General features: G+C 36.9%; 4 protein-coding genes across 8 annotated transcripts; 1 reads left to right on the top strand and 3 right to left on the bottom strand.

Moving 5' to 3' along the window:
• Positions 1-23,013: 23,013 nt before the first annotated feature.
• Positions 23,014-28,829, bottom strand: nxnl2 (nucleoredoxin like 2). 3 transcript variants are annotated; one of them, XM_069187127.1, is made up of 4 exons: positions 27,257-28,829; positions 26,854-26,913; positions 25,925-26,426; positions 23,014-23,547 (listed from the first exon to the last, which is right to left on the bottom strand). In XM_069187127.1, exons 3-4 carry the CDS (start codon positions 26,224-26,226, stop codon positions 23,379-23,381), a joined length of 471 nt encoding a protein of 156 aa, XP_069043228.1. In that variant the 5' UTR covers positions 26,227-26,426; positions 26,854-26,913; positions 27,257-28,829; the 3' UTR covers positions 23,014-23,378. The 3 variants fall into 3 exon arrangements, with proteins under 3 accessions (XP_069043228.1, XP_069043229.1, XP_006627126.1); XM_069187128.1 differs by lacking the exon at positions 26,854-26,913; XM_006627063.3 differs by lacking the exon at positions 27,257-28,829 and having other exon boundaries at positions 26,854-27,223.
• Positions 28,830-33,100: 4,271 nt separating this feature from the next.
• On the bottom strand, positions 33,101-90,113 carry LOC102694462 (spindlin-Z). Of its 3 annotated transcripts, none has more exons than XM_069187125.1 (6): positions 89,930-90,113; positions 64,133-64,379; positions 50,977-51,025; positions 42,870-43,123; positions 42,271-42,504; positions 33,101-36,307 (listed from the first exon to the last, which is right to left on the bottom strand). In XM_069187125.1, exons 2-6 carry the CDS (start codon positions 64,182-64,184, stop codon positions 36,108-36,110), a joined length of 789 nt encoding a protein of 262 aa, XP_069043226.1. In that variant the 5' UTR covers positions 64,185-64,379; positions 89,930-90,113; the 3' UTR covers positions 33,101-36,107. The 3 variants fall into 3 exon arrangements, with proteins under 3 accessions (XP_069043226.1, XP_006627069.2, XP_069043227.1); XM_006627006.3 differs by having other exon boundaries at positions 89,999-90,106; XM_069187126.1 differs by having other exon boundaries at positions 90,023-90,085.
• Positions 90,114-103,972: 13,859 nt separating this feature from the next.
• LOC107075774 (rab9 effector protein with kelch motifs) lies at positions 103,973-154,019 on the bottom strand. Its single transcript, XM_069187124.1, has 18 exons — positions 153,788-154,019; positions 152,634-152,706; positions 152,002-152,044; positions 150,465-150,543; positions 150,049-150,137; positions 149,364-149,510; positions 142,851-142,902; positions 136,910-137,010; positions 135,204-135,289; positions 134,084-134,165; positions 122,691-122,776; positions 122,098-122,185; positions 117,659-117,707; positions 116,071-116,158; positions 115,214-115,314; positions 110,298-110,382; positions 109,632-109,736; positions 103,973-107,177 (listed from the first exon to the last, which is right to left on the bottom strand). Exons 1-18 carry the CDS (start codon positions 153,874-153,876, stop codon positions 107,073-107,075), a joined length of 1,548 nt encoding a protein of 515 aa, XP_069043225.1. The 5' UTR covers positions 153,877-154,019; the 3' UTR covers positions 103,973-107,072.
• A 2,493-nt stretch (positions 154,020-156,512) lies between these two features.
• Positions 156,513-188,111, top strand: LOC102694662 (hippocampus abundant transcript 1 protein-like). Its single transcript, XM_006627007.3, has 12 exons — positions 156,513-156,820; positions 161,742-161,837; positions 165,147-165,209; positions 168,279-168,406; positions 168,915-169,029; positions 170,960-171,178; positions 171,931-172,044; positions 174,062-174,133; positions 174,428-174,540; positions 177,672-177,769; positions 182,674-182,831; positions 184,818-188,111. Exons 1-12 carry the CDS (start codon positions 156,743-156,745, stop codon positions 185,031-185,033), a joined length of 1,470 nt encoding a protein of 489 aa, XP_006627070.1. The 5' UTR covers positions 156,513-156,742; the 3' UTR covers positions 185,034-188,111.
• The last annotated feature ends 59,829 nt before the right edge of the window (positions 188,112-247,940 follow it).

Here is a 247,940-nt window from a genome sequence, read left to right as displayed (position 1 = left end):
TCTAGTAATTTAGTCATTTGTATACTTCTTGCCCTTGCTATACAGTATATTCCATTTGGTAAACAGTTTAGATCTCCCTGATACAAAGAGATAAAAAAATACTAAGAAGAGCTATTTTAAAAATGTCAAGTGTAGTAACATTATGTTTATTATAACATTATTTCTAAATAACATTGCATTTGTTATCTTGAATAGTTTGAGTATGATATGGAACATTTCCAGATATGAAAAGAAGCTTTGTTTTCAGCATATTTTGCTATATAGAATACAATAACTCATTGCTCTTTCAGTTACATCTTATATTCTTATGAATATTAACAATATTTTAGGAATGTGAAAATTTTACGTTTTTTAAGTTTTGTAATTGTAATAATTGTAGTATGGGACAAAATTGCTTCCAGTCTTTATGTGACTTTTAGTGGTGTAACTTTATGCTGCCAAATTCTGTTTTTTATTTTATTTTCAACTTTTGCCCTAAATAGACAGTCCACACGAAAAAAACTAAAACAATTTATGCATACAAATTTGGTTATTTTTAATATTAGAGTTGTGAGAAGGTTTTGGGATAAGATATACTGTACTGTAGAATATCATGGTATACTCAGATTTACTGGGATATGTATTTGTGAAAATCACAATGAACTCTTTGAGCCCTCATTAGCGTACAGTGATGATTGTCGCTCTTGGTTCTCAGGGTCTTCTGCTTTTCATTCTACTTGACTTCCTGATGGAATAAGCAAACCAGTTATGGTCTTAATTGTTCTTAATTGTAATGGCTTTCAAGTCAATAGGAGTTTACATTTCCTGTAAACCCTACAGAGATATGGCTGTCTATGCCCAGAGTTAGGATCACTAACTATATTTTGTTAAAAATATACTTAGTGGAAACAGTAGTGGTTGCAATTATGTTAATACATGAATACATAATACATACATTACATTATTACATTGTGTTGCTATGCCATTGATTCAAATATCACTTATTCCAACCATATGGAGACTGACATTTAAGATTCAAGGACAACACTCCCTTAGACATCTCAAATGCATAAAATGGCAATTCAATTTAGTTTTAGATTCTTTCACTTGCAACTTTCAATTGACTTAGTCACTCCTACTGTGTTTTGTATGGCTGTTGTATGAGACCCTTGCCAATGTCTTCGTTGGCTGTCAAAGCAAAATTATTGGACTAGCAGATTTGGAAATGTTTTCCAGGATTATGCATTCTTACTTTTTTTGTCACTTTCTTTCTAACAATAACAAAATGAAATTTACATACCTTTAATAGATGGTATAATTTCTTACCAAATATATGGTAGCCCCGTTGCCTACACAAATTCTAGATCTCACTCCAATTATGAAGACATTCTTTTGAGAAATGTTTTAACTTTGTTTTTTTCATATTACTGTGGAACGTGACATTTCCATCAATAAGACTGTTGCAAAAAACATTTGAAATAACATAATTCAATTATGACCTTAATTTGCAAACCATTCAAATATTGGAAAACATTGGCAAAAGTTTTTTTTTTAATTGTGCTCATAGGAGCAATATTTGAGCCATGTGTTTTTATGTACTATAGTGGTCATTTTCAGAATCGCATTCCTCTGCTCTGCAAGAGTCCCCCTGCTGTACAGTGAGTGTCAGGCTCAAAGAATCAGAATGAGAAGGGCATCTTAGAGCTCAACCCCATCATCTTTAAATTCAACAAAGATTAATACCCTTGTTTATTCCCCAGGAAATATGTTTCAAAAAGGGCATATTGAGTGTATTTGAGAATGAAAAGGAAAAAACTAATTAATTTGAACTTCAGAATCTTTCTGTTAAGCTGGTGCTGTGTACTGTAGCTCTGAAAATATTTTTAAGTCTGCCTGTTGTTGCTATCTAATAATAACTCAGGATTACGTTAGCAAAGCATTTTTTTTTCATTCATCCTTGCCCATTTTCAAGTAAATTCATATATCTCACAGCATAATAATGTAGGCATTCTCAGGTTTTGTATACAGTACCTACCTCTGTGCAATATCAGTGTAGGATCCCACGATGAATATCTGACAGCAGTGATAACCTGTATTTTTAAGAAAAAGAAAATGTTACATTGTGCATTTTTTTCCTTTGTGAACATCTCAATACCAAAGTAAAAAAAAAACATTAGCTTATTATCTTAATATGTTATTGATATTTTTAGAAAATAAAATTACCTTAGCATATCATTAGGGTAATGGGTTTCAAATTACAATTTTTACAACTGTCACTATATGATTGTATTCTTCACAAATTGATAAACTTGTGACCGACTTCTCAGAATTATGTATTTATAATAACTCATTATAAATTTTATAATAACTCATTATGCATTGGTTTAGTGATTATGCTTTGGTTCCACTTTTCACCAGTGAAACATATGCAGACCTCTAAGCAGTGGTAAAACAATTGTGTTGTTTATGTCCAATTTTTGACTTGTTATTTAATGTTCAGTGTGAACTGTGATGTGAATTAAAATAAAAATTAAAAGGAACATTAATAAGTACAACAAACAGAAAACAGACACAAAACTATATTGCCAAAATAAAAACAACATTCTACAGATCTTCATAAATATATTATAAATATAAAACAGAAAGTAATTGCATCCTACTAGAGTCACTGCTCTGTAATTTTACCGTGTTGTAATACTTAATGGGATCCAGGATACATTATAACTAAAGTTGCATTATTACAATCTCCATTTTCATTGTTTCTTGTGCTTCACATGGAATTTCATGGAATTCTAATGAAGTTGTGAGGTACTTTTTACACTGATTTTTGAATCAATTAAAAAAGTAAATTTTTACATTATTGAATCAATGAAAATGAACATTTTGTACTTTAGTGTGTTTACATTTTTCACGTTAAACAGTTAATTACAGTTAATTAATTAGAAGAGATTTTTACTTCAATTAGTTGGGTGAGGGGAGGTGATGGAGGGAGACTATTTGTATTGATAAACTGGGCTAATTCAACATTTGTTTTTCAAGCCAAACTTTGATATTGTCTTCCTTCAAAACTTGGAGAAAGTCCCTGTGCTCTGGAAGACATCATGCCTGGTCCTGGTACCAAAGAAAGGGCACCCCTCTATCCTCAATGACTACAGACCAGTTGTACTGACTTCTCACGTCATGAAGACACTGGAGAGGCTGGTCTTATCGCACCTGAGATCCCTGGTTAGCTCATCACTGGACACCCTACAGTTCGCCTACCAGCCCAGTGTTGGTGTGGAGGATGCAATCATCTACATGCTGCAAAGGGCCTACTCACACCTGGACAAGGCTGGCAACACCATAAGGATTATGTTTTTCGACTTCCAGTTTCCAGTGCCTTCAATACCATCCAGCCCTTACTTCTAAGGAGGAAGTTGGAGGAGATGCAAGTCGATGCCTCCATGATCTCATGGATCACTGACTACCTGACAGGCAGACCACAGTCTGTGAGACTTCAGAACTGTGTGTCTGAACAGGTAGTTAGTAACACAGGGGCTCCTCAGGGGATGGTTCTTTCTCCGTTCCTCTTCACCCTCTATAACTCGGACTTTAAATACAACTCAAAGTCATGCCACCTGCAGAAGTTCTCAGATGACTCTGTAATTGTGGGATGTATCAAGGGTGGGCTGGAGGAAGAGTACAGAGGCCTGGTCAGCAGCTTTGTGGAGTGGTGTGGGGAGAACTACCTGCAATTGAATGTAGCAAAGACTAAGGAGTTGGTGATAGACTTCAGGAGGAAGAGGGTCCAACCTACTACATCCATGGGAGTGGCGTGGAGATGGTGGACTCGTACAAGTACCTGGGAGTGCACATCGACGATAGACTGGAATGGTCTAAGAACATCTAGGCCATTTACAAGAAGGGTCAGAGCCGACTTTACTTCTTGAGGAGGCTCAGGTCCTTCAACGTGTGTAGTAAAATGCTACATATGTTCTATCAGTCTATCAGTCGGTTCTATCAGTCAGTGGCGAGCGCCATTTTCTACACGGTGGTATGCTGGGGCTCTGGGATTAGAGCAATGGATTCTAACAGGCTGAACAAGCTTATCAAGAGAGCAAGCTCTGTCATTGGGTCTGGCCTGGACCCCCTGGAGGTAGTGGCTAAGAGGAGAATGGTGTCCAAACTAGAGGCCATCATGGACAACGTCTCCCATCCCCTCTAAGACATGCTTGTAGAAATGAAGAGCACATTCAGCAATAGACTGATTCATCCACGGTGCGACAGGGAGCTCTACAGGAGGTCATTCTTGCTTTCTGCCATAAGACTGTACAACGCATCCACCTTGCGTCTGGGCAGAGGCAACATTGATAGTGACCTGTTTCTGGACTGAACAGTAAACTGATACATCTGTTCTTTTTCTTTTCCCATTTAAAACCATTTTTCTGCAATACTGTATATGCCAGGGACCTGTGCCATACATTTATATTTATAGTTCTATTGTGCAATATGACTTTTTTGTGTACTGTTCTGTTCTGATTTGTTCTTTGTGTGTTCTGGACTGTCTTAGTGCACTTCTCACTGTACTGATTGTATTGTATGTATTGTATTATTATTGTATCATTCGTTACACTGTGTCTGTGCTGTTGCACTTTCCCTCACAGGATCAATAAAGTATCTATCTATCTAAGGTCAGTTTTTCCAGAAGCCAATTAACCAACCTGTATGTCTTTAGACTGTGGGAAGAAACTCAAGCAAACACATTTCATCCCAGGGCTTGAACCGGGTGAGGCAGCAATGCCAACCACTGCACCAATGTGCTGAACACACATCTAAACCATTTGAAAAAAGAAAGCTGTTCTTAAGTTAGTTTGGCTTAAACTACACATTTCATTCAAAAAGTATCAAGCATGCCTGACAGGTTTTATCACCAAAAACACAGATTTGTCTTTGGTCAATGGCCAAAATGTGTAGTTGAAACACTGACAGGAAATGTAGAAACTGGCTCCCCATTGGCTGAATTGTGCTTGTTAATATATATTTTGCATCGTCTTTTTCTCTAAGAAGCCCACTTTCCAGGGAGGCAGTGTGTACAGTTTCAAACAGAATTATGTTTTAAGCTTTGAGTGTATTGATGTGTCTCTCATTTCATTGGCTTGGAAAGGTGCTCTGGGGTCAAATATGGCTTCCTCATAAAATGAATGAATTACACGATGAATCCCAACAGAAAGGCACTTACTATCATAATGTCACAAAACAAAGAAGAGGGCCGCATGAAAACAAAAAGAATATGAATGCTTGTTCTTTTCAATTGTGATTATTTCTTAATAGCCTTAAGCACAACTTTTATCATAAGAACATAAAATGTGGTTAAAAATTTAAGAAGGCTAACATAAGAATTTAAAATGTTGAGTATGCATATAGTAGTTCAGGTGGGTAGCTGCAACAGCATGGGTAGGCTGCAAAGGAACAAGTTATAGGTTTATTCCATGCTGAAAAATAGAAGAAAACACAACATTTCAGCAGTAAGATGACAAGGCAGTAAGCAAAGATGGTTGGGCATTTACTGCAAGAGATACAGTAAATAAGGTTGCTGGAGGTACAAGATGCCCTCTGGGTGATGTGGAATTGTCCTGAGGGGCCTTGAATGAGTGTGGTGTTAGATATGTACTTGCAGGTGATACAGCAAGCTCTGTTGCAAGGGAAAATGCCTGGTGTGGATGGTTGCTGAGGGCGGGCAAGGGAGCTGTGAACAAGACGGTTGCACAGATTAGGTGGTTGGCGATATGAGATGATGGGGCGGTCAGAAAAGAGGGCCCCAATGGAGGGATCATCCTGCAGGATAGAAAAGTTGTCATTAATAGTCCTGGGGGTAGGAAGTGTGTTAGGGTGGTAGGGAAGCACCAAAGGAATGGGGTTGTTACAGTGGGAGTTCCTGATTGAGTTGATGGTCCGAGGAGTGTTTTTGGCTCGGGCAAGGGCCCTGTCAATAACACTGCTGGGGTATCCTCTGTTGATGAAAAAGGAGTACATTTTGAGGGCTTGGTTCCGGTATGAATATGGTCTTGTAGGCTTGAAGATAAAATCAGAATACACAATATTCTGAACATTTTTGGTGTGAATCATAGAACTTGTAGGATTATGGAATTATTCTTCGTTTGTTGCAAAAGCTAGTTCCGTTAGGGACAGTATCAAAATCAAATTTGGATTATTCTCAATGACCAAGAGAAATTTGTGTTTCCCAGGAAATGTCTAAAATGTAGTTACTGTATACTGAACATTGGTTGTATCTCCACCCCCAGTCAAAATTTGCATGTGTTTTATGCTACTAAAACATGTGCATTTTGCAGTGAGCTTGTCTGTATTGTTAACATATACTGTATAGTTACAGAGAATCCATAGTGTTTGTCAGTGGACTGACCTGCATACTCAGATGCCTACCTTTATTGAAGACAGTAATCAGGCACAGAGAAGATAAAATAGTGAAGGGGAAAACTATACAAGAAGTTTCTTTACTTAAATATATTATAATGATTTAGAGCATTCTCACTCTTGCGCCTATTAGGCAGTTTAAAATTCAGATGATTAAAGAACATTTAAAGTAGGCACAAATCAATAACATAGCAGTACCTTAGTTTGATTCTGACAACAGATACTGTAACTGTTGAAACAAATGTGAAAGATATTATTCCCTAAAGAGGACATTTCTGATGCATTTACAGTACAGTACATTAATTTCTAAACTTTCTTTTGATCTTATGTTCACTAGATTTTAGTTTTATGTAAAGTACTATATCTGAAATATTGCAACCTACTCAACTTTCCTAGATATGGTACTCAGTTACCTTACTCTGAACTATTAAATATAAAAAATTAAAACAGAAATGTTTTTCCTTTTTAACCATAGGCATCTTCTATATTTAAAAAATAGTCTCAAATATTTAATTGTACTTGTCGTCTCCCATAAAACAGCTTACAAGAGATGTACATCAATGTAATCTATAGCAAGAGTTGTAATGGTGGTAAAAAGTGATATTTTATGCTTTATGCCAATGGGAAATTAAGGCTGTCAGACGTGCAATTTAACCAACAATGTATTTTAACACTGAAATCCATTAAGGGCAGATTGCATTACAGTGCCATTGGCTAAAAGCAAAATTTCGTCAGTGAAATTCTGAAGAGAACATGATTCAATTAGTTTTTGGAATGTCTGATTCATCTGGATTTATAAAAAAGTTAGCTTATGTCTATTCTGCAAAACCAAGGGAGGATAAAGCTTCATAGTTCATGGCCAGTCAAAAATTCATATTTATCAAAAAGACAAATAATAAAGGTAGCTATTAATATTATGAAGAAAAATTTCAGAATCTGCATTTTTTCATCTTCACTATAATCAGGCTGAAACAATTATTTGTTTTCCACTATATTGCTTTCTTTACCCTACATACAATTGAATATATTGTAAATCCCTTTTACAGGTGGTTTAGTTGTGGATTACTTGCCTTCTAAGTGCTATGCAAATGATTCAAAAGAATCATCAGTAAAAGAGTTAAGAAACCTAAACTTAAATAATTTCATCTCACTTTTTAATGTAGAGGAGAAACTACTATTCCATTTGTATCTTATACTTTATTTATCTATGCTATGATTCATTTGTGAATTATTTCAGATTGTCTTAGATGCAATTCTGGTTCCAGATACTGTTGAACAGAAAACTATAGATTGTATTATTAAAGATTAAGGCTACCTGGGAGACCGGAGTAGTATGCATTAGGGTATTTTTGCAGAAAGTTTTTAGTTCATCAATGGATCTCATTCAGCTGTTATTTGAAAGATCAGTATCAGCTTTAACAACATGGTTGGGTAAGTTGTTTCATATTCCCACAACCCTTTGTGTAAAGAAGCACCTGCTGTTCTCCACTTAGTTTCCAATTGTGAGCTCTGGTTCGAGCATTGAGCATTGACTTGTTACATGGGAGAAGATCATTCCCACTGCATTGCAAGATATTCAGTTACTGATAAACAAAGGAGCTCATCTCTACTGTCTGTGTGACTTTATGTTTGTGTAATGCCTCTGCACTTTGTGCCAGTTAGTTTACTGACAGGTCTTGACTTTTCCTGCTGTCTTCATCTAGTGATTCTTATAGGTCAGAGTTCAATGCAAAGAATATCACTTTTTTGACATTCGGGGTACTGAGCTACAATGGCCACCTCTGTGCTAGGTTTTCTCTATTAATCTGAAGAATGAACCCAAATGTAGAATTCTAAGAGTTGTAATCAAGGAGTAGAATTACCACAGGCTGTAAACCAAGACAGTGGTATTTTTAGCAGTGTATATAGATGCCATTATCATTAATTCTGTATCACCTTATTTTTTTGGTAACAGGAAAACAATGTAACAACACTCTCAGTTTCTGATTGGTGAATATATGTTTCAGCACCAAGTAATTTGCAGTAAAACCTACATGCCCTTTCACAACATTACATTCCATCAACCCATTACAATTTTCAAATGTTTAATGGATGTGTGAATGAAGCTGTCCTCACGGGACCCAATACTGTATCTACACATTTTCTTTAATTCTATTTTGAGATAGAAGCCACAATATTAGCAGGTAATTATTATGTAATCGGAAATAACAGACAAATATAATATTGGTGGGCACAAAGTGATCCAAACAGACATGAAAATTGGAAACTGTCATCTATCTTCTAGGCAATGTGAGAATGTGCTCTAAAAGACAAACATAACATTAGGGTAATCTATTTAAAGATGTAGAATTTAAATCAAGGGATGTTAGGTTAAAATAATACACTGCACTAGAAAGACCTAATTTAAAATATTGTTCTTGAATCAGTCAAGAGAAAAACAACAAGATGGATTCCAGGATTTAAGGGAATGTCCTACACTGACAAGTCTGAGAAAAATTAAACAATTGTAGTCTTAAATAGGGAAGATTATGAGAAGACATGTTACACATATTCAAAATCTTCAAAGTTAATCTGGGGGAACTCTTCAGTAATTTCCCTTGAAAAACAAACCAGAAGACACAAGGAGGATGGGAAGTGCACATGAAGCTTATTTTAAACCTGAGAACAGAAGGCACATCTTTACACAAAGTTTTTGTGGGAGTATGGTGCAAGCTTTAAAGCTATGTTGTTAAAGTCAATACCCTTGACTTTCAAAGCAGCAATCCTTGGTTCTATCATCTGCTAGCGCCTAGCCAAAATGTAGTAACCTTTCTTATTTTCTCATTTTCCTATGCATCTTATGTAAACTTAAATGATATTTTCAATAGATTACATTTAGATCTTATCTTTAGTTAGCTTGGAGTGCTCTTTGCAAATATTTGTCTGTTTGCAAAAATAATGACTTGTCAAGTTGTTTTTGGCATCCTAAACCATGGTTAGTCATTAAGGCCTGTTTTGTCTCTTCTAAACATCTTCTCCACTGGACAGCTAAAATTGGATCATGTTATAAGAGTTTTTTCATCCTATCGTGAATGTTTATATCCTTCTGTTTTTCACTGCTGTGTGCTAAAACAAACTTTCAATGCATAATGCCATTGACTTGGAAGCTGTGTAATGAGTTTGAACCTACACCTGCATTTCTTATCTGCTGATGATACCAAAACTTGACAGGAGGTATTTGATATTTACTGAAGCTTTTACATTAAAAACCTACTGTATGAGTTTTCCAAACTCCCCTTGGTCAAAAACAGTCTGTCACGATCCTACTCCCTCCTCTTAAGGCCGCTCCGACTTTTTCGTTTAGTGCTCATTTCGTGCACCTGTCCCATGTTTGTCCGTCTTTATTTAAGCCTGGCGCTCCTCCAGTGCCTCGCTCAGCATTGGGAGATGGATGCCCGGAAGCCCGCCTACCAGAGGCCCCAGAAGAGACCCATCGACATAGGCTTCATCACGGCGTCCTGAGTCCGGAGCTCGGAGCGCCTGGTCTCGTTACCTTGGTTTTATTCCCTGTCCCTGTTCTGGATCCTGTTCCGGATTTTAGCCGTGTTTGTCTCGTCTTGGATGGATCACCCGGTTTTGGACTTTGAACTGCGCCCCAGATTTGTCACGAAGGCGTTCTTTCCGGACCCTATGTAGATGACACAATCAGGGGATGAGTGAGGAAAACATGGGGAAAAAAGAATGCGGGAGTCTGGAATGTAAACAGGGGGCGTGTTCATAGTGTGCAGGTGTTCAGGGGGGTGAGTCCGGGGAAAACAATCCAAAACAGAGTGCAAAGGGAAATCCAAGAGGGATGCAAAAGGTCCAAAGCCAGGCAGCCCATCCGAGACGAGGACAAACAGGATTAAAAACCGGAGTGGGATCCGGTGGAGAGTCGGGGGGAAAAAGGGGGAATGGGACCAGATGCTCAGATCCCAGACTCGCTTGGTGCGGGATCCAATGCAGAGCCCAGAACAGAGTGGGCATCTGGCTTTTAAGGTGGGCTGGAAGGAGGCTGGAACAGGGGACAGGTGCACAAAAGTCTGAAGTGAAAGAGCCAGAGGGCCCTTAAGGGGGAGGGACTACAATTGTGACAGGATTTTCCCCCTGGACTCTCTGAACTTGTTTGCCAGCGCCACGCCCCCTGAGCACCGGATTACCGTCGTCACGCCCCCCTGTCTGTCAACCCTTCCTATCCTACTATACCTTCCCCGGATATCCTTCTCCACTTTCTTCCAGATTATACTGTCTGCATGGGGTCCTGAACTACACTTCGCTGGAGCCTGAACTGGCTTCCGTTACACAGTCAAATTAAAGTGGGAAAAATAATACTTCTTGTCAGCATATGTCTCCTAAACGTACAATAATTTATAGTTTAATGTTGTAAAAAAGAGACTAAAGAGTTGTATATACCTGTGTTTATAATTTGTTGAACCAAGTGAGCATTATAAACTCTTAGAAAATAAGTATCATAACTAGTATATGTGTTTTTATTTAGTGTTGTGTGTTGTGTAATTGAATATTTTTATTGATAATAAATATTTGGATGCCTATCAATCTTTGATTCTGAAATGTTTACTCTTTTACTGTATGCCTACTGTTCGGATATATTTTTTAAAGTTTGGGTTAATTTAATTTACTTGATTTCCTGCTCCCACTATTTTGTAACAATATGAACATTTAGGCAAGCTATAATACATGAATGTTCTGAGTAAAAATGTTCTGCGATTTTACAATATAAATCATATCAAACTACTTAAGTTAAGGGCAAAGTGTTTGCAGGCTCTGTACGGTCCAGGATAACAGAGCCTGGTGGATGAAACCTAATTTCTATTTACTGTCTTTGTAGACAGAATCAATATGTGTTACTCTTCAAGTGTACTGATTATCACAGAGTTTTTCTTCAATGGACACCTTTGTACATAAAGAAAAGAGGTTCATGGTACCTCTTTGTAAGAAAAGTTACTAGATTCTTGTAAATCCTGTCTCACTTTAACAATGTGACATTGGCTCAGGCTTTCTGGCTGTCTGCAGTTCAGCCATTCATCTTTCCAGCAGTAAAGTATTGGATGGAGCTGGCTGTTGACCTGGAGCAGTGTCCTTTGTGGGACCCTGCTGCTGATAACCCTTGAGTGAAGCACTTTATTCAGACTGCTCCACTAAATGTCCTACAGTATAAGTGAAATCCAGATTCTTTATTGACATATATGCTAAAATAACAAAACTGAAAATGAACCATGTCTCATTCCAGTCTTTGATGTTTTTGATTAAAATAGTTTAAAGTATTAAAAGTTTAGTATACAGTAACACTTAAACACCACAGAATTGTTATGAAAAATCCTCCAGATGGCTTCCAATTATCCTCTGTTGCAATAAAGCCCAATCCATCATTCAGGATCTCAACCATCCCAGCCACAAACTGTTCTCCCCCTGCGCTCTGGCAAGCAGTACAGCACTATTAAAGCAAAGGCCACTAGGCTTAAGAACTGCTTCTACACTACAGATGGGTGCATCCTTAACAGATGACTCAATGTGCCTTTGCACTATGAAGTTTTTGCATGGACTACTATGTTTTTTTCGCTACCACATATTTATTGTTCTCTGCCACGTTATTGTTATTGTTCTGCTTGTTATTATTTATTATGTTTGTAATGTACTATCTACACTGTGTGGTGTTGTCTGCTGTACTGTGCATGTCCTGAGAGATCAGCATAAATAAGAATTGTATATATGTACATTGTACAAATTGTACATACAGTATGGCAGTACACTGCTCTACTCTTCTCTAATGATATTATTACACTTACTTTTAAGTAACTGAAGAGTATTGCCACTCCAGTGGAGCTTCTATCACCAGATACTCCTTTGCTGCTGCTTTAGGCTCATAGATTCCATCTTATATGAACTCTGAACCCATCTGTTGTTCTGGACAAAACTGCAGTCTGTCACGAATCTCCCTCACGCAGGCAAGCGCTCCCGCATTCCCACGAGCACTCCCCGTACCAAACGTGCAAGCGTCAATCAGTCCTCTACTTAAACCCTCACCTGTGCCCTGGTCATTGCTCACGATTGAGATCCTCTCCTGGAGCCACCCTGCAAACTACGCCTTTGCTCCTCGACGACTCCTCGACGACTCCTCGACCTCGCTTTTCTGACTACCGCTTTCGCCACTCGATTTAGTACCTATGCCTGTTTTTCGCACTCTCGGATCCTGACCCCAGCCCGTCTCTTCATTTACTCCTCCGCCTGCCGGACCCCGGACCCCGACCCCGGCCTGTTTCCTCGACTACGCCTTCGCCTGCTGATTCAGTGCCTACACCTCTACAACGCCTTCCCGGACTCGGACCCCTGCCTGTTTATTTCGACTACGCCTAGCGCCAACCCTACCAAGGGCACCGCATTGGATCTCCATCCTCCGCAGACAGTCCTTGCGTGATACAGTCTCTCTATTAAGCAACAAGTATTTAAGTACTTTAGCTCAGACTTGTTGTGGGCAGATTCATATCACCTTTTTTGATCTGTTTATTCTGTGATTTGAAAGAAAAGTGCATTTAACCGAGTGACCACACAGTGTGGGTAGAGGAAAAAAATAGCTGTCAATAAATAGTTGTAGAATAGTTAATGAATCATAACATACTTTGTTTCATTATGCATTTGGCATGCAAAGGCATTATGAATAGATGAGGCAGAGCTTTACAGTGAAAAAGTATTTCATCTTGGTCTCTTCTCAGAAAACAGTTATTAAAGTCAGTTTAAATGTTAAATTAGCTGTGTTACCTTTTATAAATGAATTCTGAAGTAGGAACAGGTGCTGAAATACTTGAATATGTATCATACTACAGTAAATGCAATAAGTGATCATTTATCACTTGGAGCTCTTTGCTATTTGTTTTGAGCTTAATATAATAACATTTAGCCAAAACATCAGCTGTTTGAATATGTGTGTTGTATGGAATAGTTTACATGATTTTGTATTGATTTTCATCATTACAAAATAAGACATAAATGATGGTTATGTTTTGTCAAATATGCTCTTAAGAATATTTGACATTCATGTAGCTATTTAATTACTGTATGTAATTTCTATCTTGCCCTCAAATTGTTTTCTGTAATTTAGTCTTTTGTGTCAGATATATTATGTGTGTTTTGGTTTCAGACAGCACTATAGATAAGTACTTCAATCAAAATAATAGATAGCTGACTCATTGTGGAAAATTTGAAGGATATACAGTATGATGATTTGCAAATATATTCATCCCTTTATGGTGATGCTCCATTTTGTTGAAGTACAAATGATGCATACACCATTTTCAGTTCAAATCATTTACCATGAATTTTGTTTAGTGTATGAATATATACAATAAGTGTGTGTGTGTGTATATATATATTAACAATTCTGTCCAGGACAGACTTAATTATTGAAGACTGCCAATACTTTGGAGTATTACATTTGGTACTTCACTGTCTTTTCTGTTCCAGTGAACAGATTCCTCACCTAAATGGCTAACTAATGCCCTCTTGTGGCAAGTGTTTTGCTACCCTGACTTGATGCAAAATTATACCACTATTCAAAATTAATCCCAGATCTTCAAGTGTTGTTCTATTTTTAGGTGGTTAAGGTTAATGTATTTGTATTTCCAAATGTCTTAAAATTTGTATGCCTCACTGTAAATAAAAAATGAAATTGTGATTTTGTAATTTCTTCAGCAGTTTAAATAAGTGAATGCTACTTAATGTTATTGATTGAAGTAAATTTTTACTTTGTCACTAGAATATCTATATCTTTGGTGTCAGTAAGGAAAACCTTGCTGTAAAATAATGAGGAGGGAGATGTTAAATGTGTTCTTGTCTAATTAAAGCATCTGGCCTCTCCAGAAGACTATTATGTAATTTCTCTTTAATAAATATAATTGAGATATTATCTTTTCTAAAGTTGCCAAAATTAAAAAATACAACAAAATACATGGGTAAATGATTAAAAAATAAATTAGATCAAAAACAAACTAAATAAAAAATACATAAAACCAATTTAAAAAGCTATAGTTTATTTAAAGCCCTTTTGTGCCTTTTCTCTGCCTGTCTGAGAACAAACAACTGAAATATTGAGTCATTTGATCACATCTCTGCTATTTTGAAACTATTGCAATGTCTAAAAGTCTGCATCACCTTCAAATGATTAAGCTCGACTTTTAAAGTCTTGAGGAAGTAGATCATTCTTGTCCTGTTATGGTCTACTTGGTGAACCTGTGCTTGTTGGTCTAGGAAGGATGTGCTGCAGAAGGCTTTATGAAGCTGCTTGATAAAACTACCACAGTTCACTTTTGAATCCAAACTAAGGTTTTTCTTGCTTCGCTATCTCCCTGCACTTTGAGGAGTGTAGTGAAGTCCCTTGAGGTGCTTTGATGATGCATTATATGTACGCTAATGTTATTATATTTTACATATAATAATGCCGAAAATACGCCTCCCCAAGGCGGCATTACAGTTTGGGAACCACTGCTCTAAGGAAAATGAGGACTGCTGTTTTAAGTATTGCTGGTGGGCCAGTAGGTGGTGGTCTTCCATCTCTAGCAGAATTTCCAAAGCAATGTCCCAGTTTAGTGACATGCTGAAGGAGGTGTCATCCTTCAGATGAGACATTTATCCAATAGTTTAAGGTGCCAGGACTCAGTTGATTAGGTTATTTTAGTTTTGTTCTCTAGTGTGAGGAGACACTGGAATATATTACCTTTTAAGTGAAAGTAGCATGCTACTGTATTTATAGAAGTGTTCTCAGTGCAAACAATCTGCATTCCAAGTCTGGCACATAATTAAAAAAAGTAACTGATCTCCCTTTGGAGGCCTGACTACACTTTACAGGCTCAGGCTTATCTGAATTCAGTTTGGATAAATCACTTAGCAGCCATTTAACCAAGGATTCCCATTCTCTAGTCCTGGGAGCCCAGAAACATTAACTTTAAGAACGAACAAAACTTAGGTACTGTAAGTCTCTGCAAAGGCTTGTGGTGAGCATCACTGCTTTTCTTGAATGGACATCCCCTATGAGCCGTCTCTGGACCTGTGTCACATGATGGAGGACTATTGTGGTCTCATTATTGCAGACTATGACGGTATAAAAGGACTCTCCTACAGGCAGTTCATTTGGTAGTGCAACTTTGTTCCATTCTGTCTCTGAAGTGTGCCGGTGACAAGGTGCATAGTAACAAGTTATGGTGGTCTTGCATTGTGATCATCCTGCCACGATGTACAGTACCCAAAAATGTAGGCAGACAGAGCCAGTCCTGTCACATGACCCCCTAGAGAATCTCTTCTCATTCCTCCTGTAGTTGGTACAGGGTAGGCTATGGTTGAGGCGCAGTGCAGATAGATGTCTGTAAAATTGGTGATTTCAAGGAATTCTTGTGTTTTGGAACTCATATGGTAGGCTGCTGTTAAGTTGGTGCCCCAAGGCCTCAAGATCAGGCTCAGGACAGATGAGACTGGGTCCAAATACTAGCAGTAGAGACCAAGCCATTGAGACTATAGTGAGGTTTTCAAAGACAATAGGAATCTATGAGGTAGACAATGTGTTCAAGTTCAAGTTCAAGGTTACGTTTAGTGTCCACAACCTTTGTTTCGACACTTTCTAAATGTGAAGTGAATGTCATTGAGACTTGTGGGTTTCTCACTGTCCAGGATCCAGGACAGGTTATCCATCTTAGGAGGATTGCTAAAGGATTAAAAACGCAGCTCTATGGAGAATATCAGCAACAATTCTAGTAAAAGAAAGTTACAGTTGTCCCTTTACAGAAAGATATAGAGTAGTCCCTTTAAGCTGGCAAATGGGTGAGGGTACCCCTTTTCAGGAGACCAGGAAAAGAATCAGAGTCCAGGCTACAAAGGTGAAGTTTCGGCAGAAATTAAGGCACGAAGCATGAGAAGAAGAAAAGATTTCTCTCATTTTCTTTCTCTGTCAATTTTGCCTGACGGAGCTCTCTTTATAGCCAGAGAGCAGAAAACAATTCTCATTACCATGCAGCACCCCTCATCCAGCAACCGGGTGACTTCCCATTCTTGCCTTTCTCTTATACAAATAAAATGTATGAATCTTTTTTTAGTAATTTTGTAGATGCCTGCAGTCTGCATTTTATGTCAGAATTACAAGGACATGTTGTTAACAAAAGAAGCATTTTAAAAGCAAACAACTTTTGATAGATACAGAAGCATTTCAAGTCACTTCAGGAAGTACAGGTATAAAGCTACAAGTGTTGATTATGAAGATGTTGAGATTATCATAGTGATATATAAAAAATATATGAAAACAATCCTTCACTAGGCAGCATGTTCGGAAGGTGGGAGAAAACTTGAGCATCTGGAAAAGACACACATTAAAACAGAGAAAGCACACAGAGTAGGTCCACTATAGAACTGATCTCAGGACCCAGGAGCTGTGAGGCAGTGATGCTAACTGCCTTCCAACATGCAACTTGCAAGTTTTTTTGTTATTATTGTCTTTTTTCATATTAATTAAAATACTTTTCTTGAATGCCCTTCCAAAATGTGGAAAATTATGGGAATTCTAAAACTCTATCTGTTTCCTTAGCTTGTTGAGATAGCCTTATGGTAATATTAGAAGTAACAGTAGGGTTCTACTGTGAGACTTGCTGTATAATTGCACAGGGAATCTTAATTGAATCAGTTGGCTTACCCACTATTTCTATAGTTTGCAGGCATCTTTTTTCTAAAAATAAAATCAATATTTTCTATATTCTAGCCCCATTTTACTTAGATTGAATTGTCTCATTCCTTCAGTTGACTGCTAAAAGTTTATACCAGTTTTGAATTGTATTTATTTCCATTAAGATATTATTTTACGTACTTTGAAGTTAATATCCTAACTATGTAGACCACAAGTATTTATTTGATTTTCTTTTGCTTGTGCGAAATTGCCGTTTAAGTGTGTTACACCCAGGCTGGGAGCAGCTTGCGTCCCAGTGTTGCCCCAGTAAAGCAACCTCTCTCTCAGCCTCCTTCCCACCCTGTGTGAACTCCCTCAGGACGCATCTCTCAATCAGGCAATTGAGACTAGTATTCCCTTCTGTGCAGGGAGCCTTCATGTCATATCAGACAGCTTCATTTGAGCCAGCCTTTCTGCTGCATCAAGGCAACCTTTATTCGGCTCAGTATTAGTTTTGACTTCTTCTTTCAAGCCAGCTTCTCCACCACGTCAGGCAGCATTTTCCTGCTCAGTTATTATTCAGTCAACTCCATTTCAATCGGGCTCCTTAAAGGCCCATTCCCTCGCACTTTATCATGCTTGGAGCTCGGCTTGTCATTCACTACGGCCCAGAAATCTCAGCACAACAAAGAAATGAACGGGATACCCTTCCTCTTGCTCATTTTGAAAGTTCCTCTTAGACTAGCCCAACTGCAGGAAAGGTTTTCACAGCAAATAAGAAATTCCAATTAAACACATTTGTGGTAATAAAAGACCCATATCAAGGAAACAGCATGGAAACTTGGACAGTATGCACAGAATAACATTTTTGTTTAAAAGGCTTTGCTGAAATACAATATGGACACCAGTTACAAAATAAACACGTTAAGGAAAAAACATTCTCCTATCTGGAATGTGAATTTCTCACCACTTTTTAGTATATTCTCCATTCTGAAAGCAACATGAGGATCATTCTTTACTTGATTAAATCAAAATTGCATGCACTTTCAAATGTCTTTCTGTGCAGACATGAATGATTCACCCACCACTTTGCAAGATCTTCTCTCAAAAGCTGAACAACAAGAAATGTCAGCTGTGTATAAAAAAAAAGTGCGTCACTCGATGGAAAATAATACTTGACTGGACAATACTGGACTTGCAAAATAATAATCAAAATCATTGGGAATTTTTTTTACTTTTAAATTAGCAGCTTTTTAACTAGTGAGAAGAATGATTTAGTTATCATAATGATTTAGCTGAGCTATAAAATACTGAAAGACAAACATGAAAGAGTAGCAGTGGAAGTAGTAAACTAGTAAAACAATTGTAACAATCACAAGCCCTTGTAGGCAGGAAACAGGACTGCAACCTGTACACCAGGGTACTTCTAAGGACTTCATTACAATGTAGGCATGATGGGAGCCCAGTGTATCAGTATATTGTATATTCACTGTAGGGAAATCCATTTAGTTGTCAGTTGACATGCTTTTTTTAATGAAAAAAAAATATTTACATGAACATGTCTTATATTCTTGAGGAAGGTATTGTAATTCTCACTGCTCTGTGATTCTGCAATGCAATCTTGTCTCAGGAGGAACAATTAAACATGCAATTTTCATAAGCAAGGGCCCTGCTCCATGGAGGGATTTCAGTTTGTTTTCAAAACAGAAAGTAATTCCTTTTACAAGTCTTTATAAATAGAATTATGAAATATGTTTTATTTTTATGTGGAATTGGTTAATCTACTGTAGTTACCAATCATAAAACATTCAAGTATTTTCATGTTACAATGCAAACTCACAGGTCAGAAAATTATATCTGATTGCAAATATGATTGTTTGTGAGAGGTAGTGGAACCGTTGCCGTGAGTTTAGAGCTTTATGTGCCAAAAGGTCTCCTTTTTGCCAGAAGCCATATCACCCTGTAACTCACAACTGGCAGCCCACTGAAGCTAAGCAGGTATGAACCTGCCTGGATGGGAGACCTCCTGAGAAAGCTAATGTTGCTGCTGGAAGAGGGTATTGGGGCCAGTAGGGGGCGCTCACCCTACAGTCTGTGTGTTTCCTAATGCCCCAGTATAGTGATGGGGACACTATACTATAAAAAAGGCACAGTCCTTTGGATAAGATGTCTTGTCATACAAATGACAAAGTTCAGGTGTCTGTGAAGCAGAAGTCTCTTTATTTCATATGGATATGGAAGTCCAGCTTGCAACCAACGGACTTAAAATAAAGTAGCTGAAGATGGTTCTTTATACCTTAAAACAACCCAGTTACTATGACACATTCTAAACAAATGATAAGACAGCAACACATGCCAATTAATTTTATATAAGTTGCAGACTAGACAACAGTTAGTTCTTTTCACGTTCTGGGCATACAGCCATCTTACCAAATACATGCCCTTTATCTTACTCACCAAGGACAGGCAACATCTTTATATATTTGAGCGCAATGCCAACTTCAAGCCACTAGACTGCATAGTTTGCAAAAACAGGAAAAAACAGGAAATGATATTATTATCTCACTTCCCAGGTGTCTCTCTTATCTCTTTAGATGTAAAACCAAGGTCCTGACGCTCTGTGGTAATTAAAAATCCCAGGGTGCTTCTCAAAAAGAGTAGGGGTGTAACCCTGGCATCCTGGCCAAATTTCCCAATGGCCTTTACCAATCATGGCCTCTTAATAATCCCCATCTATGAATTGGTTCCATTACTCTGTTCTCATTCCCACTGATAGCTGATGTGTGGTGAGCATTTTGGGGCACTATGGCTGGCATCACATCACCCAGGTGGATGCTGCACATTGGTGGTGGTGGAGGGGAGTCCCCATTACCCTTAAAGTGTTTTGAGTGGAGTCTCCAGAAAATGCTATATATGTGTAAGCAATTATTATCATTTGCCTGATCCTGAATTTTTTAGCTCTGTCAGCTCTCACGTCAGTTATTGGCACATATTTACTCCGCTATTTCAGGTCATACTAAAGATGTCACAGTGGTGTAGTGGTTAGCAATTCAGTGCTAGGGCTCTGGGTTCAACTCTTGTCAATTCTATCTGCATGGAGCTTGTACTCCCCATGTTTTTGCAGGTTTCCTCCCACAGTCCAAATGCATACTGGTAGGTTAATTGGCTTCAGTAAAAAATTGGCCCTGGTGTGAGTGTGTGCCTGTGGTTGACTGGTGTCCCATCCAGGGTGTAGCCTGCCTTGCACCCTTACCTGCTGGGCTAGGCTCCAGCTTCCCTGTGACCCTGTATTTTATAAAGTGGTTAGAAATTGTATGGATGGATTTCAGGTCACCTGCACTTCATTCCATTTCGAATAATGATTGAGATTTTTTTTTCATCAAGGGAACATTTTATGTTTTTAATTTATACCAGTTATTTAAAAGGTCAAGCTTGTTTCCAATGTAATACATAATTTACAGAAAGTGGAAATTCTTTCAGGGTCTCACTTAAATGAAAGGAAACTAGTGCTTTCCAGGTGCTCCAGTGGTTACTTCCAGAAAGCTGACTTTGGTACTTTTACATCATGTGTCGTCCAGGGAAAATTACTTCATCTTTTGGCACAACCATCCTTTGCATTGCCTGTCTTTAAAATAGTGCTAATATTTCCTTGTAAAAGTAGTGCCTTCCAGCCTCATATGTAAGTACATTGAGACCTCGATTTCTTGTAGCCCTTTTTCTTGAGAGTCATCCATGGTGATCAAACTATTATTCTAAAACAAGTTTTAATTGGCTCATTTGACTTATATGAAGAATGAAATATGTACATGCAGGCTCTAAAACTAATCTGCACATACACAAGGTAAAAAATATTCCAACACAATAATTCATTGCATTTTTTATATAGTAACTGAGGTGTGACAAGACAATATGAGTTATGGGTGCTGTGTTTTTACGATGGTAAGCAAATTAAGTTGATGGTAGTTTAATATGTATTATGGAATAGTGTTTCTAGCAGGAAAAAACAACCTGTGCAGTTTTCAAAACAATTAACTAAATTTCTATAATTCTACTGCAAAACTGTACTGTCAGGAAGATCTGTTTGTTTACATGATGGTTAAGTAGACTCTGTAATCCCTTGTGGTATTATTACGCGAGCTCTGGAGAACTGAAAGAGCACTCTTGTTCAAAAACAAAAACACAGGACTCTACAGACTACAGATCACTATTTACTCACTTATAAACTTTATTTTATAAAACATTTCTCATCAATATATTGAAAAGTATTACAATATACTGCAGTACTGAAAAGAGCAAGAACATGGATAAAACTTAAGTTTAAGTTTTAAGATGAGAGTTATAAACATACATACTGTTCTATCCTTAACTTCTGTTTATTAGTGATTACATTGTCAAAGATCTAATCCCTTCAAATCTAAAACAAAACTTACAGGAAATGACAGCTTTCAAGTTGTTTCTAATACCTAAAAAATGGGAAAAAGCCAAACTTTATTTTCTATTAACCTTAAACTAGATGAGATTTGGAAGATTAAAAATTATAAATATAAACCAGTCTCAATAACATATACAAAAACATACACTTTGTGATTCAACAAAGTCAATTAAATATCACACTTTATTTAAAAGCGAAAGGGATTAACTTAGAAAAAAGATTTAAATTGTTCTTAATATGTGTGCAGCAGAATGAAAGCAACAGAGCAGTGAACAAGCAGGACAATGAAGACTAAATCATCAAAGCATTGAGTGGACAATTCACTCAACTTATCCTCGAGGACTCTTGGCCTTCCCTGAAAAACTATCGGTGACAGAATCTTGGGTATAGACAGAGCAGACCACAGTTGATTAACAGCACAGTATTTTTTACAACTTCAGCTAGAATTGACCTCATGTCAACAAGGTTGATGGTTTGAAATGATGATTTACTTGTTTACAGTACTAATATAAAAACTGACTGTATGTGTAATTGCTTCATAAATATGGTGTCTAGAAATATGACAATAAAGAGCTAAAATGGAACTAACTGAAAAAATATTGATCTATGTTCTGAAAACCATCAATGGTTCACTTATTTTAAATGAATGTTTTTCCCATAAACTACATCCAGTAGTCCTACAGCACATTAAATGTATTTGCCTATAGCAATACCTGCCATAAAATATACACAATCCATGTAATGCAGGTTTTACCCAAAAATGAAACATTAACCTCTTATAAAGTTGAATAAAAACTTAAAATAGAATTGTTTTAAGCCTTTTTATATCAGAAGTGTGTAAAATGTTGATAATTTTGCCAAGTAAGCATTCCCATCAAAGAAAAGATCTACTTTGCTCCAAATAACTCATACCATAATGCAATATAATTGAAAACAACATCTGAAAATACAATCAGTATTTTTTGCAAAAATTAAAATATGAAAAATTGTATCAGTATTAGATATCTCAAAAGCATGTGTAATGTAATCACAGTAATTGCAACATCAGAAATATGAGGTCTGCAGCAGAATTCTCTCATAACAATAGAATGAGAAGACATGAATTTGCTAAACAGCAAATAACCAACTTCCATGTTACATGCAACCATATGATGCAGCTGAATGAATCCTATATTGAGCTTTTGGACAGTCACAGCAGCAATTCACTATTATTGAAAAAGAATGTCATAACTTCTATGAAGTATAGAAGGGGGTTTGTTTAGCATCCTATGGTCCTGGTGCACTTGTTAAACTCTACAGATGGGTGCATAACAAACTAATACTGAGTATCTTATAATTTTTCATGTTTTCATTAATTAATGCAACAGATATAAATGTACACTTACATTTTTTCTTCTTGCCAAAACTAACTTTCAGTCACTTTGTATCAATGGTATTAATACATTTGGATCCAGCTGTAAATTATGTGTGATAACCAAATGTGAAAACAACCATCCATTAACACAGAGACAAACTCTTAAAACACAAAGCAAATTTATTGTCATCCTTCCACTAACCTATTGTACACATCTGAGGGCAGAAAACCTGAAGAACAATCTGCTTACACTCTTAGGCTGGTTTATATGTCATAGCAATCTATTTTTTAAAACTAAATCTGTTTATTTTCAAACAAAAATAGAAAGTCTCTGTCTAAAAATAATTTATTTGTTCTGTACATCTTAAATAATAAAAATGCAGTTTTAAAAAAATTGTATAGTAAAATGTATTTGCATAGGTGTCTACATTTTGTATTAAAACCTCTTATTACATGTTTTTATCTAGGACTAATGTGCAAAGAAAGTATTCTTCCAGCATTCAGTTACAACTGAGTTCGTATCCTCTCTAACCAGGAAAATTCTGGAAGATTTCTGCCACTTCCAGCCAGTTCCTAAAACAAGCTAACCCCTTGTCCCGGATTTGTTTTCGTCCTTTGTCTGTGATGACTTCTCCATTTTCCTTGACAATCACCAGCTTTGGTATCGCAGTAATGTTGTATTTCTTCTTTAAATCACTGCAAGAGAGGAGCAGACATTACGTTAAGAAGAGATGCAGCAAATGTGGCAGTTGTTATAAATAAAATAAAAATAAATGACGTCAAATGTGTTATTGAAGGTGAAATATAGAGATCAGGATCTTCATTTCAAAATTGTATTTTTTTATTTAAATGGACTAGCAAACGGTCTTCCTCTTACACTGAATAAGGGGTACTGGCCCACTCGATTTCTGAATTAACCTAATTCTACTAATAAATCTAATTTATGTCATCTGTGTCTAAAGGCAAGACACTGCAAAGAACAATTTAAATCAGCAATGCATTACGCCTTTTGGAATATGAGAGCTGCAAAATAGGTTGCTTCACCAAGTTTTAAAAAGTATTAGCAGAAGCAACAAACATTGAAGCAGTATCCATAACAGAATCACACTGAACAAATATGACATCATATGCAATAAATAAAAATTATATATAATTAAATACATGTTAATAGTTAGAACCCATAAATGTTTTTAACATAAATCTAGTTATGCAGGTATCAAGCATTACACTGGAAATTATTTATAGTTTTTTATATATAAATTATTTATATATTTTTTAACTCAAAAATATTTTACCATTCCTTTAAAAATACACTTGAAAATGTGAATAAAAGAACCTTTGACATTAAAACTATACAACCAGTGTGCAGTATAGTCCAGTTTCTAAAAATGCCAAAAGTTTTTATGTTATGAAAAATTGTATGTTATGAAAGAGAAAAATAAAGTTGCATTTATATACCTGGGGATTGCTGTACAAACTTTTTCAAATAAAAAGGATAAGATACTTTTTAAAGATGTCACATGATCGTATATTCATTAGTGATATATCAATTTATTATGCATTCAAATACAATGGGGAACAGCATGAACAGATTCTCCATTCTTACAATTCTGTCAGCATAAATTCAACATGAATCTAATGTATGGTGAGTGTTTTTCCCAGTTTTATTTGGTGCATATATTTAGGCAGTACGAACTAGCAATAACAAAGGGGAATAATGAGATAAGATAGATCTGTATAACTGGTTTAAAATAACAATAGCTTACAAGACATTATCCATGACAGTAAACTTGACAGCTGTAAAGAACTCAGATGACATATGATTATTTTATAATTATTTTAAATCATACATAGCAATGGATTTTGCAGCAATATATTTTAAGTAGCCAAAAAAAACCAAATGCATTTGTTCTGATTTCATATTGCAAAATGCATAGACAATTAAGTGAAGAGCTACGTTTATGTTCATTCTTGAATTAACTTTAAGTAGCAAAATAAATATTGATGTACAAGGAAATACTAACAATAATATGTCAATGTGAAAAACATTAAAACAAGTAATTAAAATTTTGGCTATTTTTATACTTAATCTCATTAAGTTTGACTCTTAAACCTCTTACAGACAAGGTCAAAGAGTACATACCTGAGAGTAATTCCTCTGGCACAACCAAAAAATTGAAGAACATTAAATTGTATTACAATTTCACACATACTGTACATTAATAAAATGTACAGCTTAAGTGCCGTAAGTTACCTGTAAACATTGATCACCATGACTGACTAAACTACACCATTTTAACTATTTTAACATACACTAAAAGACAACGATTAGAAGGTCATGCGGAGAAAATGAAGGTTTTGCACACTTAGAGCACACACTATTCTCACGAAAACCCTTTGCAAATAAATTATATTAGCTCTAACATTATTTCATAAAACAGTACTTTCTCATGCTCTTCGTTCAGGACACAAGTAAATGCCAGTCTGCTAGTGAAAGGCACAAAAGCCAGTGTATTCATCCAGCCGTTCTTATTAGAATGGTTAGCCTAAAATACAACAGGTTTAGTTTAAAATAAACTCTGACAAAGAAGAAACAGAAATAACTCGATCGTTAGAATGTATAACTCACCTTGGAACGGAGAGAAATATTCATTTGATTTGATTACTTTAGATTTCCTGAACTATCTCCCACAAAACATTGGGATTGATCAATTCAGACCATATTTTAAAGCGGGTCCTTTAAAAAGAAGCTGTTAACCTTTCAGCGAGGGTTTAAAGACAAAGGCTCCACTGCCTTCTTAACCACACGCCACATAGATACACAGAATGATCAAACCAACAGTGTGATTCGTTTGAAGCGCCCTATATAATCTAAATATGCTGTCTTTGTACAAAATGTATCAATTTGATATTTGTACGAGCTTTCAACCTGGATCTATTACCTTACAAGTTTCTTTACTGATGTTACATAAGGGGCTTATCTTATGTTATGTTATGTGTACTAACACAGTCGTGGTTTCAAGAATGCTTCCATCACATAATGCGGTGACCTGGAAGACCACAATGAACTTACTGCTTGAACTGATCACTCCAGGGCAACGCCAGCCAGTCTCCGTGCATATCGTGCATGTACTCCACCATCTCTTCTAAGGACTTGTCCGAAGAGATGAAGACGATCTCAAACTGGGCTGGTGGGTCGTTTTCCTCTGTCAGCTCCGTGTAGAAATCACACAGGATAGGGGTGAAATCACGGCAAGGGGGGCACCAACCAGCAGAAAAATACAAGCCCACCACCTTATTTCTGAGAGCCTCTTCAGGGTCAATGGCTTCCCCATCTTTATTCATAAGTATCCGACCAGAAAAGACATCCACCATTTTAATCCAGGCTATTATTAGAATACTACCTTCTTTAAATTCCTGAGAAGGATAAATTAACCTTTTAATGATATAACAACTTTTAGTTCAGAATCGATACGGTGGCGTGTTTTCCTTTGTGTAGATTTTCTCTGCCGTAGTAATCGTCCAATGGTTCCTTAAAGTTGAATGTACTCCTTCAGAATAAGCCGCCGAACCTCCTAAAACGATAAACGGGTTGTAAGACGTTTAAGAAAACGAATCAAACATAAATGTTTAACATTCGTTTTCTATATGAAACGATAAGGCATTACAACTCTTCTTCCAGGCACATTTTGTTTTCGGTGTACACTTACAGCTACTGAGCTTAACAAGCTGAGTGAAGCCATAAATAAATCCATCCACTTAAAAAAACGTGTATTCATGCATTTTAAATACCTATTTCTACACATGAACTAAAATAACACTGTAAAGTCGTTACCAAGCTTTAATCATTACTTTCTGGTTATGCTTCGCTATCTCATTCCGGTTTACTTGCAGTTTAATAGCAGTGTCTCAACATCTATTTAAACGTAGACCAAAATATTAAATACAGTTTAAAAACAGCCAGTGAGCGAATCTTTTTAGTGTGACTCGCCATTTACTTACTGTATCAGAGGTGCTTTCTCCAACCCTTTCCGGCTGATGTGTAGCTGAAGAAACCTTAACCTGACAACAAAATCACCCGAATTCATTCTGATTGACTGTTCAGTAAACCAATGAGAAACACATTTTAAAGCGAAGGCGGACCGTTTAGTCAGTTTTCACCAATGAAATGTCCTAAAGGCGAACGAGGCGGAACTGCCAAGGTTACTGTCTCCGAGCCCTGTGTAAGAACTGTACCTGCAACCCCCGGGATTTTTACGCGCCTTGCTGGGAGGGCATTCATTTTTTCCTTTTTATTTCTATATTACAGTTTTAGAATAACACATAATAATGTTCCACAACATAATTCCAAAGCTAGTTCATTGTATAATGCATGTCTGGTGGTCTCTCACTTAAAATTAATTACCTTTCTAAACACCCAGTGAAGCTAAGCGAGGCATGGTCTGGACAGTACACTGTTGTAGCAGGAATGGAAACCTCCAAGGCAATCCAGATTGCTGTTATTTGGGATGAAAAGTCAATATATAAAAAAGGAATTATTAAATAGAAATGGGGAATACTAAAATTCAAAGGGGAAATGTCCTGTACTGTATATTTGGTAAGCAAAGGTTTAAGAGCTCTGGTGAAAAAAGTTACATATAAGTTTTTGGAGTCTAATTTTAAGACATATTAAGTTAGTCTGCACAGAATGAATACCTTAAACATGGTAAAATAGTCTCTTCATCTTGACATGACTTACCACTTTCTGAGTGACCCTCACTTCACCCTCTGCCCCCCTATGACCTAGGATCAACAGAATATTTCGTGCCTATGTGGAAGCTTCAGTATTTAAAACTACTGTTTCAACTTCTGTTTTTGCCAAAGGATATTTTTAAGGATAAGTTTTCATGTTTCTGGGATAAAATGAGAAACATTTCAGTTTATATATGTAAAAACCTGTCTTCTGCAACATACTGTATATATTATTAACATATAGTACAGATATTGTGTTAGGTATATCTTATCTAACACTATTACAGTATACTACACTTTTCTGTCCAAATGGATATTTTTTTCCTGTCTTGCAACAGTGAATGCAAGTATTCTTAAATGAGAGATGAAGTCACTTCTTCTGGATTCAGACCAGGTGTATAAAAATTACTAGTACAAATGAGCATTTTAAAGAATACCTCTTGGGTAAACATGTCGAGTCTAGGAGTTACAATTCACTTTTACATTACATTTCTGAATGGTCATTGACCAACAGCGTCTAATACAAATGCTGGGGAAATTGGGTTCTTTCCACAATTCAAGGAATTGCTGCTTTATTTTGATAGAAATGGACTGCAATTGATTAGTTGTGTATCAACTCTAACACACCAATTTTTAACTTAGAAGTTGATCACAATCATACTTAAGGGCTAATTACTAATAAATGTACCGCCCTATAGTTATAGACTTAATGCAGGTCTTTAGGGTTGGATGAAGCATATTCAGTGCCAGGTTATTTTAATACTACGAATATTAAAATCCAGTATCTAATTATGATATCACACAGGGCTTTAAACTTAAAATCACAGTATTTTACTTGACTTCCTGCACACATTCAAAATACCATTTGGGCACAATTTTTATTTTATTTTCTCCAGTACTTGTGTCAATAAACAGTTCCATGAGATACGTAGATCAATTAACCTCTAATAGTCAAGTGAGTCTGATGGATTCTCCTCAGTTGCAAACACGGTGGGTTTAACCTAAGTAAGGTAAATATCCCCCATTTTAAGACAATGAGATTTTTGTTTTGTAAGATGTGGGATGCACCTCCAGAGAGCCAATGAGGATATAATCATTATGAAAATGCTACCATATTATTAAATGCCTCTAATGCAAAATTATTAAAGACATGGGGGGAGAGACATACAAATGCATGCAAACAACTACCAAATACATTGTATCTAAAATAGGCGATTGGAAAATAGTTATAATACATTGAAAAAGTGACTACACTGTAATATCAAAGAACAAAAACAGCCTTTAAATTTTGTAACCTTAATGAAATATTTAGTTAGTAATAGTTGATTTAACAAATAACATGCAGGTTTACATTTTTGTATTATTTTAATTAATATGTGTTATATTTGTAAAAAATACCTATTTCTAAATACACCATGTTCATATTAATACCATGTAAAAATGCTGAATATAAGTGCTACAAATTTAACCTACTACATGACAAAAAAGCATGAGCAGTTTCACTAACCCTGTAAATATTTATCTCAATAACGTTAGCAAGAACTATAAAAATGCATAAGACACTGAACTTCCAATTGTGCCACCTGTCACCAAATACTAAGGAGATAACTTTCTGCACCAGGAAGAGGTCAATCCTTCCATCTGTTTTCTAACTGCTTTATCCAAGGGTCACAGGGGAGTTAAAGCACTGCCTTGCAGCCCTGGGGTCCAAGATTCAGTTCCTAGGGTGCTATCTGTGTGGAGTTTGTATGTTCTCCCCTGGTTTGTGTGGGTTTCCTTCCACACTCCAAAGACATGCTTGCAGGTTAATTGGCTCCTGAGAAAACTGGCCCTGGTGTAACTGTCTGTATGTTTGTGTCTATGTGTCTAACCTGGAAATGGATGGTTGGATGTTCTTGCTAATAAACTTACACGAGGCAGAAGGTTTGAATAATTTGTCACACTACCTCTAAGAAAAAGAATCAGTTTCATACAAGATAAAACACTAAGTTAAAGAAACAGAAACAGTTTCTTCTCATATTTATCCTTATGTCTTACTGTTATAATGTTTAATGTCAACATATACTTCAAAGTGATTAATTTAACTTTAACCAATTAGGTGTACAGTATGTTCAAACTTTACATATTCAAACCTAGTCTGACTGATGAAAAATGAAGAGTGGATCTTCAAATTCATGATGCTGCCATCTATAGGGAGATGTTGGAATATAATGTGAAATTATTTTTCAATTTAACAAACCCTCAATAAGGAATCCCACTGCACTAAGAAACAAGAACAGCAGCAGCCAAAAAGCCATAATTCAAAACAAAGCATCAGTATCATAGTCTACTATGGCACTTGTCAAAGAAATGGGGTAATTAAAATGAAATGCAGGTGTGCTGGTTTACAATGGGTTAGCTGTTAGTATAGTATTAGGGAATTCTGGTGATGTAACTTTTAATAGTCTTAAAAAATTATGAGTAGTGGTTTTCAGTGGCTGTCTGTGGGTGTCTGTGAACAATTAGGTGCATTCGTTATAAATCGGGGGAGGGTTATGGATGTAAAAGTTAAAAATCATGACACCAACATAAACATCAGATAAAATATACCATATAGTCATAAATAAAAACAACTACCATATGGTTTCCTTATTGTTTCCCTGGCACAGTGTGATACAGTGCATTGAGAGAGACATTTACAATAGCTACAAACTAAGAGCATATACTTAATTACAAATTACAACTATACAATTACTCTGAGTCGAGGCCTTCTGTACTTCAAAGTTACTTTCACTCATCCTCTCTGAGTTGGAGCAAATGTAGTGTTCACTGACTGGGGGGATGCAGTGAGACAATGCCAGTTTCTAAGCAACAAAAAGACCATCCACAGGACAATCTGCTCTTAAAAACTGATGCTAAACAATTACAATGGTTTCTCTATGTCAACTGATGCAGCACAGAGATAAACGCTCTGCCTGCCAGGTACTAGAAGGATTTAAATGATCAAACAAATGAAATTACCCTAAATTTTAAATAAAAAATGACCCCATCTGGTCTCTTCCAAGCTGTTAGGTTTCAGTGCTCAGATAAAGTCCGATATGCTGGAGTGGATGATGAGAGTTTATGGCCTTCCCTACTTCTGATAAACTCACTGGTCATACACATTCTTTAATGTATTATATAGTGCCATGTTCTTCCATGACTGTCACCTTAATGTCACCTTCTTTAAAGTTTTCTGGCTGCATGCCAAAGAATTAGAATACTGTTTTTGCTCTGTTAAGAATAACTAAATGACAGGTTCACATTTTTAATGACTCAAGAAGTATATTAATAATGTGTATAACACAGGGTATCAGTACTACTGTCGCTGATTTAAAGGAAACAGCTTTATAAGAAAACCTGGAATTACTTAGATGCTTTCTTTGGCAAGGTCAGCAGAGTGGATTGGTGTCCAGAAATTTAAGTTTCTAGCTAACCCAGTCCTCTCATTTCATCCACTGAAATGTCTGTGAAGACACTATTTCAAAAACCACATCCGAGACTGTCCGCGATTACCCTCCTATCTTGAGTAACTAGTATGCCTGGTGCTTATAATAAATAGGTACCGACAGACCATGGGTTCTTCTCACTCTCTCCCCTGCTGTGCCACCTCTGTCTTACCCCTTACCTCCCTGTGGTTTGAGAAGCTTGATTTTCAACAGTTACTCCACCCACCCCTTTTCCTTGGTAGGAATTCAATAGTGGTGACTCTATTTTTAAGTTTAATGTTAAATGTGTATCATCGACTCCAAATCACAAAATCCAGTGTCCATTGTTTTAATCAGGACCTACTATATTTGAACAAACTTAATGTTTTCCCCCCAAAAGCAGAAAATCAAAATCAAATTCCTCTTAAGTGTTTGGACTGTCTATATCTAATGTAGCTACAGACCTCTTAAAAGTGGAGCAGCAAGTCTTCTCAGAGAATTTAGAATTAAAATGACATGAACCTTCAAAAAGATTTTTATATGAATGAACCTCTTTACTCTTTACAAATGGTTGTTGCTGTCAGTTCTGGTAAGAGCGAGGTTCTCTTAGAAGGAATACCTTGAAACATTCTACATATACTGTATGTAATTTCCATTTACAATACATAATCTTTACCCGTCTGAAACCTTCTGCTAAGATGAACCTTAAGCATACCCTAAACATTCAAGATCTAGAATTCAATAAATTGAATGTGCTTGTCTTAAACTACAACATGCATGAGCAGAACTTTAAGCAAATATTGTGTCCGTTTAAAAGATGGTTTCTAGCATCAGAGGATTAATCTCAACTTCAGGTCTAAAGAAACCCGTGTTTCCTGTATCTCAAAGTATACTCCATAGAAGGAAAATACAAAATTGTGGTTTTGAATAACTGTTGTTCAAGCGCAAATCACATTAAATAATAATCTAAAACATTTAACACTAACGCATTTAATATTTTAAAATGGAATTACTCTTACAGGCATATTTTGTGACAGTTTTCATGTATCCACTATTACATATATTCAACTTGCTATGATTTCAGGTGTACTTCTATTACTGTTTAGTCCTAACCTACATTTTCAAAATCTATATAATGATGTACAGTTTTTGGGTGTTATTCTCTATTCAGTGAAATCTACCTTTAATTTACCTTCAAATATTTTACAGATTTTTCTGTTTGCATACTTTAATACAAACCTTAATTAAAATATATTTCTTAATTCAATTAAGATGTACAAGCTGAAATTTTCTCTTTAACATGTCCATGAGAAGATGAAAACTGTTTGAATACAATGACATTCATAGTGGTCTGAGACACTTTACAGCTTTCAGTTATATTCCACAAATAAAACAAACATTGATCAATTGATACTCTAAGTGGACTACTTATCCAGTCCTACAATGGGAGATATTTTGCAGCTTCTCTAGGTACAAATATCTGTCTACCTGTCATTTATTGCTTTATTTTTTAAACATTTCAAGCTCCAAATATGATTTCCAGACATAACTGGTTTTAGTAAAGATCCATGTACACCAACGTAACCGCCTACATTCATTTTTTTTTAAGTTTCCATATACAATCACCCTTTTCTGATTATTAAAAGCAAAGATTTAATAATCAGAAAAGAAAGCTTAAAAGCAAGGTAAAATGGCAGTTAAATAAAATACATAAGATTCAAGATCCTCTTCTGACACCTGGCTGACATCCTTCACAAGAAAGCTTCATTTTCCATATCATAATCAAAGTACCAAGGACGTCTTTAACAGCAATACTGCTTTAATCAGTCGTATCCAACAACTGGTCACCATCACTAGTTTTTCACATCAGTCAAATTCTGTGTATACATTTCTACACTTTGCTAGACCTACAGTAAATAAAACAAATTACTTAAAAAATAAGTGCATGTTAATGTTGTCATCTCAAATCATCTGCCAGAAGTGCAACTTATTATTACAAGTTGAATGTCAAGATTTCAAAAGATTCAAGACAAAGAAACATTGCTGCCAATTACAAATGTTCCAACACTGAATTTCACATAAAGTTTTATTTTTAAATGTTATAAGGATAGACTTACATCATAATTATAAAAATTACTTACAGAATTAAGTAACAGGTTTTAAAGTGTTTATACTTCTAATGCAAATAACAGTATCTATCTACATTGTTCGTAAAACTGATTAAACAAGCGGTCCAATAGAAGCCATTTACCTAGACGCAAAAGAAAACATGGAGACCTTTGAACTATACATGTATCTGTAACCATCAAATTGCACTGTATTATACAAAATAAAGAGCAACAGCATCTAAAAGGGACCATATAGTGATTTTTAAAGATATTTATTAGGCATCTTAAAAAAAAACTAGTCTTTAAGTGAATCTTATTTTGATATGTAAATTAGTGTATCATTTATATTTTTGAATTAATAAGGCTTTATTCCCCTCCTGTGTATGGATTTCAATTATGGCACTCAAAAAGACAAAATAAGTTTTTTGCAGTGAACAGTTACATCTGTTAAAAGTATGATCCCTCAAATGCTGAGTAACACTGGTAACTGCCTTTAACTTGGCACTCCACTTTCATCACCAGTGCATTTGACCCTATCGAGCATTATAAAAAAATGAAAACAAAATAAAAAAGGAACATCACGATTAGCATACACAAAGAACTTAAATAACTGGTTCTAGAAAAAACAGAAACAAAACAAAAGACGTCTTAACATGCAACTCGCACTAGTTACATTAATTGCTCTACCCTCTCTAAGCATGCAAAAAGAATGGTCTGCTTTTAAAACTTTCAACGTGAAACCGACATCAAACACAGTACAATATTACAGTAGGTAAATGAGAAAGGCCAGTAATCTTACATATATATATATATTTTGGGCTTACGTGGTCACAAGCCCCTTGAAGTTTGATAAGATTGAACCCCTATAACAAGGGATTTTGCATTTAGTTACCAGGATAACACGAGCCGAGCATGTAGATCTGAAACCTGAGCCCAGAGCAGATGGGCAGAGAAATGGATTGAGAATTCAGTGCACTGAATTATCCTGCTAGTGCTACAGCATGATAAAGAGCACGTTTCTCTTATCCATGAGTAAGTAGAGCAATATTTTAGCAGGATCCACTGCTTTTTATGTAAACAAAGCAAGAAGCAGCACCACAAGGGGGTCAGCTTACAGAATACAGAGACCCTAGCCTTGCAAAATAAGCTGATAAAATCTTAATACTCACTAATATAAACAATACTAATAACTTTCAAAATACACAGGTATAAATATTTTTATGTGCCGTTTGAATATCCAGGCATCCATGCTAAGGTTAAAACAAGCAGAATACAAGGAAATCAAACTCATAATTCAAATGTTGCTGCCACTCGTGATTTCATGTTTTTTCCCCCATCTGTAGAGGCTCAGGTTAGAGATTTCCACACAATTTTAGCATCACTGAGTAAAAATAAAATTATTATAAGATCTGCAGAGGCTGAATTTCAAACACTGTTCTTTAACACAATGAATAACATTTACAACTGGCAATTTAGTGCTTAATGTTACAACAGTAGCCACTGTTAACATTATCAAGGAACCTTTGGTCACCCATTTTGAACTCAAAATCTGTAAGGATGGGTACACCTAGAAAACCTATTGTGCTGATCTGATGTTTTTATACCATTCAGCTGTAATGAGGCACGTGCCTTAAGGCTTAAATTGAAAAGGGGAACTGAAACATAAAACTACAAGTTATTGTAAACTCTTAAAGTAGCTAAATGAACATTAACTCACTATATATTTTTTAATGTTTGATGCTAGCATTTTATAAAACCAAGACAACTTATTTTACTGCTTTCATTTGGAAAAAATAAAACATTTGAGAGGAATGGTGTAATTAAGGTATAATTTAACACTTTATCAAGATTAGCTTTAAGGTATTTTAGTGATGACCTTTAATTCTCAGTTATGCAGCTACCTAACCAAAAGCTTATACTGGTCTTGTTTGAAATGGTCAAATGCTGAATTCGAAATTAAATCAATATGTGTAGTTAAGTGATCTTTTGCAAGAATTTTCAACACATATAGTTTGGAAGGACAAAATATTCTAAAAGATAGTTATACATTTCCTATGAAAATATGGACAAAATTTGTTTTTGTGCCCAAAGACTGTTTTTGTTTTTGAATAAGGATTTTATTTTCTTTTAATTCTAAAGTATTAAAACACAAATTAAATAAGGTTTATGTAGTTTGCAAGGATCATCTAACAAATGCAACAGGGTTCCTTCAGGATCTTTAAAGTCTTTCATTATCATTGCTCTGGATAGTACTGGAAATGTATATAACGTACAGGATATTTATATACAGTACGCCTCTAAATCAAATTTAGGTTTACAAGTGCTTATCGTATCTAGTTTTTGACACGTAAATTTAAAGTTAGTGCTTAGTGCCCAAATGTAGTTAACAATAAGCATCTACATTAAATTCTTTAAATCCTTTAAGGATATATGTCTACATGCTTCATAAACAATCTGAGTTTTAAATAAACCTCCCATTTTTATAAGAGACAACAAAAACAAGTTAACAATATTCTCCCCACCCTAGTTAAAATGATAAAAAAACGTCAAGAAATAAAAAGTTTCTTCAAGATTATTTAATCAAAACACGATTAATTGAAGATTGTTTTTTCCTTTCTGCAGAAAATGTTTGGTCATCTCTGTTAATCCATTTCTTTTGCAAAATTTAGTATTGATGTCAAAAATTCAATTTTTAACTAAGGGGGCAAAAAGTTGTGAAAACTGTAACCTTCTGGGAAATGTTCTCGTGGTGCGTTTTTAATATTGTTAAATTGGGCAGTGCTCTCCCTTCTCTTGGAAATGAAGAAAATAAAACCTTTGCTGGCAGCCTCAGGGGGCTCACAGGAAACCACAGACTTCAGAGAGCCTGCAAAGGAATATCCATTTGTCTCAAGGTGTCAAGTGAAAAGTTCAAATGATTTGGCAGTTACTTTTTGTGTTGTTGATGCTTTTTTTGTCCCTCTCAACACACTTAAGATGTTTTTACCAAATCATAAACATAAATGTGGTAATCATCATCAAACTTTATGAAATAAACTGATGGTTTGGCCTCAACCTGATGGATGACCATGCCAGTCCTTTTTGAGCCATCTTCTTTGGCATACTCCACTTGTTTTCCAACCAGGCTATCGACTACCTCGCCAGGTTCCCGCTCCGCTGGAGGTGAATCATCTGTGAGAATTTAACAACATGAGTCAGTCAACAACAGGGATTAGCATACCCTGCCAGGACAACTGATTTCTGCACTCATTTTTTAGGAAAGCAAGAAAGCTGCATTCTGAAATTAAATGATTAAAAATATTAAATGAGGGAAGGATGGTGGACAGTCATATAACTTGTTGTGGTCCCCCTATCCTTTGAAGTAATGCAAAAGAGAATAGTATTCATTACTAATTGCTTCTGTGCTGGCAAACTGTGGACTCTGAGGTAAATTTTTAGGGGTCATTAATGGCTATCATAGCCCACGGAGTTTATTAAGATCTTCTCCTAGCCACCTACACAAGAACTGAACATAGCAAGATCAACTGTTCAATCATTCAGTATCAATGTTTCAGCTCCCTTGAGTCAAACTAAGGCATAAGGTCCTCAACTCTTAGAGGATCAAACAATATCCACCTACAAACCATTATAATGAAGCATCATGTGGACATGAAGTTCTTTATTTCAAACTCATGACAGGAGGCTAAATCAAAATAATGTTGGTCAATTTGATCAACCCTGTTGCATACATAAAAGAAAACCTTAAGGCTTTAAAAAGGGATAGAGAATTGTTCTACTAGACAGTTTAAAATGTTGTGAATTGCACTTAGAAAGATCATTCAATATGAGACATCTTCTTAAATTGTAGACAAAAGCACAGTTTATTAACTTAAAACAAGCCCTAAAATGATGTGTATAAAAGAGCATCAGTTACTAAAACAAAACTGATGAACTTGCACTGCTAAAACTTTTATGTTTTTCTTTTATTGTGTTTTGTATCCAAATCAAAGTCAAAAAAGGTTTTGGGTACTAAAAGCAACTTCCTGTTGCTCTTGATTGCAAAGTATAAAAAAGGGTAATAAGCAAGTTTTGGCTGTCTGTTGATCAGTGTTTTGTCACACAGTGTTCAGTGTATAATTAGGGCCAAACTGTTATATGACCACAGCTTATGCTGTTACTATTGAAGCCTGCGTGTGAACCCGGCATACTATATAGTTTGGTTACATATTTAAGTCTTAGTCTTGGTCAGATGGACCACTTCTGTTTCTGGTCACACACGACTGAAGGACATTTCCACCAGGACCTGCTCTCTGTTGTGGTGATCACAAGAGCAAAACACCCAGTCAAGAAGGTAGCGACATGCAGTTAGCAAAGTTATAGGAATGAAATAATGTAAGCAGCAATAAAACCGAACTCTCATCTGTTTTTAGTAAAGATGTATTTTCCATAGTTAATACATTTATTCTTTTAAAGGTTACCTATTTCTGGCTGAAGATCTATATAATCACCTTTAAACCTCTAATTCAGTGGTTCTCAAACTGTGGTACGCATACCAGCAGTGGTACGTGGAGCACCGCCAGCTGGTACGCCATATGACCCTGGAACTTCGTTGTATGCGCTGAAAAATCGGGACGGTTTTCATATTTTCTATTTTAAGACGCGTCGAATATGCAGCCTACGTACTACGATACAACGCACGCTAATACTTGAGTGGACACAGATCTACAATGTAATTCTATACCACTCTTTAGGAATGCATGCTACGAAGTAAGTGACCAATTGGATTTAAAAAAACTTATCTCCAGCAAACAGAGAGGTAGGAGAATGTGCGTGATTTTGGAACAATGCCAATGTTGTAAACACAGGAATGCATAGAAATGCGTGCTAGGAACGCTGGAAATCTTGTGAGCACGGGAAAGCGTGATAGATAACAGAAAAATATTTAAGAACTGTTCTAGGTTAATTTGAGAAAAATACACCGAGCATTTCTGTGTTTCGCTCCCATGCGCATGAAATTAAAACTTCTTTTAACTTCTGAGACAGACTCCTGAAACGGAAATGGGGAAAAATGCAAGCTTGCGTATTGCTAAAGCAGGTAAGCCCCACACTATTTTTGAACAACCTTATTTACCGTTGACAAAAGGTCACACATATTATGTGTAGAGAAAAAGCTGCTAAACAGCTAGACCTGCTGCCCCCTCTGAAAGACATAGTCACTCTTAGAATTACTGAAATGGCGGATAATATCAAAAGTACGCTGGTAGAGCACATTAAGATGAGCAGATGCTTTTCATTGAAATTAGATGAGTCTGTTGTCGATTTGGCCAATTCCCTCGTTTACGTTAGATACGAGTTTGAGGGTACGTCCCATGAGGACTTTCTGTTCTGTAAGGCGCTACCAACAGGAACTACAGGAAAGCACATATTTCAGCTTCTGAATGAATTTATCGAAGAGAATGGCATCTACTGGGAAAAATGCATCGGAGTTTGTACAGACAGTGCTAGAGCAATGACAAGCCGGCACAGCAGTGTAGTTGCACGAATTAGAGAGGTTGCTCTAAAAATGAAGTGGCGCATTGCAACATCCACCAAGAGACCTTTGCCGTCAAGAAAATGCCTGAAGATCTAAAATCTGTTAGACTCTGTTGTGAATTGTATCAAGGCTCGAAAAACGAATTCACATCTGCTTTGCTCGACTAAACAGGCTCACCCCTCTCACTGAAATGGTGCTTTTTTGTTTATTTTTATTTGTTTTTGTTCTGTAAAGCACTTTGAGAAATGTCATCTTTAAAGGAGCTATATGAAATAAAGTTTATTATTATAATATTTATTATATGTGTGTATGAGTGTGTGTGCACACACGCTCATGTTGGTCATTGAGAATTTCTTGGTTTCCTATGAGAAGATAACTTGTAGGTTGTACTTGGATGCTTTGGTTTGATCAGGAGTGGTACTTGGTCCAAAACGTTTGAGAACCACTGCTCTAATTGATGCCTTTTTCAATTTGTCAAAGAGCTTGAACTGGCTTTCCATTAGTAGCAAGCTAAATTTCAGACTGCCTTTAATACATTTTGGTTTTTCTCACAATACGGGAATGTAATACGGGAATGTATAACTAGCTTTTCAATTAGAGTAAATAAACCAAAATGTTAGAATACTCATTCAATGCCAAAAGAGTATAACAATATGTATATAGCAATAATATATAGCTATTACAATATTGTAGAACAAAACAGTATGTACAATGTTACTTATAGTTAGCAAGAGAGAAATTACTGAATTTTTATTTTCATTAAATACTATTGAAACCTACTTTGAAATGTTAGCATTTCTTATGACTATGCTGAAAAGTAATTATTAAAAGTAAAACTTACATCATGATTCACAATTTGATAATTCTTATGAACAGATGAACAGATATGAGCTGGATATGCTCTACTGCAGTGAGGGACACTTCATTGTTATCTTTAGAAGGAAAATTGTGAAGTAGACATGGTTTCACAATTTGATTCAAAGCAACAATCCCTGTATTTGAACAGTGAAAATTAGGAAGTTCAGAAGCTAATCCGATCCACCCAACCACTAAACCTTTAATCTTTTCAGGTGTTATATGCTCTGTAGTGATTACAGGAGGTTCAAGGTCATTACCAGACCATGAAGGATCAGCTTCCAGGTAATGATAGAAGCTTTAATCACTTTAACAGTTCTATGCCCAGGTCACACTCATGCCTGACAGCTGTAAACGTCCCCATTGGCCAATAACAGTGGTTTTAGCTATTGAAATTGGAGGGCAGTAACTATGGTAAGTCACTCCCATTAAAAGACTGCTTTTTTGCAAAGTATGCTCCTGCAAAAAAAGGGTAATGAAGTAAGGAGGTAAAATGACCAAAAAAAATGCAGAAAAGGCAACAATCGCAAGTATAACTGCTAATACAGAATATATGGGTTTACTCCATCAGATGCCTCATAAGCTCAAAAAAGTCCTGTTATATTGACAGCACTTCTGCACAGGAATCTTGAGTTCAAATGCTCTGCTCTCAAACGGAAATCTATAGATTTTTTGAATGGGAAAAAAAGTCAGAATGGAAGAACATGAACAACTGTTTTATTTATGCATAACTGTAGCTGAATTGGAGGTGTACTGTAGCTTGTAGTGGTTTACCGAACTCCAAAAGCAAAAAGCTTTTTACAGTTGGGAATAACTGATTCTTCATGTAGAAAAAGATATTGGATGTGAGATGAAAAATGGCAGCTTGCAAGGCAAACAAAGATAATTTGGTTTCCCTGAATTTTTTTTTTTCAAATGGATGAATCGATTTACATCAAAAACAATTCACAAAAGGGTGAATGTGTTCAGGGGTGATGCCAGGATTCTATTCTCCTGTTCTGACTGGCTAGAGAACTGAACTTTTTTTGTCTTGAAAAGAGAAGACAAGTTCTAAAAAAGGGCAAGTGTACACTAAAAGATGAAATGTAAAAATCATTAAAGTAAAAAAAAGCTAAACTTTGTGTTTTTTTACTTGCATCCCTTTTCCTCTGGCTTGTCCATCCTCCTTTCACATGCAGTCTATGCATCATAAGATCAGCCCACAATTAATGATCCATATATCAGAGAATACATGAAAGAAGTGACAATGACTTATTTTAAATGATATTCCTCTAGTGAAGAGCTCTGATATATCCATGCAATTATGTATTAAGGAGACTTCTAGACAACAATGCCATGCCCTGCTCTTCAGAACATTTTTTGTCAGTTATTTATCAAACACTATAGGATCCATACAATGCATTCATTGTATGTTTCAAATAACTGTTTTCCCTGGGAAATAAGTATAAGTGTACCTGCTAAACACTTTAAGAGTCAGACTCATTCTATAGTTTATAATTTTAAATTATGCAATCAAACAATGAAAATGCTTTAATTTATTTTCACTTTTTGAATGTGGAATTGTGTCAAAAGGTTTGTCACAAATGTAAAACTATTTATTGAATAAACACAAATCCTTTTAAAAGTTTCAAGAAAGCAATTCGCATTCCTCCAAACTAAATGTGAGAAGACAGTAGATGTGAAAGGACGCAATCTGTAAATTAAAAGTATATACAAATTTGAGGTCACCTTGAACCACTGACAACCTAAAAGTGTGTACATTTCTGCTGTAATGCTCCCTAGGTGTTTAAACACTTAACATCCACACCAGGTAGTTTCTGTTGGAACAAAAACCACTATTAACGGTAAATACATCTTACATCACACATACGTGATGGCTACGGTTGCTCCAGGTTATCCAGAAGGGGAACATGCTTCTTCATCAATATAACTTTTGGCATTTCTTGCAGAAATCATCTTACCATTTACACCGGGGAAACAAGAGAACCAACTACTTCAGGGAATATTGTACAGAAATAAAACAGTGAAGAACAAGGATCTCTGCAAGCCAACATTCCAACATTTTATCTCACCAGCTCATGAACCCACTGACCTCTGTCTTTTCACAGAGAATCTAAAACACCTATGACAAAAAGACATCAGCGGCCAAATTCATCTTTAAGTCTCAATATCTTTCCGCTGACACTCAATGATCTTTCTAATCCTTTTAATTGACAGCTTTCTGCCTTTCACCCCTCCCCTCAAATGCCTCAGATTTTCATACCATTTTTTCCCTTTGTCTAAAACTTACAGCCATACTCTACTTTACCCTTCTCCCCTCCTTCTTTTGTTTTGATACCTGAAGTCTGCCAAAACAGTATGGAATTAACTATAGTGTTACATATAAAATACAAAAATAGTGTTGTAACTAGCATTTCAAAGTCAAAACGGGAATTTCTTGAATGTCCATTTACATGTAATCAATTCTTCTTTTCATATGAAAGTAGTGCAAATTCTAAAATGGCTGGAAAAAGGAAGAAAAGTACTTAATGGGTAAGAGATTTTTGCGTCCAAGAACAATGTTCCGAATCTTTCAATACAGCATGAGCTGACCTTCAGCTATTGTGCTCCCTATCAAATGAATTAACAAAAGCAATCTTAAACTTCAGACTCATTTAAGTCTAGACTGAAAACATTTTTTTTTAAAAAGAGGGCCTCCTTTATTTGGTTTGTTAACTTCTCCAATAAAATAAATCAATCTAAACTAACATCATTAATAGATACTCACTTGAATCGGGCATGATCCGCAAGTCACCCTCTTTATAATCGTCTAGGAGTTGATACATGTACAAAACAGGATCCTTTTCATAAGTGATATAAAACCATGTGTTCATAATTGGAGCACGTGCAAGCACCATGCCTCTCCACTCGTCCTTTGACCCATCTTCTGTTTCAAACATATGTTCTACAGCTTTTCCAATCATTGTGTCTGCCAGGTGTGCATCACTGATTCGAGAAGAAGCTACAAAAAAAAGACATCAAAGTTACTGAGAAGCTGAATGATAAAAATAAAAAAGCATATAAAGGAGACAGACAAAAAACACTGCAAAAGAAATAACTAATCTTTATTCAATAAACCATTAAAAAATCCTAGTCATGGTATTTGATTTTGTACAGTAAATTGAAGATCTGCAGATTTCATCCAATCCTAACAGTGGTATGAAAATTCAAAGCTTTATGTCAGATCACACTCTCATGAAGATTTGACACCCTTTTCGAATTACATTTTTACAGTAATAAGTATCATGAGTTTTAATTTTTAATGTATCAATAATTTCACATTTCCTTTTCCACTAACATGGATGGATGAAAACAGAGAAAACATACCGATTCTGTCCGGTAGGACTTCAAGACCTTGAACCCTCTCATCTTTGTGAAGCTCAAGTCCATAGACACAGTCAAAGCCATCATATTTTATCAGGTAAAGAGATGGGTTGACTGGAACTTGATCAAGAACAGTCCCCTTCCACTGTGTGAGAGGCCCGGTGCCTTCCATCCAGCCATGCTGTATCCTACAACCCACAATGTTCCGTCGGGGCTGAGAAACAGGCTTGCTTGGTCCCACATTGCTCCTGTGCTTTCTGTATCAATTTAGAAATCAAGTTAGAAACAGGCTAGAAATAAAAAGAAATCAAGTCTCTGATGTTATGATTGACCCTTTCATGTAAAGCATTTCTAGAAATTTCTGTCTTTCTTTCAAGATCAAAATCATTTTACTTATCAAGAACGAACTCCACAGGGATAAGTAAGATCAAACATTAATTTTTCAGTGATCTCGTTCTTCTTACATACACTGAACACCTTCAATGCGTTTCAAATTCTTGACAGTGCTTAAGCTTTTTCATTTGTCTTAACAGCAGAGGACATACTTCATTGTTAATATTGTAGTGCAGAAAATGTGCAGTTAGCATTTTTCATAAATCATGGAGTCACATTTAGAATGTGGTAGCTGGCTGTAGAACAATAGCAATCTATCTGGAACACTTTTTATTGTTATAATGTATAAGCACTGAATGTTTTTAATGTTTTGATTTATACATGGAATATTGTATCAAGGCACTTCAGAAAATGTTAAAAATGGCTAGTCTAGTCACTATAAATAAGAATATTTAAATCTGTGACTTCTGAACCCAGCTTTTTCAGGGACAAACAATCAAATGTAGTCTGTACCTGAACTGGGAATTTGGGAAAACTGAGTCAGCACATCTTAGCATATGTGATGGTCTATTCTCATGTAATATGTTTTAAGATAACTTGAACCTAGACTAATCAGTAACTTATACTTGAGCAGGACAGCTTCAACAAGCTACAGAGGTTTGGAGATTCCAGAGCCAGCTTTCTACCCCAGTAAAATATTACTGTAGTCTAATGCTGATTAAATAAAGGCACGTATCGGACGCAGAATAATTGAAGATTTTGACATTCCTAACATGCTCTTTATATGACACGGGACCAATAGTAATACCAAGGTTTCCTGCTTCCATCAAGGATTTGATTTTGTTAACACTGAAGATGCCAGCTTTGTAGCTCTGATGGTGGAAACTGGCTAGCATAACCTTAGTTCTGTCACAGTTTTAAGAAAGTTCACTTTACTCCAGATCATAATATCAGATAAGACACCTGCAAAGTGCAGAAACCACAGGAGCAGAAGCTATTTGGTATGCATGCAAACAAGTGCATGCGAGTAAAATAAAAATATAAACCTAAGTGGCAACATGTAAATAGTAAAGTTACCAGCATAGATCTATAGAACAGCCTTATTTGGGCAAGATCAGTTTAAAACAGCCAAGTTTTATAAATTAGCTTCTGTTATTTAAACAGGATTGAAGACAATGAAGAGATCCATGAAGGATCCATGACTGATAAGCTTCATTAAATGTCCAAAAGGACATGCATGAATATGTTGCACAGTTTGCTAGCCACTCTCAAAGCCCAGTGATTCTAATTTACGACTTGTGGTATGTTTAAACAAAAGACAAATTAATTATTTTACTAGGAATTTAAACAATGAAGAATTTGCTTTTGTCATTCTAGCAAAAGAAAGAAACAAATAATGGCTAAGTTGTAAATTTGTGTAATTATAGCAATAGCACAATAACAGCAAATATCAAAGAGAGGCTAGATGGATAAATGTAGTTCAGGTGGGTAGCTGCGTCAGCATGCGTAGGCTGCAAAGGAACAAGTAATAGGTTTATTCCATGCTGAAAAAAAGAAGAAAGAGAACACAACATTTCGGCCGTGGAGCCTTCTTCAGGTGTGAGAGAGACAGGGCAGTAGGCAAAGGTAAAGTAGCGGGAGAACAAAGGTTGGGAGGGAGGAGGAGTGAGAGGCGGGAGTTGGGAGGGAGGAGGAGTGAGAGGCGGGCTCCCGCCTCTCACTCCTCCTCCCTCCCAACCTTTGTTCTCCCGCTACTTTACCTTTGCCTACTGCCCTGTCTCTCTCACACCTGAAGAAGGCTCCACGGCCGAAACGTTGTGTTCTCTTTCTTCTTTTTTTCAGCATGGAATAAACCTATTACTTGTAGATGGATAAATTGCTAAAATCATAACATTTACCCAAAATAGTCATGGAAATCACTTCCTAACTCACAGCACCACAAAACTCATATCTTCCAGTATAATATATGCATACTAAAGTGTAGCTATGTTTCCACTCATTTCCCACACTGCTTTGCGGAAAGCTAAAAAAAAAAAGAGGTCAAAAGGCAATGGTAACCTTGGAAACCATCAGGCGCATAGCAACTGCCACTTCATCCTGGCAGGAGACAATCTGAAGCCCTGTTTTTTAACAAAGTGCACTAAGTATGCGGTTGAGGCCTTCCTCAACATGTAAAAAATGTAGTTTTCCTATAAGCTATTGATATATATGAATAATCCATTCAAAAAATCAAAACAATGCAAAAAGTGTTTCAGCAGAATATTTAAAAGGAAACTTAGTTTTAAACAACTAACTGCACACGTTCTGATTATGTGATCTGTAAAAGAAAATTGACAGGGTGACTTTTGTAATTAAATGAAAATAGTACAAGTTCTATTTGAACATATTCATTTTGAAATGTTTACAAATGTATGAGCTGTAGAGATGTAGTTACGACATAAGGCAAAAATGTTGTGCTTTTAGCAATAGAGCACATCTCAAATTAAAAAACTGAAACTGAAAGACTTCTGTTTATGGGGTTTTCTTATCATTTCTGCATATATGTCAACCTTAGTTTGACTATTGAACGTGTTATTAACGTCAAATTAGTCCCAAGTACTTGGGTCAGGAATCTCGGTGTCATTTTGACCCAAGATTTGCATTTGGAGTTCTTGTACACTATGCTTTGAGGGTAATTTTTCTTCTGAATATTTTACATATCTGTTAAACTCTCCTAAAAAAACCCAATATATACTTTTGGCTTCTTCAGGCTTGATTAGTGCAATGCAGAGATTGCTGCAACTTTGCTCTTAATTATATCTAAATGCATACCTATCACATTATAGTTTCCTTGCACTGCAAGTCCATGGATTTCAGAATAAAATTACTGCATGCAACTCATCTTTAAGGGCTTGGACAGTTTGGCTCCTGACTGCATCTGTGAACTTTTAACTACCTTTACACTTACACATTGTTTAAGCTCTTGGAATTTGGTCTTTTATTTAAACAATGAAGATCATGAATTATCATGAATTACCACATTTTCAAGTGGTCTTCACATTTATGAGGATTTGGTGCAGAGAAATCATTGCGAATCACCAAACTCATGTAACCAAGTCCACTCATATACCATTGCATTATTTACTACAGTATATAGTACAGTATATAATGTATATAGACATAAGTAACCTTCCCTTATAAGATAATTAAAATACCAATGCATTGGCTTTAATTTGAATAACACTGATCAGCTAAAAGAAACAACAGCAATCACAAACTTATAGTAAACAGTTACAATAACCAACAGAATTCCTCCTCTGTGTCCAACCAGGACTTTCTCTGCCTCCCTGATTAGTATTTCCCACTAAAATTGGTAATAAAACTGTCGGTGAGCCTATAAAGTCTTCTGAAGTCTTCATTTTTCATAACAACTTTCAGCTTGGTTTAATCTCTTTTTGTTCTTCTTGCATACATACCCTGTTGGCCACACTGAATGACAAATAAGACAATGTTAAATTTGCAAACGTTAACATCCTACTGTATTTACTATTCTGAAATAAATTTATTTCTGGAGTGTCAAAATGTGAATACTGAATGTTCTATACCTATTAGGATTAACACACTTGGCCAGCTAACATTTCTTGATAAGGTCTGAAAGTGCTGTGGGGCGAGAAGTAGCTGGACAAGTCTTGAACCTTGTCCTGTTGTTGCCCACTGGATGCTGTGACAACAAGAGGCTATGTTTTTTTGCATGGAAAGGGAGGAGCTTAATTTTAGAAGTTCTCTTCTTCTAATGGATGGACTGTTCATGAAAACTATATATTGCTGCCACACTCACTATGCATTGATATTTAATGACACTGACAAATGTCCCACTGTACATTTGTCGTTTGTACATTTGCGGTGTAGCGGCAAGGCTTATTAAAAATACAGGAATTAAGTTTGCTACCCCCTTGCCAGTCTCTCTCTCCCTAATCTTAGTGGTGCTGAACACAGAGTTTCCTGATAAGGAACAACTCCCAAGGCTGAGATTCTCCAGCCACCCTAATAAATGGTAATCTCTGATGCCTTACTGTCTGGGAGATTCTTTGGGAGAGTGCATCCCAGGTTGTTTATAACCGTAATGCCAGAGAGCATGGTTACTCATCCTCCACCTCAATCAGCCAATCAGAAACTGGTAGAGCAGGGTAACCCCACGTGGGTCTCGAATGCCCGCGGAACATTCAACCAATGAACGACCATAGTTCCTCCAGATAAAACAGGCAGCACAGGGCCCAGAAGAGCCCCTCCAGGACATTCTCAGACTCAGCTTGGACAATCACATGACGGCCAGTGTGTCCGAGTGCCAGGACTATGTTCTAAGAGTCAAGACCGGAGGTCGCCCGCGCGTAACCAAAGGATCTGCCCGAGGTTAGCCCAGCAGCAAACCTCGTGAACCGCCGGTACCCCACCGAGAACACTCGCCTGATCAACGAGTGAACTACAGTGTGAACTACTGATACAAGTGAATCTCAGTATTCAGGACTATCGATCAATCGGGAACTAACCGGTCTTCTTCCCGTCTAAAGAGTGTGACTTGCTTGGACCCGCAGTCACTTTTCATGTGCACAAACTCTTACTAGTTCAGCCAACACTGACTAGCCCGTCTTCAGAGAGCTCACTGCCAGCGCGTCGCAGAAGGAATCTCTCCCTCCTTCTCCCCCACCTCACGCCAAACCAGAACTGCCTGGCACCAGGCCAGAGTACGCCTATTGGCCGCTGTTCCTTTGTGTCCGCGGGAGATCTGAATCCACACAGTTTGGATGAGCATTCAACATTCTGCATTACAGCTCGAGAATTCAATTGTTACCTCAACCTGAGTTGATATCAATTTAATTCTTATGAGTGACGTACTTGCCTTTGAGTATCTAATGTAGAAGTTGTAATCAAAGTTAATTTACAAAACTGTATAAATGAATGGTATACTGAATGTATGTCCCTCTTGGTTTGTAAGTCTTTGTGATTGAATATATGCCTTTTGTATTCTGCTAACCCTCACTCTTAAGATCTGTTATGTTTATATGCACATTTTATGTATTAATAAATGTACTGTCGTGTATTAGTATCCATGTGTGTGCGTTGCTGAGTTATCCCACAAGGTCGGTTTTCTAATAGCCATCAAAGAATCATTTTGTGGCCTACTATTAATAATTGTCCCAGTAAATGCACAAAACCCCTACAGCGGTGATTAGGCAAAGCTATACGATAATAATATAAAATAAATGTTGGTCAGAATTCTATTTTTCCCCACTCTTGGCCCAGAAGTTCCTTTTGGCTAAGTTCTTTTGACTTAGTGATTTAGCGAAGATGGTGGTGGTCACAGTCACTAGTCACTTGTTGAAAAGGTGCCAGTATCTTGGACAGCAAACAAATAATGTGGTGCACAAACTTTTAAATCCTGTCATCATGGATAGTGATTGCTCTAGACGTTGTTACATGTAGAGGCAAACCCATTCAGCACATTCCACATTGATGGGTCATTCTGGACCTGACAGTGGATTCATAATGGGTTTGAGAAATATTCTTAATATTCGAGCTGTTTCTGAGGAGTTGACCACTTCCCAGATTAATTTTCAATACAAGAGAAAGATTACCACCATAATTTTTCTTAAAGAATTGTTTCTAGGCCTGGCAATACCCTTGGCTGTTACATTCACATGACAAGAGTATTTACATGAGCTCAAAACCCATTAATTTAAGAGAAGCAAGAAAATGTGATGCTTATAAAGAGATAATGATTGATGTGCCTTTTTTATGTGGGAGGTTTTATTCTCCCAACAGCACACTGGAGGAACCTAGGGGAAAATTAGAGATAGGGGACAAATCTCCTATTAGCACAATAAATCTGACTATTTTACAGTCTAATTTTACTCACTGGATAATAAAAAGTTCAAAAGCATGCTTACATGTTGCATAACACCAAATAAAGCATCCTCAGCTTGTGATTCACCTTGCCAAATACCTTAACAAAAAAGAGCTCTAAAAAATCCATACAGTAATATACGGGGAAAACAAGAAGCTTAATATTGAATAAACATTTTTCTATATACAGGTTTCCCCGAGGCACAAAAGCTGACTGAGCACTCACAGAAGCTGCAGCTAGTATGTACTTTCTCAGCACTTCTTCCACTTGCAAAGATATTTATTAACCCCATACTCACAACCCAGTGAAGCAGCCGATGCCCCAGCTAGTAGGCTATCTAGAATCTTTATTTCCTCAGCAAAGGTTATCAGTTTCTTACTTTGTTTGCTTTCATTATCATCACTAATTGATAATGTGTGTTTCGCGGACATAACACAGGAACAACACACTACAAATTGTCACAAAGACTCCAAGGTACATATGCAGTGAAACACTGAAGCATGAGAGAAGTAAGTGTGTGGACTGGGAAGCTGGATGCAGGCAGCAGCACAAAACTGCCCAGAAACCCTGCGGGAGAGCACAGACAGAAGACAGGTAGATCTGGAGAGTGTGCAGCCCGGCGGAAGCCATTTCATGCATTGACTCGCATTATATCGAAGCAACTGTGCATAGGGAATTATTGGAGACATTTTTGCACGTTTCAGTGAAACGAAGATAGGGGAAACTGCGTTAGGGGAGGAGGGCTTAAGTCTAATCTCAGAATTGACATTTTTACCTTGGGGAAGAAATAACCTCTTTACTAATCCTCCAAAAGCAAGGTCACACTCCAGAATTATGCTAAAAAAGGCAACCATCTCCCTCCTCATAAGAATGCATTCAAATGAAAACATGAATTGTTTGACTGGTCAGCTTAAAAGGGAAATAAAATATTTACACAAATATGAAACACGCACCTCATTTTCTTTAATTGAATCCTTTTAAAAAAGTCATTTCAAAGCCAAATGCCTGAGAGGTTTCAGTTCAATGTTGAGAAATTTAACTGGAAGAAACCTTCTATACTGCCAAACTTTCTAACTCCTACCCTACTCCCCTTTTTGTCTCTCCTTTAAATACGGTGTTAATCACTTGTGTTGGGCAGCAGTTCCAGGCTAAAAAAATAGCAAAACACTTACTTAACTCTGTTAAACTGGGGGATGTTCATCTCACTGTATAACTTTGTGGTATGAATGTACATTACAAGATCTCATCCCCTTCTGTTTTAAACAATTTGAATTACACAGGTGCCGCAGACACACCCATTTTATACATGATATACTATAAATAATTTGCTTTTTCAACAGATACCAACACATAAAAGTAAAATAAAAAGACAGAATCTTTCAACATGTGTAGAGTTTATATTTTAAATTATAATAATGTGAAGCAAAACATTTAATTTGAATACTTAGAACTGAAATACACTTTTGCAAAAATCATACCTGATATTAAAAGTGATCACAACAAGATTGATTCAGGACTATATTAACTAATATATATATATATTATATTATACTCCACTGCTAGTGGTCATTAATATATGTGATAGTAAACTTCATTCACTATAACAATAATATATAAATGTAGTTCAGGTGGGTAGCTGTATCAGCATGCGTAGGCTGCAAAGGAACAAGTTATAGGTTTATTCCACGACTCAGGTTTTCTGAATGAAAATGTTAACAACAATTAAAATGTTTCTTTGCTTTTAGTAATAATGAGCACAAACCATTAGGTTCAGTTTAACATTGAACATTTGACTAAGCTTTTTTCAGTGAGTGGGAACAAAAACAGTGAAACTTTCCATCTATAATTGTGCAACAAACTTTTAGTTAGATTCCACTGCATGAAGAAACTACTTACTTGTGGGAACTCTTTTTCTTCATCATACTTGCAGAAACACCTGCATGCCCTAAAAAAGCAAGAATAAAAGTTTGTTGAATAAACTGCAAACCACAGATCATATGTATCTGCACTCCTGCTGCTGGCAGTATAGACTACTTCTTAAAACTACAGGCTCTGTCCTTATAACTCCAGTCATCACTTAACTCTGTAGTCTGACTAAACCTATAATATCATGCCATCCATAAGCTTTTTCATCTTTGCTATAAAAATCACGGGTCCAATTATGATGCAAGAAACATACATCTTCAAGTTAGCTCTTGGAAAAATAAGATTCCAGATATCATCAGGCAAATACTTCTACAATAATATAATATATATATAATATATAATAAATCTACAACTGAAGAACTTTAGACTCCAAAAAAATCTGTACAGTTCACTTGCATTGTTGTAGTTGATGAATTAACAACTACAGTGTATATGTAAATTTCAGTCAAAACAGCAAGTATTACAAATGGATGACAATACTGTAATGGGCAGGTAGCCAGAACTGTTATGGAACACAAGACATTTTAAAGATGGGAGTAAAGGTGATGAGTGATAAAATGAATGCTGGGAAAGCCATATGTATATATGAACATAAGAATCGTAATAGATAAGACTAGGCCCTCCGGCCCATTTAGGCTGTTTGGCTGCTTAGTTGCTGCTACTTGAACTAAAATAAGGTATTGGCTTCAGCATCAGGGCTGCGTTGCTTGTTCCTAGTCCCCACAAGCCATTATGTAAATAAGTACCTCCTGTTCTCATTTTTTAAATGATGTTCTCGTAGTTTCCATGTTTCACTACATCTGATGATGCCAACTAGGTTGACTTTTCCAATCCCCCTGAAGATTTTGAATACTTGAATCAGGTCTTGTTGTAGTTGTCTCTGTTCAAGAAAATTATTCAGTTCTTTTAGCCTGTCAGTATAGGACATGCCTTTAAGCCTGGGAATGTAACCAGTTGTTCTTCTCTGGAGCAGCAATAACTTCCTGGTAATGTAGTGACCAACATTGCAAATAATATTCTAAACGGATGTCTTATTAGTGCATTGCACAGTTTTAACCACATTACCTCTGTGCACTTAAGTACAGATGCAGCCATTCAAAATGAGTGGTAAAACCCCCTATTGCATGAAATTATCTGCATATTAGCGTGTTATACCAAAGTACATGATTGGCTGGCCAAAATGATCAACAGGCAGCACTCATGGTGCATTGGTTGTTAGTGAAACGATTGCTTCATTTAATCTCTTTACTGTGCATGTTTAAATCTGCTTAATATTGAATATTAAGATGGAATTGTACAAATAAAGGGAAATGTTGGTAGCCGAGCATAAAAATAACAGGAGCATAATGTCTCTGAACAGTATAAATTATATTCAGTTAGGAATATGAACATATTATGTAAGCTGTATATGGCTGGTATTGGTAGTTTAAATAAAAAATACACACCAGTATTCCACTTTCTTCATAAACATCAGTCTTTCATTCGGTTACTTACTGTGGTTATTTTGGAAAAGTTTTTATGTGCTCCTACTCACTATATTAATATTTAAAGTTAATATACTTTATAAAAAGTTGTTTTAACCTTTTCTATGAATACTTGCACTCCTTATCACAGTAAAAAAAACATTTTTTAGAATTTGATTAATAGGGAATATAATATGGAATCGTGTCTCTAAAGAAATTAATAATGATATTTAAGGATTTATTTTCATATAGCTCAAATTATTACCGCAGTCCACTCTGCAGCAATTTGACTAATTCACCCACGATTACTTGGAAACATTTTGCCTGCCCTTTTCAGTTATAGCTTAAGTCCGTGGTTCTTAAACCATGAAACAAATGAAAAATTGGGACGGGTTTTCATATTTTCTATTTTAATAAAATTAGTTTGTGTGTCAAATATGCAGCCTACAAACGATATAGTGCACGCTAACAATTGAGTGGACAAGAGCTACTATGTAATTTTACAATTGTATAGGTATGTGTGCTACAAACGTAAGCGGTCAACTGTATTTAAGAAAAGTTATCTTCAGCAAATAGGGAGGTAGGAGAATGTGCGGGATTTTGGAACAATGGCAATCTTGTAAGCACAGGAAAGCATAGAAATGCGTACTACGAACACAAGTGACCAATTGTATTTTTTTTTAAAGTTATCTACAGCAAATAGGGAGGTTGGAGAATATGTATGGTTTAACTTCTGAGACAAACTCCTGAAACGGAAACGGGGAAAAATGCCAGCTTGCAGACTGCTAAAGCAGGTAAGCCCCACACTATTTGTGAAGAACTTTGTTTACTGTTGGCAAAAGAGCTGACGCATATTATGTGCAGAGAAAAAGCTGCTAAACAGCTCGACCTGCTGCCTCCTTCGAAAGACACAGTCACCCATAGAATGACTGATATGGCAGATGATGTCAATAGCAAGGTGACAGAGCGTGTTAAGATGAGCAGGTGCTTTTCACTGCAATTAGATGAGTCTGTAGATGCCGTTGATTTGGCCAATTTGCTTGTTTGCATTAGATACGAGTTTGAGGGTATGCCCCATGAGGACTTTCTGTTCTGTAAGCCGCTACCAACAAGAACTACAGGAGAACACATATTTCAGCTTCTGAATGAATTTATTGAAGAGAATGGCGTCAGAGTTTGTACAGACGGTGCTAGAGCGATGACAAGCCAACACAGCGGTGTAGTTGCACGGATTAGAGAGGTTGCTCTAGATATAAAGTGGACGCACTGCAGCATCCACCACAAGGCCTTGGCCATCAAGAAAATGCCTGAGAATTTAAATCTGTTAGATTCTGTTGTGAATTGTATCAAGGCTCGTCCAATGAATTCACATCTGCTTTGCTCGACTAAACAGGCTCACCCCTCTCATTGAAATGGTGCTTTTTTATTGTTATTTTTAATTGTTGTTATTCTATAAAGCACATTGAGAAGCCACCTTTAAAGGTGCTTTATGAAGTTTATCATCATATGTATGTGTGAGTATGTGTGCGTGCACGCTCACGTTGGTCATTGAGATTTTCTGGGGTTCCTATGAGAAGATGACTTGTAGGTGGTATTGGATGCTCTGGTTTGATCAGGGGTGGTACTTGGTCCAAAAAGTTTGAGAACAACTTGCTTAAGTTATCATGCGATGCGGTGGCGTGTGACTCGCAAGCTGGAGCCTGAGCTTTCTTTTAACAAATACATTTTTTTCTGAAACACTAAATAGTACATGTTATGGAAACTATATTGTTTTTTTGGGGGGGTATTTCTGAAACTCCCTTTGTATTTCCTGTTTTCACAGATAAGAAAAAATGTTGTAAAAGAATGTTCCAATTTTAATGCAATACGGAAGATATCAATAATAAATTACCTTGGACAGTCTGTAAACTGAAGATTTATAGAGAACACACGTTGTGTCTTTTCTTTCAAGCTTGGAATTAACTTTTACCTACTAGTAAATTCAATTTCAGCCAGTTTATGTAACGCAACTCCATACTTTTCATAAAGTCTAGGAGTGTTAACACTGTGTAATGTTATGTAGAATAGACATTTCTGCCAGTTCAGGGGGATGGGAAGGAATTTTCAGGAGCATGCTCTCCTTGTCATTGTTGCTGCTTAACATAAGGCAACCAGCAATCAAATGTCTTGTTTTTCCTGACACTCATTTTTCCATACTGTAGTTTTAAAACTTGAACAAAGACATGCCACATGCAAACACTGCAATGTTGTATAGTTTTAAAGCCACTACGGTATATAAACAAACTGTACATATGACATTTACATTGGCGTTTTATTAATTTTTCACTTAAGCGTATGGAGGAGTGTCAGCTGTCAAGGAGAGCTCACCCCCCCTCCCTTTCCTCCACGGGCAGACTGATAAAGCAATTGGGAAGTGTTAACTATCCAGCCATTGCAAAGGGTTCAAGTGCAGCAGCCACAAATAAATAAAAATAAACTTTTTTTTTTCTACTGATGGTAACTGTAACAAATTGTCATGTTTCACATCCTTGCGAAATAATGATGACGTTCTCAACCAATCAAAGGTTTGATGTTTTTTTATTTTGAAACCGTGATCTTGACGTGCAGGTGTGAAGTAGAGTTAACAGCTTCGGGTTGAAAAGATTATTAATAATATCTTCCGTGTTGCATCAACATTGGAATGTTCAACAAGTGTAAAAAGAGGCGATACACGTGTCTCTTCTATAGCTCTTCAGTTTACAGAGAAATTCTGCCAGAGTCACACAACATTGTCCAACAATACTCTTCTTTTTTCTTCTATTTTCCAGGGAGTTACCATGTTACAAAAGGGAACAGCACATCGGTTCTTGACTATGGTTAAACAGTACATACGATGTCTGGTGGAGTTTCAATGTCCACTTTTCTGTAATCTGTACGGAACCATGATGTCTCATCAATGTTTGGTACCAATAAACAGGGGGGCTTCACAGACATCCTTCTTTGAACTCAGCTATGCTCCAGTAAATAATGTACAGTTTATCACCTTCTGCTTCTAGTTTAGCAGGATTTGCGCGATAAGCACACTGTTTAACTGGGATGACATTACCCACGTCTATCACTGTACAACAGGTTTGAGTCAGAGTGTTTATTAATAAAACAGAGCGCCTTCCAATACATATTACTACAGCATGATTTCGTTATCCATTTCAGCTAAATGAGGGGAATCAAATCAGTCATAATTTCATTTCACAATTGTAAAAATAACCCTTCTTCTCTCCTTTGTTTTATTTCGCAAAGAAATCTTTAATCAAAAAAACCACTTAATTTATCCAGATACACAAATTCACACCAGAGCCAACAACAAGCTATAACAGTGGACTATTTTTATGTGTTCACTATATAAGAAACAAACCGACAGTAATACTCGGATCATGCTTTGAACCACTGGGTGCAGTGCTTTGTCCGTTACCACTACAAGAACAATAAAAGCTTTTTAAAAAGAAACGGATGTCAAAATGTTACCAAAATGCCCACCTGTGATATTTTAGCTGCTTAGTTACACGATTCCATATTCACATAACTATTAAGTGATGTTAAATCACTACAAGGTTTAGCTTTTTACAATAATAGCAAGTGGTGTTCTTACTATGTATTCTTAGAAAAGGATAAAATGTTTTAACTTTTTATGAAGCACAGAAAATAAGCTTATAATGTTAGAATAAGCAAGTTAAAACCAGAACCCACTGCAAGATACCAAGATAAAGACTTTGATGCATAAAATGTTAATGTATAATTACATTAATGATGAAGGTGGAAAGTTGTGTACTTTGTGTAGTGAGCAATCGTGCTTTTATAAAATATACCGCCTTTTTAATGTTTAACATGTTGTGATACATAGTTTAAAATGATTAAAAGTCTAAAGGAGTATAAAACTTAAATTCAAGACTGGAATAAGATTGTCCCTCAGCAGTGACCGGGATCCGAAATGGGGCATTTTCTGGCGACAGCTCAAATGCTGTAAATAAGATGTTAAGCTTTATTAGCTCCACCTGGAGGTTTTACAAGGTACTATTATCCTATTTAAAAAAAACATACTGCACAACATCCATCGCGTTTTAACACAGTGCACCTCGCTCATTTTAAATGGATGGATCTGTACATACAGTAGCCTTATGTTTTACAGCATTTGTTTCCCCATATTTAAAGATGTAAAGAATTGTATGTCAATAAGTACTTCAGTTTTTATAGATGAGCAGTGTTGATGAGCGAAAAAAAAAATCAAAGGATTGTATTTTGATATACTTGAATATCCACTCATATATTCTATCTTGTCTGCTGTTTACTTAAGTTGTAATTTATTCTGTTTTTCTTTAACAATTTTGTGAAGTGTTTTCTTTCTCCTTGGAATGTCTTTGAAATGTTGCTATTATATACTGATTCTATATTCTACTGATTATATTGACATATTTACATCCTCCTTGTAAACTGTCCCAAAGCATGTTTTCCTAAATTTAAAAATACTTTTGAGTATTTTTAGCAAACCCATTGAGAGGAAACCATCAGGACAAAGGTTTAAAAGACAACTAATTGTGCTTATATACAATATGTGAATTAATCAGTCATGATACAAATGGCTTGATGGATTGCAAAAGATATATTTTAACGTGTTAAAATATACCGACTACAATCTTATTATAGCCATCTTCACAATTTAAATCCATCTAGTTTAATTACGATAATAGTCATAGGATCTATACTTCACTTAAAGTTTGGAATAATAGCTTACTTCTCATGTCCTGTGAAAACTGAACGTATACTCATCCAAAGTAGTACACTTGGTCAAGCCATTCTGATGAAATTTTAGAAGTCCAGCATGAAGAGAAAGGCTGGATCTAATCATGGATATCCGGGCGACAAGGGAAAGTTCTGCTTAGCCTCTCTCTGGAGACGGCTCCTCAAGTGGAAAAAAAATCCACGCTCAGCTGACGCTTGCTTTTCCAGAACATGCTCCAAATTTCAAGACTTTGGAACAAGTCCTGATTTAAATGGGAAGTAACAGTCTGTCTGCCCATATTTTACAGCTGCTGCTATGAATATTCTGTGATAGTCAATGGTGTTAACAGAAGTCCAATTCTCTTATTTTGTTGACCAAGTGAAATTAAAATTATTTTTCGTTAAGAAATTTAAAAAGAAACAAGGCTTATGTTGCTGAGGAATTCTTAGGCAGAAGTTTATTTACATACACTGTTGCAGGCCTTTCATCTAACTGTTTCAGTTGCGGTTTTGGCAGAGGTGGCTGCAGTCACGTGATTAGTTAGCTGTAAAGCTGCCAGAGAAAGCATGTGAGCCTCCTAAATTGCTGTGTAGCATCTTTTAAATCAAATCCTCACAGATGATGGTTGATCAGGACCTCAATAGGTGTAGTGTTTTTTTCCATGTGGCAGATTCCTCATTGGTTGATCTTCATGGCCCGTTAGTGGATTTATGACAGGTGATCTCCATGTGATGTTCAAATCCAGATGTCTATCTCTCTTGGAGATAGACTATGTGGCCTTTTCTATGCATAGTCCATCACTGGAGTCATAACCATAAGTCCAACTGATTCGTTGCTTTGTGTCAACAAGTCAGTCCATCCTAAATGGCAGTCTCCCATCTCCCCAGCATTCCTAAGAACTGACTCAAAGGAGTTCATCAGTGCCAGGTTTTACATTCAAGGCAAAATAAATATCACAGTTTTTCTGAACACTTAATTCCATAATAATCACTGCCATGCTGCTACACCAGTATAGTTTCAGTTTTTTCTCCTTAATTTTTAATTGATTTATTGAACCAGATGTGACAGTTTTAGGGTAACACTTTCATTAGCTTTCCTATTTCTCAGTATAAACTGGCTGTCTCAGTCTTCAATGATCTCACAGTCTCAAGAAGAGTTGCTAACATAAAACTTTATAGAACAAATAAAAGAGCTTGAGAAACAAAGTCATTTATCTGTGTTTATTTGGGATATATTTTTAATCTCTCAGCACATATACACTGAAATGCAGTAGTAAATGTTTAAAGTCAAACACACCAGATCCTAAGCAGTAGTTTGTGTAGTTTGAGGGGCTTTATCTGCCTATTTTTCTGAAATATTGAACATAAACCATGAGTTTGATAATCACAAAAGTGAAGATCACAAAACTCTAATGTTATTTCTCATCTGGATCTGGCATTATTTCTCAATGAATTAATAAATTATCAAATTTGAGTGGATATTCAAAAGTCATTGGGGCATTTAATCTTTAGAATGTATTTTATTAATATTGTTACAAACAGGTTGGTTACAAAAACAAAAACAATACATAAATAAATAAAGCAAGCCCCATAAATAATCACAAACCCCAAATTGTGAAGATATGCAAAGAATATACCTGAGCAGTTGGTGTAATTAGAGGCACTTGAGATCTTTGTATTCCCTGGCGCAGTCTTGGCAAGAGTAATAAATTACAGGCAAACTGGGATAAACATATTAACAATGACACACTAAACAACACAATATACAACAAAGTTACTCTATTTACAAACAAGGCATCTCAGAGGCCTATATCCTTAACAACCAGAAAAACCCCAGACTTGAAGTATTCAAGAATCCCATACAACACCTACTGTATATAGGCCAACAAGAGAGATAAACCTGCCTTCTAAACTAAACAGAACACAACCTACTGTTAAATCTTTTTCTCTCAATCCATATCTGACCAAACGAATGGGACCATATCCCTATTCATAAGAAATACATTCACATCCAGGTGGATGCTGCACATTGGTGGTGGTGGAGGGGAGTCCCCATAACCTGTAAAGTGCTTTGAGTGGAGTGTCCAGAAAAAGCGCTATATAACCTTGAGAGTGTTTTTAACCTAGGAATTCTTTAAACAGGAAATCAGTTTTTTTTAAAAAGGTTCAAATATTTAACTAGGATGTGGTCCATACAGTTGATCCAAACCAGAACCTCTAACCTGGTATCTCCCCCCCGATGATTTATAATAATTTACCTAGAACTTAATTAAGCAAGATTAAACCAGATTATTCCTTTGATCAATTAATCTCAGAGCCTTAGATCTTAGTAAATACCTGAGTTGTTTTCTGGCTTTGAAGCTCCTCAGAACTGCTAACTAGCTAAGTGTTGACCAGTCTTTAGATTCTTAATACACCATAATAGCCACTTCTAATAATTGTAATGATGATGTAGCCATATTAATTCTGTTTCATCTAATTCAGACACTGTTAGTAACCTCAACCTCAATGGATAGTGTTTTTTTAAAAGTGTAGAAAAAAGTAGAAGTGGAATAGAAAACAATACTTTTGCATTTTAAATGTTTTTAATATAAAAAAAAATTATATTAAACTATTTTTCAGTACACAAATTGCAGTCTAGTTCATAGGTTCTTATCTTCTAGGTTTATTGTAAGTTTTTCTGCTCTTTACGGACTGCTGACAACAGATTTTCTCTTTGTTACATCAAAACTTAAAAAGATCATTCTTATACCCAAAGAATTTAACACTCCATACAACACAATACGGCTGGCCTGATTTTTAGCACAAAACACCTCTATCACTGCCACAGGACCACTCTCAGGGGAACTCTACCATGTATTGTGAAAGTCTAATATAATAAGATGTTTACCATTAAAACAAAATGTATTTTACCACACAGGATCTTTGGAGTTTGAAAGGTCCAAAAAATGCAAAACAAACACTGAATCAACAAGGTATAAATGAACATTATAGGTAGCGTTCAATAAGAAATCAGCAGTTCTGCCACCTTGCATTTCTGTATCAAAACAGTCTATCCTTACTTGGAGTCAGCCTTTTAATTCTGAAACCCCTCCCAACTTTTCAACCAATTACATGTAATTCCAGTTAAAACAAAACTCCTTTGTATATAACTCCACCTCACCAACAATTAACAAAACATGCACATATATGTGTGGAATAATTCTTTAAATTATCCATTCACAAAAATAAGGATTCCTTAATAAGGTTTCTATTATGTCTGCTTTGTGAAATGCAAATTTGGGGTTCACAGCGATATGAAAGAATGGTGAGATCATAGCTGCTAGATGGTGCTCTGAAACCAGGTGCTCAAGGTGGGCGGCTGTCCAGCTACTGCTCTTTTAAGAAACACCTTGGATCTTAGCCATAGTTCTGGCTTCTTCATTCTGAGCCAAACACCATATACAGTAAACACCACATAAAAACACAGCGATGCACATTTATAATTATGTACATTTTTTATACATTTTTCTTGATTGGCTGTAACACCTAAACACTCAAAAATATATGACCACCCTGTGTGTTGTTCTCAGACGTCTTATATTTCTTTATCACAGTAGTAATTCCATGTTGGCTTGCGCAAACATTTTTGCTGGCAGTGTGAGGGTGCAAGGGTACACCGTCAAAATCAACTTATTATTCTGGCATATTCTTCCACAGCAGCAGACTACAGACTAGGTACTAAACTTTAGTGCTTTGATTACATAGAACTTAACATTACCCAATGAATACAGACATTGAAATGAAAATCACTCAGTGAAGAAGAATAGAAATTAATTTTACAAAATAATTAGCTTGCAGTCTGCTGAACCCCCTGGATGAACTGACTATATGTTTTGGGTCATTATGGTGCACAGCAAAGTGGCATAATGACCCAAAAAATAATTAAATGCAACAAAAGACATCACCATGAGAAAAAAGTAGAAAATCTTAAACTGGCCAAGTCAGAACACCTCAAGAAGAGGCAAGTATACGAAGTATAAAGGTAAAATATCTTTAAAAAAAATCTCAAATGATTCCACAATGTTTTGATTAAATTAATGGGTCACAGACTTCATGTAATTGTCCCAAAAGGATATGCAAACAAATAATGATTTACATTTTGGAATTTACTTGAACTGAACATGTACTAATATACCAATCACTGAAGGCAAAATAAGCTTTTTTTTTGGTTGCTAACAAGTGTTTTACAATACCGAGTTCACTTTTTCAAACTTCTTCACACAGTTAACACAACAGCCCTCTATGTGGACCAAACCATGAATGATTTTTTAATTGTTTAGGCACAAAATGCATTCGGTGAACATAGTTTTCAAAATCCTTCAATTAACTTCTCACTCAAGCTCCACTACCAGCAAAACAGTGTGTTTTAACAGCTCAATTTGCAAATGCTTGCATATTCCGTCTCAAACTGATAACACTAAATTTGAAAACCTAACATATATAGTAAAAGCAAAGGGGATAGCAATTTGCTAAGTCACAAATATTTTTGAACACATTCAAAGTGCAAAACAAAGATTTTGATAAAGGTTACTGAGAAACTGCTGATTGAAGTTATGTAAATAGATCACAGTTGATTCCCACCTCAGTTGAAAACCTACCCAGGTGCTGAGAAATTTTTAATTGCATGACCAATCTTATAGAAAGAGGAAATCTTTGGAAAGATTCAGCATGGACCCAGCAAGAGTGGTCACCCACGCAGGAGTGGGTGAAAGACAAAAGGCTGTACAATGGAGAGGAAGAGGAGTTCGAAAGCGTGGTGGCATTCACCACAGAGAAAGACCACAAGCTATTGTGTCTGATAAGATAAGAGCTACCATAATAGACCATAAATCTTGTCATAAATGTCATAAATCTTGGTCTGTCATTGAGAGAGGCTGGTCTAAGAGTTCATCCAAATCTCAACCGTTCAACTGTCGCATCTATAGTAAGAACTTTCCAGCGAACCAACAGGTAAGTTATACATTTTACAAAGGTTTACACTGAAATGCATACAGTAAATATTATCCTCTAGAACCACTGCTAATGTGTAATTGTACAGTATTTGCTCTATAGGACCCAATGACTACCTCCCTCAGGGGGGAAGAGGAAAGACGTTCAATGTTGAGCAGGACAGGGCCATTGTGAACATGGTTATTGCTAATAATGCAATCAAACTTCGAGAAATCCAGGCCAGAGTGCTGGCAGACAGTTTTTCAAAATGTTCAAAGTGTCAACCTCACAACGATAGCTCGGACCCTGACGAAACACATATCAGCATGAAGCAGTTGTACACATTTCCTTTGAAGAGGAAAAGTGATCGTATCAAGGAGCTCAGGCACCAGTATGTGCAGGTAAGGTGTCTACTCAACTGTAATGGTTTTGAACAAAACTTAGGGCACTTGTAGGACACAGTACTCACTGCCTTATTGTTTTTACCGTAGGTACACAGTAATGCCTTTACTGTATTGCCTAATCTGTTTGATTTCTGCTAGAGAGTCATGGAGCTGGAGGCCAGTCTGACACCCCATGAAATAATTTAGCAAATTGGGCAAAAAGGTGCTGATGGGGACGGAATGTAATAGGACTGTGAGCCACAGGGGATGATCCAGGTTAGAAGGGTGGCAATATAATCGGGCCATATAATGCAGAGCGCCTCATTTCATTTGTGGATGAATTATATGGAAGGCTTGTGTTTGAGGAGGAAAGGGGACAGGTGAGGCCAAACATGCAAACATTTGTGATGACGTGGGACAATGTAGCCTTTCACCATTCCCCATGCAGTCACAGACTGGTTTGCAGCCCATCCAAGCATGGTTTCCGTTTTCCTTCCACCTTATTCACCATTCCTCAACCCTATAGAGGAATTCCTTTCCTCATGGAGGTGGAAAATGTATGATCATCGTCCACATGATCAGATGTTCCTCCTGGAAGCAAAGGAGACTGCCAGGGATGGATCAGGCATGCAAAGAGATTCTTTCCCCGGTGTATAGCAAGAGAGGACATAAGGTGTGATGTAGATGAGAGCATGGGGCCAAATGTAGTAAAAGGGGTTGACTAAAACGTGCATTACTGTACCTGTGACTGAATTTTTTTTTAGTACTACAGTACCGTTTTTTATTACTGTAAAGTACATCAATATTGCTGTATTACTGTTTTGGCATTTTTGTCACTTTTCATTTGTCTTAGATTTTTTTCTGTTGCATGTTACGTGGTGGTTCACTGTATAGAGCAGTGCATGTGCAATCCTCTTTTGTAATGGAAAGTTTGTTAAAAAAGATTAAATACACAAAGAACAAACGAACATCTATAATTACAATATAGAGAAACTTGAGAGCACAACATTATTTGCTACTGTAAACTACTGTAATGCCACTTGTCTTTAGTGTTTTTCAGGTCGTGGTGCTATTATGGACAAAGTATTCTTGCTGGAAGCAAAAAGGTGCTGGTGTTTTGATAGGATTATTTTATTTTGAGAAAGTTTGCAGTGTTTTGATAGCTTTAGTACATGTTGGGTGTGAAATGAACAGTTGTGCCAAGCTTCATGTTGGTGTAGAGAGTTATGAAGAGTTTTGAAAAGGTGAACTTGCTATTGAAAAACACTTGTTAGCAATTGTAAAAAACTAATATGATCAAATGTTTGCATGGGATTACCAAAATTTACAAGATATAATACAATTTAATTCATATTAATACACAGTTTTATCTCAACTATAACGCAAACAATAGCCTTGACTCTTCCTGTCCCAATATTGTTGGAGGGAAGTGTATATTTAGTAAAAAAATCAAAGCATTTTATTATATACCTAAACATCCACTCATGTAATTGAGTATGTTTGTGGTCTAGGAATCAGGCATGTGTACATTATTTTATTATTTTCTCATTGGCTTACCTGCATCAGCTCTGGATCTCTGGCCCGCTGTCTTCCCGAATGGGGTCTTCATTCATCTGTATTTAGCTGAGCAGCAAAGCTGCCTGACTAGGGTGAAAATATCAATGATACCCTATTCTATGATGAGCCTACAAGGGGAGAAAAACTTCTTCACCCCACCATGCAGACTGGCAGCAGTTTTTCCTAAGTAGAACTTGATCTTCAGAGTTTTCAAGTTGTTCCACAGTTCAGGCAGGTCTCCAGAGTCCTGCAAAAAAAAAGACACTTTGTTTCCCTTGTACATTACAAACAGAAAGAGTTAAGACCTTCATAATATTAACAAATACAGCCTTTCAAAACAAAAACCCAGTCTGCTAGTCAAAACAGTTTCTTATTCAAGAGCTGCGGAACTTGCATGTTCTTGAACCCTGAAACCAGACCATTAAGATCAATAGTTTAGTAGTACCATATACATTGATAATGTCCTTTAATGCAATTTTTAAAAATGATTAGCATTTTCAGGCTTAGGATCTTGTTTAAGGTTTGCCATATAAAAAGTTTTACTTATCAGCATTTGAGGGAAGATTTAGATTTTAAGCTACCCAATGCCCCCACCAACAAACACACAATCAACTTTCCTGTATCCTCTCATTAATACCCTTGTAGGGTAAAAGGGGTATTTTATCTTCTCAGGGAACACTATGTCCTAGATGAAATTGTTTCCTTTTGCAAGGAAACAGGAAAATGTACTACTGTGAAACTAAAAGAGGAAAGTGCTATAGTACAAACCTACTTTTAAAGTGTAACACAACCAACTCAACACCTTGAGTGCTTTATAAACCATGATAGACAGTCTTTTATATTAGACAAAGGAGACCAATGTAAATACTGGAAAAAAACAACCTTGGTCATGTGTAGTACAGCTCGGTACAGATAAATAAAAAATATGAAAATGATATACAAAATATTTTTTTTGTATTTCATGTGGGCGCCTGCAGTGGCATGGCGGCAGTGGTTAGTGGATGATGGGGTTTCTGGGATGCTATCTGGCTGTTTGTATGGGTTTCCTCTGGGTTCTCTGGTTTCCTCCCACTGTCCAAAAACATACTGGTGGCTTAACTGGCTTCTGGGAAAAGTGTCCCTGTTGTGAGTATGTGCGTATCTGTGCCTGTGTGTGTCCTTGCGATGGAGTGGTGTTCCGTGTAAGATGTATACCACCTTGCGCCTGTAGCTAGCAACCCTGAACTGAATAAAGCAATTAGAAAATGTATCTATTTATTTCTCCAAATTTATAGGGAAGGGTATTTTTACTGAACAATTGTCTGACAGATGAGGGGTGTTACTTAGGGAATCTGCCATTACACTTTAGAAGCAATTTGTAATCCTACATGATGATGCACAAAATAATGGGGATGTTATAAAGCAGACATTACAATTTCCTAGGATTAATCCTTTAACAAGGCTGGATTTTCTATGTGAAAAACACTATGGTAAAATCAAATAATCTAATCATATTGTATCCTACTTTATTATCACGGACAAGCATAATAATTCATAAAATACATATACTGTAAATACTAGTACTACTATACACCTAAAAAAAGCACAATTATTTTTTTTCTTAAATAAAACATACTCTTTGCCACAGCTAAGGTAACAAGCTTATGCTATTCTCTCCAAGGTAGGAGCAGGAGCTATTTAATATGCTTGGAAGCACTAACAGCTGATGCAGGTTATGAATCAGATTAGCACAAAATACCATGAAACTAGTTAATATAACGCCTACAAAGGTGGAAAATTACCACTTTCGATTACAAAACATTTGGCCATAGCCTTTAAGACAGCTGTTGAGAAAAAATATATAAAAATACAATTTTAGCTGCAGGCTGAGTGTGTTTTTATTAACATAATGAGGAAGACAGCAGCAGGAGCTCAACAAATTTTATTTATTCATTTATTCAGAATGAGAATTTGTTCAATGTTCAAATAAAAGCAAACCTTTAGGATTAAATATTTTCTTTAGTTTTTAATATTCAGTGTTTAAATTCATATTTCAACTTAATTATGACACCAATTCAGGACTGTGGAGCTGAAATCGAGAAAAAAAAATGCTTTTTAATATAATTAAACTGTCATGTAAAGTTTGTCCTTATTTGGCCAAAACCAATACTTTCAAAACTGTGTCCATTATTGCTGGCCAACAAGAAAACAATATTGCCAGTTGGTTTTTAACAGAAAGGTGTGTGTTACCTATTCCACTTAATTTGCATGAATAGAGTTTTTCATTGTGCACTCTAAAAATTACAATTAGTGACACCAGTTTAAAAATATTACAGTACCATCAAGTTGCTGGGTATTAGCAATGAGCAATATCACAAGTGATTAATCAAAACTGTGGAATTAACATATCTCAAAGTAAACACAATTTTATATAAATGTAGATTTATAATGCAATTTGAGTACCTCTCAAGAGGACACAAAACCTCATCCATTATAGCCCAAAGTTGTCACTAGATATCTCAGGGCTTAACAATAAACTACACTTATTAAACGAAATACATTCAATAGGAGTTCAATAGGTGTGACATTCAAACACCATTTCAATAACCAACCACCCAAGGGCAAGTCTGTTCTAAAAAAGAGGCTAACAGGAACAAAAACCTACATCTGACCAATATGAAGAAATTGCAAACAAAAAGATGCAACCTCTCTAAATTCTACTCACTCTTTAACAAAGCCAAGGTTTATCCTTATTCAGTAATCATCTTTTTCAAACATGAAACTACATTCCTGATGGTTTCAGGATTTCCAGACTGCAGTCTCTCCCACCTCTCCTATTCTCTACTGTGAATCAAGACACCTACAGTATCCCTATGCAAACACATTTTTAAAAGAATTAAGATAATTGTGTGTTGTTACACTGTGACTGATCATTCACAACCGACCATAAAATATTCTATATATATATAATCAATAAAATCGCCAGACTTGATGAGCTGGGATGTCATGTGCCATCTAGGATTCAAAAACCAGTGAAAAAGAAAAGCACATACAGTACTTGTCCAGGCTGTATGAGAGAAATGAGAACCTCATAAAACAGCATCTGCAAACTGCTGCAAAGAGTGACTCACAGATGTACAGTTTGTATTGCTTCAAACAGTGGCCACACACCATGCAAGCCTGCGACTTTCAGATAGCAGAACCACACTGAATAACTGTGTTGTTGAGCAAAATGAATTATCCGATATTATCGGTTCAAGTTCAAGTCTTGCACTTGTTACAAAAAGTAAATTAGTATGAGTTAAAAGTTTCTTATTTCCTTCTGCATTTTTTCTTGGTATGACTGTTCCTTTTATCCTTCTGTTCCTTATACTCCCTTGTTATTCATTATAAGTAGAAGTGTATGGATAAATTCTGTCTGCAAACTAACATGACTGAATACTGGCATGGGCAGAGTAGAACTGCATCCAACACACGTTGCATTTTGAATAAATACAATTTTTGTCATACATTCTAGATCTTCTAGATGCCAAGCACTCTACCCAGTATATTCTAAGTGGAAATGTGGACCAGGTTGTGATTTGGGGATCACAGGATGAATGAAAAAAAGTAAATATTGACATTTACACCAGAGATGTGCCAAACTCAAGCTGCACAGCTGCCATAAGAGGGATTCCCCTGTTCTTACTGCACAGAAGCTTGAAAAAAGTTCAAAATCAAAGTTGTTAAGGTGTTGATTTTTGAATTTGTAGAAAGAAAAGGCAAAGAAAATACAAGCAAGTGACAAAATATTAGGTGTTTATTTGCATGAAACATTGCTTTACCATTGTATGTGGGCTTTACTATTCAGGCCATTTCCAAAGATGAGACAACAAATTTACAAAAAATAGGCATTATTGTACATCACACCTTTCGCACATTTGAGTTTGACAGACTGACATTAGGATAACACCAAGATCAGCTCATGGAAGTGGGGTGTCACTTGAAAGTGATAGCAAGTACTTTAACATCCAAATAAGTGGGGCAGGTGTTTTCACAAATAAAAACTCGGATATCAATTGGTCCTGCAACTAGTAATACTTTGCAGAATTGTCATGAACACCTTTGTCCAATATTGTGTAAACATTTTTGGAAGTCACTGGACACATTTACAGTTCTGATTTTGTGGATCACATCCACGATAATACCTACATCTATAAAACCAAAACCTGTTGCACTAACTTCAGTCACACTTAAATGTTTTGAATGAATTGTTTTGTTCCGACTTCATTCGGCAACCAGTGCACTCAAGGACCCCTATCAGCTTGTGTACACAGCAAAACGTGTAGTTAAAAGATGCAAATGTTACCTCGTTAAATCAAATGTGCAAGCATTTATAAACTGCATTATTCTATGTGTGCATTCTTTTTGATGATGTATCTTTGGAATTTAATACTATTCAGGCAAACAGGTTGGTACGGATTTGATAAGCCACTATGACAACTGTTTGATTATTAATGATGACAGTTAGACGAGAGAGAAATCTTTTTTAGAATTTGTCTCAGTATAATTCACAGTTTTTAAACACAAACATAACAAAATAAATGATAATTGATTTTAGAAAGAAATGTTCTATACCTATGATCCTCATAAGTGTTAATGGACCTGATTTTGAAACAGTAAATTAATACAAATACCTTGATGCTATTATCGATTGTAAATTTACTTGACAATCTGTATGAGGGATCCATTAAATATGCTACTTATTTCAACAAAGAAAACTCCCCTAATTTTCTCTGGAGATGTGCCATAATTCAAGTTATGTTTGAAGACAATTGAAAAATCAATTGATGAAAGATCCTTTGAAAATGCCAATTATTAAAACAAGACCTTTGCATCCTCTCTTTCAGAGGTGTGCAGATATAGATTTAAATCTATATCTGGCTATATCTGCAACTATATTGGGAGTTTTTTTTAACTAAACCTCATGAACTGTGGGGAGTTCAGTCGAATTGGATAGGCTTTATGGACAGGGCTTGTTAACCACTCAAAATGAACACACAGCTTTCTGAATGGAAGACAGGCAGAATTCAATACATCCTACAATACAATTAGTTCTTGATATAAGCACTGTGTATCTTTCTAATGCATTCTCATGTAAAAGTAGTGGAGTCTAATTTACGAATATGTGCTGATGGTTGGAGGCCCAGAACTAAAACACTGAAGCCCGAGAATTTGCTTCTCTTCTTGGCACTGAATAGCTGCAATGTGGATTCTGAAAGTGGCAAAGTCAGTATTTTGAGAGTATTAATAACTGGATTTGAATCTACAGATTAAGTGTTTATGGTGTCTGATCCCTTAACCTGGCCAAAAGACGATGAAGAAGTATTAATTAAAAGTATAAAAGTTGATGGACTTCATTTGAATGCTCAAATGATTGTTGTCTTTTACACTGTTAAACAGTGTTGCTTCTGATTGGTGCTTTTTCATGTCATTATAAAAAAACATAACTTTTGTCTATCAGCCTCACACCTTTCTGCCCTAATACATATTCAGAATCATACCTAAAAGATGATCACTAATATTTCAGCCCAGAGGCTAAATCGGACATCTAAGAAAGCTGGAGCAAGGCAAGCTAATTATCTCAACTTAGAAAAGTGCAGAGAAGACTGCGTACTGTAAGAAAAATTAAAATTGTGGTATTGAACATCAAAACATTCTGATTTTGTTCATGTTATTATCGATAATTATATGAGCCCTGCTAGTGATTCATTCTTTCAGAATTTCACTTTATAAACAATGCAAAGCTTCAAGTAAGAGATCTATATCTATGTCTAATCCAGATGTAAGTTTTTGAAAAAAAAATACCCTTTGCAACATACATTTGCTGTTGTGCTTTAGTATATGCTGGGTTTGAATAACAAACAGTGGCTAGACTTCAGTGGTGGGAGAAAGTGGCTTCCCTCCCATGTGCATAGTTCTTTGAGATCTTTTGGGATGAAAAGCACTATATAGATGGAATTAAAATTATAACCTCAATTTAATGGATTAACAGTGGGAAGGGTGGCTCATTATAGTTAAGTCACAAAGTGTATGATACAACCACTGGACAACAGTACAGTAAATGATACATTCCACAGGCATGGTGATAACCTCTCAATACTAAAGTTCATAATCTCATGAATGAAATACTGAATTAAAAATAAAATGCTATACTGCATGATTGCAAAGATGCTGTTGCTAGTGAGTGTAATAAACTGGGATGCTGAACGTGATCGCATATTTATTCCAATATCACAAATTTGTACATTTTTTAGATATTAACATGGATATGCAGATTAAAAATTCATGGAAAAAAGCATTACTACATTCTTATTTTCACTTGATTTAGTATGGTATTAATAGTAATTTTTACTTTATTTTGTGTGTATGAACTACTTTTCCTCATATCACTGTTGTCACTCCCAGGCTAGGACGGACTCTGGTCTTGCCATCGCCATTCCTCTGATCCCATTCTCACGAAATCAGGACATCTGTCAATTTCTCCAACAATCTTTCCAGTCAGGCAACCAATCCAGTTCTCAATCAGCTCAAAAGGCTGGCTGTTTAAGTGCTCTAGGCATTGTACTAACTGGCGATTACTAGCTAGAGAATGCAAAGACATAGAAGCCCATTTTCCTCTCAGTATCTTCAGAGCACTGTTTCAGCAGATGCTCATCTTCATATCTGCCACTACACCAGTCTCCTGAAGACTCAATCCGCTAATTTCTTTGCTTATTTTTCTCCAGCCTTCCACCGTTATTTTTAAAAGGCTTTTTCCTCTGCAGGACTTCAGCCCCTTTAACAGTCAACATTCTCATCAGCTCTCAATATTAAACTCTAGTCACCAGGCTTTTCCCTTTCTCTTCCACCACTTCATGCAGCCATTCTATTTCTGAGCTACCCCAGAAACCTAAAGAGCCTCCCCTAATCCTGCCCTCAGATTTTGGCTAGTCATCACGATTCAACTCAGTTCTACCATGGCTGCAGCATAACTATGAACTTGTTTATGCCTCTGCCGGAGCCTTTATATCTGCCCACAACATCATTACTACCATTGTCATTTATGAATTCCTCATATTTAATCATCTGTATGTAGTGTTCGTGAATACAATAATTCATAATAACCAGAATTATATACTGTATACTGTTATGTAATGAGCGAAATCTATCAGTACCAGACATATTTAGGTTGAACAGACACTGTCCATAGATTTAACAAATGTCCGGTATTTCTTGGGTCCAGACAAAGATCTGGAATATTGGATATTATCTGTTAAATTCAAAATCTGTTATAATGGGGTTTTACTGTGGTTGAAAGAGGCTTTGACAAACTCATTTTGCTATTCAAATGTGCCTCAAGCTCAATTATATACATTTCTATAGACCAATTAGTTACTGGGCTCTTGAAACGGCAATCACCTAGACCAGGGGTCGGCAACCTATGGCTGTGTGCTATTATTGGCATGCAAAGGGATTTTCCTATCCTAATTCTCCTAGGCCTAAGTGCTGCCTTTTACACTGTCAATCATGACATTTTACTCTCCCATCTTAAGTCTGTTTGGAGTTCCTGACATAGTTTCTTAAATGGTTAAAATCTTGTTTCACTTGGGGGTTTTAATTCTGAAGTTGGGTTTGTTCAGTCTGGCGTTCCCCAAGGCTCAATTCTCGGCCCTTTGCTATTCAGCATTTACATATTCCCACTTGGACAGATATTAATATCACATGTTCTCAATAATTATTTTTATGCTGATACTCAAAGCTATTTCCATACCAAACCTGGCCCTGAAGTAGCTGTTTCTGTAGTAACTGCATCTCTCATATAAAATCCTGGATGACTCAAAATTGCCTTCACTTAAACTGCAACAATACTTAGATTACACTATTCGGCACACCCCCATCACCTACATAATAATTTCAGTCAAAATTGAAAACCTTAGGGGTGATACTTTATTCTGGCTTTTGACCCTCATATGCAGAATATTGTACAATCAGCATTCTTCCATCTCAGAAATAACACCAGACTACATCCCTGTGTTATCATTTTTAGCAGAAAAACTGGTCAACACATTTTTCTATTCTAGAATTGATTACTGCAAGGTCCTATTCCCTGGGGTACCTAAATCTACACTGAACAAACTCCCAATATTTTCAGAATTCAGCAGCCACAATCCTGACCTGGATGTGTGCAAGCGATCACATTATGGTTGTCTTGGAGTTCCTGCACTGGCTTCCTATCAGATTTCGTGTCAACTTCAAAATCCTACTGCTCACCTTTAAGACTTATCTACTCCCCACCTTGCAACCTTCATTCGGCTGGCTGGTATTCTATATGTCCTCCAAGCTTGTTTACATTCTATGGTTGACAGGTCTTCTCTTGCTATGCCCCAAAGCTCTAGAATTCTATCCCCAAGGATATTAGAAGTCACCTATCCTGAGTGCATTTAAATCTAGACCAAAAAACCTTCTTCTTCAGAAAAGACTTTTATTCAATTAGTCTGTGTCTGCTCAATTTTCAAACGACCACATATCTTCTGCTGCAACTATAACAGCTTGTTTCTTGTATACTTATTCTGTAATTTGCTATCATGATTTTTGACATATATTCTAAAGTGCTTTGAGATGCCACTTCTAAAAGGCGCTTTATTAAAGTTTAATATTTTTAACACCACGTGCAGTGAAAGTGACACATGCAATAAAAATCTAATAAGCCATGAAGAAATTGGGTTTAAAAAAAATAAACTATACTCAACTGTTGTTATTCTATACTACATGATTCCCAATGAAAGCTCTTTGGTTTAGAAAAAAGTATTATTTACTTGGTTTATTCACTTCATTATTTTTAGCAGGGTCAGCCTATTGTTTTCATAGGAAAGCTAATCCATGTTGCAGATAACATTGTTTACATTTAAGTGTAAACTCAAGCATCATTCACAAAAGCAAGAACAAATGTATCTAGGGCTATAATTAACATTGAAAACATTGTAATTCAAAATATCATAAAGATAACCTTAAACACCTTAAACATCAGTTTATTTATATCTTGAAGAGCAGCAAATGTATCTAAGTATCTTGTTTTTTCAAGTATATGAAACAGTTTTACAAATGATTTTGAAGCTTCTTGACCTAACTTTGACAACATATAGCAAGCCACCTAATGCCTCTTCCTAAAGCATCACAACCAACCCATACGTGCTTTAATACCAGCTTGATTTCCTTCAATATTGGCAAACATGACTGGGATTGCCTACTGACTTTTATATAGAAATCAAGCAAATAACCAAAAGTATAACTTGGTGCCTTAACACAGCAATTTTGTTCCCTTGAACACCCACATCAGAAAACAATCTTAAAATGGCTTGTTTTGTCAAAAGCTATCCACACAAGGCAGATTCTGCAACGATTTGAAATTGAATTGAAAATGACTCTGAAAGAGTTCTAGCTTCTCTTACTCAATTTACAACAGCTAGATTAAGTTTAACAAAGACTGCTGTCCAGAGGTTACTGTTCCTTCAGTAACACTAAAACACGTAACTGTTACAGTACGCTGTGCATTTATTATAAGAAGGCATTTATAATTTATTTATTTGATACAGTCAATAAGTTAAGATACTAATACTATGAGACATATTTCAGCATGTAGTAATCATAATTAACATACAGCTACAATACATTAGTAATTTTCAGCTTGATTAAACTTTGCAGTGCAAAAAAAACTTTACCAATTTAGAATGAAAAAAGCACTGAAAGAAACCTGACAACTAAAAAATGAGCAACTATGGAACAAAGTTCCCAGAGAGTGACAACTTATCCGTATATATAGGTTGGTGCATATGCTTGATTTATTAAAATTATAGAACAGGAAGTGCCTGTTCTTGAATCTGATGCACACATAGCCTTCCCTGTTCAAATTTAAAAGGGTTTACCTCTTTTAGGCCATCAGTAGTTGTCATGTAGGAGCACAATACATCCATCTGGGGCCAAGTACATTTTTTAATTAGGTCATGTGGTCTGCAGTACATATAAATACCATACAAACATTTCATCATACCAGTAAAATTTTCTTTAAAAGACAAGAGGGAAAACACCAACACCATCAATCAACTTCTCTCCAATTTGTGACACCCACCACAAGTCAATAAGAGGCTGATTGGAATCCTTCATTGCAAAACAGTCCTGTTAGAAAAAATATAGCAATAATTACTTCCATTTTTATTTTCCCTTCTTTTGCCTCTTTTATAATTTATGAAATTCATGTAATAATTTTATGAGACTGGAAATTGCAACTTCAAATTACGAAACTACCTTAAACTTCTGAATCTGTGCATCTGTTGCTTGTTAATAACAGCATTAACAGTTTTGCTAGCAACTAAAATAAGTTGCGTTACCAATTTGATGCACTTGGCTCGTTTTTTATTCTTGTGAAAAACTCGCCATCTCTGTCCGAGATCTTTTTATTCAATATATTTAAACATCCAAAAAACAACTTAGAAGTGTTATGAAACCAATGTTTCTCTAGGATTTGTTAACAGAATTAATTGCCAGCAAGAAGAACTTAGGTTTGTTTTTGATTAAGAAAGAGGGTTTTTGTCATAAACAGCTAATGTGAAGATTTGAAAAGAATGAAAGCTTTAAACATTTCACTTCCACAGCATAAAGAAAGATCAAAGCTTCAAGAGCCAAATTCATGCCTCTTATTTGGTTCTCCTCCCTGCTGATAGCTGGTGTGTGGTGAGCGTTCTAGTACACTATGGCTGCTGTCACATCATCCAGGTGGATGCAGCACATTCGTGGTGGAGTCCCCGCTACCTCAAGTGCTTTGAGGGAAGTGTCAAGTGTAAGCAATTATTAATTATTCTATCTGATACAATGGGAGGAACTAGGAAATTTCCCTTTCAGATAAATATCAGTTAATTGCAATTTGCTTATTCTCGAGAATTAATTTTGTGGGACTACGTCATGCAAAGTTGCTAAATGTGGCAATTAGTTCAACTTACAAAACCAGACATGACCAGGGGCCCCATTCTTAAGGTCCATCTAGATTAAAAATTCACCATTCTTTAGAAGCTTATGTTAATCTTATAAACCTAAACAAATCTAATCAATACATTCTATTCTATTTAAAAAATAATCAAGTTTTATGTATAGTTATTTTCAAGTAGATGTATCCATCTGTGATAATGTTCCATAGTAAAAACAAATGCTGTATATCTAAAGGAAATACAAAAAACAAAGTGTTTTTAATTTTGGTGCATTTCAAGTAGATTTTAATTATAGCACTAGGCTCACACCTAGAAACAAAAATAGTTATGATTCACACCTTGTATGTTGTAACAATTAACTTAAAATCATTGTAATGTTTTACTGTACAGGAAATCTAAAGTCAAAGGATATTGAGGCCGTGGTGGAGTTGGACATTCAGAAACAAACGGTAAGCTCACAAATGCATAATGCTATTACACTGCAACAGGAGCCACAGCCCAAAGAAATAATATAATGCATTTGAACCTTCCAAAAGTTTGTCACTTAAAGCAAGGATTCCCAAGCTGTAGCCTGAAACATAGTTCGGGTGAGCTGTGGCTACAACTACATTCAAGATAACTGTACAGAGAATTACATTTACAACCATTTTCAGCTTAAGAAAGATGTGAAAACGGGTTTAAATTAAATCCTTTTCTGTATGAGGTTTAGATTTAACAACAAGCTGGAATTTATGGCAGGAAAGGGGGTTAACTGATAAGGATTCCAGATGCAAGCTAGGAACCCCCTGGGGATGTAATCTTTAAACTGACCATTTGGCCAGGGTCTTTTAAATGGACAAATACCATGACCCCCCCTTACCATAATACTATATAAACTAAAAGTTTGTACGGGCACATTGAACAATACTTTGGTTTTGTTGTTTCTTGCGGGAAACAAGACTTCGGCTTTATTGTTCCTTGCATGCAATAAACTCATCTGTTTTACTTCATCTCGGGATCCAGAACCTTATTCTTTTTGTTACAACAGCTTGCATATTCAAAGAAAGGTAAATAAGAATAGTGTTTTGAGGAATACTGATACAATTTAACAATCTCAACTTTCAATTATCACAAAACTGTTTTATTGCTACATAATCCAGCAACATTCAGTCTACCATTTGTTACATTCAAAATGGCCAATCATAGAATACTGATGATAACCAAGAAGGGTGAACTGGTGAAAATAATTTACAAGCCAGCTTCTACACAGCAGTAACAAAAGCAAAGACAATACAGAAACAGTTCAGAGAACCTTATTAATCACATAATACAATGACATAAGATGTATCTGGATTTAAAAAAAGGATTTAAACGTAAAGATCTTCACGTGAATAAGTACGTGTACTTTTAACATTCAGTAACTGGTGGCAACTCCTAGAGCAGTAATGACTTTAACTAGACATCTCCTGTGTGTGTTCATCACTCTCTTGCATAAACTTTTATTTGGCCCAGTCTTCCTAAGAGATCTGAAACAAGTTGGTTAAATTTGAGGGTTTTCTTGAATAAACAGCTGATTTTATGTCCTTTCTTAACATGGTCTTGCTCTCTTCTCCAGAATTTGCAGACAACTCCAATTGTATGGCTCCGTTATGACAGCAAGCTGCCCACGTCATGAGGCAGCAAAATAGCCCCAAACCATGTTACTCCCACCACCATTCTTGACAGTCAGGATGAGGTTTTCGGCTGGAAGGCAGTGTTTGGTTTTCACCAGACAAAACATTTCTCATTGGCCAAAACATTCAACTTCTGATTTGTCTGTCCAGAGACCACTGTTCCAGTAGTCTTGAAGATTGGCCAGCAGTTCTCTGGCAAACATGGGACAGGCAGCCGCAATGTTCTTCTACAGATCAAGGGTTTGTCGCTAGCTATCCTTCCATCAAAACCATTCCCTGTCTTTTCCTGATGATTGAGTTATATGATTTTCAATGTTGCTATGGGGCAGATCTCGACAGGATGACTGGTCCCAGGTAGAATTGCTGTGGTCTTTAATATTTTCCATTTGTAAACTGACAGTAACAGAGCCCCAAATGCTTAGAACTGTTTTTTTTAACCTCTCTAGTCTGATGAGTATCAAGTGCTTTTATGAAGTTCTGATTTTTAACCACAGATTCTAATTACCCATAAAAATCATGCTAGAAGAACTAAGGATTAATTTATTGTTTTATATATAATACTTATTTTTTTCCACTAAACCCTATAGATTATGTAAGAAAACATTTTTATATTAAACAACAGCATTATGGTAAGAAGTTTGAATTCCCATATTTGAGTTCATAACTTTTTCTTAGCACTATACTTGCTATATATATATAGCGTATATATATGTTTGAATTTGTTCTGAACTGACTTGGTACCCCTTGTTTGAATGCTGAAAAACTTTTCTGAATCAGTATATAAAATTAAAAATTAAAATATCACTTAGAATAATGACTTTTGAAGAATATATTGTTTTATTCTCAAAAAAATCTACAAACACAACAAATCTGTACTGAAGAAAAAAAACTTAGCCCGTTTGTACTAATGTCACATCTGTAGAGGATTTGATTTTGTCTTCGGTACAGGGTATTGAGATACTAGGTGTACAACCTCTAACAAATAAGTAACAAAAGCACATTAATTAACTCAAATAATTTGCAATGCAGGCATTCAGTTCATATTCCAAAAAGTCTGAAGTCCTTTCTTTTATTCTGTCAAGAGTTCCCAACCAAGATAACTGATGAAGAGATCTACTGGTTATTGAATGATTTCATTACCTCGCACCCTCCAGACTAGAAGAATTATGTCAGCATATATACAGACTGAGCAGCAACTATGACAGGTAAGCAAAGAGGAGTGCAAGATGTTGTGTCAAATAACAGTACACCGAAAGACACTGGAACACAAGAACACAAATCTTGGAACAAATTTCCAATACCCATTTATGCCCTGCAATTGAGACCATGAACACCTTTTCCTTGATTTATATTGCTGCCAACAGTAAAAGAAGTAAAATGCATTTATAAATTGAGGAGAGAACTAAAAATTATTCCAGCACCATGGAATTTCATAGAAGAACATTTGATAAATTCTCTATTTGCTTCCCCTCTGTGCTGACAGTCTGATATTCTTAACCTAATTATAGCACTTTAGCACATGTATGTATGCTTTTCAGAAAATTCTGGAGTTTTATTCACGTCACTCACTACCAGCAACAGTTTTGTTTTTTTATTGTACTTTGTGTTTGAAAAAATGAAACAAACTGTGGTCCAGCACCTTGAGAAACTACAGGAAAACCTCACTCACTACTACACTACTGAGCTCTGAAAATGACCAGATGCAGAAACTTTTTCTTTCACTGAGAACACAAATCCTGCAGAGCGTCCAACAAGGAGAAAGTCCACACGCTTAGCAGAAGAGTAGAGAAGTGTCCAAACTGAATATCAATTACATTCTAATGTAGCATTCAACATTTTTCTTCCTTTTGCAATAATTTACCTTCGTGAAGCTGGATTATCAGCACTAACAGCTTTTTCAACAAACTACTGTGAAAGGCAGAAGACTGAGGAATGAAACCAGGCTGAGACTGTGCAAGAAGAATTAGGAAATTAAGTTACAAATGTTACAAATTTATTCTTTTAGATCAGTGGTTCTCAAACTTTTTGGACCAAGTACCACCTACAAGTCATCTTCTCATAGGAACCCCAGAAAATCTCAATGACCAAAATGAGCACGCACGCGCACACACTCACATACACATATAATAATAACAGCACTGAGCACTTACCATTTCAGCGAGAGAGGTGAGCCTGTTTAGTCAAGCAAAGCAGATGTGAATTCACTGGTTGAGCCTTGATACAATTCACAACCTTGACAGCAGAGTCTAACAGATTTTAAATCCTCAGGCATTTTCTTGACTGGCAAGAAAGGCCTCGCGGTGGATGCTGCAGTGTGTCCACTTCATATCTGGAGCAACCTCTCTAATTCGTGCAACTACACTGCAGTGTCTGCCTGTTCTCGCTCTAGCACCGTCTGTACAAACTCCAGTCTGTCATTCTCTTCGATAAATTCATTCAGAAGCTGAAATATGTGCTGTCCCGTAGTTCTTGTTGGTAGCGGCTTACGGAACAGAAGGTCCTCATGGGACATACCCCAAACTCGTATCCAACGTAAAAGAGAAAATTGGCCAAATCAATGGCATCTACAGACTCATCTAATTGCAGTGAAAAGCATCTGCTCATTTTAACGTGCTCTATCAACGTACTTTTGACATCTGCCATATCAATAATTCTAGTGACTGTGTCATTCGAAAGCAGCAACAGGTCAGGCTGTTTAGCAGCTTTTTCTCCACACACAATACGTGTCAGCTCTTTTGCAAAGTGCTCACAAATAGCGTGGGGCTTACCTGCTTTAGCAATCCGCAAGCTTGCATTTTTCCCTGTTTCCGTTTCAGGAGTCCATCTCAGAAGTTAAAAAGTTTTTATTTCATGCGCATGGGAGCAAAACATAGATGCTCAGTGTATTTTTCTCAAATTAACATAGAACAGTCCTTAAATTTTTTTCTGCTATCATCACGCTTTCCTGTGCTCACAAGATTGCCACTGTTCCAAAACCATACACATTCTCCTACCTTCCTGAAGATAACTTTTTTTAAAATACAATTGGTCACTTACGTTCGTAGCTGCATTTCTATGCTTTCCTGTGCTTACAAGATTGGCATTGTTCCAAAATCACACACATTCTCCTACCTCCCTATTTGCTGGAGATAACTTTTTAAAATACAATTGGTCACTTACGGTCATAGCATGCATTCCTATACAAGTATTAGCACGTGCTGTATCGCAGTATGTAGGCTGCATATTTGACACAAAATAGTTTTATTAAAATACAAAAAATTAAAAACCATCCCAAGTTGTCAGTGCACACAACAAATGTCCAGGGTCATCTGACGTACCACCTGCGGGCACTGCGCGTACCACTGCTGGTCCACGTAACACAGTTTGAGAACCATAGTCTTAAACCACAGCTATTTGAATGTTTTTGAACTTTACATAAATGTTGTACCTTTATTGTGATATATTTCTTGATGGAGTCCAGTACAACCACATTCAGGCTAACCAACATATCCTACTTAGCAAGACAACAGTATCTTTGGGTCACTGCTCAGGACTCATAGACTCACAATTAAGCAGCGAATGAAGGTTTTGTGTAGACTAGCCTCAAGGTGAGTGTCAGTGAGTGTACTGGAAATGGACAGAATGATGTGCTAGTTGTTGTGTACGACATACCAATTGATGGAAAGGTCCAAGTCCAATGGTTTGGGCTAGAGTGGCTCTGTAGAACTCTAGTTTTAGTGACTGAATGTAAACTGACTGCAGAGTGCTACTTTGATAAAGTCTTAAGACCTCACTTGCTGCCCTCCCTGTCAGCTCATCCTGATGTGACATTCCAGCAGGTCCTCATGCTGCTTTTATAACATCAGCTATCTTGCAAGATGAAAATGTGACAGTTATGCTGAGTGCCCTGCCAAGCCAGACATGAGCCCCACTGAACATCTGCAGTTTGAGCTAGGAACACATATAGCGTTTAGGACTCAGAGACCAGTGAAAAGGGATATGCTTGTACAGGCTCTGTGAGAAGAATGAGACAAATCCCTCTAGACACCATATGTAACTTGATGCAAAGTATGCATTGCAGAGGTGCAGCTTCTATTGCTTCTGACAGGAGCCACACACACTAATCACCCTACGAGTGTCACAGTAAGATGACAAATGCTAATTAGCATAATTAATTTTCCTGTCATACCCCTTCAATAAAATGGCAGTGCAGCTGCTACAAAAACAGTAATTTTCCTAATACTTTTCTGAATTTGTTGTTGTTACAAGTTTCTTTTCACGTCTGAGTATAATTAAAATGCTGACGCAGTGAGTTAGTACACATCATGAAAATGTAATACTTTTCATTTGGCAGACTTCACCAGTCCTAGGCCTTGTGAACCCAGTGTCTGCTTATTTTGTTACAGCTGAGCTTTCAACAACCGTACTTATAAGTCTAACTTTATCATTTTCCATTCTTATAAAGATTCCAAGTTACTTGCATAGCAGCAAGGATATAAATATGCTTAGAATAATGTGTTTGGAAAGATTATAATAATCTAGCCTTGAACAGACCCTGGAACTGCTTAACTCCTTTGATTCGGATTCTAAGGAATGCTGCTGTGATAGGATTCTGATAAGCAGGATGTCCTAGCTCTCTAACACAAACCAGGCCACCATAAACTGGGCTCATTCTGACACCTACAGTGATGAAGTGCTCAATGCCTCGAAGTCTGCAACTCCAGGAGGGAAGCACATTTGAATATATACCCCAGCTAGAGGTCACCTGTCAAATTCACTGGTAGGCCAGTGATTCACCAATGATGAACATGCCACATGGGACTGCCACTAAACCTGATGATGTCATGACACAACTTAAAAGTATGCACAGCAGTCTGCTATGCTCTCTGAGACTCTGGCAATTTGATAGTGAACTCATCATGTGACTGTGACCGCCACCGTCCAAACCACCACTGAAACAAACATAGCAGAAAGTAACTGCCGTGTTAGAGACCATACAAAAACAGAACTGTGTGCAAGAATTCCTCTGCAACAACAAGTTTCACATCAAGCTCCCATTTGTAATTTCACGGGATTAACAAACATTAGGACTTTCGTAAACTTGTTTTAGATTGATAAACCAATACATATTTTTGGCACATTTTAATATTTCATTAAAACAGCATATTCTAGTCTTTGAATATATGTGTATATCACTTTTTTCTGGTTGATTTCTTGTAGCTAAAACACAGTCTCTGAACTTACTGTCCCAATTTCTAGTTGAATTGAGTTACACAAACAACTGAACTGCTACAGTTGGTAGGTTTGATGATAAACAGTTAAGAGCAAATAGTTAGTTGGACAACATATTAATTCAATTTAAAATTCAACTTAGCAGCTTCAGGGAACAAAAGCAGTAGACAAGGAGGTAACAAGAACCAGGATTGGGAATCCTTATGTTAGCTACAAAAACCAGACATGAAAATATGGCAAATTAAGCACCATTTTTTTTTTTTACCACAGCTGCTGTGTTCAGAAAAAAACAGTTGTGCTTTAAAAAAAAGATGTACAGAGGTACTGGTGAGAGAAGTATTATATGATTCACATTTAGACTGGGCAAAGAACTTTTACATTATGCATGGATCATTTGAAAACCATTGCAAAATGGATGAACCATTTACGAGCCCAGATGTAAAATTCTTTGAGAGATTGAATTGCAATAAATGGCAGAGCAACAATTATATATTATAGGCTAGAAAAGTCTGCCTGGTAGAGCAATTTCCAACCTTCTTATAGAGTTTATAAAAGACAGCCTGAAAAGCTCCACAGAAGAATCTCACATGTGCAGGGACGGTTCTTTTACTTAAGATCATTGCACCACAGATAAAATAATTTAATATTTATTTATTTTATTTAAAAATAATTTCCACATAACTGCCAGATTTACATGGGAGCAAAAATTCACTATTTTAAAATCAGACTACATAAGTCAACAAATACAGCAAACAGAAATTCAACTATAGGGAGAAAACTCCTGAGTCTGGCTGCATACATTATATGGCTTGAAATCCCATCTGATTAATCAGTCATCTGAATCAAAAAGGATTTCAAGTGTAAGATACAGGGTCCTTATGATTACAACAATTAGTGAGGCACTAACATTTTTTAAAACAATAATATAGCTATTATAATAGCATTATTCATTCCATTATTCAGTGTAGGTTGTTTTAGGTTGATTTTGTTGATAACCAAGAGTAGTCTATTTGGTAGAAGTGTACGGTAAAATCGGAAAATACGGGAAAAACCCAGTTCTTTAGTCACATGGTACATAACATTGTACGTTTGAGACCATACTGGTACGCTCAGTAATTTCCAGCAATTTCCGTCAGTGGTTTTATTTTTTGGATTTTAACAAAGATTTTCTACTATTTATATTCATAAAATCAAATTTGATTCAAAGAACAAAATGACTTCGATGGAAATGTTAACTTTAAAAGGGTGAGTAAAAAAAGTCATACTACAGGTACTTCCTGCATATCATTGGCTAGTAAGTTTAGGAATATGACGTGATTTTGGAAATCACGCGGAAATAATGGCAGCTGATTGGTTCAGAACGACCTTGACTTTCATTGATACAGACATTCCCAAAGGCCCATTTATGAAGCCCATTCCCAGGGCTGTTTTTCTAGTTTCGGATTCTACTGTAACTCTAATCGGGAAGGAAGTCTAGTCTTGATCATGTTTTTAATTCCATTAGACATGCTTTGTTTTTTGTTTTTTTTGCAAGTAAGATTGTCTTAAGCTGTTTAAGTCAATATAGAATGTCTTGTCTCAGCAAAGTTTTAAGCAAGTATTGAGGATTCTTTAAAGTTTTAGATGAAATAGCCAAGGGCAATCGAACATGCTAAACATGTTTCATAAGGTTGTGAATGTCAACTTGCAAGCACCTGTCATATTTGGAATTTTACATTATCTTGCTAAGCAAAATTAACCTCCAATACCTTGTGAAAAAAGATTTAATCATTTAATGATTGACAAAAATCTGCATGTTGTTAAATTGTTCTGTCACACTGTTCAGTGTTATTTCTAGTTCTTTGGTTCCAATTAAACAACAATTTTCATTACTTTATTTTGTATACAACCCAATATGCTTACAAATCATGAAATCAAATCAAATCAGAGAGTCTCCATACATAAACATGTAAAATAGTTTGCGGTATACCGTGGTACATGCATGTGTACCACTGTATACCACGGTACGTTTTCCAGAGGCAGCACCCAACCGTACTATTTGGGAAACCACTATGCTCCAATAAAAATGGACATTGTGGAAGAAATAATCAAAGTATTCCAGGAAAACAAAGTGCTGTCCACAAAGCTGACCAGGTGTGAGCCTGGTCAGTACCTGGATGGGAGACCTCCTGGGAAAAACTAAGGTTGCTGCTGGAAGAGGCGTTAGTGGGGCCAGTGGGGGGCGCTCACCCTGCGGTCCATGTGGGTCCTAATGCCCCAGTATAGTGACGGGGACACTATACTGTAAACAGGCGCCGTCCTTCGGATGAGACGTAAAACCAAGGTCCTGACTCTCTGTGGTCATTAAAAAATCCCAGGGCGCTTCTCGAAAAGAGTAGGGGTAACCCCGGTGTCCTGGCCAAATTTCCAATCGGCCCTTACTAATCATGGCCTCCTAATATTCCCCCTCTATGAATTGGCTACATTACTCTGCTCTCCTCCCCACTGATAGCTGATGTGTGGTGAGCGTTCTGGCGCACTATGGCTGCCGTCGCATCATCCAGGTGGATGCTGCACATTGGTGGTGGTGGAGGGGAGTTCCCATTACCTGTAAAGCGCTTTGAGTGGAGTGTCCAGAAAAGCGCTATATAAGTGTAAGCAATTATTATTATTATTAATTATTAAAGCTGGAAAGTGCAGAAGGATCTTGGAAAATAATAGGAGAACCTGTAACTTCCTAAAATTATCACAACTCCTGTTTAGGTGTTCTGTGGCAATACTTAAAATGACTGTTGGTCCTCTATATTAGTTTTTCAATCTAAACAAGTACGAATAAAGGCTCTGAAAATGGAAGGTTTGCAACTTTTAGGATTTTTACATTTTCCATTTGATCAACTGGCCTATATCCTGTAGTATTTCACTACACACTTAAAAAAATTATCTTTCAGAATTAGAAAGTGCAATATTCACTGTTTAACATAATGCATGAGTATGAACAAGGTACATCTTTTTAGATAAACATTTTCATTTCCTTACATCTATACGTTATCAGAAAGTCTCTTACTTCTGCTAAGGGTTGCAGCAGCCAGGATCCTATTCCACACCTAAGGTGTGGCTATACCCTTGATGAGATGCCAGTCCATCGCAGGGATGATAAAGAGACACCAATGAACATATCCACCTTGTGTTTGGAAGTTGTGAGGAAACTAAACATCAGGTAAAAATCAAGAGCAGTGAACTGGCAGCACTGACCACCACCCCAGCATCCCACCATACCTTTTACACCCATCTACAAATTAGCCTCCTTGTTGTAACCTAGGGAGCCTTCTATTTTTTGTTGTATGTCGGGATTTTTTTTTGTGTGGCTTAAATATAAACTTCAGAACTGGAAGGAAACTGGTCACTGTGAAGAGCTGAATTTTTTATGAAAATTCTGAACACTTTTCTGTCAAAATACTTAATTATTTTTAAGGTCCAGGGAAACACTGTTAGGCAAATTGCCATTTTCTTCCATTTCTTTCCTTTTTTCCAAAATTATCTCAGGCATCATTTAATAGTGAAGTTATCAGGGTATACATTTCAGTGCTTTAACATGAGCTGCAAAGTCTACACATTTGCTCCCAAAAGCCCCTGCTTGTTGTAGTACAACCCAAGTATCTTGTATATGATGGTGTGAGTTCATTGCATTTATACAGTTGCTAGACTGATAAACATTGCTGTGGTATATGAGCTTCAAGGAAATAGTGCATTAAAGCTTCTGGAAATAAAATAAATCACACTACAGCCCTCACTGACATAAATTACCCCCCAGTATTTGACAGTGAGAAAATTATGCACTGTACAGAGTTAGGAAATGTTAATATATGACCTCTGGCACAACCAATACACAATTCTCTAATCTAATATAATAATTCTAAGAAATAATCTATGTTATCAAAATAATGTAATAAGTAATAACTTGTTTATAGCCGAGGTGGAAAAATTTAAGCAACAGCGTTATTCAACCTAAATGACTAAAGCATGCATTGCATAAAAACCTATTTCAATCACAAATTTCCACAATAAAATGTACAAATGTTTAATACCAGAACCCACCTCCTTGCATGGTGTTAATCATCTAGTGAGAGGGAAATTAATTTACTGTATGGAAAATGTAATAGGATGTTTGTTCAATGACTGCATTATTCTCATGCACAGGCACCTAAAAAGGCAAGTGAACTCTGTTCCAGCTTATGATGCTCTGCTGAAATATTAAAAGATTGTCAAAGATTACATGGAAATGGAATAACAGGCTCCTACCTTCTTACAGGCAAAATGCACTTCTTTTGTATACAGTCACGGTTGTCCATAACAGCAATTACTGTGATTGAGTGCAAGTAGAAACTGCCACTCCAAAGGCTGTCTCCATAACCATTATTGAAACCAAGGTGAATATGGACTCCTCACAGAAATATTTAATTAATAATAATGATATATAATAATAACATTACTTTATTAACCCTTTACAATTTCTTGCATTAGGAATTATCTTTTAGCATACCCCAGCTTGCTCTCCATGAGACACACAGACACACAGCTAGGGAGAGAGCCTGGGGTCAGAGCGCAGGGTCTGCCATTGTACAGCGCCCCTGGAGCAGTTGGGGTTAAGGGCCTTGCTCAGGAGCCCAATGGAGTAGGATTCCTCTGCCGGCTGTGGGATTTGAACCGGCAACCTTCCAGCCACAGGCGCAGATCCTTAGCCACAGAGCCACCGCTCTGCCCCATATTTTAAGCAAAATATCATTAAGACTTATGCTATTACATGAAAAATCAAATTAGTCTGATAATCAAATCTGATAAATCTATGGGTTTGGATGTGTTTAAGTGTTTCTAAACTTCATATACCTATAAACCATAGATTACATATAGTCTAATACTGTATGCTTATAAATGCCCAACACCTGTATAAGGAAAAACTGTTGTACAGCACACTCATGGATATGTAACATATGCATGTCTGATGACCTGGAACATGGAGAAAACGCGCTGCAATCATTCTCTTTGATAGATGATTCACAAGTGTCTGGTACAATGAACAAGATGTCTAATTTCACCTCCTTGTCCCATGTATTTCAAATGAATACTGTCATGTGTGAGCACAAATTTCCCATTAAGACGTTCCAGCGATCCAAAACAATCTACGTCATGTTACAAAATTAAATTACCACCCCATAAAGGCTGCTAACTATTGGTAAGAGTTGCTGCAATCTAGAGCTTATCCAGGAAGCATAAGGCAGAAAGCAGGACAACAGCCCGGAAGGGACACCAACCCACCTCAGAAAATACATGCACTATTGCACACTCAGGGCCAATTAAGCTAGCTGGCAGGTCTAAGGGAGAAAAGAGAAAACCAAAGCAATCAGAACAATCCCATGCGAATGTGGGGAGGACATACAAAAAAAAACATAAAAGTTTCTCCAGTCAGGATTTGAATCCAGAACTCAGAGCTGTGAGGCAGCACAACCAACAACTACAGCATAATCCCCAAGAAATACAATAATTTTCAAAATAAATTCCGCATGTATCACATGATTTTGAAATATCTATGGAAATCTCCATAAAATTACAAGTTCCAAACATTCATATAAAGCTATAAATCAGTCATAACAGGTTTCAAATGAGCTGCTATAGACTTTTTTACAATAACTGCAGCGTTACCACCTAATAGACTGATATCAGATATCAGAGGCTAAGCAAAGCAAGGCTGGGGCCAGTCCGTTACTGGATATATATGGATCAACATAAAAGAAAGTTTACAAACAAAAGAAGACCATTCAGCCCATCTAGCTAATCAAACCTCATTCAGGTTGCTAAGACGTGTTCGTGGACCAGTAGGTGTCAGTCTCCCCTCTGACCTCGCATTTCCAAATGAATGCTCCTGGGACACTGTGCTGAATAAACTGCTTGTTTCAAAAAGATGTTAAAATGAGGTTCTACTAGGTCATTAAAGATCACAAGGCACTGTCAGAAACAGCAAAGGGGTTAACATTTCTGGTGTACTGTCTAAATTTTGCTCTTGGTTTGCAGTCTGAACTACCCAGCATTCCCCCTTTATTCAACTGCTGAAGCATATTTTTGCTTCTCCACCTGATGTGTAGTGGGGCTATGAGTCGCTCAAGTGGATGCTGCACTAAAGTTGATGTTTAAATATGCCCCTTCCTGAATGAGAAGGACAGTTTTACTGTGAATAATTTATTTAAACCAATGCCCCAAACACAAAAACAGTTAAGTCTTATATAAAAAACGAATGCAAAAATTTCAGCGGAGTACATGGTTTGGTAAAAAACTATTTCTGCTTTCTTTTATGTGATAACAGTAAATAAACATGATCATTTCTAAAGCTGTCACATACTGCAGACACCGAAGACAGATGGTGACAGGAGGTGAAAGCCACAAAAGTAGGAGTAAATAGCCTAGTGCTTTTGAATGTTCCCCACTCACTGCAGGTGAAACCAGACAACCTCATTACTCTGTGAGCTGTATGACATCCCAGACATCATCACCATCCAATATCAATGGCATTAGTAGAACAGCCTTTACAGTGCCTGTAAGAATCCAAAATCAAGAAGAATATTGCCTCTCTGACTTTCAAGGTAAAAATAAATGCTTCATTTGCATTAGAAAGAACATATGTGACGTGCTCACCCCAAATCAGTTTCTTTCAGGTCTCTGATACATGACGTTCAGTAATTAGCTCTAAAAGAAAGCATTACACACCAATCCACCTTACTTATGAAAATATGACATTAAGACAGGAAAATTAAATAAGAATAATTCCAATATAATATGTAATAAGCCTGATTTGGGGAGGGCAGGCCATTTATGATCAGACTAACTAACGAACGTCCATGCGGACAGAATAGACTGTTGGTAACATTAAGTACTAGTTTTACATTTCTATTGTAGGTTATAAAAAACTAAAGTATGCACTTACTCAGGAACCAATGAACTGTTATAGAAAGTAAAAAGGTGTGAACCCTTTGCTTCAACTCAGTTCTGTAATCTTTTTATTTAAATTGGTGAGTATTAACAGTTGCAAGGGAACGCCTCCAGTAGGTGCTTAAATAACCCTGAGGTATTATTACTATTGCAATGGCATCAACAATACTTGCTACCACTTTCATGAAGCTATTACTGGACCACAGTGCCCTACATACTTCATGTCAAATTTACAACTCTTCAATGGTTAAAAGAACACGACTCGTCTATCACCAACAGCGCTTCAGTTAAATGAACTGTATTGATCACTCCTCGCAACTGTGCTTTACCTGCAATTTGACCTTAGTTATGTTGTATCACACAGTTCCGAAAGCAGCAAATGACATCTATTTTACATTATTTGGGGTGAATGAAAACATCTAACAATGCAGCACAAGTCATTTTCCAGCTGTCTAAATGCTAAAAAATCGGACAATAAAACACTTTTGCTCTGCAAAGAATCAAAGATGCCGATAGCTACAGATCCGAGAACAATGCTCACCCAACTTCCTCACACTAGCATCTGTCTGCCAACATTTTTGCTGCATTAAACTATAATGGGGGAATAACGATGGAATCTGTATTTTTTCCTTGGTAAAGCTAACCCTTTTCTAGAGAAACACGTCTGCTAAAGTTCATTACAAAGGAAATCCAGTAGATGTTTCTCAAAGAAAAGGTAAGCTGTAAACCGGTGCAAACAATTATCCACTGGATCTGTTGCAAGACAAAATAAAATACCACCGCCTGCAACAGCAGCCAGTGTATTATTACACCAGCAGCAGCGTCAATGTCAGCCATGTTGCTCCACTATATTTACAAACCCCGCAGCAGAAGAGAGCCCAGCACAACGGCGCTGTCGAACAAAGGAAGGACTGTACTCTGACATGAAACACATTTCAAATGGAAACAAAACTAGCAAAACAACACTCTTTCCCCACAGAAACCCCCCGCACACACACCTCTCCATTCCCTCTCAGTGGCTGCCTTTGACCATCTCCGTGTTGTTTACAGTGTTTTGTGTCGCTTACCCGCTGTATTGTTCAGGTACATACAGCTTAATTTCGCCTGCCGTTCTCCTTGCCTCAGCCTCCGTTTGCAAGCAACCCCGAATCCACGGCCGAGCCCTCCCCTCCCCTTCTTTCTGCCAGATAGTGACCTAAGCACTTCAATTGGCAGGCGCGGTGAATTCACCCTTCCTGCTAAATAGTGAGAAATTCTCCCCCTACCTCGTATCCAGTCTGGAGCCAAGCAGCCTGCGCTTGCGCTCATACTTGAGATGACTGCGACAGGGATAGGAGCATCTTGTAAGCATGCGTCGGGGGCGCTGCTGCTTCAGTACGTGAATAGAAAAGCTGTGCGAATATTGTTTTAATTGACAGTGATTTTCTTTCTGTGCACACTAAGATTATGAATGGGTAGGCACAAAGTTCCTTGCTGTTTTGCAGTATAAATGTTAATTAAAATGTTTACAAACGTTGTCAGACTGAACGTACATCAAAAGAAAGGCCTGAGCAATATCACACAATTTAAATAACTGTCAAAGCAAGGGAGTGTTGAAGCTGCAAAAGTGAGAAGATAGAACATTGTTGTTATTACAAATGTAATATACAACTTACATTATATACAACAACAAATAGTAACAATACATAATTTATTTCCTGCTGTGTTTACAGCACCACTTTTGTAGTTGTTGTACTCTTCATTATCACAGGATGTCGTCTTTGAAGTCTTTCACCTTGTAGCAGGCTTTTTCCAGTTTTCCCTGTTGGGCCTTTCTCTGGGTTGTGCAGCAGTGAAAGTAAGAAATAATAAAGCACATTTTTACTTTTCCGTAAACAAAAGGGTGAACCATTAAAATGAGCAAAGGTGGTGAGGTGGGACAGGGGCCAGAAACAGTAGGATGTATAAAGATGTTAGTTACTGGACTCAATTTGAGATCATTCACTATATGAATCATGAAACCTGCATAGAAATATAATTAATTCAGTGTCCATCAATATATATGAATATCAATATTCAAATAAAGAGGGCAATAAAAATACATTGCTATAGCAACTAAACAATTAGCAATCCTAAAATCTTAAGAAAACAGTTTCAACAGTTGTGAGGTCAGGATAACAAAGGCAACAAATAAAAAAAGGAAACTATTTTTCTCACAGCAAATATTTCCAAGTCATAGAGCAATGCAGTAATATGATCAACATAAATTTCAAGAAAAATGACAAACAAAATCACTATTATGATTAAGTGTTCAATAGTTTTGCTACAACTACAACCATTAAAGCAGGGCCAGATTTTGGTTTTCGTAGGCACTAGGAACTTTCACTCTGAAATGTGCTAGAGGGGTATCCGCCAATTGAATTACCTCGATTGACATGATGCACTTTCATCTATTGTAATGACCAGGGTAATTATTATTATTATTAATAATAATTGCTTACACTTATATAGCATTTTTTCTGGACACTCCACTCAAAGTGCTTTACAGGACACCCCTCCACCACCACCAATGTGCAGCATCCATCTGGATGATCCGGCGGCAGCCATAGCAGCTATAAAGGAGGAGGAGAGCAGAGTAATGAAGCCAATTTATAGATGGGGATTATTAAGAGGCCATGATTGGTAGGGGCCAGTGGGAAATTTGGCCAGGACGCCGGGGTTACACCCCTACTCTTTTTGAGAAACGCCCTGGGATTTTTAATGACCACAGAGACTCAGGACCTTGGTTTTATATCTAATCCAAATGACAGTACCTTTTATAGTATATTGTCCCCATCACTATAATTGGGCATTAGGATCCTCTCAGACCGCAGGGCGAGTGCTCCTAGCTGGCCCCACTAACACCTCTTCCAGCAGCAACCCAAGTTTTTCCCAGGAGGTCTCCATCCAGGTACTGACCAGGCTCACACCTGCTTTGCTTCAGGTGGGTTGCCAGTTGAGAGCTGCAGGGTGATGTGGCTGCTTAGCATTTCAAGGGTATTGATATAGAGTATTCATACAGAATGAAGCTTGCATACCCCTGATGCAGACAACAACATGTTTACGATTTACCTCCACCGTTCGAACTTTGACTGACAAAAATTGAAACTCCTCAAAAGGGTTACAGACACACACAAGGTAAGGATTAAGGAGGGGTACTTCAGTTTATGGTGGGTTACAAGGACAAAGCAGCAAACACTGACAACTATTTAAAATGGCTCCTCATAAACTCTCTATGCCAGTGGTTCTCAAACTTTTTGGACCAAGTACCACCCCTAATCCAACCAAAGCATCCAAGTACCACCTAAAAGTCACTATCTCATAGGAACCCCAGAAATTATGTGCACACACACTCACACATACATATAATAAATATTATAATAATAAACTTTGTTTGATATATTAAAATGTGGCTTCTCAAAGTGTTTTACAGAAAAAAAAACAACACATAAAAATAAAAAAGCACCATTTCAGTGAGAGGGGTGAGCTTGTTTAGTCGAGCAAAGCAGATGTGAATTATTTTTCGAACCTTGATACAATTCACAACAGTCTAACAGATTTTAAACCGTCAGGCATTTTCTTGACGGCAAAGGTCTCGCGGTGGATGTTGCAATGAAACCATTAATTTCTGGAGCAACCTCTCTAATTCGTGCAACTACACCCCTGTGTCGGCTTGTCATTGCTCTACCACCATCTGTACAAACTCCGACACATTTTATCCAGTCGATGCCATTCTCTCCGATAAATTCATTCAGAAGCTGAAATACGTGCTCTCCTGTAGTTCCTATTGGTAGCGGCTTACAGAACAGAAAGTCCTCACGGGACGTACCCTCAAACTCGTATCTAACGTAAGCGAGCAAATTGGCCAAATCGACTACAGACTCATCTAATTGCAGTGAAAAACATCTGCTCATCTTAACGCGCGCTGTCAACGTACTTTTGATATAATCATTCCTAATTCTATGAATGACTGTGTTTTTCGGGAGGGGGGCGGGCAGCAGGTCGAGCTGTTCAGCAGCTTTTTCTCCACACATAATATTGTGGGGCTTACCTGCTTTAGCAATCCGCAAGCTTGCATTTTTCCACATTTCCGTTTTTATTTCAGTGTTTATTTTAAGTATTTTTTTCATGTGCGTGGGAGAGAAACACAGAGACGCTCGGTGTATTTTTCTCAAATTAACTTAGAACAGTTCTTAAATATTTTACTGTTATTTTTCACGCTTTCCTGTGCTCACAAGATTACCAGTGTTCGTTGCACGCATTTCTATGCATTCCTGTGTTTGCAACGTTGGCATTGTTCCAAAATCACGCACATTCTCCTTTCTCCCTATTTGCTGGAGATACAGTAGCTTTTTTTAAATACAATTGGTCACTTGCGTCTGTAGCACGCATTCCTATAGAGTGGTATAGAATTACAGAGTATCTATTGTGTCCACTGAAGTATTAGCGCGCACTGTATTGTAGTACGTAGGCTGCGTATTCGACACGTATAAAAATACAAAATATGAAAACCCGTCCCGATTTTTTCAGCGCACACAACACAGTTCGAGGGTCATTTGGCGTACAACCTGGCGGCACGCCACGTACCACTGCCGGTACGCGTACCACAGTTTGAGAACCACTGCTCTACGCTATTGTAACGCTTACGGCCGACAGGTACTGTGTAAGAGCCGGCGTACCAGAGCAGGTGATGTCACCGCCCTTCCCTGTGATAGCAGGACTACAGCTACTGGGCTGTAAAGAGATCTCTCTTTAGCTCACGGGGCTGGGTCGCTGCAGAGAGACGCAGGAGTCCCGGGTTCGAGCCCCGGACGGTGCGGGGCCGACCTAATGCGGCAAGGGCGCCCGCCTGAGCCCCCGTTGCATTACACTATTAAGACTGCCAGGTCAATCTCCGGTCGACACACTGACATCAAGTCCAGCCCCATGGTCTCTGCCCCCAGCCTGCCTTGTGGGCGCATAGCTAAGGGGAGACGCAGCCATTAAAGCAACCAGTACTGGCGCTACACTATTCTAATAATAAACCACGTGATGGAGTGAGTCAAGCGAACATCACTTCGATACTTTAGTTTCTAGAACAGCCACTAGATAGCGAATGATTATTGATTTGGAGCACCTAGAGTCGATCACAAGCATGTTGTTTCAGCTTGGTTTTTGTTAGTCACTAGTGTTTCCTTCCTTCATAGGCCCGAAAAACTTCGTAGGCCCTAGGCACTGTAGGCACAGGGCCTATGGGAAATCATTCATTGCATTAAAGTGGTAATCCATTAAAGTCCTCTGATGTCACTGAGCTACAGAAATAAGAAACAGAAATGTGTTTTTTTCCTTCTTTTGTGTCAATTCTTCTCTCTTTATAAGGTCTTTCAGCTGTCATAAAAATCAGCACAGTAGGCGGCAAACATCGCAGTTTGAGTGACACACTGTTTGCCTTGACATTGATCAAATTACTACACAGTTAGAGGTGATGCATAAGGTGCTAGGGGTGCTGAAAGGGCAGGGACTAGGCCTAAAAAACCCAAAGACAAAGGAAAGACAATACATCACAATATTTAGTGATTTGCATACAGACATCATCTGCATGTAGCCCCTGTTTGTTTATGTCAGCCTTCCTCATGTGATTACCAGGACAGTCCCACCCTCGTTTGAGTTCTAAGAACATAAAAAAGGTTACATATGAGAGGAGGCCTTTCAGCCCATCTAGACCATTTGGTGCAGGGTGGGGGGATTTAGCACCTTCAAATTTGCTGGGTTGCGTAGTTTTATATTTGGTGCAATTTGTCATTTTTGGTACTCTGTCCTTTACTTTTAGACCATGGCTGTCTTCCCTTTCTTCAGAGATGTGATACATGCAGTGTCACAAACATACAGTACCAGCATGTCTTTCCCAACCACTTAGTCCCGATTTCCAGTAAGAAATCTATAATATCTGAGGGTGCTTATCCCAATTTTAAGTCAAAAGATTTTCCACACCAGTCAATGTTGCCCCGGATTACACCTAACAATGTTAGTTGTACTCCTTCTGCATAGTCCTTTCACAGTCTCTATTAATAAGAAACACATCTGGAATACATTCATGAAGATAACAGCAAGTTCTCTTCATACCTCATAAGGAACACAACTTTTTTAAACATGTATCTGCAAGATAGTTGCCTTGACAACTGTAGGTTATTTTTGGACAGACACCTGTGTATTTTTGCAGCATACTGTACCTGTATTTACCTCTATTTTGAGTAAACCTAGTGATTATGATGCACTTCACTTTAGATTCATATATTTTTATATACTATTTCTTATGGTATACTGTGTGTGCTTAACATAGTGCGAAAAATATTTGTATTAGTGTTATTTTTATTTTAAGGAAATATATACTATCAGTAGTGTCTTATATATGAGACATTCCTCCTTCTCTCTCTCTTTAGAGCATCTGGGATCTAGATGAGTACAGATGTAAAGAAACTTAAACTTTATGCAAGGTCACTAGACACATTAGAATGTTCTAGGAACTCCCAAAAATAAACAATAGCTACCATGTGGTAGACTTTATAAAGAGACAGAAAGTGAGTATATGTGTACAAATCTGAAGAGTAAGTGAATAAGTGAAGTACAGCTGACCATCTACTTTTAATCACCGTATTTCTCTTGCATGAGCCAAGATTCTCCAAGTATCTGAACTGAAGGGAGTTATATTTTTTACTATTATTGCAAGTATTTGAGTTTTCTTTTTTTAAATTTAACAGGCAGAGTTTGTGTCTCTTTATTGAGAAATGTTTTTGTTTTGAACAAAAGGGTGTATGAGGATGATCTGTGTAGATTTGTGTAGTCTATGCAGAGCTGTTTACTATTATAGTTTTATGTGAAGGTCTGAGTGTATTAGAGTGATCATGTTTAGCATCTAGTGCAGGAAGCTAAAAGGTACAGGGATTTAGGTTCTGAGAACAAATTGCTGTTGTAAATAATATTATATATTATTAAGTTTGTTTTTGTCTTTGGTTTCCTTTGTTAGTCTTAATCCTGTTGTGTTTTGAGACCATGAATTGATTAACTACACCTAACAGTGCTTCTTTAAGAATGGGCATTCTTTGGAATGTTTGCTCAGGCAGATTGTACCCTTATCCAGAGCTGTCCCTTATCTTATCACCTGAGGCACTCACAATAGCCATCAGTAAAGTCCAGTCAGCTTTACATAATAATAATAATAATAATAATAATAATAATAATAATAATAATAATAATAATAATTGCTTACACTTATATAGAGTTTTTCTGGACACTATACTCAAAGTGCTTTACAAGTAATGGGTACTCCCCTCCACCCCCACTTACATTTAACAAAGGCCAGACAATTCATGTACAGGTCATGAAGTCAATATTTTTGGGGAAAGTAAAGTAACAAAATGAATCCCACTACAGTATACTGTAGATATTACACACAGAACAAATGGAGGAAGATACAACACCATGAGTGGCCTCCTCTTTGTACAGGTCAGACCACAGAACATGTGCAGGTAATTTGAATACTAAAAAGACCAATTTTAGGATTTTGGTAAGGAATAATTCTCTAATGATAGCAGAAACATAAATTTCCATCTTGTTCCTCTTTGACCCAGCAGGCTAAAAAACTACTTGCTAGTATTATGTCCTGTTTGTCATAGGCAAAAAGATTTCCATTTGTTTAGCATCTTTCTAGGTAGCAATGAAGACCTGAATAGGATCTTTAATTATATAAGAGACAGGTTCCCTTTTCTTCCACTATGACCTCATTTTGGAAACAACTGGGAAATAATAGCTATGCAGAGCAGAAGAGATAATCAGGGGTCAGTATGAGACAGGAAAGCAATTAAGATTATATTAGAAATGGTATTGATCCAAATATTTCAGGTGGATAGCTGCGTCAGCATGTGTAGGCTGCAAAGGAACAAGTAACAGGTTTATTCCAGGCTTAAAAGAGAAAAAAGAAAACACATTGTTTCGGCCATGGAGCCTTCTTCAGGTGTTAGAAAGACAGGGCAGTAAGCAAAGGTAATGCTGCAGGAAAACAAAAGCTGAGAGAAAGGAGGAGTGAGGGGCGGGAGCAGAGGACAGACAGAGTGACCAACCAGGTAGTTATCACGATTGCTACTCCTCCTCTTAGGGCGTTCCAGACCTTCCTTGTTCTCCCCCAATACCCGCACCTATTCCTTAGTTCAGTTCCCCCTTAAAAGCTAGAAGCAGACATCATTCGAGGCTCTACATTGAATTCCGTTTCGTGAGAGCCCCGGTCCTGCTGCGTTTGGCTCCGTTATGGTTTTATCTTTCTTTTCCTGATCCCCCCTGCCGGTCCTGATCCGGTTCCTGGTTTTTAATCCCCTGGATAGATTGCCTGGCCTTGGATTTATCCTTCTGTTTTGGTTTCCCCTTTGGACTTTGTCATGGATTGTTCACCCCAGACTGACTTCCCCTGGATCACCAGCACTGCATGGACACGACCCCCTGTCTCCATACCCATGTCCTACATGACTTTTTCCTAGTGTTTCGTCACTATTCCGGATTGTGTCGTCTGCATAGGGCCCGGAAAGAACTGTTCCTGACAGTAGTGTGAAGTCAGGATTTAGAAAGAAATTAGTCTGTCGATTGAGAGAAGGGGGAAGGTGTGATCCTTGATGCAGGATAATTTTAGTTTCTGTAGTCTTTCTGATGTAGGAGTTAGCAAAACCATCTTTGAGAACACAGACGGAGAGATTAGTGTGATCATGGCCGTTAGAGGTGAAATGAGAAACAATAGGCTTGGGGAAATCTTTAATCTTCACAGACCTAACATGTTCTCTGAAGCGTCTCCAAGTCTCCTTCCTGTTTCCCCAAAGTAGATGGCTGGGCATTTACTGCAAGAGATACAGTAAATAAGGTTGCTGGATGTCATCTGAGTGATCTGAAATTTTCCTGAGGGGCATTAAATGAGTGTGCTGTTAGATATACACTTGCAGGTGATACAGCGAGCCCTGTCGCAAGGGAAAGTGCCTGGTGTGGATGGTTGCTGAGGGCAGTCAAGGGAGCAGTGAGCAAGAAGGTTATACAGATTAGGTGGTCGGCGATATGAGATGATGGGGTGGTCAGAAAACAGGGCCCCAGTGGAGGGATCATCCTGTAGAATGGAAAGTTGTCATTAATAGTCCTGGGGATAGAAAGTGTGGGGTGGTAGGGAAGCACCCCAACACACTTTTGTATTGTATTATTGTGACTTTTCCTTCTTACCTTTCCCTTTCACAGAATGAGCAATCCATCCTCAACAAAGACCTCAGTTTTGTACGTTCCCAGGAAGCTGGACATCCCCCAGACCAATGTCGACCTTAACCGCTTTTACCGCAGGATCCGGCTCAGAGCACATTTTGCTGTCAATTCCTCCTCACAGACAGCTGACAACAATCTGGTTATTAACAATATTAATTCTAAACAGAGCTGTTGGACTCCCCGCTCCGGCCGTTTTCCACCAGTCTATTATTTCATTAACTAATGCACCAATCTCTATACCCAGTTTAACATAGGTCTAACCTCACCCTGTCACGAATCATACTCCCGTGTGCACCTCCCAGCGTACAAACCTGCACCGCTATTAGCAATTAGCACGTCACTCCCCGCTTTCACATATAAACCCCTCCACTCCGTTCACTCATTGCTCACTGTTGAGATTGCCTTAAACCTTCTCTTGTGCGTGTTTTCTTCAAACTGACCTCTGGATTTCGACCCTGATTATTCTTCGGCAACGGCTTCAGGTCTCTCTCTTCCACGGATTTAGGATTTGGACACCTACTGGCTTGACTACTAATTACCGACCTTGCTTCGTTCCCGGCTACCTTCATCACTCTCTCTTACGGACTATGGATTTGGAAACCTATCAACCGGACGGACACCTGTAACCCGACCCTGGCTAACTACCCGACCTCGCATTTCTCTCTCTCGCCCTTTTGGATTCCTGACATCTACCATCACAGCACCGCATCGGGTCTGATCTCTTCTATCACTAGTAGCTACGGATTAGCTTGTGACAACCCAAGGAGAAATTCAGGCGCTCCAGTCTCTCCGCAACGGGGATGATATCATCATCAAACCATCGGACAAAGGGGGCCTTGCTGTGGGGTGGGTTAAGGACCTATATATTTTTTAAGCCTCTAGACAACTAGCTGACACTTCTGCCTACCCCCCTCTCCAACAGGACCCTACCACTGACTACCAAAAGGAAGTGGTATCATCAATCTCCCTTCTTATCCGCAGTAAGGAGCTCCCCCAGGAGGCGAACCGGTTCATCATTGAACATCCAGGTATCTCAATTTTACCTCCTCCCCAAAATCCACAAACCGAACACCCCTGGGCTCCCCATCGTATCAGCATGCAACTATTCAGCTACTTACAGCCTAATGAGACCGCTGGTTGCCTCATACCTCATACCCTCATACCTCAAGGACACCAACCATGCGCTCCAACTTTTTAATAATTTCCAATTTCAGGGCCCCAAATGCTATATCTTTACCATGGACATCACATCTCTTTACACCATCATTCTCCATAATGACTGCATTACAGCCCTCAAGCACATGCTGGACAAATGCACAGTGCTTGATCCACCCACCCACACCCTGTTACGCCTTGCAGAATTGGTTCTCACACTGAATGCATTCTCATTCAATAACCTTTTTACCAACAGGTTAATGGAGTTGCCATGGGCATCAGAATGGGATACAGCTATGCCAATATTTTTGCCGGCTGGGTAGAAGCACGCTTCTTCGCTTCCTACACTGGCTTTGTCCTTGACCTCTACAAGTGATACATTGATGACTGTGTCGGTGCCGCCACATGCTCTAACAACCAGCTTGAGCACTTTCTGCATCACTTCACCAACTTCCACAAGGACATCTTCCACCCATTCCTCAAATATACAGTTAACATGTCTTCCACTACTCTTCCATTTCTAGACATCAGCTTCTCCATTAACTGTCCCCGACTCTCTACTATGGTCTATTACAAACCAACTGATTCACACGACTATTTCCAATATTGCTCATTTCACTCCAAACACACTAAAAACTCTATTCCTTTTTCACACTTCCTTTGGCTACGACGATTCTGCAGCGACGACACCACTTTCCAGAACCGAGCCCTCAAAATGTACTCTTTTTTCATCAACAGAGGATACCCTAGCAGTATTATTGACATGGCCCTTACCGGAGCCAAAAACACTCCTCGGACAATCAACTCAATCAGGAACTTCCGCCGTAACAACTGCATTCCTTTGGTGCTTCCCTATCACCGCAACACATTTCCTATCCCCAAGACTACTAACAACAGTTTTTCCATCCTACAGGATGATCCCTCCATTGTGGCCCTCTTTTCTGACCACCCCATCATCTCATATTGCCCACTCCCTAATCTTAACCTTCTTGTTCACAGATCCCTTGACTGCCCTCAGCAACCATCCACGCCAGGCACTTTCCCTTGTGACAGGGCTCGCTGTATCACCTGCAAGTACATATCTAACACCACACTCATTCAATGCCCCTCAGGAAAATTCTGGATCACTCAAATGACATCTTGTACCTCCAGCAACCTTATTTACTGTATCTCTTGCAGTAAATGCCCAGCCATCTACATTGGGGAAACAGGAAGGAGACTCTGATACCACTTCAGAGAACATGTTAGGGCTGTGAAGATTAAAGATTTCTCCAAGCCTATTGTTTCTCATTTCACCTCTGACAGCCATGATCACATTAATCTCTCTGTATGTGTTCTCAAAGATGGTTTTTCTAACAGAAAGACTACAGAAACTAAAATTATCCTGCATCTAGGATCACACCTTCCCCATTATCTCAATCGACAGACTAATTTTCTTCTAAATTCTCTCTATTCATTATAGGTTTCATTTCACACCTCTCTTCACCTATCCTGACTTCACACTACCTGCTTGGCCACTCTGTCTGTCCTCTGCTCCCACCCCCCGCTCCTCCTCTCTCCCAACTTTTGTCCTCCCGCTACATTACCTTTGCTTACTGCCCTGTCTTTGTCACACCTGAAGAAGGCTCCATGGCCAAAATGTTGTGTTTTCTTTCTTCTCTTTTCAGCATGGAATAAACCTATCACTTGTTCCTTTGATCCAAATACTGTATGTCCAGTGTTCTGCCAATTAAGCATTAATTAATTATTTATATATTAGTGTGCACGGGCGGAAGTGAATACAATCAACACTGTGTAAAATATACCATTCTGTTTCTGACCAAAAAGCTGATAAGGGCTACAGTATATATGCTGATCTAAAGGTGGTACTGTACGTTGCCTAGGCCCCTTTCACACTTATTACACATGTTCAACTCCATTTAGGCTGGCACTTTTTACCCCCATTCACACCAAAAATTTTGAGGCTAGCATATTGTGAATGAAAAGCCCGGCTAAATGTCAGCAAACTACTCTGTGGGAATATCAATAAATGACATATACAATAGCAAAACTATGTGATTGGAAGAGATGAGGATGGATATAGTGATGGGGAAACTATACTATAAAAAAGGTCGTTTTGATGAGACATAAAACTGAGGTCTTGACTCTCAGTGGTCATTAAAAATCCCAGTTTTTTTTTTGAAAGAGTAGAGGCATTAACTCCCTTGTCCTGGCCAAATTTCCCCCTCGACTTTTCAAATCATCCTAATAAATCACATCTATGGTTTGGCTTAATTACCCTATTCTTATCCCCACTGATGTGTATTGAGTGTATTGGTGCAATGGCAGCCAAACATGACTTGTAAAGCGCTTTGTGTGGAGCACTATACACAGTAAGTGTAAGGATTATTATTATTATTGTTGTTGTTGTTTCACTTCTTGCGATACTGGTGGTTCTATACTTCCAATAGCACTGCTAAAAATCAATATTTCATTTTCATGCATCTTCGGGTAACTGAGGTTTATTCACTGACCTTCAATTTGAGGTTCAAAACCATCATCACAGATGAATCTGAACCTCAAATTCAAAGCTGAACAAATTACATTTTACAGTAACAATATATACAAAAAATGTGTGTGACTGCTATTAATAATTTCTCACATTTACATAGCACTTTTCATCCCAAAGGGCTTTAAAGCACTATGAGAGGAGATCAGCTTCTCTACTTTAGCTATATTGTGGTTTAGGTGGAAGAGAACTACCTACAGCCACAGCACTAACAGTAGTAAGTTAATTTGTATATACGTTTCCATGTACTGACCAGCTCCAGAGGATAGGGGCAAGGGAACCAAAAGATTCAAATGTTCAAATTCCTCAGATACATTAAACTTTAAGGGTAACAGCAGTCCCAATTTCTCAGACTGGTTATTAAATCTCAGAAATGAAATAAATTAATTGATGTTATAGAAACATTTTGAAAATTTCAAAATTGTGAACTTTGTAAAAGTGCAGTAAGTTGCCATGTTGTCTCAAACCTCTGGTCTTGCCATGGGCAAGAGAGAGAATTCACACAAACTGTGATGTGATGTGGTCCTTCCTGCTCACTAGCCACTGTAATAACTAATGTAATGTGATGTACAAGCTAATAACGCAGACACATTTAATTATTATCCAATCACACCATTCGCTCATCACTGCAGTATCTGCTTCCCAGAGTACTCGTTACCACCACCACCACAATGCTCGGTACTGGTTTTACCAGTGGAGCTCTCAGTTCTCGTATTCAATAACTTGTAGCTATCTAATTTCTGACCGTCCAGCTTCCCAACCTGTGTTACGGCTTTGACTACGATTTTGATTCCTCGACTTGGCTAAGTAACCCAGCTTTCACCCTTAAACCCGATGCCTGAAATTCACCAGCTATCACATAGGGTCCAGTAAATCATAATTTTGGCAACATCGCTGTTACAACCACAGAAAACTTCCAGTGTGATTTGCATGCAGAACCATCTTGAAGATGAGAGCAATATTTCTGTTAGATTAAAAGAGATGTATTCACAAGCCTGCTTGTTAACAATGTATAGGGCCGCTTCACCTCACAGGAAGTTTTGCTGTCTCGTTCTGAATCACTAATATGGCGCTGTGCATACCCTTCATTTATTGTGATGTAAATTGAAGTTACAAGTTACAAAAAAATGACCCAGAGGACAACAGAGGCAACTATGTTAAAGGCTAATTAAAAATTTAGAATAGGACTGACTTCTTTACAAAAAGTGTTGCGAGTGTGTCTTGAACAAACTGCCCAACCATGTTGTCGAAGCCGATACCCTAGCTTTTTTAAAGACATGGCTGAATGAGAAGAATTAGCTTCTTAAAAAAATAGCTAGAATAGTTTGCACCTATTCTTATGTTCCTATATTCAGAGGCAGTCAATGGAACACACTTACTGTTAATTTCACTGGAAATCATCTACGCACACATTCTTTTAAACAGCAAATCTTTTTATTTAGCTATAATACAATCAGGGTCTGCCTACCACTATTAGCAAACTAGTTTTAAAACCTATTCTGTTTGACTGAATGTAGTGTATTGTAAGCATGTACCACACATAATAAATTACAGTTTTGACTCTAGTTGCAAATTAAACAATCCCTAAAAATGTAATGATAAATTCTACAATCTTTAAAAGGTAACTAATTACTGTTATCGACAAAATGAAATAAATGAATGGTTGTTTAATTGTTATTCAGAAATCCCTCTTTGCTGTTTCCTTTGGTTTGCTGCCAGCTGTATTGTAAATAAATCTGTAACGGCTGGGTTACAGATTGCCGCTCAATGGAGGAGCCCTGTGACATCTGATCATCAGACGAAGTTGTTTTAAAGGTGCACTGATGTATTCTAATTACTAACAACCATAATAATACTTATTTACAAAGCTGTGGAACAGCTTGCATTTCCAAAATGTGCAGGGGCAGTGGGTGATTGGAGGAACACACTTCCTGAACGTTTCATAGGAAAACCTCCATGAGGCCTTTTATAACAAGAAACTCAATCACTTGTATTGCAAGCAGTTTACAAACACCACCATTAGAAATTTACAATTTGTTTGTAAATTTAATTTTTATTTGGTTGAATGTAGTATACTTAACATTGTAACAGAAAGTAGCTTTAACACTTTAAAATACTACTGCTACTGCTGCTACTACTACTAATAATGCAAAACCAATAGTGACAGGTACAAATTAATAAACAGAATGAAAATACAAATAAAACAGAATTAAAAACCTGTGTACTAAATTAGTAAAATAATGCATCTGCGAAGTCCTTAAAAGTCACTACACGCAGTATTTCATGAATATTTATTAATAATATTAAAACACAAAATGTTGAACTTGCAAATCCAATTTGCTGCTTTCCAAGTGCAAGCGTGGTTTAGTTTGCCTCTTTTTGCTTGCTGGCGAGTTTGTTAACTATGTATTCTTACAGGTTAGATGATACGAAAAAGCAGCCCAGGATCAGCTGTGCACACATATATATTTTCCCTGTGTTTGCATGGGTTTTCTCCAGGTAGTCCAATTTTCTTCCACAGGCATGTTGCCCAGGTTAACATTCATTTCTAAGTTGGCTATTGGATATGTTTGTCTTGTGATGGACTGGCATTCTGTCATTCCAGCTTCTGGGATAAGCTCCAAAAATAATTGCCAAAGGAGAAATGGTGAAAAGTACTATGGGTGGATGCAACAATGGCTGCAAATTTCAGCATTAAAAATCTTATTATATATTCAAAGTGAAACGTAAGGTACATGTCGAAGGAAGTACTGTAAGGTCTTGGGGCTTTTTTGGCAGTGCACAGATACAATAGGAGAATTGGTAAATATGTAAACAAGCAATATCAAGCAATATTTAATTCTTTAACAGCCTCAGGGAGAAAACCTGGCCTTGAAAGTAATGAGCTGGCCTCCCCCAGTTGGCTCATTTTAATCTCATTGTAAAATTGTGGGCTGAGCTTCACAAAAAAAGATGAGTATGTATAAGTAAGTTCTAGGGGAAGGATTGGATTGAAGGGTCAAAGAGACACAGTCAAACAGTTGTGTGGTGTGCTAAAAAGCAAACTGTATCTACAGCTTCTATTTCTAATAATAAGGGATATTTTGAGTAGCAAACTTGCAAGAAAAATGCCAGGAAAACATACACCCTTTTAAGATGGTTAATGCTTTGTTGATCCTTATACACATTGTGGGGGTGGTGTAGTTTAGTGGGTAGGTTTTTGGACTCATAATTGGTAGGTTGTGGATTCAGACTCCTGATATGGGCCTTATATTGTTGCCTTTATCCCAGTTCCACCAGTCTACCCAGCTCCATATCAATGGAGACCAGCTTTGCTGGGGAATCATCTCTGTGATGGTCCAGTGTCCTAGCTGAGTGTGGGATGGTGCTTTCTAGCCTGCTTAATACTGCATAATCCAGGATAAACTGCTCTGACTCTGGGTTGGACTACACTCCTAACTCAAAGCATATGTCAATTCTTTCTTGCTTAGCTAAATTTAAAGAAGATTTCTGGATTTTTTCCTCCATTACTTTTATCACTAGTATAAATTAAATAGTACTAGAAATACAATTTCTAATAGAATGACTTATGAAGGCACTACAGAATGGATAGACAATAAAAAAGACATTTGAATTTATTACCCTGAGGAAAAAAATGAAGTGCCATACTTAAAAATATTTATATGTTTGGTATATATGTTATAGAAAATCTGTCTCTGAATAAAACGAGTGCCCGTTGAACCCCATAATTTTGATGCTCAAAGAATCAATAACTTTGGTACCATTTACTATTGATGAAAATGCCATTTTCCACGTCTGTCAGCAGTGGAAGTATAGTGTTGATCACTCCAATTCTGGTTTTATAACTTTAATATCAGCTTATAAAAATGTTAACAGACATTACCATCTTCATGTTCACAACCTACCACTACAGCAAATTTATTTCTGTTTCTTAAAATGTTATTTTTAATACACCATTGTGGTCCTACCTGGTGTTCTCAGTTGCCGTTAGCTTTTTTTAAAAGCTCTAAATGAAACTGTGAAATGAAAATGTTATATTCCTGGTTACTTCTCCATTTTAACATTCTAATTGCAAATTAATAAAAGCTTATGTGTAAAAGGTCAGCCTAGTGCAACAGTGGTTAGCATTGCTGCCTCACAGCTCTAGGGCCTATCTGCCTATCCTATTTACATGGAATTTGTATGTTCTTCCCATGTTTGTGTGGGTTACCTCAGGGTGTTCCCATTTCGTCCCCCAGTTCAAAAACATACTGGTACAGTAGATTATAGGCTTCTGGGAGTGAGTGTGGAAAATTGGCCCTAGGTGTGAATGTGTCTCCCCTGCAATGGACTGGCATCCTGTCCAGGGTGTTAGACCCTGCCTGTAACTTATAGTAAGATTAATCAGCATACAGCATTTCATGGTTACATTAGAAAATTCACGAGTTCAATTAGTACCAGACCAAATTCCTACAAGGCTGTACTCCCATTGCTTGCTGGGATAGGCTCTCCTATGACCCTGAATTGGAAGAAGCAGGTAGCAAATGGTTGGCTAGTATAAAAGCATGGGAATCTGTTTTAATGATGGCCAGCTTTCCCGTCACATTTTGTTCTGAACTCCTTGATTCTACTTTATGTTACTCACCACTGTCTCAAAGTTGAATACCATGGTACAACAGAAACAGTGTGGCATCTGATAAGAGTTCAGAATAATGAACTAACACAGTGTAGCAGTGTAATGGAAACAAATACAGTTTTCGGTATTAAGTCTTTAACTATTAGGTTATACTGAAAAAACTGAATGATGTTTACTTTTGTTATTTTTTCAGATTCAGTTGCCATGCATGTAGCACCAGGTTGGAGCACTTTTACGTTTTTCAGGTTGAATTGGGTCAATTAATCAGTTATCTTTAAAATGATTTATCTCACTATTCTGGCCTAAATTTGGTAAAAAGGCATGTCTTGTTAGTCATTTTGAATTCTGCCCTCCTGTTGTTTCTTATATATTTCTGAGAAGAAATCTAATTAAAAGTACAGTACCTTTCAAAAATCATCTTCATTACCCGTTAACTTAAAAATGACAAGTCATTTCTTAATTAAAAAATAATGATAAAACATAAACACAGTTGATGACTGAATTTGTTCTCATAAACTAAGTTGTAGATTACTCTTTTGTTCTACATGCCTTTAAACTGCTGCATGATGGACAGCAGCTGTTCACTTCGTTTTTGAATGTTCTCTTGCTCTTCTTTAAGCTTCTTTTGCTCCTGCAATATCTCCTCCTGAAAAAATGATTTTCCAAGTGAAAACATCTTTTGCAACACTAGTTTACATCTCAAAAGAATACCTTAATTTTCCCCTCTAAAAATATGGATGAAGTTAACCATGGTTTCACAATAACAAGTTTGGTAAAATCTCTGTTTTGACAAATCCCTGTTATCTTGCATTTTAATTAGAAGATAGATATGTTATTGATCCCCTGAGGGAAATTGCAGACAGGTGGGTTGTCTCTAAACATTTATCCAGCTAATGTTGTCACGGACGTCCAAAGTGACTAACTGTGGGGAGTAGGAGAGCGGAAAAAGACCCATATGCGTAGCGGCGAAATGGAAAAAAGGCCCAGGCTCATTAGTGCAAAGAGTTCAGAAATGCTGTATAGAAACCTATGCCCTCAGGGAGCGGACGTGGGGCGCCCTGGTGCTAGGCGGGTCTCAGGACATCCGAACGTCAATGCTGAGCGAGGACAGAGTGCAAGACCCGGAAATATATAGCCCAAGGGAAAGAGAGGACAGCAGACCGGAAACTAGGGACAGGACAGAGAAGGAGTGCCCTCTGGCTGCAGAGGGCGTGACAGTACCCCCCCCCCCCCCCTTCATGGGCGGCTCCTGACGCCCATACAAATAAATAAGCTGCACAGCACTGGGGGGAGGAAAAACCTAATTTAACTGAAAGGAAACCTCCGGGAGTCCACGGCTGAGAGCTACCCCCTCCTCCGGGGTATAAACCTTTATTGGGTGGAGTAAGGGGGGGTAGAGTAGAGCTCCGGAGACTTAAAACAAAAAGTACACAAGCACAAACACAACAGACAAAAACCTGGGAAAGACCAGGAAGACAAACCACACAAAACAGATAGGAACCAAAAACAGGTAGGAACCAAAGTTCCGAGACACAAAAAGGAGGGGAAACCAGGAAGAAAAAAAAGTCAAAACAAAAAGCAAAAAAACCCCAAAACCCCGGGGAAAAATACCGCAGACTGGGCAAATAGCACGTTCACATTCTAACGCTGATGTGGGAGTGGACAACCTGAGGAAAGCCAGACCGAAGTCCGCTCACAGACACAGATGCCCGGAGTGAAATCCAGCGAAAAGAATGGAGGAACGGCAGAAAGCTTACCATTCTATCACTGATATCTGAGAGAGCCAGACCAGGAAGAGCCAGGCACAAGAACCCACTCCAGACACAGAAGCTCAGAGTGATATCCAGTAATAAGAATAGGCAAGCCAGCTCAACATTCAATCACTGAAATCGGAGTGATCTACCCGAGGAAAGCCAGGTGCAGGACCCACTCACAGGCACGGAAGATCGGAGTGATATCCAGTGATTAGAATAGAGGAACTGAAAAAAAAACAGCCCAGAGAACAACAACAAAAAACTGCGGCAAGACAAAAAGCGCCACTCGCGGGGTCAGTAAGTGGCTCAGCATTCTGTCAGGGACGTCCAAAGGGACCAACCGTGGGGAGTAGGAGAACGGAAAAAGACCCATATGTGTAGCGGCGAGACGGAAAAAAGGCCCGGACTCATTAGTGCAAAGAGTTCAGGAATGCCGTATAGAAACCTATGCCCTCAGGGAGCGAACGTGGGGTGCCCTGGTGCTAGGCGGGTCTCAGGACATCCGAACATCAATGCTGAGTGAGGACAGAGTGCAAGACCCGGAAATATATAGCCCAAGGGAAAGAGAGGGACCGGAAGGACAGCAGACCGGAAACTAGGGACAGAACAGAGAAGGAGCGCCCTCTGCAGCCAGTGACAAATGTGTTATTAATAAAAAATAGTTTTCTGTTTTAGGTATGAAAAAGACACGTTGGTGCTTTCTGATTACCGAAATAATAATAATAATAATAATTGCTTACACTTATATAGCGCTTTTCTGGACACTCCACTCAAAGCGCTTTACAGGTAATGGGGACTCCCCTCCACCACCACCAATGGATGGACCTGGATGATGCGACGGCAGCCATAGTGCGCCAGAACGCTCACCACACATCAGCTATCAGTGGGGAGGAGAGCAGAGTAATGTAGCCAATTCATAGAGGGGGATTATTAGGAGGCCATGATTAGTAAGGGCCAATTGGAAATTTGGCCAGGACACCGGGGTTACACCCCTACTCTTTTCGAGAAGCGCCCTGGGATTTTTAATGACCACAGAGAGTCAGGACCTCGGTTTTACGTCTCATCCGAAGGACGGCGCCTGTTTACAGTATAGTGTCCCCGTCACTATACTGGGGCATTAGGACCCACATGGACCGCAGGGTGAGCGCCCCCCACTGGCCCCACTAACACCTCTTCCAGCAGCAACCTTAGTTTTTCCCAGGAGGTCTCCCATCCAGGTACTGACCAGGTACTGACCAGGCTCACACCTGCTTAGCTTCAGTGGGTTGCCAGTTGTGAGTTGCAGGGTGATATGGCTGCTGGCTATCATTGAAATCATTGATAATACTTGCAGAAGCAGAGATTACCCGTAGTTTATAGAGTTCCTTCCTCTCCTTGTCATTCTCCTCTGCTCGGGCTTTTAGCCAGGCTTCATTTTGGGCCTTGTGTTTTTCTAGCATTTCCTGGAGTTCCTAAAGAAAGACAATGGTCAGTTCTTCTGATTCTTTCTTTCTGATTCTGATTCTTTATTATAGTTTTAACTATGCAAGATTAGTGCATGTGAGGCTGATCCTCTTGAGAATAACTCGAGATATAGGGAAAAATGGTTTTGGAAACTATGGTCAAACATTACCAAAAATATTCTAACATCTGTGCTGAAGGTCAAATAAAAGCGTCGTTGTGCTGCTACAGAAGAATAATAGTATCAGTTATGATCTACTTCTGTTGGATCATTTATATTTTCTTAAAAGCAAGTACAAGAACTACATAACAGAGTAAGTCAATATATTAAATGAATTTTGCTACCACCTATAGTGAATGTTTGTAACACAATTGTATGATGCTTAATTTTCCAGGTGTTTGTTTCCCCCAGTGTAGCACTATCATCAAAGAAAACTTTAGAATATTTCCAGGTGTATGTCTTTATTTTTTCTGTAACACAGAGATATAGACCATGATAGGAGGTCCTTGTGGCAAATTGTTTTTACTATTTTTGAAAGCAAACATTAAATGTGAACCAAATAAATACAGACCTGTTGTTGTTTTTGATACTGGATGCTGTAGACTTCTCTTTCATGCTGGAGAGCAATTGCAGCTTGAGCGATAAGTGACTTTTCACTACATGTAGACAGAAGATACCATTGTTACATACTGTATAGTATACGTTATATTTGTAAATCCATTCACATGTGCATTCAAAAATGTGCATTTAAAAAAGTTAAAAAAGTGCATTTGTTGTGACTTGTTTGTTAAAAATATAATAAAGTGCATCATACTGTATATATAGTATGAAGTAAATGTTCATCCATATTATAATAATCATCATTTAGTGCATATTAACAAGGACAACAAAACCAACACCACCACCATTAACAACAACAACAACAACAACAACAACAACAACAACAACAACAATGATCTGAGTGAGAAGATCAGAATGTACAAACCCAGATTCAGATTGGACGTTAGTAAGGTTTAGCACCCAAACCTCTAAAACTTCCACAAGATCTTTAACAACCATGTAATCTGGACCATATTTTAATGTCTCATCCAAAGGACAGCACCTCCCACAGCTCTTTCCTTTGTCGGAAGGAGAGATGGAGTGCAGCACCCACCTGGATGATGTGTGGCAGCACTGTTTAGTTCATCAATTACATTTGATTTACTTAAAAGCCCACTAATTATAATTAAATTTAATTAGTTAGTTTTATTAATTAGATGTAGTTATCAACTATTAGTTGCTACACATACAGTAACAAACCTTTAAAAAGGAGAATCATCATTTTTTACAGAGAATAACAAATGGGAGGATATGGATTAACCAACCAATGAAAATAAATTTAACAGCCATTTCAAACTTTTGATGAAAACATAAGTAGCATGAATTATTTTTTTTATTTTTACATTTTGCTCTTAATTGTACATATCTAATAAACACATTCTCCAAATCTAACAAATGCATTTTTTATTTCCTGGAGTGTATCAATAATTTTATTTTCTTCACAGATCAGTGTCAGCATCAGGAGGAAATCAATTAATACCATTAATAATCCTAAAATTGTTCATGCCCTTGTTTCTTTAGGGAGTATAATGCTATGTGTGGCAATGTGCTGTAGTTCAGAATTTAGCAGCTAATATACTGACTTATACACAAGTGATCATATCATGCTTATCTAGGGCTCCAGGCACTGGCTTCCTGCCAGATTTTCAGTTGATTTTAAAATCCTTCTGTTTATGTCCAAGGTTCTGGGTTTGTCTCTCAGAATTTCTAGCCAATATGTTATCTGTAAACTCCATTGAACTTCTCTCACCTAATTCTGGTTTACTATGTATCACCAATGTCTACTCTGTGGGTGAATTATTCTTTTGTTGCTGTGCCTGTGTTACTAAATGCTGATTCTGCTGGTTGTTTTATGTACTGTGTCTAACTTGAGAATTAAATGCAGTTTTGTAAATTCAACAATATTTTTGTTTTTTTTTATATATTGTAAAACATTTTTAAGATTATTGCTTTTGAAGATGCTTTTGAAGATGCCATATGAAAAGTTGGAATAATAATATTGTTTCTCCGTTTGATAAATTAAGCTTATGTCTGCTGAGATTTTCAGCTAATGAAAATGTATTTTTCCAAAAGGTTTGAGTAATTATGGATTAATATTCTAACATATTCAAATAATGTATTTGGAAAATAAAAAACACACACATCAAACATTCATATACATTGACTATATCCTAGATATATAAGATATGAGAGTGAAATACCCACAGCTGTCTACAGTGGTGTAAGTTTATCCATCATTTATGTATTCTACTTTAACAAGTAGACTGAAAGAAATTTCAGTTTGATCAAAGTTTACACTGAAGCAAAAATGTTTTGGAAATATATACCACGACCTTTTCATAGATTATACCACAAGAATAACACAAATTAAAATTTAGAAGACTTAAAATACTTATTTGAGTCTCTCGTGAAATGGATGCACCATACTTTTTTTTAACAGATTCTAGCATTTTTGTAACAACTATTTAAGTATACTAAAATCAGTATTTCTTTAAACATGAATTAACATGTGGATATCATTACATATCTTGCATACAGCTCAGATAAGATGTGCATAGAGCTTTCTTTTCTTAAACACTACTCCACTTGAATTGTACATATATACTACCTACCTATGACGTACACCACAGAGAATAATATAAAAATGTAAAATTATTCATGAAAATAATTCAACCCTCTGCAAAGTTTCCATGTTTTTTTATATATAATTTCTACACTGCAAAGTGGTAAAACTTCTGATATCACCTAAATAGTTCAAATAACAGATCACACATTCAGAGCTCTTATAATATATTATAAGACAATTATAAAGCTTTAAAGCTTTAATCCCATTGCTATGGTAACCTTAAATTAGTTAAAGTGCAAAAGATTACTTTGAAAGGCCATACAATTAATGATGTGGTCTATATTGAATACTTGAGTATTTGAATTCAAACAAATGCATCTTTCTCTTTGTTCTCTCAGACAGATTCATTTCATGCCATAACTCCTATACAACATATCAACCATGTGTTATGATGCAGCCTGCTGCAGGTAAGAGCCCAGTTCCTCAGACAAACAGGGAATCCACAGGCTGGGAGTCAGTGTTTTCCAAAGGGTGATGGTGTTTATCAAGAAGAAGCAAGAATTGACTGTCTGGGAGAAGAAAAACAGTCTGGAAACAGGGCAGGAACAGGCAAGGAAGAACACCATGGTAAAGGTGCTGGAAGCACACCATGCAGGACACGTTTCAGGCAGGGTTTGGGTGTTTGGGTCTTGAGTTTAGAGTGACAGGCACTGGGGTTTCAGGTTTGCTGGTAGCATGACTTAAGGTAAGAGCTGAGCATAGCAGGAGCTCAGTAGATCAATGACAGGGCACCTTTTTGTGGTGTTTTGGGGATTGAACAGTGAATCTAAATTAAGTTAAATGGATGATTGGGTGTTGGCTTGATTGGGGGAAGGTCAAATCCAAAGGCAGCCCAAGTGTGTTTGAATTGCAGCCCCAGGAGAAATGCACTCGCCCATTGCAAAGCTGCAGTCTCCCATGTCATCCGCCGATCTAGGTGTGATACCATGAAGACCAAGAAGTCTTAATGGTGTCTTTTGAAACAGGAATAAGGTGGCAGAGAGATACAGATTAGTATAAGGTAAATTATTTCTTTGTGTAGAGTTCATCATTAATAAGTGGAATGTGCATCATACCACTTAGACACTAATTAGATCAGGCTACCCTTTGAAACTGAGCAGACAGGCAAGCATAAAAATGTAAAAATGTTTAAGGATGTTACTGTAAATCAATACTAAATTCAAAGTTCCATCTTAGATGGGAGTCACCGCTTCTATATCAACAATATCCTGGGCTGTGCACAAGGCTGACCTATACATTGTTACGGTTATTGGAAGATTCTATTGAGGTGTCTCAATACATTGGACATCTAGCTAATGTATAGTGTCAAAATCTGTTTTTTTCCAGCTTCAAAGCAAGAAAGGAACTGAGATTAAGGTCTGAGTAAATGATTGAGAGTCACCAACAGTCCAGAAAGAGGTAAAGAAGAACACAGAAAATGGAGACACTGGAGATCCATGTTCAAATCAACTGTAAGAGACCAGATTCATAAGAGAGCCAGTCTGTGAGACTTTTTTCACCAAAACTGTGTCAAAGAACAAAGATTACGTTTCTCTTATTTTACCAACTGTTCGGGTAAATTCTTGGCATAATCTTTACAACCTGGGTGTTATGATTATTTATTTGAATTATTGATTGTCCCACTCAGTGTATTTTGGATAATTCTCTGTTTTCTTTATCCTATTTATAACAATATGAAAGAAAGAAGCCTCAACTCACATTGACTCCTATTAAATTTTGTATTAGATATATGCAGACATTATGTTCAGACACAAATAATGAACTTTTTGGTCTGCATGCAAAGCACTATGTCTGACACAAATCCAGTGCAGCATATCCCCCTGTCAACACTTTCCCAACTGTTTACAAAGCATCATATTATGTGGATGCTTCTCATGAGCAGGGACTGAAAAGCTTTTCAGGAATGAGGGAAAAATGGATGGTACAAAATTCAAGAGAAGTGGAGGAATATTTTAGTTTTTTAATCAAGAATCTAAACTATGTTTCAATATTTACATTTCAGAAGCACAATGTCCTAAAGTACAAGGTCAAAGCCGCATTTGAGTGGTCTGACAAGACAAGATGTAATGACCTTAAGTAGCTCAAAATGTGGATTTGAATCCAATAAAAAAATTAAGGTGAGACTTGACAGTTGTAGTCCATTAACTACACTCAATTAACTTATTAGAACTGGAGCAATTTTGAAGTGTTTCAGATCAGCTGGCTGCAAAGGAAGAAGTAGAGGTTAAGTCCACTCTGAAACATAGAAAGAAGGAAAAAAATCAACATTTTGACTGTTGAGCCTTCTTCAGGTGTCAAATCGTGTTTTTTCCTTCTGCTTTTTAACATAGACTTAACCCCTACCTAGAGCAATGTTGCTGAGAGGAACAGATACAATTATAACATCCAACTGTGAAATGCTGGTTTAAACCTATCCAAAAATACTGACAGGAGTAATTGCTGCCAAAGGTGCTTTCACCAAGTACTGTCTTAATGATGGTCCCACTCACTTAGGGGACTTGAATACTCATGCAATAGTAAATTGCACTTCACTTATGACAGTGTTCAGTTTGATCATTATGATTTTGAAAAAAATATTTGAGAAATATGTACTGTACAGCATATCAATTATTCATAAATAATCTAAGTATGATATAATGGGTAGGGGGTGAATACTTCTGCAAGGTACTTTAGTTGAAGACAGTATATTTGAAAATATGCATGTGTACGCATTCCATCTAAACAATCTAATATAAACAAGAAATTACATATAAAATACATACTTATCCAGCTTCAGGAACTCATTGTCCAGCATAGCAAATGCTCTGTTGATTGTCTCCATGGCTTCATTACGAACAGCACTGAAATCCCTGCTGCTTGCTAGCTAAACATACAAAGCGTCTGTTAATATTATCTACGGTCAAAATTTTGAGAAAGACACTATCATCAAGTTATATTTGATCATTTGTGTAAATTCTCTGTATAAACTCAAAACTGATTTTTGCAATAAATTATACTAATGATTTTCACACTTTGCTTTGCAATAATTAAATGTATAAGTTTAACTGACTTGTTTACATGACTATACTTTTTGTGTGCTTGGCCTTTTCATTAAGGAAAAGAAAAAATACATTAAAAAGAATTGTCTTAGGCAGAACAAAACAAAATGATGTAAAATTAAATAAATAATCATTGATTTAGTATCTGGTTCAATGCCAGGAGCGACATAAAATCGAATCTATAATTCACATCTGTTGTCTTTAAAAACACCAGCTGCCTTGACACATTGCACGTTAATTCAGAAATATTATTCCACACAAAGTTACTGTGTTATGAATATTTATTTGAATATAACAGTCATATTACATTGAAGGCATATGGCAAATATTACCAATTGTTTGTAACATTGCTGCTTACAGTATATATTCTTATAAATCTGAATGTATTTGAAGTGATTTGAAGAGAATTAATTTCATAAAGAATAGAAGAAACTTAAAGTTGAAAGCAGAAGGCACATAGGTATGGAACACTGTGCAATACATTTTATGATATAAAAAACTAATAGACCAACTTGCCCTTACTCCCAAAGAACCATTATATGTGAGTAAGTTTTGTAATGCAACTTGACATGTATACTTACCTGGACGGGGGGAGGTGATTCTATTCTTGTAGGAAAAGGAGGGTCACTAAGTTCATACTTGACATTAGGAACCTTTGTAGGTGCAAATCTAAATGTATAAAAGAAACACAGGTATAAAACCTGTTTGGTTCCATGCAAATAGCTTGATTTATAATTTCTGAGGAATGGATAGGAAGAGCTGGCCATGCTGCAATCCAGGTTACAAGAGTAACCAAAGGGAGGAGCCAAAGGGACAGTTGGTAAATTTCATGTCTTGTGAGAAGAAATAAGCAAATATAGGAAAGCTCACCACAGACCTCAGCAATGGAGTGGACAGGAAGGTACAGGAAGTTAGTGTTTGAAATATTAGTTAACAGGAACAGTTAACTAATAGTGAATATATTATGAATTGTTATTATTAGTCAACTGATAGTGAATATATTAACAAGTAATAGGTTTATTCCATGCTGAAAAAAAGAAGAAAGAGAACACAACGTTTCGGCCGTGGAGCCTTCTTCAGGTGTGAGAGAGACAGGGCGTGAATATATTAATAAGTGAATATATTTAAATAGAACATTAGTGACAATCTACAAATCATGTGCATCTGATAAGAAAACAAATCTTTCAAAAATGTGTGAGAATACTTTATTAATTTATAATAAAAATGTAATTTCTTTAATACAATATTCAGAGTAAAAATTTAAATGCAAGTAAAAAAAATAAATTTAAAGTTGGGCTGCTTGTGCCACCTTTGAACTGACATAAAGACTCAAATAAGAAATTTTAGATGTTTGTAGAACCATATATGGGTCCTAGCAATGTAATTCAAGAAACCAAATTCTTAAATTATGCTGCTTTTTTTAAAGAAAAGTTTGTAAATATGTGTTATGGTCTTCAGTATACAAGACCAAGGACAACATGACTAAATTTAAGAAGAAGTACACAAATGCTACAGGGGTCAGGTGCATTGGATCATTAAACAGTGGAAGAGTGTGATGTGTTCTGGAGTATCTTTAGCACTATTGAAGATACCTATGTGATCCAGTGAAGGAAAAATATGTCACTAGCAACTAGTCCAGTGTTCAGACCATTGGTAGGTGTATCAAAAAAGTAATTGTAAATGTATTATATTGGTGATATTTAAGTTTATTTTGTTAATTTTTAGAAGATTTTCTGTGAATGAATATACAGTAAATCAGAATTGTATGCTGTTTGCATTCACATGAAAATAATTTAAAGTCAGAATGAGCAAAGGCAAAATTTTGTTACATGTCTGCATTACCTCGTGCTATAATTTTTTTATTCTTTTCGTTAAATGCAAAAGATGTCCTTCAGGTAAAGTGTGTCTGTGTAATTTAAAAAATCAAAAAGTCCAGCTGAAAAGGTTCAGATGGTGTGATAGTTTTAAATAAAATGCCAAAATTAGTTCAACTGAACAGTTGGGGTTTGACAGCGTAAGTAATCTGTTTTTCCTCATACTGTGACTTTACATTAAAATCTTCAAAGATTCAACCAAAAGCAGTTAAATGGTATGTATACTGAACCACTGTATAATACAAAAGAATGCATGGGGAATGCAAAATTCTGGAACTATTTAAGAAAGACTTACGAATTGCTTACTCCCTGGATTCCAAATTCAGACAGGATTTCCTTCATTACTTCCATCACAAAGGCAAACAAAAACAAGAATGACTTCAATGATTAAAAAGTGGTTAAAATGTTGACATTGAAATGAAAATAATATGAACTTACATTGTTCAAATATTTTCTTCAAAATACGTTCTGTGAAATAATCAAAGTTATATTTTTTCCTTACACATACTGTATTTCGACTCATTCATACTTACAATTAATTATGACATCACAGATATTAAGCCTGGTTTATTTAAAAATACATTAATGGCCAAGGTACAACATAGGCCTTTATATCTAGAGTTTAATGCATTGGAAATGATGATGTGATACTGAGAACAGTCATTGAAAAGGACAATAGTTGATTAAGGTACAGTAAAATTGCCGATTTTTGTGATCATTATTTTGTTGTGCTTAAACAATGTTTTGGATATAATTAATCATTTTTGTCTCTTAGAGTAGAGGCAAAGCAAATGTTGAAACTTAAAAGCACATGTAAAAAGGACATAAAATGTAATTTTGTGTCTTCTAAACTGCATCTTGGTATGGTATAACTATTATGACACCTTTGCCAAGGAAGACTGGACTCTTCCCTCTTAAGGCACCTTGTTGCCTAGCAACTGCAAGCACATTAATGATCACGTACAGCTAAGATAAATTCATGAGGTGTAAAATTCATTGCAAAGCAAATCATTACATTTGACTAATTTGCATACAGTACATTTTGACAGTGGATGAAGATGTAAAGGAATTTGACAGTGAAGGAACAAGTAAGCATTGAGAATGATAGCAAAATACTTCAAAACGATTCTGTTCAGATGAGCTTAAATAATTTCTTATAACAAATACTGTATGTCAGCAGAGAGAACTGGAATAAAGATGTGAAGTTGCATAACATCAAATTTGAAGACTAGAGATTGATGAGGATGCCTAATGTTCAATTAATGAGACCAGCAAGTTCTATGAAAACCTTAATAAACAATAGTAAGCAATAGCATATTTTCTTAAATTATCAATAATACATATTAATTTTCTGCTTAATTGTGTCTCCCCAATGGGATGATTTACATGAGATGGACAACTTTAGTCCTTTAGGGGCAGAGTGCTATGGGTTTTGGAAGAACATTTCAATTAGCTGCTGATTAAGAGCTAAAGGTGATTATATCAATCCGTTAATTAACATTAGTGACGGAATGAATATCAAATAACTCTGTGATCCTTGAAGACTGGAGCTGCCATTCCTGGTCTTATGGACAGGGTCTGCAGTCCGTGTCGGGTTTTGTATTAGACCCTATGCGATGCAGTAAGAGCTGGAGGAAACAGGATGCGTGGTATGGGAAAACACACAGGGGTTTAATGGTGCACAAAATAACACTGACAGTCCTTGAGACAGTGAGTGGGGGAGACAAAGAGTGGCATCCAAAGCCGATCAGGTCCGAAGGCAGGTCAGGGCACAGTCCAAGAGTACATTAACAATAGATCCATCTTGAGATGTGACAAGGTTAAAATTCCCAGGAATGGAGGAAACACGAACAGACAACCGACATGGAGATCCTGGGATAACGGGGCAAGGTCCTCCAGACCCTGGTCTCAGAAAACAGGAGGTGTTCGGGGATGAGAAATTTCAGCCGTGACACCTGGGATATCTATCCATACAAAACAGACTAAACAGTCTACAGTCTATTTGAACCTACAACCTGCTAGTCCAGACTAAAAAGCCTTAACCACTCAGTTACTTAATACTGAATTACTGACTTTCCTAATGTCTCTAAATTAAAGTATGTTTTAAATGTATTTGTATCTTTCCTAGGTAATTACTGCTGATTTAATTTGTAACTCTCTAGTTCTAGGTGATCATCAAAGAATTACAAATAGAAGAAATCAGGTGTAAATACAAAAATACAGAAGTATTATTTTAAGCTGTGAGTTGTCAGTTGATTTAAGAACAAAGAAATTGAGGAAGAAGATGACTGTGCTCCCCAAGAGAGGACAAGTGATTAAGAACTAAAATACTGGAACCAGCATTTAAAATGTGACAAATCTAAGTGACTCGGTGGTAGTGTCGGGCTCCTGGTGCAAAGTGCGCTGATGTCTTCACAAAAGATTATGACCTAGTGAATATTCATAGCAATGAAATCTGCAAAATGTGCAAAACTGAGCTGATTTGTCTGTGAACTTTGTGCAAAACTTAGCTGTTCTCTGATTTGTCTGTGTAGTTCAATGAATACGAATATGACTCTCAGAGGAAACGTCCAACAGGAATCCTGATGGAAGTATTACATTCAAATTACAGGAATGTACAAAAATAGAGGAAGCCAAGATGTGGCTTGACAGATTGTCAATGGATGTGCTATCATCAGTAATGATATGCTTTGAGAGTGTACAGCATATAGGCATCACATTCCCAGACTGCCTCCTGTAGACAGGAATAAGAAGAAGGTAGAGGGGATGACTGAAAGGCTTTACACTACAATCAGATGATTAAAGTGGAAGGTTGACAACACCTTGAGAATAAAGGCTAGGTTTGACGTTAATGTCACTTCAGAGAGGGTCAGAAGAAAGACTGAACAATGAAGTCATGTGGATAATGCCTGGAGTTTACTGACATGCCATTCAATGTGACAAATAACAAGAAGGTAGTCTTCACGGACTGACAAATTAGTGGCTCAAGCAGTACATGTGAAAGTCCATCATGTCCCCAGTAAGATCCCACAGGGGTGCTGTGCTCCTATGAGGGGAGCTGTTTATGTAATGACTGTGAGGTGAGATACTGTAGCAGGTATCCACTGTAACACCATCCACTTTGTCATGGCATACCAAACTAACTGCAAGGTAAAACGTACAAGTGGATGGTGTATTATCTCCTTTTGTGTGTCTGATAGAGAGGAAATGTTAAAAGTCAATCCCGTCTCTCCATACCAGATGACAAAACAACTACATCAATATTAATGCTGGGCCCTAATGCAGGGGATAAAGGGATTTGGAAGATGGCTCCATAGCTGGAGAAGGATTGAATGGAAATGCCAGAGTGTGATTCCTAAAGTACCTGCAACAGAAGGAATTGCCAAGGAAATTCCGCAGTATGATCAATACAGAAAACTATCCGTGCCTTGGCCAGTATGGTACAACTGAAGGTTCGGGTAAAATGAAGGTCCTTGTCTGAACTAGATTACCCAGAATGCTGTTGACCATTTCTGAGAAGAAGAGCTTCATGCTTTTCTGTTGTTGTTTCCCTACATTGTACATAAACTGTACTGGTTTGTACCTCAAGGTTGTATCATTTGTTTCCTGGGCCAGTCTATTTTAAAATACCATTGCAGCACCCTAACTCCCATTGTGTGCTACTGTATCCATCCAATGTCTAACAAATTCACTCAATTTAGGGTCACTGGGGAGCTGGAGCCTATCCCAGCAAGCAATGGGTGCACTTTGGAAAGGATGCCAGTCTATTGTAAGGCACACATAGGCACAAACACACCTGGGACAGTTTTTCAAGAAGCCAATTAACCTACTATTATTTTGGATTGTGGGAAGAAACTGGGGCGCCTGGAGGAAAATCACGTGAATACAGGAGGCCATACAAACTCAGCGCAACTACTGTTACACATCTGGAATTGAACCCAAGGCCCCAGTGCGGCAAGGTAGCAATGCTAACAACTGCCCCTATGCCACAAGATATTTACTGTATATTAATGTTTGTCCAGAGAGTGGCCACACAATTCTGTATTAGGGATTAATAAAAGTTAGTAACAAAAGTTTAGGTGCATTCATTTTGTTTCAGTTTGTATTGTGAATAAATAAAGAGAGGTGTTAAAATGGCACAAATGAGTATTGGAACAGTTTTTTAATACTCCTTTGTGTACTCTGACATAGGCCAAAATAAAAATATGTATATTTAATGTATATATTAATATGTATAATTATATAACAAAGGTTACTGCATAGAATAAATTCAAGAATTTATTCTGCAGAAAAGACCAATCTTGTACTGCAGAATTTAGAAAAAATAACATTTTTCAGGGTGATTAAGGGAAAACAATAGAAGCTACTGTATGACCTCAGCTAAGAAGCACCTTGGTGAAAATGGTGAAGCAGCCACAGAAGGATTTAACAAGCCAGATGAAACATGAATGAGAGGGAACAAGAAGCAGAAAAACAAAAGAAAGTACAGCCTTGAAAAAAGAGAGAGGTGGAACTGGATGTCATAGTGGGTCCAGCTGGACAGCATGATTTTCTTGATCAGCAGCAGTGGCACGTTTCATCTCCATAATGGCCATGTGCCATATGGAAGGTGAACAAAAGTCCCACTTGGCCATTCACTGCCTGTCCTATTTTTAGGTGTGTAAAATCATATAGTAGCAGTTCTTAAAATATCATCTTTATTACTTTATGTTTAAATCTTAAAAGCATACATACTTGGTTGTCTTTCTGAAGGATTTATTAGTTTCATCACGTTTAAATCATTAAACTCCTTCTCTTCATTTGAGCCTCCAAATACGTACATCTAAATCAACAGAATAGCAAAATTAAACTTAAAATTGAGACTAATATTATGCAATGCAATACATAGGAAGTTAAGTCTATTTTAAAGTTTCATCATTATGGTCTAGACTACCATCATTTTAAATGTTATAGCATCTGTACAAATAATGCATTTGGGTTTCAATGGCACATCTGTGAATGTTACATTACAATAGATACAGTACTGTATAGTTTCCCCTATAATTACAGGCAACAGGTTTGATAGATTTGATATATAATTCACTTTGGTCTTGCTTTTCAGATCACAAAAACAAACCTTTCGTTACACAGCATGCACTAATCATTATTTTAGTTACATCTTGAATGATAAATTTCTACTGTAATTGGCGGTAATAATACCACCTAGGGGAACATGTAATTAAAGACATTTTATTAAGGTTAATATTTGTATTCACAATACATAAACTGCATATCTACTTGCATTTCATAAGGGTACATCAATCTGTTTTCAACTGCCTCATACTTACATGACCATGAAGAATAAATGCCGTGTGACTGTGTCGGCCGGTTGGAGGAATCCCAATATACAATGGCACTTTCCATTTCATCTTGGCTGCAGAGAAATTGTAAAACTAGTGTAATGGCATTAGCTTTTAAATAATGTACACCTCCTTAACTGTTTTATACTGTATATCTTTAAGACAGCATCCTGTATTAAATGTAAACAAAGACATAAACAGACTGCATAAACTGTATATTCACTAATTAATTTCATAAGTTTACCGAACAATCATTCATCTTACAATTATTACTTATTAACAAGAGATGTTAAAGAGATATTGAATTACATTATTTGAATAATAGGGTGACATATCTGCAAGGAGATATTCTAGGAAACGTGTATACTTAATATTAATAAGAACAGAACTGAGGCTATCATTGTAAAATCAATGTGAGTACCTTCATGAAGAATAAGATAGATATTGATCACCATTAAGTAATATTACCTGATTTGAGTGTTAGATGTTTTTTTTTTCCAAGTAATTTCCTTGGATGTGTACAGTACCTTTTGTACAGTGAATGTCAGGGATCAAATGCTGATTTTAAGATCTTAACCTGCCTTCATGTCTCAGTTCTTATTAAGAAAACTGTGACCAACAATTGATTTATATTACTATCTTGTTATTATTATCTTTCTAAAAAAATCTTTTTTTTAACAAAACTTTTAAATACTTTTAAACAGGTATAGTTTATTATATACTGTATTCATATACCATATGCATACTGTATTCAAATGCAGCTGTATGTACGAGGTATTTCGCGGCATACCCCGGTGGGCGTGTCGCGGTATCACGCGGTATCACGCAGTGTCACGTGGTTAATCGCGCGTCATTTGACGCTCTGCCGGAAACTATCCGGCGTCACCTTGTAAAACCGCCAGGGGGAGCTTAACCTCTCATGTACAGCATTTGAGCCTTTAATTTTGAACTGTGTATTACAGCATGTTCAAAATGTTGGTATATTTTATGAAAGCAAGATTGCTCAGTTGGACAAAAGTACACAACCTACCTTTATCAGAAATATTTATGCATCAAAGCCTTTACTGAAGATATTACTAATAGTATTAATAATGGATGACTTTGGACAAGCTGTATACTCAAAGTATAATTTCTTTAGCACATTTGTACAAGCACTTGGAATCTGTCCAAGCCATACTTTGTCAGGCATTTTGTTTTACATCAACGGGCATAAAAACTTCCTTGCTTTTAACAGGGCTTTCATAATTTCTAACTACGAAAATAATTTAAAATGCGACACTTATCATTCAACTAGAGTTCAAAATATCACAAGGATCCTCAAGAGCACAGCAAAGAGTGTATTAAAAGACACTTGTATTTATCAATGCTTTCTTTTCCGTATACCAGATTTTATGGAACCACTTCAGAAGGGTGTCAGCCAGTCAAATTCCAGGAATCGGTACTTTAAAGGAAAAATACACACCAGTATTCCATTTCTCCCTAACAATTTTAAGCATCGAAGTATTTAACTAGCATGTGAAATAGCGTGTGAAAAAGTGGTAGTTTTAAGCTTTTCTGCTAATATAATATGGAATCGCATATCTAAAGAACTTAATAACGGTATGATTATATTCGTGTACTGCGACAGGGCTGTGTAGGGCTGTTTCGCCTCCCTGTTCATGCGAGCTGTCTTGTAGCCTACTGGTCTACGTGTCTGACTAACAACTGGCAGGCTGTGTGTTCGAATCCAGCTGGTGCTGGACTTTTCTTTTAACAAACATTTCTTCGAAAAAATAGAATAGCGATATTATGGACAATCAATTTACTTTTATATTTCAAAATATCGCAACATGATCGATTCTAAGTCATTTTTGATAACAATGAATAGTCACCTTCTTCCCTTCTGACAACGGTCCCTGCTTCTGCTTCCTGCTTCTATTGTGTGTGTGTGTGCAACAGAGTAAATTTTTATAGAGAAATGGAGGCTGGACAGTATGCGTTACAATATAAACATTTATATTGATTTAAATCGTGTTCTAATTTAAATCGCAAACGCGTGTTTAATTATATGTGTTTTTTAATCATAATCAGGCTAATGCAACATAAATTGATACAGTATCTTTGTCTTCTAAGTATCTTAATAAACTTTCAGCATAGCTTTCTACCCGTCAAGATTTATATTTCTTGGGATTTTGGGATCAAACATGGAAGGATTAGATTGTAATCGTTTTTATTTGTCAAATACGTGATTGTATTTCTGAATGTTATGTGACACCTACAGTAGTTCACTGCTTTAAATACATCGAATTAAGAAAGTTATGTGTAGCACTTTAGATCTTTTTTCTGAACCAGGGAAAATCTGATCATCATTTTCTATAACATTAATAAAAAACTTTATTTTACATATTGCCTTTAAAAGTGCCATCTCAAAGCAATACAGTAGATCAAAAAACAGTTAAAAGGGACCAAATTAAATACCAGACAATCGCAAACGCGTTTTCAATAAAATTATTTTATTCATTCAGCAGAGAGTGAGAGGGACATCCAGCAGAGAGAGACACACACACCGGTTTTCAATGACAATTTTTTTTCAATTCCTCTTGTCTAACAAGAATGTTTTGTTTGTGGACAGACTGTTAGACTAGAGGAAAAGAGCGCCTCCTCCTACGCAGCATGTAATATGCGCTGTAATCACGTATTTCAGATGAAGTCTGCTGTATTTGCTTACCCTTTGTCTCTTTGGAAGCTGGGGCAGCAGAAGCACCCCGTCTCTTCCCGTAAAAGGTCTTGGTATCCATACTGTACTATGGTCGCTGTAGTGCAGGTCCGCAGTTTTTTTGTGTGATGGGAGCTCACCCAATCCCTTGGTGTATTTATGCTATATTCACATGTACTGCTAGAGTGTGTTCATTGTCTTCCAATGAAAGGCGGGTGCCTTTTGCCGAAGTCGGGAGACATTAGAGGCTTGCCACACCCGGACTGTTAAACCAACGCATTAGCACGTCAAAGCCCATTGAGGACCCGGGCGCAATAGTTGTTTTGTCCCTTGATTTACTGATCTGCATAAATTAAATCTTGTCAGTCAGGTCTTTTTTTCTCTATTTGAATTGTCGTTTACACCTCGCACGACTTTAAAAGCTAGCAAGACAGGTTTCGATTCACATTAGCTGGCGAGCCTTGTTAAAAAAACTAATAATAATGTAACATGCCACTGTTTGCTCATGAACAAAGTTATACTGAGATTTCCTTAGATACGCGATTAAAAAAAAATAAATACAAATTTGAATCTCCTGCAGAACACATTCCATAAGAATCAGCGGTTTTACAGTATATATCGCCTTTAAAGGTGGCTTCTCAAAACGCTTTACAGGATAAAAACAACCAGAACAGCAGCAACAACAATATTAGATTTCATTGCACTTTGAAAACCAAGTAATAACTTAACTATACAGTACGTGCAAACGTTTCGTATGTTGCTGTCGTGAATGCCTGTGTACCCATAAGTATCTTATTTGCCTTGAGTCCTGTCTATCTCTGTCCCCCTCCCCCCCTCTCTCCCTCAATTCAATTCAATTCAAGGTGTTTTATTTGCGTGACAGATGGGTACAATTCTTGTAGGGAATGTATACTTTGATATTTACACCCGGCGCGGCACCGAGGGAGCGTCTGCATTTATAACTTAGTTTTTAAAATTAGTCAAGCAATATGAAGCATCTCCTTTTACTTTTAAGTCTCTTAAATACATTGAGCATAGTTTTCTCACCACTTAAGATTGCTTTTCGATACCATCCTTACACAAAGCAGAAACTGTCCGATGACTCACAGTACAAGTGGAAAGATTACAGATTTTAATCGTCTTTAATTTTGTCTTTAATTTTGCCTGTGGAGTGTATCTTATTAAGCTCTAAATTGCATTTTGAGCACGTTTTTTTTTACTTTTTTTAAATTTTGGGCGCGGACAGCACATACAAGGGTTTATGAACTGCGCCAAGAAATTAAAAATAGTATTCTTTAGGTGTGAGGGTAGGAGTGGACTGCAGCAGGCATAATCAGCAAACCAGGAAAACAAAGAACAGGACAGGTGAGATGTGTATCCAGAAAGCGAGTGATCAGAAAAAGGAAATGGTGTTACGCCCAGGTTTTCGACCCAATTGTTTTAACTTGCTAATGCATCAGACACATTTCCTGGCGTATTGTGTTTTAAATAAAATAGGAGTGTCTTTCCCTGGCATTAGCTCATCGGTATGGTGTAAGTTTTATCAGTACCATACCATACAGTATATAGGTACAGAATTCAAGCTGCACCACTGTATCGCTTTGGTAAGGGGACGGACAATGACCAAAATCACGAAGACTCTCTCACACCAAATAATGAAGATGAAAAGAAACTGGAAGTCAACACGGGACATTGTACAGCAGTTGGCTTCGATGGACATCTTCGTTTCTGAAAGCACAGTGAGACGGTATTATAAAGGGGAGAGGAGGCAAAGAGAATCTAAACCGAGGACGATTCAAAGGTAAATACATTTCCAAAAATACCTTTCTTGCATGTAAATACAACTACGCACATTATTTTTAAAACTAACTGCTGATCTCTTTTTTTTCAAGTCCTATTGTGCGAGCTATCGACAAACTGACCGATGAAAATGATGAGCTACCGGCAATGCAAGTCCAAAGACGGCTATGGGCTGACATCGGTGCGAATATTAGCCCGACATCGATAAGAAGAGTACGCAGGAGGCTTGGATGGAGATACAGAAAAACCAACACATGCCCCATGATAAGGCTAAAAAACAAAGAGGAAAGACTCAAGCAAGCGCTCCAATGGATTGAACAGGGGGAGGCATTTCAGGATGTACTTTTTACCGACAAAACAACAGTGGCTCTGGAACAGTTTTCAACAATGGCATTTTGCAAAAAGGGGAGGCATGTGGACAAGCCAAAGCCCAAACATCCACTGAAGGTTCACGTCTGGGGGGGTATATCTAGAAGAGGCCCGGGACCACTTCTTATTTTCGAAGGAATTATGGACCGTGTATTCTTCGAGGAAGTCGTGGTCACACAGCATGCTGCCCCATATATCAGGGAGCAGTTTGGATCAAGGCACCGTCTCTTTCAAGACAACGATCCGAAACACACAGCAGCAAGGGCGAGGCTTATAGCAGAAGGAGTGAACTGGGTGAAAACTCCAGCCTAATCCCCAGATCTAAATCCGATAGAGATGGTTTGGCATTCGTTGAAAGACTACGTTCGGAAAACCGCTAAGCCCGTCACAAAGCAGGAACTTATCGATGCGATCTATAAATTCTGGGAGGAAGAACTGACCGAACAAAATTGTAACAATTTTATTAACAGGCTGTTTCGTGTTCTTCCTAGGATTGTTGACCGGGGCGGGGGACGTTCGGGAATGTAAGTCTGAGAAAGACAGTCTCACGTTTGTGGACAGTCTGTAAAACATGTAAAAAAAAATGTAAAAAAAAAATTACTTTTTGTCAATGAAAACCGGTGTGTGTGTCTCTCTCTGCTGGATGTCCCTCTCACTCTCTGCTGAATGAATAAAATAATTTTATTGAAAACGTGTTTGCGATTGTCTGGTATTTAATTTGGTCCCTTTTAACTGTTTTTTGATCTACTGTATTGCTTTGAGATGCCACTTTTAAAGGCAATATGTAAAATAAAATTTTTTATTAATGTTATAGAAAATGATGATCAGATTTTCCCTGGTTCAGAAAAAAGATCTAAAGTGCTACACATAACTTTCTTAATTCGATGTATTTAAAGCAGTGAACTACTGTAGGTGTCACATAACATTCAGAAATACAATCACGTATTTGACAAATAAAAACGATTACAATCTAATCCTTCCATGTTTGATCCCAAAATCCCAAGAAATATAAATCTTGACGGGTAGAAAGCTATGCTGAAAGTTTATTAAGATACTTAGAAGACAAAGATACTGTATCAATTTATGTTGCATTAGCCTGATTATGATTAAAAAACACATATAATTAAACACGCGTTTGCGATTTAAATCAGAACACGATTTAAATCAATATAAATGTTTATATTGTAACGCATACTGTCCAGCCTCCATTTCTCTATAAAAATTTACTCTGTTGCACACACACACACAATAGAAGCAGGAAGCAGAAGCAGGGACCGTTGTCAGAAGGGAAGAAGGTGACTATTCATTGTTATCAAAAATGACTTAGAATCGATCATGTTGCGATATTTTGAAATATAAAAGTAAATTGATTGTCCATAATATCGCTATTCTATTTTTTCGAAGAAATGTTTGTTAAAAGAAAAGTCCAGCACCAGCTGGATTCGAACACACAGCCTGCCAGTTGTTAGTCAGGCACGTAGACCAGTAGGCTACAAGACAGCTCGCATGAACAGGGAGGCGAAACAGCCCTACACAGCCCTGTCGCAGTACACGAATATAATCATACCGTTATTAAATTCTTTAGATACGCGATTTCATATTATATTCCCTATTAATCAAATTCTAAAAGTATGCTTGTTGACTCCGGTATCACGTTAGTTAAAGACTTCGATGCTTAAAAGGTTTAGGGAGAAATGGAATACTGGTGTGTATTTTTTTTTAAGTACCAAGACCAGCTATACACTGTATGTTTATGTTCCAAAATTAATATCGTTTATAGCCTTCACACGCGTTACAGTATGCTCCTATTCTTTTTATGCTCAGCTACTAAGATTTCCCTTCAGTGGTAAAATTCAATATCTACAACGGGCACAATAAAGACATTTACAGTAAGTCTTTCTACGACAGACCAACGGACCACGAGTGCCCCTGTCGGTCAACCAATCACGTACCGCGGTACCCAACGTCATCTTGCGTCATGATACGCGACACCGCAGCCAATTACCTGCCGTACGTGTCTGTACCGCGCACTTTGAATGGCTGCATCTGTACCATTTATTACTTATAAAGAAAGTTATATTAAGCCATTAAGAATCAAAATGGATTGCAGTTACATTTTTTTTTTCAGGTAAATATATCACTTTTACTGACATATTCCAAAACTATCTGTTTTAATGTAATTTTCAACAAAGTGATATTAATGTTATGCCATGAAACCTCCTGCTCAGATTTTAGGAACATATAGAGCAATAAACAGATAGATGGAAAAAGTACAGTAAACCACATACATTAGCTTCATTGTATATGATATTTTTTAATGTCTTCATACTCACTCTGAAACCACACTTTAAAGGGTTGTGTTAAAGAATAAATACTGTCTGTTTGAAGACCTATGTTGCAAGGTGAATGTTTTATGTATTTTATATTTCATATACAAGGAAACCAAAACTTTCATTTTGTACAATACTGTTTTGTAGGAACACAGTACAAATCAAAAGTGGGTGCTTTGTTTAATTTTAAGTATACCATTTGTGATGTTTGCAAATTAATACTGTATGTATTGTTTGTTGTACAGTATATCTTAAGGGCAACTGTTTCAAACTGTGTAATTAAGAGAGCTTGTAATGTAAATCTCTCATGGGATTCACACGCTGGATAGTTACTTGCTATTGCTGCAGCTGAAACACTTTGCTTGCACAGGTGTGTATTTCCTGTAAGAACAAAATCTGAAACACTCATTTTCAAACTACAGGGTACTCTGTACCACTTGATTAGAATGTAATGCCGAGGCATTAAGCAGAAGTCCATTAACTTAACTAGCCCCATTTACTACCAAGTCATCACATCAGCTTAATAAGGGCAGAAAGAAAATTTAAATGTAGAAATATAATTGCTAAGGGACTGCAATATAGTTTTTCAATATAATATAACTGTGAATAAAACATCTAAAGATCATTGGATTTGGACACTTAACATATGTATGTATGTAATACTCACCTACAAGTTTGCAAACAGCATAATCATGTTTGCCCAGATGGTAACATTAAAGCAGGACTGAGAATTAACTTGGAGAAAACTAGACTGATGCCTTAACAAATAATCTCTTCTCAAGGAGTCAATATCAACAAGCTATAAGATACCAATAATTATGTGTATCTGGGTCAAATAATATAATCAATTCAAAGCTGGATCTCTAAAATAAACAAGTAAAAATAGGATGAAGTTCTTTTGGAAGATTAAATATGAGTCTAGGGGGGAAAGTGCCTTTGTGTCTTTGAAAAAAGAAAGTATTTGATCTATGTGTACAGCCTGTGTTAATATACAGTACATACAAAAGCTTGGCCATGAAAACAAATTATGCAGAAACTACAGACATCCCAAAGAAGTATGGAAAGTTGTATACTCTGAATAAGAAGGAGACAGAAAAAAAGTTTGGCAAAATAAATATGTTTGGTACAAGATAAGAAATACAAAGTTTAGAGAGGAATCTTGAGGCTCATACAATGTAAGATGGCTAGAAGCAGATATATTATAAATTATATATGGATGACATATACAGAGACATATTCTGGACGTTTTACTGTGTATAGTCTACAGATGTGGGGGAGTATCTTTGGTTTAAAGATGTCAGCCGGAATTAAGCAATAGCTAACAACATTCAGGACATAATTAATATATATCACTTCCATTTTTTAAGGATAGCTGTAACAGTATCAACATGTATAATTAACTTATTTCTAATATGTTTGTTGTGGCACATTATGAATTACTAGCCAAGCCTAAACATAATTAATAGACTAAATTTCATAGCTTTTTATATTTTTACATTATGCAAATGAACAGGTGTGACTTTGATGTTCATAAAAGGCTGTAAGATCTAAACAACATGGCCACACTTGTTAACTAAAACAAAATAAATGGACTGATACAAAAAGAGAATCCTGCTGAAATAAAGCTTTTGACTATAAATATGTTACAGATGTTAAAATCAAACAAGCTCAAGAACAAATCCTGCTGAATCCTTTTAAATTTAATCAGATTTTAGCTTTATCTGGCACACACATTTATTGCAGTATTCATCTTGTAGGTGGCTATAGCATGTCTGCATATTACTGCAGAGTCTACCAGGTGCTACAGTCCCTTACAGAGTATTCAGAAATTTCCTGTGGTGTTCCATATTGTAAAAAAGCACAGTTTTTAAAACTTCATATTTTGTTAAATATCTGAATGTTCAGACTGAAAAATTCTAAGGGTAGTATACGTTACAGTAAATTTCACAAAGCCTAAAGAAAAAAAACTGAAAATATGTTGGTTGTATAGTATACAGTATTTGGTCCAAGTACCTTTGGCTGTCACGATTGCTACTCTCCGTCTTAAGGGCGCTCCAGCCCTTCCTCGTTTTCCCCCATTGTTTACACCTGCTCCTTTGCCCAGCCCATCTTTAGTTCCACCTTTTAAGCCAGACGCAGGCATTTCGTGAGAGCCCGGGGTCCTGCCGCGTCTGGCTCCGTCGTGGTTTTAGTTTCCTGTTCCTGACTCCCTGCCCCGCCTGTTCCGACCCGGTTCTTGTTTTTAGTTCCTTTGGATGGATTCCCTGGTCTTGGACTCTGCCTCCCATATTGGATTCCCCCTTTAGATATACCCTTGGATTGTTCGCCTTGGATTCACTCCCACTGGACACCTGCACTCCTCGGACACGCCCCCCCCCCGTCTCCAGACCCTTCTCCTGCATGACTATTTTCCCTATTGTATCCTCATAATTCTGGATCGTGTCGTCTGCATGGGGCCCGGAAAGAACTGATCGTTACAGCTGCAAGTTTTTTGGGATGAGTCTTTATCAACGTTGCTTACTAGTTTTGTGCAATTGCACATTCTTCTTGGCAGATTTGCTCAAGATCTCTCATGTTGCTTGGAGATTACATATGGATTAAAGTTTTTCAGGTTCTCATTAGGATTTAAGTCAGGACTTTCACTGGGATACTCAGGGACATTCACTTTCTAAGTCTTAAGCCACTCCAGAGTTGCAATGGCCTTGTGCTTTGGGTCACTGGTCTGTTCTGTTTACAGACTGAAGCAGGTTTCCTCAAAACTATGCTAGCACCTTTCTCCATCCATTTCCCCTCAGTCTTGACATGGTACTCAGTCCATGCTGATGAGAAGCAATCCCATAACATAATGCTGCCACCATCATGCTTGACAGTAAGGATGATGTTGACCAGATGATTTGCACCAGACAAAACACTTTGCATTTAGTTGAAGTTGAAGTTCTGAATGTGTTGCATCTAGCAACAAAACCTTTGTAACTTCTTTGCAGTGTTAAAACATATGGGATTTCAGGTGGGTTTGTCTCCTTGCCTTAAAGGCTTGTTTTGTGTAGTGTTCTGGATATTGTTGTGTTCTTGATATTGTTGACTGTTGCACACTTTTTCCTATTGCAGCCATTCAAGCTCTTTCAAAGTTGTCACAGTGGCATGCCTCACTAGTTTCATATCTGTCCAGCTACTCGGTTTGGAGGGATGTCCTGAACTACTCAGTGTCTGGGTTGTATAATGCACCTTCCATTTCTTGATGATCGAGTGTGTTAGGTTTGTCATGTTATTCAGATATCAGACTCCAGTCTCCCTAAGAATGTTAGATAAGATCACTTTATTAGCCATATACAATTTCTTGCATTAGGAATTTGTATTTTCGCATGAGAGATTATGGCTCTTAACCAAAACAGAAAGGATATATGGGAAACAGCCAAGCACTTTGAAATCCAGGATGTCAGAATAAAGAAGCAAAGCAAGAGTGTGGAAGAGACCTCATTAAGACCAGATAACAGCACACAATCTTATAACCTCTGAGACAACACCTGCTCGACCAAGAGTGTGGGGATCCTCTTTTGGCCTTATCTGTCACCTTTGGCTTTGGATCAAGGGAAGACAATCATCCTTGACTTCATTTTCAATTGAATAATTAAATGTAAATGTATAAAACTAACTAGCAACGTAACTGCTGGAGTTTGATTTATTATTTTTCTGTTAATAAATTTTCTATCAATCAGGAAAATTTTAGTTGTGCTACACTGGACTTCAACTCCTTTTACAACATAAAACAAATATTAAATATTGATAAACAATATAAATAAATGATACATTATAAACATCACAATTTGCTCCCAAATACCGTATTTAACACTTCTTTTAACAAATTTAATTTGATAGATATTTTTCCACGTATTCTTGAATGACATAAGACATTTAGTATGTAGTGTCTACCTCCAAAGATGTAAGAGGTTCTGCTCATTACATTATGTTCATGATATGATCCATACACATCAGCATCATTCAGAGCTCCCAAACATTTGAAAGGCAGTATGTCATGAATAAGTGAAACATTAAAGATTTCTAAATCATTTTCACCAGCAGGTGGAGCTTTCTACACATCAAATGACAAAGATTAATGCATTGCACAAAACAGATCATTTAGATAGAATCACAACAAAATAATAATACAAGAGATTATAAATCCTTACCAATGCTCAGTTTATGGATTTCATTTGTTGATGTGATAGTGCCATTTTTGCTGATATATCTACCTCCAAATAAATATATATCCTATGTTACAAAACAAAAACATATATTATTGGTATAGAGATGGTATTAGTTATTATGATATACATAAACTAAAAAACAAAAATAATCAGTAGTATCAAAAGTACAGCTAACAAGTTCAGCAGTAGTGGAAGTAGCATTAATAGTAACAACAGTGGTGAACTACTAAATAAAAAAAAAACCCAACTCTTGAAATAAGTTAAAGGCACACAATTCAGTGTCCATTAGACTCCACAATGTACTTCAAGATTTCTAGTTCCATATTTTTTGTTTTTGACAAAAAGTCCATGTAATCAGCAAACAAAATACATCTAAAGTTTAAACTATGTTTAAACTGTGTAAAGTAACATTGTTTTGTTTACATCAGTGCACATAAGAAATGATGAGAGCTTAATATCATGCCAGTATTTACTGTGGCTCTCATAAAAACTGTAGCCTAGAGTGTCCACAGTATTTCCAATAGCATCCCTTCTGTCTTTTTCCACTGAAGTTTAATATTATCATTTTAATTTGGTTATTAGGTCAGAGTTTGCTTCAGAAGCTGCACCTTGTGTCTGAAATTGGGTTAGCCTGTAAAAACTCTACTCACTGTGAAATCTTATTGTAATCTGTTACATAACAAGGATTTCCACATAGGATTAGTCAGGTCTGCTACTTTAAGTCACTACAGATGGTATTTGTTATGTACAGACAGTTAGACTTTACATAATTGCTTTAGTAGGAATGGAAGTTGGTCGCAAGTGAAGTAATGGATTTTACTTAAGCAAATTGATGTGCATTGATATCTGGGTTAGAATGTTAAAATAAAATCTTCTTGTAACAAAATGCTAATTAAATACTGTGATCTAAAGTAAAAAGTAAATGTACTGTACTGAGTGTTTCAGCTAATAAATATTATTTTAACACTAGGCATCTCTGCTTATCATCATTTAGCAAAATATACAGTATGACAATGGAGTGTGAAAAAGAGCTTTAGCAGAAAATACAGTGGGAATATATACACATTTGCACTGTTGTTAAGGATGAATGTATTTGTATTACCTTGTCATGATGAGGTGTGAATGTGTGACCTGCACATCCAACAGGCGATTCTCCCTTCACTTCTAACTTCTGCCATATCAGAGTATCTGCAGTAAAAACATCCTAGTAGTGATTATATTGATAGGCAAAGTACAAAGCAAGTTTTGATATATAATGCTACTGTAACACGGAGCTGTATTATGTGTGATCTTTTTATTGTATTATTTATTACTGTATTTTTTATTTTATTAAACAAAACAAAAAAAGAGAAAAAGAAAATGAAACATAAAAACACCCTCATCAATCCCTAAATATCCTTAAAATATGGTCAAACTACTGTGAAAACCCTTGTGCAGCAAGGCTTAGACTGCATTAGCAGCATCTGTGACATTTAAGTCCCTATTCTAGAAAGACATAAACAGAAGACAAACCCTTAGTTTTACCTCTGAGGCAAGTAGAGTAGAATTATCTCTAATAAAGCTTTTAACTGCTTCCCATAAAATGTGTGCACTTTGACACCCACTGTTAAAATCCAAAGTAATTAAATAGGAAGGATTTCCTCACCTTTGGTATTGATATGGTCAGGTCTAAACTATAATTTTCATCATCTTTTATTTTCTAAGTCAATTTGCTTCTACTTGGATCAATTAAACAAAACTGATAGTGATGAACCTCTGATTATGAAAGGCTGACATGTGTCTCTTGTTATTCAGGTGTTTGTTGTTGGGGAATGAGGCACACATAAAAGAACTGTGAACATCCTATTAATCCATCTTATTTTGAATTTAGTGTTGAGAGTCCATAGCTGAAAGTCAAAATGAAAGCCAAAGAACTTTCTGCTAAAAAACAGGACAGGTAATTCAGGCTGGCTGTGAAAACAAATCTGGAATTAAAAAAAATTGTGCATGTTTTCAAATATGACAATCTTTGTTCTACCCAGGTTAGACTTGGGTTAGACCTCAGTTAGGAGCCCTTTGTTTTGCATCCCTAATCATGCCCTAATGCCAAAACACCAGTGCATCTCCTACAATAGAGCCAACAAATACAGTACCAACACATTTCCCCCATGAGAGATAAATAACACTAGCATGGAGGACCTTAAGTATCAGAGTGATACGACAGGAAGGATTGGATCCCTACCTCCCTCAATGATCTCCTCATTCTTGCTTATCTGTATTTGGCTATTGTTGGACTGTATCTGGGTAGAAGAGTAGCATAGATCTCTGCAGCGCAAACATGGCTAGACAGACTATAGTCTTTCAAATGTTGCTGTGCATGTACTGGTGAAATGTGAAACTAAACACCTGGGCTTGTCTTGGTGTTCAGAAGACAGATCTCCATAAATTCTACATGCTCTCTTAATGAATAACTCCTACTGACCCAGATTTAGAAACTACTACTGTAAACATCACTATGTTCGAGCTATTACTGTAATCTGGGAGGTCGCCACCACCATCTCATTTTCACATAATGTATGTGTCAACATAGAGAGATTGCTGTAGCAGAACGGCCATCTTATCCAGCCAGGAGAATCAAATTCATTTAATTTGTTGTTTTGTTGAGGGAAGAAGTAGGATATCATGTGCATCATGTACAAACCAGGTTCAAAATCCAATAAAACAAACCAGGGAAACATTGCAAAATAAACTGAAACATGGGCGTCAGAAGCAGGAACTTTAGCTTCTAACTACCATTTATGTGTACTGGTGGTGTGATCTCCAACTTACCTGTATTGAGAATATGAACATCTGTGTGATAACAGTTATCCCCTGAACAGCCACCAAACATGTATATCTGGTCACCCACCAGTGCACATGTATGACCGTACCTATGGAAAAAATAATGCTAGTTAACACATTTGTAGATAGCATTCTGGTAAGTGCATTCTCAAAGAGCTCATCCCGAAATACAAGGCTGTCCTGCTCATATTCTTTCCTGCTTTACATTAACCTCCCATCCCATGTCATTATCTACCCATCATCACAATGTGGGAAGTATGTTCATGTAAAACTAATCTTTATCATCAAAGGCCTTTAATGTTAAAAAAAAAAAGGTCTTTTGATGATGTACTGTATAAGGCCATAGTTACCACTCTAGGTCCTGGAGGAACAGTGTGTCTGGTGGTTTTCATTGTAGTGGAGCTCTATATCTGCAGTGCTAATTGATGACTTCATTGATCTGCTTGCTGGTTTTATCTTCAATTTAACTTGTTTCTGTCATCCCTGTGTGTTAAAAATACCTGCTCCAACAACACAACGTCTCTTCAACTTGCCTTTATATCTGGCTAAACAGTTCTTACTAGTTGATAAATTTATAATGAACAGGCATGTATGAATGACATGGTACAGTACCACACACTCCCAAAATGAACCTTTTTTCCTTCTGCAGAGGACTAATTGGTTACAGTCCAGGCAGCACACAATGTGTCATCTGCATTTGGCAGCTGGGATGACATTGTTATTTAATCTGAGTTAAATTAATTGTCGTTATTTAATGATCAAATTCCACTTCACTATTTAATGATTGAATGTGCCAGTTTCAATAACAGATCCAACAACTCTCTTGGTCTGGGTGAACATGGATGAAAAAGCTTTGCTTAAAGTAAATATCAGTTACGTTCAGTCCAAACAAAAACAGTGCTGTCTTGAATTTGTTAATCAGTATTGTAAAAAGAGTATCTGCATATCCTTTACCTAATCTCTATGCTTTGAAGTATGCTGGCATTATCTTCTGTAGAATTTAAATTAATTTTCTGATGCTGTTATTCTTAACTCCAAAAATGAGAAGGATCACCTACTACTCCAATTTTGTTAGTCATTTAACCTAACAAAATCAACAGGAAAGATCATTATTAAAATATTAATAATTGAATTATTTTGGTTCTGAAGATGTTAAACTAGAAATGTATTTGATACTAATATTTAAACCTTGTTAGGAAATTGAAATTAGTAGTTGAGCACTGTAAATTTAAATTTTATGTGTTCTCTTTTAATGGTGTAATGAATTTTATTTTATTAATAATGGCAGATTTCCAGACACAACCTTAAATCAACTTTTTGCTCAAAGGCATCATATCGTTGCACAATTAAACACATTCTGCTGGGAAATTAAGTCTATTTCAATGTGTATAGCTATGTGAATTCCTTGGCAATGTGCTGGTCCTTCTTGCCATTTTCAATGTATATGCATAGGGAGTTTTCAGTTTATTATTGTAATGCAAAAAATGATATCATATTGTCGTGTATTACCTGAATAATTTAAGGTGAATGTTTTAGTTTAATGCCTAGTAATAAAATGAATCCCAGTTAATATTTATCCACCACATTACTTTAATTTAAAAGTCAATAAACTGTTTCCTAAAAACTATCTGCAGCCGTGCAAGCAGTTAATCATTAAAGATCTTAAAGTCTCAGGGAAGGGGGAGAAAGCAGATTTTTGGATGTGGTATGAATGCAGTCAGGCTCTGTAGATGAAATGGTTCTCTCATTGACAGAGGGAAATGATGACTCTTCATGCTTCAGGTAGAATGATACTCTGCAGTGCACCAAAGCAGCGAGACCCTCTCACAATAGGTGACAGATGGTGATCAGATTAATTTTCACATGAGACTGCTACTCTGCTGACTGCTCTTATTGCACCATGGCAACATGTTCTACAACATGCCATACAGACGGCACATAGGGAACACAGAGCTATCAAAACCTGCTTCTTGTTTTGAAAGAAGTAAAATAATTTATATGTATAATATAATATTTATCACAGAATTTAAATATGAGCACAAGGTTTGAATCTTGACAGTCCAGTCACTGCTTCATCATTCTGTTCAGAATCTTCTGGACACTTAATTTTCTTGAAAATGAGAGACAGGATATGGCTCTCAGAGTAATGGGAGTAAATGGAGGATATTAGGGAATAAATTGGCAACACTGATAAAATAGCATCCCTGAAAGGTTAAATGAGAGACAGAAAAGATTACTCCAATGGTGAGTAAAATAAACAATGCAATTTATTTTTTCAGTGTAAGTGTTTCTGAGCTAATAAGGGGAGGCTTTAAGACAATGCAAGAGAAAAGGCAAGTATATTAAGTGGATATTTCACTCAGGTGTTTACCGAAGAAAGAAAACTGACAATGTGCATCATGCTGAGAAAACAAATTGCACTGGATAGCACACAACAGGAAGAAATGTTACAAGTATTAAAAACACTTAAGAAAAACAAACTTCCAGGTTCTGATGGTATTCTGTGAATTGTGCTTAATGTAACCATGGATATTATTCATAAGCCATGTAGCGGCAAGGCTTAATAATAATGCAGAATTAAGTGTTTCTGAGCTTCCCAAATGAGGCCCCATTTCTCTGTTCATCTCTGTGGTGCAGCCACAGAGAAACCATTCATGCAAGATGTTTTCTTTTGATAAGGACAGCTCCCAAAGGGGGATGCACTTAGCTAAGCCTGGCTATCATGATCAATGGTCATCCATTGGCGCCTATCTGTCTAGGGAGTGCGAGTTGGACATCTGGATTGCATTCCTAAGTGACTCATATCTCACCTTGATCAACCAATCAGGGACTGGTAGGGCCGAGTAACCCACGTGGGACTCTGATGCCCATGGAACTTTCAGCCAATCAATGAGCTGAAGTTCCTCCAGGTAAAAACAGGCAACACAGAGAGCCTGGGAGATTCAGATTCAGATTCAGAAAGGGAGATTCAGAGAGATTCAGTAAGATTCTGGAGACGATTCTGTGGACTGTTCTAAAGGGAATTCAAAGGAGAATTCCAGGGCAGGACGGCCCAGGAGCAGAAGGCTCCCAAGGGCAGGACATTCTCGCAGCGCGCCTCCTGACCATCCTGAGACTCAGCCCGGACAACCACGGAACGGCCAGTGTGTCCGAGTGCCAGAACCTTCCTTTGTTCTAAGAGCCTAGAGTGGAGGTTGCCAGAGAGTAACCAGCAGCAGGCCTCGTGAACAGGTCGGAACTGTGGACAGCTGAATCACTATTCAGAACTAGCTCTTCATCAGGAACGAACCGGTCCTCTTCCTGACTTGCTGGGACCCACAGTCATCTTTTCTCCTGTGCACAAACTTTGCTAGTTAAAGCCAACAGTGAGCATCAGCAGCGCACCGTCGCAAGCCGCACAGCACAGCCTGGCACGGAGCCAGAGAGCGCGGATTGGACAGCAACAGCCTGCAACTGTTTCTTTGTCCCCGCAGGAGATCTGAATCCCCAAAGATTGGATGAGTATTCAACTTCAATGCATTACAGCTCGAGAATTCAATTGTTATCCAAACCAGTTGATATCAATTTAATTCCTAAGAGTTATGTACTTGTTTTGAGTATCTAATGTAGAAGTTGTAACCAAGTTCACTTTACGAAATGGTCTTAATGAATGATATACTGAACGTATGTCCTCTTGATGTGTAACACTTCGTAACTGATTGAATATATACCTTTTGTATTCTGATAACCCTCTCGATAAGATCTGTTAGGTTTACATGCATATTCTATGTATTAATAAATGTATCCTCGTGTATTAGTACCTGTGTGCGAGCGTTGTTTGAGTTATATCGCATGGTTGGATTCTAAAGCCATCTAAAGCCATCAAAAGAATCAACTTTGTGATTTACTGCTACAATTAATAATTGTCTCAGTAAATGCCCAAACCCTACAGAACTGGTGCCTTCAGAGAGCCACTATGATTACATATTTGGCGTCCCTGAACCGGTTTTCCCTACAGCCAATAACAAAACTCTTCAAAACATTCACTCAAGACAGGAAAAATAGTCAGTTACCTGGAATTTTCTAGTAAAGTATCCATCAATAAAAAAGACAGCAAGCCCAAGCCAAGTAATTACAGACGAATAAGCATTACTTCTTACATGTAAAAAGTATAACGTAATTATTACGATTATGGAAGATATACTGTAATAGTATTCTAATGAATAGTCAGTATGGATTTTGATCAGGGAAGCCTTGATTAACTAACTTGTTAGAACTTTTGAACACATATTTTGTTTAATTACTTAAAGATTAAAAGATTTTGAATTAATAACTGGTTAATGGATAGTACACAGTAATACATCTAAAAGTATTACTCAAATTGAGGTCATGCCACTGTTTCCTAATTCATATTGATTGGAATAGTTATTAAACTAATCAACACCATGTTACAAATAAGGTAATGCTGCTCAGGACAGTTAATAACTAAAATAAAAAGAGCTTTATGCAGAGAATTGCCTACTTTCAGAAGCAGATTAGCAAGTACTGTAGAAGCAGAAAAGTAATTTCAAAATGAAAAAAATGTAACAGTAGGCAAACTCCTGGTTGGTGATATTTTATGTAGACGTCCATCCATCTACTAACTTAATCCAATACAGGGTTCATGGAGAACTGGAGCACTATTCTAGCAAGCAGTGGGTACAAGGTAGGATACACCCTGGCCGGGACAGAAGTCCAATGCGGGGCAGACACAGACATAAACACACTCACACCAGGGCCAGTTTTTCCAGAATCCAATTAACCTACTAGTATGTCCTTGGACTGTGGGAGAAAACCAGAGCAGCATGGAGAACACCCATGGGAACATGGGAAGAACATATAAACTCCATGCAGATAGCAGTCTGGTAATTGAACCCAGGGCCCCAGTGGTTTGAGAAAGCAACGCTAACAACTGTATCACCATGCTGCCATATTTAATGTAGAGTGATGCAGACTATTACACACAAGTAGTATAAACAAACAATTTTGATTCAAGATGGGAAACAGGATGAAGAAGCTATGTATTAAAAAAGCTTAGGTGTCCATTTTGATACATACTTTAAATCTTCAAAGTATGGGGAAGCAATATAAGGGGGAAAGATCTAGTGATTTTACATTGTAAAAACTGTAAAAAAAAATTTTGAACACCATGTTAGAAAAAAAGATCTAAGAGCTGCAAACAAAATAAAACCTCTATGCACAGAATTGCCTGGTCTCATTTGTAACCCCTTATGTTCCTTTAATCATAAGTTTCAATTCCACAAAGTTCCTGTGATTTTTGTTCAATTGTATATAAGATGCTGTATATTAGTACAATTGAAAGAGGAGAGTGATGAGCTAGGAAAGTATCAGAGCTGCAGTCACAGCCTCAAGGCACAACTGAGCAATTTGCATTGAGTGCACAAAACACAAAAAGGAGATGAATAAGACCTAAGACCTTTAAAGAACAGCAGAGGGAGAACTTGGAGTCTAAAATACAGGCACAGTTGGACAGCTGCAGTCTAGCTAGGCTGAAAATAAACACACACTACAGAAACAATTGCAAATGGTGAGCGACGCCACAACCTGTGAGCCAAAAGTCCTGGAGATGATGGAGGTGTAAGGACTAGGGATCCGAAAGTTGTCAAAGCTGATAGACCAGAAGGTGGCATGATGACCTGTGAGTTTCCAATGGGGAGGGAGATGTAGCCCTTCACAACGAGATCTGAAACAAACAGCTATGCACCTTGGCCAAAGCCTCCAGAGGAGGAGATACATAAAGAATTTCCTGGCCTGATCCTCAAACGGCAGGAGGATATGACAGATTGACATTTCTACTCTGGTATTATGGTCAGAATAATAGATGACAGACAGATTCTGGCCAGAACATCCAAAAAAAACAAGTAATGCAACCAAGTTGCAGATCTATTACCTGGCAGATGGCAGTGAGCCAGTGGTTTTAACTGGAGTCCAGGTCATTGACACTGAAACAGAATTCAGGATTAAAATTAATGTAGTATTAAAAGTAAAATGATTTCCATTAAAAACAACTGTTACAAAATAATTGCAACTGCCTGGTGGCTCATTTGGGTCTCAATTAAGAACTTCTGTATTTAAATCATCACACTCTGCTTCATAATTGCTATTATGGAGCAGTAAGTCTGAACTTATGTGGTTTTTTTTCTCATGATTGTAACTGGTTTTAAAAATACCAAGGGAAAACTCTGTTTTGAGGTGAAAATGATTAATTATTAATAATTATCAATTATTATTGTGAAATAAGAATATTAATAATATTTAAACACAATTCTACATACTTCTTCACACAGCAAGTGAAAAAAAAGTATAATTTCTGTAAATACAATAGTAATAAACTTTATTTTATTTTATATAGTGCCTTTAAAGGTGGCTTCTCAAAGTGCTTTACAGAATGACAACAATAAAAAATACACAAGATAAACACAATGAGACTATGCAGAGGAGACAGTAGATGGTGGTACTAAATAAAGTAGGAGCAGAGGGGTAAAGAATGGAACCAGTTAAGTAAAGATTCTTCTAAAGAACAAGGTTTAGAGTCTGGATTTGAAGGAGTTTAGAGAAGACTCTCTGATATCCTTTGGGAGAGAGTTCCAGAGCTTAGGGGCATAACAGGAGAAGGCCCTGTCACCCACAGAGTGTAGACGGGCTTGGGGGACAGTTTGGAGACCAGAATTAGAGGAGCAAAGGTTGCAAGTGGGGAGTAAGACTATAATAGATCAGACAGGTACTGAGGTGCCAAGCCATGCAGAGCCTTACAGGTGAACATGAGCATTTTGAAGTTGACATGAAACTTGACAGGAAGCCAGTGCAAGGACTCCAGGATAGGAGTGTAGGGGCAATGCTTATTAATAAGACAGAATTAAGTGTTGCTATCCTAAATGAGGCCCCTTCTCTCTTTCTCATCTCTGAGGTGCAACCACAGAGAAGCTATTCGTGCAGTTCTGAATTAGGGTGTTTTCTCTCAAATAAGGAGCAGATCCCAAGTGGGGATGGTGCTTATGTGTCTGTGAGATTCTTGAGAACAATCGGATTGCAGTCCAAGATGTCAGAGGTCATTGTGACTCATCTCTCACCTTGACCAAACAATCATGAATCTGTAGGGCATGGTAACCCCAGGTGCGTTTGAAATGCCCGCTAAACTTTCGGCCAATCACCACCTGTCTTGGTCCTGGTTTAAAAGACACTGCACAGCTCAGAAACTTTGTTTCTCCAGCCACTTTTCACACCCTCAGAGACAATCACGTGACCGCCAGTATAGGGAGTGGAACCTTGTTTCAGCAAAGTGTTGGCCTGGGGAATGCCCCTACGTAAATTGCCAGCCAACGCCAACGTGGACGCTTCGCTTGATCAACGAAGTATACGTTTGGACTCTTGTCGACAAACTGAATAAGTTTTTATTCAGCAACAGCGCTACACCGGAAGCAAACCAAGTTTCTTCCCCCTAAAGAGTGACTTGCTTGGACCCGCGGTCAGCCTCTGTGCATAGAGACTTTCTACTACTCAGCTGGACTACTAGTAGGTTCCTGAGAGAGACACTGTCGACGCGTCACCACAGCAGAAATCTCTCCTCTTAATTCGTCCAACTCCGAGCTGCACTGCGGCTGTTTGGCCAGGACCCAGAGGATGCTGGGACGATGCCTATTGAACGCCGCAGCGATTGGACGCAGCCGCTAGCTGGTCTTGGTGTCCGTACCGGGAAATACGAATCAACATCTGGATAAGTAAACATAATGTTCTACATTACATCTCGAGAATTTATATCAATTCAATTCATACGAGTAATGTATTAACTTTAGAGTAGCTAATCTAGACTGATTAACGATAGTATAGCCGAACAGCATACTGAAGCATATTCTTTGTATCTCTTTGTGTTTTGTATCTCTTTGTGATTATATACCTTGCACATTGATAACCCTTACAGTAAGATCGGCTATGTGTATCCAGACAGACTGTTATGTTTTATGCACAATTTATGTATTAATAAATGTATCTCTTTTATTGAATCCGTGTGTGTGCATCGCTGATCGATTGATTTTCTAAAAGCCATAACAAACCACCTTGTGACTGTTGCTACAATTAATAAATTGTCCCAGTAAATTCACAAAACCCCTACAGGAGACCTGTGGTACGTGACATCTGTATACAAAAACAAGGAGCTTAAAACTTTTTATTTAGAAGTACAGATGCACAGACTGTTACGTCCCAGTGTGTGTTCTGTGTGTGTTTTTTCTGTTATGTCTACACTGCTGACCCTTGATTGTTCTCCCTTCCCCATTGGCCGACCATTACAACACACTTTCAGTATGATGTCATCATCAATTAGCTCTCAGCCAATCAGAACACATCTTATTCAGCATATAACATGGAGGTTTTCAGCAGGGAGAGGCCTTTTGTTTGACTTTGGTCCCATTTGGTTTTGGGTATCGCTGCACTTCGCTTTTGGTTATTGCTTCGGCTTCGTTGGTTTGTTTTGCTTTGTGTGTGTGTATTTTCGTATAGCTTCAGTCTTGTTGTTTTGTTGGTTTTCTGTTAGTTTCTTTGTACTTTCGTTTGTGTGTTTATCCTTGTTTTGCCATTACCTTGCCCTAACGTGTTACATGTTCAACCTTTTTTTTTGTACCCTGTTCCTGTTGATTACTCTCGTTTTCCCTTATTTGTATTCCTGGTTCACTTGTGTTTTTGTGTGAACTTTTGTATATAAGGTTAGTTTAGGTTGTTGGGTACACTTTACACACTTAGTTGACTTTGTATTAGTAACACTAGTTTAGTACGGGTGAGTGCCATTTGTCTTGTATGGTTTTGGGTAGTCAGTGGAGGTTAGTTAGGGTGTTGAAGACGCCGAAGACTGTGTGTTTCGGGTTTTCTTTCGCAGTCAGGTTAACTATCCCTCATTTTCCTAGCCAGTTCCCGGTTAATTGTTTTTTCATATGTGCTTTTTTAAAATCCAGATCTGATGCTAGGTTTGCTTACAAACTTCAATACATTCATATACTAAATAATACTTGAAAAGTGTATCTACAGGTCTGTAAATTAATATCTCACATATCTAGCACACCACCTTCAGTCTGTTGCACTTAATATTTGTTAACACCTTATTATGTTTTCAGTTTCCTGAATTTAAATTTATTAACTCTAGATCAAAAGGAACTGAGCTATTAAGAAGAAACTGCATGTAAAGCAGGGATTTTGATCAAGCAAATTGTTATTACGGAAGCACTCAATACATTTTTCAACATTATGTTTAGCTAATAGAAATAATACTGAGAAATAATAAGATTATTTAAAATGGTCACTGACACCAAAGTAATCCCGTACAACAGCATCGCCCCACAACATCAGCTATTGGTGTTGGATGCCAAAGTCCGCCTAGTCCAAACCCCGGCGCGACCAACCACCAATATTGAACGCATCAAATGGTGAATTACCAGAACATCAAGCTGTTGTGAAGGCGACACTAGGACCATTGGTGCCCAATCCAAGACAAACAGTCGGCGAAGATTGGAACAACCTGGCTGAACGCGTCAAGACATGCGCCGCAACCACCCTGGGAACCACAAAACCAAACTGGCGTTTTATCGACAAACAGACCTGGTGGTGGAACGACGATGTGCAGCAGGCAACCAAGGCAAAAAAGGACGCCTACAAGACCTGGCGGCAGACAAAATGCGATACTGCACATTGAAATCCACCGCAAAGCAAACCATGGCGACTTCAAAGGCGGCACACTACCAGGACCTTTATGATCAACTGGACACGCCTGGTGGGGCAAACAAGATCTACAAACTCGCCCACGCACATGACCGAGCCACACAAGACCTAGGACACGTTATCAACATATCGACAAAGATGAAAATGGGCAGATGCTGCAGAAGCCAAAAAACATTCTCCGGCGCTGGAAGGACTACTTCGAGAAAATATGCAACGAGGAATTTCCACATCCTCCACTACCAGCAGCTCCGATACCATCTCCGGCCCAGTACCCACCATCACAATCCCAGAAGTAACCACTGCCATCAACAAAATGAAAAGTGGCAAAGCAACTGGCCCGGACGACATCCCAGCCGAAGTATGGAAGCTCCTTGGAACACAAGGAGCAGCATGGCTCGCGGACCTCTTCAATAAGATCACTGAGGAAAAGGCACCCCCAGAAATGTGGCAAACCAGCATCACAGTGCCAATTTGGAAAGGAAAAGGCGACGTTAATGACTGCTCCAATTACAGGCCGATCTGGCTGCTGTGCCATACAATGAAGATTTTCGAGCGTGTGCTGGACGCATGACTAAGAACCATCATCGATATCTCGCCAAACCAATGCGGCTTTGTGAAAAACTGCGGAACAATAGACGCCATACACGCAGCCCGCCTACTGATGGATAGGCACCACGAGAAGAGGAAAATGATCCACATGGCATTTCTCGACCTGGAAAAGGCATTCGACAGAGTACCGCACAATCTCATCTGGCTGGCGCTGCTACAGCACCACGTCCCCGAAGGCTTTGTCAGCTGGACAAAGCTCCTGTACCAAAAGGCCACTAGCTCAGTACGTTGCGCAGCTGTAACCTCAGACACCTTCCCGGTCAATGTTGGCATCCACCATGTTGGCTCAGTCTTGTCTCCTTTGCTATTCATACTTTGCATGGATACAGTGAACAAAGATATCCAAACGAGGCATCCATGGACGCTATTGTATGCCGACGATGTTATGAGAGCAAGTGAAACGCGACACAGCCTTGAACAGCAAGTACAGGAGTGGAAGACCGCCTTGAACGATTCGGGATGAAATTGAACATCAAGAAGACGGAGTACCTGGAATACGGTGATCAAACCGATGGCACAATCGCAGCTGGTGGGTTCCAACTGAACAAAGTGACACAGTTCAAGTACCTAGGCTCATGTGTCAACTCCGACTGCACTACCCTCCAAGACTCCAAGATGCGAGTCAGCGCCGCTTGGATGAAATAGCGGCAGGTCACTGGAATACTGTGCGACAAGAAGATCCCTTTGTGCCTAAAATCCAAAGTCTACCGCTCAGTGATCAGACCAGTGGCCCTATACAGAACTGAATGCTGGCCAACGACAAAGAAACATGAACAGGCACTCCATGCGATGAAAATAATGCTGCGATGGACCCTTGGCTTGACAAGACTAGACCATGTCATGAATAAAGAGGTGCGAAAAACACTCAAAGTCGCCCCAATCACTGAGAAAATGAGGAAATCGCGCCTGCAATGGTATGGACACATGAATGGCAAAGACCGCCCTTGAATTGAATGTGGAAGGCTGCCGGCCCCTTGAACGACCATTTACGTGCTTGCTGGATCGGCTGAAAGACGACATGCGCCTCGCAAAAGTCACCTGCCAAGACGCTGCATACCATACGAAGTGGAACAATTGGTGCAAAAAAGCAGACCCCACATAAGTGGGAAAATGCGAAGAAGAAGAAGATTGAGAAATAATAAGATTCTTTCAATTATTATATATTCTAGCTAGATTATTATGTACATATATAAAATGAAAACCATGTAAAAACTCACACTGTGACAATTATTTATTAATTGCCAGTGATTGACAGCTAATGAGTAAAGACAATAAACTAATAACTATAGTAGATAAAAAATAATACATGACCTTACAGTATGACAAATGAAATGAAAATACCCGATTACAAAATCAATTTAAATATTTAAATCTAAAGAGCACATCAATATGTTACCATGACAGTGATATGATTAAACGAAGAAAAACAATAAGAAAAAAACAAAATGACTCTTGTTAAAGCAGTTTGAGGGCTACAGTATAATCGACAAACACAGGAGAATAAGAATGTTTGAAATCTTCAGGTGTGGAAAACCAAGGAGAGTTTTACGAAATGCAGAAAAATTGTTTGAATAGTCTTGCATAGATTGAGGTGCAGTGGAGTGTTGTAAAGAAAAACCTAAACTCCAGAACTATGAATTTTATGTGTTTGAAGAGACAGCCAGTGATTTCAAAATGCAGAAAATGAAAATGTTAGCATAAAAAGATGCAAAGAATACGTGCAAGAAGATACTAACCTAATGCTACCCAAATACTTCAAAGTATCATTTTTGCTTGCTGTTTTTCAATTTTATGGATGTCATCTAATTTGTTGCTCTTATTTTAGAAAGCAGAAACTTTACCTTTTAATACAATTTATATAAATAATTTTCTTCACAGGGTGGCACATTAATATGATGGTTAATGTTACAACCTTACTATTTTTTATTTGTACTGTGGAGATTATCCATAAACCAGTCAATGTTAAGCCATGTGATGTCAATGCCATTATTTACAGTTTTGTTTTGTGAAGTCAAATACTGCACGTGGTTGTGAGACAAGCTCCATCCTATCCTCTATAAATTCAGTAACAGCAGAACAGTTTACTGACCTGTGCTAAACATCAGAAGGTCATCTTTTGGGGTGCCATCCAGGATCCCGCCAAAGACATAAATATTGTCCCCGACTGTGACTGCACTATGCTTCAAACTCTTCAGAGAGACTCCTCCAGTTTTCAGCTTCTCCCAGGTTAATGATGCTGTCAATGACAACCTGGATGTTATTGTGAAAGTTTATGAATCAGACTATGACAGACATCCACATGTATTTATAGCATTTTCTTAAAATTATTCAGGTGCCATTTATAAAAACAATAGCCGTTTTAATCTTTCAATTAATTTCATACCATTATTTTTTATTTACAAAGTGTAGCATTTACACGTGTCATTGTCAGAACTATTAATTGATTATTAATTTATTTCGCTAATGTTTTGTGAAAAGTATTGATTTATTCAGCTGGAAATTTAGCATTTATACAGAAGCAATCTGAATCAAGTACCTTGCTCAAAGCAGCGCCCAACCTTCTACTCATACTGTATGTGCAGAGACCTGATCACTACACCAGTGGTCTGCAAGAAATCCAATCTGTAGCCACTACAGATGAAATGAGAGGACCAAATCTACTGCTGTTGCCATTGTGTCGAATGTCGAATTGACCCTGTTGCTTCCACAGTATTATTACTGTTACTGTTCCTGTGCAGTTCACTTTATAATACACTTGCTATTTTGGATCTTACCAGTGTTAAAGCAGTACACTCCAGGAAGGCATTCTTTGGCTTGTGGATGTGAAGCACCACCAAATAGGTATAATTTTCCATTTATCACACTGTGGCCAAACAAGAACACTTTATATACAAGCAAGAAGTTTCTTTGAAATGTTTTTAGTTTTGTCTGTTATATGAGAATATTAAACTATATTACAGTTAGATTATAAATACAATTAAAAGAAAATTATGGTCTTAAACTCCACAGTTTATCCTCCTCAATGTAATTTTAAAATTAAAGTGAAAAGCAGTTTGTTACAAAGGTGCTTATGGTTTCTATTCTTTGTCACCTAGAGAAGTTCATATGAATATTGCAAATCATGTTATGTTAATACCAATAAAGGTTTTCTGAACTATAAATGACAAAATGAAATGGTGTCATTTCTTACCATAGAGAGTGGCCCTCTCTTGCAGGTGGAATCAGCCCATTTTGTGGTATCACCTCCCAAGTCAAATCAGTTGGTGAAACTATATCCATTTCATAGGTTTTATAGATTTTACAATGAAGAAAAGCAATTATTGGAAGTGATATTGAATTAACTAAAATAGACTGTCATCAGAACAATAAACATCAAAGTGTGTGATTACACAAAAGTGTAATGTGATCAAAGCTCTTATTAAAGTTATTGGGTTAGATCAAAGCAATTTACCAAAACAGAAGTGAGAGTAAAGTACTTTGCTTTTAACCACAAATCAAACTTTTGTAAATATATAATTAGGCTAATACAATAAAAACCCTGTCTCCTGTCTTGCTAATACACATTCTGGTGAATGTTTGTACTCCAAAGCTTAACTTTTGGCTGCAAGAAGAAACTAATACTGAGTTTGTTTCTGTAACACTGTATGAACTGAGAAAATTAAACAAGTGGAAAAATATTCTACTGAAAACTCACAAGAATGAAATGAGTGTTAAGTGTAAATGGTTTCAATGAGTGGAGCAGTTCTTGAGAACTGTGTCATCAAAAGAGAGACAATTAAAAATTACAAGGTAGATAGAAAAATAAATCACACAGAGGTGTCTACATGTTTAATAAGTGGTCTATGCCTAATACAACTCTTGTCTTCTGTTTGAAAGACTTCCATAGGGTTTGAAAGCAAGTCGACTCCTTCAATTTAAAACATGCACTTAAACATGAATCATTTGTAGGAATTTGTTTTCTTCCTTAATTTCAGTTTACACATTCAGTATAGAATTATATTTAAAACTGCTGAATGACACATACATTACAGTACTCAAAAGAATGCAAGAAGCTTTTCCGTGGGTTATATTCTTTAGCATTTAAAGGGGATGGCATCCAGTTACATCTTGTGGTGACTCCATAAATAATAATCCACAAGGAATAATTTAATAAAGTGAGCTTGTCACTGCATATTAAGACTCCTGGTCAAAGACCTAGTCTATATATGTAAACTGTATATAATAATAATAATAATAATAATAATAATAATAATAATAATAATAATAATAATAATAATTGCTTATACTTATCTAGCGCTTTACTGGACACTCCACTCAAAACACTTTACAGGTAATGGGGACTCCTCTCCACCACCACCAATATATACTTTATATACTGTATAACATTAAAGATATTACCCTAAGCACCTGCTGTTAACACTTTCCACAGCCATATTTGTGGAGGAATAGCATTTGATCAATTAAGAAACCAAACAGCCTGCATTAGCATTAAAGCAGTCCAATTAAACATTCATATATATATATGTTAAGAAATTTAATTGGATCAATTTAGTACTGTAAATTGGAGTGATATGAAAATGATAAACACTCTTTATGATTGGGTTGATTGTCACTGGTAACAGAGTAAAATGAAAAAAAAATGAAAGTGTAGTATTCTCTGAGCAGAACAAAACATACCTCTTAGTATGTTAATTAGAAATATTAAAGCATAAATTTATTAAAGTTACCTGTAAACATGTAAAAATCATTTAAATGTTTTGGCTGGCCATCCTGTAAAAGATTATAAGAACATGTTATAAATGTATTTATTTGGGCTAGATGTTGATCTTAAAGACTGCTTACATTTCAATTCAGCTTACATAATGCTTGAACTAAAGCCTTTATTTTGTGCAATTACAATAATTAGATTTTCATTTTAGAAATATATAATTTTGCTAAATTTTAATAAAACCACACAAACTTAATATAAATATTATTTTCTCTGTATTTTTCCAGAGCTGGTTTAATATTATTAAGACCAAGAAGTAAGAAAGCATATATGCTATACAGTGAATATTTGTAGGGTATTATCCATTTCAACTTTTTGGGGAAGAAGCTTTACAGACAAGCACTAAATAGTCATAAAGTAGAAAGAACTGACAAAAAAACTTGTGAAATGTTAAGATTAGAACAACTTTAAACAGGATGATGAAGCTCAAAATAGCAATATTTTAGAGATCATTGGGGTCATTTGTTGAACTAAAACCATTGTTTGGACAAGTTCTCTACTGCCCTCTGTCTTGTTTTAGCTTTTTTGAACCTCCTTCTTTTGATGTCAGTAAGACAATAACAACCTAGAATTAGTCCAAAATGTACTCACCAGGGAATTCAAGGTGGACATGCCACCAAACAGGAATGCTATATTTCCAGCTACTGCCAGGGCATGACCATGTCTTTGAAAAACAAAAAACAGTGAGTAATATTTGACTGTGCTTACATAATACAAGACCTATTTTTCTTTATAATATGTTTAAAAAGTATGTTTATTATCTACCTTGGTTTAAAACACAAGACATTAATCTTGAAAAATTCCCTGATAATTGAAACTATACAAACGTATCTTTAAAATAAGATGAATGACATTGTAAAAATGTGAAAAATTGAATTTAGAAGGTAAATATCTACTATTTATCTATATACAGTAAGACAATATGACTCCTGTCCAGAATTTCTTTTCTGGGCTATGTTATTGATCAGAGATAGAAGCACTTAAGCTTTACTTGTATCACAATGTGTCAAATTAGCATTGTTTAAAGAAGTAGAATGTATAATTACGTTGATTTTGTTCTTTGACTCCTTATTTCACATCCTTTACATTGTTTCATATGATTTTCTAAACCCAAGTCTCTTATTAACATTTATAATACACCCCTGTAAACTTCCTGCTAGAAAGTTCAGAAGTGTTAAACTACAGGAGATGAAGAGAAGTGTATTAAATTATATTAGTTAAAACTAATTTTGGGCTAAAAAATTCAATTTTGTACTACCCTCCTGTTACTCTGTACTCTTCCTCAATATTTGAAAATATTGTCAAAGTAGCTAGTTTTACAAAGATGCATGAATAATATGAGTCAAAACAAAACTAACAGAGGTATGTAGGCAACTTATGAAGGGAACATTGCAACACACATTAAACATTACATTACAGGAACCGTAGTTTATTGTTTTATTGAGTTAAAAAATAATGTTCTGATATTTTGTACTTTTATTGTAAATTCTGTGCTCAATTAGAGGCTTATAAGAATCAGCTGATGTACAGTATACTGTATAAGGGTAAAATAACTAATTACAAAATCATTTTCTGTGCTCAGTTAAGTTTTTAAATTTTAAATGGATGTAACATAATGAATGTAAACATAATCCTCTAGAATATTTTTTTAATAACTGTTACAACTTGTTTTGTTTAAATTATTTTTCAAAGTAAAAACAAATAAATATGAAGACAAAGCAGACAGAAAAGGAAGCATAATTTACCTGGGGCACGGCAGGTCTCCTTTGATCTCTTTTTCAATCCAATGACCACTTGCCAACGCCATTTTTCTATCTGAAATACATGCATTCATGCATAAAGATATGTAAGTAAGTATAAAACTACTGATCTGTTTAAACTCTTCATTTCCTGTGCAGTAAAACACAAATAGTTAAAAAATAATTTTATTTCAGTGCGCTTCTCACTCTTTCAACAACACCAGCCTTTGTCAGTACAGATATGCCCTCTACTTCTGGATGGATGACGATATGCAGCTCTTCACAGTTCTACTAGTACTCATGTTGCTTAGATACAGAGATACACAGGAGCTTGCAGCACTAAAATGACAATTAGAGTTTAGTTGATAACTATGATGAGCCAAGTAGTAATCTGTATAGGATTACATCTCCAGTATCAAATCCACCTTTACATGCACGCACAGTCAGTTAAGACATGGGATATATTACATATTGAGTGTCAATGCACAAAAGCTTGAACTTCATTATTAATAGGATGACAGAATGTAGTCTACTTCAGGAGCTGCATTTGAGTTTCTTTTTTTCATTTTACGCACCTTTCCAAAAACGAATGCACTAAATTTAATCTTAGGAAGTTATCGTCATGATAGCGCATGCCTGGTTTGTAAAAGACCTCCATCTATTTTCTAACCTCTTTAGCCAATACACTTTCGTTTAGGAGCTGGTGTCTATACCAGCAAGGAACAAGTACAAGGTGAGATACACCCTCGATGGGACACTAACCCATCAAAGGACATATTCACAGACACACACATTCACACGAGGGACTCTGGGAGGAAATCGGAACACTCAATAGAAACTGACGCAAACATAGGAACAAAAAAACAAACTCCACGCCTATAGCACCCCAGAAATTGAACTTAGGCCTCAGTGCTGCTAGGCAGCAATGCTGGCCACGGTGCCAACCTTTAAAGTGTGAAAAATGGAATAAGAAAAAAAAATACTTACCCGGCAATATTTCATCAAGATATATCAAATATAAAATAACATTAAAATAGCCCACTGAAAGTTTTCAAATACATGTATTTCATATAATTCACCTTTCAGTCTCATTCACAAGCTTATTTACTGTAAACATTCAGCAATTAAAGCATCAATTAAAACTGAAAAGCATGATGTTGTCACAGCATTATTATAAGATGTTAGCTACCAAAGAAAAAACATCAAATGAGAATAACTTTTTTTTTATTTTAGGCTGTTTGTTAAAGTCATTAAGCAAAGATTATTCCACCAGTTCGAAGCCTCAGCAGTTTTGTTATATTTTCTTCTGATATCTTCCCAGCTGAGTTGCAGTGCTTAGGCTTTTCTAGACTGGCTAAAGATTAATTTAAAAAAGTACAAAATAATAATAATTTATAATTGTTTACACTTTTATAGTGCTTTTCTGGACACTCCACTCAAAGCAATACAGGTAATGGGGATTCCCCTGCACCACCACCAGTGTGCAGCATCCACCAGGGTGATGCGATGACATCCACAAAGCACCAGAATGCTCACCACACATCAAGTATTAAGCCAATTTATAGATGAGCGTTATTAGGAGGCCATGAGTGGTAAAGGTCCATGGGAAATTTGGCCAGGATGCCAGGGTAACACCACTACTCTTTTCGAGAGACACCCTGGGATTTTTAATGACCACAGAGAGTCAGGACCTCGGTTTTACGTCTCATCTGAAGGACAGTGCTTTTTTACAGTATAGTGTCCCCATCACTATACTGGGGCATTAGGACCCACACAGACCACAGAGTGAGCGCCGGCTGCTGGCCCCACTAACACCACTTCCAGCAGCAACCTTAGATTTTCCCAGGATGTCTCTCATCCAGCTACTGACCAGGCTCACACCTGCTTAGCTTCAGTGGGCTGCCAGCTGTGAGTTGCAGGGTTATATGGCTGCTGGCAAAAAACTAAAATAAAGCTAAGCTCTTAAAGAATGTAATAAAACTTCAACTTAATAGGTATTGTTCAGACAGAACGTCACTGAGCTTCATTGCACTGAAATAAAGAGAAAACAGGCTGCATCCAACTTCAACCCTCTAGGTTTTTTGGCTCAGAGCTTGGACCCAATTTTTGCTAACTTATACATACTGTAATGTAATGCTGTAGAAATACACAATGTTTTCATACAAACGTGTAAGCTTCTGAAATTGTAAATAAAAGAAACGTTCTTTTATTCCGAATATACAACGCAACATTGACCTTTAGTTTCTCTATAGCTTATCGATATGAAAAACATGCTTTATTAATACAAACAACAAGACCTTCACTTCTTCAGGTCTTCAAATTTCTTCAAATATACCCTAAAATATAAAGGATTGGCTTTATTACTACTTTTAAAGCCATTTATACTCTTTAAACAACAATCATAACAATCCTTAAGAGAGTTGCCATATAGTATTTGTTTCTTATATGGACAGTGACATCTTAATTCGTTGTTTTGTCACGGCACAAAACAAGTGCACCGCAGTTACTTGGGAAGTGTCCGGGGACATAATCTGCCATACCGAAAATTTAACAAATCCCTTAATAGCTGAACACGGGTCAAAAATCGGACGTCTAACAATCCTTGGACTAAGTGTTAAAAGAACGCCTACACTCTCCCTCCCTTCACCGTGACAGTACATAGGCTTAACAATGGAACGGCTACTTCTCTCCGGTTGCTAAGCGATCAGACGTCATTCCGTACGGGGCTACGTATGTTCCGGTCGTGTGTCAAAGGCGGCGGCAGGAAGAAGATTGTAGTGTTGCCTTGAGCGGAGCCAAAATTGGAACCCATAAGACAGGAAAGTGCTGTAGCAATATTAGTCTGCTTATTTAAATAAACTATAATTAGGAAACAACAAAGCAGGCAACCTGGAAGAAGCAGGTACACCGAAAATATCTACGCAACATGGATTTTATATAATTCCGGAAAAATGTGAGGAGATGAGCCAGGAGAAAAAGAAGAAGCAGACCAACCGCATCATGTTGGTCAAAAAGATCATAATGAAAGATGGGAGCAATGTAAGTGATCGTTTTCTATTTTTTTGCAGTCCTCCGCGAATACTGAACAGAAGCGAAGGAACTTCATGATTATATATATGAATAACTGTAACATATCCTGTAGTGTTGACATGAAAAACACGAGTTCGGTTCTAGTTTCGATTCAAGCATCAGTGAAGGTTTTCTGGAAACGCTGTTTTTGTGCCAATATGGGCACAACAGTACGCAAGATGAAAAGGAGACGATTGCTGTAGAATAAAGTTTTATTTATGGTTATAGAACGTTTGTCTGTATTCATTATGAGCCAATATATATATATATATTTATATTATAAGGATAATTGTTTAAATTAATTTGATAAATATGTAATATTCCCTTCTTCATTAGCTGTTTTCATTTTAGTGTAAAACTTGTATTTTATTGACTCAATTTTATGGTGTTGCCAGTTACAATGATCAAAGTGTTAATTCTTTTAATATTAGTTCACCGTCTTAAAGCTTCACCAAAAGTTTCTTCAAACTCTTTTTATGTTAAAAGTTTGCAAGAATCTGAAAGCTGTTTTTTCTGCAGGATTTTATAGTGCCCCCTAAATTGTATATCGGTTTAAATTCTTCAAGGCTTTCACACACTCTAGAGAGCTGTACACTACATTTGTGTAGATACGACGAAAGATAGTTAAGGTTGTCATTGAATGTCGAAGTTAACACGTTCTACCTTGTTGTACCTTGATTGTCTCAGTTGGAGCAGTGTAGTTTTGTGTGAAGCACTTGATAAAGTGTAGGTTACATATTTAATGAAGTCCTCTGCTTCCTATTTCATTCGTCATACTTTAGTGAAACGCGACAAGTGTTTTCCGACTCCATTTAACTATTTCGAGGAATATGTACAGTAAACAACACCTTAACTGTATACCTGTACATGGTAGAGACACTCTACCGTCCAGAGTCAGTGAGTCGAGGACTGTCGCAAACGTACTGTAGCAAACATCATACTGTTATACACCATAATACTTAAAATACTAAATAATTATTGCAAATTTAAGTCACAACACTAAGCTAATCTAAATAGATTTATTTTCTTGACTATAGCAGTCTTTCGGGACTCTAGAAGTGCAGGCCTAATGTGTTTTTATGCTACTGTATGACATGTTATGTGACTGTAACCGTAAAGGTCTGTATGAAACAAGTAGTAATTTTGGCTTCGTTCTTGAACAATGTGTTGGAAAAACCACAACACGGTATACCTGATGCAAATACCAAACGTTTTTTTTTGGTCCCCGCAAAGACCTTGTGTAACCCCTAATACTGAGATATAAGGCTAAGGGACAAAGGAAATTGCTTATTATTGAAACCTAAACAGAACCAAAGGAAAACTTGAAAAATATCGACATGTTAACTGTCCATTAGACACTGCACTTCTACAGCCTTTGAAGTGTTAGAACTTATCTGAATTTCACCTTGCTTAATAGAATCGAGGACCTACAAGTATTTATACATTTTTCTGTAACCTTTTTTTGCCTTTTTGTTTGTAAATCAAAAGCATTCACTCAGATAACAGGTAGAAGTTCTCTATCATCCTATTGATATTTCTAAATTACACACTTAACAGTTCTCTGCAATACCATCTTGAAGTTTCAAAAAATGGATTTAAAAAATTGATGTTAGTAGAAATGTGTCTGCTATTGATCCATCTTTGACTTAACTTTTTTGAAAAACAAATTTTGTTTCAAAGGAGGTTTGTCTCTACATTGCTGTTCCGCCACAGAATAATATTGATAAGAAAATGGAAAAAAACACCTTCTCAAACTTGAAAAAATGGGTGTAGTTGTCTGATGTAAACCAAAGATTTTAATGTTGTGGTAACAAAATTTTAAAATGACTGTGGCAAAGGCTGACCAGCAAAAAGCTTAGATTTTTCTTTTCATGTATTTTCATTGGAACTATTTAAATTGAGAAAGATGGATAGTCAGCTGCTTAAAATATTACCTATCTTTCTATTGCCTAAACCACTTTATCCAGAATGGAGTTGCGGGGGATGCCAACACCTAACCTGGCAATCACTGGGGGCAAGGCAGGATACATCCTGGAGTGGTAGCCCACATCCTTGTATTGGATAAAGTTTTTAGAAAAAAGATGGATGGATATTGTGTTTTTGCTTTGCAATATACCAGTAATACGTCACTTAGCATACTCAGTCACATTGGGTCACTAACACAGAAAGTTTTAGCCTATAAAGTTCCAAGAGGAAGAACAAAAATGATTTCTGATCTCAGGGTGTTGTAATGTCTAGACAGGTAAGGGGACATACTGTAAATCTTTTCACTATATAAAAAAGGAGTATGGTAGATAAGATCTAATTCAAGGATTTTAAGATCCAGCTTTGGCGTGTGACTCGCATGCTGGAGGTCGGGGGCTCAAACCCTGTTCCTGGCCTGAGCTTTCTTTGGGTGGTGCGGTGGCACTGTGGCTAAGGATCTGCACCCGTGGCTGGACAGTTGCCCGTTCGTATCCCGGCCAGCAGAGAAATCCTACTCCATTGGGTCCCTGAGCAAGGTCCTTAACCCCAACTGCTCCAGGGGCGCCGTATAAATGGCTGACTCTGCCCTCTGACCCCAAGCTTCTCTCCCTGTCTGTGTGTCTCATGAGTGTCTCAATAAAGTGATCTTATAAATATGATTAATCTCAGTAGCACAAGACCATGGTGTCATAACTGGAACTAAAAGAGAATTCATTGAGAACATTTAATAGGAAATTTTTCTTTACAAAAATTGTTTTGGGATGTGGAACAAGCTTCCCAGTGAGGTTGTTTGGGCCCATTCTCTGGGTACTTTTAAGAAAAGGCAGCATGAACTGCTAGATTTGCGAGCAGATTGGCCTCCACATATTTGCATTATTTGTAATGTTCTTATTGGTTACCATTCAGTGCTTGTATGCTATTATTGTAGTTACTTAGTAGAAATAATTAAAACCCTGGCCTATACGTCATGAGAACAAACAAATCACACAGCATACTAGCATATAATTTGAATGTTTTTATTAACCACATCTAACAAGCATTATGTATTATGAGAAAATTATTAAACTCAAAACAATGGTAGTTTTAATTCACAGAAAAACATTTAAATTTAAAATGTGATAGTAGTTCTTTTGCCACATTTTCAGTGTAAACATTTGGAGTGTAACAAACCGTTGCTATATCAGTACATCATGAATTTAGCTCAGCTTTGCTCTGTGGTGCTTCAGCTTGTCAAACAGTTTCAATTTCTGCATCTTCAGCTGGTATTTTTTCTTCTGGGCAGTGTGATCAGTATAGAAACTGTAATACTGTATATATTTATTTGCTTTTTGGTTGACTATTTGAAGAGCACCACTATTTTGCACACCAGTGTTGTGACTCATTTGCAAACAAAGCGACCCACTAGTTTAATAGTTTAAGAACTTGTGTCCTCAAGTGTGAAATTAGAGATCATATGCATATTCCAGTTAAGCTACCTGTGACTTGTTCTTGCCTGTTGCTTGTTAAGCACAAGAATGGTATAAGAAGAGACCGTTTTTGGGCTCTGAAAATAACGGCACTTGTGGTTTACAAAGGAATGTATTATGTCATGTGCTTCTGGGTTTAGTTCCAAGTTGCCATGACCCACACCAGGACAAGTGGCTTTCTCATAATGGGTGGAAGCTTCATTTCTGATTTGAATTCTTACAGCTTATTTTCTATATTTTTTTTTGTTTTTGCAGACATTTGAGTTATTGCCCACACATGTTCAATTTGAGCATTTAGGTTTTGATGAAAAACATTCACTTAGTAATCTAACATGTAACTCAACAAAAAGAGACATTATTGAGACACTGTATCTCCTCCTTTCCCTTCATACTGTAACGCAACGGGGGCTCAGGCGGGCGCCCTTGCCGCATCTGGTCGGCCCCATCCTGACTGGAGGCTCGAACCCGGGACTTCCGCGTCTCTCTGCAGCGACCTAGCCCCGTGAGCTAAAGAGAGATCTCTCTACAGCCCAGTAGCTGTAGTCCTGCTATCACAGGGAAGGGCGGTGACGTCACCTGCTCTGGTACACCGGCTCTTACACACAGTGCTTGTCGGCCGTAAGCGTTACGCTCTCCCCCGCTTAAATCGCCGTCCCCGGCGAAGGGCTATCCCATCCTGCTTCTAACACCAATGTAACGCAACGGGGGCTCAGGCGGGCGCCCTTGCCGCATCTGGTCGGCCCCATCCCGACTGGAGGCTTGAACCCGGGACTTCCGCGTCTCTCTGCAGCGACCTAGCCCCGTGAGCTAAAGAGAGATCTCTCTACAGCCCAGTAGCTGTAGTGCTGCTATCACAGGGAAGGGCGGTGACGTCACCTGCTCTGGTACGCCGGCTCTTACACACAGTGCTTGTCGGCCGTAAGCGTTACAATACACATCTCTGAATGTTTCGACTAGCCATTGCTCTGAAATATAAGTATGAAAGTTATGAATTTCATTAGGAATGTTTACTAGGCCTATTTAACAATTTATTTTATTATTTTTTTATCAATTTATATCTAATAGTTTGCTGATACTCAGCTCTTGTGTATGACATTATTTTTGTACGATTTTTGTAAGATATGTTTTATTTACCTCTGTGTGCTATCAATTCTTCCTCAGAATACAACACAGACTTTGCAGGTGAACCGTTTGCAACAAATATTCACCACATGAGACATTTTGTGAATGCATCTTGGTTAAATCTAATTCCCAGTCTTTTAATTTTAATGGTTTCTGTTTCATTTTGTTGATTTTAAACACTTTGCACTTTTGTTTGTGTGTATTTTGACCATCACAATCATTTTTTAGATCTTATTCTGTATTGCACATGCAATTCCAAAGTCTCCAGTTGTTTGAAATGCTATTAATTTAATATGTGGTATTACAAGTTACTAAATTCTTTCTTTCTCTTTTCACAGCACCAGGGAATTGGGAATGCTAGTGTTACCCATGCTGTGATTGTAATATTCTTGGAATTTTTTGCCTGGGGCTTATTAACAACTCCAATGTTAACTGTAAGTACTGTATGTTTTTATACGACCAAATTAAGAAGTTGTGTATACATTTAACGTCAAGGTAGAAAATGAAGTCAATTTGGTTTGTGCTGAAGTTCTGTGTTAACAGGGTATTGGTGCAATGTTCAAAACATTTTGTTTTTGTATTTTGTTTATTGTCTGTTCCTTGCTTGAAGTACAAAAATAGGAAATAGGAAAATATCTCCAAACTCTATGCATCAATAACATGTTAAGACTAGAAATTAAAGATTCATCTTGTCCTGACAGTGTTGGATATTCAGACAGTATTATCAAGGTTAGTAAATTATGATGTGCAGTGTCCAGTGGTCTTAAGTCGTACATTGTGTATTATGAATGAACTTAAAAACAAGAGTCAACAAGCTCCATGGTACATAATTACATCATATCCCTTTCACAATATTTACCTTTCTATTTATAGTGTAGCTTGGATGTTATTTCTGTTTTATCATCTACTATGTGTTACTATCTCTAAATTGGTTTTTATTTATTATACTTGAGCCTTTACTAAGCACAGAAATTTGTGTTTCAGGCTTTTGGCTTTTTGTGATTTTAATTTTACTGATATACTTTTACATCTGGAAACTTAACACTTTCAGTGGTCAGAAAAAAACATGACTGTATTGTCTTTTTAAAACTTAAAATATCTTGTGAAAAAGGGATTCCTCAACTATATAGAATTAATTCTTATTTTTGTGATTCTCTTTTCTGTAGCAAGCAATGGGCACAAGGCAGGGTACACCCTGGATGGGATGCCAGTCCATTGCGGGGCACACAGACACTAACACACTCACATCTACGGAAACCCACGTGAATCCATGGAGAAAATACATACTCCATACAGAGAGCACCCCATATCTGGAATTGAACCCAGGGCCCCAGTGCTGCAAGGCAGCAACGCTAAGCACCGCAAATTAATTGAATCAATTCATAATTAACAATTGAAGCAATTTATAGAATATTTGAGAATATTATAGAAAACTCAGTTTTCATTAAAAACCTTTTAAAAAAATATTATTGAACATTTTTCAATTTGAAAAAATGGCCACAATCCAAATAATCTATTTCTTATAAAATTCCTTTACATGTTTTGAGTAAAATATAAATCATAAATCTTTTGAGTGAGCTTGATTCTGAGAGCCTCAGAATAATTTTTCTAAAATCCTTAATATGTCAATAAAAACGTGAGAGTCTTTCAATCGTGGAAATTCAAGAGAGTGGTCACACAGTTGCATTTTGTGTGCAAATGCCTACCGGGCAAGCAACGAGCACAAGGCAGGGTACACCCTGGACAGGATGCCAGTCCATCGCAGGGCTATTGCAAGCTAATAATACATGGGGACAATTAGCAGGCCACAGTAAAGGCCGAGGGGGGAAATTTGGCCTGGACACTGGGGTAACTCCGTACTCTTATTGACAAAATGCCTGGGGATCTTTTATGATCACTGAGAGGACCTTGGTTTCATGTCTCATCCAAAAGACGGTAGTATAATAGTATATACTGTAATTTAGTATATATATATTTTTATAGTATATAGTATAATTATTTTATGCAGATTCAGTTTTGGAAATTGTATCCATTACAGATATTTTACCACAGATTTCCATAAAAAGTCCTATCAGTTAAATAGGGAGATGAAAGGACCAACACTTTCTAAATATATAAGCCACAATTGTATGTGCAGTTTCTGCCACCTCCAAAGAATGTGTAAAATCTCATTGTTATATTCATTGTTAATTATGTAGTTAAGTAAACGTGTTGGTTTTCTAATAGCTTGTCTGCTATCTTCCCTCAAATTCTGTTAAAACTTTAGGGATGATTTATATATTTTATATATTTTGACTTCCCTGTTTTTCTAATCACATCCACAAAGTCTGCAATGCATCCATTTTCCATTTATGAGACGTACTGTATCTTGCTTAAGACAAATTCTTTCTCTTACTGATGCAGAGAAAGTAGTCCATGCTTTCATCTCCTCAGGACTAGATTTCTGCAATGCTTTGCTAGCTGGATCATCCAAGAAATAACTTCAGAAACTACAGTACGTCCAGTCCTGTGCTGCTCGTGTGCTGATCTGAAAAATCAGAACAGATTTTTCTTGTGCTGGAAGTCTTGCTTTGGCTACCAGTATTTTACAGGATTGACTTTAAAATTCTCTGGTTGACCTAGTAGGTGCCATGCGGTGTACCATCGATGTACTTTCAAGAATTAATCAATCACTTTGTCTGGATGGCTGTAGGTCCCTAACTGTTCCTAGGACCCCCAGTATTTGGAATATACTTCCTGATCGCACCGTCTGCTAATGTTTTTAAAACGTGCCTCAAGACTTACTTGTTCTTTACGTCCTTCAATTCCTGACATCATTCTTTTAATTTCTTATAATCTAATAAGTTATACATTTTATATGATTATTTTTCTGCTTCTGTACATTTTCTTTATGTAGGCCTTGGGACTGCTGTTTGAAAGGCACCATATCACAGTAAAATTGATTGATTGTTAAAGTTGAAAATGAACATTATTTATCAAGTGTCTTCAGAAGTTGTGTGAATAGTGAACACACAGATTCAAATCCTTTTCAAGTCACTTTTGCCAGAAATCAAGAACATTAGAAAGAGAAGTCTGTATATGCAGGTACAAAAATTCATCAACAGATATATAGTGTATATTTGCATTTCATTACACATGTACATAAGGTAAATTTCAGTTGGAAATGTTATTTTAAGAATTAAGAGATATTTTTAACAGATTAACAGATGAATTTTAAAATTAAAAAATGCACATTATTCTGTTTCTCTTTATTGGCCAATAGTTATTTTTACAATATCTTAAACCTTATGTGGTTACGAAGTTACTGTCAATTTAATAATAATAATAATAATAATACTGGCACCTATTTTCTCTGGGGGCAAAAATATCCTAGTTCTATGAAAAAAGTTATTTTTTTCAGAGATCAAGCAACTATTTGTAGGAATGTGGATAGTATAACATACTGTATGATCATTTTATTTTAGAAAGTCATATTATACCTTATAATATACGTAAGGTGCCACAGTGACCTACAGCACATTTGAAAGTTCACATGATGTTATTGTTATACATGGGATTGAGAAGAATTTAAGAAGATACTACACCTAATAATAACCTGCCAAATACTGAAATCTAAAATCTTTAAATCTAATGAAATTGCTTTTTTGGGGTCTGACAGGAATCATTAAAAAAAAACTGTTATGGAAAAATCCTAAACCATGAAAAATAATAATTTATTTGGCAATCTTGCTTTTCTTTTTTAGGTCCTCCATGAAACATTTCCACAGCATACATTTTTGATGAATGGCCTAATACAAGGTGTAAAGGTAGGAGATTTTCTTGATGTATTATTATTTCTTTTGTTAACTTCAGTTGAATATATTGGGGTTATTTCAAACACATATCTGCCAGCAGCCATATCACCCTGCAACTCACAACTGGCAGCCCACTTCCTCTGTGCAGCCCAATAGGTTAGTGCTCAGTTTCAGCCTTGTTTGGATTTATAAATATTTATAATTAACACACTACAAATGTAAGTGCCAGCAGCCATATCACCCTGCAACTCACAACTGGCAACCTAAGCAGGTGTGAGTCTGGTCAGTACCTGGTTGGGATAACAATTGAATTCTCGAGCAGTAATGCAGTGAAGTTGAATACTCATCCAATCTTTGAGGATTCAGATCTCCTGCGGGCTCAAAGAAACAGTTTCAGGCTGTTGCTGTCCAATCCACGCGGTCTGGCTAGGTGCCAGGTTGTGCTGTGCGGCTTGCGACGGTGCGCTGCTGATGCTCACTGACTGGCTAGTTGGTGTTGGCTTTAACTAGCACAGTTTGTGCACAGGAGAAAAGATGACTGTGGGTCCCAGCAAGTCAGGAAGAGGACCGGTTCGTTCCTGATGAAGAGCTAGTTCTGAATAGTGATTCAGCTGTCCACAGTTCTGACCTGTGCACGAGGCTTGCTACTGGTGCTAACCTCGGGTGGATCCTCTGGTTACTCTCTGGCAACCTCCGCTCTAGACTCTTAGAACAAAGGAAAGTTCTGGCACTCGGACAGACTGGCCGTTCCGTGGTTGTCCGGGCTGGGTCTCAGGATGGTCAGCTCCTGGGCCATCCTGCCCTGGAATTCTCCTTTGAATTCCCTTTAGAAAAGTCCACAGAATTCTCTCTCAGGCCCTCTGTGTTGCCTGTTTTTACCTGGAGGAACTTCAGCTTGTTCATTGGCTGAAAGTTCCATGGGCATCAGAGTCCCACGTGGGTTACTCGGCCCTACCAGTCCCTGATTGGTTGATCAAGGTGAGATATGAGTCACTTACTCCTGACACTTAAGAATGCAGTCCAGATGTCCATCTGGCACTCCCTAAACAGATAGGTGCCAATGGATGACCATTGATCATGATAGCCAGGCTTAGCTAAGTGCATCCCCCTGTGGGAGCTGTCCCTTATCAAAAGAAAACATCTTTAAATCAGCCTGCATGAATAGTTTCTCTGTGGCTGCACCACAGAGATGAACAGAGAGATGAGGCCTCATTTGGGAAAGCACAGCAACACTTAATTCTGTCTTATTAATAAGCCTCGCCGCTACAGGGAGAACATACAAAGTCCACACAGATACCACCTCAGGTCCAGAATTGAATCCATAGCCCTAACTGCCACCACATAAAGCAAACATCTGTACTCTAATACACAATTCCTAACTTAAAATGAGCTATATTTTTAGGTATAGGTGGTTTGTTAATTATTAATAAATCTATTGGTTTGTTAATTATTAATAAGAAGAAATTGAAAGTTCACTGTAATGAGTGATCATTCTGTACTCTGTATGTTTGATATAAATACTTTTTGATTGATGTTCTTCTTGCAGTACACATTTGAAATTAATAATGTAAAGGGTGTATGTACAACAAAGCAAAATAAAGTGAGGACTAGTGAGAATGCTGCGGTTACCCATGGCAGCTGCAGGAAACTAGGCGCTCCCGGGCCAGGCGTGAAAGAATTACCATGCTATGACAGTTATCCTTGCTTATTTACCCAAGCTGTGTCTAGTGAGAAAGAAGAGACGGGAGAGCAGAATTACCTTGGGTTTTTTTGTTGTTGAATGATTAATAAGTGTGTGCTAACCATGGAGGGGGGTAGAGAGCAAGAGAGATAACAGGCTCATTCTCTACTCTTTCTTTCACAGCCTGAGTAAAGTAGATTTCTTCATGCTTGTTGAAATTAGCATTGGGATCAGGGTAAAAGGGCTTCTGGAGTGGGGCTTCCTGGGGAAACAGGCAGATGGGTTGACACTGAACATAAAGTTTTATGTTTTATGTAATGTATCTAAATGTCCAGTTTTGTTTGTGCTCTAAATATCTGTAAATGTGTTAATTTTATCTGCTTTGGCAACAGTGTAATAAATCAGTCATACTAATAAAGCTTCTTGAATTTGAATATATCAGCAGCTAGCTGTTCAGGAGGTTGAGAAAGTAACTTCCCCTGTTTATAATCGGGGACAGAAATGAAATAAGAATGAGTGTAACATATATTTTAAAACCCTGTAACTAGAAAAATTAAACTTAAAAAAGTAACAAACTAAATCAAATATATCAGAAACTTAAAATATACAGTACAGTAAATAAATTAGAATTACCATCTAAAAAAAGTTTAAATACAGTGTATTTCATTGCCACCATTAAACACCAAATACAATACTCAGTAAATAAAAATAAAACCACTTGGATGCTTCCTGACATATTTGCAATACAGATTGCTCACCATTGTCAGTGGAAAAAACTCGGAAGTTACCACACGTGTGAAAGCAAAGTGGCCAACTCAGCCCCGGGTGATGTTGGTGGTTACTCCATTATGTTTATTCCATGCTTTTTATCTGCAGAAGTTATGTATCGTACTACTTGCTCCTTATGCATGCAACATAAAATCTTTTTACCATAAAAAATGTATTAAGAGACCCATGGGAGGTTTTAACATGAAGTGGAAATTTGCGTTAGCCAAGTCTTGGGGCGCAGCGGTGGCTCTGTGGCTAAGGATCTGCGCCTGTGGCTGGAATCCTACTCCGTTGGGCTCCTGAGCAAGGCCCTTAACCCCAACTGCTCCAGGGGCGCTGTACAATGGCTGACCCTGCGCTCTGACCCCAAGCTCTATCCCTGTCTGTGTGTCTCATGGAGAGCAAGCTGAGGTATGGGAAAAGATAATTCCTAATGCAAGAAATTGTAAAGGGTTAATAAAGTAATGTTATGTTATGTTATGTTATGTCTTGCGTAACCTGGGGAGAGTGTATATTTTCATGGCGTCTGCTTTTAAACTTCAGAAGTCTACCTAAATGAGTTTTTAATTTATTTCGGTTGTCTTTGTTTTAAATGGAAGAACTTTAACTTTTTTTCTACCTTAATATTTCAGGGCTTTTTATCATTCATGAGTGCCCCACTCATTGGTGCCCTTTCAGATGTGTGGGGCAGAAAGTCTTTCCTGCTGGTCACAGTGTTCTTCACCTGCATCCCAATTCCTCTAATGAGGATAAGTCCCTGGTAAGAGGCACTGGCTGAGACTGCTCTCTTTGTACCAAGTCACATGTATCTCATGGGGCATTATAACTGTGGCTCTTTTCCTTTAAAAGCTATTTTTGGTTAATTGCAGTTTGAAAACCGATCCTAGTAAAATCTACCTACTTTTGTGTAGAAAGGACTGCATGATGCAGAATTACATAGCTTGATAATCTGAAATATCTGATAGCAACCTTCATTTCCCAGTTATGTTTTGTAAAGTGTAATTACTCAATTTTTTTAAATGCCTAGAATAATAGATTTTGCATTATATAATGACAATGCTTGTATGCCCTGAAGTAAAATAAGATGTTACAGCAAAATGTATGCTTTCTCGTGAACTAAAGGTATTTCCAATGATTTCTATTAGGTGTTCTTGTTGGGTGTATATGCCGAGCAAGCAGTACTGTTTTATTAAGCATTTTGTAGTTTTCCTTGATATGGCTGCTGTTTCAGATACGTTTTAAACTAATATTTTTACATTTCTTTCTAGGTGGTATTTTGCTATGATTTCTGTGTCTGGAGTTTTTTCGGTCACCTTCTCTGTAATATTTGCATATGTAGCTGATATCACCAAGGAACATGAAAGAATCACAGCATATGGACTGGTAAGAAAATTATTATTTCTACTCAGTCCTTTCCCCTTTTTCTTGTGGCAAGTTAAATATTTTGAAATACAAATGCATTGAACGTAAGCCATTTGTTTGTACTTTGTATAAAAAACAACTAAATATGTTGTTGATTTGTATCTTATTTCAATAGGGATCCAAGTCTCTTACTTTCAATCATTCTTAGTCGAAATAGTATTTATAAACCTAATTGTACAAATTTAACTTTCAAATAACATAATGGAACAGTTTTTAGTTTATTTCTTTAAATATACTTGGCAAAGTAATTAAATCAAATGATCACCTCGATCATGTTGATCTTCTACTAGCCAGAGTGGACTGAACTTTGGACTTTCAAGTATATTCTTGCTGTCAGACTATGAACAGGTTAATAGGAAACTCTTAGCTTGGGTAAATAGGAGCAAAGTCAGTTTGAATGTAGCTCATATGATTCTTATCTTAGCAATTTGCAGGCCTCAGCTGTTCATATGATTAATTTTAACTAATGGCTCTTTTTATCCTTTAATGTCCTAATGCCTTTGGGGAATAGAGAAAACTAGTCTTTCTCTGAGTATTTGGCACCTTCTGGTGGAACTGTAGGTTCATTACAGGAACAGTGTTGTATAGCTCACCCCAGTGAGTATGCAGAAGGTCTTTCATAAATGACCTTATTAATTGTATACTTAAATAAAAATAAAAGGCGTGTCAATCTCAGTTCCTGAAGGGCCATGTGTCTTTTGGCTTTTGTTCCACCTGGAGTCTTACACTTACACATAGTGGGTCTAATTAATTATCCTTTATAATTGTAATATTTCTATCCTGGCTCCAGTGTGTTTAATAGGTAACTGTATTTTTAATAACTTAAAATATTAATTTTATCAACTGTAAAAGACCTAAGGAAACACCCTGTATGTGTCTACGTAATAAAATAATTAGGTAAGAACAAAAAACAGAAGACACCTTTCCATCCAGGAACTGAGATTTACACACCTGCTTTAGATGCAAGCAGTTGCCCTTTATGAGAGAACTAGGGAGGTTTCACAGATTTAAACATGTCAAAAAAGAAATGAAAAAAGACTGCAATTAGTAGTCTAGCAATATAATAAAACAATTAATGGATATTAGTCATTTTTAATAATAATTATAATATTTGCTTACACTTATATAGCGCTTTTCTGGACACTCCACTCAAAGCGCTTTTCAGGTAATGGGGACTCCCCTCCACCACCACCAATGTGCAGCATCCACCTGGATGATGCGACGGCAGCCATAGTGAGCCAGAACGCTCACCACACATCAGCTATCAGTGGGGAGGAGAGCAGAGTAATATAGCCAATTCATAGAGGGGGATAATTAGGAGGCCATGATTGGTAAACGCCCTGGGATTTTTAATGACCACAGAGAGTCAGGACCTCGGTTTTACGTCTCATCCGAAGGACGGCGCCTGTTTACAGTATAGTGTCCACGTCACTATACTGGGGAATTAGGACCCACATGGACCGTAGGGCGAGCGCCCCCTGCTGGCCCCACTAACACCTCTTCCAGCAGCAACCTTAGTTTTTCCCAGGAGGTCTCCCATCCAGGTACTGACCAGGCTCACACCTGCTTAGCTTCAGTGGGTTGCCAGTTGTGAGTTGCAGGGTGATATGACTGGTGGCACTTACATTTGTAGTGTGTTAATTATAAATATTTATAAATCCAAACAAGGCTGAAACTGAGCACTAACCTATTGGGATGCATGGAGGAAGTGGGCTTGGTAAACCTCTGTCTCTAGAATGTTACTCCTGCCAAACTTCAGTTTAGGAGGCAAAGAAAATGCTGCCAAACTCAACAATGCCATGTTTTTGTTCCCCGTACTGGAGATCAGTTTCTGTAGCTCTCATTTTTTCTAATGTTGATAGTTTTAAATTATATCTCTGTTTGCTTTCAGGTCTCTGCAACATTTGCTGCAAGTTTAGTAACGAGTCCAGCAATTGGTGCTTACCTCTCTGCTAATTACGGAGACAACTTGGTAGTGCTTGTTGCAACTATCATTGCTTTGGTGGACATCTGCTTCATTCTCCTCGCAGTGCCAGAGTCATTGCCTGAGAAAATGAGGCCAGCTTCCTGGGGAGCACCAATTTCATGGGAGAAAGCTGACCCCTTTGCTGTAAGTATTTTTCTTTTTTCGGAATTCAATTATAAGGCAGATGTTTTTTACACCAGAAATTTGGAATTGTTGGAGAAATGTTTAGATATATTTAGAACAAAGCTTAACCCTTAAACTTTATGGTGGTTAGGTGGATTTTACTTAGCTCCAGTTAACTCCAAATGTTATCTGCTTAGGCAAACACCACACTTAAAGGCGTATTAATTTTTATTCACATGTCTCCATATGATTTGTCTTGTCGTTTTGTGGAATATTTGACAGATTTTGCTCATTATATGGTCATAAATTAGCTTAGGGGTTGCAAAAATAATTCTTTCTAAAAAATGAATGGTTACAATGAGATCACCCTACAGTTAGGGTAAGACCTTGACCTTGATTAATGTTTTGCTACTAACATCCAAATAATCTACAATAGGAGTTGGTTATTTATTCCCTTCATCACTTATTAATAATATTCATTTGATATAACTTTTAGAAATAGCATTTGCAGTCATCATTTATGTTAAATATCTAGGTATTTCTTAAACCACTCAGAGCCCTCTATTTAAAATCAATCTTCAGATTTAAATCTGAAGCTTATCTTTTAATATATACAACTTCTAATGTCTAATCATATTGTTTTTCAGTGGTCTCTTAATATCTTTAGATTAGAGGTTTTTAATATTTAAAGTTTTAAATTTAGAGCTAATGTAATAAAAAGGAAGCTGCGGTAAACATAGTAAAAAAATCTTTTCAATTTTTTTTCTTTTCAGTCCTTGAAGAAAGTAGGGAAGGATTCCACAGTGTTGCTAATCTGTATCACAGTGTTTTTGTCTTACCTGCCAGAGGCTGGCCAGTATTCCAGTTTTTTCCTTTACTTGAGACAGGTGAGTAAATTTTCAGGTAAATAACGCCATAGGTTTCTCCTTAAAAAATTCAATCCTTCTCTAAATTTTCATCTAATTATTGTGACCTATAAAAGTAGTCTTTTTGAGTAAATTGCTGTTTAAAACAAATATAGACTTCTTTGTCTGAAAACGGAACTACTTTTTATCAGACAGCTTTGCCATACTATAGAAAATATTTTTGTGAGGCTGTTAAGAGTTCAGGTTTGGTAATTTGATTTTGTTTTTCTGCAGGCAAGTAAAAGAGCTCTTTAGGGAGCCCTTATTTTAGAACAAGGTCAGTGTAAAAAGTAGAAAGAATGACTGAGTCAGTAATTTGCAGAAGTTATTTTCTTTTCAGGCATCCATAATTTTCCATTTCCAACTAAACAGATGAACCAACATTTAAAAAACAACAGATTTTCTCATAAACAAGTAGTTTTGTTAAATTATGTGACTTGTCAGTTTTGCGTACTTTAGTTTAGGAAGTTGAATTGTTTTCAGTTTAAAATTTCAGCAAAAAACTTAATCTAAGCACAGTAAAACAGGAAACTTAACAGCAGAAGCCCCTTTTGACCACCCAAATGGTGAATGCACTTTTAGAAAACTGGCATTGTGCAATTGGAACTGCTTATGCTTAGTGTTCTTTTTGTTTGCTCAAATGTGTAATAGTAATAATGTTTAACGAAAATGTAAAGACTTTTTATTATAGTATTATGTAAAGACTTTTTATTATAGTATTATTATTACTGAAATATTATGCCAAAACTCTTACAGATCAACACTGGGAAGGTATTTGTGAATTTGTAAAATGCTATTTGAACTTGAAATATAAGGCTGGAGACACTGACCTTGAAGACGCTGCTAACAGACAAATATACTGTTTTAATGATGTTTTAAAATTGTACAAAACATCACTAAGATATCTTGTAAAGAATGTAAAGAATGTTGTGTACATTAGTCTTGAAGATAGAAAGGAATAAAGGGTCTTTATTCAAGTATTCAAAATCTTCAAAGGTTTTGGCAAAGAATGCTCTAGGCTTCTTAAGGATCAACAGTAAAATGCAAACCAGAGTGGAAATGTGTTAAATTAGGGTTGGGGTAGTGTAGACCAAGCTACCCAACTATTGTATGTTGTTATGGCTGAAACTTTGACTTAAACGTCTGAATATTATCCTCCAATCAATTATCTCTTAGCACCCAAGTGAGATCAATCTGCTAAATGGCTTCATTTGTAACCATTCTTATACTGTCAGTTTATCATAGTGCATTGAGCTTCTTTCAGTGAATACAAGGTCTGTTAGGAGCAGCAACGTGGACAGTTAGTCACCTTCTCTAATCTCCTTCAAATCCAGACTCAAAACCTTCTTCTTTAGAAGACCCTTTACTAAACTGTTTCCATTCTTTATCCCTCTGCTCCTACTTTAATTTGTACCACCATCTACTCTGTGTATTGCAATTGTGTTTTATCTTGTGTATTCTTTTAATTTATTGTTGTTGCCATTCTGTAAAGCGCTTTGAGAAGCTACCTTTAAAGGAGCTATATAAAATAAAGTTTATTATTATTATAATTATTGGGATATTTTTCTATGTAGTGAGGATAATTTCAGGACTGTTACTGTGTTTGGACATGAACCACTATAATTCAGTGAAAAGCAAGTGTGTTTTACACAACTAGCAAATTGTACTCTAACATACAGTATTTAACACCGTGAGTATCCTGAGATCTTGTACTGGAACCACAAGGACAGATGTTATGCTTTTCTCTTTGTGCTCAACAATTGAACGAATATGAATATGTAATCTAATCATGTTATCTGTATTGAACCTTGTTTCTATTCTTCATATTTATAAATGCCTAAAATTAGACAAAGGCATTAAGGTGGCTTTACATACAGTAGCCCTGGAGCTGCCAGTGAGTTGGTAATGCTTCAGTATCATGCAAAATTCCTTATGTTAGGGAAGAAAAAAGGATGCAATTCAAAAGCAGCATATCGTAGATATATATTTTCTCTTTCAGGTTATTGGATTCACATCAACTACTATAGCAGCATTTATAGCTGTTGTGGGGATCCTTTCAATCATAGCCCAGGTACTTCAGTAACTTTTGATGAATTTCATATTTATGTTAAATTATGTTAGGCTGTTTTTTAACTTTCTATTTTTAAATAAGATGGTTCTATGTTGCAACACATTGCTTTTTGTTTCTCTTTTCCCAGTACCATATATTTCTATAAAGTGATAAGGTGCACCGAAATAAAAGCAGTTTGAAGATTCCATTAAATGCATATGATAACTCATACATTAATAGATAACATTAGAGAATTAATAGGGTAATCACAGATTAGGAAGAAGAACAACTAATTCATTTTTCCTCTCATCACAGACAGTTTTTCTTAGCATTCTAATGAAGACCATAGGGAATAAAAACACAGTGCTGCTTGGGCTTGGGTTTCAAATGCTCCAGCTGGCCTGGTATGGATTTGGATCTGAACCATGGTAAGTTCACTGTCCACCCTGAGATTCTTTTCATTTTTGCTTGGTTAACTGTTGTTCCTTTAGGATGCAGAACTGTAAACATTTGGAAAGTAAGATAGATAGATAAGACTTTATTGATCGTGTAGGGAAATTGATGTGTTACAGCAGTCCAGCCCAAGACAAGCAAAAACAGACAACTGAATAGACTAAAAGTTATACAAAATAAATGTGTCTGTGCAAAATATGATGATCATAGTCACTGCTAAAACAATAAAATATGTGCAAAATGTGCATAGGTTTATACAGATTGATTGTCCAAAAAGTACAATGGTGTCCATAGACGAGCAAATAAAGGGCTAACAGTCCTAGCTAGGGCAACGTTATACAACCTGACAGCTGCCGGGAGGAAAGACCTGCAGAAATGTTCCCTTGAACACCGTAGCTGGAGCATTTAGATTATGATAAGGAAAAGTAGATAAACAAAAGTTTATACAGTTTATAATACAAATTCTTTTGCAGGCATTTTTAGTGATTTTTAGTTTTTTTCTGTCATCTCCTTTTTCAGTTCAATTAAGTATATTTTCTTTATACCTCTTAATGGATTCATTCTGAAACCCAAATATTATTGTGTGCATTTACTGCAACAGTATAATTCTCTGTTTCTCTTACCACATGAGGCATCTGAACTTCAAATAGTTCATCCTTCTTTTTCATAAAAGGAAACAACTGAACTCTATGAACTGCTACACATCTTCTTTTCTGCTTTATATAGCAACCTTTCTGTACAACAATACCAAAGCACTTCACATGAGTAAAAACAGATTTAAAAAAATACAGTGCATTTTTGAAAATTGCATTAAGCAAGCATCTTAACATAAAACCAAAGCTATAAAAGTAAGCTTTCAGTTTAGCTTTAAATGTGCTGATAGTGTCAGTGTCCCTTATGTTCTTTGGAAAATTGTTCTACAATCTAGTTGCCAAATGGGATAATGTATGGTGACTAATATGTCAATTGCTGTTTGCCCTCTTGTACTCAAAGTAATAGAGACGCTCAGTGTCCAGAGATCTAAGACTAAGCTTCTTAAAATGTAGAAATAAATCGAACCTATCTCATACTTTACATATACAGCCTTTTGTTTTAAAAACAAAATTCTGATTTGGCTCTCAACTCCACCAGGAGCCAATGCAGAGATGCTAAGACTAGTGTTTTGAGTTCACAAGGTTTTATTTTAAACTTCACGCACCAGAATTCTTAGTATATTGCAACTTAAGAGCATGTTTTTCAAAGACTAGGGTGAAAAGCTTTGCAGTTATCTGAGAAAACACAAAAGCATTTTTTAGCTTTTCTGCTTTCATCTTGGTAAGACAAGAACAGATTGAGTGGTATTACAATAGTATTATTATAAACAACAATTCAGCAATTCTTTTTGATCATTTATAAAGGTTTTATCGTAGACTGGTTGTTCTGTATAGCTTAGTATCACACAAGATTGTTAAGTTGCTTTCTGAAATAATACTGTAATTGCTGCTATTGTATCAAACATTATTGCTACAAATGTGTTTTTTTTCTGCCTAAGCACGGCGGTACAGGAAGCCAGAGGTTTGAATTATTTCCATTTTAACCACATTCAGGTGTCTTGCAGGTTTTTATCACTTAATTACCACCTTTCATATATTAACTATATTCTTTACTTTTGATGTAGACAGACTGCTGTTCTTGGAAAGACATTAGTGAACCCTGTAATACCATTCTTTCTAGAATGCAGATTAACTGGAAATTTACTTTCTTATCAATGTCACAGGATACAAACAGATCTACAAACATACAAACAGAATAAATCTAGCTCATTTGTTTGCTGGTAGATGAGTAATCCTAAGATCTCATCCAGTCATTTCTTTAAAAGGTGTCAGCTTATGCAACATAACTGGATAGTTTTTTCTTCAGATTCCCACCACACTCTCTGCACTGACTCAAGGAAACTGTGACTCTGTAATCACTGTTAATCAATAACACCAGTCTTTGAAATGTTCAAAGAAATGGTGTTGTCTTAATTATTGGAAAGTACTGCAGCGTTAATGCTTTAGTTATGTTTTTCATTGTAACAGGGTCATTGTAACTATGTCCAAATGCTTTAAGAGCATGAGATAATATCCTTAGCACTATCCCAAGTTCAGGAGAAAACAATTTGTAATTTAATCTGTCCATGTGTCATCAAAGCAGGAATTGTTGTAGTTACACTTCACAAGGCAGCAGTATTATTTTCTATTATATTTATCTTGTTATATTATAACAATAATTTAATACCATATTCTAAATGTGTTCTTTGTGGTGATTGTGACCACAAAGACTTCAGTTAAAATATGTCTTGGATCATTAGACTGGTACATCATTTTGCAGGTAATTCTGAACCATAAGTTGTGCATAAAAACCTATCATACAACAGGTTTTTTTTACATTTAGGTTTCATTGAAGTTGAAAGTGGTAAATGGAAAAACTTAAGCTTGCGATAAACATGGATGTATGGTACAAGATTCATAAGGGGTATTTGGAGAAAACTATGATTGAACAACTACAGTAGAATTCAAAGACAGATAACAGTGAGGTTATAGCAAATACTTTATTTTTTTTTCCAGCTCAGTCATCTCCGTTATTTTATTTATCTAATAAATAAAGCTCTATAGTAATGAAAAAAGTAGATTTGTGTAGCAAATTCTGTTCTTATCAATAGGTAATATGGGAATAAACATTTTCAAATGTTTTAATAGTCTATAATGACCATAAATCAAATATATATAATATATGATAAATCTAATAACCCAGTAGATTTAATGACCATAAATTATTTATTACAAGCCTTTTGTTTTCATTCAATAATTTGACATTCCTGTAACTTATTTCATAGGTCATAAAATGTACAATATTAGTATTTAAACTTGTATACTCCTATGTTTATTGTGATTGAACATATTGTGATGTTTATTTTGAGATTTATGCTTCTTGACAGTATTATTAATTTTCAGGTTTGTGGATTAGTATTTTTACATTTAGAACATAGTCTGCAGTCAATTGGGGAAAAAAAAGATCAAGTGGGCTGTCCTAAGGTAAATGTGTCTTCCCTTCATGTTGGTGACCCATAGTTTGTGTCTTGCAGGATGATGTGGGCTGCAGGGGCAGTGGCAGCGATGTCTAGTATTACATTCCCCGCAGTGAGTGCACTGGTGTCTCGCAGCGCAGAGCCTGATCAGCAGGGTAAGACAGATCTCTGCTCAGCTTCACTTCCACTACAGCAGCAGTCGCACTTGCAGAGATTCTGTGTGGCAAGTGAGCCATTTTCATTACAGTTGCAGAAATCCACTGGTGTTCTTGTTTGAAGTAAGAATGAATAATTTCTTTGAGGCTGAATTTCAGTTGATAAACTTATTAAAATTTAAGATGCCTGAGACCCTATTATCCAAAGGAGAAGTGTACGTCTTTTTTTACTGGGCTCATGCAGTAATGGGCCAGTAAAGGTACTCATGCAAGTGCAGGCTGATCAACTCTGTCCCTCTCTGGTTCTGCAAAGGATTATCCAGATGACAAAGCACAATTTTCTGAGTGTTGTCTAGGGTGTGGCTGGACTTATATGATCAGGGCTCTCTTGGTTCCAAGTCGAACGGTGACTTATGAGATGTATGCAGACTTGGCGTTTCTGTTGACCAAAAACAAATTTCTCCAAGTAAAACAGAACCTCCTGCACATGACTGTATTGCTGTATTAAAAGACAAATGAGTTGAAGATCGGTGGCTTAGATAGTTTTTCTATACTTGCTAGTATTTTGTATGTGTAGCTGTAGGGTTAGTTATTGTGAGTCGGGAAAAAACACACTTGGTGATTCCAGGTTGGTGGGGCATACAACAAAATACTTACATTGAAATAAGTACCGCTGCTGCTATTGTTCTTGTCAATAACTTGTATTACTTTATGTACTGTAGCATGTACATCATTGTACATTGTAGTTTTTGTACTGTATATTCTCATAGTTAAATTTATTACGCTAACTAAATTGTATTTAGTTCCCCTAAGTACCACAAGCCCTTCACTTTAAAACAAACAGCCTTGACACAGATGATACCGTTCTAAATAAAAGCCAGTCATGTAATCAAATTTATACATTCTAGCTTGGACCTGAGCATCACGTAGGGACTTGTGCACACGGTTGCGGAAAATGCTTATATTTTGGTGTCGAGGCGTTGCAAAGGAGAAAAAAAGAATCAATTTTTTAGCATTTGTTTGAATATGTGACTAGCAAATCAATTAATCAAAACAATTCTACCATGAACCGCAACAGCAAAGAAGAACAGAAATGAGATTATGATATGATATTATTATTCTGACAATTTGGGAGTGCATAATAAGTAGTGAGTTTAAAGTCAAATAAGTAGTCACTTGAAAAGACTTTGTGTGAATCATAGCATTACCTAGGAAACCTTTGGGGCTGTGTTTTTGAGCTCCAGAACACAATAATGGACACAGTTTAAACAATGTATCCTTTCTCAGGCTGAGCTTTCATTTTTCACTGAATCACCAAGTATTAATTTCATTTATCTTACATGGCATGTCTACTGGCATAGTAAAGGTTTTGAGTTGTGTATGAACCAAACATGAAAGAAGCAATGTATTTCTGTTGGAGTTTGATATGTAAAACATATGTCTAAACTTCTCAGGTTAATTTAATTGTGTTGTAAAAAACTGTCTAATAGAGTAATTTGTTTTCTATGAAGCAAGAAGTTCATGAGTGATAAGTTATGTGAAATTAACAAAGCATTAAAATGTCAATAGAAAAACCTTCTCTTAACCTTCTTACCCTGCCTAAATTTCACTTTGTTTCAATCTTGTGTACTTAAGTACTAAAAAACATTCTTACCTACTTCAGTTTCCCCTTAATACAATTAGTGAAGTACATTTTCACTTCTCCACCTGATCTCCACCTGATCAGCTAATTGAATTCTTTGGGGCTTTTGGCACGTAATTACTACCGCACTTCATGTGCGGTGAAGAGGATGTGCTCCTTAATGTTAAAGTGTTATGGGATCCTTTGGGAATAACAAACACTATAGAAATGAGAATTATTATTCCTTCCTTGCTATAGAAATGATATGCAGTATGTCTTGGGTAATACCCCCATCTAGTGGCCACTTTAACTGAACTGTAACTTGTCTTGTTTGAGCTGTTTTCATGTTTAGGTTGCATTATTCTAACTTCATTCCGTTGTTCTAAGTCTGTTTAATATAAACCATATAATATGGAAGTTGACACATTTCCCATTCTGCACATTGCTGTATACAGTATAATGACAGATACAAAGGTATTTGTCCAGCTGCATTAAATATAAAAAAATGATTACACTGCAAATTCCAAACTTCAATTAAAAAAATAATAAAATTTGCATGTGAAAATAGGGTGTTCATCAAGTTGTTACTGAGTTATGACCGAAGCACCTATAATGCAACTTTTAAACTTGGACTTGGTTAAAATAACATTCTGGGCTGACTGTTGATGTTCTTGATTCCTTAACTTGTATGAAATCTACCTTAAGTCTTGTGTTTCTCTGTATTAACAAAATTTATAGCCTTGTATCTAAGCATCTTATTATCATTATCATTGTTATCATTAAGTGTTATCCAGAAACATGTGCAGTTACAGAAAATCAATACAATAAGTGAATGAAGAAAAATTAAGAAAAATAAGTCATTATTAAGCAAGGAAAATGCAGTAAATCACATTCTTTAAATGTATAAAGATGGATATAATAGTATGCTGAAGTAGATAATTGAACAGCACAAAGTGTAACATAGATACCATATATACCATATATACATATACAGGACTGTTGGTAGAAACAATAAGGGTGGGCAACAGATTCCTTAGTGCAGTTAATTGAAAACAGTTACGGAACAAAATAGATTCAGTGAATGATGGATAAGGTTAAGTGCAGGTTCTCTACTTGTAACTGAAAGGTTATGGATTAAAATATTTGTTGGTATACTGCTGTTGTACCCTTGAGTAACAGTAGAATCTCAAGCATTCCAATTGATTGCTTAATTAAAATGCCCAGATAAATAAATGAATATGTATGGACGTCACTTCAAAAGTATCAGATGATGATAGTCTTGAGAAGATGGCATAATTCTGACCTTTGATTATGAGAGTGGGGGTAGAAGAGAGAAATAAGGGTTTTCACCTTCTGTGTTGAGAGAATGATAAACAGGAGCATAAGTAATTAATTGGATCCAGGAGCTAGTGATGGAAGCAGAGGAAGAGAATGGCATGAGAAGAATAAAGGAGAGGGAAGAAAGTCGAACAGCAGAGCAGATGATCTTACTGCACTATATATGCTCATTGTGCCAAAGAAAAGTATAGCAAGATTGCTGTGGAATAATATAGAATACTTTCATTGCATGATATGGGGAGATCTGTAAGCTGTTGTATAACCTGCATTTATTCATTTATGCACCTCATTTGATTTTTATGTTCCTACTATAAGGAATTTGGGGATAATTGGCTGAGTTTAGTTTTAATGTGGTTTTTGTAAAAATCTGAATATGAGTCCAAGCAATCTTGAAAATGTTGTTTTTAAAGTGATTTTGATTTTAATCAAGAACTCCTAATCAACAATTAAGGCTTGTTTTATGCAGGTGAAAACCCATTGAAAATCAATTTAATTCCTGTTTTTGTGCCTCTTTAGACATTAGTATAATCATTTATTCTCTTCATCTCAGTCTAATGTCTTTGCAGTCTATATCATGATGTTTGTGTTTGCAAAATAAATATGGAAATATGTTTCCATTTACAAATAAATTTAGCATTATAAATTGAAAACACTCATATTCCCACTACTCTCATTATAAATAAAAGTTCACATTTGCTTTGAAAATCTTCTTTTAAGTTAGTACTTATGTAATTATCCTTAAAACATTCTTGACGATATCAGAATTGCATTTTAACTTTTACATTCATAAACATTATAAACTGAATAATAGAGAAACAAAGAGAAGTTCCCAATTGAGAAAGAATGAAAAATAAATCAATACTGAATTTGTGCATGTACTTTTTCCTAACACTTAATTTAAGTTTCATAAAAAGTACTTATTTTTTAAGTTTTATTAAACAGTTTGTTTTTTATTATGTTTTGATTATTGCTCCCAATCTGATGAAACATTACAACTTCCGGTTCATGTTTCCTTAATTTGAGCAACTTTGTAAAATTAAAGGGGTCTGTAAATCTGTGCATATGTTTTATTAGGAGCCAATTTGAGTTTTGGAAAAAAACCCAGAGCAAATAATCATGGGAGGTGCAATTTGGACTCCTTCTCGAGTTATGTAGTTCCTGAAGCATAGTAAAATATCAAATCAGTTCTGTGCGAGAGGCTGGAATTCACAGGGAGATGAAAGGGAAGTGAACAGTTATGATGCCTGCTATCAAACATGGTTGCAGTTTCTTTTGTAATGTGGATAGACTTTGTCCACAAAAGGCTACAAAGCAGTGGGTCAGTTAAGATAATGATACAGACTACCAGTCTATACTACTGACTTTAAAACCAGCATGCAACAGACTTGTCTACAACCACATCGGGCCAACATTAGTTTTTCAGTTCCAGTTGCCTCTTCCCGGTTCCAGTTTTGTGAATCTAAAAAAAGAAATTGTAATTGGGAATTTTTCTTAAAGGGAGAAATGGAATCAACCTAAACCCTCACTGCAGCAAAGAGGGAAAAAAGGCTTTACTAACTCACTCTTTCCACTTTTATACTGCTTGCATTAAAACATTTAGTTGCTTAATGGTATAAGTGTATTCAGAGTTACAAAAAACATGCTCTTTCTAATAAAAGCCAATTGACTGACATGCTAGCTACCAATGTTGTGTATGCAATTAAATTTAATTATGATACATTTTTGTTTGCAATGAAGTTTAATTCTATATGACCTGTTATTTTTAGAGCTTTATAATTGTTTCATTGTTGCAAATGTCTTTAAAAATATGATTTATCTTATAACAGAACATAACAGCAACATAACATAAAACATACGTAGTTTTGATAAGTAAAATGCACTAATGTTAAAGATAATTTATCTGGAATGTTAATGACTTTAATCATTATAATAATCTTCCCATCAGGAGTTGTGCAAGGGATGATAACGGGAATTCGAGGCCTCTGCAATGGATTGGGACCAGCTCTCTATGGATTCATTTTCTTCCTTTTCAATGTGGAATTGAATGAAATTGATCCAGTTCAGAATGAGAAAAACACTGTTATGCTTGATCCAACTGATGAGGTATGAGAATAACTCTTTTTTAAATTTATATATAGTGTTTAGATTTGTTGAAGGTTTCTGTTATTTCCAGTTATTTTTGGATACAATTGTAGGAATTAGTTTTGTTTCATTTGACCTCTAGAGATCAGAAAATGATTGTGTTTATTATTTTAAACCCACAGCACATTGCTGGCATCAAATGTATAAGCATGGGTCCTGCAAGGTGGATTTTTTGGTGATTAAGTTTAATTAAGATTAAGTGTGACAACCAAATCTTTTCAGAAGTGTTTCATAACTACATACATCAGCATAAAGCAAATTAATATTTTTTCACAAAAAGATTAATCTCCTGTTTCAGTTTCAAGAGGCACCAAAGTCCATTGATAATTTATTGGTTCTCCAGCAAAATGCAATCACAAAACAAGAAGTAGCCAAAATACATTAAAACCGTTGTCCTCTATCTTGAATAAAAACAAATTTCCAAAGTAAAATGAAATCACATTTTCATGCAAACAGTATGGGGCCATTACCAGTGCTTTTGGACTATGTCTTCAAATCGACTGACTAATAGGTATATAAAACCCAACTAATAGGTTGAACTATCAGTTATTCGGATAATTTTGAGCATTCAGAGACTTGCGCTTCTCTCTATACAATGCACCTATAGTTTTATTTAAGTTACGTTTGGGCCTTAGCCAAGACAATTTCACTATACAAAATACTTAATAAACATCCTCAAATGCATCTAATTCTTTGAATTCGTTATTCCATGTTAAGTCACAATTATCATCACTGATAAGCAACTGAATTTATTTTGAACATATTCAATAACCTATCAGGCATCTCAGGGGAACCTGCAGTAGCCTTGAAATGTTGTCACATCTTTAATGATACAGTATGTTACTAAGTTAAAAACCAAGTTAATTTATCATGAAACTCCAGGTGGATATTCAGTATAAGAAACACAATAAAACCTGAAAAACTGTGTAGTTTTTAGTATGATATTTATAAGCAGGACATTGTCTACTTATTTCTAAGTGATTGGTTTTCATATTTATTTATAGCATGACAATCATTGTCTTAGAAAAACTTGACACAGCCCTTCCTGCAGTCTTTTAATAGGTTCCTAAATTACTCATGAAGGATGTTAAGCCACACCTCGATGAAGAATTCCTGCTCTCTCAGGATTTTAACTTTTTGATCAGTGCATTTGTAAGCATCTTTAAGCACAAGTTTTTGACCTGTATGTTCTGATAAACTTTGATTTACTTTGGTTAAACTTTGGTTTGTTACCATTTGTGAACCAGGAACAGGGGATGGAAATCAACGTTAAACCAGAACAAATCCAATTTTATGTTTCAGTGATGAAATTTTCAACATGAACTTCAGTTTTCTGTGCTAATCACTCCCAGTGAAAATGCCCAAAAGATCAATTTGTGTTTCATTCATTCACTTGTTAACTTGAGCATCAGTTAATTACTAGTAGATTCTTGTCTTTTCTTTTTATGTCGCCATGGAATTCTTCCACGGTTTCATGAAGTCAGACTTGAATAGTAGGCTATTGCTATATGTTAACAAGTGGAGCCTATATGAACTATTCATATATGTTTTTAAACAGTACATTTAACGTAAAACCAAGGTCCTGACTGTGGGCGTTTCTCGAAAAAAGTAGGGGTGTGACCCCGGCGTCTTGGCCAAATTTCCCATTGGCCCCTACCAATCATGGCTTCCTAATAATCCCCATCTATGAATTGGCTTCATTACTCTGCTCTCCTCCCCACTAATAGCTCATATGTGGTGAGCGTTCTGGCGCACTATGGCTGCTGTCGCATTATCCAGGTGGATGCTACACATTGGTGGTCGTGGAGGAGAGTTCCCATTACCTGTAAAGTGCTTTGAGTGGAGTGTCCAGAAAAGCGCTATATAAGTGTAAGCAATTATTATTATTATTATTATTCTTTGATATATAGCTCTGTCTCATTTGCAGTATCTTTCTTTATTTTATAGAGATCGATTATCTCTGGTCCACCATTTCTTTTTGGAGCATGTGCAGTTCTTCTTGCTTTCCTGGTTGCCTTATTCATTCCTGAACACAACAGCCTCTCTGTAAAGACTTGCAACACCCGGAGACATAGCAACAGCATCACTAGCACCCAGAGCAACACCCCCCTGCCTGGCAGCGACGAGGACATCGAGCCACTGCTGCAGGACAGCAGTGTGTGACAGCCACGTTGCCTTGTGACAGTGTCCCCCTTCTGCGCTGGTGAACAAGGGACTGAAGAATCAGGGTACTGCTGAAAACAAGACGAGATGCAGAATGTATTCTGAAGTCTAGCGTGCTTGTCTTTCATGCAAATCGGCAGCCATGTTGCATTGCTGCCTACATGAAGAAAAGTGTTTCTGGAGGTTGCTAAACAAATATGAACTGTTATTTATGTTATATCATCATTATTCCAGCTTTTTTTGTTACCTGATGGCAGGCAGTTGGAGAATTTGAATGTCCCTGTACCTGTATTTTGACATGCTGAGTCTTGTGTGAGTTATAAGAATTATCGCAGTGAGGACTTGATGGTTAATATTTTCAGCGAAGCAAACTTGACCATCTTAAAAAAAAGATCTCATCGTTTTTAGGGAGGGAGGCGAGCTTTGGTTCTTTTTATTTCTAAGGGATTCTGCTTGGTAAATTATATTCTGACTCCTGCAAGGACTTTTTTTTTGTTGTGCTTATAAACCAAGCTGAGACAAAAGGTCAACAGATCTACATTGTGGAGATCTCATATACATTTACAAATGTACTTTTATATTGATGAGACTTATAGCATACTTTAACTAAAGAATTATCAATATTTTTTACTTAGTAAGTATGTAAGGATACTTCTCATATATATATATTTTGCTGGTAACCCCTGCATTCCTCAATGCCAATCTGAAAACAATTGATAAAACAAATAGTTCTTATTTTATGTTTAATGAGTAGAAATTACTGGACAACAAAACTGAAATCAAACTATATATATTTTTTTTTCTATGCCTTATGGTAATTTTTGCTGGATGCATAGCAGTCAGCACCTTGAGATGATGGTGTAGATGTTTACAAAATGTTGAACTCTATGCATTAATCTGTACCATCAGATCAATTTTTATGTAGCTGAGCGCTTCAGTGATGACAAGTATGGCTTTCAATACCTTTTAAAAAGTTTGCTGTAAAATAGCACATAATATAGAATTTGGATTTGAATATTTTTTTTATGCACACTATAATTTAATAGCGATGATGCAGTGTCGCAAAAATTCCAAATCTGGAATTGTGTGCTGAAAGGAAGTTAACGAGGTATGCTGGTGGGAGGTTAATAATACTTAGTAGACTAAAATATTGAAAATCATTTTTTATTTTGTATGTCTGATCAAATTATTTGGGATTTTTTTATATTTAAAAAGATAAGTCTTGCTCAAAGCTTTTTAAAGAGCAGTAGTATTTTTAAGATTGAAATCTCATTTTATGGTCACTGAAAGATTACTTTTTTAAAATATAAAAGTAATAAGGAAGCTTACATTTCCTGAATTTAAACACCCTGAGTTTCACCAGATACCTCAAGTCTTTGTTTTCCCTGTTATTAATTTTAATTTACCTTGGTTTTGATACTTATATCCAAAATAAATGTTATCCATGATTTGAAAATATTTTTATGTGATGAGATCTACTTGAGGATGCAAACTATGCAGGCAAAGTAAAAAAATAATAAAGATATAAGTAACTCAGTTTCTGTTTTGACTCTTATTATTTTAAAAATATCAGATTTTTAGGCAGCCAGCTCTTTCCTTTGTTTCTTCTAATGTGGAAACTTTTAATGATTGCCTGAGAAATCCAAACACCACATTAAGGTTTAGACTAACTTCCACTTTTTCTCCCAGTATTTCTCCCATACTATTGGGCATTAAGCCATGCATTTACAATGTTTTAAAATCTTAGGAATAACTTGTTTTGTAGTCAGTGTATTGGAATGATGTACTCTACCTACTGTTCCATTTTTATTGTTAAGTTTATTGAATGTATTTTAGTTGACCTTATGCATAGCAAAGCCTCTCCTTCCACTACATCTTTGTGCATGCAGTAACTGTGCTTTGCTCCCACATTGTCTGCTTGCATTGCCTGCTAACAGCTGTCCCCAGATTGTGATTAGTGCAGTGTTATGGGTGTTAGGGAATTCAGCCACATGGAAAACAAAATTATAATGAAAAAAAAAACATACCATGGGAGCTGCAACGTATTTGACCCTTCACCTTTTTGTCTCTGAACAGAAAACCTCTCTACACTGTGCAATGATGTGAAAGGATTCATTCATCACTTCATTGCACATGTGATGAGACTCCATTTAAAAATAACTGTCATGCACCTTGTGTTAAACATCAGTATGTGAATGGGCTTACAGGGTGATGTCCATATCAGTTTTCACACTTAGATTTGTTCTTAATTTACTACACGAGTTCCAGGCAGTTTAATAGATGTATCTGGAATTCTTTTGAAGCATTTCTCCCATAAAGCTGAGTATGGTATTTCTTTATCCCTTTTAGCACACACATTGAAGATCTAAAGATGTTAAAACCAATTAATCGTCTCTAGTAACCTTCTTTTAGTGAAACTTTATATAAAGGTGACATAATTATGCATTTTTAGTGAGATGGCTGTCTATTCCTAAAAGCTGGTTTCAGGTTAGTTAATTTTTTTCTATATTACTGAACCTAACAGTAGAGAGATGTCCTGTTCTATTCTGATCTGTGTTTTGCACAGATTGTATTGGGTTATGTAATGTACTTGTATATCGTATGAAAACTATTTCAATCCTAATTAATTATATGGTTACAGAAAGCTATATTTTTCAAACAATGTAGAAACCTCTGACCAACATTATTTAGTATCCAAATCTTATTTTTGTGAAGAGTACTTTGTGTACTGCTGTTGCATAACTTTGCAGTAATCATCATTTAAACAATGTCTATGCTTTGTTCCGATGAACTGCAACGTTGCATTTGATTATTTATTCTGCAGTGGCAGAGTACTTGATGCATTTATTTGCAGCACCCCTCATCTTTTTGAATTTACATTCAAATGTGCCTAAAATGTAGATGTAAATACAAAAATGCAAAAAATACTATATTGTACACTGAGCAGTCGTTAATGAAACGAGTATTTTAATTACGGCAAATGATGTGTGCATTGCTTTACATATTTGTAATGGCATTGTTTTGTCTTGAACAGTAAATTATATATAAAAAGCAGCAATAATAAAAAAACAAAATTTATACTTGTTTTTGAAGTCCTTCCATAAAGGATCTGGTGTCCACAAGATGGCAGTGCATTACAGAGAGATTCTCCAGAAGTCTGAAAGATGGCTGAAGTGTTATGAGTTTGCTGTTAAAACAAATATATAACATAGAAAGATATATCATATAAAATACATTTGTGGGCATGTAAATCTGGTGATTTTTTTAAATCACCTGACAAGATGCCTTTTTTGTCAATGTGTATGGCCTTATTTAAAGTATTTTTATATTTGTTATTGAAATATTCCAATATGAATCAAATTCAGTTTGAAGTGTTATAAAGTATATTCTAGGATCAATTACAAGTTAGGGAGAGAGGTTTCACCCACTGGATGGCACTTAAGCTGGTGTAACTGGCTCTGCTTCTATACAGTGGTTTCCAAAATTATTTTTTAGACAACTAAACATCAAGTAACAAAATGTTTTAGTGATTGGATAAGCATTTCTTACTTGAAAATGTCTAAAAACGTCTAAGAAAGCCTGAATAGCAAGGAATATTTGTTATAAAGTCCAGGAAACATGAGGATCACATTTATTCACACCCTTGTATGCATTTTGTAAATCTGCTAACTAGACACCTCCTGTAGTGTGATACGTGATTCTGGCAGTTCATAGCAGAAATTCATGAACATTTCTCCCATGTAGAATTGCTCTCAATCCTTCTGATACTTTGGTTTCTGTTAGTGAACTGCTATCTTGAGTTAAAATCACAAAGGTTTGGCTGAGGTAAAGGTAAAGGCTGAAGTCTGGTGATCGCAATTTACAGTCAAGAACATTTAGTTTGTGAGCAATTGACCATTTCTTTGTCAATTTGGATGCACTGTATACTGAATGCTTTGGATTATTCTCACGCTATAATTTTTGGCATGGCTTCAGATTCTTGGCAGAAAGAACCGTGTTGAACCTGTATGTCCCAGTACATATTAGATGTTATATGCCCATGTCTTCTATCTTGAAAAGAGGTCCAATGTCCATAACACTAAAATGTAACAAATCCCCAAATATTTGAAAGTGAAAATGAATGTTTTCTCAACCTGCACTTCATCATTTTTACCCTAAACATAATCCTGATGTGCTTGTTCAAAAAGCTCACATCATCTTGAAAAGATTTTGTTTCAATTGTCATTCAAATTCAGACAGGTAAGTTTTAACGATTTGTTTAGATTTCAGGTTATTTTGGAGATCTCCAGCTGTTGCCTTTGGACTTATGATCACCTCCCAAACCACTTATCTGAAAGGCCGTGATGGTAGAATCAACCTGAGTCCTATGCGTAGTAGGGTTTCCACCAAAACAGTAACCTCAAATTGTAGATACTACAGTAGAAAACTCTATTGTGGACATAAGTGACAATTTGCCTGCAGTCTTTGAAGAACTCTCTGACCTTAACCGTGTGCATTACCTGCTTTTATACCGAATAGAAACAGAAAGCCCTTTGGAAGCCTCTTCAGAGGCTTCAATTACACTTCCAAAGTGCAGAATTTGTTTACATTTATTTAGATGAATACATTTGAAGTTTGAAAAATGTCAATCAATTATGTTAAATATGTCTTTGCTCTTTGCGGTAATGTTAACAATGTTTGCCGTAACATTAATTGGATTGTTTAAATGCGACACAATAGCACAATCAATCAATAATTTGACTAAGATGTTTTTGTTAATATTTTTTGATAGGGGTCTGAATAATTCTAGAGGGCACTATTTTCTACTTCTTTATATAACTTAGTTTATGAAGTGCATCCAAGATTTAGTTTTAGTTACTGGATGTGCGTAATTAACTGGATGTTTTTTATAATAAAGCATGATGCTGCTTTTTTATTCTGAATTCCACTTTTGCCAGAATCACTGTTGCTATATCAAAGTTATGTTGCCTCTAGTACTCACATGCAACATGTACAAATGTGCAACAATTACCCCACTATTGCGTTGTGACTATGCAGTGCTGCACATGGGACTAGCTCTAACAAATGACTTAAACTGGCCAAAATGCACCAATTGTTATGAAGGAATAATAATACTTGTCTTGAAATGTAATACACAAAGAGTTATCTTTTTCATTATTAATAGTTCAGCTAATAAGAAAATTATGTAGAGGGCTGAACGTAAACGTGTATCTTCCTCAGACTGCATTGATGATGATAACACAGTGTGGTAACTAACCCCTATGCTATATGCCACTTAAAATAATGACAACAAGTGGATTTCAACCTACAGCTTCTTGACCTTGTAGGGAACATAGCAGAAATATTAACTTAGTTTTGCCTCCTCTGCTCTGAAACACTTCAGAAGTACTTCTGAAGGCATTTTTTGAACCAGGCACAACTCTTTTCAATGTGTTAACATGAATGTGCACTTAAGACAAGGAGGCATACTATATACACAGAATATAAAAAGGACATGGTATAAGTATCTTTCAACACCAACATAGCAAATGTAAATTCGAATGTCCAATTGTAAAAGAGAAACATTGTCATGCACTATTTCTATCCAGTTAGATAAGAACTTGTCACTGTTGTCTTAATATAAAGGAACTATAATCAAATTCTGCAACATCGTGTGATGAAATACATTTCTGCTGGAATTTGTGCACTTATTGTCATTTTTACACAAGGTACTTGAAAAGCATTTTATCTGATTCACTTACACATACAAAATCTAAATATCTAAACATTACTTTTTATTCCAAAGACACTCCTGAAGCCCCTTGCATTCTTAAAAATAATGTGTATACATCCTTTCTTTATTCGGCTGCTGTGGGTTCTGCCAACATTAGCCCTCATAACCTCAATGCAATGATTAAAGTTGACTCATTTTTATATCATTCACACCACAAACAACTTGATTTTGTAGCACCAGGACTTGCATTAGAAACTGAATCACTGTGGAAATCTGCACATACTGCATTTTTTCTTAAAAGGTACTCTCACGTCTTTTACCTTTTGATCTTACATGTCATTTGGTGATGATTTGTTCCACACAATATATACATTTTTTTTGCCTGCAAGCAGCACCTGTCAATGTTTATAAAGAAAAGCATATGAGATCAGAAATATTCTGAGCATGTCTGGTGGAGCACAGCATGGCATTTAGATTAAAAAAAAACATTAAACAGAAGTATCACATGTACAGAGAAACATTTAGAAATGCAACAAATGCTATCCATTCCAAAATTTATTTGTTGCATTTTAATGCCAATCAATATAAAAAGAGTGCCACATATTGCTGAATAATTTGCACTTTGGATTCACATTAGCATGAGCTATGCATACTATTATCTTGTAAAAGCGAGACATTATTTTCTCTGAGCCTTTTTCAGAACTTTTTCATATATCCATTAAAAGGTCTTTAACATTTTTAGATCAGTAAATGTAAGATGAGTTATATTAGATTATTAGATATTAATTTATACTGATGCTGAGAAACTGCAAAAAGGTTTGATTATGTTTTCAACAGCATAAGAACTCATTCATCCATTATGAGAAAGTCATTTATGCCCAGTAACGGTTGCAGCAAATATGACAATAATTGAAATTTGGGAACATATGCCTTTTTAATACTGTTTGCTGGTTTAGTTTTAGTTTGTTGTTACACTGAAATATTGTATGTGCACACATCACTGGAAAACTTGTTTGTACTCAGGATTCTTTTGTGTATTTACTGGCTCTTGGGATTTGGAAGCAGATGAAAAGAACTAGCTTGAAATTCTCTTGGCTAAACAACAAAATAATTATTGGGATGTTTTAAGCTTATTCATGGATGCAGTGTTAAATGGAGCTTCAAGAAAAATACATATTTTCCATTATGAAACTGTTAAGCTAAAAGTCTCATGTCACTTTGATATGAATATTAACAAAATGTTGCTATGGTAATGCGTTAGAGACACTTCAAACTTTATTGCACCTTCAGCATGCTTAGAGACTTGGGCAACTGAGAGTTTTAGCAAGTAACAGAAGTTTCACAACAGCATGACCCCAAGTGCAAATGAATCCTTTTAGTTTTTACATTATTAATTATTAGCTCATGTGATATACTGTAGTTGGGTAGAGGATCATGGTATCCTCTGTGAGACCTGTCTTTCAGAGTAATTCTAAGTTACATTGTATTATTTTAAGTGCTTTACTGAAGATTAGCATCTCACTACATTTGTTAGTTACTGTACCTAGTTAATGTAGGTAATTCAGTTATTAAGCACAGATTCAATATCTTCCATTGGTCCCTGTTTTAAATAATTAGTTTAATTTTTACTTAAAATTCTTCAGTGTTACTGTCTGAAACTATAAGTATAGTTAGTAATAGGTTTGAGGTTTGCATTACATTCACCTTATACTTTCTTTTACAGACCTTGTTGTCATGTCTAGATTTGTCTCTTCAAAACACCCTGCTTTTGACACAGAGCACATTCAGGCATGAGCTTTAAATGCACCAGCATCTGCTCCCAAGGGCACTTTCCACATGTGTAATGCATAAATTTGCACTGTGTGCCACATTTAAAACCCATCAAAGACCTGATGCTTTGCAATTAGACATAGTGTATATGTATTTTGGTATCAAGCCAGGGAATGCATTGCCTTAATATCCATCAATATCAATTGAATCCAACAGCAAGTTTAACACACTTGACAGCTGAAGGCATTACTTACAAGAGTGGCTTTTTTCTACACAGAGTGGGGCAATTTAAAAGACATAGATTGCTTCTACCAGCTACTTGATCGCAAAGCTCTGCTTGAGGATATAATTCTTTTAGTTTGGTGTAAAAGAACAGAACAGAAAGGGATGTGTTATTTCACCATCACCTTAAGGACCACAACATACAGCTTTGATCTTATCTTAAAACTTTTCATCTGAAACATGGGATTATATTGGTGACGTCTGTGATTTTGTCTGTAGAATTAAAAAAATATATATTTAAAATTTGAATATATTATTTCATTTAAAAAAACAATTTAAACATAAAACATTACATATATTAGCTAACAGTATCTTAATGAGCTTACATTCAGATTAAGTATTACATAACACTGAAATGGTAATGCAAAATCAAAGTGTAAGGGTATTCCCCCATAATTTAATTACTTTTGTACACATTACAAATTTTATCAACTGATCTCAAGAATGGATTTGATTACATTCTCAAAGACAGTTAAGATGTGGGGATAATTCTTCATAGAAAGGGATAGGTACTGAACTGTTTTCTTGTATATACTGTACAGTATGAAAACACAGTACTGGTTGAACTTTGATTACAATACATCCAGATTTTGGCCTCTTTATCAAAGTTGCATATGTTCTGCTTTAGCGTGCTAGATATTCACACATAGAATTCTGCCCAGTCAATTTTGATCTCAGAGGAATGGAATGTATTAGAGAACAGTGGAGGAATACGTTTTAATGCATCAAAGTCTCCAGTAGGCATCTCCATTGCCGGGGTCAGAACAATCTGTTGCTTTAGTAAATGTTGAGTGAGAATTGTTTTCACCTTAATGCTCCATGAACAATCACTTGCTGTTTGGCACGTTAACTTGTATTCCCTTTTGATTATATAATTGATGTGCCCTTGACAATGAAAGCAAAATGGTAAACCTCATACTGAAAAACCATTAACAGAACTTTTGTAGTTGTTTAACACAAGAAAAATTGAATTAACCTGTTTTCTTTTAAGTTCCTTATCAACAATGCCTCCATTTAGAAACTCAGTTGTATCTTTTTGCACTTATGTGAAGCATTGCTCAATCACAGTGCGTAATATTTGAGAATAAGCTGTCACTGGGGGACAAATTAAATTTTACCTACATTGCTTATACATGTATTCAGAGTGGAGTCTAATTTACGTAAGAAAAAAACAGGATTGTATGCATTGTATTGTATAAACTGATAAAAATATTTATGCATTATGGGAGATTTGTTTTTGAGCACAAACTAACTAAATCTCCATGTGGAGGAGAAGTTTCTGTTGAGTTGCCTTTACTGACAGTCCAAGATCCTTTTTGTGGAAGTTGGTCACACAGTTGCTTCCGGTCCTGCAAGCTGGGAAACAATCTCAGATGAAAAGTTACACAGTATTTCTTTCAAAGTGCCAGTAAAAATGGGACAAAGATGCTGCTGTGTTTATGATCGGCATCCTGTCACATAGATTCTGGAACAGAATTAACAGACTATAGACCAAGGAGTTGGTGGTGGACTTCAGGAGGACGAAGACCCAACCTCCTCCTGTTTGTATACATAGGAGTGCAGTGGAGATGGTTAACTCGTACACATACCTGAGCGTCCACATTGATCACAGACTGGAATGGACCAACAACACTGAGGCCATTTACAGGAAGGGTCTGAGCCAAGTTTACTCTTTGAGGAGGCTCAGGTCCTTCAGTGTGTGTAGTGAGATGCTTCTGATGTTCTACCAGTCTGTTGCTGTTAGAATGGGGGATGCTAATCGGCTGAACAAGCTCATCAAGAAGGCAAGTTCTGTCATTGGGTCTGATTTGGACTCTCTGAAGGTGGTGGCTGAGAGCATAATGGTGTCCAAGTTAATATCCATCATGGACAATGTCTCCCACCCCCTCCATGACATCCTTGTTGAAATGAAGAGCCCGCTCAGCAACATGCTGGTCCTACCACGGTGTGACAGGGAGCGTTACAGAAGATCATTCATACCTACTGCCATAACTTTACAACCCAATTATGATGTGTCTGGGCAGGGGCAACACTGACCTGTTATGACCTGTATACCTGAAACCTGATTCCTCTGTAACAACTGGTGCTCTGCTTTACTGGTGTTCTGTCTACATCTGGTTTATAGAAGTGCAATAGGTGGAAGTGGAATGGGCCATTTATTATTCACAACTGTGCAATAGTTGCAGTAGTTACCTACTCTGTGCAATATGCCTGGGAGTGTGCAATATCTATACTGTGTATTACATCTTGACATGGTATTGTGTACATTCATACTTTTGTGTGTGTGTGCTTTTTCTGTTTTGTTTGTAATTATTTATTCCATTTTTTATTTATTACATTGTATTACTGTATTACTACATTTGTTCTGTTCTGTGTTGATTGTGCCTGGCTGCTGAGCACTTGACTTTCCCACATGGGATTAATAAAGTATCTACCTATAAACTGGTACATCTAAGGTGGCATGTCTCAAATCTGTGCAGTGTGACTGTGGGCAAGCAGTGCATTTGAATTAATTTGTCTGATAAGAACAGCTATATACAATAGTAGATGCGCCAAATAGCCTCCTTTCATTTGTAAGTTTTCTCTTTGATTAGAAATGTATGACTTCTCATTGATTCTGTCGATGTTTTCCTGTGACACACATGTACAGTAGCAGACCTTTTCTATGCAGACTTCAAAGCAGTTCTCTCATTCAGTTTCTGTCATTTAGTTGTGTGATTTTCCAATGTGTCTAAACTGGGTAGCTTTTTGAGAATTTATCACACAATCACATTTGCCACATTCTTTAGGGTGCAATTCCTTTTTAGTATTTTAGGATATAGAAAGTAACCCTCCATTCTCTAAAAAATAAGGCAATATTTTGACATTAAAAGGTTAAAAGTTTGAAGTTACATTTTTAGATTGATAGCATTTTACATTTTCAGACAAGAAACATTTACTATATATAACATATGAGTCATGGGTTTTATTTATTTGTTTACAAAACATGTGCAGAGATGTACTGTATGGTACTCAGCAGAGATTTAATTAATATTTCTTATGCCCATCTTATGAGTCGTCTGATTTCCTAGTTGGGCAAAAAAGACAGCTTGTATTATCACTTTATTTGTAGGGTTGAAATAAAATCCAGAAAGGTAGAGCAGACAGAATACCAAAACATGGACTGTGTCAGACTTGATCAAAATCTAGGATGTAGGCACATTATTATTTGATTAAGTTTACATTTAACAAAGTCATCCAGATTTAATACTTTTATATAAGTGATCTAAATTGAAAAATATTATTTTTCAGGTACAAGTTACAATGCTGAAAGGGACATTTTTACTTCAAAGTGATTGTATATTTTCAAAGCTGTATATTTTTTCTAGAATTTAATTTCTTGTTTCATAGCCAATATTGTAAATTCTTTTTACCTTTTCCACCTAGATTTCCATGGCATTCTACATTAGTCTGTCAGTATGGTATCAGCTACAAAGAGTTTTCAAGAGAGGTTCATGGGATGTCACATAAGGGGATGTATATTTGTTTGTTACAACATTGCATTACCTTTGGTGTACTGTTCTTCACCGACCAGCTGAAGAGCAAAATCAACTAAAACCATTTGTTGTCCAATACAGTTTGTGGTTTGCCAGTCACCAAGAAAGTCTTACGTTATAAAAATATAACAGAAATGTTATATCCAATGTTTTGTAGATTAAGTTTTGAATAATCCAATAATTTCACACTCAGATTTAAAGATCTTTTTTAAAATAAATTTTATTTTGCCACGAAAAATGACCAAAAAATGGGCTGTATGTAGAACTCATCCATCTAGGCATTTTATCCAATATAGGCTCAAGCTTCCCCATGACCCTGAATTATATGAATGCTTTAGAAAACGGATGGCTGGATGGCTCAGTGGTGCAGTGGTCACTATTACAGCACTGGGGCCCAGTTCTGGATATTATATACTCCAAATATATATTCACTCTCGTATTTGTGTGGGTTTCTTCTGAGTGCTCAGGTTTCCTCCCACAGTCTGGTAGGCCCTGGGTATGTATGTGTGTGTGTGACTGCCCTAAAATGGAGTGTTGTCTCTTCCAGGGTGCACCCTACCTTGCATCCGTTGCTTGTCAGGATATGTTCGGACCTGACCTTGAGTTAAAAGAAGTGGTTAGAGAATGGATGGATGAATTTTTCATTTGAGCCTATCCCTTCAAGTGGTGGGCACAAGGCAGGATATGCACTGGATGGGACGCCAGTCAATCACAGGGCAGAGAAACAAACACTCTCACACAAATTTTGACAGAAGCCAATTTTAGCTATCTGTTTGTCATGGGACTGTAGGAGGTAACCAGAGGAAACCCATGCAATTTCCACGTAGGTAGCACCCCAGGGCCCCAGCACCACCAATGGTAACCACCACATTTTCAATAACTGACACATAATCAAACCAGTCAATTGATTCCTTGAATCTGTCCAAATGCTGAATTGTATAAATGTTTTAAAAAATGCTGAAAAGTGCTGTACAGCTGGTAGAGTTTAATTCTTTTTTCTGTAAAAAGCATTCTCTCATTGCATTGTGCTGCAGTTTCAGCAACTCCACAGGGTGCAGGACAGACTTCACGCTAGCTTTATTGGGATTGTGTGTTCTAGACAGACCATCTGCTGTTTACGTATTGTGCACCTTTCAATTTGATGGCAGTAGTAATGATAGCAGTGCCTGCAATATCATCACCATGTCCTCTATAGTGTATCAAAACTGTCAATCTTCATCTTTTCACAACCAATAATTGAGGATTTCAATATTTAAGAAAACTGATCAATCTTGCTTGCTAAACCATTTTGTAATGTGTTGCAGTTATGTTCTTCCTTTAACTTTTTATTAGCATATGTTTGAACAGATGTTGCAAGTGTTTAAGGTAGGATTACATATAATAAGCATCAAAAGATACATACAACCCATAAGTTGTTATTTTCTCAAAGCAACTTCTTTTTCTACAAACATTTAATTGAATAGACATGACACAGGTAGGTTCATGATCTGAGCATTTTGTCGCACCTAAGATGGGTGCAGTTCACTGCCTGCGGTTTCCACAGTAACCTCAGAAGTCCCATGAGTGCTTACATTTCAACCCAGCCCATGAGGACCAAGTCTAGCTGTCTGTGCATCCTTCTTCGTTTCAAATAGGGACCCGTTGTCCAATTATCCCTCCTATTATTAACTGCGTTTGTCACTGAAACCCTATTAGTTAAGTGCTCTGACATTGAGCTTCCAGGAATATTGCCTGCTTTGGGAACCTGTGAGACTCCAATTCTCCAAAGTGCCACTTTCCTTTTGGCACTTAATTTAGCAGCGTCCCTGTCATGTCAGCCACACCTTAGCAGGCTCCCCTGTCTGTCTTTATTCTCTAGGCTTCCAATAACCCTATTGCATCATCATATCCAGCCTCTAGCCTCCAATCTCTGGCCTCCAGTCTCCAGCATTATGATTGGACAAGCAGAATGTTTTCTTAATGTTTTCCTGATAAGACAACATACAGTATTGATTCCTTTCTGGAATTTTTCATACTTGATTTACTTGATATAGTGTTTATACAATACTTAGTCACTCATATGTATCAGAGTCAGTCATTAATGATTATTTAATCAACATGACACCAAAACATTGAATCGATATAAAATGTTTGTATATGTTTATGAAAAGATAGAGTGATATGTTTCTTTTGATGCTCAGTACTTGATACAGCACATGTCCATGGTGTACCTCCAATAAGCTTGTTACTGTACATGTGGCAATTGAACACTGCAGGGCTAGGCATTCTGGCAATGTTTAAATTGAAAGGCACAATCAAAACTTTAATCACATTAATGAGCCCAAGAAAATGTGTAAAAAATGAAGATGAAATATTTAGATGTTCATGAATTCTTCTCACTTTTGGTATACTTATGGTGAAAGACTACATAAAGTCCTTACTGAAAACATGAGAAAGGCTACTTGAACAGGTGGAGTGTCAAGTGATCTAGGCCAGATACAATCATGTTCCCTTTAAACTACGTAAATTTAACCACATGCATTGTGCAAAAAATGTGTGATTAGTTTACATTGATGAACATTTATTAAAACAGGAAACAAAGTTTAAACAGAGGAAATATTTTTGCCAACCATGAAGGTAATTCATTTGTAGTATGGGTATGTTTGGATACTCAGAAGATGGAAACTTTTTTGAAACCAGAGGAACATTAAATGCAGTAAACTATCATGAAATACTGTACTACAAGGTGACATTCTATCACCTGTAGGCACCTGTAGGCACATTGTACATACATACATATTTTAGCATGCCAACTCATTAACAGAGGAAAACGGACCAAACTGGATTGATAATCATAGTCATTTGGCAGGAATCCAACTGGAATGATTAGGATCTATTGAAGTTGTGGTACTGTAAGGAATCTTCAGGGCACAATGAATAACATCTATTTTTTATAAGCGGTAATTAGAAGACAATTATAACATACAAGAAAATAACAGGGTCTTGTTCAAGTATGTTAGGACTTTCAGCATTTCCTCTGGACCTATATTAGATATATATGCAGAGAAGAACCTATTAAGAAGACTTTTATAGAACAATGAACTACAAGTACATGAATACATATCCATTCTTGAAGTGCTAATATTCCACTTATATTCAAAGATGAATATTAATAACTTAAGAATTTTGTATTTCTTTTACCTACAGTACATTAATATCATCTAGTACCAGATAGTTCCTTCAAGAAAATGAAAACAAATCTGAGAGATCCTTGAAATATAGTATCTAATAAAATAAACATTTCTCATGGTGTTCTATCTCAAGGGGGTTATACTTCATCACCATCAATGACCTTCTCTCCTTGTTCAATAGCAAGTTTTAAAAGGTTGTTCCTCAATAGAATTGTGCCCCCAGCAAAACTACCAAAAATAGTAAAGATTTATTTTAATCCGTCAAAAAACTATTAAATCCCAGAATTAAGATAAATTCTTATTTAGAAAACATAATCTAATTTTAGATATCAATAATCTCAGAATACCTCAAGTAGTTTGAACGTCTGATGATATTTTGCTATTTGAATGCTATGACATATTCAAAGATGCAAAATAATTTACAGACTATAATAGGAGAACCTAATAAAATGTTAGCAGCTAGACATTTTTTTTATTTGCTCTGTTTCATTAAATTCAATAGATGGATATGGTTTACAGCTGCATTATACAGTGTATCTGTAGAGGTTAGAAGGGAGCATTTTGTCTTTAACTGACTTAAACATTTGTGGTCTGTCAGTCTGCAATATTTCCACAACTACTGGATCCACACTTCCATTCCAAACCCTATTCCCTGCTCCAGTACTAGAAACATACTACAGCATCTGTCTGTAACAAAACATTTCACATCAATTTCCTTAAGCCTTTCATAGCACATAATACCCTTTGACATGATGGTATTGTGTTGTCCAATTTCTTCAGGATCCAAATCATAGAGAAAAAAGACTGTGCGGCAACCTAATAGTTGTCAGAGAAAGGATTAAAGTCATAATTTATAGCTGAAGGATAACCTTTTTATGTTACATGCACCCAATAAGGGTGAAAGGTGTTTGCCTGGAAACAAAAACAGTCCTTTGTAAAGCTATAGAATGAATGAACTACAATTTTGGTACAGTTTTGAAAAGTGAGGCAAGAACACATAAAAAATGCAACATCCTTTCTCTGCAGAATGAATTAATGAACTGTAACTTAAAACTGTAACTCTTATAACACTTTGAAATAGATTGTCATTTTGCATTATATTGCATTATATGAGATTTAAATGTAACTGTCTGCAGTTAGATATTTTTTTTTAGTTATTATTGCTGCTGTCTTTATAAGAATACAAAAATAATGGCAAGTTTATTTGTGAGAGTCAGTTGAGCACTTTGAATTCATTAAATATGTGAAAGCAAAAGGAAATACGGTGGACAGGGTGGGGGAAGAACTCGATAATCAGTTTTCACAAGAACACTCCTCTCTTTGTAATCAAGTCTTTCTTTCTATGGCCCTCAGGAGAGTTATACATGTACAGCTAGAGTCAATTTTTCTGAAAGAAAATTAACAAGTGATACTCCATTAACAGCTAATGTGTTAACATGAACAGGTGATACCTCATTAGCACCTAGTTAGCTTTAGTACAAAATCATTCAAACATTTGTAAAAGAACCATATACTGTAGATTTAGAATGTAAAGTGTAAAACTACAAAAAATAGAACTGTAAAAGCATTTACAATATTTATAGTCTTCAACAGCAGCAGAAGTAGCTTTATTATATTAAGAAAGAATCACTTTTTTGACCCAGTGTGTGGACCTTCAATTTTAGTTGCACATTTTACAGTATGTATGTATAGGAACTTATGTACTTACAAATGTAATAGAATTTCTCATTAGTGCTTTATCTGAACTCATTAATGCTTCACATAACCTGTCTGGTATTTCATAAACTGCATTTTCTGACATCTGGGTTTCAGGTTGCTTCCCTGAGAGCCTATATGTGCAGTGTGAGGTCAATATTACATACATTATGTATAACTATATCATGGATAACATAAAAAACAGAATAATATTGCTAATCTTCAGGGGGATGTACTGAAGATTCCCACCAGAGGGATTCAAGCATCAGAACTTTATTTGAAGAGTTTAAATGTCTTTCCTACAGCACATCATGAAGTCCTTAAGGGTTGTTTTACACCTAGGTTTGTCAAGAGCCATGGAGTTCAGAAGTAGTGTCATTACACACTGTGGAAACGTGTCCTCTGTCAACCAGGCACTCCGACTGTCACTCTTACAGAGTACAGATAACATGAATTAGCAAGGAGGAGAATTAGTCAGGAGTGGGTCTGGGGTAAATTATTTTTCAAATTTTTGAATTGCCGATTACTTTTTTATATCCCCTAGTTTGAATTTGCCAGTCATCAAATCAACGTGCCTTAATGACACTTGGCCCATCATAGGCAAGATGAAGATATCTTCCTTTATAATTGTAGCATTTATTCCATTTACAACTACAGTAAAGATTAGAAACCTCTATCTTATCATAAAAGAACACACATAATAAACATATCCCCAAGGGACACACACTCACAAAAACACCTGAACACTCATTGATCCCAGTTACTTAAATCCCAAGAACACATAAGAGCTCCATTGACCGAAACAGCTCCAGTCAGTGCCTCCTACAGCCACAGTGAAGAAACTTTGTAATCTTGCGGTGATCTTGGGCATCTTCTTCGCCCCCAGCCATACCAAACAATGCAGTGTCTCATGCTGTCCCCTGCCCTGTACTATCTGTGTCCAGTATTACTGTGTGGTAATTGAATGGCATATGAGCAAACAGAGTGCCCTTTAATCATTGTTGATTGGTACTTGACCCACTTTTTCTTTTTGAAGACTTTGATTAGGGGAAGCACAGTACCACCGTGGTTATCATTGCTGCCTCACAATGGTGGGGCTTTGGGTTTAATTCCCAGGATGTTTGCCTAGATGAAATTTGTATGTTCTCCCCGTATTTGTGTGGGTTTCCTCCAGGTGCTCCAATTTCCTCAATCAGACATACTAGTAGGCTGATTGGCTTTTGGGAAAATTTACCTGCGTGTGAGTTTGTGTGTCTGTGTGCCCTGCAAGGATCTGGCAACTCATCTAGGGTGTATCCTGCTTTGTGCTTATTGCTTGCTCTGGCTCCCCCGTGATCCTGTATTGGATAAAACAGATCAGACGGATGGATGGATTTTGATAAGAAGGAGGAAAAAAACAATGCAAGCTTTATGCAAACCCAAAGTTAACACCTGGTCCTAAGACTATTTTGTACTAGGTAATTTTTCTTAGCTAGTTATTCATTTAATTTCTAATCCATCAAAATGACAATATTGATTTCTGAATCTTTTCTGATGCAGACATTTCAAAATATACCCATAGTCCCTTTTAGATAAATAAAATTCAGAAATTAAATTAAAGCACTTAATAACTCTAAGAATAATAAATTGAAAACAAAGCATTGCAAATTCATAATTGATGGTAATTTTTCACTATTTTGTGTAGATCTATTTTAATTTATCCATACTCTCAGAATGTGTTCAGTACTGATCCTCCTTACAAAATAATAGTGACTTTTGAATGTCTATATATCAGAAAAAGGTCTCAGTGCTATAAAGGTCTTACTATCCCAGGCGCCATGTTGAGTTCCTAAGAGGTTTAATCCAGAGGAATTTTTATTAGCACTAAATCGTTTTTGGAAATGAAAGTTTGTTCATAGCTCCAGGCAATACTTTGTATTGGATTTTGGCAACCTGCTCTCTGTATAATATTTAGCTGAGTCACACTGATATGAATCTCAGCTTCGCTTCTCTTCACAAGGCATTAATTGCTTTCCTTGGTGAAGTGAATAAACCCTATACCTTCTGTTAATAAGAAGGCACAGAGTGTTCCAATCAGCATCCAAATGCAGCAGGATATGGCTGTTTTAAAATATGTGACGTGCTGTGACTAATTTAACAACACTTTAAAAAAAGATAAAAATAAAGAGATCCAATTAGAATTTTGCAATTACAAAATTAATTCTGTACTTTTAGTGATATACTGTAAACTGATAGGTAAGGATATATAAAATGTTTGCCCTCGTAAGTTGTAAGTTGGGAACACATCCTGTAGCTCTTCTGTAACATTTTGTGTTGTTCTCCAACATATACTGATACAGTACCTTGAAGAACAGCATGATTCTGGTGACTCTGTTCATTGTGATACACCTTAAAACTATTCTTCATTGTTCATTTACTTCTTAATCAATGCATTTTTTTGGGTAGTTTTAAAATTGTGATATGCTGACTTATTCCAGAAATTCTACTTCTTGCCAAAAAATACACAAAACCAGCAAAATATTTCATACAAACATCTGGACAAATGGTCCAGTGTTGGCCAGTTTTTTTTTATACAAGGAGGCTGAGGAGTTAAATAATGAATACCAAGGATTTAATGTTTTTCATGATATTCTGGTGTTAATTACTTTTTGATGCAAACAGAATGTGAATGACTCACACATAATGTTGGAAAATTCAGAGCAATTTATAAGTATAAACCAATAAATGGAATTTAAGAAAGAATGGAAAGAAAGTACATTACAGAAACAAATTCAGGAATTACAGCAGTTTCCATAAAATGCTGGCCATGCCTATCTGTTATTATGAAAACAGATTAAATCTTGAGTTGTTTGTCTTCAATATTATTTTCACAAATAAGCACTGCAGCAGCTCAGCATTACATTACCAAGGCAAGAGTACAACATTAATTGATGCCAACTCTAAGACTGCACACCTTGGCATACAGTAGCTTTTAATTTCTTTAGAATTTCTATGACTGTGTGCACTTTGTTGTGCAGTATATGTTAGTTTAAGTTTATGTAGAAATTCCCCAAAAGATTTCACTGTATCACACTCTATTAAGGAAATAATAAGGGTATTGATCACTGCTCACATTATTAATTAGTGTTCAGTTTTGTTTATCTGGCCAATACAAAAAGAATTGCTGGTTAAGGTACAGCAGGCCACAAGCTGAGTTGGACTCAGAAATATCTACCCTTCCGGAAAATTTATCAAGTTATCCAAAAAAAGGACACTGCAACAGTGAGCTATAAATATTCGGAAACGTACAGTATAGGGAAGATGGTATGATATGATGATAAGATTGTTGAAATGAATTGAAAAACTGGTATAGGCAATCACCTCAGTATTTCAGAGAAGATTCAGGCATCTATCTCTCTCTTTACCTCAGATGATGAAAGAGCATCACTATAGAGAGAGACATCTTTTACTGGCATTACTAAAGTGCTTTGAGGCTTCTACCAGAAAGTTAGAACCCTATTATTTATTAAATGCCTGTGTCCTTATATTTGTGTAAAGATTTCTTTCTTTTTATAATATTCACCTTGTGAGAAAAAAATAAATACTTTTTGATGGTTTTTAGCTAATACACCTTTTATTATTGCATTTTGGTGTATTAACTATTATACTGTAGGCATAAAGGTTATCTCCTGTTAGCATGCTTCCACTTAGAAAGCTGTTTTGTCCTGAGTAGGGTCTTTTATTTTTAAGAAATTACTTTACCTTTACTGTATATGAATTAGGGATCTGTGTGTCATTAAGATGGCTGGGAATTAAATCTTTCGGTTTGGATTTGTGAACAGCTGGGCCCAGGTACTGATTCTTAATTCATATATTTTGAAAATAAGGTAAATGTGTTTTTTTACTGCTTATTCCATCAGACTTGTAAATAGATTATTTTGTTCCCCGTCAGTTTGTTAGCCTGTTGTAGCCTTTGTCTGGTAGTCCCTGAGAGGAGAGTGTAAATTCAGCAGTGGGGAAAATTCAGTAATTTGTCTTGCTCTACTGTCTATCCTAAGGACTGACTGTGGCCTGTCTGCTTAGCTGTAATTACAAGAAGATGAAGAAGCCTTCAGCAAAAAGGCATAACTGGGCATAGTGTCCTGTTTAACATTGTAGTAGTCTGTTTATTGCTAAAACTCAACTGATAATGCTTGTGTTCCAATTATGTATTATAGTTTAATAAAGAATGCTATATATATAATATAAATATACAGTTTGCATTAATAATCTATGTATTTTCAGAAGTGAAAATATAATTTAATATTCAGAATGTACCCAAATATGATACAGAAGCTAAACATTACCTGTAACTTTTAAAGGGAAAAGTCTTTTTTTTTCCCTCAAACCTCCAAACCTTTAATTATAAGTTTCTAACACATTTAAGATTTGATGTACTTTCATTCATTTATTTCATACTTCCTAACTGCCTGCAGGTTGTACAGCTGCCCATTCTCGTCCCAATTACTGAGACAGAAGACATGAAATGAAGACTGAAACAGACAGTTGGGATCTCTTTCTAAAGATTACTTTTATCCAAGTTATGCCGTGTGCATGACCTACTTTCAGATTGCTGTGAGTTAGCAATTCTATTTGCCTTGCACTGCATTGATGGGTGTATCTAAACGTTATAAAGCAAAAGGCTTAAATTTAAAAAAGTGTAAACATCTTGTACAAACAGTGAATAAGAAAGGTAATTTATGTTCTGTTAGGTCAATGATGTTCTGGTATTTAGGGAGATTGTTTAAAGGGGTACTTATAAAGCTATAATTCTGATGTCTTGTGGCAAAAGTCTCCCAAACAGTCCTTGCAAGGGAACAGCTTTCAAGCCTTAATTTAAGTAATTATTCCAATTTAAAATTATGTAAAAGTTTATTAAAGCCCAATAGTACTTTAATAGTATGAAAATACTTTATAATTTTATCACATCATATGTTCCATAGTGACACCCAATCTCTAATGAAGAAGATGAAAATAGAAATCTCACATCACTTCAAATAAATATAACAAAACATTTAATAAGTTAATAAAATGCCCCTTATAGTCAGGAATGATTCCAAGTGTGGTCACATGGTTTCTTTGTTTCTGGTACAATTTAATAGCATTGTAATAAACAAGAGACTTAAAAGACAGAAATTATTCTAAAATTATTTACAAAGACTATCACTATCACTATCAGACATGAGTCCATGACTTCAGCATTTCAAAGCTACCCTCATTCATCACCTCAAATACAAATCATCCCTATTGCAAATGAACTGAGAATAAATTGTATAATGTGATCATTCCTGTTTCAGTACAACAAAGGATCCTCCACAACTGTCAGCTCTTTAAAACTGGTGTTACCCTAGAAGAAGTGATGATTTAAACCAGATAATGCATCCCAGAGTTAAAAGACATGCATGTCAGGTTTTAAAAGTCCATACATATATAAAATATATCAAATATAAAAAACATGGCCCCTTCTCTTCCTTTTAATGCCCATCTATTCAGTGTTAAAAAAATAGGTCCAAGTCCATACACTTGCTTCTTCAATTCTGGAAATATGGAAAGATTTTTTGGCCAAACCTCTGATAAATAGAGCTTGTCTTCTAGAATGAAGACTGACCAATGTGTAATAATTAACTTCAATGACCTCAATTGAACTGAGTGGCAAATAGAATCCTTAAATGGCAAATAATCCATAGTGCTTAAACAGTCTCATGAACTAAAATTATATGTTCTTTTGTGCATCTTACTATTTTACTTTTCACATTCTTACAATGAAACTAATTTTCTCAGTCAAGTCTCTTTTTATAGTTTATTGCAGTTGTGTTGATGCTTACATGCTTACAGTATTCCTTTCCTACATTCACAAAAAAGAAAAAGGGTGGGTGTAAAATGACTTTTTATACAATTTCTAATTTTCTACTGCACCTTTGTAACCATCGCTCTATTGAGAGGGTGTCTCTACGTATAGTAGCTTTCCCATTTTAAACATCTTTTTACAAATACATGTTGATTTCTAATTTCTAACACTGGTAGTGAGTAATAATCTCTATCAGATATATTTCATACATACACACCTTCAATTTTTGAACACTATATCTGTCAGGCTTTAACCAGTTTCTGGTGATTTGTTTCATGGCTGCAATTCTGACAAGTTCTAAACAAGTATTTTTCTGCCTCTGTCAGCAGTTCATCTCGTGTTTGTCCCAGAAGCATAATTCTAGGATGTAGTTTTAAACTAGTACAGAAGATTTTTAATATTTCCTCAAGAATCTTTCCTTCATATATTTTCATTATTTTTACATGACCAAAAAATATGTGTGTGATTTACCAGGTGATCACCGCAATTCCTCCAACATTTTCTATTGAAAGATTTATCATATTTGGCTTGTAAACTGAGGTATTCTCAGAATATGAAATCTCCGTGCATATTAGACATATGCCTTTTCATTCCTTGCTTGCTATACAAGTGCTGGCCTGTTTTTCCCATTTAGCTCTTACTCTTAGTTTTTGTATTCCTTCTACATTTCCCTTTATTACTGTATATATACATCTGATATGAAGTGTTTTACGATTTGCTACCTTTGCTTTGTGTCATGCATTTTATTAGAGGGTCTATTTCCTTTGTTGAAATACTTTGGCTTAAATTTTTTTTAAGATAACTTTTAATCTGTAAATACTGTAACGCAACGGGGGCTCAGGCGGGCGCCCTTGCCGCATCTGGTCGGCCCCATCCCAACTGGAGGCTCGAACCCGGGACTTCCGCGTCTCTCTGCAGCGACCTAGCCCCGTGAGCTAAAGAGAGATCTCTTCACAGCCCAGTAGCTGTGGTCCTGCTATCACAGGGAAGGGCGGTGACGTCACCCGCTCTGGTACGCCGGCTCTTACACACGGTACTTGTCGGCCGTAAGCGTTACACTCTCCCCCGCTTAAATCGCCGTCCCCGGCAAAGGGCTATCCCACCCCGCTTCTGACACCAATGTAACGCAACGGGGGCTCAGGCGGGTGCCCTTGCCGCATCTGGTCGGCCCCATCCCGACTGGAGGCTCGAACCCGGGACTTCCGCGTCTCTCTGCAGCGACCTAGCCCCGTGAGCTAAAGAGAGATGTCTCTACAGCCCAGTAGCTGTGGTCCTGCTATCACAGGGAAGGGCGGTGACGTCACCCGCTCTGGTACGCCGGCTCTTACACACGGTACTTGTCGGCCGTAAGCGTTACAATACCTTTAGAAACAAGAGTTATGAAGATCACATTTCTCATTCATGTGCTCAAATTTTCCAGTGCTATCTTTGTCAGTTAGCTTAAGTAGAAATCTTAAGACCATTCCTTGAAAAATCCATCTATTATATTGGTTTTAAATTCAAAGTCCCATGCTATTTGTTTCAGTATTGTACCCTTCTTTCATTTTTTGCAACTTACAGTTTTGTCTGTTAAATGTGGAAATCAAAGTCATTAACTGTGTTCACTTCAACCTTACTGTAAGCATTACCCATATTACATAATTGACATTTGATTGCGTACTCTAGCAGGCACCATTTAGCCCTAGAATTAAACTTATTTAGTAACCCATATTTTTCTTTCTCTTAATTTTACACTACTGCTAAACAAAACCATGCAGTTTTTCCATTTTTATTAATTTTCCAAAACTGGAATTCAGAATGTGAATAAGTACACAAGAATATTGAATTTAATTTAAAGGAGAAAGGTTCATGTTTATTTGTCATTCCAGCCATATACAGGATTTACAGTGGAACGCAATATCGTTCCTCCTCATCCATGGTGCAAATACAGGCAGGACAGATAGGACACTGACATAGACGCGGTAGACAGGATACACATAGTGGAAAGTGCAGGTACTGTAGTGCAAAATACAAAGTACTGTAAATATATACTGTAAAACACTATACACAACACATTGGGGGGGATTTAAACCCTGTTTCTGGAATTGGGGCGGTTGCAAGCAGATTCCAAGGTGTTGAGGAGCCTGACAGCCTGTGGGAAAAAGCTGTTACAGAGTCTTGTTGAGTTAGCCTGTACATTGCGATATCTTTTCCTAGATGGTAGAAGGGCAAAGAGTTTATGGGAGGGTTGGGAGGGGTAATCTACTATACTGGAGGCCCTGTGTATGAAGTGTTTGTGATAGATGACAGAAATGGAAGGGAGGGAGGCTCCAATGATCTTTTCAGTTGTTTCCACAATTCGTTGCAGGGTCTTGCAGTCTGAAGTGTTGCAATTCCATAACCAGTGATACAGCTGGTCAAGGTGCTCTCAATGGTGCTTCTGTAGAAAGTGATAAGAATAGGTGGGGAAAGGTTTGCCCTCCTCAGTCGGCGCAGGAAATAGAGACTCTGCTGTGCTTTCTTGGCTAAGGAGGTAGTATTTAGGGACCAATACAAGTGTGGTTATCTGTAATGTGTGCACCAAGAAACTTGGTGCTTCTAACTGTCTCCACAGGGGAGATTGTACAGTGATGTACATTGATGACCATTAATGTACAGTGGGGGATGAAAGGGGGATACAATTATAATTACAGTTCTGCACATGTCCCTTGCGGAACAGGCTATGCTGCTTTAAAAGCAGCAATTTTAGGAGAGACAATTCTTAAAAGAAGATCCAGCAAGATAAAGTCTAACTGATTAGTTCATATTCATTTTTCTTATCACTACTCACTGACAAAAGCTTTACACACTTGAAACTTTTCTGAGAAAAGTTTTTTTTTGCTTTGGGTGTGGTGGACAGATCTCCCTGGGTGATTAAATAAATACTATTAAGTAGTTTATTAAATTGTATGCCTCTACCATGCACAGCAACACAACAACAGAAAAAATATGCCTCCTTTTTTGGATTTATACATGCAATCTATGCATTTTCTGTTATGGTTTATCTGCACTTAAGGGGTCATTTCTTATCTTCTGAGATTAGTCATGCAATGCCTCACAAGGACATGTTGAAGATGACTGGACTCTCTCTGACAGTTAATTAATTTATCCATAAATAAAAAAAAAACTGGATGCATTTGTGCATATCTTTAACTGCATCTTTTATTTTAATACCCTTATGAAGTAAAGTAGGTCATGCAAATATATGAATGTTTATTAATAGAAATATATAATATTTCTTGACGTAAAAGTAAATACCAATTCACATAATACAATTTCTTTCAGACATTTATTGTTAAATGATTGCAATTTTAATTCTAGTCTTATTCAGATTTCTTTGTTTTTTTTTGCACAGTGTAGAATATTATGTAATTTTCAATTTCTCTTCATTACCCATTAAAATTCACACATTTTCTTCTGGTAAGTATAGTTTAACATTTATGATTTTTGTAAACTGTTATGACTGCATACAGTGTTCCCACCAGATGTTATTTAATGAAGTGGGAAAGTCAGTGAATATTACACCGCATCACACTTTGCTGCAAAGTGAAAGTGTAACAGGGCTCACTGGCACTAAGTTACAGAAGGACATCACCCCTGAAACAGACATTGTAGAACACTTTTGGTGCATCCAATCGGTGTCCTCTGGCTCGGTGCCAGGCAGTGCTGGTCTGGCGTGAGGTGTGGGAGAAGGAGGGAGAGATGTCTGCTGCAGTGCGCTAGCAGTGGGCTCTCTGAAGTCCTGGCTTAACTAGCAGAGATTGTGCACATGAAAAGTGACTGCAGGTCCAAGCAAGTCACACTCTTTAGATGGGAAGAAGACCGGTTCATTCTCGATGTAGCGCTAGTCCTGAATTCTGAGATTCAGCTGTTGACAGTTCCAACCGTAGTTCACTTGTTGATCAGGTGAGCGTTCATGGTGGGGTACAAGTGGTTCACGGGGTTTGCTGCTGGGCTAACTTCGGATGGATCTTTTGGTTACACACGGGTGACCTCCGGTCTCGACTCTTAGAACAAAGTAAAGTCCTGGCACTCGGACACACTGGCCGTCATGTGATTGCCTGAGATGAGTCTGAAAATGTCCTGGAGGAGCCCCCTTCTGGGCCCTGTGCTGCCTATTTTATCTGGAGGAACTACAGTTGTTCATTGGTTGAATGTTTCGTGGGCATTCGAGACCCACATTTGGTTACCACGCTCTACCAGTTCCTGGTTGATCGAGGTGGAGGATGAGTAACAATGCACTCTGACATTAGGGTTGTAAACAACTTGGGATGAGACTCTCCCTTGGAGTCTCCCAGACAGTAAGGCACCAGAGATGACCATTTATTAGAGTGGCGGGAGAGTTGGGAGTTGTTCCTTATCAGGAAACTCTATCAGATAGAAAAGCACCTTAAATCTGAACCAAATGGAATGGCCTCTCTGTGTCCAGCACCACAGAGATGAGGGAGAGAGGGACTGGCAAGGGAGCAACAAACTTAATTCCTGTATTATTAATTAGCCTTGCCACTACAGCTGTAGTCAAGAATCTTCCAAAACCTTGCAATTCCAAACCAACATAGCTCACACACCAATAGTAACATCACTGAAGAATTCTGCTTTAGTGTTATGGGGATCATTTCTTTTTTGGGGGGTTCCGGGAGTTAAAGCTAGACATTATAATACGCTATTCCTTTGTATTTCATCATTTTGCCACGTTAATTAGAATAGTTGTACTACTTGCTATTCATCTAAGTCTTAGTCATGTGGGAGCTCTGTTAGTTCAACCAGTAATCGCAATTCATGTAAATGAAACTGAACTTAACAATAAAAGTTATAAATCATCCATTGTTGAATGTGTTATTCTTATGGACTCACACTTGTACAAAATTTACTTACGATGTAATTCATAACATAAATCCTCCCCACAGATATTCAATGTAATTTTCTTCCACATAGTTTGAAAGGGTTTCTCAATTTATTGATCTTTCAATCCATTCCATAACATTACTTTGTTATAAAGCACATAGATCCTTTCTTTGATTGCAAATTTATTTAATTTCACCTGTGCATCATGTATATTCTTGCCACACTGTTTTGACTGATCCAGTAGTATTATGCATTTACAATAGATACAGTGGGTGTGAAAAGTAATCATTTTTTTTGTAGAAACTTTTTGTAGAAACTTGTCCAAACTGAAAAATCCAGTTTGGACAAGTATTCACTCACCTGAGACCTTAAGTATTTAATATTAAGTTGCTCTCCCTTTTGAAGCAATAACAGCCTCAAGTTGTATGCAGTATATTGTAACCAGTTTTCACATCTTGTGGGTTTACTTTTCACCCACTCTTTCTTGCAAAATTGCTCCACCTGAAAAAAAACTCCCTTAATCAACCAAAGCATCCAAGTACCACCTACAGGTCATCTTCTCATAGGAACCACAGAAAATCTCAATGACCAACATGAGGGCGCGTGCACACATACACTCACATACACATATAATAAAAATAGCACTGAGCACTTACCATTTCAGTGAGAGGGGTGGGCCTGTTTAGTCGGGAAAAGCAGATGTGAATTCACTGGTTGTGCCTTCATACAATTCATCAAGCATCGGTGGATGCTGCAGTGTGTCCCCTTCACATCTAGAGCAACCTAATTCGTGCAACAGCACCGCTGTGTCTGCCTGTTATAACTCTGTACAAACTACGACGCATTTTTTCCAGTTGAAGCCATTCTCTTTGATAAATTAACTCAGAAGCTGAAATATGTGCTCTCCTGTTGTTCTTGGTGGTAGCGGCTTACAGAACAGAGAGTCCTCATGGGACATGCCCTCAAACTCTATATCTAACGTAAACGAGCAAATTGGCCAAAACAAAGGCATCTACAGACTCATCTAATTGCAGTGAAAAGCATCTGCTCAGCTTATCGTGCTCTATCTGCGGACTTTTGACATCATCTGCCACGTAAATAATTCTACGAGTGACTGTGTCATTTGACGGGGAAGCAGGTTGAGCTGTTTAGCAGCTTTTTCTCCACACATAATACCTGTCAGCTCTTTTGCCAAAAAGTAAACAAACTTCTGCACAAGTATTGTGGGGCTTACCTGCTTAAGCAGTCTGCAAGCTTGCATTTCCCCCCGTTCTCATTTCAGGATTCTGTCTCACAAGTTAAAACAAAAGAAGATTTTATTTCATGCGCATGGGAGCGAAACACAGATATGCTCTGTGTATTTTTCTCAAATTAACCCAGAACAGTCCTTAAATATTTTTCTGTTATCTATCACGCTTTCCTGTGCTCACAAGATTGGCATTGTTCCAAAATCACGTAAATTCTCCTACCTCCCTATTTGCTGAAAATAACTTTTTTAAAATACAGTTGGTCATTTACGTTCGTAGCACACATTCCTATACAATGGTATATAATTACATAGTAACTCCTGCATCGTAGTACAGTACGTACAGATGCAGCCATTCAAAATGCACGGGTGATACCGCATTATTTTCCGGTACGCTGTACGCAGTCTACCGCAAGATACCGGTAAATACTGCGAGTTACCGTAAATTCTCCTATTATACGACAAGCAAAATAATAGTATCCGGAATTTCCGCAAGGTGGAGCTAATAAAGCTCAACCTCTCATGTTTGAGCTGTGGCCATCAAAGTCTTTAACGAAGATAATACTAATAGTATTCATAATGAATGACCTTGGACAAGCTGTAAGTGTAAACTCAAAGTATTGCCCTGGTCAACATTCTTTTTTTCATTGACCGTCTTTGTAAAAGTAACACCACAGCATTTCGCAATCACGCATTTGTTTCCAATCATGCAAAGTACAGTAATTTTTGAGAATCGATTTACTATGCCTTTCACATGATCATAAAAGAGATTGATTTAGGAACATAAACATATTACCGTATGCAAACTGTACTGTATACAGTATGTATATGTATATTTAATGTCTTAACTGTGCCCGTTTAAGTATTGAATATTCATATCTAATTTTACCACTGAAGGGAAATCTTAGTAGCTGAGCATAAAAAGAATAGGAGCATACTGCAACGCGTGTGAAGGCCATAAACAATATTAATTTTGGAACATAAACATACAGTATATGGCTGGTCGCGGTACTTAAAGAAAACATACACGAAACATGGTTTCATTATGACCAGAATGGGTCTTGAGATATTTTTAACTTGATTTACAGTATTTGAGAGGTATGTCTTAACACCGATACTACAGTGCTTAAGTACTGCTCACGTATATGTTTCTAGGTTTATATTATGCATTTCATACGGTCAAATTACTTTTGAGCAACTAATAAGAAGCGCGAAACGGTATGCGTTTTAGTTTCGTTTTGTGCTGGGACCCGTGGATTGATTAGAGATATCAAGTACATACAAGTCATTTTTTAAATGTTGTAGTTCGTCTTGAAAAAATGTTACGAGTACATCATCTATCAACAATTACACAGGTTCTGTTTCCATATTGCGGATTTTGGTTACGTAATATTATTTTCTAGATTTCACGTTGTGAATATATGATTTGGGCAAACAGAGCCGCAAAGCAGTACATTATGGGTTGTTGTTTTTTTTTTTTGCAGTTTTATCTAGAACAAGCGATGCTTAAACCTTTGTCTGATTCTTGTGAAACTATCCACACGACAGTTACAGTACCTAGGAGTTGACTTCAGTGATGCCACTGATGGGATGTTTCTAAAAATCCATCCTCTGTAAAACGTCTTCTCTTGTTGTCCTGCATATGTATTCGCTAATGAAGCTGTGTGTTCTGAGCCTGGATCTCTACATTTCTGTATGAACCAGCTTAGAGGGCTAAAGACATTGAGTGTAAGGCAATTTATGCTTCAATTTATGCTTCTAAAGTCATGGTCAGCATTTATTATTGTACTGTGCTGTAAACTTGTTCTGTGCCAAGTCACATTATTTTATAGCGTTTTTATAGCGTTATCAAATCCGGTGGCGCTGTGTGTTAGTTTCCTGACTCCCATGTCACATGGTCTGTGATTGAAACCTGTAAAACCAGTTTAATTCGTCACAGCCAGCACTCCGGTTGTAAAGTAGAAGCAGGCGAGATTTCCAGCGAAAAACACCTCCCCCTTCTTCAGGTGTGAGGGTCTTCTGCTCAGAATGAAACGCTAAAATGTAATGTAGGCTCTGAATGGGTTCAATTATGATTTGGGCTTGATTAAGGTCGCTGCCTTTCATCTAAAACCCTACTTGAATCCTTCTAAACTAAAAATCAGTGTTAGTGAGTTCTAAATAAAGAGGTATCCAGGTAACAGTGAAACGGGCGGAGAGTCTGGGGAGATCGCCCGTTTTCCATGTAAATAGTTCCCTGGTTCCGCACCCCTTGGTGTTTCTCTTGCTCTCTCTCTGGTCACCTGATCATTAGCTCGAAAGATTTCAGTGCTTTGTGTATATTCTAATGGTAGTGGGGGCAGGGTGTGTGGGAACAGGTTTGGTTGAAATTGCATTGGAGATCTATGTTCTTCACACCTGAAACATTTTCTCTGAAAGCATTTTCTTCGCAGTTTAGCTGATCTTGTTACAGCATGTTACAGTTTACTATTATTAACCATATTAATTTTAAGTGGTTAATGCCATTTTTTGACCAGGCACGAATATTCTTAAGTCCATATCTTCGCAAGGGAATCAGTGCGAATTGCAATACTAATTAAATGACCGCAGGCACTTTCCACCCCCTCTGCCAGCAGGAACATTCCTATTCTTAGCTCAGCAGCTCATTACAAACCGGCGCTTATGGCAGCAATCGCGTCTGCATTTATAACTTAGTTTTTAAAATTAATCAAGCAATATGAAGCATCTCTTTTTACTTTTAAGTCCCTTAATTATCATTAAGCACAGCTTTCTCACCACTTAGAATACTTTTTGATACCATCCGTAGTCAAACCAGAAACGTGTTGTTCTGTCTAATGACATTACAAGTGGAAAGATTACAGATTTTAATCGTCTTTAATTTTGTTACGTTATACATTTTAGAAACGTTTCATCCATACAAACACCACAAAACTATTTTCGATTGTATTTCTGAATAGTATGTTACACTTAGTTCACTGTTTTAAATACATCTAATTAAGAAAGTTAGGTGTTAGCATAAACTATTAGCAATTAATAATATTAAATTTAGCTCTGTAATAAGTTGTTGCACTTTCCCCCGCATCTTGTAAAAATATATTTTCATTGTTCAAATAAACATTAAGTCTGACTATCATATAATAAGTTAAATACAAAACTAAAGAACAAATAGGGTTAAATATAATTCAAAATATTTTGCTAACAATGTTAACTGTTTATGAATAATAAAATGTATTAACTAAGGAGTAGGATGGCACAGTTGTTAGTATGTTTTTTGTTTTGTTTCTTTTTCATAAATACAACAGTAGTACCTGATGTCTCTGTGGCTTTCAAAATTAAATTATGCATGCAAACCTGTGAACTAGAAAGATAACTAAGATATCCATCCATTTATAATGGTGGCGAAGTGGTAAGCATTGCTATCTTGCAGCACTGGGGTCCTAGGTTCAATTCCTGCCATCCTGTGTGTGTGGGGTTTACATGTTCTCTCTGTGTTACATGGTTTTTCTCCATATGTGTGATATGACTCCCTCTCGCACTCCAAAACATACTGGTAAGTTAATTGGTTTATGGGAAAACTGGCCCTGGTGTGTGTGTGTTTGTGTCTGTCCTGTGATGGACTGGCGCTATGTCCAGGGTGTATTCTGCCTTGTGTCCGTTGCTTACTGGGATAGGCTCCAAATCCTCTGTACTGGATAAAGAGATTAGAAATGGATGGAAGTAAAGGCACTGTGTGGATGGAACTATACAGTGTTAGAAACCCACTATGAAATGGCAGCATCTCACTGAGAATAAAACATTTTATAGTGCTGGCTTAAGGAAACAGCCTTTCCACCTCTTGCACGTCAGTATCCATACCTAGTTATTTAAACAAATTGCCTCTAATTATAAACATCTTAATATGCTGGCTCTGTGGATCCGCATCAGCTATGTTTGCCCATTCCTTCAATTCATGTGCATCCAACACACAGTTCAATGCCAGCAACTACACATATCCTAAAATACAATCCTTATTTCAGTATCTATGTAAACATATAGTCTGTTAACTTCATCATCTTCATCAAAAGTATGCCTAACCCCATTAGGAAGTGTTCTTGTTATAAGTGTATTCCTCAGCTTTCCCCAAATTATCTTCTTCTTACCAACATCTCTAGTCTTTTATCCTGCAATAACTCAGCCAACACTTAAATCTCCAAAAGCTGCTTGTGTTCATTTCTTTAAATCACAAATATCATGTGTAAATACTGGCCATGTAATACTCTGCATTGTGGAATAATAGTTTATTTTAAAGGGAACTAGAGAAACTAAGAACTAGAGAAATCAAGAAAGGCTTTTTTTTCTAGAATTAATAAATGCACATCCTGTTCACTGGGGAAATTAAATCCACACTGAGCAATCTTCAATATGTTCAGAATATGACAGCAAGAATCCTGTCAGGGATTGTTTTCAAGTCCTTGGACTGGTTACCTATCAGATTTCGAGTCAACTTCAAAATCCTTATCCTCCTTATATACTGTCCTACAACTGTTATTATTGATCACCGAATTATTGTATTTGACATGACTTCATTCAGCCTTTCCTGAACATCTATGACAGGCAGAGAGAGTGCTGTTTCTGGTGCGATCTTTTGCAGCTGACATTTCACTGTTTTAAACGAACAAGAAATTAGATTGCTCATAAATCAGTTATTCTATATAAACACAGGGTAATTGCCCTCCGAAAATCCTCTTTTTTTTGTTCGTTTTAGAGACCTTGACCGAAACTGATTTTAGATGTCAGAAAGGATTTATTTTCTCTGTATTTCCTACATTGCTTTGTCGAGATTTTAACTTTATATCTAACTTTATATCTAGGCTCAGATTTCAACTATAAATCGTACAGTAATTAATAGCAGTAAATACTGATGTTTTGCGCCCTCTTACCACAAAAATATATGTTTTGTAGTTGGGATTAACTTTATTTTGTAAGCGTATCTACTCCGATTCGGACACCGAACAGTTAAAGATTGCGGCAAATCAGACACCCAGAGGGGGGAGGGGGGGGCGTCTTCTCGCCTCCATAACTAAAATGCCAAATAGGAGTGGCTTAAGCGACATACACAGTCGTGTAACTGACAGTTTGAGGTAGCCTATCGTGTAAATTTTGCTTTGTTGCTGATAGGTTAAGCTTTCGAAACTCTGCCCCAAAGTCATGTGACTGATTTTTCGCCCTGTTTCGTTGGTTAAATGCAATGATCACAAGCACCACCATGGTAACTGGGATGTGTAGTTTTTAATTCCGTTTGAATTAGAACTGTACGTACTGTCTTCATATCGGTGCCGGTGCCGTCGTCTCCGCTTTAAAGGTACACCCATGCTGGAAGAATTTGACCTCGGAACGTTTGCCCAGCGTAGTTGTAGTGGACATAAAAACAAGAGTTCGCTGGCATTATATCCTAGAAGACACAGACCGGCGCCAGACCTGTAAATGCCTGATGAACTAGGGATTGGACAGTTTCCAAGTGCATGTACATTCGATGGAAATGTTCAAATAAATGTGCAAAAGAAATAAACAAAATAATCATTTATTTCTTTATCATATTGGCTAGCTAATGTCCTCTCTTTGCTAGTTAGTGGCTGTGTTTCTGCGTTGGGTAGCAACGGGTGACTGTTCTCAGGCGGAAGATGTAAACAGCTTAATTTTCGTGTTAAATAATTTTTAAAAATTAAACTTAATTCTATACAGCAATCACATATTTGGGTACCGTTTCATAAAACTTTCATGCTTAAAATGTTTAGGGAGAAATGGAAGACTGGTGTGTATTTTTTCTTTAAACTATCAAGACCAGCCATACACAGTACAGTTTATGTACATACAGTAATGTTTATGTTCCTAAATTAATATCGTTTATGACCTTCAGATGCGTTATGCTCCTCTTCTTTTTATGCTCAGCTACTAAAATTTCCCTTTAGTGGTAAAATTCCATATAAATATTCAAAACTAAGCGGATTAAAATGTGCACAGTAAAGACATTAAATGATTAAATCTTTTCACTACCAACCAATGCACCACGAGTGCCCCTGTCGGTCATTTTGGCCAGCGAATCACTTACCACGGTGCCCTCCGGTGCCCTGCGGGTAGGTTACTGTACCGCGGGTTTTTACCGCTCATTTTGAATGGCTGCATCTCTAGGCTGCATATTTGACACATAAACTCATTTTATTCAAAAAGAAAACATGAAAACACTTCCAAATTTTTCAGTGCACAACAAAGTTCCAGGGTCATCTGGCGTACCACCTGGGGCACTCCGGTATGCGTACCACAGTTTGAGAACCACGGATCTATGGGATTTCCAGATTTAAATCTGGACTTTGACTGGGCCACTCAAGGACTTCTACCTTCTCTTTTTCAAGCCACTCAAGGGTTGCTTTGGCTTTGTGTATGGGGTCATTGTCTTGTCTTGTTGAAATATAAATCTCTGTCATAGTCTCCAGGTTTTGTATCGGGTTCTGCCTATATTTTGCTTAATCAGTTCTTCCCACTGTCTTGACAAGCCTCCCAGTCCCTGCCAATGGAAAGCAACCACAGAACATTATGCTGCCACCACCATACTTCAATGTGGGGTTGGTGTTTTGTGAGTGATGAGCACTACTCTTCTTTTCCCAGACAAAACACTTGGCATTATGGCCAAAAAATGATTTTTTTTCCTCTACAGACCACACACTATTCTGCATGGTTTCAGAGATTCCTGTATGCCTTTTTACATATTCAAGGTGGGACTTCATTGAGATTTGTTGTGATATGGCTTTCTCCTCACCACTCTACCATACAGCCCAGATTTCTGGAGTACATGGGTTATTGCTGACTCACTCTGTTTCATCTATCTCAATTATGAAACATTGGAAGTCTTTGAGAGTTGTTTTTGGCCTCTTCTCTGTTTTCAGAGTGCTTCTCTGACCAATGTCTTTCTTGCACAGCTGCTGAGTTTTGGAGGATGACCTGATCATTAAAGATTCTGAGTAGTTTTATATGTCCTCCACTTCCTTTTCTTCCATTGTTAAATAATTGATTTAACAATGCCCTGTGCCATACTTACTGCCTTCAAAATCTTTTTATATCCTTCAGCTGACTTGTGTCTATCCTTTATTGTGTTCTGCAGTTTTTGCAAAAGCTCCTTTGTCTTCATATTGCTTTGTATCCAATGTCCAATGACGGGAACTCACACAGACGTACATTTACCCTTCTAAAGATAGGGGTTCAATTTGAAACATTAAGCAGTTTAATTGTACATAGATTAATTTCAGTCAACATATTTCTGTAGGAAACTGGTTGAGGCAGAGCTTAATAAGTGGTGCTACTGCTAGGTGTGAATACTTTTCTAATTAAGAAATTTAGGGTTTTATTTTAAACTATTTTTTTCTTTAGGTCCAAACTTTTAAACACATTAATATCGTAGAGGATATTGTATGGATCAATAGGGGATTTTTTTTTATAAGTCTATCAAATTTTCTGTTTGTAACACAACAAAATGTGGATTCCCATACATTCTACACCCCCCATACAGCATGAAATAAAGATATATAAGATCAATCTGAACTGGCCTATGTGTTTTGTCACCTCTGACAACACATACCTTCTAATTGGACTTGCTGCCTTTGTTAAATATACAAGTATGGATTCAAGGTAAGACATTTATTAAAAAACATACTGAAAAGCTATATTGAATGTGTTTTTTACTTCCATTTTATTATTGCACACGTTATTTGGAAGCTACCCTCAAGGGCACACGTCTTTGCATTTAAATGTATAGCTATTTTTTTTTCATTTTAGGCTGCAGCACACATTTTTATTCTCGTTTTGTGTTTAGCCTTAAACTGCTTACTCCTTTCTATAATTGTCACTTGCTGGAGTCTGTGGCATGCTCTGTTCTTTTCAGATTTTAGGCTCTGATAAGTATAGTTCATAACTACTTCAAACGAACCATGACAAATAGTCTAAAATCTGATCATGAGCATATCTCTCCACACACTCCAGCTCAATACTTACATTTCTTAACTGGCTCAAATTTTTAAATCTACTCTTCAGACAACTATAATAATCTTTAATATGACGGATGGCAATCGTTTTGCTATGGTATTATACTGAACAGCCATGAATGCAAGCACTAGTATTTCTTTGAAAATAAATCATTGCACAATGTAATGGGGAAAAAATCATTTAAAATACTTTTTCCTACAAAATGTTTAGAATAAAAAACATTGGAGCCCTTGATAGCTTTAAGAAAAAATGAATGATTGCACAGTAAATATGTTTTTATACGTGTGTATATTTACTTTTTAAAATGGAATAATGCATGCCTTTTACTTACTAAACAATTAGTCTGAATGATGGAAGCAATATTTTGGCCTTGTAAGATTTTTAAAAATAGACCCAAAGTATAATTCTCCGAAGGCTCAGCTGCATCCATCAAATTAGTATTCTGCTTGAAAGTAAAAAACTTGTCATATTTTAATTGAAAGTTTATTCCTTCATTACATTACAAAGAACATATATTTAATTAGATGCAGGATGACTTTCAGAGTATGGGTAACCATCTAAAACCACAGATATTGCTAAAATTAAGCATATACTGTAGCCAAAGTCAAGTTCTTGGTACAGGATGAAAAATCCATTGAAAAAGGATGATGGAAGTGTATGGTGTGGTGCTTTATTGTTGTGTATTATCCTGTTAGTCAGAGTTTTTGTGCATCCTATTTACATAGTTTACAATAGGGATAGGGTCAATACCCACCCCTAATCCCTGGTCTACAAGGTTTGAAAGTCAAAATTAAATCACCAATACTTATAATGATATCATTGTGATAAATTAACCAGACAATGTATCCAACTACTTAATTTAGAGATCACTTGGGACCAAGCGATCCTCAGTAATCAAAATTCTTTTAACTGAACATATTATTCAAATAACAACTAAAAACTTGCATGTGTTCCCAATCATTAGAAACAGACTGATTGAATTGGGGCTCCCTGTGAACATGGTTGAAAACCCATGCTTTAGGCAACCTTCCATCCATCCATTCTCTGCTTTATCCAATTCAGGGTCATAAGGGAGCTTATCGAGGAAAGCAATAGGCGCAATTAACCTACCAGTATTTCTTTACACTGTGGGAGAAAACCGGAGCGCCAGGAGGAAACCTATGCAAACACAGTGAGAACATATAAACTCCACACAGATAGCACCCAAGGTCCAGAATTGAACCCAGGGTCCTGTGAGGCAGCAATGCTAACTAGTGTTCATAATATACAGTAAGTGGCAGTCAAGTTGAAAGCTTACTCAGAACATGACTGCTTGTGTTCTGATTAAGATATAAGGAATATCAAACTATCTAGTAAAGAGAAATGTGGAAACACTACTAAATAAATACTCACATTTTTTGTATCCCACATCTGTTTACATATAGTAAATACTATTTTAAGAAAATTCTAAATATAATTTTCTTGATGGATTAAAGTTAATAAAGTTAATAAAGTGTTTAAATTAAGTATATTATTTAAACTAAAACTTCTCTATATTGTGTCTTTTAATCCAGGTGTTTCTTTTTATTAATGCTTTTCAGTATATAAGGATTAATACAGTATGTAATAAAAGTTAAATTTAGCACAGTAAACAACTTTGAATATAAATGAAATGTACTATATCTTTTCTGAACATACAGTAAAAGCTGTATGTTATGTACCCTGTTAAAGACACAACACCAACACAAACTTTAAGTCCAACCTCAAAGCATTGTGTAGAGATCCCAGGAGACTACATGCTTATCCAGTGCCACTGACAATTCTCTCTTAAGCATACTTACCGTACTAAAAAATCTGACTGCTTCGTAAGCTCACTGAAGGATATTTGCTGTCATGAAGCTGACAAAGTGACAGATCACAAGAACCTACAAATTGCTTGTCGAATGATATTGTCAGACAAGATTGAAGTCTACGTGAGTAAAATACCACAGCAGTTACAGATCTCCAACTTGTTACAATTCTAGTACAATCTAATTACTGACATTTTGTGATTAAAGAATTGTAAGACAAAAACATTAAATATGTTTTTTTACTTAATAAAGTAATTTATTACTTCAGCATTTGTGAGTATTTTAGTAACGTTTGATGTAATGATTCTATTGTATGCTTCCTTGTCAGTTTTAAGACCAAATAAGAGAATAATAAATTAAAATAATAATTACATTTTGCAATATACAACTTTTTTTAAAGTTGCAGTTCAGACACTTAGAATAATACATAATTATTGCTTTTAATATTAATTTACTTTGTGTATTATTTGATATGGATCCCATTAAGACAAGGTAGTATTAAGTAAAGGTAAATGTAATTCTAAAACTCCTAAACATTTAATAACTTAATATAAAGATCACAATTGTAAGAATGAAGTATGTTGACATACTGTACTGTGATGCAGTGGGTTTGTGTAGATATAAGAAATTAATTAGTATGTGCAGGATATTTGAGGGCACAGTAACTATGGGATAATCAGCCAAGTCTCATATTACAGATGGCTACACTAATTAAGAAATATGGAGTAATAGGAATACAGATACTGAAATGTATTCAGAAAATAAAACCTCCTACTTCAAGTTGTTGATTGAGCCCTAACCCCCCACTGTCTCGTATTTCCAATTATGTTAATTTTCAAGTATGCAGGGTGAGTTTGTTCTGAAACTCTCAGAGCAGGACGTGCAGAAGACTCTGAGCAGGGTGAAAATCCGTAAGGCTGCAGGGCCTGATGGGATACCACCTCGCGTCCTGAAGACATGTGCAGCCCAGCTGACCACAGTGTTTACAGACATCTTTAACTCCTCCCTGTCACGGTCCATGGTCCCCACCTGCTTTAAAAAAAACACTATTGTTCCAACCCCCAAAAAGACAAAAGTGGCATGCCTGAATGATTACCGCCCAGTAGCATTAACATCTGTGGTGATGAAATGCCTGGAGAAGCTGGTGTTGTCACACATCAACTCCTCCATCACAGAGTCCCTGGACCCCCTGCAGTTCGCCTACCAGAGCAACAGATCAGTGGATGATTGCCGTCTCCCTGGCTCTGCATACAGCCTTGGAACACCTGGACACTAAGAACTCGTATGTGAGAATGCTGTTTGTGGACTACAGTTCAGCATTCAATTCCATCATACCCAGTCAACTGGTGACAAAGCTCAGGGGATTAGGTCTGTGCAACTCTGTCTGCAACTGGCTGCTGGACTTTCTTATCGAGAGACCACAGGTGGTGCGGATAGGCAATAAAACATCAACACCACTCACCCTGAGCACTGGAACCCCACAAGGCTGCTGTCTGAGTCCAAGGTTGTACTCCCTATTTACTCACGACTGCACAGCAAGACACAGCAACAACCGCATCATTAAGTTTGCCGATGACACCACTATAATAGGACTGATCAGTGATGATGACGAGTCCACTTACAGGGATGAAGTTGTACAGCTGCTTAGGTGGTGTCATAGCAATAACCTGGACTTGAACATAAAGAAAACAGCCTACTCAGTATTGATGGAACGGAAGTGGAAACAGTCACCAGCTTTAGGTTTTTGGGAATTCACATCTCTAAAGATCTAACCTGGACTGTGAACACTGACTCTATCATGAAGAAGGCTCAGCAGCGCCTTTATTTCTTGAGGTTCCTCAAGCGATGGGGGATGCCAATACATGTGTTGGTGAACTTCTACCGCTGCACCATTGAGAGCGTCCTCACCAACGGGATCACCATGTGGTATGGCAACATCTCTTCACGAGAAAGAAAGGCACTGCAGAGAATGGTCAATATGGCCCAGAAGATCATCGGCTGCGGTCTCACCGAGATTAAACAGCTCTATGAGGACCGCTGCCGTGGTAGAATTCTGGCCATCACAGAGGACAGCCACCACCCCGGGCATGAGCTCTTCACCCCACTGCCCTCAGGCAAGAGATATAAGAGCATACGGACACTTACCACTAGATTCTTCAATAGCTTCTATCCACAAGCAGTGAGACTGGCGAACACATTTAGCCATCCCCCTCGGACCACACCTACACCATCACCATCTACCTCATTGTAATTTATTTATTGTACGTCTCCAGTAATTTTTTACACGTCTGTATTGTTTACATTCAAACTGTCTGCATGTTTACTTGCACATTGTCTATGGTTTGTTTGTACATTGTCTTGATGCACTGTTTGCACTTTGTTTTGTTTTTTTTTACACTTGTTTTACAATCGAGAGACTTTCTGTAAGTAAGAATTCCATTGTACCAGCACCGGTTACATATGGCAATAAAGTTCAAGTCAAGTCAAGTCAAGTCAAGTTAATTATTACATTGCAAAATTATGAATTTTGTAAAGATATGATTTGTCTGTTGTTTTTAAAGAGCTATTTTAATTATTTACGTAAATCTCAGTGTTTTAGGTAGAAGATAGAACTTTGCCTTCTGTATTTGTCAAAATTGTACAGCACCTTTGTACTGTTAATTCAGGAGTGTTTCAGTGTCAAACAATGAATTGAAAAATTTATAGTTTATATGGATATAGAGTACCATGTTCTAACTGTCAAGCTAGTAATCACCTGTCCTATACTGAGAAATATTTGTCCATTGGTCAGTTATTTTAAAAATGGTATTGTACAATACCTGCTGTCACACTAGTGAGAGCTTCTAAATAATTTTACATAATTACTGTACATTATTCCAGTTGCAATTAATTGTTAAACATTTTCAATTATTTGTCTTGGTTCTACCCCAGTAAAATATACGCAGTATTCCACATATTCTGGCAATTTAAGGAACTAATTTGAGGCCATATATAGAACAGTACCTGCAGAAAATCTACACACACAATTTGTGGAATCTACGGAACGACTTGAAGGTTGCAGTCAATCAACAATCCCTTAAACAGTTCTGTAAGGCATAATGAGTTAACATTGGCAAACATATTTCAATGGTTTTCATTTGAATTACTTGTATTCACTCGGAGGTTGTGTTTTACAAAGTGAAAATATAGGTAAAATAAATTCTGATTTAATGTGTCTTGATTTCAGGATTACAAAATGTGTTACTTGGAAAGAGTGTGTAGACATTCTATAAGCTCTGCATTTACTATCCTTCTGCTAATGATTCTAAGCCTTGTTAGAAATTTAGCCTGTTTTTGGTGAATCAGTAAATTTCTCTCTAAAGGTATTACAGACCTAAATTTGTTCTGACAGTTTCTTGAGTTTAGCCACAAGAGACACTAAAAAATTACATGATGTGATAATACTTTGACTCATTTCTCAGAAATTTGTTTTGCATCCAAGCAAGTATGTTTTACACACACAGAAACTCACAAAAAGCATACAAACATTAGATTAAAAATAAACATTTTAATTTATTACAGATATCCACCCATCCATAAGTAATACACCAATCTACACAACTGCACAACAGCCTGTACCCTAAGCTCCTATAGTTTTATATTATTACCCTTTCATTATTGCATATAAGCCACTGATTACACTTGCCCATAAACCAATACCTTTATCAAAAAGTTATTTATTGAGTATGCAATAAAGGAATACATCAATATAAGCCTGACTTTCAGGGTCTTTGAAACATCTCTTTGAAGGCATGAGTTGGTATTCTTCATGCATAACATGCAAGGGATCACATGAGGTACTAACAGCTAGTCTGAACATATTCTAAATGTGCTGTAAACAGTTCGAAAGCTCTGCTCAAGTTGCTGCCCCACCTTGAAGAACACATCCTCAAGAGTCTGGACATCTTTGCTTTTTTAACAAAAAGACGGTTTTACCAGATGGCTATTCCATACTGTATGACACTTTGTATCTCAGAAAATGAAAAACATGGACAAAAGCTAATTACGAGCACCAAAAACCCATAATCCATGGAAAAAGTAAATTTACTGTTGTACTTTATTATAAAAAGAAACTTCTGAGACAGGTCAGAATCTATATATTTTCCCAGATATTTATAGGATATATAATGGATTCATAAATTATAACTGAGGAAAGATATTCATTATGTTCAAGACAAAGACAATTCATTCCATTTTGTATTTAAAATCAAGGCATTATTATTGCACCTTGCAACCAAACTGTCTAAACTGTTGTGATATAGGTTGAGGTCATCATTATTATTCATCACAGTAAGTAAGTTTGAATCATCAGAAAAATTGATTAGGATTGGGTTTGTACCACTGACAACACAAAGATTTGAATGAAGAGTAGTGTTGAACTCACACATCCCTGGGGCTCTCCAAGTTACTTATTGCCTTGGAATAAAGTATTGTATTTTATTAACTTTATTCTGCTGCAATCTTCTTAGAAGGAATGAATTGTACCAAAATATCAATATTGGGTTGAGCTGTAACTGATTCATTTTTTATATTAAAATGTCTGATCAGATTGTGTTAAAATGCACCCTAGCATATATTTTGTTTTTGTCCAAATGCTTTAAAATAAAGTGAATGAGGGTCTACTGCATCTTATGTCCCTTGTTTGTAAGCAAACATATATACAGTAGATCAACTTTTACATTTACTAAGTGAGATTCTGAACTGAGATCCTCTCTATTTCTTCAAAAATGACAAAACAGCACCTGGCCTAAATTTATTGACTTTCCTCATGCAGGTTTTCTTAGGGATAGAGACTTTTATAATATTTGAAGTTTTCCATACTACAGGAATAGTATGCATTTCTATGGAAGTCTGGTAAATTACTTAACACACAAGAGCAGATTCTCAAGGAATTTCAAAATAAATGCATTCGTTAGAGCCAGTTGCCTTACAAACATTGGTACCCTGATATGTGTTCATGACTTCTATGACTTCTACATTAATTGCAACCATGTCAGAACTGTTAAGTGAAATTGACTTGATCAGACATGTCTGCTTTATTATACCTAGTAAAAACGTACTTACTGTAGTTCATTATCAGTTACTATTGGTTTCTTGATTCTATTTCCTGACATTCCCATCATTCTCTTCATGATGTTCCAGAGTCTTCTACTGTTATAAGCTTTAAATGCTTCCACCAAATTATGCTTACAGTATATACTGTAGTATATACTGTAAGGACCAATTCTGTTAAGAAAAGCACTGCAAGAAAGACTGTGTCGATTTGGAATATTATTATAAAACATAAACATAAAAAACATTAGACATCCAATTATTATAGAAATTAGAGAAAATAAATAAAGAGATGAAAAAATAAACATACATTTAATGATTTTCTATATTGACTGTTACTCATTGGTTATAGTTTTTCACCTTTAAATGGAAACCTCTAAATTCACTGCAGTTTTTGACATGCACAAATTTTTGACTATGTTTAGATGTAAGGAAATATAGAAAAAGAAAATACTATTAGTACCACTGACACAACTGATGCAGAATGTCTACATGGACTTCACAATGTAGGGGTTTTATTTGCCAAAATAAAGAAGCTGCCAAAGAAGCAGAAATAAGTCATCTCAAAGATGGAGTGAGAACTTGTCAGTAAATATTGTTTTGAATTTCTATTGAAAATAAATAAATCCATTATAGTCAGTTGAGTGAAAAGTATTACTTTTGGGGCCACCGTAAACTTAAAGACACAAGAGGATTAACAAATTCTTTCTAAAATACTGTTTTGTCATGAAAGTTAGGTCCTAACAGTGTTAAAATAAAATAGTAGTCTAAATCTATATAATTATTTGTTGTGTACAAATTATAAAAAATAAAGCAGATATTTAAGAAATATACTATATAATACTGAAAGGTTTATTATTGTACGCAATTTAATATTAATACATTAATACAAATACAGTATATTTGCCTGAGTCTTCACAGGATTACCTTCTTTCTGTCATTTAATTACTTTGATTTTTACCTTCTTTTCAAATCTCTGAGATGGCAATGTAAAGTGAACCATGAAGCACAGTGTTTAAATCAGCTAAAGATGTCATTAATATTTAATTAAAGCTATAACACTAAAATTTTTAAAGGCCTTTTTTCTGAAAAATAATCCAGAAGACATCTGTTAAACTACTTGCAAGAAAAGTAAAATATCAATAATTCTTGTTTAATTTTACTATTATCAGCAATTGTACTTTCTTCTAGATTTCTTCAGCTTAATTGATAATATTGTACTATGCCCATATCATATTGTTGAAGCTTAGATGCTGAGAAAATAACTAGTAATGCTACCGTTTTTGCAATAACAATGCGGCAATGCCATAGCTAAGTATTCATGGAAAGAAATTCTATCATCCTTCATATCAAAAATCCTTTCATTAGAAATCAAGGTAAAACTACATCCTAGATGGGATGTCAGCACACCACAAGGCAGGCTCACACATCACCTAGTCAGCATGGCTGTGGGTGGTGGGGAAAATGGGAAACTGCAGAGAAAACCCGTGCAAACACAGGTAGGACATGCACATGTAGTCTAGTGCAAAACTGAACCCATGACTCAAGAGCTGTGGCATTAGCCAAATGTTTATTGTAATTTTGAAATTATAAATATTGTTTCAGAAAATGTCTACTTTCTGTAACATTCAAATCCTTATTCCAAATAATAAAAGCTAAAAAAGGTTGATAAAAATATACAGTATGTCTATTCCTATTTGTTGTGCTCATGAAATCCAGAATAATATGCATTGGTTATGTAGATATACTTACCAACCATGAAATGCCATAGACATGCATTGTAGAACAGTGATTTAAGTTAAAAAAAGACCTAGGAAGCTCATGCTGAGATTTTAAATTTAAGACCATTATCATTATGGTCTATGGTAAATGACAGGATACAGACAGAACTCACAAAAAAGGGTGCTTATATCCCCGCAGATCCCTCATACTGCAATGTGGATAAATTAATGGATGGTTCTCTTTCCACATGAAATTTGAAACTGAACCATGCAATTCATGAAAAGCTCTGTCTAATCAGTAAATTTAATTCATATCTAAGATGACTCATGATCTGGGCAAGCATCACAGTGGCATAATGGTTAGCATTGCTGCCTCACAGTGCTAGGGCCATGAGTTTAATTCCTGGGGTGTAGTTTGTGTGTTCTCCCTGTGTTCATGTGGGTTTACTCTGGGTGCTCTGTTTCCCAGAATGTAAAGATATGATGGTAGATTAATTGGCTTCTGTAAAACTTTCCCTGGTTAGTGTGTGCATGTCTGTGTTTGTGTGTGCTCAGTGATGGACTAGTGTCCTGTCTAGGGTGTAAACCTTTAATGCAATGCTTCCTGGGATGGGCACCAGGCCACTGTGACCCTGCAAAATAAAAATAAAATGTCACACTGTGACTGTGAAATTGGATAAGCTATTATAGAAAATTATGATATGATGGAATTGCACAGTTATGAAGCGAATACAGCAGAATTAAACACTGATCTTAGGAACAACTTAGTAAGACTGAGCACTTAAATGTATTTGTAGCTGGATTGGCCTGGTAATCTGATAACAACTGAAGTACTCTTTTGGAGGCAAATATAGTTAAATGGGTAATACAATTGAAATCTAAATATAGCGTAATCCATCCATTATGACACCTCACCCTCTTTACTCTGGTACTCTTAAATATATAATTTTTACAAGGCATATTCAAACCCCCAGTTATTAAACCTACGGCCCCTGCACTGCAAGGCTACAATGCTAGCCTCCATCCATCATCCTCCTCCTCCAAGCAACTAGGGAAATTCTTAATGCATAAAAGTATATTCATTGTAAAAAAGAAAATATTTAAAGAGTATCAGAGTAAAGAGGGTCAGGTGTCACTTTGGATATACTGTAATAATGCATTGTATGCACAATACAGAAAACACAGACACCACTCTATGCAGTTCTTATCAAAAGGTATGTGTAAGGTCCCATCAGATCTGATACACCTTTCTCTTCTGATACACCAACTGGGCTTAGATACGTTTCATGCTTTAGTTAACAATTGACTGTCTTAGCATGTACAGGAATATTCTGAAAACGGCTTAGGTTGTTATGGTCTACTCTCCATGCCCTGGTCCCACTGTGCCAAAAATGGAAATCCCATAGGGATTGCTGTTTTCTGTAAATGAACTGAAATTTTGAAGAATATTTAAGATAGGGAATTAGTGTATAAGGAGCACAAAACAGTCCGATTCTGGTTGGATCAGAAAGGTCCAGGGAATCACTAATATCAAACATTTAGCTTTAAAAGAAAAAACAATCTTGTGACTATGCCACTGGCTATTACAGAATAGTCAGACTTTTCACCTTTAGTGTCACAGTGCTCCAGAGACCATTTCTACTGGAATGGATTTGCCCTTTAACATCTTGCATTATCTTAGAAAGTATAGACAGTACAGGCCTGGTTGAGGGCTTACATTCAAGGTAAAACTCCCTTGCTTTGGAGTAGTAAAAGAATGAAGAAACATTACAGGTGTACAAACTAGTATTAGATCTTCTCTATTAGACTTACTTCCATACCTCCCAGATCTGTTGAAGAGAGTTCTTTCTCTTGGTCTCTCAACACTTCTTAACTGAAGTTCATCAAGCCAAAAATAGATTATCCTCGAAAAAAATGTTGTTGCTCTTTTTGAGGTCTTCTTGCTTCCCTAATTCAATGAATGCAACAGACAACAATATTGATTGATTGAAGCACACACTGCTTGTCTTGACACTTGTCAACTACCTCTTAGTCAGTGGTGGCATGTACAGTAAGTCTGTAAAGGTGCTGTACCCAGTGAGGACTGGACCTGGAACAAATGGACAGAAAGAAAATAAAAGAGAAAGGAAAGAAAAGCAGCAGGACGCAATACTTGATTGTTAAAAACAGTCATTGTCCTAATTTACCATCATAGCCTTGTGTTAACTACGAGTGCAGGTATTCAGGCTTCTGATTAACTAGTCAACTATTACATAGTATAGGCTAAAAGAATATTATAATAACATATATATATATAAAATATATGATTTGTGGGTATACATTGTTTTGGAAAGACAGTAGTCTTCAGTAGTAGAAGGGGTGGTGTGGTGGGACTGATAATCACAAATAACGTGCAGGCTAGACAGCTGAAGCAAAACAGAAGAAAATAGAAATTCTAATGACTTAACAACAGTTATATTCTATATATTGTACAAGATAATCCAGACTTGTACAAAACTATGTTACTTTTATAATGAACTCAGGATGGTATGGAAGAAACCTATTTTTATAATGTCTAAATACAGTGTATAACTGAGAGATTTCAGTTTTCCAAAGATAAATACCAATTCAGTAAATTATATGGTTTAAACGATCAATGATTACTACTTAACTCGGTTACATAGAAGCGAAGATGGTCATATTGACAAACAACAAGTATATGATTAAGGGATATATTTACAATTTATTGTCACGAAACAGTTCTTTCCGGGCCCTATGCAGATGACACAATCCGGAATAGTGAAGATACACTGGGGAAAAAGTCATGCAGGAGAGGGTCTGGAGACAGGGGGGCGTGTCCAAGGTGAGCAGGTGTCCTGGTGAAGTGAGTCCGGGGCGAACAAACAAAGACAAAGTCCAAACGGGGAATCCAAAACAGAAGAGTAGAGTCCAAGGCCAGGAGATCCATCCAGGGAATAAAAGCATGAACCGGGCCGGGACTGGTGGGGCAGGGAATCAGGAACAGAAGGTTAAAACCATAACGGAGCCAGACGCAGCAGGACCCTGGGCTCTCATGAAGCGGAATTCAATTAGAAACCAGGAGTTGAGTCTGCGTCTGGCTTGTAAGGGGGAACGGAAATAGGGAACAGGTGCAGGTAATGGGAGAAAACAAGGAAGGGCTGGAGCGCCCTTAAGAGGAGAGGTTAGCGATCGTGACATTTATACATTATATATCTATTTTTCGTCTCTGAACCTTGAGTCTAAAATTAGGCTCAATAGATATATCTCATATATTGTAAATATAATACCCTATACTATATATTTTAATGGGATTTAAAAAAAATCAGAAGGAAGAGAGTGCACTGCTGACTGCACAAAAAGTCCAAGAAGCAAAGACAGACAAAGGATATAAAGCTATAGACATTGTTGCTAGAATTACCAAGAGAGGTATAGAAAAAAATACTGCAAAAGGGTTTACAGTACTACTCGTGTAAAATAATTTAAAAAGCAGAAGCAAGTAGTTTTTAGAAACAAAATAAAATTGGTAGTGCCATGGTTAGTATTGCTGCCTCACAGTGCTGGGGCCCTGTGTACACATCAAGACCTGGGGGTCTATCTGTGTGAAGCTTGTATCAATGTCCATGTGGGCTTCCTCTGGTTACTTTGGTTGTCTCCCACACAAAAGACATATTGGTAGATTAATTGGCTTCTGGGAAAACTGGCCCTGGTGTCAGTGCATATTGTGTGTCTGTATGTACCCTATAATGGACAGGTGTCCTGTCCAGGCTGTATCCTGTCTTGTGCCCATTGATTGCTCATTATTTTGTAATTCATAGTATTCATAGTATATTATAGTTTTCAATTTTTTATTTTTTCTGACACACCCTAAATGTTGAACAGGATAATGGCATAGTTTTTAGCAATTTTCAAATTAATGTTGGTTAGTAAAATGTCTAATCTGTGAGGCAGGGAGTTGGGCAACATACTTCATTACTCTGTAGTGCCAGGACAGGCTTTAATGCCTATCTGCCATACTGTATGTGCATGCACTGTATTTGATTGTGGGTCTAAGATATAATATGAAAATAAAATTATGGCACACATGGGAACATACCTGTGTCTTTCATGTTCTAAGAGGGATTTGAGAAAATAAGTAAATCTACAGAATTTTATCTGCTTGTTGAAGCAAAGTCAATCCGGAAAATTACTTGGTAGATTCCTGCAAACTTGAACATTCTTTAAGAGTGACTTTTTAATTCCTTTGTAAAAGCTAACAGATTAGGTACTTTTGTAGATGTATGGCAGTGGCTCACTTCATTATTAGAAGTTTTTGATTGAATTCATGTCTCTTCAGTTTCTGTAGAGCAGCTTGAAAAGAAAGACCTGAACAAAAACAAATCTGTAGTACAAAAGAGCCATTATGTTACCCTTTGAAAAATTAATTAGCAATTTCAGTCTTTTCTAGACAGATTGACAATCAGCCTCAATTATGGGAACAATCACTTTCAAAGATAAGACAGGCACAATTATAAACATTTGAAACCAATAACAAAGTTTATCACATTGCAGTACACATTCACACTTTCAGTTAAAACTTTCTGCAAGCAATGGCAAGTTGTAACTTATATTTGCCCAAGGATGTGGTTAAAATGTGGAATTTTCAAAGCTTACACACAAAAATGAAGCAGAGAAAAGGTTCATTTTAATAGACAGAGGAAGCTGAATAGTGCAGGGTTTAAAATGAGAGGAGTCTATTTGTCCCATTCTGCTGTTACAGTTAGGGGCAGTCTGGACCAGGGATTGAACCTAGAACTTCAAATCAAAGATGAAACTCCAGTTACAGTAGATAGACAGGATGTTTTTAAGAACTTTCTGTTCTTTACATACTGTACCTGCTTAGGAGATGTTGCTCTGGTTTAGTTTCTGGAGTTAATCACATAAGATTTTCACTACTCCAAGTATACAGTGGAGACTACATAGAGGTTTTGCAGGGATCTCAGAGAAACCCAACATATCAGAGTAATCAAGACTTAAATAAAGCAAATATTAAAAGTATTCTCCAAATGCATGGCCTAATTAGTACAAGACATGCTTTGCCTCTTTAGTGAGAAACCACCTAGGGATCCCCAGTAATGATTTTGAATTTAATACTTAATGTATTTAGGAGCTTAGTAGAACAGTTATACAGCATTAAGGACAAAACATGATTACACATTAGACAAGCATTCTTATTCATTTTACTAATGTCCATCCTAATTTTTTTTGAGGAAAGTCACTTTCAGTATGACAAGGTAGTACCAGATACTCATGATTGCCTCCTATTTTGATTCCCAAATGCACTCTTAATTTACACTTGTGACCATAGATTCTTGTTCCATCATTGTAATTTTTTAGGCTGACTCTGTACCTTCAAGATTTTCAAAGACTATAATCTAATCACCTTCCAATTTCCTATATTCTAGAAAGGTTTTCTGTTCCATAGTCTGTCTGAGAATGCATGCCTTTGAGACAGAGAACAGTCTTCTCTGAAATCTTTCCATGCTAACATCTTTTTGATCATAACAGAACACTATATTTCAAATAAGGCCTCACTTGTGCATTGAATAACCTAGTCATTATTTCTCTCCATTTAAATTTCATACTTTTCTGCATACATATATACTTCTTTACATTCTACATTATTCTTAAAACATTGTATAGAATTTTTATGCCTTTATAGATTTCATTTAAAGAATAAAATAGGTTGAGTTAATTAAACATATTTAATATAAAATGATTACATTTTAATTAATGTTTTAATTTGTGGTCAAAACCTATGGCTATAGGTATATCTAGTATATATTTAGTAATGTCTCCAATTAACTTTTTAATTAACTGATTTTTTATTAAATTTACTAACACTGGTACTGTTCAGTAGACAGGTTTTAAAATGTTGCGGTAAATATTTTGAGTGTCTTAGGGCATTTTGTACTGGTAATATGTTATTTTGCAAACTGAAATGGAGTTTGGGGATATGTGTTCACTATTTTGACATTCAGGAATTGCAATTGAAAACAACTGTAATGAAATACATCTGGTTGTTCTTCTCTGGAGGAATTTCAGAGCAGCTGTATATTTTTTGTAACATGGTAACATTTTATTATGTTTTCCCTTTGTTATATTAACATAGTTACTTTGAAATAGTAAGAGCTCAGAGTTTATGTCATAGTACATAGTGTCATCACTATACAGTATCTATGCATGTTTTTAGAAACAAAGTACCCAGACTTTAGATATTGATTAGATATATTTAGCATAATTTTGATTAATTGATCATTCATGACTGATTATGTACAAATGACAGACTTTTATATAAGCACTAAATAACCTCATTAGTGAACGAGTTGATTAGGCACAGTTAATGAGGTGATTAAATCAGTTGAATGTCATTCATGGTAATAATCAACAAAAAACCACAGGACCAATTATGCTTCACTTAACAAAAGAAAGACCCTTTTCTATTAATGTGTTAAAGGTTGGACTGAATTCTTTGAATGGGCAAGAACAGTAATAGATATAAACAGCATATTGTTAAATTTATAAAATTTATAAAATTGTACATGAATATAGATTTTATATAGATTTTTGGAATGTTTTGACAAGTTTCTTTCAAAAAGCTTATTTATACATGGAGGCTTTGTGCTTTTAATGGGACAATTATTAATTGTAGCAGCAAATCACAAAATAATTATTCGATGGCTATTCGAAAATTGACATTGCGGAACAACTCAGTTACGCACACACACGGATACTAATACACAAAAATACATTAATATATTAAATGTGCATATAAACATAACAGATCTTATAGTGAGGGTTAGCAGAATACAAAAGGTATATATTCTATCATGAAGAGTCACAAATACCAAGAGATAAATACATTCAGTATACCATTCATTTATACCATTTCGTTAATGAGCTTTTTGATTACAACTTCTACACTAGATACTCAAAAACAAGTACATCACTCATAGGAATTAAATTGACATAAACTGGGATTGAGGTGAATTCTCAAGTTGCAATGTAGAATGTTGAATATTCATCTGATTTATGTGGATTCAGATCTCCCACGGACACAAAGGAACATCAACAGTCCTGGTGTGGCTGGAGGTGTGGGAAAAGGAGGGAGAGATTCCTGCTGCTGTGCTCTGGCAGTGCCTCTCTGAGGACCAGCTAGTTAGTCCTGGCTGAAATAGCAGAGTTTGTGCACATGAAAAGTGATTATGGGTCCGAGCAAGTCTTTAGACAGCAAGTCTTTAGACAGGAAGAAGACCGGTTCGTTCCTGATGTAGCGCTAGTCCTGAATACTAAGATTCAGCTGGACAGTTCTTACCATAGTTCACTCGATGATCAGGCGAGCATTCATGGTGGGTGACCGGCAGTTCACGAGGCCTGCTGCTGGGCTAACCTTGGGCTGATCCTTTGGTTACGTGCAGACAACTTCGACTCTTATCTTGACTCTTAGAACAAAGTTAAGTCCTGGCACTCAGACACACTAGCCGTCACGTGATTGTCCGAGCTGAGTCTGAAAACGTGCTGCATCTTTTATCTGGAGGAACTACAGTCGTTCATTGGTTGAAAGTTTCGTGGGCATTCGAGACCCATGTTTGGTTACCACGCTCTACCAGTTCCTGATTGATCGAGGTGGAGGATGAGTAACAATGCTCTCTGACCTCAGGGTTGTAAACACTTTGGGATGTGACTCTCCCTTGGAATCTCCCAGACAGAAAGGCACCAGAGATGACCATTCATTAGGGTGGCTGTGGAATCTCAGCCCTGGGAGCTGTTCCTTATCAGAAAACTCTTATCAGATAGAAAAACACCTTAAATCTTAAGATGAGGGAGAGAGAGACTGGTGAGGGGGAAAACAAACTTCATTTGTGTTTTATTAATAAGAATTGCCACTACTTACAGTATACATTTTCAGATATTAGACACTCAAAACAATGCATGAATTTGGATTGAGAACTGGTCAATAGAAAAAAAGACTACCAATAATGAGTGGACTACAACAGAGATCTGTATTAGGACCAGTACATTTTAAATGATTTGGTTCTAGCATAATTATTGATCTAACTACATTTTAAACTATTGCATGAGGATTACAAAATACTGTACAAGTTGCAAAATAAATTCTAAAAGATGTAGACAACACTCAAAATATGAATTATGCAAAATATAAATAGTGTGTGAAATTATAAATAATGTGTGAAACATACTGTAGAGCTTGAAGAGGTTATCTATGAAAAGGATCATTCTCATGTAGACAATGTAGGGAAGCAGTAAACAGATTAGCAGAATGTTAGGTTATGTGTAGACATTAGAGTAGAATTTAAATCCTGGGATTGTGACAGGTAGCTATGCACATTACCTCCTATTATAGGATCCCTGCACTGTATTCGCTGTAACCTGAATAGAGCCATGGGGAATTATGAAACTGTGGTTAAGGCCTGACCAACCAGGCTGTAAAAACAACTGTAATCTGTTTGCATCATACAGTAGGTTTGTTATATTAAAACACATACAATTATATACATACATACAATTACTATACAATTAAAAGTATAGCTGAGCTTCTCCCTTCTCAAAATATTAGCCTTCAGGGAAGTCTGACACATTTTCTCTTTTTAACAATAACAATTCACAAAATTGTGCAATTAACAGTGAAACAAGAACCAGGAGTACACAACTGCAAACTATGGGGATCTGCATTTAAAATGCAGAAGGAATATTTTTACAAAGGGTGGTGTGAGTCTAGAATTAGCTGCGAAAGAAGATAACCTGAACTTCTTTCAAGAACTATAATTGGATGAATTAGCTAACAACAATCAAATGGGCTGATTCACATCATAACCATACACTATGAATCACAAATTGAATTGTAAGAACAATTCACATATTGCCATCAGTTTTCAGCATGAAAAAATAAAAATGATTTTCTGCTTGACTTAAAGTTTAGTTTGACATTTTTAGAACCATAATTAGAAATGTCAGAACTTCATTTTTGTTGAATGTTGGCACACAAAAATAGTTCTTACTGTAAAGTTGATGACTGACAGTTGAAATAAATTGCAGAGAGAGAAGAGACTGTAGTACAGTAGGTGCACAGATTTCAATGTCAGCTTTTTTGGCATGATGTTTTGTTAGCTCTTGGCATTCCCTTTGGCATCAGTGATTCTGATGTGAAAACATTCCTCTTAATTTTTACAACAAAATGTAAAATAATTATGGTTGGAAAAAGCAATGTTTACTCCAAATATTAGGTGGTGATCATCAGCTGTTTTAAGTCATAATTTGTTTAATGAAGGTATTTTAATTTTAAATATTTAAATAAGCCTCCATTTTCTATGGACTACCAATATGGCGCCGTGAGTGCGGCAGCCTGTTGCAGCAGCTCCAGTTAGTTTGTGATTTGTGTGTCCTTTTTGTTGTTACTACCGGTAGTTACATTAGTTTTAGTTTGGGATATCGTTTACTTTCGTTTTTGTTTCTGTGTTTTTTTTTCTCTCTGAGTCATGACGGTCTCTGAGCAACTTTTTAAATCGGCATGTACTACGGGCGAACCGGGCTCTTTTGTTTATACCAGAGACCAGCTCTTCATGTTACGGAAGCCGGCAGTGTTCTCGGGTGAGCGATTGGAGATCCCCAGAGAACTAATTGAACGGAGTAGAGGCTGTAGATCCGGAGCAACGTATCGGGCTAAAAAAAGGAGGTACAAACCTTCTTTACCCTCCATCATAATGAGGAATGTATGATCTCTTGCCAACAAGATGGAGGAGCTAGCGGCGCTGACGAGGAGCCAGTGGGAATATCGTGAGTCCTCTATTATGTGCTTCACAGAGACTTGGTTGAATGAACTGGTTCCCCCACATCACTCCCCCCCTTGGCAAGTCTGACCACAACCTTGTTCACCTCCTATCTCTGTACAAGCCTCTTATACTACAGCAACCAGTAACCACCAGGACAGTGAGGAGATGGTCAGCTGAGGCTAATGATGCACTGATGGACTGTTTTAAAACAACGGACTGGGAGATACTCTGTGAGCCTTATGGAGATGACATTGATGGTCTTACCCACTGCATCACTGACTACATAAACTTCTGTGTTGACAGTGCAGTGCCCACCAGAAAAGTACACTGCTTCTCCAATAATAAACCCTGGGTCACCAGTGATCTGAAGGCCATCCTAAATAGGAAAAAGAGGGCTTTCCAGGCAGGTGACAAGGAGGAGCTGAAGCGAGCATAGAAAGAGCTGAAGGTGAGAGTTAGGGAGAGCAAGGTGGCTTATGGGAGGAAAATGGAGGACAGGCTGAGGGAGAGCAATGTGAGAGAAGTGTGGAATGGCATGAGGAAGATCTCCGGATACAAGTTGTCCGGCGGCCAACAGAGCTGAATCTTTTCTTTAACAGATTCGATACAGGGTCCACTGTCCATTCACCTCACAGGCCTTCACCCCAGACACCTTGTTCATGTCCTCAGTCACCCCATCATGTGATCCCTCCTACTCCTACTCCATCTTCCCCTGCCCTCCTCGGCTTATCCATCACAGCTGACCAGGTCAGAAAGGAGTTGAGGAGACTCCATGCAGGGAAGGCAGCGAGTCCTGATGGTGTCAGCTCCAGGGTGCTAAAGATCTGCGCAGACCAACTGGGTTCAGTGCTGCAGTATATCTTCAACCTCAGCCTGAGATTAGAAAAGGTTTCGGTGCTCTGGAAGACATCTTGCCTGGTGCCAGTACCCAAAAAGGGGCACCCTAAAGTCTTGAATGACTACAGACCAGTGGCACTTACATCACACCTAATGGAAACTCCGGAAATGCATGTACTGGACACCCTCATAACCCTGGTGAGTACAGCACTGTACACCCTGCAGTTCGCCTACTGGTCACACCTGGGAGTGGAGGATGCAGTCATCTATCTGCTACACAGAGCTAACTCTCACCTGGAGAAGACGGGGAGCATTGTGAGAGTTATGTTCTTTGACTTCTCCAGTGCCTTTAACACCATCTATCCACCTTTACTGAGAGATAAGCTAAGGGCGGCGCAGGTGGACACTCCCCTGCAGTATGTACGGCTACAGAGCTGTGTGTCCGAACAGATTGTTAGTAGTACTGGGGCTCCACAGGGGACTGTCCTTGCTCCATTCCTGTTCTCCTTTTACACCTCTGACTTCAGGTACAACTCTGAGACATGTCATCTGCAGAAGTTTTCGGATGACTCTGCAATTGTGGGGTGTATTAGAGAGGGGAGGGAGGAGGAATATAGGAGCTTGATTACCAATTTTGTGGAGTGGTGTCATCTTAACCATCTCCAGCTTAACCAGCAAGACCAAAGAAATTTCGAAGGAAGGAAGGAAGGAAGTCTCCGCTGAACCCTGTTTCCATGCAGGGTGAGGACATAGAGGGCATACATTCCTACAAGTACTTAGGGGTACACCTGGATGATAAGCTGGAGTGGTCTGGTAACACTGACGTCCTGTACAAGAAAGGTCAGAGCCAACTCTATTTTCTTAGGAGACTCAGGTCCTTTGGTGTGTGTGGAACACGGCTACACATTTTTTATGAATCAGTGGTGTCGGCGGCCATCTTCTACGCTGTTGTGTGCTGGGGCAGCAGCATCATGACAAAAGATGCAAATAGGCTCAATAAACTTATCAAGAAGGCTGGCACTGTGTTGGGGATGAGCCTTGACCCCATGGAGGTGGTGGCTGAGAGGAGAATGCTGACCAAGCTCACAGCCATCATGACCTACACCTCTCATCCGCTTCATGGGACTGTTACTGGGCAGCGGAGCACATTTAGCAATAGACTGCTCCATCTACGGTGTTCAATGAAACGTTTCCACAGGTCTTTCCTCCCGGCGGCTGTCAGGATGTATAATGCTGCCCTAGGCTAGGACTGTTAGCCCTTCATTTGCTCCTCTATGGACAGCATGTTTATGCCATTGTACTTTTTGGTTAATCAGTCTGTATAAACCTATGCACATTTTGCACATATTTTATTGTTTTTACAGTGACTATGATCAGCACATTTTGCACACACCTATGTATTTTTTTATTTTTATTTATTTTGTTGTCTTTTGTTTTATAACTATTCTGATGTCTGTTTTGCTTGTCTTGGGCTGGACTGCTGTAACACATCAATTTCCCTACGGGATTAATAAAGTATTATCTATCTATATGAGTCTGTTGTACATGTACCTTCATAAATAACACTCATATTCAGTGCTTATTTATTTCAGCACACTCAAAGCTCATAAAAGAGTCGCTGTTGAGAGACAGACTGTAGAATATCATTCCCACTATCATTATTAAGGTACTGTAGATAACCATGTGTCCCTTCAGGGTCACAGTAGATAAGCATCTACTTTGACAGTTGGTGTATGACTATCCTATGGGCTTTTTAAGGGCTTAAAATTTTACACACACTATGTTAATTATGCAGCAGAGTTATGATTTTTACCAAATTCATCTTGTAAAATGACACCTGTTAATGATCAATTTCAGCATTGTCATCAGAGTCTTTTAAAGTAAAATTAATCACAACTGTAGATGCTACAGGTACAAATGCTGTGGTTGCAGGCCTTTTCAATCAATCATTTTTCAACAACATATTTCAATAATAGGTTCTTGAGAGCATGAATTAAACATTGTAATATATTTAACTTTAAGGCAGCAACTGTGAAATTGTCAAGTTTAAAGTGGCTTCAAAAGAGTATTTATCATATGCAGGTAGTGGAACAGTGGAATTTACTAGGCACTCTAAGAAGAGTGATACTCTTGGAAGTATATTTCTACTGGATGCACTGAAGGTCATGTATTACAAAATGGCACTGAATTCTCTGACTGCCATTTGATGATGGTAATTGTAACCTATTGGGAAATTGCTGGTTAGAGTTGTACTTTAATAACAACTACAAACTCTAGGTGCACTTCAACTACAATACAATATAGAAAAGTGTCAGTAGAAATGATACAAAGTGAATCTAAGACAGTTTTATAGAACTATCATTTGGATGACTGATCAAGTATCATATAGATTTGTTTGTCTGCACCATATAGTTTGTGAACTGCCATCACTGTGTTACTTTTCAAAGCAACACTTGGATAAACCTTTCTTAAAATCTACATTCATGCAAATTGATCAGAGGTCTTCATCTTTTATCTTTCTAAATATAAGAACATTAAAGATCACATGTGTGGTATTGTCCCTGAAGACAGCAGATTCATTCATCCATTTTCTAACCGCTTCTTCCCATTTATGGATGTGGGAGAGATGGAGCCTTTGCTGGCAAGCAATGGGCACAAGGCAGAATACACTCTGGATGGACAAACAGTAAGTCCATCGCAGGGCACAAAGTGACCATTGCGTCACTGTGCCAAAGTACATAAGGTGGTGTGAAAAAGTGTTTGCCCCCTTCCTGATTTCTTATTTTTTTGCATGTTTGTCACACTGAAATGTTTCAGATCATCAAACAAATTGAAATATTAGACAAAGATAACACAAGTAAACACAAAATGCAGTTTTTAAATGAAGGTTTTTATTATTAAGGGAAAAAAATCCAAACCTACATGGCCCTGTAGGTGTGAAAATGTGATTGCCGCCCTGTTAAAACATAAATCAACTGTGGTATATCACATCTTTGGAAAGCTGAGTTTAATTTTTCTAGCCACACCCAGGCCTGATTACTGCCACACCTGTTCTCAATCAAGAAATCACTTAAATAGGACCTGCCTGACAAAGTGAAGTAGACCAAAAGATCCTCAAAAGGTAGACATCATGCTGCGATCCAAAGAAATTCAGGAACAAATGAGAAACAGAGTAATTGAGATTTATCAGTCTGGAAAAGGTTATAAAGCCATTACTAAAGCTTTGGGACTCCAGCGAACCACAGTGAGAGCCATTATCCACAAATGGCAAAAACATGGAACAGTGGTGAACCTTCCCAGGAGTGGCCGGCCGACCAAAATTACCCCAAGAGCCTAGCGACGACTCATCCAAGAGGTCACAAAAAACCCCACAACAACATCCAAGGAACTGCAGGCTTCACTTGCCTCAGTTAAGGTCAGTGTTCATGACTCCACCATAAGAAAGAGACTGAGCAAAAATGGCCTGCATGGCAGAGTTCCAAGATAAAAACCACTGCTGAGCAAAAAGAACATAAAGGCTTGTCTCGGCTTTGCCAGAAAACATCTTGATGATCCTCAAGACTTTTGGGAAAATACTCTGTGGACTGATGAGACAAAAGTTGAACTTTTTGAAAGGTGTGTGTCCCATTACATCTGGCGTAAAAGTAACACAGCATTTCAGAAAAGGAACATCATACCAACAGTAAAATATGGTGGTGGTAGTGTGATGGTCTGGGGCTGTTTTGCTGCTTCAGGACCTGAAAGACTTGCTGTGGTAAATGGAACTATGAATTCTGCTGTCTACCAAAAAATCCTGAAGGAGAATGTCTGGCCATCTGTTCGTGACCTCAAGCTGAAGCGCACTTGGGTTCTGCAGAAGGACAATGATCCAAAACACACCCGCAAGTCCACCTCTGAATGACTTAAGAAAAACAAAATGAAGACTTTGGATTGGCCTAGTCAAAGTCCTGACCTGAATTTGATTGAGATGTTTAGGCATGACCTTAAAAAAGCGGTTAAGGCTCGAAAACCCTCCAACGTGGCTGAATTACAACAATTCTGCAAAGATGAGTTGGCCAAAATTCCTTAACAGCGCTGTAAAAGACTCATTGCCAGTTATTGCAAATGCTTGATTGCAGTTGTTGCTGCTAAGGGTGGCCCAACCAATTATTAGGTTTAGGGGGCAATCACTTTTTCACACAGGGCCATGTAGGTTTGGATTTTTTTTCCCTTAATAATAAAAACCTTCATTTAAAAACTGCATTTTGTGTTTACTTGTGTTATCTTTGTCTAATATTTCAATTTGTTTGATGATCTGAAACATTTCAGTGTGACAAACATGCAAAAAAATAAGAAATCAGGAAGGGGGCAAACACTTTTTCACACCACTATATATGCCTTATTTGCCTTGCAGAAGTACTTACCTACTGGAATTCCAATAATATCCCATTTTGTTGAATTATAAATGGCATATGGTATAAACACTTTTAATGTTAATACTGTATAGTTAACAACAATATTGAAAGATTAAACTGAACACTTTTAAGGGTGAAAGAAGTTAAATGTCTGCAAAGACTGCAAAGGTTGTTAAATGTCTGAAAACTGCAAGACTCCAAAAGGTAAGATAGATATTCATAGATATTAGATATTCACCCTTATTGCTTTAGCAAATCTTGGTCTCAGGCTCACAAAATTGATTTGACAAGTAACACAATTAGCTGAATGGCCCCTATCTGTGTTTAAATGGAGTTTTTAATGAAAGTTCGGGAGGAATGAAGGCAGCCGCGCTCATTCGACACAGCTGCTGCAATTTTCACTAATCCTGACTTAAGCAACCGGTCTCCGTAAATATCCAACGTCACCCTCTCCTCTTCCTCGTTCGTTTTCTGCATGGTTCGTTTTCGCCTAGCTCGAATCCGTGCTCCCTTCTCATGGATCTACAAATCTGCCGCTCCGATGAAGACCTTTTCTGCAGCGCAGGAGACTCTCCTACCCCTCTCGTCCAGTTCTCCCCCCACTGCTCCCCTCACCTCCGTCTCATCTCCTCCTTCAGCCGCCGTGCCACATCAGCGCCGCTCATCTCCCAGCCAGTCATTACAAGATCCAACTCCTCGCCGAAGACTGCGTTCCGCCATCGTAGTCCCTTGAACTTGAACTTGAACTTTATTGCCATATGTAACCGGTACTGGTACAATGGAATTCTTACTTACAGAAAGTCTCTCGATTGTAAAACAAGTGTAAAAAACAAAACAAAGTGCAAACAGTGCGTCAAGACAATGTACAAACAAACAATAGACAATGTGCAAGTAAACATGCAGACAGTTTGAATGTAAACAATACAGACGTGTAAACAATGACTGGAGACGTACAATAAATAAATTACAATGAGGTAGATGGTGATGGTGTAGGTGTGGTCCGAGGGGGATGGCTAAATGTGTTCGCCAGTCTCACTGCTTGTGGATAGAAGCTATTGAAGAATCTAGTGGTAAGGGTCTGTATGCTCTTATATCTCTTGCCTGAGGGCAGTGGGGTGAAGAGCTCATGCCCGGGGTGGTGACTGTCCTCTGTGATGGCCAGAATTCTACCACGGCAGCGGTCCTCATAGAGCTGTTTAATCTCGGTGAGACCGCAGCCGATGATCTTCTGGGCCATATTGACCATTCTCTGCAGTGCCTTTCTTTCTCGTTAAGAGTTGTTGCCATACCACACGGTGATCCCGTTGGTGAGGACGCTCTCGGTAGTGCAGCGGTAGAAGTTCACCAACACATGTATTGGCATCCCCCATCGCTTGAGGAACCTCAAGAAATAAAGGCGCTGCTGAGCCTTCTTCATGATAGAATCAGTGTTCACATTCCAGGTTAGATCTTTAGAGATGTGAATTCCCAAAAACCTAAAGCTGGTGACTGTTTCCACTTCCGTTCCATCAATACTGAGTGGGCTGTGAATGTGTGGCCTGTGTCTCCGAAAGCCCACTATTAGCTCTTTCGTTTTCTTTATGTTCAAGTCCAGGTTATTGCTATGACACCACCTAAGCAGCTGTACAACTTCATCCCTGTAAGTGGACTCGCCATCATCACTGATCAGTCCTATTATAGTGGTGTCATCGGCAAACTTAATGATGCGGTTGTTGCTGTGTCTTGCTGTGCAGTCGTGAGTAAATAGGGAGTACAACCTTGGACTCAGACAGCAGCCTTGTGGGGTTCCAGTGCTCAGGGTGAGTGGTGTTGATGTTTTATTGCCTATTCGCACCACCTGTGGTCTCTCGATAAGAAAGTCCAGCAGCCAGTTGCAGACAGAGTTGCATAGACCTAATCCCCTGAGCTTTGTCACCAGTTGACTGGGTATGATGGAATTGAATGCTGAACTGTAGTCCACAAACAGCATTCTCACATACGAGTTCTTAGTGTTCAAGTGTTCCAAGGCTGTATGCAGAGCCAGGGAGACAGCATCATCCACTGATCTGTTGTTCTGGTAGGTGAACTGCAGGGGGTCCAGGGACTCTGTGATGGAGGAGTTGATGTGTGACAACACCAGCTTTTCCAGGCATTTCATCACCACAGATGTTAATGCTACTGGGCAGTAATCATTCAGGCATGTCACTTTTGTCTTTTTGGGGGTTGGAACAGTAGTGGTTTTTTTAAAGAAGGTGGGGACCATGGACTGTGACAGGGAGGAGTTAAAGATGTCTGTAAACACTGTGGTCAGCTGGGCTGCACATGTCCTCAGGACGCGAGGTGGTATCCCATCAGGCCCTGCAGCCTTACGGATTTTCACCCTGCTCAGAGTCTTCTGCACGTCCTGCTCTGAGGGTTTCAGAACAAACTCGCCCTGCACACTTGGGGTCTTCTCAGAATTGCCCGTGTTCAGAGCATCAAAGCGGGCATAGAAGTGGTTCAGCTCGTCAGGCAGGGATGCGTTGTTCGTGTCAATCTCCTGGCTGCAGTCCTTGTAGTCTGTGATTGACTGTAATCCCTGCCACAGCCTCCGGGTGTCAGCGCACTGCATTTCAAGTGCAGTGCGCAAGTGCAGCTACTCTGTAGCTCCGTTTGGCGCGTTTTATGGCTTCTTCTAATGCATACCGTGATTTCTTGTACAGCTCTTTGTCCCCCCATTTGAACGCGGTGGATCTATCTTTTATTTTATTGCAAATGTCGTGGTTGAACCACGGTTTCTGATTGGGAAATGACCTAATTTTCATTTCTGGTACACAAACGTCGGTGCAGTATTTAATATAGCTGGTGACCGCGTCCGTATACTCATTTAAATCTGTGTCGGGAGCTCTGAATGCGTCCCAGTCTGTACTATCAAAACAGTCTATTAACTTGCTTTCTGCCTCCTCAGACCAACAACGCACTGACCTGTTCGCAATGGGGGAGTTATTCAGCTTCTGTTTGTACTCAGGAAGCAACAGGAGAGCGATGTGGTCCGACTTACCGAAACTCGGTTTGGGAAGCGCTTTGTATGCTCCT

Source organism: Lepisosteus oculatus, chromosome 3 (genome assembly GCF_040954835.1).
Source record: "Lepisosteus oculatus isolate fLepOcu1 chromosome 3, fLepOcu1.hap2, whole genome shotgun sequence".
NCBI classification, from domain to species: Eukaryota; Metazoa; Chordata; class Actinopteri; order Semionotiformes; family Lepisosteidae; genus Lepisosteus; species Lepisosteus oculatus.
Note: the sequence above shows the minus strand (reverse complement) of the source record. Positions and strands in the feature narration are given on the sequence as shown.

Coding starts and splice junctions, on each gene's coding strand:
- nxnl2 (XM_069187127.1), bottom strand. CDS start 26,226: ATGGTGGATGTCTTTTCTGGTCGGATACTTATGAATAAAGATGGGGAA. Junction 23,548..25,924: donor TGGAGTGATCAGTTCAAGCA/GTAAGTTCATTG, acceptor CCTCTCTTGCAG/TGATTTAAAGAAGAAATACA.
- LOC102694462 (XM_069187125.1), bottom strand. CDS start 64,184: ATGAAGACCCCATTCGGGAAGACAGCGGGCCAGAGATCCAGAGCTGAT. Junction 51,026..64,132: donor GAGATCCAGAGCTGATGCAG/GTAAGCCAATGA, acceptor TTGCTTTTTTAG/GGCATGCAGGTGTTTCTGCA. Junction 36,308..42,270: donor GCGGATCATGCCCGATTCAA/GTGAGTATCTAT, acceptor AAATTCTCACAG/ATGATTCACCTCCAGCGGAG.
- LOC107075774 (XM_069187124.1), bottom strand. CDS start 153,876: ATGAATGCATGTATTTCAGATAGAAAAATGGCGTTGGCAAGTGGTCAT. Junction 149,511..150,048: donor AGTGTACTGCTTTAACACTG/GTAAGATCCAAA, acceptor TGTCATTGACAG/CATCATTAACCTGGGAGAAG. Junction 110,383..115,213: donor GAGTTCCTGAAGCTGGATAA/GTATGTATTTTA, acceptor GTCTACATGTAG/TGAAAAGTCACTTATCGCTC.
- LOC102694662 (XM_006627007.3), top strand. CDS start 156,743: ATGAGCCAGGAGAAAAAGAAGAAGCAGACCAACCGCATCATGTTGGTC. Junction 165,210..168,278: donor GCCTAATACAAGGTGTAAAG/GTAGGAGATTTT, acceptor TTAATATTTCAG/GGCTTTTTATCATTCATGAG. Junction 169,030..170,959: donor GAATCACAGCATATGGACTG/GTAAGAAAATTA, acceptor GTTTGCTTTCAG/GTCTCTGCAACATTTGCTGC.